This window comes from Microcebus murinus, chromosome 13, assembly GCF_040939455.1.
Source record: "Microcebus murinus isolate Inina chromosome 13, M.murinus_Inina_mat1.0, whole genome shotgun sequence".
NCBI classification, from domain to species: domain Eukaryota; kingdom Metazoa; phylum Chordata; class Mammalia; order Primates; family Cheirogaleidae; genus Microcebus; species Microcebus murinus.
This window is the reverse complement of record NC_134116.1, coordinates 55,894,437-56,182,794: the sequence shown is the minus strand read 5'-3', so window position 1 is coordinate 56,182,794 and position 288,358 is coordinate 55,894,437. Positions and strand designations below refer to the sequence as shown.

The window sequence follows — 288,358 nt, the reverse complement described above, 5'->3', positions numbered from 1 at the left end:
CTCCTCTATAACTTAAGAACAATTGAACCCAAAGACAATTTTCTTCAGGTTATTTTATACACAATTTTGTTGCTCAGGGTCCCTCTGGCTATAGTTTCCTTCTTGATGGAGCACTGGGGGGCCATTGAGGGTCGCATAGTAGAGGCCAGGCTATTTGTATTTCAAGGCCCTTTGTAAATCCACCAAGATTTGGTGTGTCTGCTCCTAGTCTTGAGAAGTAAGGCTTATTTTGTCCCCAAAGCAAACAGACACAAAATGCTTTTCTCAGATGTGTAATGACAGTTGGCTCCTCTACAGGGGACATTAGGTTTTTCTAGTAGCAGTGAAATATTGCCAAGTTAAGTACTTACTGTATCAGGTGAAATTGCCAGTCCTATTTTCCTGGACCGCAAGCAGCAGTGAAGGTTCTGAAGTCCTACAGTTTAGGGTCAAGTTGGCATTAGTCTGAAAATCCTGCTTGTCCCAAGAGACTCTTACAGCAAGGTTTGGCTGGCCTTCTAATCAAGGAAGCCCTTGGAGGATGTTTGTGTGTGTCGAGGGAGGAAATGGGGATTTTGTTGATTCTGGTCCCATTTGAGAGAGAAATCCTGATTTGCTTTTGAAAGCTATGTTTTTACAATCACTATCAGTGGCAATGTGAAACTAATAAAAGTTTGGGACAGAAGAGATGTGCAGTGACGAAATGGATGAATAAGGGAATAAAAGGATAAAGAAATGAAAAATTCAGAAGTCTTCCAACTTCACCTTATAGATAAAACCATCTCTGACCACATGGATATTTCTGAGGTTGATTATACAATCCAAATGTGTTTTGAAACCAAAAATTACATCAAGTAAGTGCTAAAGAATGACTTTAAAGCAACATTGCTATGAGAGCTTAAATAAATAAAAAATATGGTGACTCCTTGGGGTAAAATTTATTCTTTACCAGTTACTGGCCCTACTTAGAAAACTGGCTGTCTCTGTATTTTAGAAAAATGGGAATTAAACAATACAAAATCTTTAAACTCTCCTACCTATTAATGAGCAGACTCTTCATCAGGACGAACTGCAGTTCCCAAAAGAGAGTGTGGAACAGAAAACGCTTACTGAATTTATTGTATGTAGATTAGAAAACAGTCACTCAAGGGATATGTGTAATAACAGCCAAGTTCGAATTTGCTCTTGTTCTCTCTTGTTTTGCACCTGCTCCTCCCTGCACAGGGACCCAGGGCCACAGGAGGAATAATTCTGGGACCGGAAGCAAAGTGAAAATTTGATGCTTGAAAAGGATCACATTCTTAATGAGCCTTATCAAACTTATTTACAAGAAACACGAGCTGTGGTTCTTGGGGACTTGGTCAAGGACTCTGAGTTAGCTGAAGGATGCATTTGTTAAGAGATGGAACTCATGGAAACCAGAGCAGGTCTTATTTGCAGAAAGTGTGGTTTGGGATGGAGGTCCAACCATATAAATGGACTCTTTGGAATTGCCAGGAGGTGGCTGGCTCTGGCAGGTCTGCCTTCTTTGGCCTGGAAGTTATTTTCATTCTCACTGCAAATATTTCTCTAATCTTTAGTTATCTCTATCATTATTAACTATTCCACCAAATTAAAATATGTGCTCTCATTGGCCAAGCTCTGTGTCAAGCCTCATTGTGTTTAGGTTTGTGGAGCACCTTATAACCAATGTCAGTTAGACAGGAATGTCCCACTAGACAATCTTCTGAAAAATATAGTCCTTATAGCCCCTAATCTGCTTAATTCAGTTGAAAACCCCTAGGTTTTTCTCAATGTGATTTAAAATTTCCCTGAATTCTCTAGGTAATTAATTCAATAATTTCTTTGTTTTTCTTTTAACATTAAAAGAGAATCAGGAAACTACTAGGGAGAAATGACTATCCATATATCTTTTGTCAACATCAATAAATTTTAAACATATCTTTGTTTACTTTCTCAATCTATATATAAATATGTATATTTTTTGATGAATGACTTGAAAATAAATCACAGACATGATGATATTTCACTCATAAATATTTAGCACTGATCGCCAAAGAATAAAGAAAAATGTTTAGCTTTAACCACCATCTCATTATCACATCCAATAGTTTAATAAGAATCACATGCCATTATTTAATTATAATCAATTTTGAAATTTCCCTAGTTGTCCTAAAAATGCCATTTATAGCTTTATTTTTTAAATTCCAGGATCCAATCAAGTTTCAGATTCTGCATTTAGTCTTTTTTGATTTAGAAAATTTCCCGTCATCTTTTTTTGTTTGTTTTCTATGTCAAAGAAATCCAGGCCAGTGAACTTGTAGAATGTTGTTTATTTTGGATTTGTCTGATTATTTACTCTTGATTAGAATCAAGGCAGATCTATGTTTGGCAGGAATATTGCAAAGATGACTGTGGTATAAAACTTATTGTCCAATAAAATTTCACTATACTTCTCCCCATCCCTTCACTGACATTTCTTAGAGGAGTTTATTTCCCACCCAAGTCTTTGAGCTTGATGATATGACTTGCTGAGGCCAATGGGACGTTAGAAGATATGTCATGAGCAATTGGGCTTATCTTCCTGTGCTTCTGCCATTAACGTGAGAAGAATGTTTCTTGGATCACAGAAAACTGAATGATGTATAGAACCAAACTGAACTGAAATCACAGCTTGCAGCAAAGCCTTGCCCAGGTCAGCAGAAGCCCAGCCAATCTGCAGATGTGTAAGCAAAAAGTAAATGTTTATTTGTTTTATGCCGCTGAGACTTTATGGTTAAATGTTGCACAAAAACAGCAATACTGATACATGAGACAGAAATCCTATCTATTTCATTTGTTTTGTGGTGAAAACACCTAACATGATATCTATACTCTTAATTTTTTAAGTGTACAGTACAAATTGTTAACTATATGCACATTGTTGTATAGCTGATCTCTAGAAATTTTTCATCTTGCATAACTGAAATTTTATTAATATAGTCATTGAATGACAACTCCCCATTCCCTCTTCCCCTTAGTCCTTGGCAACCACCATTTTACTTTCTGCTTCTATGAACTTGACTACTTTATGTAAGTATAATCAAGCAGTATTTGTCCTTCTGTAACTGGCTTATTTCACTTAACATAATGCTCTCAAGTTCATCCATGTTTTAGCGTATGACAGGATTTCCTTCTTTTTTAAGGCTGAGTAATATTCCATTGTATGTATATACCATATTTTCTTTATTTATTCATTTGTTGATGGACATTTAGACTGTTTCCGTATCTTGGCTGTCATGAACATGTGGGTACGTATATCTCTTTAAGATCCTGTTTTCAATACTTTTGGCTTAAATAACGAGACGTGGGATTGTTGGATCACATGGTAGTTCTATTTTTAATTTTTTGAGGAATCTCCATACTGTTTTCCATAGCAATTGCACCATTTTTCATTCCCACTAACACTGCACAAGAGTTTTAATTTCTCCACATTCTCACCAATACTGGTTATTTTCTGTGGTTGTTTTGGATAAGGGCCATTCTAACAGGTTGGAGGTCATATTTCATTGTGGTTTTGATTTGCTTTTCCCTGATGATTAGTGATGTTGAGCATCTTTTTGTATCATTGTTGGCTATTTGTATGTCTTCTTTGGGGAAATGTCTATTCAAATATTTTGCTCATATTTCAAATCAGGTAACTTGTTTTCTTTTTTTTTTTTTTTTTTGCAATTGACTTTAGGGCAGTACTTGAAGTCAGACTATGGGGAAAAGGCAAAATGAACAAACTAGTCCAAATTCAATACTATTTATTTCAAGGTACTATACACAATTGTACAAATAATCTCAAAGATGGTGTGCTGTTTTCTCTTCCTCAAACTAAGTATAAATTAACACCTTCCATATATAGCAGAACTGGAAGCTTCTGAGCTCACATCAAAGTTCCCCTAGAAGTGTCAAAATGCAATATAATTTATCAGAATTAGCTTTCGATTGGTGGTTGTTAAAATAAAGATCCCAGTTCCTGGTCCAACCAGTGGTTTGTCTCTTCACATTAAAGATCTGGCTTCCTTTCCTACCTCTGGCCTTATAATTAAAATTATTTCAACATATATGAAAAGCATATAGATGACTATAAAATAATACAGTAGAGTGATAAAATAATACTTTTAAAAACAATATCGAGAAGTCTATCTGTAGATGGTAAATAAGCCAATAATTTAGACTCAATGGGAATCTATTTTATCTATTAATCAAAACAATGAATAACATGTATTGGGCACTATTATGATCTGGCATTATGTTACATGCTTTATATATCATTTACTCCTCTCATTAATCCTGTGTGGTGGGTAACTTTCCTTCACTCCATTTTATATATGAGGAAACTAAGGCTTAGAGAGTGTCTTAGTCCTTCCTGCTGCTATAAAAATACCTTGGACTGGGTAATTATTAAACAAGAGAAATTTATTTAAAACATTTCTGCAGGCTGGGAAGTCCCAAATCAAGGGACCAGGAGATTTGGTATCTGATGAGGGACTGTTCTCTGTTTCAAAGATTGCACATTCTCACTGAGCTCTCACATGGCAGGAGGGGAGAACTTTCCCTTCAACGTCTTTTGTAAGAGCACTAGTCCTATTCGTGAGGGTTCAGCCCTCATGACCTCATCACTTCCTAAAGGTTCCACCTCTTAATACTGTTGCTTTGGGAATTAAATTCCAACGTATGAATTTTGAGGGGGCACCAACATTCAGACCATGGCAGAGAGTTTAAGTGATTTGGCAAGACATTAATGTGATAAACAATAGGGCCAAGAGTCTATAGTTCATACTCTTTCTGTTAGTTCTTGAGATAAAATCTTTCATTTTTAGAGAAGAAAGACTTGAGGAGTCCCCAGATATTGGTATTTGGAGAGTTATTTTAATAAAGAGGTCAAGCAATGAGAATCTTCTTGGAGATATTAAGTATAAAATGAAGAAAATGTCAAGAAGGCAGCAGTAAAGAAAGGGGTCATAAAAGGAAGCGAGCAAAGGGCAAGATAAACAGAAGACAGCAGCACATTGGCAGGACAGGACAGAGTGTGAAAAATTCAAGAAATACTTATGAAACAGGAGAAGTGAGAGGCAGAGTTATCTAAGGAGGCTGGTGATGGAAAACAGGGATAAGCCACATAAAGCCTAAACTGATGGTTACAAGGGAATATATTGATAGAAGTAAAATCTTAAATTGCAAGCTTAATGTCAATCTAGTTTACAGTTTTAGGTAATGTAAACTAAGGGTGATAAATTCAGAACAGATGGCAAGAAGCAAGTTTTACTGAAAGCCAATCACAAATGCTTGTGAATGGGCATCCTGCAGTGACGAGGCTCAAATTCACTTCCAGGTGACATCATGGTCCTCATCAGTGATTTACATATGACAGTCATGGGTGGAAGCACCCACTACAAAAGCTTCTTCCAGTTTCCACCGAGGAGTCTGTTAACGAGTTTGGCGTGATTTGCTGATTACATTTTAGGAGAAGCACAATAACCTCCTGATAGGAACACGGTGGCAATGACTTTTAAAAAACAGATGTACTGCGATAATCTAAAGGCAGATTCCTTTCCTCAATTTTCTCTCCAAATGTTTGCTTTGGAAAACTGTTTGGAAATGTTTGGGCAAGTACTGTGTTGTGCATGCAGTGTTCAGTTTGACTGATCTGCTTGTCTGAAATAAGAATTGGAGGAAAATCAGATTCCAAAAAGCTTTCTCCTCCCACCACCACTGACACCAATATTTTAAGGCAACGGTTTGCTTTGCAAGACTTAAAGATTCTTTTGCTGATACTTGGATAGATGGAAGGCAGAATTCTTTGTTACTTACAGCTCCAAAGGAGAGAAGGCTGCCACTTAGGGTCACACTGGGGATTGTACCTGGGGACAGGGTAACAGCAAGTTGGAAATGTAGGAGGTGGCTTATGGGTGGCAGGTAGAGTGGTGATGGCTAGGTTTCAGGAACTTCCTGGGGATTGATTAATTTACATAATTCCATAGGATCTAGGGCATAAATGACATCCCTAAGTCGTTTGGTACCAGGCCCTGAGAAGGTGGGGGTATGTGCCTAGTGGTCCTAGAGAGTGGAAGACTGATAAGGAAAGTGGTTGGGTTTGGGGCTTAGCAAATTGCCTGCAAGAAGAATTGAGAATTTTTAGCCATGACTTTAACACTTAGTCAAGACAGCACTTGTGAAATATTATATTACATTGTTCTGACTGCCAAAGTGTTAGCGCCTGAACGACCTGCAAGAATGGTCATTTTTCTTATGTTCTTTCTGTCTTTGAATTCTAGATATGCATAGGGGCATTAAGACTCTTTGTGATAAGGGAGGCATTTATATTCTCTTCTCTTTTGGGTTTCAAAACTTTTTTAACTGCTCCATTTTTTTTTTTACCAGTAATACCTCATTCTTTCAGTCTACCAGTGTAGAAATCATGTGTGCATTGATCACCCAGCCCACTTTCTCTAGCTGCTTGCCTTCTCTTCTTTTCTTTGTGTATGCTTTTCCATTCTACAGCTGCCACCTCAGCTCAGGCCTACATTGTCTCATAATTATTTTAATAGCCTCTTTAAACCACTTTGTCTGTCTCTAGTCCAGGGGTCAGAGAACTACAGCCTGCAGGCCAAATCCAGGCCATTGTCTGCTTTTGTAAATAAATTGTTATTAGAACACAACTGCACTCATTTGTTTATGTGTTGACTATGGCTGCTTTCATGTTGTTATACAAGGGCAGAAGACAGTAAACTCAATAGAGCCTATGGCATGCAAAACGCAAAATATTTACTATTTGCCTTTATAGAAAAATGTTGTCAGCCCCTGTCTAGTATATTAAATATCCATTCAAAATCCTGATTGTGTTGATCTAGTAGGTAAGGGAGGAGAGGAAGAAACTGGCAACTGTTGAGCACTCCATGCAAACTCTAGGCTGAACATGTTGCATAAGTAAAATCCAGGTCTGAAAACTCAGGGGAGTAAGTAGTAATAACTTCTTTAATTTTTTTCTGAAACTTAATGTAACTTCTATTATGAAATTCCATCCGCTTGGATGTCAGACACTTAATCTCAGTGAATTGCCTTGCTCTCTTTCTTCCCTGGGATTTTATCTGTTCTCTGGGTGAGGGAAAGTGCCAAGATGTTGAATGGGCTGGTCACTGTCATCAACCTCATTCCTGCCAGGTAATTGTCACTCACTCATGAAATCTTGCTACATTGTTTCTTGTTCCCATTCTGGAGGCCCCTTTGGTTATGCCTCTCTTTGCATCTTCTCTGCCACTCTGGGATTTATAGAAAATGTGATGCATTTCTCGCCTGGGTTTAGAGGACCTCTGGGAGGCTGTGGGAGGCTTCATCTTCTCTCATGTCATTGTAGGTTCATCTAATGATTCTACCTCTTCTTGGCCATGTTGAGCCACAGATATGTAGTGAGACTCTTTAAGGCTCTTTCTGCTCCAGACATGTCAGAATCATTTCTTTCCAGGGGTCTTACTGCCTCCTCGGAAATGAAATACAGACCTCCTTTGGTCTCAAATCCCATAAACCTATCCAGTGATTATCTCCATTCTTCCCAGAGCTCAGAGGGGGTGGGTCCTTGTGGAAGGCTCTACTTCCTCCCACTGCAGCATCTGATGGATTTGTGTTCCTTCTCCATTGCCCAGACTGGAACTTTTATTCTAATTATAAATTGAAGCCTTGGGTGGGTAAAAGGAAAGTTCGCTTCTACTCATCACACATTTTTCCAAATTGATGATAGATACTCATGATTTCTTTCCATTCTTTGCTGAAGTTAGGCTTCTGAAACTCAAAACCCAAGGATTGACTCCTGTTTACTCTTCTGCTGTCATGCTCTTCTTGAGGAACAGACATCTTGTTGATCCGAGTTTACAACAATACAGGGAAAACACATGGGTTAGTAATCTCATAGCAGTATCCTTTCCCCAACCTCCCCTCTTTCCTCCACACACATTATCTCATCTGGTCTTTATAATAGCACTGACAGGTAAAGATTTCTGCTTCTATTGCGAAGATGAGGAAATGGATCCAGATGAGTCAAGTGGTAGAGAAAGAATATGAATTCATGTCTAATGGCCCCTGAATGAGTGTTCTTCCCCTTATATTGCACTATAGCATGAATTTGACACTGAAGTTTGGTTCTCATGCCTTAAGAGGGAAATTTCTAGTGATTAACACCTCATGCCTCTGTTCTATTCTTACTTGTTTAAAATGAACTCTGTAGGTTACTCATCTTCCTATTCCCTTTGGTTGTAATGATTTTTACAGCTTATTGGACTCTCTTTGTGTTATAAAATCACAAGTTAAAATGCAAAGTAAACAACTCTACACTTTTATTTGTTCATTTAATCATACAACAAATATTCATCAGCTCTTTGAGCCCAAAGCAGTGTGTTAAACGCTATGACTCTGGGACATGGATCCTAACCATAGGGGGTATATAATATAGGAAGGATAAAAGACATCCAAATAGCCTTCAATTACACAAAATTTAATTGTTAATTGAGGTGAATCAATGTGCAAGAAATTTGTTGTGGCTCTACAGAATATTTAATTTGCCTGCAGGAATCAGAGAAGGCTTCATAGAAGAAGCAATATCTGAATTGTGTCTTATTTGAGTGGGAGTAGAGGATATGGAAAAGCCTTCCAGGCTGAAGGTACTGTGTAAGCAAAGACACAAAGTAAAAGAATGTGTTTTATTCCTAGGTTGGCAAATAGATTGGCATGTCAAAATTACAAGCTAAATGGAGGGGTATAGTAGTATACATGTCTTTAAATATGAATCAGGATCTGAACATGAAGAACATTTAGTGTCTTGCTAAAGAGCATAAACATTATGTTTAGGTAAAAGAAAACTATTGATAACTAGTAAAGATGAGAGTAACTTTGTCCATCCTAAAATCAACACATTTGGTGATTTCGGCTTGTGATTTGTAGAGAGAGAGGAAGAAAGTAAAAATTCTTGGTTAAAATTCAGAATTATAATCATTGCCATAGTCAAATCGGTTGTCCACATTATCCATGTTCTTAATTAACGTGGGAAAAAGTTGATTTGTGGGCGTGAGACCATGGAGTGAGATTCTGCCTTTGGCCTTGTTTGGATGTCCTCTGTAGCTGCTGTGTTCATTAGTCCAGATGTGTTAGTTCTTCAGTTCCTTTTATAAGTTATTTTGTCATTGGATAATAATAGATGTGTCAGAGTTAATACATCTCAACTGCCTGAGAAACTCTTACCTGCTATAGATTATGGTGACAATAATTTTTGAGATGATATATACCTTTCTTGTGAAGCCTAAGCTTGTTATCAAGGGTTGGCCTTTGACTACATCTTTTTTTTTCCCTCAGGTAAAGGATGGAACACATCCTGTTAGCTTTTAATTTGCTCTCCCTGCCATATTAAGTACACAGCTCAGGAATGATTGTCTGAAGCATAGTTAGCAAACGGTCAATCTATTTGCATTGTAGAAGTAATGGAGGAAAAATGAAAAGAAGATTAATTGCAACAATGATCAATTTCCACCTCTTACCTCATCATCTGAACTAGAAAAACTATGTTTTCTTACTTGGGACTGCGTAAGACATTTGGATTTATTTATTGATTTATTTGATTGAATTATCAGAAAATATTGACTATATGGCTTGGCATGATTGGATTAGAAGGTGAGGCGAGGAGGGAGTATAAGGTTCAATCCAAAGGTCACATAATTTAATCTTAAAATTAAACTTGGACTCTGTACTACAGCTATCAGTTAATCAACAATTTTTTTTTCACATCTAATCTGTGTAAGCTTTGTACTAGGTGTGAAGGAGGACACAAAAATATTTGAAACAAGGCATATGTGATCAATTAGAAAATGTTTGATAAATGTTGGCTAATCACTTAAGTAGAAACTAAGACTAGATGTCATATGGAATTTAAGAAGTCAGAAGAGGGGGAACTTTCTGTGGACTTGATTGAGCAGGGAATTCCCCAAGAAAGAGATGATGGGTCTTGGGCAGTGCTGACATGATGTCTACCACTTCATTCCCATGTCTGATCAGCCATAAACAATTTCATTTAAACTACCATTTGAACAGTGGTCTTAGATGGTTAAAAATGTAAGAAATATTTTTAATTTATATTGAGTTATACTCTGATTAGTTATTCAATGAAGACAATTTCCCATAAGTTTTTTTAGAGATGAGAATATTAGTTATGGCTGAGCATAGTCCATTAATTATTTCATGTACCTGAAGATCTCCAGGGAATGCCATGGCTTCACAACATGGCCCCAGAGTGTTAACTTCTGCATTTGATTTTCTGCATTTGCTGAAGATGAGTAAAATTGGATGACTCCCTCTTGACCATGCATCTGAAGCAGCTACGGTGTGTTATTTCCCTAGAGAACAAGAATTCTATAACATCCTGCTTTTAGTCAAATTATGCCTCTTTCTCCCCAAAGATTTTCACATTCAAGTGGATTAGATAAACTGTAGGAGTTCATAGTGACAGACCTCTGGGAATAGAGAAATATCCCTATATTGCTATAAAGATTATTTTTAATTATAAAACATTTAAAACATGCAGAAAAGCATAGAAAATAATGTAATCAAGATGATGAACCCTGTACCTAAATTTAATAGATATTAATATTTTGCCATAATATTTCTTTTGCTTCAGATCTCTTTCTTCTTTTAAAGAAATAGAATCATTATCACTTGCACCACTTTTTCCCTGTCTCCAAAAGTAGTTGCTGTTCTGAAGTTCATTGCTCTGTCTCATTTCCATGAATACTTAAATTTTTACTTGCTATGTAGTTGTCAAGAAACAAAACATATTGTTATTTATGTGTTTTATGCTTATACGTAAATGACATCAGAGTGTAGTACACCTTGCATTTTGTAATCAGTGTTATGTTTTTGAGACTTAAACCATATTGATGTATGCAAATCTAGGATTCTCACTTCAACTGTTGTATAGTATTTTATTGTCTGAATCAATCATGGTTTATTGAAGCTCTTTCTATTTGTTTGCTATCACTGAGGCTTCTTTTGCACGTATGTATGCTTCTTTGGGGGAACACATTAAATGCAGAATTGCTGCATCATGATTTAGCGTAGGCTTTCCTGCTGAAAGTCAGCAAATCTGTGATGGCACAGAGCAGTTCATTTCTTGCTCACAAAACAACACAGAGCAGGTGCTCATGTCAGTGGGTGTGTTACAGTTAATCATATGTGTCAACTTGACTGGATCACATGATTTCCAGATACCTGGTTAAGAATTGGTTAAACATTATTTCTGGGTGCATCTGTGAGGGTTTTTGGGAATGGTTCAGGGTTTGGTTTGGTGAACTGAGTGAAAGAGATGGTCCTCCCCAGTGTAATTGACCCTCATCCAACCCATTGAGGCTTGAATAGAACAAAATATGGAAGAAGGGAGAATTTGGTGGCTCTCTGCCTAACTGTTGGAGCTGGGACACCAGTCTTCTCCTGAACTCAGTGCACCTGTTTCTCAGGCCTTCCAATTAGGGCTGGAATCTATATCATTGGCTCTCCAGATCTCAGGCCTTCAAAGGACACCACTGGCTTTCTTGGGTCTACAGCTTGCAGGTGGCAGATCAGGGTCCTTCTCAACCTTCTTCTCATAATCACATAGGCCAATACTTTACAATACATTTCTCTCTCTCTCTCTCTGTCTCTTTCTCATATATTGGTTGTTTCTCTAGAAATCCATGAGTAATACAGGGCAGTTCTTCTCAGTGAGGTGACTCGGGGACTTAGTCTTCTTCCAACTGTGCCTCTATCTTCCCTGGGCTCTTCATGGTCTGCATGCAGCTGCAGAGAGTGGAAAGAGAGTGTGGAGGAGACATATTCACCCTCCTAAAAGCTCCAGGTTGAAGTTGGCAAAAACTGCTCATACTCTTCCTGGAGGGATAACTGAGTCATTATTTATACACACTCTGGGCAGAGATCCTTACTATGGGAAGGGATCTATAGTAGTAGGGGATGTCTTTGGCCCCTTACTTTCAGATCAGCTTCCATACACTGGCCTGGATTATTTTGGATAATCAAATTGCCCTAGATTTCCTCCTTTTGGCCCAAGGTGGAATTTGTGTAATCACAAATACTTTGTGCTATATCTGGATTAATGATAACTCAGACCAAATGGAAAGTCATACCAAAACATAAGAAAAAAATAAAAACAACTTTGTTTCTTAAGGTAGACCATATTGGTTTATGGGATGTGTTCAGCTGGTTGGGTCTAGGACCTGGAGGTGGGAAGTCATGGCCAACGTCAATACTACAGATTGGCCTCATCCTGCTGCCTAAGTCCTGTTGAGAGTAGCTTTAATTAAATGTTGTATGAGGCAAATTGAAGGATTTGGTCCCAGTCTCAGTTGGTAAGATTTATCAGAGTGACTGACTGATTGGTATATTCATAGAAAAATTTTTCAGAAGTGAAGACAATGTACAAAAGAGGGTAGGTATTGTTGGAAGTCAGTTCTCTATGAGTATCTGATGATTCTGTACAACCTGCAAGCAGAGGTGCTGACAACCTTTGTTCTGGACTATCTTGATTCTAGTTTCCTGAAGATCATGAATATCTTTCTGGAGCAAAGAGCAGTCATGCTTAGTGTCTGTTATAAAAGAATTAGATTCCCTAAACTGAGGATTCCTATACTATAACTCAACCCAATGTGTGCAGATCATACATTGTCCTCTCCAATATCCTTTCAGAAACTGGGGCTTGGGAAACTGGCACAAGTAGATGCTGCTATTCTGGCTATTATTATTGCTAGGAGTAATAAAGCCCTTTGCTCATGTCCTATGTATGAGTCTTCTGTCTTCTATCAGATTCATGATAGTGTGATATGCTAGATTGTTAGCTTTCAAGTAGGGCAAAATGTCAGGTCTTTCAAAATTTTTGCTGATGAGAAAATAAAACATAACTTGGGTGATCTTGATCCTAACCACTGTAAATCTGTTATTTTTTTGTATTTTATAATTAAAGGGATCAGGGATAGAACAGATTGCTGTTAAGGCCTTTGAGAGACTGAAGAGCTACAGTTCTATGATTTTATGGGGCAGTTCTTAGGCACTTGCCTCCCACAACCCCCCTCAAATGGTTATTCAAGGGCTTCTGCTGGCGAACACTTTTGGTACTCCACTTTAGCACTTCTACTGCTCTACTCTCCTATATCTGGACAACTTATGCCCAAGTGAAAGTAAATGGTAAATTTCTCAGAGAAAATCTGAGAAAGCATCATTTTCAAAAGAACAGTTCTGTGGTGTGATCCATAGTTGAAGAAGACATACTGGATATTTTAAGTATAGTCTCTGATTTAGCTGATGATGTAAGGATGATCCATGTTTGGTGTGGCCTCTGTTTCAGCTGACAGCAAATCGAGGCAGTTCTACCCACCTGGGCTTGTCCTAGGAGCATCAGGGCTGTATGAATCTGCATTTCATTGCTTACCAAAGAAACAGACCCATCCAAAGCTAAGCACAGGACACCGGCTCAGAACACCTAACTTTAGGATGCCTTATTGGTTTCGAATATCTAATCAATTGTCTTTTTTGTTGCGGTGAAGGTTTGACATGGACAAACATGGTTGCTAGTGATATTTTTTCATGCAGGACTCTGTAAGACCTGACTGGAGGGTAGGGGGCAGCGAGAGTCCTGAGTGGGAAAATGGTCAGGAGAGATCTGGTTTTTTTTCTGCAGGGTCCTGAGGCATGATTACGACTGAGGCATTTGCTCTTTAAACCTCAGATGATTCTTTAACTCCAATACTATTTCTCATATTCCTGACAGGAGGTGATGGGTCAGATGTTGGTGAGGGCTTGATTGGCAGGGCAGAGGGCCAAGCCGGGAGGGAAGGCAGAGGGAGAGGAAAACCCTGAAAGGCACCACAGGGGGAAGCAATTGCCCAGGCAGAGGCAGCCCCCAGTGCTGCAGGAGTGTGCTTTCCCAGCTCCCGTCCCTAATCTTTATATTCCAGCCACACACCTCAGGGCCTGGGAATCAACACATTTGCTCATTTACTGCTCATTTTCTGGAACACTGAGCTGCACTGGCTTGATGGGGTGTACAGATACCTTTTCTATCTCTAAGGCCAGTGGCAGGAAGAGACTCCTGTCCTCCCCGGCCACCCAGATAGAAGGTTTCACAAGGGTGAGTCCTGCAGTCTTTTAGGCCAGAGCATTGCACGCATACGTCCCGGCACTGTAAGATGCTGCACGGTCCTCACAAACGCTATGACGCTCTTAACTATTCTTGAAGTGCTGCTGCTACTTTTTCACACAGCATTTTCTTCTCCTGTGAGGGGTAATTTCCTCTGCAGTTTTCAAGCCTGCAATTCTCTAACTTAAAAAAAAAAAAGTTCAGCTATCAAGGGAAGTTTCTTTTTTTCTCATTAAGACCCTGAACCACAAGAGTGCCTGATTAAATTAACCACAAGTTCCAGAGCACAAGCAGTGCTCTGTTTAATCTTCAATTTTCTTATTCATACAGGAGAGATAGGAACACTCCTCTCCCTTCCTGTTCCTCTGGGCTCCCTAGGCACAGGGACACTTCCTTGTCACCGGCTCTGAAAAGACATGTGTCTCATAACTGGTAGTCAGAATAGATCAGTGCTGTATATCTTTGAGGACATTTGTCACCTATAAAATAAGATATGAGAGGGAGGAGGAATCTATCCTAGGTAGAAGAAAATATTTCATATTCTTGCAATCACATTTTCTCAGACATAGAGTGCATCCAAATATTCAGTACACGAAAAGAGAGCATCCTAACTGCTTTTTTGCTTCCCTTCTCACCCGCCTGTGTTTTTCCTTACCTATTTTATCTTTTCATTTTCGTTCTGCACTTCACCTTGTCCTCCCCTCTCGTCCCGTTCTCTCTGAATTTATTAATCAAGTGATCCATCTTTACTGTGTAGGCAGCGTGTCACCACAAATCCTGCAGCTCTTCAGACTGACTATAAAGTAAACCTCTTCGAGAAGCCTCAGAACGGTGACTGGTTGCATAAAGTAGATTATGCCTGTCTGCAGTCCCCTGGAAATTGTTGTATTCCACTTATTACCTGTCTTTGAAATGAAAATATCAAGATAGTTTATCTTTGAAATGTTCCTCTCCAGACTATGAGGTTGAAAACGTAATAGTATCATGAAATCAGTTTAAAACAACAATCTATTTATTCGAGATACTCTCTTCTCAATACTAATACCTCAGAAATGCCCTCGATAAAGCTATACATTTTAGTATCGTTTTTATTACACTACTTTATTGAGGCCCAAACTAAACGTCATGTTTGGGGCGGCCAGGGAGGGAGGGAGAGAAGGAGAGAGAGAATGAGAATTTCCTTTTCAATGGTGTTATAATCTAAAAGTTTCTGCCTAAAGATGGAAGCATTTCAGAAATGAGGTTTGCTTTTTTGTTTCTGTCTTTGTCTTTCTCAAATATATACCACCTTTGTGAAAGGGGTCATCCATTACTTTGACAATTCCACTGTACACCCTCTAACACTGAGACTTAAAGATAGATAGATTTAAAGCTCCTCACATTTCTTTCCTCTCAGATGAGTGGTCAGAAATGCAAGCGAAAGTTAAATCTATTTCTTACAGCTGTCCCTGTATTTACCCCAGAGGTTCTCATCTGGAACCGAGTCCTCTCCATTCCCTCCCAAGGGATATTTAGCAGTGTTTGGAGACATTTATTGTTGCCATGACTGTGCGTGTGTGTGTGTGTGTTTGTGTGTGGTGTTATCAGCATTTAGTGGGTAGAAAATGGAGATGCTTCTAAATATCCCCCAATGCCCACGACAGCCCCCACCTCAAAGCATTATTTGGTCCGGATGTCAACAGTGCTGAGGAAGCTGAGAAACCCTGACTTACACTAACCAGACTTAGAGGCACATGGTGAAGGCAGGGATGGTAGGAGAAAAGACAGGAAGGAAATAAAAATAAACAGAGAAATTCCTGCAGGCCTGCTGTACACATTCATGTATGTCATTTCTTTCATGTAATCCTTACAAAACTATCAATGAATAAGTATAATTGTTTCTGCTTTTATTTATTTTTTTCTTCTGCCAAAGAAGAAATCTGAGACCCAGGCATGTTAAGTGATATGCTTTAAGTCACTTGACTCGGTACATGTGATTCTAAAGCACAGGCTGTTCCTATTTCTCTCACTGGGAACAGGAAGACAATTACCCATTAAAGTCTCGGAGTGGACACAATGGAAGCTGGATTGCTATGTTTTGTCAGTAGATTCATGCATGTAGATGCTCACATTTATATCAAATAACCAAATGACCATGTGATTCTAGGATGATTTTAATTTTAAACTCTTGGTAGATTGTTATTTGTATCCTGATGTATCTTTTGAAAAAATATGATCATTCCTTCTTTTTCTATTTTTTTTGAAATCATACTTAAGAAACTTCACCAATCACATAGACCTTGGGCTGTGGTGTGTGATCTATTACATAAAGTATGTAGGCAGAGGACAGTGTACACTGGTGATGAATTAAGAACATGTAGACTGCAAATGCTCTAGACTGAAGGCTTTAGCCAGAAAAGAATGAATAAGTTCCTGGACTGAACATTATTGGATATAGAATGTCTTATCAGAATAATTGAATCATCTTTTTCTCTGGTTATCTTGAAAAACAAAATAGATTTTCATCCACTGGAACAATTTAGAAATTTTTTTCCTTGAAGATTCCTGTAATGAATTTGTTTTCCTGTTTACGGTCACAATTTTTGATCAACTAGAAAAGAGTGGGGTAAAAAAAAGTCTTATCAAAATTCAGCCTCTTTGGGCGTTCTTAAGCATAAATGACAGTGACAATGGAAAAGATCATTTTTTCCCATTGACTGCTGGATCTCTGGAATCAGAATCCTCAGGATTGAAGCCTGATCATTCTTATTTTTCATTTCACTTTCTCTAGGAGATTTTATTTTAGTAAGCACAGTGCTCTGACTTTAGTTCTACTCAGTTAATACTTGTTATTGATGGTGGTTACTTTGGTGGCTGCCCAGTTCACCTGCTGTTGGGTCAACCTGGAACCCAACCCAACTGTACATTTATTAAGACTTCTAAATCAGTTGTTTTCCCAAATGTTATAAGTAGATATTCTAGACATGGCTGTGAATACCCTTAAAGGCAGAAAGCTATTATTATAGAAAAATAGTACTGTTTTTTCAAAATAGAGTTTTAAAACTCTGGACCTCTCTGATTTCAGGCTCCTAACCTGGAAAATGAAGATAATAGTAACATCCTTACCCCTTTTACATGTTGAAGGATGGAATGAGATAATATATACAAGTACTTAGTAAACTTAAAAAAAATAAGATATTATTATATTTTTTACTACTTGACACTTTTATACTTACTATTTTATACTTACTGGGTCTTTGAACTTGACCTTTAGTTTTAGAGCATCTCTAAATCTATATGTTGTTAAAAATGAAATTCCATACCTGATGCAGGAATTCCTTTACAACAGAGATTGCAAATTTTAGGTACACAGGCTTAATCAGGCCTATGAATGTGTTTTGTTTAGCGCACTCAGTGTTTAAACATTTTTTTAAAAAAATAAGTTGCCAATACTTAAACTTCAAGCAATTTCAAGTAAAATGTTTCTTGTTTGACATCTGTGTTTGTTTTATAGCTTTCAGAATTCCGACTTAAGTTGAGAAACCAGAACACTTAACTTGCATACCCCTGTGCAGCAATCAGTTTCAGCTTAATAACCTTGTTTGATCCTGTAGACATGTGAAGTTATCACTCATACTCTACGACTGAAGTTCTCAAAGTGTGGTCCAAGACCAAGAGTTAGCATTATCTGGTAATTTACTAGAAATGTGAATTCCAGGGCCTCACTCCAGACTCATAGAATCATAAATTCTAGAGATATGGCCTAGAAAACTGTTTAATCAAGCCTTCTTGGTGATTTGGATACACACTAGAGTATGAAAACCACTGCACAATAATATGGCAGTTAGATGGTCCATGGACTCCTTTCTGAAGTTGTCTAGTGTCAGGAAACTCAATCTTGCTTCTAATTGTTATAGAGTTCTTCCTTTTATTGAGCCATGTTTCATTTTTCTGCCCCTTTTCACCATTGCTTGGTTTTCTTTCTTTGCTCTTTTTAGACTTGAGATAACCAAGAAAAATGATATTCCTGTGGTTCTTAGCATTTTCTTTTTCTTTTTTTTCTTTTTCTTTTTTTTTTTTGGTTCTTAGCATTTTCAACCAATAGCAGCGATTTGTGAAGATGAGCCCTTGACTCCAAGCTGATTGACCTCTTGCCACACTTTGAGGCCATCCTTATCTTACTTCTGTCTGTTGGGCACATCCTTAAAAAAACCTCTCAATTTCTCCTCTTTCAAAACTAAGCAATTGTAAGCAGCCCTGGAAGGAATGCAAATTTGTACATTTATTTTGACATTTCTTCCAACATTGATTAGATAATTTCTGATCTGTTTATTATTTTGTACTGCAGTGTGAAAATTTCTAGAGATTACTCTTCATTGGTGTTCTCTCCTTGAGGGAATATTCATAGTATAAGAACTGTTATAATATGAAACTGATATTCTTGTAAGATTTGTAAATTAAATTTTCTTTCCAACTTTTGTTTAATGTATTCAGTGTCACCTTGTAAGGCAACTGAGATAATTTTGTGTATCCTATCAATTTGTTTCTTGTTTGACATCTGTGCTTGTTTATATAGCTTTCAGAAGTGGAAAATTCTGTCGCCAATTAATGTTGATGGTTTTGAGTTAGAGAGAAGAGAGTTTGCTTATAAATGAAAGTTTTTGTGTTTAAGTTGTGCTGTATCATAGCTGAATGTTTTCCAAACAAATATTCACTGACTTTATTGAATACTTCAATTGGGTAATAGAATCACAGACTTTCAGTGAAATAGGGCTCCAATACAATTTTTATTTATAGGAAATTCTTCTGCTGTTGAACAGTGGGACAACAGAAAATACATTAAAAGAACATTTCCAAGTAATTCTCCAAGTATATGCTTCCTAGTGAAGATGAAATCTTGGGCTAAGGAAATTGCTTACCTTTAACACGGACATTTTTAAAGATATCGTCTATCAAAATAGGAGTCCTGACTTCTGATCTTCCAGGTTGGTTGAAGAATCACCTAAGCAACATATTAAAATATTACTTCAGCAGCTTTGTGGTTGTGACTGGGAAGATCTATTTTTATACCCCTCCCCAGGTGATTTCTAATATGTATTAATAGCTGGGTTTGAGACACACTATGCTAAATCACATATTGTGTCCTCTAAGAAGAGAAATTTTTCCTGCCCATAGGGCCAAGAAATGGTATGCTTCTCCAAAGTATCTGCTATGTTTTGATCTTGTGGACATTATAAATCTCATAACTAATTGTTTCCCCTTTTTGATTTTACTGTCAGTAAGCTCAGAGGCAATTTTGACCCCCATTAGCTTTGGAGTAGGATTGGATTCTATATTTTTATATCCTTTGTTTTTGCTCTGGCTTTATCTTAGCACTTTCCATCCATATTTTTTCACTCTCATGTCTCTGTTTTTATTTAATTTTTATTTAATGGTATTTTAAATAATTTTCAAGGTCATAACAAATCTCTATTGGTTTAGGAAATAGTGTAAGTAAAATAAGTAAAATATTTGTAGCAAAATAATTGTAGCAAAAAGACTACCATAGAGGTCATTCATGTTGCTATTTTAAGGAGTATTACTTAGTAATCCTGAATTAACTGCTGTTGAACTTTGCACTCTTGTTTTCCATACACAGTGATTTTGAGACGCTAACTAAGTTAGGAAAAGGAACCACGGTCATGGAGAATGTGGGGTTGTATTCTATAGCCCCCTTTATGGGTTTTACAATGCACATTACGGTTCAAAGTCTCTGAAAAAACCTGTAATAAAGACATTTAAAAGACCCAACATTTCCCAAACTTTTCAAAAACCAAATGCTCCCTCTCTCCCCCTAGAACACATGTCAATATTTACAGAACAATATTTTATGCGTGGGATGCTACATTACTGCTGTGTTTGCAAGTGTCAAATGAATAAGGAGGAAATGAGCAAAGCTCTTGTGTTGGATGAACAGAAATTGTCCAGTAGAATTGATGGAAATTAACTGAGTTAAGTAAGTAAACTTTAGGGAAAGGGTGTGCCAGTCAATTGGCACTTGTGAAGAAATGTACACAATAAGGAGAAGAAAAAGACTATAGAATATTTGTATTCTTGTAGTAGCAGAAGGAAAAGTGCCAAAAGCAGACATGTGAAGTACAGCCAAGTCAGGCTGAGATCTGAGTTGATCTCTATATGGTTCCATCTTCTGGGTGGCATTATCTAAAGATGTTATGTAAATGAAGTGAATAGTTATTTCTCCCTCTCCGCAGTGGTAGGGAGAGATCGGTGGTAGATCTGGGGAGAAATCTGCATGGGTTTATGTGTCAGATGGAAGTTAAATCATGAGGGGAAGAATTTGTGTATGTATGGAAGAGTTAAACTCTTCCTGAGGGTATGAGATCTCCTTAGGTTTTACAGACATATTGTACTTCCTGACAACCTTGAATAAATGAATAAATTAAATGTTTCATCTGTTCATACTGCCTCACTTTTTCTATCTGTATCCTCGGGAGGAACAGGGAGAAATTGTTTTATTTTAGGAAAATTCTCCTCTGGTGAAGAAAATGTTTCATGTGACATTTTATTAATTGGTCACTTAGTGTTTCCAACTCACAGTCTGCTTTAAATAATGTTAAACATTACTCTTACCGTTGAATGAACAAAAATTTAACAGGGGTGGGGAGAAACCAATCTAATACATTTTAGTTTGGAAATACCTAAATTGTCCATGAAAAATAAACATGGAGTCCAGCACCTCAATCATTCAGAGTAGACTTACCAAGGGACAGGCTTGAAATCAGAACACCCAACACAGTCTTTCCATGGGAGTGACTCCATAGTTATTGTAAGAAGGTGTCATGCTCCTATTGTATGAAGGTGCCATACTTCATATTAACACTGTGCCATATCGATGACAGCAAAACCAGTCAATGCAAATTCTGTGGCCCAAAGAAGTGAGTGGGCTGAAACAGTTTTGGTAATTGCTTGCAAGGCAATTTATACTCAGCATCTCATGGGGTCAAATCCATGATTTTGATTTTATTAAGTTCACCACTTGAACTCATTCTTCCTTCCGGGGTGGCAACATTTATTAACTAGAAATTTTTTGTTGATCTTTCTTTTTCAGTTGAGAAAATCTACCTCCTTCGATATCTATTAATGAGCTTATTTCTGTTTAAATTAAATTAAACTTCTGATAAAAATTCTGCCCAAATTGTATTCTATATATTAAGCAAGCCCGTTCATTTAAAAAAAAGTTTTCTAAGGAAATCTTGGTAACCCTACTAACCTACTTTAAGCCATTAGTAATAACATTTAATATTTGCATATCTAAATAATTTTTATATGCAACTGGAATTACATATAGTTCCAACTCTCAAATTTATGTATCTGAGGAAAAACAAAATTGAAAAGTTAAGTTTATTGACCAACAAAAGATTTGTCTAAGATAAGAATAGGGTTGTAGTGTCAGATTAACAGTTTTGGAGGTATGATAATATTTTTTTCCTGTTTGTTATACATTTAGAAAAGAAATAGGAGCTGTAAGATAGGGAGTGTGAGATAAGGTTATGTCATGGAGAGAGCAATGGTTTGGAAATCTGAAGAACCAATTTCTAATGGTAATAGTAAAAAACAGTAATTAATTGAGTGCCTCAAAAGCTTCGGGGTAATATAGTAATATGGCATACTTACAATGTCTTAGATCATTTAATCTCCATAATGACCCTTTCAAATGATATTATCAGAAAACTGGGGCCCAGAGGGGTTAAGTAACTTTCTTAAGGCCACACAGTAAATGATGGAACTATAATTCAGATACAGAATGCTGCACCGACTCAAATTCTCTACTCTTATTGTTCTTACTTTCTTTCTTTGCAGATGCCAGATAAGAAATGGAACAAAATAACTCTGTAGCAGTGTGATAATTGTACAGCTATACATCACTTAACAACAGAGATATGTTCTGAGAAATGTATTATTGGGTGATTTCATCATTGTGCAAACTTCATAGCGTAATTACACAAACCTGTGTGGTATAGTCTATTCCACACAGAGGCTCTGTGGTATAGCCTATTGCTCCTGGGCTACACACCTGTATAGCATGTGGCTGTACTGAATACTGTAGGCACTTGTTATACAATGGTAAGCATTTTTGTATCTAGACATAGAAAAGGTAGAGTAAATATGATATAAAATAAATGATACACCTGTATAGGGCACTTAACATGAATATAGCTTGTAGGACTGGAAGTCTCTCTGGGTGAGTCGTAAGAGGTAGTTGAATGTGAAGGCCTCGGACATTACATGGCTATAGAATTTATAAACACTGTACACTTAGGCTACATTTAATTTATAAAAAAGTATTTTTTCTTCAAAAATAAATTAATCTTAGCTTACTATAATTTTTATTTTATAAACTTTTAAAAAAATTTTTGATTCTTTTGCATTAACACTTAACATAAACAAATTGTATAGCTGTACAAAAATATTTTATGTCCTTATTCTATAAACTTTTTTCTATTTTAAAAATTATTATTATTATTTTACTTTTAAAACTTTTTGTTAAAACTAACACACACACACACACACACACACATATGTTATCCTTGGTCTATATAGGGTCAAGATGATCAATATTCCTGTCTTCCATCTCTACATCTTGCCCCACTGGAAGGTCTTCAGAGGCAATGACATGCATGGAGCTGTCATCTCCTATGTTAACAATGCTTTCTTAAAAGCCTCCTAAGGACTTGTCTGAGTCTATTTTACATTTAACTTAAAAAAAAATGAGTAGGAGGAGTACACTCAAATAAGACTAAAAGTATAGTATAGTAAATACATAAACCAGTAACATAGTCATTTGTTATCATTATCAAGTGTTATGTACATAATTGTATGTGCTATTATTTTATATGACTAGCAGCACAGTGGGTATGTTTATGTCTGAATTACCACACACTTGTGAGTAATGCGTTGTGACATGAGACCCATAGTGGCCACAATGTCACCAGGTGATAGGAGCTTTCCAGCTCCATTATAATCCTATGGAACCACCACTGTCTATGTGGTCCATTGTTGACTGGAACTTTGTTATGTGATGCATGACTGTATCCATCAGTGTAAGCTCAGTTGTAAGGCAATTAACGGATATTCCCAAATATCAATACTTAAAATAACCAAGATGTATTTCTATTTTTTTACCCTGCATGTCCAAAATGGCTCAACTGAAACTTTCACTCCACATCTTCATAGTCCTTCTCAGGGACTCAGTTTTAGGAACTACATGTCACTTCCAACTCTGGGAACTCAATAGGAAGAACAAGTATCACGGCCCTTAGTGCTCAGTCATTGGCCCAGGTTATGGGCTGCATATCACTTCCACCCCCAGCTCAATCCAGAGAACCAGTTTTGTGGTCTCACTCAACCACAGGGAACACAAGAAGCAGAGTCCCATCAGGAGTTTGGAAGGAGAGGAATGGATCAGGACAAGCAGCTGAATGACAACCATGGAGGCACTGGCGATGGTTTACTTTAATCAATATGATGTCACTTTCCTCTTCACTCTTTGCAGTTTCCCTCCTGTCAGCTATTTAGCACTTTTAGCTTGAGCTGTGTGTAACTTTGTTTTCCAAGATGGATTGTCCCCGTCCCTGCCCTGCCGCTAGCTAGCTGAATGTTGATAGATGAATTCTCTGACCTCTCCAGGCCTAATTTTATCAACCATAAAATAAATAGTTGGATTAGGAGAACTTTAAGAGACCTGCCAAATGAAAATTTTATGACTTCATGAAAAAGGCAAAATAAATCCTTCTCCTTTGATTATCTTGCACTGACCAGGCAGGTAACACAGGCTATATATGGCCGGGGAGACATAATCCAGCAATGGAGAGATAAGCAACTGAGGAGCACGGGTGCTGGGCTGGAAGAGATAGTGAGGATAAACCACTGAGCAGACCTCAGGCTCCAGTGCAAGAATTCAAGGGCAGGAACGGAAGAGCCAGGAAATCACAAAATCTAGGGTTCTCTGACTTTAATTTTTTATTTATTGGTGGTTTAGTGATTAGTTAAGGTAAATATATACATATATTCCCCCTACCCACCCACCCAAGACATTAAGAGCTAACTTCAAACAAAGTTCAAGCAGCCAGCAAAATACACTGCAGACTTATGTCTTATGGTTTTCACGGTGTGATCATGATCCTTACAAATGTCTTTCACCTAGTGGCAAGGTCGCCAAACTACAGCATGAGATTTTTGAAAGCTGGATAATTTCTCATCAGTTGAATTAGAAAAACTATAGAAAGAAGTGACAGTGATTGTCTCAGTAAGCCATGTTTCCAAGAATTCAGACCATTAGTCTCGTTCTATCCTGCATTTTTAACTATGTACATCCTTCTCAAATTACAACTGCCTAAAATAAATGCATTGGTTCATACACTCGGGCATATGGATTTAGAGCAGTGAGGAAAGGCCAGAGCCAATGCCTGGGCGTGCTGTGCCGCAGTCGGGGCAGAGCTCTTTGCATAAGGTTGATTATCGGTAATAGAGGCAGAGTGGAACGCACACTCTGGGCCCTGCAAAGTGGCTACAAATAGAAGTAGAGGGACCACTTACCCATGTTTATCTGCTTAGATGTCAACTCTAATCTCCCTCTTCTATTCCCTCACGTAGTAATTTTACTAATCAGTCGCCATGTATGGGGAAACTGCCTGAAAGTAGAGCTCACATAAGGAAATGAAATAGCTTGAGAACTTAGGTCCAGATCTAAGGCCTGAAGCTGTTTTGTACTTCCAGATTTTCTAGTACAGAGCCAATAATGTTGCTTTTATGTGTAGTGTAGCTACACAACAATGACTACTTGTACATGGGATATAGATATCTGGGCTAAGGTTGGGTAGCCATTCTAGTAGGAAACAGCTTGAGCAAAGGCATCTAGGAGCAAAATATCAGAATTTATTCAAAATAAAGTTCGCATTAAATGGCAAAATGAAAGGTAGGTCTAGATAGGGGATGCTTTGAATATAATTTATTCTATAAAACGCAAAGGACTGTGGAAAGTTTTTGAGTAGGGCATTAAAATGTACAAATTATGCTTTCTGAAGAGTTTCCTAGTACAGAAAGGAGAAATTATTTAGAAGGGAGAGGTTTAGGAGTTTATTATAAAAACAGAAAAACATGATAATCAATAATCAAACTCTTTGGTAGTGAATGGGATGTCATATTATATGTGGCATACAATAGACAGGAGAGAAAAGTCCAGATTGATTCTGAGATTTTAAGTTTTTTCACTGTCTAATGAAATAGTAGGCATTCAATAAATGGTTCCCAAAGGCTGGTTAACTAGATAAATGCAAGAATTGTTCTGCTGGAAGATTATTGGATATAGATAAAGGGAATGCATTTTGCTGATTGGCCAAGGGTATACTAAATCACTTAATTTTGAAACTGTGGCAGAAAACATATTTTTAATCAATCCCTAGGATTCAAAATCAAATGACTATTTATCTGTTGTACCTAAAGCCTAAATGGTGATTATGGAAGGCAATTCTCTTTCTTATTAACCTGGTAAGTTTATTTAGAAAGAAACTTTGACTCTTCCTGTGCAGGGAAGTAATCGTGTACTTCGTTAGCCCAGGGCAGGCATCGGAAACCCACAGTGAACAGGCCAAGGCAGCAGGATATGGTTCTCAGGGATGGATAGTTATTATTCTAACCATCGAACAAAATCCAGTAGGCTGTTTATCTTTCTTTCCCCCTCCAGTTTCTATCTTCTCACATGACATCGTCTCCATTCTCTTGGTACATGCACACTGCCTTCCTGGTGATTCATTATCCAAGTCATAACCTTGTTTCTCCTGCCCCCAAACCCATAGTCTTGTAGGTCCCATTGCATCATTAATCAATAAATTTGCCTTCCTCAAGATCTACCTATTTTTTCAAAATTGCTTCTCTTTCTGCTCTTTTCCTGTCCTTTGTCTTCTTTATTTGCAATTGGAAGCAATATTTTTAGTTTTCTTTAGAGGGACTCATTGTATCCTGGGGTCAGGAGGCAAACACTCTTCTATGTCAACTTGGCTAGGCTACAGCACCTAATTATTTAATCAAACTCCAATCTAGGTGTTACTATGAAGATATTTTATAGGTGTTTACAATCGGTTGACTTTAAGTAGGGGAGGTTACTGTAGATAATGTGGGCAGGCCTCATTCAATCCGTTGAAAGTCCTTAAGAGAAAAGACAGATTTCCTGGAAGAGGAATATAATCTGCCTTCAGAAAGCAACATCGACTCATGCTATTGACTTTCCAGCCTGCTGGTTTGCCCAACGGATTTTGGACTTGCCAGCCCCCACAATCACATAAGCCAATTTCTGTCTACCTATCTATTGATCAATCTATTGATCCATCTTATTCTGGTTCTGTGTTTCTGAAGAACCCTCACTGATACAAATTCTTTCAAGTTATTTGCATGGTGGTGTGATTGACTCACAGCTAAGCTTAAATGGGAGTGTCAGCACCATTTGTGAGATGGCACCAACTATTTTGAAGAAAAACCTACATTTGCCTTTATGGTATAGCTCACATGATGGTGCTTCCTATTCTCACCTGTTCAAATTGGCTCTCATTTCAAGTGAAACTTCCACAATTAGAATTAGTCGCATCTATTGATAGAGTAATCATTGATCTGATCCAGGGCTGAGTGTGCCAAATACTATTTGCTATCTCTGAAATGTAAAGGGAATCTTTCCAGGTCAAAACCAAAACATTTGAACCTTAGAATTTGCAATAGGAAAGAGATTTCAGCCATCATTCAGCCTAGCTTTCTTATTTCAAAGATAATGAAATGGAGGCCCAGGGTAAATTAAGTGTGCCATGCAAAGCCACATTCATTAAAATCATATCTTTTTACATTTGTATTTTTACTTAAAAATATTTTAATATTTTTCTTTATTGCTAAATATTTTCCTAAAGCACATCGTTTTGGCCTGCACAATATTCCACCATATAGATGTGCCAGAATAATTTAATCAAATATGTATTTAGTACATTTAAGTCATGTTCATGTTTTTACTTCTATAAATAATGATAAATATCCTTATAAAAATAAGTCTTTGCATACACATTTATAGTTCCTGAAGATCAGTTTTAAGAAAAGGGGTTTCTGGATCAAAAAGTATGCACATTATAAAAGCTTTAATCCCAGTTGCCAAATTGCCTTTCAAAGGGGTCTTAGCAGTTCCTAATACTCCAAACAGGTGCATGGGAGCACCTGTTTTCCTCACCATCACCTATACTGGATATTTTCATTAACAAGGAATCTTGTTTTAATTTGCATTATTAATTAGCAAAGTTGAATTTTATTTTTCTAATTTTATAGTAAATCATATTTTTATGCATTTTAAATGTCTTTTCCCACTTTTTAATTGGAGTTTATATTTTATTGATTTGCAGAATTTTCTAAAAAGATAAAATCGAATCCACAAAACAATCCCTCAATAAATGGTGAGTGTTTTTATTATTATTGGTATTGTCATTATTTTGTTGAGGTTGTTGATTTTATTGTGTTTGCTGCTAGATGTTTATTCAGGAAGAAATCTACAAAGAGGTCACTACCTGGGGTCCAACAGTCTATACTAGCTTGATCAGAAGGTAAAATATATCTCTATGTCTTTGGGAAAAATCCACCAAAGCATACTCCAATTATGCTGTTGACTTTCAAATCTTTCATCTGTATCTTTTAGCCAGGCTCTGTTCTCCAAGGAATAAAGTAAAATGTGGTTTATGCTTCAGGCAAATATATAATGGCATGCAAACCACTCCACCTGTTTAGTTTCCTCTCTAACTAGGCACTGGGATTCTTTATTTTCTTGGAAATTATGGGAATCAACCTCAGAGAATACATAAATTGTGAAGTGCATCCTTTTTTATATAGCATTTTACATTATTCCTATTTTTCCCCTCTATAAAGTGTGAAATTACATATCTTAAAATGGAAACTGTGTAGCAGTTTTTTATCTTTTTAAATATTTAGCAGTACACAGTGTTTACTTTCTATGTTTCATTCTTGAATATTGTGTTTTATAGAAGACTATCAGGGAGTTTTCTTTTTCATTTTTATAGTAGGCCTCAAACTCTTGTGGGCCTGTGTTCATTCATTTGCTTGCTGCTGTGTTTGAAGTTCTTCCCTAGGGCAGAAGTAGTATTTATGTTTGGTCACTACATTATGCAGCCTTTAGTGAGGAGGGATAGGACATGATTCAGGGATATTTAGAGGAGTCCCTTGAGAGTGACAAATATGTTTTCAATTCTTTTGCATAGTTTATTACAAACATCTTACCTCCATACATGAGTTAATATGTGTAACTTGCTTAGCACAGTTCCTTACACATAGTGGATGTGTATCCAAGAAGTTAGTTGCCTTCGGTATCAATCAAAGCTCTGTAGAGAAACAGGAACGAGGGGATTTTATACATGTACATGCACATGCAAGAGATTTATTTTAAGAAGTTAGGAATTGGCTTAAGTGACTATGGGGGTTGTGTTTCAAAACTGTAGGGCAGGCCAGCAGCCTAGAGACTCAGATAAGAGTTAAGGCTGCAAACTTGAGTCTGAAATCTGTAGGGCAGGCCTCAGACTGGAAACTCGGGTAGGATTCCTGTGTCAGTCTTGAGGCAGAATTCCTGTTACTCCAGGAAACTTCAGTTTTTGCTCTCAAGGCCTTTGACTGATTAGATGAGGCAACTCCACCTTATAAAAGGTAATCTCCTTTACCTAAAGTCAACTGTTAGTCAGTGTCAATCACATCTACAAAGTACCTTCACGGCAGCATCTAGACAAACGTTGGAGCAAACAACTGACACCATAGCTCAGCCAAGCTGACACACAAAGTTGGCCATCACTCCTTCTTTCCCAGAGATCCTTTACCACCACAATTTTGTGATCTCAGTTTCATGAGCTCACTGAAACCATTTATTAATAAGAAACATAGACAGCAAGAAGCTTTAGGAACAGGATACAGTAGAGTTTTGAATAAGAGAAAGAAAAGGACGTTTTGTGCTGATTTGGGAAGTGAAGACAGCAGTAGGAGAGGTGAGAGCACCCCAAAGATGATGCCACTGCCTTCCTCGTTTGGCCTAGTTCTGCCAAATCTCCATGACTTTGCGGTGATAAGGAGTGTGGTGATTTGGAGGGGAAACAGAGAAAGGATGGACTTCTTCAGTGCAAAATGTTAAGAACTTCCCTTGTACAAAATGGTGTGGGGTGTCATGGGCAGAGTAAGGTGCAGCCTGTTGTAATTCTCTGGGGGTGTCCTAGATGAGTCCCAAGAAATGCCCTTCTTCTATACAGCAGTATAGACCTAGACCAGGGTCGTCTTTGAGTCCAGATTGAGAACAGGCATTGAAAGAACAATCTCCAGGAGTGGAAAGAGAATGTCTTGAATGAAAAAAGAGTTCATTATGTGTTGGTGGTGAAGTTGCTTAACCTTTCAGCTGTGCTAAGTATTTAGACATGTAGGAGGATAATAATATCAACCCCCAACCTATTTAATAGGGCAAATGAGTTAAAACTGTGATAAGATTTTAAATTCATGTCAATCAGCAAATTTAAAGCACAGCACTATAATTAGAAATTCACAATTACCCGTAGAATATCCTTGTGGGCAAAATTAATACTTATTGAAGATTGTTCGCAGTTACTTTAATCTTAGATATAGCCTGGTTCAAATGAGTTGATTTCTTTATTGTGAGCATGATGTGATACCTACATATAAGGTAGGCTTCCTTTAGAGATGGAATTTTCTATTTCTATTTCAGAAACTTAGTGCATCTTTCTTTTGTCACGGTCAACAACGTAAATCAGAAAACTTAAATCAGTGACTTAGGGAGCTCTCCAAGGTACAGTTTGTTAATGGAGAGCACAAACAACTGCTCTTCTAGGGAACTGACTTTGCTACTGGCCTTAGGAGATCATGTCACTTTACTGCATACTTTTGTAAGGCCTGTTCATGTATTATGAATATATATTTTACGTGGTATTATGGATATATATATTTAACTGTCTTAAGTCAGATAAGCAGAAACACACGTAATAGCTGATTTTCAAGGATGCACTTAGGATTTGCATTTGGAGAGGCAATATATTTGCTAATACACTTGATTCACTGCTTTTTGAAATATTTCTTTTTAATGCTTAATCATTTTGAGCAACACAGAATAAATACTCAATAATCCCCCTCTTGTTAATGGAGGCTTTCCCCTTTTCAGGCCTAGAATCCTGAGCTACCCCTAAGATTTCTTGTATTGGTGTTTACAAATAATGGTAAAAATGACTTAAATGTTTCTTGGCTTATTTACATAGGGCAATGATACAGTATGGTAATAATGAGGGCAATGAATTTTGAAGGCTGAAAAGTCAGCTATATAAGTCAGCTATGGAAGACTGAGCGCCATATCTTTGCATTGTTAGGATGGTATTTGTTTAATGTGATTTTTCAGAAAAAGTTATCCGAAAAGCTTTCCCTATAAGGAGACATATGACCTCCAGGAGGCAGTTAAAAGAAATGTAATGGCACCATTTGATATAGTGTAGGTTATGTCTTTGGCAAGGATCCAATTTTTTTCCAGTCTTTATTCACTAGGGAGTAAAATTATTGCCTCATAAAACAAGAGAAATGTCCAGTTATTTCTTAAGTAGGACCCTATTAACTTTACCACTGTCACCAGTTCCTTCCACAACATTAAAATCTTTCCAGCCTTGTGGCAGGGAGGATGTTACATACCCAGGTTTAGTGATCCAAGGACAATTATTTTGAAAAACATATATTCCCTTGAAAGACCCAGTTTTGAAAGAACTAATTCTTACAATGATATTCCAATGAATCACTAGATTCATAACAGCATTTTTCTTTGAAAACTTTTTGCCTATGTCAAAACTATCAGCAAGGACATAAAAAAGTGAGTCCTAATGTTAAAGAAAATTTATGATTGAGAATGAGAGTTTGATTATTCAAATGCATTGCAATGCTTCACTATAGAATCTTTGAATTAATGTTTAATTTATTTGGAAAATCTAGATCAACATCCCCAATTTCCATCTGAATATTGCCATTGTATAGAATATTCCTTTAAGTCTTACTGAGATTTATAGTCCCTTTTCTGCTTGAGAGGCAAATAAAAATGCTGTACTTGCCCATGATGTCCAGGTGAAAATGAATTGAATTCTCATTTGAGAAGATATGATGGTTCCAACAGAAGAGGAGACAGAAGGTCATTTAGACATTGTTCAATTCTTTCTTGGTTGTATATTGTCAAGAACTGTTCAGGAACTAAGATCAAGCTTAATCAAGGATGATGTTAGTGTCCCATATACACGAGGTCACCCGTCTGGCTCTTAGATTAAGTCTCTAATAACCAAATCCTTAAATCCATTTCTAATTGTTTCTTAGCTGAGAGTTTTACATTTAGCCAAGTTGGGTCTTGGATTTGTACCGCCATATCTGAGGCATTCTTGGCTGAGATGTATGGTTAGAATTTATTTGGTTAGACTGAAAATCACAGTGCCTTCACTGAGTTTCTCCCAGAGTAGACCCTGAGACCAGGACTTTGTGATTCTGGGAAGCACAGGTGAGGTGATGAAGAAGGTGAGGCAGGGAAAGGGGAAAAGCTAATGAAGTATACTTTTAAAGAGTGAATTACCTCTTTGGGCAACTGGGAGTTCAAGTCCACTGAAGACCCTGTAAGAAAACTGGAGGAATAATCTGAAACTTGTCCCCTGGAAGGGCAGGGACTATTCCTCATTAGTTGACAGTTGCCCCCAAGGATGCTAACTGCCCTACAGGACTGAGTTATACCTGAGGTCTGCTGAGGAAATTTTCTTAGAACTAGAAAAATGCTTTAGGCAGAGAAGCAGAGAGAAACAGATTCCTGTCTACCAAGAGTGTAGGTGAACTCAGAGATGAGTGCAGAGATTATGAGGTAGGGCATCAAAAGTATCTTCTACACACAGTAATCTCAAAAAATAATGGTGCTTTAGAAGAGGAGAGAGCTCCTTTTTCACATAAAAGAAGTCAGGAGGTAGACAGCCCAGAACTGATGTTGGCATTGTCACCATCCTCAGATGCCCCAATTCTTCCCAGCTCACAATCTTGCTATCTTTAGGTTGGGTTCATCTTCGAAATCCAGAATAGCTGCCAAATTTCTGCTAATTATATGCCTAACCCAGGTGGTAGAACTTAGGAAGGACAAAGAAACCCTTGGCCACATCCTGCTATACAACATTTTGAGAAATACAAACTTCATTGCAGGTGGCCATGTGTCTAACTAAAAAAAAAAAATGATTGTATTACTATGAATGAAAGGAAGAATTGGATATTGGCACCTAAAACCATCTTTGCTTCGTGGTGTGTTCATTAACAGAGTTAGCATGACTACATAAATGGAAGAAAGAGTAGAAAGGGTAAAAGTAAGTATAGCAAAATTATATTGACTGCTTAAGGGTCCTGAAATTATTGTCATGTTCCTCTGCTGAGACTGACCATCTTCACAAAATTTGAGATATTGACCTTGTTTGCAAAAGTGATGACGGATGATTTGCTTTAAATGAAAGAATTAGTTTAACTGCATGTTGCTTAATTATTTTAATAGTAAATGCAGAGTTATAATAATGCCAATGGCAATAATGATTATATTAGTCTGCTAGGGCTGTCATGTCAAAATAACACAGACTGGGTGGATTACACAACAGAAACTTATTTCTTACAGTTCTGGAGGCTGGAAGTCCAAGATCAAATATCAACAGGTTTGATTTCTCCTGAGGCCTCTCTCCTTGGCTTACAGCCAGTCACCTTCTTGCTGTGTCCTCACATCACCTTTTCTCTGTGTGAGCACTTTCCTGGTATGTCTTTCTTTTCCTATAATGACACCAGTTCCATTGGATGAGTGCTCTGCACTTGTGACCTCATTTAACCTTAATAACCTTTTTTTAAGGTCCTACTTCCAAATACAGTCACATTGGGGGGTCAGGGTGTCAACATATACATTTGGCGTGGGGACACAATTCAGTTCTTAACAATAATAATAATTATTTCATGTTTACTATATATTGGGCCAGATACTAAGCATTTTATGTAGATTAATTAATCTATATAATAACACTGAATAAAATATTATATTCCTCATTTTACAGAGAAGGAAACAAATTGAGGGAAACCGACACATGCCTAAATTTGCATGTAGCAAGCGGGGGAAAGCAGACTTAAACCGCTGTGAGATGGCGTTTGTGATAAGATGCAGAAGACACCCAGGAGAGATGGAGAAGTGCTGTGGGCAGTCCCAGAGGGAGAAGCAACAGCTGGTTGTAGGCGATGCTGGGGAAGGATGCTTTGAAGGGGTTCTTCAAAAGTAAAATCTTCATCTCATCCTGAACAAGCAGAGATGTAAATCCAAGAATGACAAGTACAGGCTAAAATATCACTTTATTACTGGTAGAGGCTGGAGGATGTGGCTTTAGGTTGGCTAGTCAAATGAATTAGCTAATGGAATTGGGCAGACTCCTCCACCTAGTGGCCCTGTGCACCAGCCCAGGCGGGCCTCCTTGCTCTGCAGGGTGGAGTCTCCGGAGGAGCTGTGGAAAAGCTCCAAGTCTGAAGCTCCACAGAGGAAGAATATTTGTTAGAACCAAGCTGAACAAACCTGTTCTTTTCCCTAGATGAAACAATCAGGCCTCTCCATCTCCTCAGGTGGTAAGAAGAGTAAAAGGGGCAGATAGCTTACAAAAAGCTATCTTTCTCTCTCCTAGAAATCAGCAGTGAGAAAAAGGTATTTCCAGATAATGGGATATAAGGGAAGTTTCTTTCAGCTCTCCTGGGCAGCTGGGGAGTCTTTTCACAAGTCAACAGTGTCATCTGCTTTGAGGCTGAGGCAATGGGAAAGAAGACATTTCTTTCGTTATTTTTGAAAACTTTTGTTGTGGAATTAATTTTGTATTGATTGGGAGCACTACAAATCATTCAAATAATGTTAAGGGGCAACCAGGCTTGGGATTGTGTGTTGATTAAGTGGCTACAGTTTGGAAATAAATGGATGCTTTGTAATATGCGTGCATTCAAGACATTAATAAAAAAGCCAAATATGCAAATATTCCCACAAAAATACAGAAATCTCTGAAAAGAAAAAAAAAAGACTGCTTTCAGGAAGAAAAACAGTAGATCCAAACAAAGGAATCAGAGGCAATAGAGAATAGGATTTTAATCATTCTACTTGGTATGTTTATCCTGCGATGGACATTTGTTAACAGTTGATCAGTAAGCTATTTTTCCTATCTCTTAGAGTAGAAACATAAAAACAAAGAAAAGTAAACATTTTCTAACTCTTCAGAAGAATAAAGCCCACTGACAGCAAGTTCAGCCACTATCAAAAATAATAATCTCATGCATCTTTATTTTAAGGCTTCCCCTTTCCACATGATGTATTTAGAGCCTACAAAGGCAAACCAGAAGGGAGACTTGAGTCACTTATGCAGAAAAATGAAGTAAAAATTTTTCTTTCCCCTAAAAATTAGTAATGTAAGGTACAATTATATTGTTAGCATGGCTTTGGACCATGGATTGATTGAGGAGTCACTTCATGGTTCTAGAGCTGGCTCTGGTTTCTCCTGAAGAATCTAATGCCTACATTTTTATGCTTGTGCATGCATAAAAGTAGAGTTTTAAATTTGTCATGTGTCAAACTGAGTTTTTCCCCAATTAATTCCTCTCCCCTACTGCATCTTGCAAATAAAATGTGGGGATGTGGTTTAGTCATTTTGTTATTTAAAAAAAATTATTGAGGTCATATATGTAATTTACCATCTTTGCCGTTTTTAAGTGTACAGCTCAGTAGTAATATATTCTCTTTTTTGCCTTGCATCTCCCTTCCCCTCTTCCCTCCCCATCATCTGGTAACCACCAATCTACTCTTTATCTTAATGAGATCCACTTTGTTTGCTCCCATATGTGAGTGAGAATATGTGATACTTGTCTTTCTGTGCTTGGCTTATTCCACTTAACATAATGGCCTCCAATTCCATCAATGTTGCTGGAAACAGCAATATTTCATTCTCTTTTCTGGCTAATACTCTATCACCACATTTTGTTTATCCATTCATCTGTTGATAAGCACTTAGGTTGGTTCCATATTTTGGCTATTGTAAATAGTGCTTCAATAAACATTGGAGTGCAGATATCTCTTTGATATATTGATTTCCTTTCTTTTATACCCAGTAGTGGAATTGTTGGATCACATGGTAGCTCTACTTTTAGTTTTGTGAGGAACCTTCATACTGTTCTCCATATTGGCTATACTAATTTACATTCCTACCAATAGTGTGTGAAGGTTCTCCTTTCTCTACATCCTTGCCAGCATTCATCACTGCCTCCCTTTTTGATACAAGTCACTTTTACTGGAGTGAGATGATATCATGATGTTTGTGTGTGTGTGTATGTGGTTTTTGTTTTTGGATTGTAGTTTTGATTTGCATTTCTCTGATGATTAGTGATGTCAAGAATTTTTTCATATACTTATTGACCATTTGTATGTCTTCTTTTGAGAGATGTCTATTCAGTTCTTTTGCTCATTTTTAAATCAGATTATTTGTTCTTTTGCTATTGAATTGTTTGAGCTTCTAATATATTCTGGTTATTAATCACTTGTCAGATGAATAGTTTGAAAATATTTTCTCCCATTTTTTGTGTTGTCTCTTCACTTTGTTGATTATTTCCTTTGCTGTGTGGAAGCTTTTTAGCTTGATGTAATTTCAATTGTCTATTTTTGCTTTGGTTGCCTGTGTTTTTGAGGTCTTACATAAAAAATCTTTGCCTAGCCCAATGTCATAAGAATTTCTCTAGTAATTTCTTTTGGTAGTTTCATAGATATGTCTTAGATTTAAGTGTTCAGTCCATTTTGATTTTATTTCTTTTGGTATGGTGAGAGATAGGGGTCTAGTTTCATTCGTTTGCATATAGTTATCCAGTTTTCCTAGCATTGAAAAGACTGTCCTTTCCCAATTGTTTGGTCTTGGTGCCTTTGTCAAAGATGAGTTGGTTGTGAATGTGTGGATTTATATAAAAGTTCTCTAGTCTGTTCCATTGGTCTATGTGTCTGTTATTATCCTAGTGCTATGCTGTTTGGGTTACTATAGCTTTGTAGTATATTTTGAAGTCAGATAGTGTGATTTCTCCAGCTTTGTTCTTTTTGCTCAGGATTGCTTTGACTATTCAGGGTCTTTCGTGATTCCATATAAATTTTAGGATTTTATTTTTTATTTCTGTGAAGAATGTCATTGGTATTTTGATGGTGATTGCATTGAATATGTGAATTGCTTTGGATAGTATTGTCATTTCAACAATATTAATCCTTCTAATCCATGAGCATGGAATATATTTACATTTTTATGTGTGTCCTCTTCTATTTCTTTCATCAGAGTTTTATAGTTTTCCTTGTATAGATCTTTTACTTCTTTAGTTAGATTGATTTCGAGGTATTTTATATTTTTTGTAGCTATTGTACATACATTACTTTTTGATTCCTTTTTCAGATTGTTCATTATTGGTATATATAAATGCTACTGATTTTTGTATGTTAATTTTGTATCCTGAAACTTTATTGAATTTGCTTACCAGTTCTAAAAGTTTTTTAGCAGATCTTAGGGTTTTCTAGGTATAAGATTATGTGGGTTGCAAACAAGGCTAATTTGACTTCTTCCTTTCAAATTTCTGTGTCCTTTATTTATTTATCTTGCCTAATTGCTCTAGCCAAGGCTTCCAGTATTACATTGAATAATAGCATTGAAGGTGGGCATCCTTGTCTTATTTCAGTTTTTAGTGGAAAGGTCTTTAATTTTTCCCTGTTCAGCATGATGTTAGCTGTGGGTTTGTCATATATGACCTTTATTATTTTTAAGTATATTCCTTCTATACACATTTTATCATAAAGGGATGTTGAATTTTATCAAATGCTTTTTGGCCTTTATTAAAATATTCATATGATTTTTGTTCTTAATTCTGTTAATGTGATGTGTCATATTTATTGATTTATGTATGTTGAAACATCCTTGCATCCCTTGGAATGAAGCTCACTTGATCATGGTGAATGATCTTTTTAATGTGCTGTTGAATTTTGTTTACTAGCATTTCGTGGAAGATTTTTGCATCTATGTTCATCAGTGATATTGACCTATAGTTTTCTTTTTCTCTGTGTCCTTGTATGATTTTGATATCAGGGTAATACTGGTCTTGTAGAACAAGTTTGGAAGAGTTTGAGTGGGATTGTTATTAGTTCTTCTTTAAATGTTTGGTAGAATTCAGCAGTGACCTGGGTTTTTCTTTGCTGGGAAACTTTATCTTACTAATTCAATCTCATTATTCATATTTAGTTTGTTGAGATTTTCTGTTTCTTCATGTTTCAAATCTTGGTGGAATGTACATGTCCAGGGATTTATACATTTCTTCTAGGTTTTCTAATTTATTGGTGTATAGTTGTTTATAATAATTTCTAATGATTCTTTGGATTTCTGAGGTCACAGTTGTTATTTATTCTTTTTAATTTCTGCTTTATTTATTTGGGTATTTTCTCTTTTTTCTTCATCTAGCTAAATGTTTGTTGATTTTATCTTTTCAGAAAACCAAATTTTCATTTTGTAGATTTTCTATATTTTTTTAAGGCTCAATTTCACTTATTTATGCCTGATATTTATTATTTCTTTCCTTTTACTAATTTTGGGTTTGATTTGTTCTTACTTTTTTGGTTCCTTGAAGTGCATTGTCACATTGTTTATTTGAAGCCTTTCTAGTTTTTTCATATAGGTGTTTAACACTATAAACTCCCCTTTTAGTACTATTTTTGTCATAGCTCATAGATTTTGGTATGTTGTATTTCCATTTTCATTGGTTTCAAGAAATTTTTATATTTCCTTATTAATTTCTTCAATGACTCATTGGTCATTTAGTTACATGCTGTTTAATTTCCATGTATTGGTATATTTTCTGACATTCCTTTTGTTATTGATTTCTAGGTTTATTCCATTGTGGTCAGAAAAGATGCTTGATATGATTTATATTTTTTTCTATTTGTAGAGAGTTGTTTCATGGCCTAATGTATGGTCTATTCTGGAAAATGTTCCATGTGTTAATGAAAAGAATGTGTATTCTGTAACAGGTGGGTGAAATGCTCTGTGAATGTCAGTTAAGTCTATTAGGTGTAGTGTGTAGTTTAATTCTACTGTTTCTTTGTTGATTTTCTGTCTGAAAGATTTTTCCATTATTCAGAGTGCAGTGCTAAGTTCCCTTGCTATTATTATGCTGCAGTCTCTCTCCCTTTAGATCTATTCATGTTGGATTTCTATACTTGGGAGAGCTGGTGTTGGATGCATAGATATTTATAACTGTTATATCCTTTTGCTGAATTGACCCCTTTATCATTATATAGTAACTCTCTTTGTCTTTTTATACACTCTTTGATTTGTAGTGTGTTTTATCTCATATAGGTATAGATATTCCTGCTCTTTTCTGGTTTCCAGCTGCACAGAAACCACCCCTTTATTTTCATTCTATGTGTGTCTTTATAGAGGAAGCATATTTCTTGAAGGCAGCATATAGTTGGGTCTTATTCCTTTATCCATTCAGCCACTCTATGCCATTTACTTGGAGAATTGAGGCCATTTGCATTCAGAGTTATTATTGATAAGTAAGGAATTACTTCTGTTGCTTTGTTGCTTCTTTCCTGGTTGTTCTGAGATTTCTCTTCCTTTTTTCCTTTGTTATTTTCTCCCTTTGTGGTTAAGTGAATATCTCTAGTAGTATGCTTTAATCTGTTAATTTTTATTTTTAGTGAATCTATTATAGGTTTAATGCTGTAACTACCATGAGGCTTACAAAAACATCTTATAGTTGTAACCATTTATTTAAATAGATGACAACTTATCTTAGATCACCAATAGAAGAATAGAAACAAAAAATGGCAAAGATAACATACAGTTTAACTCTATTCACTCCACATTTTGACTTTTAGTTGTCTCAATTTACACATTTTTTACATTACCTATCTCTTAACAGGTTTCTGTAGCTATTATTGTTTTGATAGCTTTAGCTTTTGGGCTTCACACTAGAATTATCAATGGATTGCACACCACAAACACAGTAATAGAGTATTCTGGGTTTGTCCATGTACTTAATTTTACTGGTGGCTTTTATACCTTGAAAATTTTTCTTTAGCACATTATTGTTTACTTTCAAATCACAGAAATCCTTTCAGCATTTCTTGCAAAGTAGATCTGATAGTGGTGAATTCCCTCAGCTTTTGTTCATCTGGGAAATACTTTATTTCTCCTTCATATTTGAATGATTTTGCTGGACATAATATTCTTAAATTGCAGTTTTTTTCTTTGAATTGCACTTTGAAAATGTTGTCCTAATTCCCTTTTAGCCTGCATGGTTTTAATTGAAAAATCTTTTGCCAGATAAATTGGAGCCTCTTTATATGTTGTTTGCTTCTTATCTCTTGATGGTTTGAGGACCCTCCCTTTATCCTTGACATTTGAGAGTTTGATTATTATATGCCTTGGCATAGTCTTATTTTGCTTGACTCTGATAAATATTCCAAGGCCTTCTTGTACCTGGATATTTATACATTTCTCAAGTTTTGGAAAGTTTTCTGTTATTATTTCTTTGAATAAGCTTTCTATTGCTGCTCTTATTTGGCTCCCTTTTGAACACCAATAATTATTAGATTTGATCTTTTGAGGTAAGTTTCTATATGGAGGTGGTCTTTGTTTCTTTTCATTCTTTTTTCTTTTTTTTTCTTCTGATCACACATTTTCAAATAGCCAGTCTTTGAGCTCACTGATTCCTTCCTCTGCTTGGTTCATTTTGCTTTTGAGAGCTTCTAAAAAGGTCTTTAGTTCAGCAAATATGTTTCTCAGTTCTAAAATTTCTGTCTGATATTATTTTATTATTTCTATATTTTTGTTAAAATTCTCTGATAAATTTCTGAATTGATTTTCTGTGTTATCTTGAAGATCACTGAATTTCCTTAAAGCTTCTGTTTGAATTCTTGGTCAGAGAGCTCACAAATCTCCATCTTGTTAGGGTCAGTCACAAAAGTTTTGCTTTGTTCTTTTGGGGAGGTCATAGTTCCCTATTTGGTATTGTTTCTTGTGGGTATATGTCTATCTATGTCTTTGCATTGAAGGATTCCTTATTCTAGTTTTCTCTGGATTGTTTTGTTTTGTTTTAAAATATATTTGCTTAGCAAACTTCATTGCTGCCTCCTTCTTTCCTCTAAGTGGTACCTGAAGCCAAGGTTCACATGGGCTCTAGCAAATGGTCATTGCACTGCCTGACTCAAATCGGAGAGATCCCAAAGGGATTATCCTGGCAGTTTGAGAAGGCTGGCTAGGGGTTTTGCCCAACATACTTAAGGAAAGTACCTCCTACTGTGTGGTACTGCAGAACAGCCACACTGATTTAGCATCTCCTTTGGCCAATTTATACAGCAGAGTTTCTGGGTCTGGGGAAAGCATCTCATCTCCTAAGTTGTCTCTGCCTGTCCTTTGGGATATTTTTCCCTTCAGACAGTCATGACGGGTTAAGGCAGCCATAGGTCTCCTACCAGGGAATCTAAGAAGGTAGGAAGGCTGGTTGATCATCTCAATTTCACTTTTTCCAGCTTGAGCTAAGGCGAGATTTTTCACATACTTGGTGCCAAGGAGATTGGAGGGGCAGGGGTGTTGCAAATGTGGAAGTCTAATTTTCCTACCATGTACTCTGAGTTTTTCCACTTCTTTGTGATCCCAGGAACTGTCTCATCCTTATACTTGAGTTTTGATTTGGTGCTGGTGATCTGAATGCTTTCTACTTGTTTTTGGTTTTCTGGGTGAGGAATGAAGCCAGCTTGCCTCTATGCTCCCATTTTGGAACTAAAGTGTCAGTCATTTTGTTATTTAACCGTTCTAGATAGTCTACATAATTTTGATACAAATAAATTTTGGGGGCTTTTAAATTTTTTAATTGAAATATCCAATTGGGTTGCTAATGTAGCTTACAAATTAAGTAGATAACAAGCTTCCTTTTTTTCTCTGTGTTTCACAGTTGTGATGTTAGGGATATTAGATGGTTCAAGCCTTATTTTCTGTTTTACTTTTATGTAATCAATTTAAGAAAAATTATATATACACATATATATGTGACATACACATAGGATACATGTATGTGCGTATATGTATATTTTTAATTAAAGAGTCATATAGATTGCACTGGTATGTAGAGTTGAAAGTATATATCAAACTCAACTTAAAATATTTCCAAAATAGCAATCAAAATCAAGATACTAAGGTACTCTCACATTTTAAAAAGTGTCTATTCTTTGTTTCTTTTGAGACTCTTTAATAAATGCTTATAAGATGTTTTCTTTAAAATATATCTCTCTTAGAAAAACTTTTTTGAAATTATGTTTTTAAAGTTATTTTGTTACTTATTCATTTATACTAGTTTGAACAATTCTATACATATTTTTTTAAATAAAAATGATCTTTTACTTCAACTTGTGAAAAATGAAAACAGTGAATTCTTCAGTAGCAATATTACCAAAATCATCTTTATATAACTGTTTTTCTGCTTGCTGTCAGTATTACCAGGTCTGGTATCCACAGGGCTTGGTAAATTTTGAACTTTATAATTTAAATCCAATCTTTTTTACTCAAGACCAATTTCTCTGCTCTTTGGATTACTGATTTTGGAAGTTTGGAGAGAAAAATGTCCTTAAAAGTAGGGTTCTTTCAACTGGAAATGGTGGTTTTATATATGCTATCTCCTAGCCTTCTCTAACGATTTTTAACAGAAGGATTTGAAAGCAAGTGAAAAGATTGAAGTGGCTTTTACTTAGTCAGAAGTGGAGAGTCTTCCAAACACAAATCACTTCCTTTTTTTCGTCTGAATGTGAATTTGGTGCTGACGCAAGGGGTCATGAAGGCAACTCTTGGCTCTGTTAAAAGTTTTCTGAAAAATACATGGCACCTGAGTAAAAGTTCTTCCTCTTATCTTTTGATTTACTCTGATTTAAAAGATTCCCACTTTGTAGACCAAAGAAACAGTTTTCTATGAGTGACTAGAGATGGTTGAAATATCTCAGCTAAAGCTTTGAGAAAACATGTGCAATGCTTGAAAGGAGTGGTTGAAAGCAACATCCTGTTGAACTTTGGGAAGTAGACATGCTCAGAATTGTATGAGTATATGTGAATGAATGTACTGCTTTTAAAATGCATGCCAAATATCCTAATGTTAATATGTATACATATATTCTTGCTATTTTAAAAATTAATTTTGAATGAGCTAGTAGTTAGCCAAATTTCTTTGATGAAGGATGTTGATTTAAAGCATTGTCATGTTGATAACACAGTCTGAAAATCAGGATGACTTCAGCTTAGAAAGAGACTAAAAAATAGCAAAGAATCCTTATCTTTCCATTTTGAGAGTGCTTGTGTATAAGTTGATCCGAGTAGCTAGAATTGATGTTTCTACCATTTCCGATGGTGTTTCCAATCTCATGCATTATTTTATTTCTTTCTGGGCATTCTTTTGTTCTCCATACTGACAATGGAACTTATGCTCCCAAATTGTTTATTATGTTCTTCTGTTGGGATTTGTATGATAACTAATTATTTGTTTCTGAACACAAAGGGACAGCTGCATCTGAAGAGTGGGGGCCTACTAAATCCCTAGGACAAATTTTTTACATGTTTGCCAGAAAAAAAAGTCTGAGCAAGTCTGTAGCTATTATTCTTGTGAGATACTTGTGGCTGCACGGGTGGGTCGAGCTCCCTGAAAGAAAGCAGAATATGCCAGAGGTTTGGCATGGAATATAAAGCATGATGTTTAAATGCAAATTTCCTGCTTAAAATGGCTTCTGGCTAGTAGTTTCTCCAAAATTCTCATTAAAATGGCTATTCAAACATTTAAAAAGGTTCAATCGACAATAACATTAAGAATTAAGACTCACATTCACCAAAACCTTGGGGAAAATTACACTAATGGCCAAGCTGGTGCAACTCTATTGAAAAAAATATTCAATGACAGAATGGCTGAATGGTTAAGAATACAGTCAGACTCGCTTCAAAATGTGGTTCTGTCACTGTCTTGCTCTATGACTTGGGCAGTTTATTTAACCTTTTGGTGCCTCAGTTTCCTCACCTGAAAAAGGGAGATTCATAATAGACTCCTCTTCCCAAGGTTTCTATGAGGGTTAATTTAATTATTGCACGTGTGGATACATGTTGAACAAGGCCTGGAAGGGTGCAAAGCTGCAGAGAATGTCAGCTATTATTATCCAGTGGCCCAACTATATTATGTCTGCTTGACACCAGGTCAAAATACCCTTTGTCTTCACTCACTCTCTGAACCCTGATTACTGAAAAGGGTTGAATCAACAAGAAAACTGAGAAACAATTTATGTGCTTCATTGTCTTTCAGAAGCAGTTATTGTGTTACCTTCTCCCAAGTGTGTGTAACTCAGCAAAGCTCTTATTTGTCATGAGACAAAATGCAACTTTCTTTAGAACATTGATTTCTGTTTTTTGTTTTTTTTTATACTAGTGACTTATGCCCATTGATAATGTTATGGATGTGTTAATTCCTATTATATCTTCATTACCCATCCATGTTTAATCATAATTCCATAACTAAGCTGGGGTGAGTCCTCATTTACCCTATGGGGAAATGAAGTTCAGAGATACAAAGTGAATCAGCAACAGAATTGAGAAAAGAACTTTTGACTAAGTATTCAGACATCTCAAATCAGTATGTTGACCTAAAGGAATATGTATTTTTTTACCTTTCCCCTCTTCCTGTTACTTTTGGTGCCTTTCAATACAATCAAGTTAAATATCTTTTAGGTGAGTTAGTAATATATTCATTAAATTAATCAATCTATTTATCATCTATGATCTCCTGGTACTATTTTTTCATTTCTGTTAGGAATGCAATAAGGGAAAGTGTGCTCTACTTCTGGAAGAGACATAAGTTACAAAGAAAAAGACAACCCATCAATAAATTCAAATTCTGCTTCTTTGTTTTGACTGTTTTGAGCTTGATTTTGTATCTGCACTTACTCATATCTCCTTGGCATTAATATGCATATATGTGCTTATCTATCAATGTTTTATTAGCATAAAAAGCACACTGTTGATAAAGTGCAGCTTACTAAAAAAATTACTAAGGGGGGAACAGTTATGCATTCTCAGATTTTTAAGATAGATAAATGTATTATTGCCACCACCTATTTCTTATTGGGCCACCTGGTCTTATTTACTCTTTGAGTGAACTTCCAATGGATTACAGTTTTCCTTTGCTTCCTGGACCATTCTCCCAGTAGAATAAAGTTTGCTCTTGACAATAGATGTTAGTCTTCCCATGAACATGAGCCAAAGCTGTTATCTCAAGAAGACCTATGTGACGATGAGTTTATAACACATTAGATCAAATTAGGCATCACCACAGACTAAATATTAGATCAGTTAGCAATGCCTGGCCATCAGTTGCTAACGCAGCATTACCCCTGCTCCTCTTCTGTGCTGTGCTCTGTATTGCAGGGGATGAGAGGCTGCAAGCTACGTTTTTTCAGAATCCCTTGCTGATAGGATTCTAGGTTAGATTTTGCCATTAAGAAGCACTAGTACAAGATTTCAAAAAGTGGGAGAAGGCAGAAAACATCCTCTTTTCCTCGAGAGGGCTGGCAGGTAGGAGTCAGCAAATGCCTCGACATGTCCCTATGAGTTGCTTAGCTTATCGCTGCAGGCAGCTGTTCTCCTTGCCAGTCGTTACTCAAAGTTCTGCCATTTCCTGACGCTGAAGGTTAGCAACGAGCCCGAGAACTACACGCACATCTCCCAGATCCTCACTCTTTCACCCCTTTCATCACTCACTTCCCAGTGTTAAATCTCTTCTTGCTTGAAAAGCGTAACTTACTTTTGTCTCTGCTGACCAAACTCTCACTGCTACGCTGACATTAACCAAGATTAATTCACTATGACCTTTGCCCATGACACCTCAACTTTCTGGCTTCTCATTCTTAACACGAGAAGATGGGGTTGCGTGATCTTTTTAATAGAACTTTGATTCTAGCCAGAATGTTTCCTTGGAAGTAAGAGAGGAGGGATAGTTCTGTACCAGTGCATGTTAACTGTCTAGATATGCTTAGATGGAGCGTTGTTTAACCTGCTTAGCCTTAGTATTGAAAAATACTGATGCAACATTTAAAGATTTGATTTTACATAAAAATCTGGAGTTTTGGGCTGTCCTTAAAAGTGAGAAGACCTGACAACACTGGTCCTGTGTTCATTCCTCCACATCAGCAGTTGGCTGGAGCTGAGACACAGCCCCACCTACTTGTCCTAGTGCTCCCAGGGCTGTGTCATTTGTCATGTGCCATCACACAGGTGATTTTTTCCCCCTTATAGTAGACAGTTATTGTTTTGAACCCATGTTTCTATCTAAAGAGGTAAAATTAAAGATGGAGAGAGAGAGGGCAATATGTTTTTTAACATGAGAAAGAATACTGGTTTTGTGCAGAATAGTTCTACATATTTATTTGGCAATGGCTCTTCCACTCCACTCGTTAATTTCATTTGGCTGTCTCGTACAAGGATTTAAGTTTATGAGACCTCGTCTAGCCTCTAGTACTGGTTTTTCAGCTTATTTGGCTCACAGAGTCATTGAAGAATATTATGAAAACTATTGGATACTTCCCCAGAAAAAAAAGTGCAAGCAAACAAACATATAATAGTCCAATCACAGGTTTCTTTGAAGTCTTGCATGTAACTAAGTTTAGTAAGAGTCTTTGCTCTAGAGCAGTACTTGTTACTAAAAGAAGATTCAGATTCAGTAAGTCTGGCAGGTGCCAGAGATTTTGCATTTCTAACAAGGTATCAGGAGATGTCAGTATTGTTGGTCTAGGAGCCAAACTTTGAATAGCAAGGTTACAGTGGTCCTTAAATTTTGTTCAGACATTAGAATCCCTGGAGACATCTTTTAAAAAAGGTTAGTGTCTAAGCAATGGTATTTTTAAGTAGCTCCCATCTGAGGGGTTTGGGAACATCTGCTCTACATCAAACGTCATTTACTGAAATAAGCAGCGACAGGAGGAGAAGGGGCCCAGGCATCAGGTGGATATTGAAATACAGAGCAGTGGTGCAGACTAAGAAGGCAGAGCCTTGGCAGTGACTAACAGTTTTGTTTTTCCAAGACTGACCAATTATTTTTTTCTACAGCAGAATGAATAGCAGTAGATTAATGCCCCAAGGAAATTTCCTAATTACCTGCTCTCATTGAAATCACACAGGTTGCTCAGCAGAGGTTACCATCTTGAACTCACCTATAGAGGTCAGTTCCACAAGCAGCCTGTAAATTGGAGAAAGAAAGGAGAGTTTGGTAGAAATGAATTTTGTAGTCATTGTTTGTCATTTCCAAGGCAATATTTTCTCCTTATGATGTGGCCATGTCCCAAGCTATTAAAAAGCCACAGCAGTTGCTGCAGTAGACTTTATGTCAAATGAAAAATTAGTTTAAAAGGGTGTCCATTGCCAGTGTTGGGGTGGATGTCTTTTTTCACAGGTAGTCCATAACAATTTAGGAGAAAACATGACTGTGTAACACAAAAGACATGTGTCCATGACACTGCTTGATCTGGGCTTCAAAGACAGAATTGAAAGCTGAACTTCAATTGGTGTCAGATCAGTGGAAAGAAGTTCTCACAAATGATATCACAGCCTGGGTCATTAATGTTTCTTTCCCTTCACCTTACATGGCAACCTCATGTGCATGCCTCTAATTAGTGCAGCTTGAACAGAGGAGACTTCTGATGCCAAATGTGTGGAAAATTTCCAAAGAAACATTTCCATTTTAAAGAGATCTTAAAACATAATCTGAATCAGCTCCCCCTTTAAAAATTCTATTCCTGCAGGGAAAAAGGTAATTATACGCATTTAGATATGGATGGCTTTTGTAACAAAAAAAATCCTTAGTTGACACTGCCTAATCACAAGGAATTATTTCATAATCATGAAATAATAATAGTCCTAAAACTCTAAGGTTCAAAGAAACCTTTCAGTAAAATTTAGCTCCTAAAGCTTAGATGTACTTACTAAATGATGTCTTAAAATATATTTTGCAATAATTTTTTGTTAATTTCACAATTAAACTTCTCTATCATGCACCATCAAGTTTTTAGTCAGCTATCATCCTTTTGTTCTTTGACTTCTGAACATCTGGTAGAGTTATGTAAAAATGGACATGACATTTAAAACTCATCTCAAAATACTTTTGGAATATTGCTCTTCTCTGTCTGACTCACATTTCAGAGAGGAGGAAGTAGGAGATGGAATCCCTTCAAGCAATAACAAATGGGGCTACTGGGTGACAAGTGGTGATGCCTTGAGGAGCCAGCAGCTGCCAATGATCCCCTTTATCTGTGAGGTCATCATCTCTAAGTCACACCGTTTTCTTCATATCACAGACTTGCAGCTGTCATTCAGCTGGGAATGACAAAGAAAATATTTTTCTGGTCTCATCTACTTCTTGTGATTTCCTTTTTATCCTGCCCCAGAGAACAGATGTTCTGCATCCACTAAGGTCGGTTTTACATTGTTTTGGCTTTCAAGGAGTGTTTTTAACATTCCTGCTGATGATTTAGCATAAATTGTTCTTGCAATTAGCGTGGTTAATGAACTCCCCACCTATCTTTTAGTAGGTAATTACAAAGCTGGTATATATTAGCAGGTACTGTATAAAGATGAGAGGAGGGCTGGTGATTATGGATTCCATCCTCATGTCTCTAAGACCAAATCCCAAACGGTTTAATCATCATCAATGTCAACCTTTGCCATATCTTCATTCTACATGCCATATATTATAATGTTGCATTTACATTTCATCTTGACTATGATATTTGCTCCTTCAGAATAGAGGTGCCCTGATTAGACAAGGCTACTGGCAGTTGAAAGAAGTGTTTTAAAAATATGCATGCACCATTAACCAATTTGCTACTAGCAGTTCTCCCCATTTTTACTGTGTGCATTTACCAAAGTCTTTTTGTTTTGTTTTGTTAGATACAGTTATGACTAGAAAAGATTGAACTATGCCAAAAATGACAATTACTAACATCTCCATGGTCCATTTTTTTAGGCAGGGGCAAGGAGACAAGGAGTAAGATAGCTTCATGCAGAACATGACATTATTGAGTATTTCAAATAATGTATACATATACTACACATGTGTGTATTTATTTATATTTCACAAATTTCTATTTTAAGCATTCCACATGCAACCTATAATTATTGCCACCCTCTTCCTGCACTCCTCTCTGGTAATTTCAGGTCAAATACTGCTTAAATAATATTGGGCAGTCATAGATGTCAAGGATTGTTTTCTGAACCGATCAACCATGGATTTTCAAATAGTCATTAGTCATCTACTATGTGTAAGTCATTGTACAAGTAGATTTCAAAATTAAAAAGGGGAGTTGCAAGATATAAATGTAGCATAACTGGCTAGTCTAAAATTAGAAGAAACATTTTTGCATACAATTTTTAAAAAGTAGATACCTTTTATAGGCACAGGCACTTGATCTCTATAGTGTATTTGGTAGGAAATACAAAGAAATTTAGTATCCAGCCCCTGTCTTCTAGTTCACCATAATTCTAATTAGAAAAATTGGATGATAGTAAATGAAAAATTTAAGAGTCAAATTTAAGGATATATTTAAGATATAACACTAACCTAAGAATTGTTTTAAGACAATAGGTGATTGCTTGTCCAATATGCTACATACATTAAGGGCAATATAGTATTTCTGGGAAAGAATCAGTTACTGTATGCTGGAATGGTCTTGCACAATTTTAGTAGAAAAATAATAACTTGTTCTTATAGCCAAACCTTAGATTTACTCCATATTATATGATGCCAAAGAACACAAAATTAATGTATGTATACGCCATATTAACATTCTGAATATATGACACTGATTTTTTTTAATTTTTGGGAAAAGGTACATTAGATATTTAGGACCTATCAAATTTAATTATTCTAAGTTGCTGAGGTATTGGAAAAACGACTGATATTAAAGTTGGAAAATTAAGTGTGCCATGTAAGCTTCTTGATTGCAAGTGAGAAAAACTGACCCAGGCTAACTTAGCAGAAAAGGAATTTCTAGGAGGGCTATTGGGTAGCTCACTGAATGAACAGGAATTCTCAAGAACAGGGCCTGGGGAACAGGCAGAACCTGGGTTATCAAGAAGGTGAGTGGTTAGATCTCTGTGCATGGAGCTATTCCTGCTAAACACTCATCTCTACTGTGCTGGGCACTGCTTGCTCCACCACTCCTCTGAGGACTAGGTAATGCTCCCATGCCTTTCATTCCTCCCTCAAGTTTTAGGGACCAGAAGAAGAGATTTTGATTGGCTAATTCTGTATCACAGGGCTGTACCCTAATTTTCAGAGACTTGGGAGAGGAAGATCAACCTTCTTCTGCTTCCTTGACATCTATGACTATAGACATTTACTTAAAGAATGATGGCCATGCTTTGACCAGAGAGAGGTAGTGCAGGAGGAAGATGTCAATAATGTGAGACAATGATTGATTGGAATTCTAATAAGTTCTGCAAAGGGCATTGCTATTTATGTACATATAAAATGTCTTCTCACTCCCCTCTGCTACATAAAGTTGGAGAATTGGGGCCTTCTACCAAGGGACACACAATAGGTCATTTCCCCCCATGTAGGGATGGCTTTTGAATGCTGGTGAGCAAAACATGGGCTCAAACATCTCTCTTGTTTCTCAGCTGTGTGACTTTCAGGAAACCACTTACATTTTCTGAGCCTCATTCTCTTCCTCTTTAAAATTGATAGTTCATGATGTTGTGAACATCAAATGAGGTGATAAATTTGAAATGATTTGGAAACTGGAGTGCTACAAAAAGTAGAAATAATGATTAATCAAGTGAAATATTTCTGTAATCTCTAAGAATACTATAAACTTAAATTTATAAGATCTGAAAATGGTAGCTTAAACTGACTTCAGAATTTTATTACATGTTCTCAAATGTCTCTGAATATGAGATATTAGAGCAAATCTCACTACTTGATGGGTTCTATTACTTGATTTTGTATGCTGACTAAAAGAATATTTTTTTCTACATCTCTGAGTTAGTCAATGGAAAGTAGTTGGAGAAGTGTCACTATATTCTTCACAAGAGTAAAGCCACAAGAGTAAATATTTGGAAGAAGATTCAGAATGGAAATAAAAGGAGGCATGTTGGGACAAGCTGACCAACTTCAAATACTGCTCCTGGAAAATGGGAGTCTTCACAGGAGCTTCCTCAGAGCACTTCTCTTGGTGTGATTCTCATGGGACTATATTAAATTATCTCCATGAATGTCCTTCACTATGTATTTTGTTCCCTACTTTATGTTTTTTCACTTGGCATGGGGTATTGGAAGAAACTAGGAATGCATTATATCACTATTTATATTTATTCTCTCTATGGACACGGTTATTTTTATTTGCAGCAGGTTTATATTATCCACCAGAGGGGTCTTTTTATGAAGGGGATGCCTTGTATGAGGTTCTGCCAGAGCAGATGCGCCTTAAGTGACAGCTTCAGAATGGCCTTTTCTGTGTCAAGCAACTCGGCACAAAGCTGGTTGTCAAGTGACACAGTTGTACTCATCAGCTTACTGAGGATGAGATGAGTGGTCTTCAGTCCACTATTGGCTGCGTAATTTTTTTTTACAGTGTCTTTTTACAGTGGCCAGATGATTGAACTCTTTGTAGGGGCCCCACACGTGATGACACGCAGCCCACTGTTGTCTGTCCAAGGCTGACAATGCTTATCCGGCAAATTTTGTTTCTGAGAACAAGATGAAGAGACAGCAAGCTCCCCCTTTGTAAAGACCTGAAAAGCTCTGGGAACTGCAGGCCCCCAATTTTGATTTTCATTCTGACTACACAGTGAAAACAATTCACAGAATTTAGTGTCTAATTTGAGATATTTTAATTTTAGTTTCATCCATTAATTTGTCAAGACCATGTTGAGAGAGAAACTTGAAAGCAAGTTCTCTCTGTCAGGAAAATTCTTTCAGGGCCTTGAAGAAAAAAATCTGTCTTTGTCACATACTTACTTTTCCTTAAGCACCTGAACAGAAAGCCCCATGGCACAGGCATGACTCATATTCAATGCAATCTCAACCCCTTTAAACAATATTTTAAATTTAATCAATTATTTAAATTTAATATTTAATCAATAATTTCTGTACTCTATAATAATTATTTGTGCAACATTAGGAAACTCAGCCCTGTGGTTCTCAGTTTGCACATCTATAAAATTATAATGTTGGACTATTTGATCTTTATGTTTCCTGTCTAATTTTTCACATTTCTCTGTTTTTTTTTTAATTTGCTTTGTTAAAGACAATATTAAATAATGAAAACAATGCTATCATTATCATGTATTCAGTCTAGTTTGTCTACCACTAACATTTTATTCTCAGACTTTATTATTGGAGACTCCTAAACTCTAACTCATGCATATAGTGAAATACAAACACTCTTGTTTGGAAGTAAACTGGAATAACATGCATCTACACTGGGGGCAAAAAACCCCAAACTTCCCTTTTGTCTTTTAGATTTTGAATGCCTTGTCTAGTCTCTCCCTATCCTCCTCCAAACCTTGCAGCATGCACATTCTTCGTGTCAGTAACATCAGAGACAAATGCACGAGTGTGTGTAGTAGATGCTCAGTATTTACTGAGTGAATTACGTAATGAATGAATAGTCAAACAATATATTTCCATGTTAACAGATGGTCTTTGATAGAATCAAATAAGAGCCAACAGAGCAGGGAGGTTCTTGTGATAATAAAGCATTATCAGCTGTATTATATATACCCTTTTTATTCACAGATAAAATATATGTCAATGTGACAGCATAATTCTTCTCTGCCATTACCATTGGTCTTGACTATCACCATCAAAGGGCACGGAATGTATTTTAAAACTGGAAAGACAGGAATTGTGTGCGCTTGATATCTGCATTTTTATAACTCCCGGCCCTTCTCCCACCACTGCCAAAAACTAATACAAGTGTCTGTGCATAAGCTTTTTAAAACAGCAGCTTGTGATGTGATGCAAGATCTGAGGTATGGGAGATGCTCTGTATTAGCGGATCAGCTTGTGTTTTTGTACAGAAACAGGTCATATATTGGTAGGACGTCCTTCTTGCTGTGGCATCCAAGCAGAGTTGAAGGGCAGATGACAAAATCAAAACAGAACTCTCTGTTGTTTCTCCCCTGTCCCTTGTCATTTTGGGAAATTTCTTTTATCACTTTGATCATGCTATAATACTTTGTCGAGTTGTTTGGGCAAATCCCCACCGTCAGACAGGCCCACTGACTTCCACCTAATAGGGTCATATTTATGTGACTGGAAGGGCTGCCGACTGGCTTCATTTCCCCGGGAAGTAACTCTTGGCTAGTTCTGGCAGGGACATTATAAGCTCACAGGCTTTATCAAATCTGTGAAACCAAGTGTGATTTACAGCTAGAGTTGGGGCAAGGAAACAGCAGTTGGATTCTAAAATCAGAAGCTTCCTCCCTGAAGAGGGAGAGGGAATTTGAGTCAGAAGCCAACAAATAAGACCTATTTCAGCTTATCTTGAAAATTTCCAGACTTATTCATAAATTTGACAGGAGTGCTATCAGAAAGAAACACTTTGAAATGATAAAAAGTAAACACTCGATGTGAGACCCAGAGATGCGGGTATCTTTCCGATGCCTGGGCTTGGCGCGGACAACCACAGTGACAATAGACTATGATGCCACCTCCTTTCTTTCATGTTCTTTTAAATTGCCTCTGGAAATGTGGATGGGGTGGGAATTAGTCAGTCCAAAATGTACTTTGAATTTTTAAAATTAAAACAGAAAACAAGGGAGGATGGAATGGGAAGTCATAAAGGTTATGTTTGTTTTTTTCCATAGGAAAATGTCAGGAGGACAAAACTGACATAAGTTCCATTTTGATTATTTTTCTTAGTAGCAAATGATTGGGAGGGAAATAGGAGGGATATCTTTTCCCTTTGGTGATTGATAATAAAATGCTGTCATGTACTTTAATTGCAAAATTAAGTAGGAATGGTGGAAGACAAGCAGAATTTTTCATGATTATTATTCTATTTGATAATTTGACAATATTATGAAGGAATTGTTTAAATGGCCTAGGGATAAAATTTTAAAATCTCCAGAGTAGATAATAGGTTTTTACTAATTTTTAAGCAACACAGAATTTTATTATTTTTCATTCTATTAGGCCCATTGTTTAAAAAATTATGTCTACCCCAAATTACATTGAGTAATAATTCATTTGTCATTTCATACACATATATATTTGGCCCTCCTTATCCATGGGTGATTGATTCCAGGACCCCAGTGGATCCCAAACTCCAAGGGTGTCCAAGTGCCTTATATAAAATGGGGTAGTATAGTTGGCCTTCTGTATCCGGGGGTTTAAATATGCAGGTGGTTGCATCTACTGATGCAGAAACCTGTGGATACAGAGAGCCGACTGTATACACTTGTTGATTGGAGTTCTGACCAGCTTGCAACACGATAGCCACATTGCATTAAAATAATTCCAGCATAAAGCAAAGAAATTTGTGTCTGCTAGCCTGTGTGACATTATCAAGAGCAAATGTGGGTTGGGCGCAGTGGCTCTCGCCTGGAATCCTAGCACTCTGGGAAGCCTAGGTGGGAAGACTGCTAGAGGTTAGGAGTTGGAGACCAGCCTGAGGAAGAGCGAGATCCCCGTCTCTACTAAAAAATAGAAAGAAATTAGCCAGACAACTAAAAATATATAGAAAAAATTAGCCGGGCATGGTGGTGCATGCCTGCAATCCTAGCTACTTGGGAGGCTGAGGCAGAAGGATTGCATCAGGAGTTTGAGGTTGTTGTGAGCTAGGCTGATGTCACAGCACTCCAGGCCAGGGCAACAGAGTGAGACTCTGTCCCCCCATCAAAAAAAAGTAAATTGTGTGTGCGTGTGTCTGTGTGTGTTTATGTTGGGGTGTGATGGGGCCAGAAGAAGCGACAGACTTTGTTGCCACATTAGGCCTGGTGGCCAGCACATCTCCAACGTTGAATTGCATCCCACAACACCCTTTGAGGGTACAATGGCAAAGTTTTTTACTTTCTGACATTTTTGTTTGCTTTTTGCAGACAGAATCTCACTCTGTTGCCTGGGTTTGAGTGTGGTGGCATCATCATAGCTCTCTGTAACCTCAAATTCCTGGGCTCAAATGATCCTCCTGCCTCAGCCTCCTGAGTAGCTAGGACTGCAGGCGTGTGCCACCGCGCTAGGCTAATTTGTTGTTGTGTTGTTGTTGTTGTTCGAGATGGGGTCTCACTATGTTCCCCACTGATCCTGGCCTCCAGTGATCCTCCCTCTTTGGCTTCCCAAAGTGTTGGGATTACAGGCATGAGCTACCGTGCCTGGCCTTCTTTCTGACAGTTTAATTTTCACTTCTTCCAAGGAATCTTACCATATTTTTAAGTAGGTGCAACACATAGTACTTAATTTATGCATTTAAGTAAGCAGATCTGACAAAACAATAAAAGCTGCATAAGGTTTATGTGGGCAAATTGCCACTTCTTGAACTTTGAAATTTGCGTGCACAGTAAGTTGGAAGTTTGCTAATTAACTCTATGCACATGCCCAGAAATAGACTCACAAATATTTTTTTTCTTGTCATTGAGAATGTCTTTACAGTACACCAAACAAAATGCACCTTCAGATGATATACCCAGGTCAAAAAATACTGTGTATCATAATATTTTTAGCTTCCTAGTCTCACCCTTTTTCATCACTGTATTTGGCACAATTGTCCTGAGGACATTTTCTTATTGGTGGTTGTCAGCTGTGTGGGATACCACAGTAGAAGACTTGTTTTAACCCATACAACCCTCTTTTGGAAAAAAAAAAAAAATAACAACTGGCAACCAGTATATGGCTTGTAGATGAAGGATTAGATGTTTGCTCTATCAGATATATATGGAATCATAAAACCTTGGAATAGGAATTATAATATTAATATTTAGGCATGCACTACTGAGAAAAAATCACCACAAATACAGGGACTCAATCAAGGCAGAAGATTATTTTTCTCACATAGCCCAGAGATGAGCAGTTCAGGATTATAGAAAAAGCTCTGCTCAAGACAGTCATTTAGGACCCTTAAATCCTGTGGCTCCATCCTCCTCTAGGGTGTTGTCCATGTCTGTTTAGTTGAAGCCAGGTCACTGCCAAGCCCAGTTGCCTCCATTGGAAAGGGAGAAAGGAGGGAGGCAAGGACAGGGAGCTTCATTTTTAAGATGATGATGCAGAAGTTGGCCACAACACTTTGGCTCACATCCCGCTGGTCCGAGCTCTGTAACATGGACAAAGAGGTGCCTGTTAGGTGAAGCCCAACAGAAATCCCAAGATAGGCTTCTACCTCTCTGCATGGCTGGAAAATCCATAAAAATGAGTAGCTGATGTTAGATATCATGAAGAAACTCCTTGAGCTTTTATATGCCTTCATTTCTATTGATTTAATAAAGGACTGATAAAAATATCTAAAAAGTCAAGCCATTTAAGAAACTTAAAATAGCTTTCTCTTGATCTATGAATGGAGTGAATTAATGTGACATTCATATAGCTTAGATATAGCTCATAGGTTCTTTTCAGTGTCCATTTGGTTCAGAAAAATTAGAAGAGGCCCACTCTAAAATGTGTCCTTATGACTAATTAATCTAAATTATCTCAATGACTGTAAAAGAGGATGCATTGATTAGTTCAATGAATGCTATTTATTGTATACCTCCTATGAGCCTGTCATTTTCATAAGCACAAGGGAAGATACAAAAGTGAGTAATCACACAGGCCTCAAAGGCTAATGTCAGCAAAGTTTCTGGGGCCAGATGCTCTGAGACATTATAAAATTTGAGTACTTAAAGGACTTTCCATTCTGATCCCCTTTGTATTACCACTGGATATGGCATTCCTAAATCTTCAATTTTACCTGAAAGAGAGAGGGAAAGAGAAAGAGTAGCAGATAGTTGGAGACCTTCCAACTCCCTAACTAGTTCAATGTTTTGTGATCACCCCTCAGGCATCAGGTACTTTGTAAGGATCTGCAAAACAATGGTGGAGAAGGTCGTTTCTACCTTCATCAAGTTCATGTTCTACATCAACGACTCCCAATAACTGAGCTCCAGACAAGAACAACCCAGATGTGCTTGCTAAGTTTCCCACCTAGCAGCTGTAGCAGGCACTACAGCTATAAACATACTGGCCCTCCAAATTTTTTGGCTTTAAAATGGGGGCCTCATACTCAACCATTGCTCAAGAAACATGCTGATTCAGAAGCAGAGGCTCTGAACCACAGGAAGCCTTCGGGGCTAACCTGTAATTGTGATTCAGTGTGTGTAGAGTGGATCTCATAGTTGCTTTTCTCAGAAACTTCCCATGTGATTTTCTTGAGCAGTCAATTTGGACAATTAAATTTTTTCATAGAATCTGATTCTGTTCCAACATTTTTTTTTAAACCATGTATCTTGCTTTGCATGATTGGTAGCAGGTCTACTAGGTTTCACTGATGAGAACTTGAGGAATTCTCTTGTGGTTTATGACTGTGATGGCCTGTTACTGGCCCTACCCATAATGGTCCTCAGCCTGACACCATTTTCAGGTTTAACTCTTAAGAGAATGCCAACATTGAGAGCATTTTTTCTCAGATTAAATATCTAGAGTCCATAGTTCTGTGTCATCAATCTATCTCTTATTTTGAATTCTTCTTAAAAACACTTTTAACTTCCTACTATATTCAAAGCACAGCATGTTATAAGTGCATTTATATTCTTTTTAAAAAATGACACAAATTAACCTCCTCACCTTGGTTCAACATATATCTAAAATAAAAAGCATTGTGTATCCATCAATCATTTGAATCCCTTATTCCAGCTAGAAGACTGATCACTTTAAGGACATTCACTTATTTCTCTGTGCACGGAGAGTATGAACTTTTCATTGCATTTTAATTCATGTTTTTCCCCCTTTTATTGTCATATTACCTGTCAAATATGAACTTTGTGTCCCAAGTTTCTTTTTCCTTATATAGCAATGGGAACATTTCATTAGCTGTTTTTCTTTCTTCTCACATTCTTTCCTCCTCAAATTTGTGTAAAAGTGGCAATTTGACTGCTTTTGTTTATTTTATAGCCTATATAGTGTTAAACTGAGAAAAAATAGGAGTCTTCTTCTGAAGTCTCTTTTAGAGACCATTGGAAATATATAGAATCTATTTGCTTGGCTTTAAACTGCCCAAATTCGAACATCATTCTGAAATTAAAGCTGTCCCTGAGGACTGATGACATTTGATCTGAGTAACAGCAATGATACTTGGTTGAGGTTGTTCTTTCTATATGGTTTCAAAGCTGGAAGCTCAGGAAATCCATTAAAGCCAGAGTTAGAGTTGAAATAAAGGTGATGACATAGCCATTTGAGGTGAGAAAGGTGAGCTTCTTCAGAGGGTTTCAAGCAAGTGCATAATGAAGACAATTTTGGAGCCATGCCTCTGCAGTACTCCCAGCTGCCTAACTCTGATCTCCCATCGCAGCCTAAGGATGAAATGCAACGTGACCTGATTAAACCCTTACAATGCTCCCACCATCCCTTGGATAGACACTTCGTACATGCTGCCCTCATTTTGGGGGTCTAATTGAACCCTGCTAATATAAGACCTAAGTTGTATGATGCCGTTCAGAGAGGATGTTTTGCAACAATAGGAACTGCTTTTTCTCTCCAGAGCACAACACAGAATGAGTGAAAAGCATTCTTTACTATTGCCACATAATGGAGAGGGATTACATCTACCTGTAGTATCACTGCAACAGTTACCTGTTCGCTCTATTCTAATAGAGCAGCCTAGGCACTCATCAAGCAGTGCCTTTTATTCCCTTGGCTCCCAGCCTCCTTGACAGCTTTAACTGAACAAGATTTCCAACCATCCTCAACAATCTAGGAGCTCCATCAGGCCCTGCATTAAGACTGTTCTAGGATAAGCAAAGGGAAATCTTATATTTTGTTTCTCAATCCAGACAACCAGTATCACCTGTCTTTGGGGGTTACTGTTGGCAGTCTTGTCACTCAGACACAGCAATGGGCGTGAAGGCTCCTTTGATTATATTTCAATTCCTTAACAGGAACTGTGCTGTTACCTCATTTGCCTGCTAAAAACCCATAGAGGTTCTTGCCTTGTTAAATATAATTCTGTTGCAATTACTGTCAAATATTAGATTAAAAGTAGTTAGCTCATTAACAGCTCCCCCCAACAATCGATTAAAAAGTTTTATTTTTTAATATTAATAAAGATGGCTGGCATTTATGTAGAAACTCCTTTTTCATCTTTGGAATCTAATTACAGTCACTTGGAATGCTCACGTTTTACTTGGTCCCTGAGTTCCTGGGGCATCTGGAAGGGACAGGCAGTGGGAACAGATGGATGTGGCACCAAACCGCCTCTGAGGCAGAGCCTGGGTCTGGAAGAACCAGTTGCAGCTGTGGGGCACACCATCAAAGGCAAGGGCTTTGTCTCCAGCCTCAGAGGGGTCCATGAGTCTCAGCAGAGCTCAGATCTGGGGAATACAGGAACAGATGACACTTGAAAGCAACAAGGCAGGTGGGCAGTGGCACTGAGCAATGCATAAGCAGAAAAGTAGGGCTGGGGCCACCAAGCTGGACTTCAGGTGGAAGATGGCCAGACTGCAGCAGGACCCAGTCTTGGAAGGAGCAGTAAATGAGGCAGGAGACTTCAAAAGTAATAATAAAATAGCAATTAAAAACAGTGCCCTAATCCATGCTTACCATAACATCTGGAATGATCCTTTAAAAAATACAATGCAGATCATGCTACTGTGCTGTCTGAATCTACAACCATTTCAGTGGCTTCCTAAACCAGTATTTATTACTCTCAAAAATGCAAAGATCACCCAGGGGTCTTGTTAAAATGCAGATTCAGACTTGGCAGTCTGGGTTGGGATCTGAGCTTTCACATTTTCAACAACCTCCCAGGTAATGCCTGGATGTCACTTTGAGTAGCAGAACTTGGAATACCATCAAAACTGTCTTCACCTCATCCCCTTCTTACCCCTGTATGCCCACATGCCTGCCACTCTCATCTGTTTCTTACCTGATGGACTTTGTGATTTCTGTTCGCTGTGCATGGAGTGCCACTCACTCAGCTTTCTGGCTCCTTCTTCCCGGTCTCGGCTTAAATGTCATCTCCCCAGAGTGGCTTCCCCTGACCATTCTATTCAAAACAGCCCCTCATTCCCAATTATTCTCTATTAAAGTAGCTTTTACTTCCAACTTCTATCATTGCTAGCTCTTAATCTATAACCATTTATTTATTCCATTAATTTATTTTTATAAGTCCCCATTTAGATACAAACTTCCAGGAAGATAGGAACAATTATTGATATATTTTCCACTCTATCATTTATTAAATTCTGCCCCTGTACTCTACATTGTACTAAGTGCTTTACATTTATCTCGTTTATTCCTAGCATCAATTCTGTATTTTTAATTACTATGTTACAGACAAGATAATAGACACCCTTTAAAAGTACCAAACACAGACTGCAAGCATTTGAGCAAAACAGAGATCCAGACAAATGGTTATTGCCTTTGCTGCCTCTCTTTGCTTCAGTTTCACCTCCTGAGTGGAGATATTCAAACTGGAAATGACCACTACCATCTCCACATGGTCCCCTGGGGACACTATCCAAGTGAGGATGATAATTTCATTGCATAGCTGCGCTAGCCTGACACTAAAGGTAATTGCTAAATAGTTAAGGCAGAACAAAAAAGAAATTGAGTATGGAAAGTAACTGGAGTCATCAACCCTGCCCAAATTACTACCAGCTGTTGTGTATTGTGCTCGAACCACGGCCACATTCTTTAAGAATAAGACCAGTCAAAATGACTAAGGAGAGATTTCTCATCCCGGGCAAAGGTGTTGCATACCATGGATGGACATTCACTCCTCTGAAGCACCTCTACTATCATTAACCAGGGGCAGGAATGCTCTGGTCAGGTTTGTTTTCTCTTTTCTGTAAATACAAATTCTATTAAGAGTGCATTTGGACAGTACTTGACATCTGGGGTCCATATACAGCTTTTCCGTGCAAGACAGGGCATCTGTAGCTCTTGGTTTTTTATCCTGGAGGTCTATCCAGGGTTGAGAATTAAGTACTAAGTTTCCATGGCCCTGGATGATCCTGAAGAGGAGCATATGAGATCGCTTACATCATTCTCTATATAAGTAAACATTTCATTTCTTATTGTGGAGGGAAAAGAGTCGAAGTAGGAGAGTCCTGTTTCTGACTCTGAAGTCTTTTCAAATGCAGGCTTAGCTGCTGACCCTCCTGAAAGGTAGAAGTGCACAGGGGCCTGTCGTGGGCTTGTTATTTTTGATGGATTGCAGTCTAGCCGCAGGGCAGGAAGCTCAAACCCCCAGGGTCACGTTGTTGTAACTTGCAAAGATGTGGAGGCTTGAAACATTTTATTGTAGCCAGACTCGATGAGCATTTCAGGTGCTACCTTCAGGATCCCTTCCTCTTTCTTCTTCAAGTTTGCCCTAGATAGAAAGAGTCACACCAAATTGTATCCCTCTCCTGCACCCCTCCACTCATACATTCAAGCTGAATTTGAAAATTGGTCTCTAATTGTTGGATATCAGCTTGACTGGCTTTGCATTAACAGCTAAAGCTGTATTCATTAATCTGAACAGGGAAGAGCAGGCAGACTGTCACAACACGGCTCAGTTCAGTAGTCATGCAGAGCAGGTGAGAGAACAGGAGGCACTTTCAAAGTGCAGCAGCCGATCTCCATCAGCCTCGACAACCGGAGATGACACGCGGAAGGCGGCCAGCCACAGTGCCGCCATGAGATGGATGGCACACCTCAAAGTCCACCGTCCCAGGGGCCTCCCGGCAATGATCAATGGTTATCCACGGCGATTAAACTTCAGAGCTTTTAAATGTCATTCTGGAATGGAATGCCATCTCATAAATGTGTTGGTTAACATTTATCAAACATGAGGATGGAGTGGGGTTGGCGGGCTGTGGAGTCATTCTTTGGAGGAATAAGAACAAAAGTTAGAGCTTTGGAAGCGGGAAAGCCATGTGAATAAAATTTGATACTATTCGAATGGGTTCTCTTGAACATTGAAATAAACTGGGGCAGAATCTTTTTTTTGCACACTCTAAAACATTTTGTTTAAGTGTGGATATTTGGTGGGGTATGGTGAGAAGAATGCACTCTACAACAAAGGATTAGGAGAAGTAATTTCAAGCTGTTGCTTTTACTTATGATGATGTACTTTCAAGAAATCACAACCTACCTATATATGTGGGAGAGGTGGGTGGGAATGATTCTTAACTTCCAGTGTGTGTTAGAATCTCTGGGGAGCTTTAAAACATACCAACCATAGGTGCTCACCTGTAGAGATTCTGATCCAATCAGTCCAGGTTGGGTGGGACATATGTACATCTGTGAAATCTCCCCAGGTGACAGATATGTATAGTCAACATGAAAACATCACTGGCTTAGATAATTTTTGAGGTTCTTTGGCCCTACATTTCCATGATTTTTCTTTTTTATGTAGATATTCCCAAAGTAGAGAACACTTACTAGTAAGAAAATTTCCATCAGAACAACATAGGCTGTTGAAGGACAAAGAGAGGGTGGTCAACATTTTTCTGGCCACCAGTTTATATTTATGCATTCATTCAATCATAGACTGACTAAGGCTTGGTGATTTTTAACAAATTCAAAGTTATAAGTACCAAGACTGGGTTTACGTGGACAGGGCATGGTGAAGCCCATCAATCTGGAAGTGTGCTTTGTAGATACCAGCCTCTATGAAAGGTGGTTGGAGCACAGTTCTTTGAATATCATAAAATTATTGTTATGGTTATCAGTCCTCTTTCCTCCATTTCAGCCTTCTCTTCTATTTGTTTATTTGTTCTGATTACAGTCAGGTGGTGGCATAATATTGAAACTGCCCTTTATAAAACTAATGAAGTTTCACAAGGTGGGAACTATGGTAGGGGACTGAACTCTATAGTATGGGCATATATATATATATATATATATATATATATATATATATATATATATAATTTCCAGCCATTGTCCCCTAGTTGCTTTCAGGAGTCATGTAGCTGTAGCTGATGGTCATAACATTCTTAGCTTTCTTCATTGCTCCCATAGATAACATCACCCTTGTGAAACCTAACGCCAGTTTTCTTCCGGGCCCTGCATTCTGGTGGATTGGATGATCCACCCAGACCAGTAGCCATGAAAAGGAACTGACTCAACTGGTCTTGGAACTCCCAACCAGACACTGTCTCATCACAAGAAGACAATTCTACACCCCTATGGTTCTGGGCTGAACCTAGCCAATCGGCAGACCTAACTGCCTAGACCTTTGCCCACCATACTATCTTTACCTTTCTCCCAAATTCTCAGGGAGATGGATTTGAGAACTCCCTCCTATCTCCTTACGTAACGTCTGTGAAATTAAACTCTTTATCTGCTGTAACCACTGCTGTCTCAATGTATTGGCTTCCCCTTGCGCAGTGGGCAATGAACCTGGTTGGGATTTAATGATATTTTTGAGATATTAACATGATTTTAAATGTCTTCTTCTTATGTTTGCTTTCCCACCTCATTCCTGCATTCAAGCAGACAGTTGGTTTTGTAATTTTCATCTCAGGGAAAGGATGAAGGGAAAAAAACATACACAAGTTTAGGTCTTCAAACCGTGTTTGTTTAAGGAGATTGTTCTGATAGAGCCCATGCCCCTGAGATTAGCAAATTCTCCAAGGAATGAAATGGAATAAAGGGAGTGAAGAGGAATAAAAGGGAAGTGAAAACAGAGACCTCAGGGGGCCCCAGAGACAGGATCCTGGGTTTTGGTCACAGCAGGAGTGATAGGGAGGCAGTGCAACCTAAGAAGGGTGGGTGAGACCTCAGGGAATAGGTGACCAAACCCACTTTCTATATGGAGACTTCCACAATGGAAAAGCCTAGCGAGAGGATGGTTGGGGGCCCATCTAAGAATACATGCCATCATGTCTCATATATTGAAGCAACAGCAAGAACCCCTAGACCAAAAGGGGCCAATGGGAGAGGTTATCTCAGTAATGATTGTATAGGTTGGTGGCAGAATGCCAGGCCAGAGGATGGACAGGTCAGAGGATGCTGGTAAAACTGAGTGACATAGGACTGGAGAGGCCACACCTGTGTTGTGACGCTATGTAAACTTTAAGGAGGGAATGAACAGGAGTTGTGTGGTAGAATAGGGACCTCAAAGATAAATTGCTGCCCTTTAAATATCTTCGAGGATACAAGCCCTCATACTATCTCTTTTTGACAGAAGTAAAAGATCAGAATTAATCACGAGGTGCAGTTCGGCAAGTGCAGAATTCTATGGAATATTAAAATGGATTTCCATTTAGAACAAGTGCTCATTCTGCTCAGAGAGTTCTGTTGCTTTAAATGGAAGCAGGTAGAGAATCAGGCGGGTAAGAGATAATTCCATTTGCAAGAGACAACGTCTACTCTATTTGCATGCGAAAGTGTGGAAGACTTTTTCACTTTTTCATCACTCCATTAATCTAATTTCAAAAGAGAAGGCCCAGACTGAAAACAGAGGTTATTCACATTTCAAACAAACTCCTTAGGCGTAATGAGCGAGCAAAGCATTCAGCTGTTAGACTTTGTTGCTTCTGTACCAGCTGGAGACAAGTACAATGAAGGTCATGCTATTTAATCTTACATATGCATAGATGTGTGCTGTTGGGGTTGGGGAAGGAATTATTTTGAAAAAAATGGCAAATAATAGATCTTTTATGTACTGGGTATCAGCGTACGGTTTGGGATAACACGTTCAATGGAATCTATTTCCGTCTTGTTTTAGCCTACAGAATGATAGGCTGAATGGAAATTTCCACAGTAAACGATGAGAAGCAGCTAGAGTCACATATACCAAACACCATTCCACAACATGACAGAGGCGTTTGGAATGACTGGAAATACTTCCACCCCAGGAATTTCCAGGACAGCTGGTAAGTCAACAACATTATCACAAACATTATGGCCAACAATGTGAGTTTTTGCAACAATATATTCATTTTCCAAATGTTCCAGCTGAGAAAGCCACACAGAACATTCCCACCATCTAGCAGATGGCTAATGGGGAAGCCAATATTTTCTGTGGAAACCAAAGTTTCTTCTTCTAACATTAGACATTTTCAGCAGAGGGAACAAATAAGCATTCGTTTTAGTAGTTCATTCTCCCACTCCCAGAAAGAGAATGTATTATAAACTATTAATTTTAAAAGGTGCATAAGAAAAAGGTTTTTTTTTTACCTTGAGATTATAGAACTAAGAGGTTGTTAGACCCAGAAATGTTTGGTGGTGGTAAGAATGGCTACTGCTTTCTCATCCGGCATCAGATGGAGGGGTTGGAGAAACTTTAGGCCTTTTTATTATTATGATTATTTTCATTATTATCGTTGATTTGTGGGGTGAAAATTTTAAAGCATAGGAGTGAGGAAATGACTTTTCTCCTACCTATATTCAGATTTACAACTAGCTCATAGGACATGGAGATATGAATGGAACTTGATTTTCATGAAAAATGAAACAAACTGAACAAGGTTCAGTGGCCACATTTATTTTAGGGAAGAATGAGAGGAGATCGCAAGCAAAAGATAAAACATGTTATTTGGGTAGCATCGAGTTAGTACATCTAACTCCATAGACTACACTTTCCTGTGTCAGGAAAGTGGATCAATTTGCTTTAAAATATTTTACCTTCAGTGGTCATTATGAAGCATTCAAGTTAAGTGTTTAGGAAAATATGCTTGTAACAAATACTCTAACGAGTGGCAACTTGTTATAAATACATGCTTTTGTTTGTTTTTGCTTTAATTTGTCTTTTAAAAAGTTTGGAGGACCAAGTTGAAACTCCCAGTTTTCCGGTAATAACTGAAAATGAGTGTTTTTATGAACCTGCAATCTGACTAAAACCCTTTTAAAAAATTTAATTTTGATACTGCCATGCAAAAATGTTGGTAGACACAATTACCCTTATTTTCATAACAAGCTAGTTCTTTCAATTAATATTAATTAAAATTACTCTATACCTACTATGTACAAGACAATATGCTAGACTCTGCTGGAGATACAAGAAATTTACATTGAAGTTAATGGTGCAACGACATGCTTAATTTCAGTATGTGATTAATCATGGCTGCTTTCTTCCTTTAAAAAAAAAATTGGATATCGTAGCTGAAACACCCATTTGGTGGTTGCTGGGAGTCGAGCTTTCCAAAGCCTGTGCAAACTGGGTCCAATTTCTTTCTCAGGCATAACTAATAGGCTCTCTCTACCAGATGAAGATGTGCTTTTCCTAGAGTAGTGAGTAGAGTTTGGTTGAAAATCAAGAGAACCAAAAACTTGTAAACAGTTCCTTAGTGTGATAAGTGAATAATTTTCCCTTGTCCTCCAAAGATTACCATGTCTTACTCCCAAGAGCCTATGAATATTTTGTCTTACCTGGTAAGAGGAGATGGAAAGATTATTCTGAGATGGAAAGATTATATATCTTTAGATGGAAAGATTATTCTGGGTTATAACTCTGGGTAAGATCAATGTAATCACAGGTTTTCTTATAAGAAGCAAACATGAGGAACTGAATCAGAAAAGATGTGACTATGGAAGCAGAGATTTGAGCGATAAGCTTTGAGGATGGAGGCATAGGCCATGAACCAAGGGATGGGGGCAGCCTCTAGATGGTGGAAAAGCAAGGAAACCAACTAATCCTCCTCTCAAGGCTCCAAAAGGGAATGCAGCCCTGACAACACCTTAACAAACACACTTTTACCCACTGTGACCCATGTCAGGTTTCTAACCTACAGGACTGTAAGACAATAAATTTGTGTTGCTATAAGCCATAGTTTGTGGAAATTTATTTATTTATTTTTTTACAGTAGTTCTATTTTTTATTTTATTATTATTATTTTTTTTATTTTTTGTAACTACAGCAATAGGAAACTAATATAATCGGAAAGGTATAAATAATTACTGTAAGTTCTGGAAGGAAGCCTAAGTAAACAAGACTGTGGAATGGCAAGACTCAATCCTCCCCAACCTTGGCAGGGCTGTGCCCACAGAGACCAGCATCGGTTTTACTCAGAAGGAGCCAGAAACAAGAGAACCAATGTGTAAAGATGCTTCTCCTTCTGCTCTCTGCAGCTTCCTAATTTTTGCTCAGATCTGTATCCTTTTTTAAAATAAATTGGGAAACTCTAGGAGATAAGCACATACGGTTTCCTTTTGAAAACACGTAGACAGACCTGCAACGATCAAAAATAATCCCAGAAAAGGCTCAGTTGAGTATTAATAGGTTACTGACTTTTGATTTTAATACAACCTTTTTCTACATCAAACACACCGTCCCGGAGGACTAGGGATGGCAATGACTTGGCAGATAATTTCGGAAGTTCTATGAATTTCTTTGACATCTATGATATTTGTTTCTTTATAAAACCTCAGTGAGTTTCTAGCCCATATTAAATATCTTAGATATCAAAGAGAAAAAACTGGGAACAACAAATACAAAACCAAAATCATTTACATGTAAAAGGGGAACATCATCAGATGGAAGAAGACCACTTGGCCTTCAATATTTTCCATGACTTGTGTACTTTCCTGTATAATAAGAAGGGATAAAATCTGCAGCCCTGCATCTGGGTCCTGTTGTACCAGGACTGAAGCTGTTCTCACCTTCAATTCACTTTTATTCTGTAGGACAAGATGTCAACACATGGGATTTCTCCCAACTCTAAACCTCCTGAATACCTGAGCCTGAAGTCACTGCTGAATTACTCTAAAGGAATCCACCATCTTTTTCTGAATTCCTCCCCTAAATGGGAGCTCCCTCTTAATTACAGCCCTTACCAAATTGTATTGTAATGGTTTATCTGCCTCCCCTCAGAATAGACTGTCAACTCCTTGGAGTGAGGCATGACTCAACTTAACTTTGTAATTTCTGGCATCTAGGGCAGTGCTTTCCCTCACTGAGCACTTCATACATGTTCATTTCAATTGTGAAAAGGGGAAGATCATTATCTCTTTCTGGAATTATTCAACATTTTCATCAGTCTTGCAGCTACTAAGTCTTGAATCCCAAAGCCATACTTGACTCCTTCCTTACCTGTTCCTTCCACTCAAATGTTCATTAAGTCTAGTTCATGCATTCTTTACAGTCATACTCCCTTCACATTGCTAAGATTTTCACTGAAAATCTTAGGCTCCTCATGCCTGAGTGATTATAGTCAGAGCATCCCAACTTCCCATAAACCCTGTGATGAATTAAATTTTCCCCTTGGCTATGTTGATTGTTTCCAAATTTAACTCCCCAGCATGGACTGGTCACAGAATGATTGGGCCATAATTACCCACGAAGTTTATTACAACACAGGCACATCCCTGGAGGGTGTGACTAAATAGGATTCTTTGTTTTTAACCACTTATAAGATGTTATAGGTTGAATTGTGTCTCCCCAAATTCATATGATGACGTCCTAACCTCCAATAGCTTATAATGTGAACTTATTTAGAAATAGGGTCATTCAGAGAGGTGGAAAACCTATGGTCTTGGGGCCACATGTGGCCTTCTGGATCCTTGAGTGTGGCCTTTTGGCTGAATCCAAATTTTATACAACAAATCCTTTTAATAAAGGGATTTGTTCGGTGAAGTTTGGATTCTGCTGAGTGGCCACACTTGGGGATCTGGAGGATCACATGTGGCCTTGAGGCTGCAGGTTCCCACCTGCTGGAATATGGCTGGTGTATTTATAGAAAGGGGAAAATCTGGACACAGACATGCACACAGGGCAAATGCTCTGTGAAGGCAGAGATCATGGTGATGCTTCTACAAGCCAGGGAATGCCCCAAATTGCCAGTGATCACGAGCAACTATGGGAGAGGCATGGAATGAATTCCTCCTCATAACCGGCAGAAGGAACCAGCCCTGTCAACAACTTGGTCTTTGACTTCCATCCTCCAGAATTGTGTGACAATGCATTTGTGCTGTGTTAAGACACCCAGTTTGTGGTACTTTGGTCCAGCAGTCCTAGAAAACTATTCAATTTAGTGTTCTAGGTGATTCTGATATGTTGACATGTTTTTTAACTGGACACTTATTACTCCCCTACATTAAAACCTTCAATACCTCAAAGGGTAATTATGACAATTAAGCAAATTCATATTTATAAAATCCCCAAAACAGGTTTGGAACTTAATAAGTGCTATATACACATGAAATTTGAAACAATCCTTATTGCTGAAAGCAGCAATATTGGTATGTGTGTACATTGTGATATGATTTTAGATGGCATACATATGAAAACAAATTCTTAATAATAATATAACTGGTATATTAATCCCACAAGGTCTCAGATTTAGTTTGGGGTTCAGAGCAGTAGTTTAGCAATAACCCATTTTAGGAAGGTATTGCATCTTAGAAACCTAGCATCCTCACGAATCTTCAAACCTTGAGTTTCTGGAGTTTCTGTGATCTTTCGTGGGGACATGGGGTAGCCCCCATGAAGTAGGTAGGTACTAGGATGGAGTCTTGTCAACTGACTCTCCTTAGGTGTATCAGTGCATTCAGCAGTAATATGGCACTTCTTTGGGTTTGTGGACAGACAACCTAGTGAACACGGGATTCAAATATGCAATTTGGATAAAAAATTCCATAAAATTTATATGAATACATACCAAGAATGAGCGTTTACCATCTGCCAGGCACTCTACTAAATCGTTTGCCTGGGTTATTTTATTTAATTCTCATGACAATCCATGAAGTGGGTAGTATGTTATCCCCATTTTTTCCAAGGAGAGAACTGAGGCTCACGGGGACAAAGAAATAAGCACACAATTTTTAAATGGCAAAGCCGATGTTCAGGCACAGCAGTCTGACACCAGTGCCCACCCTCCCAACCTCCACGTTTTACTGCCTTTCAAAAAATGATGTTTTCTTCCAAAAGATAGTATGCACACAAAAAATCATTTTAAATACATATGAGTATATATACTCATATACACTCTACATTCTATAGTAATATACACTCTAAAGAATACTTGTAAAGCAGATACTTGTACAAGCACCAGCCAGATCAGTAAATAGGAGGTTGACAGTGCTCTAGAAGCTTCCCACGCAGCCTGCTGTGATCGTGTTTCCCTCTGACGTCAGAAGGCGGCAACACTTATCCTCACCCACAGACAACACTTCATGATAATTGTGGTGACCATTTTCTGGCTTGTCTGTAATTTTATTATCTATGCTTATAATCCTCGAGAATACTCTCACTTTCTGAACCTAGTATTCAAAGCCGTCTCCTTCAGGGGCTCTGATCTCATTTCCCATTATTTTCTGACTTGAACCCTCTCCTATAACTTGTGGTTGATTTATATGACCTCCAACATGCTGTATGCATTGCTTCTGCCTTCATATCGGTTTCCAGAAAATCCTGTCATCAAGCCTTCTGTCCCCAGATTCACCCTTTCTTTACAGCCCATCTACCTAGGGGTGCTTTTCTGGTGGATTTGTCCCATGGGATTGCCTTCTTTCCTCAACTGCTCTAGCTCTTGTATTATTCCACTTATTTTATGCTTTCCTCACAGCACTGTTAAATGCTACTGTTTAATACATAAAAGTCTGAAGGTATTTTCTACTAGTATTCACATTTTATTAATAATATTTATTATTAATTTATGCATTCAACACACATCTGTTAAACACACAGTGTGGCAGATGGAGGTTCTGCAGATATAGGAGAAAATAAGATACACAAAACCCCAGCTCTCATGAAGCTTCCATTCTGGAGTGGAGAGACAATACACAAGTAAACAGGATAATTTCAGATTATAGTAAACACTGTGAAGGAAAGGAAACGGGGTGAAGGTGGTGAGCTGAGATCTTTTCTTCAATTTAAGGTAATAAACCTTTGGTCAGAGAGAACAGTTAGTGCAAAGCCTCTGTGGCAACAAAACAAAACAAAACAAACAAAACACAAGCTTGGCAAGGAGTGGATGAGGAAAGAGAGTGAGAGAGCAAGAGGATGGAGAAATGGTGCTGCACAATCACGGGGAGTTGTACAGACCCTGCTAATGAGCTTAGATTTTTTTTCCAGATGCAATGGAATACCACAGTGAAGTTTAAATAATGGAAGGGATATACTTTCACTTACTTTTGTGCTCTTACCACATATTGTCTTTTAACTTTTTATGCGCACATCTTTCCTGCTAACTAGAGTGCTCAATCTCTGTACTTCCTCCAGGTATTTACTTGATGCTGCTAATATTGTTGTGAAACCTGCCCTTTCAAGGCTGTGCTTATACTAACACTTTATTTCAGTTTTTAGCAATGCCAAACTTTCTGAGAGTACTGAGTATACTCAAAAACCCATGAGTTCGGTAAAGTTTCAATTGGACAACTGAAGTGCCTTTACGTGGCTATTACACTGTCAAACAACATGACCTGCCTCGCAAGCAACTCGAGAAGTGACAAAACACTTGTTAGTTGTTCGAAATCTAACGTGTGCCTTCTTTACTGGTAAGGGTAACTTGATGAGACTTGAATTCCGGCTGACCTTTCGTGCACTTCTCAAAGCCAGACATGCAGAGGTAGGAATATGAACCGAGATTTCTGATATAAACTGACAGACAAAGCCGTCGCCTTTCCAGTTAAATTTCTTAGGGACTTTGCGCATTTCATCTCCATACCGTATGTGCTCTGAGAATTTTAAACAAGCAAAGCAACTGTCAAGAAGTTAAAATGAGCCCTAACCAAGTGTATCAACTTATACAAAACTGAAACCTGAATGTGTAAAATCGGGGGAGATCTGTTAATAACAAACGTGTATTTTCTGTGACAGCTGAGAGCATGCATCTGGTATGCGTGATGGATATTTAGATTGTTCTTTATTAGCTAAATAAGAGACAATGTGCTTCCGAAACTGAAGGAAAGGTCTATAATTCTGTGAAACGAGGCAGGCCAGGAGCAAGACATATGGCTGTTGCCCTCAGGCAGAGTTTGCCAGTTCCTAAAGTGGAGGTGAGCCCTGGTGCTAGCAAGTGGGGATTAGTTATTAGACTGTGGCCCCAAGGCGCCATTGCCTCAGAGGAAAGCACTGAGGCTGTGATCACACTCCATTACTCCCCGTTGTTACTAATGAGCCACATTTCCAAAAGGGAGTGCTCCCTTTAAGTATGCAATTTTATACTCACCAAAATGACCTGAAATTGTACCTACAGATGTATTGTACTTAAATGGGTCCAACCGGCCCAAGTAGCCAGTCACTCTACCCTTACGCTAGAGATGTTAATGACTCATTGCTCCAAGAATAGTCTGAACAATGTGGGTCAGAAGATACTTTAAAATAATTTTACTTAAAAATGTTCCCGCAGAGATGGCGTGTTAGGAGGAAATGGTAGAGTTCCAGTTGCCTGGCACCTACTCTTCCATTTTAAAATCAACAGACATTTTCCAGGCCCTCTGCTGGTTGCTAGGGAAATGCTGGTGAACAAGACAGAAAGGGGGCACTGTCTTCATGGGGCAGACATTTTAATGTGACAGATGGGAAACACACACACGTAACAGTAAGGATGTGCAGAAATAAATGGATTAGACAGTTATACTTAAAGCCCTTCGAGGGAGCCAATAAGAGGTGGAGATTATAAAACAAGCAAATAATCAAACAACATAATATTTGACCTAATTTAGGTAATTAGAAAAGATCTCAAGAAAGAAGTGACTTTTTTGTTGGGACCTAAGATAAAAAGATTTAGTTATGAAAGTAGTGGCGTGGAGAAGGTGAAAGCCTTCCAAACAAAGGGTGCAGCAAACCTGATAGTGGGCAAGACCTGCATTTATGCTAAGAACTGAAGATGTACTTGAGTATTCAGAATGCATGGGGCAGAGGAAAGAACCACACGTGATGGACAGAAAGTCAGATCAGGAAGGGACTTTTTAGCCACGGAAAGACGTTCGTTGTTTAAAATCTAAAGTGTGCCTTCCTGCTATTAGTGGTAAATTGATGAGATTTGAATTCCAGCTGACCTTTCATGCACTTGTCAAAGAAAGACATGCAGAGGTAGGAATAGGACCAGCATGAATCAGAAAATACTTTAAAATAATTTTGAATGCAATGCTAAGCCATTGAAAGTTTTTAAGTACTGCGAGAGAAGATCTGACTAGCGTTGTAGAGAGCATGAGTATTTTTTCTACATTTCTAAATACACCTGGCATATTGATATAACTTGGAGTCTTGACAAAGCCTATACTGTTCAAAGTTCACAGATTCCAACGTTTTCGTCTTCTTATACCATCCATTCTAACATTTGTCTACTATTTGCTATGTAGTCACTGTGGACACATAGAGGAGATATAATCTTATTGTCGAGTGTGAAAGACCACATGAAAATGGAAAATCTTCATCCATGTGACCCATGTTCCCCCAACCTGAAGTTTAGAGACTCTAGGAGTTCAAAGATAAGCAAGTCCTTGAACCAGGGCATCACAAGAATTTCCTTAAGGAGATTGCTCTATCCTCAAGCCCCAACCCAGGCTTCTAGATCAGTCATCCTATTTTAATACATAAATGTTATAAGATGTGCAGCTACAAAAGCCTCATATAAATGATGCAGAAGTTTTTTATGTATTTTACTTGTGTGTGTGTGTGTGTGTGTGTGTGTGTGCGGTTAAAGGCAGGTAGGTTCAGAGTAACACAATTTAGATAATTGCATTAAAGGCCAGCCCTAGCATTACAGCTTGATCAAGTTATGAAAGTCTTCATAACAAAGTAATGGTGAACTTCACTAACGATGTTTATGTTTAGAAATAGTATCACAGAAATGCTGTCATTATGGGTAGTAGGAAGATACAGGGGAACCCAAACTCTCCACATTAAAAATGTTGAATCCTGTAGCATTAAGATTTAAATGATTAGCAGATTTCAAAAGGAATCCAGAAGAATACAAGTCTTACTCAAGGGGATTTTTGGTGTTATTTCTGATGACTTAAAAATCTCCTTCTGTTACATCCACTAGAAACCCACTTTCAAAAAAGCTCATAGATGGGCTTCTTGCTATCACAGAGTAGAACATAGGTGCCGAGAGCATAAAGACTTATTTTCACCTTTATTCTTATCTTGGTAAAACAGTCGCTGACTGTGTCACCCTTTGTCAGGCCGAGGTTTAGCGCTGCTGTCGTCGACATTAAAGCGAGAGGGGCACGGAAGACACTTTAACTGCCACCGGCATAAGCCGTTATCTTCACCCTGTGAAAAATTGCCCGATTTCTTCTCTTGATAAAACTAGACACAGGTTTAAAAACATTACTTAGGAGCATAAACCTCAAATATCTAAGCCCTTATTTCTCTTCCTTTATCATTCACCAGAGCCTTTGAGAGTAGGGAGTGGGGGGGGGTAGGAAAGGTAACTACTTGTAATGAAATGTACTTAAAGAGGGCGAAATGTTAGATTTCGTTTTTGAGACACAGTGGATAGACGCATTATCCCTGTAGGGCTTATTCAATCAAGAGGCTGAGATGCTGAGGCAAGCAGAGATTAAGGGACGGGAAAAGGGTTTCATCAAGGCAGCGGAGCACACTGTGCAGCGAGGCCTTCTGTGGGCTTCCCTTTGCTCTGGCTCTCTTAGAGTGTGCACTTCCATACAGGTCGCACGGCATCCTCTCTGCAGAGGTGACAATTCCCTGAGCGCCCTCAAAGGTTGATCTGAACATCTCAGCAAAGCATTCCTGTTCCCTGCCCTCAGCCCCCACCCCACCCTCCTGGCGTTGCTCCCCCCTCTCTTCCATCACATACCCCCAATGTCGCAGCCCTCACAAAGTCACAAACCGCCCGTCGTTCTGCAGGCTCTCTTGTATTTATATCTTTCTGTGCCTCTGTCCCGAATGTGATCATTTAATGATCCAATTCAAATTTCACCTTTTCCTCATTTCATCTTTTTCACAACCCTATTCAGATCATTACTGCCTATATTCTGTTCCCAGAGCATTTTGCTTCCATTCCCTAGTTTTAACATTCTCACATCCCTCTCTGCGTTCTAGTTGTGCTTCTATCGCCCCTCCCTTTCACACTGTAAGTTCCTTGAGAACAATGAATCCTTTTCATCACTATGTCTCTCTTTCAGAAACCAGCACACCCAAAGGACATTTACTGAGCTCATTTTAATGGGAGCCAAGGAAACAAAGAAAAGAAGAAGGTGTACACAGTTTTTGGTTCTCATGGAGTTTATATTCTGGTGATAGAAGAAAAACAATAAACAGGAAGCAGACAAATAAAATAATTATAAATTATGATATATTCCATAAAGCAAACAAACAGGGTGATGGGATAAGAGAATCCCTGGGATGGGGGATATGTCATTAGACAGGGTGTAGGAGCTGGTATCTTTGTAGTTGTAGCCTGGGGGATGAGAAAGGGAAATGGAGTGGCCAAATGAAGCATGCTGGAGAGTAGGATCAGTAAAATCCTGCGACAGGAAAAAGCTTGGCTTATGCAAGGATGTCACTGTACAAGTTAGAGTGATTTTGTGGTAATGGGAAGAGAGGAATGAGGTAGAGATGGGCAGCTAGACAGGTGCCAGATCACTCAAGGCAAGGAGTTTGGACTCAATTTTAAATGCAGTGGGAAGCCATTGGATTGCTTTAAGCAGCAATGTAATATTGTATGATTGATATTTTTCAAAGATAATGTAGATATTTGTTGAATTAAACTATCTTTTCATACAAAGAGGGCTTATTTACTCTTCTTGAATTGCATATTAATGGTCTTTGTTTCTTCACGTGAAGCATTTGCACAGCCTTCAAGGACTCAATGAATACAACTAGGAAACCATTAAAAATAAAAGAATACTTAATTAAAATTTTTCATGTTCATTGTCTTGGCCAGTTAGTTTTAATTCTTTCATTTCTACTAATTTATGGGAAAAGTTTGGCTAAATAATCTTCTAGTATAAATAGAACACTGGGGCGTGGGGTGGTATCTGGTTGTGTGCATACGATACCCATTTAATTGAATGCACAGAACACATTTATTACAATTAGCACAATAACTTGTCCTTGCAATTAAAATATCCTCCATTTACTTTATTTATCTCTTCCTTCAGGGTTACTCCTCATAAATGCAAGAAATTCTTTCATTGTTCTAAGCAGAAGTCTGCACATACCTAGGAATAATTAATTTAACTTTTTACAGATCTCTTTGTAGTGTGGGGAAGCTTTGCTGGCCTTTCTTCCAGTTAGAATGAATCAATGAAATGGTACCTGGGTTTCCCTAGAACAGTTTAAAAATGGGGACAAGAGATGTGACGGGAATAATACCTTTTAGACCCAAATGGAGGAGACTCTAAAGAACAGACCTTATGCTTGAAGATATTCTACTCCATTGCTCTTAGAAAAGTTTTCTGGTAATAATTCAACTTGAAATAATGCAGCACATTTATATTGGTAGCCACCTATTTGTAGCTGAAAAGGCTGGAAATAGTTCACACAATGAAACCCAGCTATAAGGCAAACTGACATAAACCAAATGTTCCTGATAGATCCACCTACTCTTCACAGACAGAATGGAATCTGCAGCAGTGGGAGTCTGGCTCGTCTCTAATTTTATTCTATCTTATTGGTACTCATCCTGATTAGATTGGAGATGGAGTAAATGTTTTAATTAACTTAAACATATAACCACTCCAGGACAGATTTCTAGGTTCAAGGTCCTCTGGGAGAAAATGAGCTGTTTAACAAATGTGATCTATGGTGAAATTTATCACAAAATTTGTCTGCTGAAATTTCTAGAATTTTGGAGAATAATTTTTGGGATGACAATCACTGTAGGGGGTGAAATGATTAGATGCATATTAATAGCCTTTAAGCATTTTATGAAGTGATCCAGAAAAACTGACTTCTACTCAATCCCCACTATCCATGCTTTATTGGCAACATTTCATCTGTGGGTTGCTGTTGAGACATTTTTACTGTTTACCAGATGGGGTAAGATTTTACATAACTTAAAACATCTGCTCTCATTGCAGTCCAATATGATCATCTATTTATATTTTTGAATTATATTATTCATTTCCTTTTAAATGATCATGAAAATGTTTTCAGAAGGACACGTTTACATGGTATTTGCCAAAGACATTTAACTTTTCCCTCTCTTTTTTTTCTTGTTTATCTGCTATTAGGATAAGCCATATTGTGAGTCATGAATGTAGCGAAATATTTAGATATGTCTCCTACTTATGAAATATTTGATTTCCTAAATTAACTGCTGTTAATGTCACCTCTGCTTTCCTATACACACCTGCATGTAATCATTTCAATGTAAATATAAAATACAGAAAGCCATTTTAGATTGTGCCAAGTTTGAAACACAAAAAAAGTCTTCATAAAATACTGTGGGAATCATGCTTATTCTTAAAGAGCAAAAGAAGGAAAAGGTGCTCAAAACAGAAGAGGAAACCGAATTTTTTATTTGGACTTTGAACTAGCTAATAATAAAAGTTGCTATTGTGTAATCTACAAAGTACTTTTATATGTAGTCATCAGATTGTTTGCAGATGTAACTATTGTTTTCCCATCTTATAGAAGAAGAAACTAAACCTTAAAGACATTTAACAACTTACTCAAGGCCATGATGGTGGAAAACTATTGGGGCTCAGATCACAATCTATATTTCCAAGAACCTCTACCTATCCTACCATGGCCAGGTCTGAATGATTAAATCCTTGGGGAACCCAGCTGGTAGCACACACGTCCATGATTCTGAGAGGCAAGGATGAAAACTCCCCTTTTGATTAGTATTGGAACACAGTGTACAGAGCCTGTCACTCTTATGGACTTAGTTAATGCCCTTATGGTTCACAATGCCTTTGCAACTATAATGGGTTGAATTGTGTCCCTAGTCCTAACCCAGTACCTATGGATATGACCTGATTTAGAAACAATCTTTGCAAATGGAATTAAGTTAAGGATCTCAGAATGAGATCATCCTGGGCTTAGGATGGTCCTGAATCCAATGTGCAGTATCCTTACAAGAGGCAAAAAAGGAGAAAACACAGAGACACAGAGCCAAATAATGATGAAGACAAAGATTGGTGTTAAACAGCTACAAGCCAAGGAACACCAAGAATTGCTGACAGCCACCAGAAGTTAGGAGAAAAGCATGGAATAGATTCTCCAGCAGACTCTCCAGAAGGAACCGACAGTGCCAACTCCTTGATTTTGATTTTGTACTCTAGGCTTCAGAACTGTGAGAAAACAAATTTCTGTTTTTTCTAAGCCACAAAGTTTGCGGTAATTTTTTTTTTTTTTTTTGAGACAGAGTCTCACTCTGTTGCCCGGGCTAGAGTGCAGTGGCGTCAGCCTAGCTCACAGCAACCTCAAACTCCTGGGCTCAAGCAATCCTCCTGCCTCAGCCTTCCGAGTACCTGGGACTACAGGCATGCGCCACCATGCCTGGCTGATTTTTTCTATATATTTAGTTGTCCAGCTAATTTCTTTCTATTTGTTTTTAATAGAGATGGGGGTCTCACTCTTGATCAGGCTGGTCTAGAACTCCTGAGCTCAAACAATCTGCCCACCTTGGCCTCCCAGAGTGCAAATTTTATGGCAGCCCTAAGAAACTAATGTACTTGGATTCTCCTCTAGCAGCCATGAAAAGAATAATATACAAAAGTCATAATTTCAGGCACATTTGTTTGATATAGAAAATAGCAAAAAATGGCAAGATGACTAGGAGATACTAATATAAAAAAATTAAGAATCAGAAGCATTAGGGGAAGCTAGTAAGCCTTTTCCAATGCTCCTTAGGGTGAGGCTCCCAGCACTATTTGCTTCTTTTATATGACCTGCAGTTTGAAAAATAAATATAAATGCAATTCAGGAAATTAGGATTCTAGACCATTCACTAATTAATTATGTGTCCCTGGAAAAGTCACTTAATTTCTCAGAGCCTCATTTATAAAATCGGTGCAGTGGGGCCTTCAACCAGTCTTAAAATGTGATAATTCACTTTCTCACCTGGAGGCCTGCTGGCTTGACATTGCCAGTAGGCCAGGAGTGGAAGACAGCTTGGCAGAACCAGGGCTTTAGGACCAAAACATCCAGGTGCAAATCTTAGTCCTATCACTGATAAGATGTGTAATCATAGGCAGGTTGCTAAACCTCAACCTTATTTCTATACAGTAATGATCATGCGAGTGTTACTGAGTGTGATTAATGAAATAATAAAACATGTAAAACATATTTTGTTTTACATAATATGTTCAAAACTATGGTTTTTATTACTCCATTGAACTTTAATTTTTTTTTTTTAATTTTTCAGGGCAAGTTTATCATCATCTTAACTCAATCATGGAGTCTTCCCTAAAGACTGACTAGCAGATTTCTTGATGTCTTTGTAAAAAATTTCCATTTTAAAAATGTCTTTTATCCTTTATGAGCTTTCTGGTTCAGTCTTGCACATACCAACAGTGGACAAGGGAGTGTGTGTTATATTCTCTTCAGTTTGTGTTAAGAAACAAGGGGTGGAGTATATGTGTTTTCTTTCAAGCTATACATGCATCACACCTTGTACACGCTCAACTTTAAGGTCTCTGAATTAATATTCTAACTATGACTCCCTGAAAATGGTGCCCTGCCATTGTCTGACAAATACAAATGATAAGCATTTCTAACAGATTTTGGAGAAAAGCTTTTTAAATGAGGCAGTTTTTAGTATATGCCTAACAGGCACCTAAAATCACACATTTGCATAAATTCAGGCCTGCTAAGACTAATACTGTATAAGACTAATACTGTATAAATAAGCCTGGACCAATTAATGATGACAATGCATGCACACACTGGCAGTTCTGTCCCCATTGCTGTTTTCTGGTTAAAAGAAATAAATTCCATCAACAAAGAATTTTGAAATAACCAATCTTTAGCCTGCATTTCTCAGCCTGTGAAGGGTAATCAAATATATCACCTGAGCCGCACTTATGAAAACCCTTATGTATCTCCTCTCTGTTTCCATCTCACCCTTGAAGTGGCTCTGGAGGATTCTTCTCTGCAGCTCCAAGACTTGCGTCAATTTCTCATCCCGGTGTCTTTTCCCCTACCTGTGTACACCTCCACCCACTCCATTCCTTCACAGTGCCCGTGGACCTGTCCTCGCTCTAGCTGCTCAAACTTCCCTCTGTGTGAAAGCAGGGAGGAGGGAGAGGATTGGCTTGAGCAATGTTAGAATTCTCTTTTCTGGGCCATGAGAGAGGCTGTGAACTTTCTTATGAAAAGTAGTTTTTTAGTCCTATCACAATGTTAATAACTTTATACTTACCAACTTATAACTTAAAAGTACTTTCAGATATTTTCATCATGTTGCCTCTTAAAAATATTCTGTAAGGTTCTTATGACACACTATTGTTATTACATATCAGCAGGAGACCGAGTTTCCAGGGAAGTCCCTGACTTGGCTGAGGCAAGTATAGGGGCAAAACTTGAATCTGGGTCATTTAATCTGGTCACATCCTAGCTCTGTGCTTTTTTCTGTCTGTATGTCTGTCTCTTCTGTCTATCTCTGTCTCTATCTCCCTGTCTATGCATATATCTATCATCTATCTATCTCTGTCCATCCATATGTCCAATCTCATTGCCTCACTGTACCCTTTTGAATGACTATATGTAACTCCAGGTCCGACAGTAAGATACGGGGCAATAGCCAGGGATGGCTGGCTTCCTCCCAAATACTTAGTGATATGTGATGTGAGCCAGCCCTTACCGTATACCAGCACTGAAGCTGCCAGACTGTCTGAAGGGTCATAACAACCAGAGGGAAACTACCAGAGGGGAGGACCAACTGGGGAGAAATATAAGCAATGAGACAATTTTATGGGTGAATATGCTATAAAACTTTACTATCATTTATTCCTAATTCCACCTTTTGTGAGTAATGCATCTGGCCCAAATGTAATTCAATAAAAATAAAATGAAATATTAATTAATTTCTCAATCCATAAGTGGAAATCAAAAGTCAGTGGAGAGGGAGCTTTCCAAGTTAAAAAAAAAATTCAAAACATGAATAAATTACCTGAGATTTTTTGTTATTATTTGACCATTCCATTCAAAGACTTTGCTTGGGTAGAAACAGCAGAGGTTTAAGACGCATAAAACCTTTTTCAAAGTTCTGCAGGGTCAGAATCTTATTCTATGCTCATTGTAGTCCTCATCTCAGTTATCCCACTGAAAGTTATTTTCAAAATAACTTGCTTGTTTAACATGCTTTGTTAAACATGATTTAAATGGGATAGAACCAAAAGATCTCTTTTCCTAAATAAAAGATCATCAAACTTTTCCTGTAAGGGGTCAGATAGTAAATACTTTAGGTTTGAAGACTATGTGGTCTCTGTCTCAACTACTTAACTTTGCCTTTGCAGCTGGAAGGCAGCAATGTTTATAAACAAGTAGGTATTTCAAACAGCTTTATTTACAAAAACAGGCAGTCAGATGGACTTGGCCTTCAGGCTGTGGTTTATAGACGCCCTTTCTAGATCAAACGAAGTCAGGAGGTGGGGTATGATGTCGGAAAGTCTGTATTCCTTGCTGAATTTAAATGCAAGATAAAAATATAGATTTTTATGCATAGCTATGTTTCTGGGCGTAGCTATATGAATCCTATTCATTAATATATGTAAACACTATTAACTCACTTTTCTTTCCATGTGATTAAAGAAATCTATTTATTTTTCTATAGCAAAGGAAAGAGGTTCCAGTTCTCTTATAAGCTCAGCCTGTTCTGTAGGGGAATGGAAACAATTGCAATTGGAAAAGCAAGTATTCGCTCTTACCAAAGTTTTAAAATAGAAAGTGGAGAAACAAAAACTTCATTAGCAGCCAAAACTGAGCCTTGGATGCTCATTGGTTTTGAAAGCACCAAATGAGTGGGAAAAAATGAATGCATCAATCTTTCAGAATCAATGCATCTCTCTGCAAATAAAGCTAACTTTCCATTTCAACCCCATTCTCCTTTCATTCACCATAGAGACACCAGAAATCAGTCCTCCCTGAGTTAGACTACATTACAGCATCAAGCAAAGATTCTTGGTATATATTAATAGATTCTTAGCAAAATGACAACTACCCTGCGAACTTTAGAAAATGTAAAATAAGATCCATAGAGAAGCCTCTTAAATAGATGGGCGGTAAGCAGCTGGGAGCTGTCTTTTTCAGCACCTGACCTCCTGAGATGCTTAATAAAATAGCCTACAAAGTATTACTCTCTCATCAGTGCCAAGAGGCATTTGTGGAGAGATAAATAAAGCTATTTTCCAAAATGAGGAATATTCTTGCGTGCCTATATTGAAATGACAGTTTCTTTATGGGATAGGAGATGGGCAGGAAAACGCCGGCCAGGTAGTTGTCCCTGTGCCCACCACCAGTAGAAGATCTATAATGAGATTCCAAATTAGATTGCTGAACCTCAAAGACAAGGTGCTTCACATCTGTGAGATGTTCAGCTTGACTCTATAATGAGTTCACCGAGCAGAATGAACCACACTTGAAATCAAATACTTTGCATGCAGGATGAAATAAGTGGGGATCAATCATAGTCAGGGAAGTAGCAATTGCTCTGAATATAATGACATAGTAAAGGGGGAAAAAGGGGAGAGTGTGAAATGGACTGCATGCAAAAGAAGCAGTTCGTGGGTAACACAAATGGGCAATGCTTGTGCCGAGGCAGAGCTGTGTGCATTAGACTGTAGAGGTGGTATCTGCAGAGAGTGGGATGGTGAGAGGAATAAAAGGTTCACATTCTCTACCCAAACACATCAGCATGCTCAGGGAGCAGCCATCGGCACCGCCATCTTAGAAAGCATTTTCAGAGTGTGATCTTCTCAGAGGCTTTTAGCTGGTAACGGCTTTGGCGAAGCAAACGAATCAGTCTTGGTAACAGGTTGTTTTGCTTTGCATGTGCATTAGATTCAAGATGAAGCCAACATAGCCCACCTCTGGCATGACTGAGTCTCAACAGATGACTGGGACAAGACGTAGAGGCACCTTCTTCACTGCTAGTGGCTTGCAAAGGGCTGCAAAGGTTTCCAAGAACCAGCACCTCTCACTGCACAGCCAGCTCACTTGCAGAATCCCTGAGAGAAGCATCTGCACAAAGCTCTGTAGGCTGGAATGGCCTTCACCCCAATAATCCAGGGTCTTTTATCCTAGCCGCTCTGCCGTGATTAGTATACCTGCCAAGGCCAGGGTTCCCCCAAGGTAGGGGTCGGCTGCTGGAAATAATCATGGGTGCCCCAGGTGTGACCCACCTCTCCTTTCTTAGAACCAATATCGTTACCTGTTTCACTGTCTAGCGGGGAAATGTCACTGGAGGCCTCATTAACAGCAGACAGTACAGAGAGTCATAGTATAACTTCTGGCCTTTCTGCAGGATTTGAAGCTTATATTACAGAAGGAAGAAAAAGAACAGGTGTCACGACTTGTCTTTTTCTTTTTTCATCCTGCAACTGTCACTCATAGGGTTCCAAACAGAATGAAAAGAGCCAAAAGGAAGCCCAGTGAGTTGCCTGGCCCAGGAGGTCATGCTGGTTTGTTGCAGTCTTTGTTTTTAACAGAAAGGACAGCAACCCAGTGTCCCTCTCCTTTACTTTCTCTTTTAAGATTCTCTTTTGATTTGACGCAGCCTTTCGGTTGTGAAGTCCTATCCAGATCCCAACAGGCTTCTGTCTCGGTCAGGACTGGACACGGCCCTGCTTCTGGCCTCAGGCTGCCTTCTGGAATCCTCTGGAATGCTATCTGGAAAGTCACAGGGGGGCAAGTGAGTGTGTTTTATGCTCTCTGTTCCTAGCTGTGTCTGCTAATGAAAGCTTTCTGCTTTGAGGGGAGAGAGGTTGTCCCATCTGGTGCTCTCTTGCCCCCTGGTAAGATTATAGTAAGTGAGGGGAGATACATTTTGGACAGCAGTCTCCGGCTGCTGCTCTAGTTCCTTCTCTAGCCTCATCCTGCAATGCAAAGCCATGTTCCCAGCCTGGCGATGCACTACAAATAGGAGTGACATGATGGAAGGGTTTCTGAGTTGAACAAAGTCAGGACGTGTGGTGTAAAACAATGTTAAACAACGTGAATGTGTGGGGTGCATCTATAGGAAAAGGTGTTTCCAAAACTACTTGATTAAAAAATTTATCCTGGGGCACCTCTCAAGACTGTTATACTAGGGAGAATGTTAAAAGGCTAATAGTGAGAATGATTATTGCTGTTTTTTATATGTACATATAGAGGTACTATCCTTACCTCCCTCCTGACACACACACACACACACACACACACACACACAATAGCCCTTGCCCTCGTGGACACACACAATAGCCCCTGCCTTCATGGACACACACAATAGCCCCTGCTCTCATGGAGACAAGGAGACTATGGTCTCTCATTAAGACAAGCACAAATTGATCCAGAGTGTTCAAGGGCAAACCATTAAAAGCGGTGCTATTGTTCTCTTATTTGTCTCCCTCTCGCTTTCTTTTAAATTTACTCCTCTCCAATTCATTGAATTTTTTTTTCCCCTTATTCTCAGAATCTCTTAGGAAAAATTCTGTGCACTTTCCTAAGTTGAATCTCATTTTGCTATTCTCGCCCATATTCTTATTCCTCGGGGAAAGACATGGCTAGAATTCTTGTGCGTATGACTGATAAAGCCTTTAGAAAAAGAGATAATGAGGCAGAGACCAGCGGAGATCAAAGAATCTCCAGCATAGATATAACACAACAACTATGTCATCTCAAAAGAAGTCCGGTCATTAATATGCCGGGGATGGGAGTCCTTGTCTGAGTGGTCAGGCAGGGGGGCAGCGTTTACCGAGTCCCTGCAGAGACGCAGACAGCTATCCCAGTCACAGAAGGGAATTATGTGGGACCAAGGCACTCTAATAAAAATAAGAGGGACAGAACAAAAAGTACTGAAGATACACAGAAAAAAAAAACAAAAAACTTACAGTCAGGGACATGTGTCATGCTGTACATCGTTTGCTGAGCGCTAAGAGTGCTGCTGTTGGGAAAGAATGACCAGAACTGGCAGAGGGTTGTCTGGCAACGCGCTGTGGGGGAGCAGCCCTTGAATACCAGGGCACATTTGCAACTGGTAAAGAAGGAGACTAAACAAAGATGTTCAGTGGGCTGGAGCAGGGAGGGGGCAAAGTTACAGGAAGACCTTACTGCTCGTAGATTTTCTCATTCCAGCTCCTCTTGGGTCAGAGCCCTTTCCTATCTGTGTTCCATCTTAGCATGGTATGGGCTTTTTAGCAACATAAGCCACCTTTCCTGTTGTTGAGTGCCAGAAAGCTTGAAGCTTTAGCAAACAAAAGTTGCCTTCATTTAACCACGGGAGCATCCCCATGTCTTCCCTCTTAGGCAGTGATATCTGAATGAATGATTCAACTTCCATTTCCTAACATATGCACCAATGAGGTCTGGTCAGTATTATCCCTTGTTTTCTCCAGCTCTTTCAACCTTGCCAGGCAGTTCAAATGCCATGACAGCTGACAAATAAAAGCCACAGGCAACGAAGTCTTTCAAAGCAACTGTCTTGTATGTTTTCCCTATTTATGTGATGTCCTGGGTTTGCTGTCATATTCCTGGCTCTGTGTTCCTGCTTTAATCCATGCTTATGGCCTTTTTGTCTTTGGCCAACCCTGGGTCTCCCTTAGGGCACTAGCTAACAGTTCCTCAGTCCTGCCTCTGTTTCCTTTCTTGGTTTCCATGTTTCCAGTGCATGTGGCGGGTGGGCGTGGCATCCTCATGGGCTAGATTGCTGTCCCTCTCTCTGCCTTCATCTTCCACCCTCTTCACCTCTGTCCCTGCACCCTTTCTTTCCTCACTGATCCGCCTGCCCTGTCTACACTCATCACTAGGGGAGGATTCTGGTACAGACTTCCCTGTGATTAAAGAATCATGCTTAAACAATTTCCCAGATGTGATGAAGTCATTTTTACAAAGTTAGAATACTGATAGAATAGGAGGGGCAAATCTAAGGGCATTCATTACTTTTCAATTACTCCAGTACTCTTCAACTGAGAGTGATTCTGCCTCACTCCCTAGGGTACACTTGGCCACACCTGCAGACATTTTTTATTGTCACGACTGTGTTTGGGGCAGTAGGGAGTTTGCTACCTGCTACCTGCACTAGTCAGTAGAGGCCAGGGATGTCTCTAAATAGCCTTCAATGCACAGGACTTATCAAGCCTAAAATGTTAATTGTGACTTGGATGAGAAACCCTGACTGACCTTAACTGTGACAAAGCCTTATTATTTACATTTAGTAATTTAGTTCACCTAGAAAAAAAAGATACATTTTCCATGGCTAGGCAAATGGGTGCAATTTTCTTTGGAGTAATTTTTTATCCTTGGTTCTTATTCTTATTTAATTTCTAAGTAATAGTCTATACCAGAGATCAGCACACTTTTCTCTGTGTCAAATAGTAAATGTTTTAGACTTTGTGGAACCGAGAGGCAAAACTGAGCTTACTTACATCACAAGAGAGAAATCTGCTGCTTCTTATTGTTTTTGCTTGGAATGGATAGTCCCTGGTGGTGGGTGAACTTCACTCCCAGTTGTGGTTTGCTGGAGATATTCTCTGGAAGAAGAACAAGTGGCTAGAGGTGCTGGGGGTTTGTGGTGAGGTGACTCCTGCACTGAGAGTCTACTGAATGGTAACTCAATGCTTACAGCGAAGGTCCTAGCGGCATTCAGGCGACAATGAGTGCTGGCCCTGGGCAGCGACAAGGCTCAGCTGTCAGCTGCAGAGGCAGGTGCTAAGCGTGGAGTGTGGGACATGGGGTGGGTGCCCTGTTTGCTCTGCAATTGCTAACTGGCTCATGTGGTGCCCACGGACTCTAGAGAAACCAGGGTTTGGCCCCCAGGCCACGGTTTGTCAACCCCTGATACAGACCATTCTGGATCTTGCATTTTCCCCATCTTCCTTTTCCCCTGAGACAACAGATTATTTGATTTCAATCTAAAGGGAATTTGTGAATGTTTTTGAAGTTTGAAGCAATAGCAGAATTTAACTTAAACATGGAAAAAAGCCACATCTAAGGATCATTTTCTCTAAATAGAATCAGCCCTGTTCAGGTCTACCATGTAAACAAAGCTTCAGGTTTCTAACCCCATGGGGGACACCTTGAGTTCATTAAAAGATATCTGCATCCAGGTGGCCTATTACTTAGAAAAAAAAAAAAAAAAAACAACCTTGAGGCTATTAGGCTTATAGTCATCTCTATCCTCTAAACCTGTAAATTTACAGGTCAAGATATTGGTGTGATTTTACTGGCAGAATTGTTATGAGAGTTAGCCTAAGTAAGTTAAACACTTCGTATTTTATATAAAAGAAAGGGAAGTAATTATTAGAAAACAGCCAAAACCCATCCTTACCTCCTTTTCTCCATTCTTGGAGAAAGAGGCACATCCTTTTTTGTATGCTCCTTTGTTTAAGCTTATCTCTCTGCCTGTGTCCTTGGTCCAATATATCTTTAATCTTCTTAGAAATAACCTCTTTAACAATCTCTTCCTTGGTATCTGCCAAAATTTACCAGAAGCAACATTCTAAAGGGTGAAAAATTTAGAAGCATTCTCATTTTATTTGGGAACAACACACTAATGCTGGCTATCACTTCTATATAACACTCTAGTAGAGGTCCTAGAGAATGTAATAAGACAAGAAAAAAATCTATTTACTGGTTGTATTAGTCAACGCTTCCCAGAGAAATAGAACCAATAGAATAAACAGATATAGATACAGAAGAGAGGATCTAACAAGGGATTTGGCTCACCTGATTATAGAGGCTGTGAAGTTCCACAACAGGCTATCTGCAAGCTGGAGACTCTAGGATGCTCAGTCCCAGTCAAATGTCCTCGGAGCCAGGGAAGCTGATGGTGTAATTCTAAGTAGGAGGCTGAAGACTAGAGAATCCAGGTGGGAGGAAGGTGCTGATGTAAGTCCTGGAGCCCAAATGCCAAAAAGCCTGGAGTTCTGATGTCCAAGCATAGGGAAAGAAAAGTGTCCCATTTCTGGGAGAGAGAGAGAGAGGAAATCGCCTTTCCTCTGCCCTCTTTGTTCCATCCAGCTCCCAGCTGATTAGAGAGTGTCTGCCCACATGAAGGGCAGATCTGCCCTGGTCAGTCCAATGACTCATATATCAATCTCCTCTGCAAAGACCCTCATATATTAATGCAAACCTAGGAGTAATGCTTTACCAATTCTCTGGATATCCCTTAATTCAGTTAAGTTGACACCTAAAGTTAACCATCACCCTGGAGTATCTTCTGCTCATCCTGAGTTGGTTTATTCTCCAGACATATATCCTGTTTATTCCACATGCTCCATCTACATGAAAGCATTATCTCCTGTGGTATATAAATTGAAAGTCCAAATCTACACTGGAAATTCTGACTTTCCTTCTGAATTGCATACTCTTATTATCTAATCCTTTATTAGACAGCATTAGCTTATGCCCCATAGGCATCTTAAAGCTTACATATATTCAACATATTTAATACTGAACTCTTTATGTTTCCCTATAAATATGTTCTTTCTTTACTGACAAGGCTTATTCACACCAACATGTCAATAGTGCCAACACTAAGAAACTTACACTCTTTCTATGTTTTCAATCATGGGAACAGTGCTCACATTTACTCATCCCATGATGCTAAATCTTAGGAGTCATTTTAAGCTTCTCATTCTACATACAACTGTACACCAAGATTCTATTTTCTTACTGTTTCATCATTTCTGTCCCCATTTTTCCTTCTCTATTATCATTACCTTAGTTTATACTTTCATAATCTCTCTTCATAACTATTGTAATAATACACCAATTGACCTCCCTGCTAAAAGTATTATACCTCCTGCATAATATTGCAGTTAGAGGAACTTGTTGAAAATAAAAATCTAATTATGTTATTTCTTGACTTAAACTTCTGTCTGGAGTTCTCAAAACCTTTGCAGGTAAAAGCAGAAACTGTTTAGTATAATATAGCAGGTCTTCCATTTGCTAGTCCTATATGACTGACAGCTAATATTTATTTATCCTGGGGATTTACCACCACATTTACTTAGCACTGTGTGCCAGGCACATGCATATACACATACTTAATTTAATCCCCAAACAGCCTTAAAATGAAGGTACTGTTTTTACTCCCATTTACAGTTGAGGAAACTGAGGCATAAACCCTTAAATGAATTTGTGGAAGATCACACAGCTAGAAGCTGTATGTTTGGAATTTGAATCTACATGACTTAATTCCAGAGTAAAGAATACCCTTTGATCCCCCACCCACGACTACTGGAAGAAAGTAAGTACTCATGAATATATTTTTCCCCTCCTTTTTCTTTCTTGGCTGTATTTGAACAAAATTGGTTCAGTGTTTATTTTAGTGTTTCTTAATATTGCCATGCATGGACAATTTATTATTTTTAATAATGTAATAAATGTCCTGAAATGCCACCCAAACATAAGTTAAGACCTTGACAATAATTTAAACTTCAAAATATGGTCCTTCCATTTATTTCTTTTCCCCTACTTCTATTATTCATAACTATTATTCTGAATTTTCTTTTCTTTTTGTATAGTCTTATTGCTATCTTATGTATTCCTAAAATGTATATATTTTTATTTTAGATGCTTTTCACTTCAAAAAGTTATCATTATGCATATCATCTTTTGGGACATGTTGCTAAGATTGATCTATACCATTATACTCTGATTACTATATAATGAACCATTTTGTGAATGTACTTCGTTTTATTGATCTATTTTTTAGTTGATGGGCATTGGGTTGTATCCAGAGCTTTGTTATTTGTGGACAGTGTTGTTATGTATATTTTTATAGATGTTTTCTATCATACATGTTCACAGGTTTTCTTTGGACAGAGCTCATGTTCTTCATTCCTATGCTATACCACTTTCCCCCATGGCTACATTTAGAGTCATTCAATCATTCAACAAATATTTGTTGAGTACCTACCATTTGCCCAGCCTTGTTCTAGGTGCAAAGAGAAAGACACAAAAATCCCACTTTCGTGGGGCTAATGGGGAAGACAGAAAAGACTCAAATAAGTAAATAAAGTAAAGTATAGGTTACTATGCTTTACTTTATTTACTTATGAGTAAAGCATAGGTTACTTTCTTTCGTTTGTCACTTTGCAGCGAATGCTATAGCAGTTCTAAACTCTTTGCACATGAGTTTTAATCCTCTAAATCTTTGCTCATTGTTTACTTTGCATAAAATATCCTTTGAGCTCTTACTTTTCTAGCTAACTTTTGTTTCCTTTTGTCTTTGAAGATTCATGCCACATATTACCTCCCTCATAGAACTTTAGGGGTTCTACCTCAATGACTGGGATAAGGGCCACTTTTTGCACTCACATTAGTCATTATCATATCTCTCTTCCACTTTCCCGTGTCCTCCAGAGTTTCAAATGAAATTTTACTTATCTTTAAATAGCTCTAGTGACCAGTGTGATTACTAGCATATAAAAGATGTCCAATAGATGATTATTGGGGGAAAAAAAAACCCTGAAGTGATTCTCCAAGTTCTGGGACTATATCTTGTATAGGAGTTTATTCTTGGGATTGTTTTTTGTCTAAAAAAGAGTTTTAGTTCTGTATAACGATTGTGGAGTGGTAGTTATGATTAGAGAGTCTCTTCATTTATGAAAAGCAAATGCCATCTGGTCATGTCCTTACTCAAAGGAATGAGACCACCTTCTCATTAATTCATTCAAGAGACATATTGTTCAAAGGTGGTCATTAATGCCTGTGCCTTTTGCACAGGAGATCAAATGGATTTAGAAAAGAAACTTCAATAAAGTGGTTTAAAAAGCAATGTCATTTAATGGAAAGAGCAATGCCCTAGAAGTCACCCAGAAGACCTTGGTGATGTTATATGTAGAGGGGAATGGGCTTATGTAATAGTGCAGACAAAAAATTCACAGTGTTGGAGAAGGTGATCTGAAGGACAGGAGAATAGATGTTCTACAGCTGCTCTTTTCATCAACAGATATTTTTCATATTTAGGAGAAAGACCTCCCTAGATATTTAAACCTTAACCTGGTCCAGAGTTTAGAAAAGCTAATACTTTTAATCTTTTGATCCCTATTCATAACTGAAGATATCAGCTCTCTTTCACATACCTGTTTTTCCTTTACCTTAACAATCCTTTTGATAGTGAAAGGAGAGAGTCTGCAGGCCTCCCTCGTTTACTTCCTAGTCTGGACTGCAATGAAGGATTATATCAAAGAAGACGACATTGATTTGCAAGCAAAGTAATGGGAATTAGGGGACAATCTTTTGAGAGATGGAGATGATGTTTTCTCAGGGCCAAGAAGATGAGGAACAGAGAAGAAAACGGGGAAGATATCTGCAGAAAGAGGGTCCTAGAATGCAAAAGATGGGCAATGAGAAATTGCTATGGTGTATGTATATGACCAGAAATTTGGCTTGAAATACACATATAACAGCCTTGCGTGTTCTTAAAAGATAAAATAGGTTTGGTCTCCCATGTGGAGTAAGGCAAAAAAGAAAGGAACAGGGGGTGCCTCAAAAGCCAAAATGAGAATGAGAATCAGAGAGTGGGAGCAAGAGACTAGAGAGCTTTAGATCAGTAAGACTATAAGCACTCCAAGGACTCCCTGGACTTTCTGCTACTGCTGAGTTGCATAGTACTGGAGCTGTTTTATTTGCACATTAAAGGAAAAGGTGACCCAGGATGACTGGAGTGCTTGAAGACATTGAGGTGGTAGATATTTGGATTAAGCTTAGAATTGTAATAGGTATTCATGACTGAATAGGCTTAAAGAATTGCATGTTGTTAAGAATGCTGAATACACCCAGGATGCTTCAGTGTGGTCCTGAAAAGTGTGAGCATAGAGGTTTAATGATGTCAGCATCCTACAGATTTCCTTTTCTTAAAAAAAGTAGACTTTTTGCTTTTATTTTAGAAACACATTTTAAGGTACTAGAGCTCAGTATTAGAGGTGACTAGAAAAGATAACTTTATTCAAATGATAAATGCAATGGAATATGTAGTCTTTTCTTAAGATCACCTAACATTTTGATTTTTGAAATCCCATATCCAGACAAAAAAAGATAGCCACTGCATTTTCCCATTTATATTCATTAGGATAAGTTTGGCGGCATGTGACTGAAACCCACAAATACTGAAACCCCTCAAATAATAATGGTAATTAATTAGTAGTTGATTTTTCTTTCACAGAAATGGAAAGCGGCCAGAGGCTGGTACCCCCCCCGCCCCCCCCCCCCCCCCCCCGTCTGTCAGAGATTCAGTTTCTATCTTCTGGCTTCATTATCAGCAATACTTGTCTTCTCATCTGCGAACCATGATGGCTCCTTAAGGTCTAGCCGCCATGTTCTCATTTCAGAGTGTGTGAAGAACAAATGATTTGAAAAGGGTATGTCTCTTTAAGAATATCCTGGAGTTTTGACTTTGGACTTCTGTTTACATTCCACGTAGAATATAGGCTGAGAAACGTTGCTTTATTCTGGGTTGCCTTGAACCCAATTTAAAATTAGGGATTGGGAGCAAATGTATAGTTTCTGCTGCCATGTCCTATATAGTCTTAATCCTGGAGCTATATTACCCAGTGGAGATACCATTGACAAGGAACAATCAAATGGTGAGCATAATTGACAGGTCATTAGGAACCAAATAGCATTCAGTGAATGATTTTAAAATAGTAGCTAAACAGATGTTAGTTATCACTATGTTATAGATAGGACAGGAGGGGGAGAAGATTGTGAGAGGGTGAAGGAGACGGAGAGGGAAAGAGAAATAGAGAATGGGTTCTTTGTGACTTATCTATTAAGGGAATATTTAAAGAGCAAGGCATACTTCTTTCTCTAAAATATTGATTTTTCATTTTAAGTTGGAGCCAAATATCAATATAGGTAAAATTGGTAGTTCCCAGAACTGATGAGAATTCACAGAGCTTAACAAAATGAATGCATGGCTTGATCTTATTGCAACATATTTACAGGGAAAAGAGTATTGATCAACTCGCTTTAGGACACCACCTGTAAATTACTATTGTTTGAAATAGCCTTATTGCCAAGAAGTTTATGTATGCTATATTTTGTTCATTGTAAGGGAATTCAGACTTTGTATTATTTTGGTCATTATAAGAGAATTCTCAAAACTTAGCCAGTTTTGAGAAATGGCCTGATATTAGGAGTGTCAGGAGGATATGTTTTAATATGTAATATATGAATCCTGGGTTCTTATCTTACCTCAGTTGCTGAAAAATGGTTTAATTTATAAAAGAGTACAATATCTCTGCCTCAGTTACACCCTTAGGAACATTAAAAGTATTAGGCCTTGTTCATTTTTTTTATGCACAGAGGAAGAGGATGTTTTAAAAAGTCACTTTATTGTTACATGTTTGATTATCAAAAGGTAAAATCTACCCTTCCTGAAAGTAGAATGATTCCTACAGTATTTTCACCTTTGTTCTTCCTTTGACTCTCTTTAGAGCTAGCTTTTATTATTTTGAATCACAATTCATAAAAAACAGCCTGTAGCTACAACAGAGTCTAAAAGCATTCATGCTTTAATTGCTTCACATATAACATTTAGTAATTACTAAGTTGACACATTTCATTTATCTAAATTTACCCAGCTATAATGAAAGCTGCCCACATAAGTTTCTATTGTGAATGGCAAATACACAGTTACACCATAACTCCACTTATTTTGGAATAGCCCCAAAGAAACTTACATCTAGTTTTTATATACCTTGAAACTGCAAACCATAAGGAGGCTCCTATATCTATTTTGAGGTACTGAGGATTAGAAAAAATAGAGTTTACCTTGTTAAATTAAATTCTAGGGGAAAGAATTAGCAGAAAATCTATAATAATGGTTATAAGTGGGTTGTGTCTAAGGTTATTTTGTTTTTTATTTAGTTAGTTTTGCAGGATAGTAAAAAGTTAGATTCAGACAATAAATTCCAGGTATCTAAATGCTTAAAAGAAGAGTTCAGGAAAATACAAAATAAGAGTCCAAAATTCCAGAGCTCTTTCCCAGATATGGAGAATGTAATTTAAAAGAATCTGTTAACATTTGACTTAGGTTTGAAATATATTAGTACTAATCTTTTATAGCACATTCATAAAAACTATATAATTAGTAGGATAAGTGCCAAATGAGTGCTAAAGATACAAATAGACTAAAGAGTTTTATAGATAGAAAGGAGGAGGAAGCCACCATAAAGGGGCCTTCTGTTGAATCACAGCAGATAGATGAATCAGATATAGATTAACAGAGAAGGTGGAGAATAGCATTCCTGGAAGGTGCAATGAAGGAGCAAGGGCTTACTAATAGGAATGAATACGATATATTTTGATTTCTGTGAAAAACAGAGTGTTCATCCTAGGGGAGAATACAAATGGGAGTGATTAATTTGGTCGGCATGTTGTAGATCTTGAACTTGGTCCACTAGCCCACGGATATAATCCCAAGTATTTGATCTAGAAAAGATATAATAAAAGTGGTATTGGGGATGATTAAGCTGCAAGTACTGCATGAGACAGCGATATCATCAGTGGATGGTAAAGATCACAGTGAGTTTCAAACTTGCCGAAGTTAAAATCAACTGGGCCAATTGTTAAACCCATGGGACCTAAAACAGTGCCTGGAGCATAGCAGGTACTCAATATATACATGTTGAATTGAATTGTTTTTTTTACCACTCGTGAGTCTACTCAAATGCAGGTGTTATTTGCTCAGGGTTTATAAGTGATCATCATCATAGATGTTGTGTTTTAATAAGAGAGGCTAGAAGACTACTAAATCTGGTAAAATTCAAATAAAAAGAGTTATAACATAGAATTGATTCATTCATATATCCATTCAGTTGATAATTCATCCATACATTTATTCATTAATTCAGTTAATAAATATTGAGCATGCACCATATGCTTAGAACTCTTTTGTGTGCTAGGATATAAAGGTAAATGAGATATACAAAGTCTCTGGTCTCATGAAACTTATATTTTCATGTGAGGGACAAATAATAAACATGTGTGTAAAATATTACAGCATAATAGAGAATATATTTGCTCTTTTTCTTCCAGATCCTAGCACAGAACATCAAAAACTCTTAGAATTTCCGGAGTGATAGGGGTGTCTTTGTTATGCTAATGAGAGGACTAATGGTGGGCCTCTAGATAGCTTTGGAATGGAAGACTGGTGACCAGAAATGCCCAGCATGTGATTAGAGAGTTGGAACTTTGGACCAGCCCAACCTCTAGGAATAAGGGGGAAGGAGGAGGAGTAGAGATCCAGTTTAATCACGTGGCCAATCATATAATCAATCTTGCCTACAAAAAGAAGCTCCAGTAAAAACTCTGCCCACTGAGGTGGAGGTTGGTGAGCACACTGATGTGTGGAGAGGGTGATGTGCCCTGATTCCATGGGGAGAGGGCATGGAAGCTCTTTTCAAATCTCTCCTATATGCTTTATAATAAAACTGTAATATTAAGCATAACACTTTCCTGAGATGTTCTAGTGAATTATTAAAGCTGAGGGGATTATGAGAACTCCTGAATTTATGGCTAGTAAGTTAGAAGGGAAGGTGGGCTAGGGATCCCTAAAGGGTGGCTGTCATCTGAAATAAGGATACTCTTACGGAGGACTGAGCCCTTAACACGTGGGGTCTACACTAACTCCAGGTAATTGGTGCCAGAATTGAACTGAAGTGCAGTACACCCATTTTGGGGTACAAACAGAAAAACAACAAGAAATGCATGTGTGTGCGTGTATTAGATGCTCTTAAGTGTTAGGGGTGTTGCATTTTAAGATAGATACCAAATAGTAAGGATGATGTTTAATAATCTTGGTAAAATCTGACCTGATTTCTTAGAATATGTCATAAGAAGGACCATCTAGTATACCATTTTTTAATTATTGGCCCTTTAGAGGTTGCTTTAAGGAGAGAATAAAACATGAGTTAGAGCTTGAGGAACTGGTAATATTTAGATAGACAGAAAAGGAAAGGTAGGAATAAAAAAGTATTCTGAAGTCCTTACAAGTGCTAGAGTGAGACTTTTGGATGTCTAATGTTTATATTCTTCAAATATTTTCCATAATGGGCCACCCAAATAAGATGGGCTTCCTGATGTCCAGGAAGTGATAAAGAGAATAAAAGTTTTGGTAATGTTATTATTACTAATTACAGCAATGCTAATATTCATTCCTTGCTTGTTACAGTTTGCAAAGGTGTTTTATATATTATCTCATTATTCTTAAAATCACACTCTGAAGTAGATTATTATTTTCTGCAGTTTTATGAATTAAAAAACTGATGTCCAGACAGGTTGAAAGATTTGTCTGTGATTTTGATGGCTGGAAACAGACTGAGTTTCAAACTCATGTCTTTTAACAAGAGATACATGTTCTCTATTCTATACCAAAGCTTTCCTTTAAAATTCAGGGCTGTCAATGTTTTGCTTATTTTATTTTATTTGTGTGATGGTTCATTTTAGGTGTTCACTTTACTGGACTAAGATGGCTGGTAAAGCATTATTTCTGGGTATATCTTTGAGGGTGTTTTTGGCATTTGAATCAGTGGACTGAGTAAGAAAGATTCTCTACTCTTACCTAATGTGGGTGGGCCCCACTCAATTCACTGAGGGCCCAGATAGAATAAAAAGGCACAGGAAGGGTAAATTCATTCACTCCCTCTCGGAGCTGGGATACTCATTCTCCTGACCTTGAACATCAGAACTTCAGGTCCTCTGGCCTTTGAACTCTGGAATTGCACCAGCAGCCACCCAGGTGCTCAGACCTTTGGCCTCAGACTGACAGTTCCACCATTGGCTCCCCTGGTTCCCAGACCTTTGGGCTTGGACTGAGACACATTGCTGGCTTCCCTGCTTCTCCAGCTTGTAGACAGCCTGTCATGGGACTTCTCAGCCTATAATCTTGTGAGCCAATTCCTCTATTGAATCCCCCTTTTTATCTATCTATCGATCTCTATCTATCTATCATCTGTCTATCTGTCTGTCTCTTATTGGCTCTGTTTCTCTGGAGAACCCAGACTAATAGAGTTTGGTTTGCTTTTCTCATTTTTATTTAGCTGAATTAGCAAAACTCCAAATTGTTATTGAATAGCATAATTAATGGGTCCTAAAGGACGAATGAGACAGAATCTCTAATTCTACTTCAAGAGGAGTATCCTGTTTCTCATTGACCATTCAAGTCCATACCATAAGGGTCCAAAATAAGAGGATACCTGTGGACCAAGGAATGAAACAAGATTTCTTTCAACATTGGAAAGCATTTTGTCAGTTTTGGACCCAAAAACAACGTCTGTAACTGTGAACTGGAGTTGAGAACTGGGGCCCTTTTAAAAGAATGATTCCGCTAGAAAATATTTTTGTTTTCTTTACCTTGGGAAGCATCCTTCGGTTTAAGTAAATATAAGTGCACTAAACCTGTGAATTTTTATCAGGTGTTTTGAAACTGAGTGGGATTTTGCCAAGTTTCAGGGGCTTGGTAGATTCTCATTGGTTAATGTTATGAATAATTCCTCTTTGTAACAAGATAGAAGACACTTGTAGTGTACTCAGTCATTTCTATTAAACAATTTTCCTTTGAATAAAATCAATTTTAAAAATATCTTGATAGTGAATTTTTCTTATCTTTCAAGCCTCTGTAGCTGAGGTGAGGAACTTGAAAATGATTTTCTTACAGTAGAAATTTACTCAATGTTAAACATACACAAGAAAGCAAATTTACTAGTTTTCTTTAGAAATAAACACAGAAGCAAATGAAATGTGTCAATGTGCTCCCAATTAGCACATTCATTAAGGACCATTTTGAACATAGCAATGAACTTTTTGCTTCTGATTGAAGATAGAATTCACAAGGATAAATCTGCCAAAGTTGCCAAATTATAGGGTTCAGTGAATACAACTAATAAAATCATTCACCACCTACATGAAAATGAGAAATATAAATCTAAAAAACCCGAAAAACATCTTTCGTGTAAGTGTATGTTTTTCTTTGAGGAAATGCCAGGTAAAAATTAATCTCAAACACTAACATGTCTTCATCTGGTTGATTTGTTTGGTCAGGAGTTTGGGTTTGAGGTTTCTTTTTGTTCAGACAAGGGCGACTCACGTTAAACCTAGAATGAAATGAGAGACTCTTTTATTTTGAGTTTATCAAGTGCTGCTCAACACTGCAGAAATCACACGCAGAGCTTTAGGCATGTTAACCAGGGATGTGAGCTGGTTAGAAGAAACAGCTTTAATGGAAAACACAGTAGAAGTGGAATACCAGAAACTGATACCTGTTAAGTTCAACTCTCTTACTGGTGATAGGGACAATAGTGTGATAATAGAAGTAGGTGATGAAGATGATGATGATGATAGTTATTAGTAACGGTTTCTATTTATTGAATTCTTGATTGGACAATATTTTGAACAGTGTTTATATATATATATATATCCCTTTTTGTACCTTTACCACCATGAAAGAAATCATTACTATTCTCTTTCTTCAGAGGAGGAAACAGTATATACCAATATAGTTTTTGTGGAATTCAGTACTTTTACGGTCATTAAGTCCTTCCCTCCACTTCCCACAAGCTTTCCTTTGCCTGGAAGGCCATCTCTCTTTTCTATCAATCAGTGTGTCTTTTTATATTGGCTAATCAAGAAGTGTTGACTGCCATGACTGTCTAGTATTGAACTTAAATAGTTCCTCAACATAACTTTGGTTCAACATTTTTTTAGTTACGTTTTCCATCCTCCCACTCAAAGTTCTTCAAAAATTAGAGAACACCTTCCATTTCTTTTGAATCCTCCCAAGACTCTCTTGTACAATGCTCTCATTGGAGTAGAAACTCAATAACTTTTGTTTTTCAGTGAGATGAGCATCTTCCATGTTTTTAAATTATTTCTGAAAATATGAGATTCCTCTGCCTCCCTTGGTAACAAATCCCAAGATCTATCAGCATTAACTGTCACAAAATTTGCCCTTGATTCTTATTGGAGTCACTCATGCCATTCCCTGTCTTCTCTGAATCTTTTAAACATTCCCTATGTAATAACCCTTTGCATACTTTTTATGTGTTTTATATCAATATCCTCCTTCAGCTGCTCTTCAAGACAAACTAAATGGGTCTTCAAATGATCCTTACAGATTTCTTTATGTTTAATATCAATATCTCCCTTTGAGTTATCTTCAAAAAATTAACTTCAGAGAAAACATATGAACCTAAACAAAATCTAAATTATTATTCTAGTTCTCTTGTATTTTTATTCATAGAAATGCCATGAAATACTTACATTGTCCAAAATGGTTGTAATGATTAGTTTTGAAGTTAGTGACTTATTGCAAGGCTCCCTGAGCTTGGATTTTCTAAAAGCTATATTCGTAGATATTTCTTTTTTTTTTTCCGTAGAAATTTAGGTTTTAGTTTTCCTATAACAATTTTTTTTGTTTCTTTAAATTTAAACAATGGTTAGGTGCCACAAAGTAGGTGGCAATGACTCAACTGTGTATGTGTTGTTGTCAGGCCTGGGATCTCTTCCATCCTTGTCAAGGGAGTGCTAGTCTTCTCTCCTTTCATATAACACTCTCACAACTTTTGATTAAAAGGGGAGAAGGGAAATAAATTAGAAAGGTGCCTGACTACTTCTACCTAGAAATGTTGAACTTTTTATTCCAATTTAGGTGTGTTTTTGCCTAGGAATATAGAATCTATGCTTACAAAGCTAGGTTTTCTTATGGCAATAGATTGAGGTATTGGGGCTTATAATGGATATGTTTCAGTATTTTCCCTGAACAGACCCAGCCCCTAATCCCTGTTTTAAAGTGTTCCTTTTAGTGTCACATTGCAAAATTAATCTTTCCATTTGCTTCACTCCACACCGTTTAATACTGCTTGACTCTACATAAAGCACCGTGACATGAGCTTTAAATAAAAGCTGGATATGGCCAAGTTGTGTGCACATTGTGTTTGGGATTAAGAAACTAAATTCGACAGGTAATGGAGTCGGATTTAACTGCTCCATGATGCTAAACTGTGAGGTGTCATGTCAATCATCTGTCCAGAGATATTCGCTATGAAAGGAAAGTGAGATGTATTTCAGATGCCTAATCACACAAGTGAAAGGTTAGCTCCTCAAGGAAGGAGAGTGGGCAGACTGCTACTCTTCATCTCTCTCTAGGGGAGTCTGGGAGTTAAGGCCATCATACAAATAGGCTTATTTGCTTGAGGATTAGCTGGGTTTCCTAGGAGACACGATAAAGAAACTTCTGCAACAAATGGCCAGTTCCTCATATTAAATAAAGGGAAAACAAAACTTGAAAGCAGTGAGGGAATGAATGTGGAACCTTTACAGAGTGTTTCCTACCTATTTAACAGAGAAAGCATGTCAGGTATATAAGAGAAATAGATTATGAAATATTTCTTGCTAAGAGAGTAAACAATAACATTAAGTACTTGTTCTTATCCTTGATGGCCAGGAAGTTTTCAACTCAATTTTATATTCAATCACAATAACTGTATTATTTTAATTCTTTGATAAATTTTATTCTGTCTTTGTGCTATAATTTAATATTTTTCCCATCTATTTTAACTGTGTTTTTTCCAATGTACTTCTTTCTTTGAAGGAGGTAAGATACAATTAATAAATGACAACTAAAATGTCCTCTGAAAATACAGATTATCTGTCTATCCATCTATCTATTCTGAAGGATGACACAAAGAGTGCTTGGAACTAAATTGCTGAAGTCTGTCATTACACATTTAGTCCAGAGACTCAACTTGATGTGTAGTGCTTTTACTGCGCAGTTCCCATTAACACTGATTGTCCAATTTAGTGCTTCATTAATGAGCCATAGACCACTTGTAAATTTCCGACTTACAGAATCAGCCACATTTAAAGTTTTATTCTCTTGGAAATGTCTTCACCTGACAAGCTGATAATAAATACTTTGTATTCTGTCATCCACTTAACCCTTCTGCCATGTCAATTTGGGTTATTGTCAGTTGGCATTGTCTTTTTTAAAAGTGCATCTAACATTTACAGCAATAATAATTATAAGAGCAAACATTTGTATGATGCTTACTGTGTGCTAAGTTCACTGTCATTTATTGATGACTTATGATTTCCCAGGTGTGCTGTTATGACAATGCTTCACATATTAACTCATTTAATGCACATGACACTGTGATGTTGCTACTCTTACTATTTCCATTTTATTGATAGAACAACTGAGAGGTTAAGTAACTTGCTTAGGGTTACAAATCTGGGAATTTGAACTGGGAAAGCCTAGCTCTAGAGCACGTCTTCTAAAGCCCAATCTTATAAACTAAGTATTAATGTATATTCATCCCTAGGAAGTGGGAAAGGACTTTATAAAAGAAAAAAGAATGGATGAATTTGCCTACAATATACAAAGCAGCTCCACAACAATCAACCTTACATAAAAGGTTTTGCTTTTTGTTTTCTCGATAGAACTTTTGGTGACTATACACACAATTATTTCATTAGCTCCAAGGCAGCATTGTGTGTACTGTCTTATATTCAGAAATTGACAATTTGTAGATAAGCACTGATTTAGAATAAAACAATTGAAACTTTTTGTCATTGAAAATCATAATATTGTCAGTTGGGTCAACACACTTTCACGGCAATAAGTGATGAATATGCAAATTCCACTAGCAGTTGTAATCAATCAAGTAAGTAGAATGAATAAAAATATATAAAAATGTTTGTAAGTCATTTGAGAACTTGACTTTGATTAGCAAAAAACCCACATAATTATTTTCTGCATGAAGCCAGAAGAAAAAGTAATTATATCTGGAATGTGCTTTTGCCCAATTCTGCCAGTCAAAATCATGCTCATTCTTCAAAGTCCATGTCTTCAGAGTAGCTTTCCTGATTCCTCAAGTCGTCTACGGTATTTTGTGCTTCTTTGACATTTCCTCTAAAACAGCGACTTATATATTAGCTTTTCATGTATTTCTCTTATATACTATTTTGTAAATTCTCTGAGGGCAAAGACAGTATCTTCTCTACCTTTGTACATATTTATAAGCAATCAATGAATGTGCACTGATTGATTGGCAGCCTCAGGTGGTCTCCAGTGGTTTTCTACCTTTGAATTGGATCATTAATACACTAGGAAACCAATCTGTAAATGAAATTTATTCTAACATTTGTAATGAATGGATAGAACCTAAAATTATTAGAGAAAATTAAAATAAAAAAGTAATTACACATGGACAGCCTAATAAGGACTGCTGCCTCATCTTGCAAGGTAAGTTGAGTGAGTAAGTTCTTAGCAGAGAATCAGAAATTATCTGTTGCAAAATATAGACTAGAAATAGTTTCCTGATGAGCTAAAGATTTTCTTATCTATGTAACCAGAAAGAAAGTAACCTAAAATATACCTAGTTCCACATCATCTACAAACTAGGAGTGATAATGTATCATGAGAAATGAAGGAAAGTGACTTAATGACAATTGCAAGCAAAAGTCAGTTGTCTTAATGACATATACTATATATAATGAGAATTGGAAGGTGAGACCACCATATCATAAATGACCCTTAAATTATTCAAAAGTGAGGAAGACATTATGTAATAGAAAAAATATTTAAATAACTAGAAGAGCAAATTGTTTGAAACCTCAAATATAATGGAAATTATATATCCTGAATTACTACCCAACTTGTTTTGATCTTGGTTTAACAAAAAACCTTCAAATTATCAAGTTGACTTTCCACATTCTTTGATATTGTTTGTGGGTATCCAGATTTTAGACTTAATTGTTTCACTTTGGATTTATAAACCTATTGATCAGTAATCCTTAGGTTAATTGTCTGATTTATCAGCAATTCTCTTTAAATAATGGATAATGTGAATCAATTGATGAAATCTGTTCATTCCCAAGTGATAATCCCATCCCTGGCCAACACTCTTGCCACAGTGCATGCACAGAGCTGTGTATAATTTTCTTGGATCTAGTTTAGGGCACAAGACATATGCACAAACACTCTCAGGAGTTTCCTCTGTGTTTTTATTCATATTCAGCAAGACCACGGTAGTCATTCTCCTTTGGGCAAGGCAGTTGCCAAATACCACCATTATGTCTGGGCAGATTGTTTGGGTCCTCTAAAGACAGTCTCAGAATATCATTTGGCTTTTACTCAATTACAAATAATTTGCTGCATCCTTCATTTCTGCTTTTCCAAAAGTCTCTCACATCAGATCTTTTTATAAGAAAACAGAACTTTTCTCCCAAGGACAGAGCACATCTTGAATGCACAATGATATATCTTCTCCCGAGTTTATCTTTTAAATATAACATGGAGCATGTGTGTACCCTAGGCTCATATTTTTGTCTGTCTTTATAATCCCTTTTAATTACTATTTTTATAATATTTCTTTATTTTAATATTAAAAGAGTATCTCATTAAAATTCTTGGTTGCATTTGATAACAGCTAAGTAGCCAGTGCTTGATAAATGACTTTTGCAAAGATAGAAACAATGTGAACAGCCTCAGAAGCTATCATGAAAGACAGAGAGAGTCATGAAGAATCATTGGGATGTGCCTGAAAAAGATTCACCATTTTCCACAATGAGAGAGAGGTGAGTTCTAGAAGAAGTGGAAATCTCTAAAGGCCACCCTTGAACTTTTATATTGCAGTAGATGTGGTAAAAGGCACAATATTGAAGCTATTAAAATTTAGATTGGTTATGTGATTTGCACAGAAAACACAGTGATTTTTTGAGTTGAAAATCCTTTGGGAATAAGTCTGATGCCAGAGAGAATGTGTAACTTAGAAACAGAAATGTACATTTCCTCCCTAGGGTGGAAGGAAGGGAATAGAGAATGTTTTTTAAAGTGCCTTTTGCATTTACATCCATAGGAGGTGGGAGGAAAAAAAAAAAACAACACTCCAATTTTCTAGTCTGGTTCATTAATCATATTAGCAATGTTTAGGGAAAACACAAGACAGAATGAAACACAGTTCCAACTGGCACAGTGCAGCATTTAGGATTTCTAGAATATAGCATAAGACTCAAAAAATACACTGTAAATAATTTCCAAAAAGGAAGAAGCCTTAATAATTCCAAGAATTCAGTATTTTAAGGCTCTGAGTTCATTTTTAAAAACAAACTTGCAAAAATATATGGGAATATAATAAGATTTGAAAATTTTATAAATATTTTATATATAATAAAATATACTCAAATTATTAAAAATGTTAGAGATAGCTACATAAAAGAAAATATGTATTGTATTTATGCTGAATGATAATTTATTCATCTGGTCCATGGCTTTGCTGATCAGCTTTATGTGGCTTACTACTAAATTTATCAATATATCTCTAATCATTTTTCCTCAAAATTCAGGTTTATGTTTCAACTATTCCTACTTAGTTTTGCTGCTATTAGTATTTCTCTCATCTCAACCACAACTCATTATCTTTCTGACATCCCAAGTTGACGTCCCTCCCTAATTTTCTTCACTGAAACTGGCTAAGCCGTTGTCTGCATCTCCCAGAGTTGGAACCTTGAACTTAGTTTTGACTCCCAAGTTGTGTTCAGATCCATCTCACAAAAATTCACTAAATCATTTTTAGTTCTACCTGTGAACGTCTCTTCCCTCCATTTCTCTTTCTACCTCCACTACTACATGTTTTTGAGCTACTACTGAAGCTTCCAAACTGATTTTCCTGAATCTAGTCTTTCCTGCCCTTGTCTATTCTTTCACTACCCTCAATTAAATCTTACTGAAACATTAATGTCGTGAAAAATTTCCTCTGCCCAAAAGCATTTAGAAGTTTTACTTTGCTGTTGGGGTCAAGCTGAATTGTTTTCTTTATGGTCTTCAAAAACCTTGATAATTTGGTCCTGTCTTCAAGGAAGTAAAGTCTAATTCAAGAATACAAAAAACATGCATACAAGATGATTATATGAAGAATTATTAATATAAGAGCCAGATGAAGGATTCAGATGATAACTATCCATACGTTATGAATTGAGGGAGAATTAGAACACATACCTCTTGCTCTACTAATGTTTTTCCTATCCGAAGTAGACTATTTATTACTTATTTATATATTTAACTACTTATTGTTTTATATTATTGTTTGTTTTATATGTGTATGATTTGAACCCTAATGCTACATAAGCTCTTTGACATCATGATATATACTAAATACAGATGCTCATTGACATATGATGGTGTTACCTCTCTATAAACCCTTCATAAGTTGAAAATATTGTAAGTAGAAATGCATTTAGTGACCTAACCTACCGAACATTATGGCTTAGCCTAGCCTACCTTAAATGTGTTCAGAACACTTTCAGTACAGTGTTCAATAAAATACATGAGATATTCTTGAATTTTTTTTTCTCTAAAATAGGCTTTGTGTTAGATAATTTGGCTCAGCATTAAGAGAGAGTATCATACCACATAATGCCTGGGAAAAGCTCAAATTAAAAATTTGAAATATGGTTTTTACTGAATGCGTACCTCTTTTGCAATACATTATAAATTCCCAAAATTGTGATTTGGGGACCATTTGTACTCAATAAGTGAAATCTGGATTGAATTAAAGAACAAAGACATTTATCCATTAATTATAATATCAATAATTATAATAATATATAATTATAGCACAATATTCATTGAGGAAATTGCCATGAGTCTTTAGCAGAGACTGGTAAAATAGTCTAGCCTATCATACTTTAATGATGAGGTACACATAGCATTGTAAGCAATCCCAAGAGCATACTTATTAAACTTTTTAAGAGTATACTTATACTTCTTCTCATATGGTATATTGAAGTGGTTTAATAATGGATAAAGGAATGTTGAGATAATATTTTGGTAAGATGATGCATCTTAGTGATTAAGAGCATAGGCTTTGGAGTCAAAACTGTTTAGATACCATGCTTGTTTTTCCTTGGGGAAGTCTAAATTTTCATTTGCTCATATGCAAAATTGGATAATAATTTTATATGTTATTTCACGTATTTATATGTGCAATGTGTACAAAATATAATTTATTATTATATTTTCTTAGGTAATTTCTGAGAATACTTACAAATGGAAAACATAAAGTAGTTGTTAAGAGAAAAGTAATTGGAAATAGGTGAATACATATGCTGGTGTGATTCTATCTATGACTATTACAATGAAAAATAATATGTACAAACAAAACTAAGAAATTCGATTTAAAAAAAGTCATTAAGCTTTAATGATGTTTTAAGTTATTAAAGCATATTATAGGAAGATTATTGTTTTAGCGGGTAGATCCTGCTTTTTCATGTATTTCATTCATTGAGGTACATTAATTTACACATATTCAGATACAATTATTGATTATCAATTATGTGTAAAACATTCTGAACAGTGCCTGCCTTCAGAGAACTTGTCATTAAGTAAGTAATTGTTAGATAACAATTCTGATTAATGTATGAGGAGAAATGCTAGATTCTATGAGCATGCATATGAGAAAAACCTTGGTTACCTGAGGGAATCAGAGAAGGCTTCTCAGAGGAAGTAAAATAAAGGATGAAAATCATTTATTAAGAGATAGCCAGGAAGAGAACTACATATGCAAAGTGCCCTGGATGCAAGAAGACTTGGACCTCTGAGAGACTGAGCTGTGCAGTGTGGCTGAAGGGGCAGAAGTAGGGAGTTTAGTGTGTGACAAGTGGGAAACTGAGTCAGGGTCTAATCTATGGAGGCCTTACCATCCAACTCAGGGATATTGGACCTTGTTCTACAAGCAACCGGAAGACAGTGAAAGGTTTGAAACAGAAGAAAGACTAGACTCTTGTCCCATTTCAATGTTTGCTAAATGCAGGCGCCCTCAAACTACGGCCCACGGGCCACATGCAGGTGTTTTTGCCCATTTGTTTTTTACTTCAAAATAAGATATGTGCAGTGTGCATAGGAATTTGTTCATAGTTTTTTTTAAATTATAGTCCGTCCCTCCAACAGTCTGAGGGACAGTGAACTGGCCCCCTGTTTAAAAAGTTTGAGGACCCTGGCTAAATGAATAAGTGAATTGCCGTGTTACTATTAATTTCACTTTTCTTGTCTTTAAGAGGTAATACCAATGAATCATGAAGTTATTCCAGGTAGAAAATGGGATAATTAGTGAAAGCTTTTATAATATAAACAAAACAAGTTGAAAGAGAGTGAGTGAGCAACAGCACACAAGAGACAAAGATATAGAATAAGAATGAGAATAAGGATGCATAAAGCACTGTTTATAAAATGTGGCCCATGGCCTTGAAATATTTACAATTTTTACCTATAACAATGGCACCATTCTACAAGGCTTGCGATGTTAGGGGTGGAAAGAAGAGTTTAAAAAAGTTGTGAATGACAGACAAGAATACAGGGATTAAAAAATCCCATTTATGGAAATAAGGAGAACATTTTTGTGTTACTACTGTAAAAAATTTTAGGTATTTGAGTTATCTCATTTCAGTTGCAAAAAGGGAACAAAATATGCTAGAATGATAAATAATTTCATTATTTTCTTTTTGGAGGGGTATGGATACTTCTTAATATATAAATTGGAATCTCTATACAGAGTGATTATGGCAGGCCCATTGAAAGGTCTACTTAGAAAAATTTTTTTCTAGAACTTTAAATTTATATCCACATTTTACAATCAGAAACTCATAAGACTATACAGGGAAAGCAATGAAAATCTATTTACTTTGGGTCACTGACCTACAATAAAGACAGCACCTAATTGTTTTGGTCAAATGGGTCTTTCTGCCCAGTTATAAAAGATCTCTTGAGCAAAACCTGTTTTATTGAGATTTTCAGGATGAACTGCCAGGTCTGAAGAAAGCACTAAGCCAAAGTTCAGAGTAATTAAGGTTACAATCCCTGTGCACTATAGAAACAAGAAAGACCCCAAGAGAACAATGTCGAAGATCATGCTGATACATTGACTTGTCCTGAAAAGACTGTAAAGGATTTAACTGGAATAATCCTAGATGTATTTATAGAGCACCCATTAGGTGACTGGCACTGTTCCAAACAAACCTTCTGGGTGGTGGAAGACTGGTTGTTTTCTGCAGAGAGAAAAATTGATTTCCTACCTAGGATCAACTTTATGGGGAGCATGCTATTTGTTTTATTTATGGCTTGAACTCAGCTCCCTGCTGTAATAATTCAAATTCTGTAGGTACAAACCTCCTTCTTATTTAGATATTGACTGGAAAGGGCCTCAGCTTAGAGTTGGCCTTGCAGTTAGTTGCAGGGGGTTTGGATTTATGCTAATGAATGGGGCTGAGGCTTTCAAGGATTTGCTTTCATTACTAAACCCTCAGGACACTACTTTCCAAGACTCTTGGTTGGACTTCACTATAGCAGAAGTCTATTTGCTCCATGCTGAAGGCTATTTAGTAGGCTCAAAACAAAATTAAATAAAGAAAAACTTAATGGAAAAGTTTGGTTTCTTTTTTTTTTTTTAATTTCAGCATATTATGGAGGTACAAATATTTAGGTTACATATATTGCCTTTGCCCCACCCGAGTCAGGGCTTCAGTCGTGTCCATCTTCCAGATGGTGTCCACAGCACCCATTAGGTGTGAGTATACCAATCTCCTCCTCCTCTTTCCCACCTACCCAACACCCGATGATGTTACTACTATATGTGTACATAAGTATTAATCAATTAATATCAATTTGATGGTGAGTACACGTGGTGCTTGTTTTTCCATTCTTGTGATACTTCGCTTAGTAGAATGGGCTCCAGTTCAATCCAGGATACTACAAGAGGTGCTAGATCACCATTGTTTTTTGTGGCTGAGTAGATCTCCATGGTATACATATACCACATTTTATTAATCCACGCATGTATTGATGAGCACTTGGGTAGAAGTTTGGTTTCTTAATATAAAATTCTGTATCTGAGTAAAGAAGGAATGTTGAGGAAACTCAGGAAGCATATTCATGGAGAGATGAAACCATGATCTTACCTTGGGACTCAGAAATTCCAAATTAACCTCAACTAAATTGGAAATTTTATAAATTTTTAAATTATGGGCAATTGACTTATATAGTCCAAGTAGCTAGATTTGAGAATGCACAATATCAAAGAGTTTTGGTATTTTTCTAAAGGAAAAAACCTAAGTGGAGCCTTTAACTTAACATTCCTGAAGCTTATATGTTCTCTTTACTGACAGCAGGAAGTCCCCAGTTCTCAATAGGGACAGACATGTTGCTGAACTACAATAAGGTTATGGACACATCTACTTGGACATAAATCATAAAATTTGAGAGAGACTACATAACCAGATATGATGTAATTGACATGCCATATGAACCATAAAGTCCTTCAAATATGTAAATAATAAGTATCACTGTGGTGAAAAATGAGTATTTCTTTTTTAAGATATAAATTGATTCTGGAATTTTTGAATGAGTTTATAATTATATAAATAAGATTAAAGCTTTATTGTCTGGTCATTAATTGCTATAAACATATTATTATTTTTTCCTACTTAGAGAACATAGTCACCTTAATTTTTAAGTCCTTTCTCTATGTGCTTTATATAACAGTAAACAATACTTTTAAATTTATTTGCATGTTTGGAAAATATTTACAAATTTCCCAACCTCTTAAATTTTTGAGTATTAATATATTTAACTTACTCTCATTTTTCTCATGGATTCTTTTGAAGAAGGCCATGATATGATATTGCTTCTATTTCTATCCTTCATAAATTTATACCCAGCTAGAATATGGGACCACACCAAAACTATCTTCTTCTTTTTTGCAACCCCATACATTACTCTTAAATATTAAATTAGCAATCTTATCCATTTTCTGGATAGGTTATCTAATTTTATCATTGCCTTTGGAGTGACCAAAAATATTCAATAATCTGTTGAAGATTTACTGCTAATAGAAAGGCTGAAGAATGAGTCATCACAAACCATTTATTTTAAGACCTAATTTCAAATTTCTGTGTTAAAAGTAGTGAGTGAAAAGAATGTCAATAGGCAGCACCTCTCCCTGGAAATTTAGCACATTAGATAGGAAATGACACTAATACCCAACTCCTAAGAGGGCAGAGGCATAAAATTCTTTTAAAGTCACAAGTAAATTCTGAGAATCTATTCTAAATTTTCATAATGTATGCCTGATGTGGTATAACAGTGGTCAGCAAACATTTTCTTATAGGAATAGACAGTCAATACTTCAGGCTTTTAAAGTCATGTGGTTGGTCTCTGTCACATCTCACCTCTGCCCTGGTAGCAGGAAAACAGCCATAGACAATACGTAAATGTATGTGCGTGATTGATTGTGTTTTAATAAAACTTTATTCATAAAAACAGGCATTGGCCTGGATTTGGCCTGTAGGCAGTAGTTTGCTGACCTTTGTGATATAATATATTTTAGTTAGAACTGAAAAAAATGAAACATTGTTTTTGAATAGTTTCTGCTGGCTCAGGTTTATGAAGCCTACAAATTAACCATTAAGAAATGGTTTGAATATTGCCTTTGCCAAAATTTCAGTTTCTTTATTCGTAAATAACATGGCTTTTTACCTATTTCAAATATGATCATATGTCTACAGGGCACAGAACAATGCAGTCACATAAAAGACATTCAACAAAAGCATTGAATGAAAAAAGCACTTGCTAAAGTTGCTGTGCAAAATTCTGCTCTAATGTACTACTTCTCTACAGAATGTGTTTATTAAAATATATTTTTATTATAACACTTATTATATTGTCTTATAAGTTATAATTTGACTTCCTTCTTTAGAACATGGGTTCCTCAAGGGCAAGTTCTATGTATGTTTACTTTTGTATTACTAGATTCTAGCATACTGTCTTCCTCACTTACTATCTTTTAAATGAATGATCATGTTGCATATAGTCCACCTTGGCAGGCCTAAGAATTTTCCAGGCACCATAAGGTCAGGGGCAATTTTTTTCCCATTTTTCCTCTCAGCTTTATTAAGTTATTTGACAAATAAAAAGTGTATACATTTATGGTGTATGATGTGATGTTTTGATTCATGTATACATTGTGAAATGATTAAATAAAGCTAATTAACATACCCATCACCACACAAACTTATTATCATTATTATTATTTGGTGGTGAGAACATTTGAGATCTAATCTCTTAGTAATTTTCAAGTACATAATACATTATTATTAACTATAGTCAACATGCTGTACAATAGATCTCACCGTCCTATTCCCTAGTCCCTCACTTCCTCATTAAGGGACCTTTGTTTTATAAATCACTCACACACAAATCCTTATCTCTGAGACTGCTCTGGGAAACTAGAAGATATGAGTGAACATTCAGCTAAAGAAATGTTTGCTCTTGGTCTTCTTTCTCCTCTCCCCGCCCCTCCTTTCCAATCTCTGCTCTTCTCTCCCCTCCTCACACTGACTCTGCATCCTTCATTGATATTTTCTGGGCCACACACCATTCGTGACCTATGCCATTTTGGGTGGAAATGGTCTTTCAGCACCTTAGCAGCAGGAAGGATTTCACTATAGCTGTTTCTTTGGCAGGAACAGTGCAGCTTCTGTGTTGAGTTCAACCTGAGAAGTGCTTCCCCACTGGGTAGAAGCCATGGATTGTATAGCACTGCCTGTTTCATGCTATTAAATATCTGCTTGGGCTCAGTAGTATTTGGTTTTAAAACTTTTTCCCTAAGTATATATTTTTATTGAAGTATAACACACATACAGAAAAGCGTACAAATCATAAACGTACAGCTCAATAAATGTTGAAAAGTAAACAGAACTGTGTGGCTACCACCAGGTCAAGAAATAGAACATTACCAGCCCCCTGGAAATCAGATCCTGCTCCTCCCTGGGTATTACATGCCCTCAAAGGTGACTGTTATTCTCACTGCCATCTGGAGTGTATAGTGAAGAATTAATCTCACTTAAAGAGAGGTCTGGACTTTACCCTCGATTGCTAGGTGATCTCTAGGCCTCTGGAAGTGTCCTGTCTGATAGCAGGGTCTTTGCTTGCCTGGAGACTTTGGCCACCAGAAAGTCTAACAATGTGATTTATGATGGGACTTTGGGACAGATCAATTCTGATCTCTGGAAAAACTGGAGATTAAAGGTATTGGCCCAAACCTACAGGATAGCCTAAAGGTCCACCATGCAGGCAGTATGTGATCAAGCCCCAACAAAACTCTGGACACTAAAGGCTCCAGTGAGCTTCTCTGGTTGGCTATTCTCCACGTGCAAGGTGACAAGTTCATTCCAGAAGAGCAAAGCATCCCTGTGGATGAGGAACCTTATCATTTGGAAACCTTCCTCTCTATGAACCTCTTCTGTGGCTGGTTCTAATTTGTATCGTTTCACTTAATAAAGGTATAATCATAAGGAGAGCTATTTCCTGAATTCTGCAAGTCCTTCTAACAAATTATAGAATCAGACTGTAGTTGTAGAGACCCATGGACTTGCAGTCAGCTGGTCTGAAGTGTGGGTGATCCTGGGGACCCCCAAATTGTGGCTGGTGTCTGAAGAGAGTGAAGTCTTGTGGTGACTGTGTGCTTTACCTTTCCAGTTTGCCTGACTCATTGCAACTTTAGATAAGCTTGAAATTATTTTTTCAACTTTATATGAATGGAATCATACAACATATCCACTTTCATTTCCTGGCTTTTAAAAACAAACATGTCTATGTTATGTGTACCACTAGTTTTTTCTCTATTTTTTATATTGATTCCATTATATGAAGGCACTACACTTTATTTTACTGTTAATAAATACTCAGTTTGTTTCTAGTTTGTAGTTTGTTTTTTTTTTTTCAAAAAGTGATTCTTTTCTGAACATCCTTGTATATGTCTTTTGGCAGACATCACTTGGGTATATACCAAAGAGGGAAAATGCTGGATCAGAGTAGGTTGGTGAGTCCAGCTTTAGGCAATTCCATGCAACATTTTCCAAAAAGTCTGTATGAATTTCCACTCACTTCCACCAGAATTCTGGTTGTTCCAGATTCATATCACCCTTGTCAATACTTGATATTGTCTGTCTCTTAAATTATAGCAGTTCTAAGGTGCATGAATACACTCAACACTGTACCAACAAAAACAATCATATGGCCATTTGTTCAAGTATAAGAATTCATAGAAAATGTCCACAGAGATGGCCATGAAATGACAGGTTGCCTGAGAAAGGTAGAGGAGAAACACAGATAACTCCAACAAATAGGCATTTGCTTGGAAATTCTCTGTGGAACTGGTTTTGCAACACAGTCAAAGATGCTAAGCATGATTTCATCAGTGCTCTGTAACTGGCCAGATGTGAGGATGCTAATTGGAGATATCAGAGATGACACTTTTTTTTTTTTTTTTTTTTTGGTGAGAAGATGTAACATTGTCCATTCAATTTCTTTAATAGCTATAGGATTATATAGATTTTCTATATCCTTTTATCTGCATTTAAAAAAAATTTTAACCATTTAGTCTTGCCTCTTGCCATTCCCGATATTTTTAAAAAAATCAAATCTGGACTGCATAAATAGAAATTTTAGAAGCTCTAGATGCCATTTTTCTTCAGAGAGTATATTTAATTTCTAACAAAAATAAAGGGTTATTAGAGTAAGGGTAGGTTATCTTATTCCAATCAGAGATTGTGTAATTTGAGGCAAGATTTTGGCCTTTGTGGGCACTTGTCTAACCCCTGTTCACCCTTTTCCCAGGCCTAGCCTTCACTGTTCTTAAATGAAAAACTAGGATGGATGCCAAGTCTTCTTTTCCACCGTGGGCTCTGATCTCCATTTTTTAATTTCCTCATCACCATGAGACTCCTGAAAAACTCTACCTTAACTTTTCAGCCTACTAGCTGCTCCTGTCTGCTTGGGTTACTAGCCTCTCACAATCATAGATTAAGAATTTGCAAATGGCCTGAGGGAAAAAAAATCAATGTCCTCACTCCCTCAGGTTATCTCTTCTCTAAAGTCTTGGTTCCTTCATTCCTAGTTGTTTTAGGGGCTCCAAACTTCAATTTTTTCCTTCTGATCCCAAGGAAAGACCAAAACTCTGAGCCATGCATTCTGCTTCGAAGCACCATTCACCACTGAGACATCAGGTTGCGCCTTTCGGAGAGAAAGTGGCTGAGAATTTGGGCTTAGCTCAGTGCACTGATCTTCTCTTTGGGATCCCAGCACCTTTTGTCATGTTTAATGATGTGCTCACACTCTGTTTTTGCCTTGTATTTCACTCAGCTTTTATAGTTAATCTCAGCAGAAGAGTTGACCGGACACAATCGAGTCTGTCATGGTTACAAGAGGGATTCCAGTTCTTTCAAGTTCTTTCAGGTTTTCCTGTTTAACCATGTCATTTATTTGGAAGCGTAAACTAGTATTTCCATTCCAAAGTAAGTTATTCTGTGTAACACAGTGCTTATTTCTTAAGTCTCTGTTCTCCAACCCACGCCATTCCCATTTAAGAATCTAGGATATCGTATTTTTCTAAAATAGACTAGAAATGTTTCCATTTTGTTAAACGTGACACTTCTCTGCTTTAGCATGGCCTAGTAGTGTGTGTGTGTACGTGTGCGTGTGCACGCACATGTGGCGCATGCGTGTCCTTTTCTCTTTGTAGGATGGAAGCTTTTTTTTTAAGGGTAGGATGTAAAACATGCAATTGACCTAAGAGCAAGTGTAATTTTTCACTGAAACTTAGTCTTGAGCCTTTACTGGATACCTTAAATACACTTACGTTTGTCTTTGTAGTTTGCATACACATGTTGAACCAGCATTCATTCTTTTCAACCCCGGTTTGTCTCTATTTGAAATATTGTTTGTAATTAAGCCTTTGCATTAATATTCTGCTCTACAAACATAAGTTTTGGTTTATCTGTTGCTCTCAGCATTATTATTTTGCTCTCGACTAACTAATGCAAATATAAAGTAAATAATTCAAAAGACATAAATAAAGTGAAGAGTAACTTTCTCTCACTATTGTTCCACAGACTTTTGTTTCTCACCAAAGACACAATCACCCATATTTGCATCTGGTGTATCCTTCCTGAGAATACAAATATTAAAATACTTAATAAAAATTTTAGTATGCAAACACATTGTTCATCACCTTGCTTTGTCTTTTTTCTTTTTTTACACTTAATATGTCTTGGAGAAAGTTCCATATTGGTATATAGATGTATGTGTTGCCTTGTTGATTTTAATTGCTGCATAACATTCCATTATTTATATATACTGGATTTATTTCACCAGCTTTTTTTGAATGTTTAGATTGTTTCTAATATTTTATTATAAAATACTACAATAAATATTCTTGAATATGCATTTTTGTGAACATATAAAAGGATATATATATATAATAAATTTCTGTAGGCTACATTGCTGGGTTAAATGTTGGGTGTATTTATTCAAACTTATTTCTATAGAGTCTTTAGTTTCTCAGAGTTAAATTACTTGATAAATTTGCAGAAGTTCTAAACATCGTAAAGCTTACATTGCGTTTTATTTCAAAAAGCTTACAATCAGTAAGTCTGTTTTTTTTGAGGCTTCTTTTAGCAAAATCACATGTAACGATGCATTTTTTGCTCAAACTTAAAATACTATAATAAAAATGGTTCCCCCAAAAAAGTAACCGTATTGCATTAATTTTGTTATTCTCTTTTTAACATTATCTTCAATTTTGATAAATTTTAAGTTGAAATTAATTGCGAAGGCTAGTTGTATCCAACAATGCAACCCTGATATCTTTTAATATATGCTCTAACTACCCAATATTTTTCAGATGTAGTTCCACATAACCAAGATTATTCAATTTTCATCCAAATAAAGTTTTATTAGATAAGAATTGGAGAAAATAATTAGTTCGTGATTGGAAACGTGGCTGAAAAGAAAATGGTTCAGCAGATCTGTCTACCTCACCAAAAATTGGGGACAATTTATTTCCAAGCTCTGTGGTAGACAGAAATCCAATCAAGAAATGCACCCTTGTTTAGAACCCTCTGATAGACTTTTAGCTTTCAATTGTACAAGAGCCCACAGACAAATAACTGACTGCTTTTTTTTATGGTGTTTAAATGCTATGGTTCTCTTGCTACTGGAGAGTTACCCAAGGGAAAAAAGAACAAGGATGGAGTTGGCTGTGTGCTAACCAGTATTTTACTGCTGGGATTTTTCTATTACAGGGAATTTCTATTTCTTCATCTGAATAATAATGAGAATCACCATGTGTCTGTGTACTCTGTCACACAATGGCTTTTGTTATTATTTTTATTCATATATTTCTGCATTTTCATTCATTCAGCAAACAATACAATATTTATTGTGTGGTGATCCTTTGCCAGACTCTGTCAGTTGATGTGCACACAGCAAAATGATGAAGAGAGAAGGCGGTTCCTGGCCTCAGAAAGCTACCATCTGAGTGAAGTCAGGGACTTAAACAAAGAAATAAGATACAATATGATGGGCACTATGGCTGAAGAATTCAAGAGTGCTATAGGGATGTGTAAAGGACTCCAGGGATTAAGTAGGGGCTTCTCAGAGGAAGAGTGGGGAGATCTAGGTAGTTAGAAAGAGTTGCCTGAAGATCAAATTCTGCAGAATTCTAGCCCTGTCCCTGCCCTTACTGAATGAAAAGTCCTGCAAACTTTGTGATTTCCAAGGATGTTATGCTTTGTTTCTCTTTACAGTATCAGTGAGCCTATCACACCAATTTTCCATCTGTTGTGGGCGAATGGAAAAATGGCCACAATGCTTCATTCTTTCCAGTATCCATGTTCTTTGCAATGTGTGTTTGCAGCTCTTTCCATTGAGAGTTGGGATCTTTTTCCTCTACTTTCTGAGTTAGTGCTAACCTTGCGTCTTGCTTTAGCCACACGTTGTGGTAGAAGAAAAGATGGGCCAGTTCCAAGCCTATGCTTCCATTCTCTTGTAATCCTGCCTATACTCTGAGATCAAACCTGGGCAAGCTTCCTGGAGAAAGAAAGACCATATGGAGCTGACTCAGGTCAGCCCAGTTGTCCCAGCCGAAGACCCCAGGCATATGAGTGAGACCAGCTGAGGATCAATTGGTCCAGAACAGCATGGCCCTAGACTCATAAGAAATAATAAATGGCTATTGTGTTAAGACACTAAGTTTTAAAAATTTTTAAATTTTTTATGCAGCCACAGCTAATATCAGAGAATAGTTATGAGGATAAATAAAATAATACACATAAAATATCCTATCTCATATCTATCACATATTAATAAGTGAAAAATATTATTTTTTTATGTCTCCTTAAATATTCTCTTTTTTTGGTAAGTGTGAAATGAAGTTTATTGAGGAAGGGCAAGATAGGTTTACAGAGCAAGAGCAAGATACACTTATTACAAGATACACTTATTCACCAATGGTGAATGGTGCCTCTTATCATAACAAAAATGTCTCCTTAAAATATTCTTTAAAATCTATATTCCCCTCTACACACACACACACACACACACACACACACACACACACACACACACACATTTTATCTCTTTCTTCTTTATTTTTCATAAGAAACTTGGTAGTTTGTCTAGTAGAGTTTCCCATAGCCTGAATTTTGGTGATTGCATACCTGTGGCATTGATAGCATGTTTCTTTGCACTCTATTTCCTGTTACGTGATGATAAAAATGATCATGTTTGAAGATCACGTTAAATTCTGAAAATTGCTTTTCTTCTCTTGGCTCGAATGTGCACAGAAATACCCGGGAAACATATTCCACTGGATAAGTCAGTGTTCTCCAGGTGAAAGCTTGACCACAGTTTTCCTAAGAGATTTTTATTAGTAAGGCAATAATAATTGACAGTGAAAATACTATAATTATAATACTTAGCTCGAGCTCCATGATGAGGATACTAGAGTGAAATAAATCACGTGGCTGAGAGCAGAAATGATCACTCTCATTTTGTATAATGTTCTCATGGGGCTGGACTTTGCTACCATGACCAACCTTTATGCCTATCCCCAAAGGGACAATTGACATTGTCAAGGTAACTGGTTGTGACCAGAAGCTTCTTGGAAGCTTGAAAAATCCTCATAACACTACAGCTTTCCCCTTACTTATTAGACAGGCCTTGCCTAGATCTACACTGCCATGAGTACACCTGAATTCAATCAAGCAAACTTATTATAATATATTACACTTTTATATGGTTGAAAATCCTGAAATATTGGAAGACAGAAGGAAGGACCAGTTGCCACCAGGTCTGGAGTACTAGCAGGAGTCAGGGCTGTCTCCTAGAAGAAGCATCATCATTTTGCTTTTTTCAGCTTCTTTAAGCTCTTTCAAATAATTTATGAATGGCATCTGCTGCTATCCTCAGGTCTATGCTTGGCTTTCTTAATAGTCCAGATGACTTTGGCTTTGAATATAGTTACCTTTTACTTTACCCAAATAGCTACCCTCTTATCTGTACCAGGGAAAAATAATGAATCTTTTTCATTCCAAGTTTTGTGCTGGAACAAACTTTAGAGCTCTTCTAGAAACTGGACCAATCTTTAGAGTTCTTATAGAAAACTAAATTTATTTAGTAGATATAATATTTTACCATAAATCATTAACTTGTCAAATATTTATTAAGCATTTACTATATGAAAGATGTTATACAATGTCTTAGTTTGGGTTCTCCAGGGAGCAGATTCTGAGATAAAGATTCAAATGCAAGTGATTTATTCCATTTGGGTGGGTAGAGCTTAACCCTATGGGAAAATCTGGGAAAAGAAGTAAAACCCAAACCTCAGAAGTAATTTATTCAAAGGGTGAAGAAGCTGGAACATTTATGTGCAATTCCTGAGTCATTGCCTAATGGCTGCTGTGGAAGGCAGGAGGTGTTAATTTTGCATGGGTAAAGTGACTTTTCAAGATTTTGGAAAAAATGTCCTGAGGCACAAAATGCAGTTACTGGCAATTGGAAATCTGTCGGGGAACACTGGCAGCTATGAGGCATATGGGTGGAGCACCAGCAGCATCTGCTACAACCCAGCACTTTACATATATTATCTCACTCGATCCTTACAATTCTATGAGGAAGGGTTTTTTTATCTCTATTTGCACAAAGAGAAAAACTGAGGTTCAGTTTAGTTGTGTGATTTGCCTGAGGTTATATATACTAATAAGGGGCAGAGTCACAAGTCAGACCCAGGACAGTGATCACAATCTATTGACCCGGAGAGAGTAGTGACTTCCCAAATGTCACATCGCTGCTATTTATCAGAGTCAGGGCTATGACCCAGGTTCCCTGATGTGCAGCCTAGTGATCTTTCCACGGACCTACCGGGCACTCACAGTCCCTGCACACCTCCCACCTCCACCTCTGTGCTGTGGGAGTTTGATCTCCTGAGTTTAGTTTTTCTTATATGTCCTTCCTTAGTTCTACCGCTTTGTTCAGCTGCTCTGGACATCACCAAAGGAAAATCTGGAAGTTTCCCCTTTCAACTTGCCTGTTACCATGCCCCGTATTACTTCTGAGGTTATCCCTTCTGACTGAAGACACGTTATTATCTTTATTGATAACTCTATTGCCTTGAAATTGCTTTGGTAATGCTCCCATAACAGGGTCCTTTTACATGTCATTTCCTCTTCTTGAATGCGCTTCTTTTCCATTACACTTAGCCGATTCCTACACCTTCTTCTTACCTTGAGTGTCATTTCCCCAGGAATGCCTCCCTAGACCTTCCTGACTATATAAAATTGAAACACCAAGTATCTCCTCCATAGCACTTGTGGTTACAATTTAATTTTTGTTTCTGTAAGAGTTTCATTAAAACCTGCAAACTCTACAACTGAGAGGGACCATATCTGTTTTTGTTTACCACTGAATCCTCCTCATGTAAAACACAGGAAGTGCTCAGTAAATATTGACAAACAAATGGATGAATGAATGAATGCATTTCAGTCCCAAAGCTCTCATGTCACAAAACACTCATGTTTTGCACTTCATCTACTAGGAAATAACCTTGGATCCTGCCTCAATCCAGACTTAACTCTTGGTCAGTCTATGCCTAACATTTAAAAACACACCCTTGTCCAGGGGCCACACCCTAACATCCTGGCCAGTCTACATCTATTACATCCCCAAGGTACCCTGGATGCATGAAGCTAAACTCCAAACCCAGGTGAATCTGTAAATGTTTAAAAGGTAGATACCCTGCCTATTTAAGTTGCTTTGTTCATAATAATATAACCATACACATGGGGAAAGAGCATTATCATGCCATATACATCCATTAGCAATAAAACTGCTAACTTCCACTTTCCGAAATGCTCATCCTGAGGCTTGAAGTTAAAAAGTTACTCTCTAGTAAGTCCCCACACTCCTGCACCCACTAGCTGAAATTTTGTCTCATGAGATGTCAGTTGGGCTCTTCCCAAGCCTATTTATGCCACTTGCATTTGCTACAGCACTTTCATGTTCTAATTTATCACTATAGAAGCCATTGAAATACAAGCTCAAAAAGAAAGACTATTGTTTCCACAAACTAAGTTAAATGTTTTGAAAGGACTTAATAAAGTCCATGTGGCTAAATGTTTAAAAAATGTTGCTGAATTAATTATGAACAAGACGATTGTAAAAGATAGAGATAGAATCCTAAATATCTAATTAGCTTTGACCATCATAAGTCTCCTTAAGAAACAGATAGTGGAATGATGGAATGACACATTTTGCGGTAGCTTATGTAAAAATCATGAGGCAAAATTCCATTGAGGAGAAGCACATTTCATTTTCTTCGTATGTAAAATGGGAATAATAAAACCCAACAGAGAGTTTTGAAGATTAGATGTAGTAATGATTTTCAAGTGTCTTGCCCAGTGCCTGGCTCTCAGCAAGCAATTAGTCTATTTTGCCTCCTATAGTGTGTAGAAGCCCTTTGTAAATTCTGGTATATAAATGTCAGTTATTGTTCCAATGGGCTGGGGAGGAAGCAGCCAGGAAGGGAGCCAGATCTGGGAAGTCCGGAAATGAAACTACCCAAGGGAAAAAGTCGAGTTAGACTCAGCCCTGCAGAAGATTGCTTTTTCCTTTAATTGAGGGGCTGAGCTCAGAATTGAGAAGCTGATGGAAGATGGGCTTGATCAGATTTATCAGAAGGAGCACGTGCTTTGGTCCCTGCTGGGTAGCTTCTCAGCAAAAGCAATAGCCACGATGATTTTTATTTGGAAGACAAAGTACAGCACACAGTCCCTGAAAAAAAAAAAAAGCAGGGAAGAAGGCTAGTGATGCATCAAATGAAACAACTCTCTACAACCACAAGAAAAAGTTTTTAAAAATGAAGAGTTTCAAAGTAAATTTAACAAATTCCTATGGGTCAAGGGCTCATTCCGTAGCACAGATCGCTGACTGAGAGGTTTCACTTTTTGCAAACTACTTATTTCCAGAGTCTCGATGGGGAACAAATCCTATCCTCTCTTCCTGCTAAGAGCATTTAAGCACTCAGTGGAAGCAGAACATTCTGGCATGAACTTCACAAGATGTAACCTCTAGAGTATGGTGAGCAGGCTGCACTGGGGACTGAGCATTTTTGCATGGTGCCTATTATGCAACATCAACCATTTAAAAACTGCCAACAGTGTCATCTCTGAGGAGAGTTGGGATTGTGGGCAGAACAATGACATTTTGATAGCTGTGCCTGGCTCATTGGTGCAGTGAATAGGTTAAAACCTGCAAATACATAACTATGAACAAGTCAGCTGACTCTGCAAACCGGGGGGGGGTGTGATATTGTTGAAAAATTCCTTTTGTATCTGATCAACTTAGAAATTTCTTGAGGAATTTCTTAATAAAATCAGAATGGTAGTAGAAAATAATGAGAAAAACTGGATGAATGATTTGACAGAAAGCACTTCTAACTGAATTCTTGTTCTTTAACATGCTTTACATTTTCCCCTCTCTTTCATCTTGTCACTTTTGCCTCAGCAATGAATTCCTCTGCTACACTGTGAGGACTTTCTGAGGGCAGGGATGTATTTTACTGACCCAGGTATAGCCCTTACTCACCAAAGGCACCCAGCACACATTGGTTCCTCAAAGAAAAAAAAAAAAAAAGAAAAATTAACAGGGAAAAACATCAAAGTAATCTGAAAGAGTGAAAGTTCAACCAACATAGGAGTTATGTACAAAATCAATGTGTGTAAATCAGTTGTTTAGTAATAACACCTTTCTGGACATCAATCCTTTGTCAATAATATACTTTAAGAATATTTTCTCTAAGTATAGACTTAAACTCTCTTATAACAATAGCTCTCTTATAACAAATACTGGTATAGGTTCATTTGGTCCTATGTTTGGCACCCAAAGCATCTCTCATCCTTGCATTACTGAAGGACGGATAGAGAGCTCTAAATTCTGTCACCTGCTATCAAGAGCCATGCAATTCAGGAGGCAGGAGGGGAGAAAGAGAGCAGGAGAGAAGAAGGGGGAGAGGGAGAGAGATATTTATTTCCCCCATTTTCCCAGCATCTGTTCTTAATTTAAGGCAAGATTTTTGAGTAGATAAAATGTTTTGATACCTTCTCCTTTTATTTTTTCACCTAGTTTACCTAACTTCCTATTTCTTTCATTCTATGTTGTTCACTTCTCTCTTTTCACATTCCAAAATTATTATCTCTCACGCCTTTCCCTCCCAACCCTCCACATACAGCAGTGAGACCTTCTATCAACCCAGATATATTTGCATATTTAGATTCTTAACTCATGTGAGTCTCTCTGATTGGTGGAATTTCAAACCACGCGATCTAGTGGAAATCATGTGTATGTGTGTGTGTATTATTTTGGGCAGAGGAATTCAGGGTATATTCAAGGCAGCCCTTCCTAGAATATTGTAGAAAAATTTATTTTTTAAGGTGTTTATTTTTTAATATTCAATTTTGTATTGGTAAACTAAACAAACACTTAAGTGCTCAAATAATGGATGTTCAAAATATTTACTCCCTTTCTTTAAATTCTGAAATTACAGATTTAATAAAACCTCCATGGCTTCTTTCACAGTAGTTTCCAAAAGCAAGTGTGTTAGGGAATCGACTCTCTGAGGATGGGGGACCTGGCATTGGCAGCCATTTTTATTTATGTATGAATATTTCTAAGTCCAATGGACAGAACATGGGACTATCATTTTTGGAAGAAAATTGTCTACTCTGAATCCAAACTCAAGTAATGATATTTGAAAAACACTACAACAGGGTACGGGGACAAGTAGTTATGGAAAGATGAACTGGGGACCCATGATAGAGTGTCCATGAATGAGGAGGTTGGGCTTCACCATGGAAGAACATAGGTGGTGCAGGAGGGTCAACATGGCCAAAGCAAAGAGAACAACTGTGATACTTTATAGCTAAGATTGAAATGCATTTAAGGATTGTAATTTGAAAACTAAATTTGACTCATTTAACAGAAACCAATAGTGTGTTTGTGAGAGAAAGAATAAGCAGTAAAAATATCAAATAGATTAAATCTTGACCCTTGAGTATGTCTGTTAAATATTCCGTGTGACAAAATGGCATGTTTAATGGCATGCTGAGGTATAGTGGTTGTCTCAAGAAAAAGCACTTGTGCAGTTTGTTGGAGTTGTGAGCTGAACTAGTCATGCTGTTCATGAAACAATATTTTACTTGAAACTTAAACTACTGGCAAACAAGTTATGGTTATTCAGACTTGTATTTGTCTGATATCTCATAAAAAATGAGTGAAGGATACCCGTTTCTTCAAGAAAAAGAATGACCGCCTTTGCTACCAATGGCAAAGAAGAGCTATTAAGCAGTTTAGTCCATTTCACATTGCTATAAAGGAATAGTTGAGGCTGGGTAATTTATAAAAAAATAAAGTTTATTTGCCTCACAATGCTAATGGCTGGAAAGTTCTAGATTGGTCATCTGCATCTGGTGAGGGCCTCAGGCTGCTCCCATTCATGGCAGAAAGTGAAGGGGAGCTGGCATGTGCAGAGATCACATGGTAGGAAAGGAAGCATGAGAGAAAGAATGGGGAGGTTCCAGGCTCTTTTTAACAACCAGCTCTCTTGGAAGCTAGAGTGAGAACTTATGTACCCACAAGGTATGGCATCAATCTATTTATAAGGGATTCTCTCACATGATCAAAATACCTCCCATTATGCCCCATCTCCAACATTAGGGATCAAATTTCCACATGAGGTTTGGAAGGGGCAAATATTCAAACCATCATGCAAATAAAAATGAGAATTTTGGAAAAGGTGTATATACAGTGGTGTGAGTTTTCTCAATACTTAAACTTTCTGATGAGATGGTAGTGATATTAATGGCAGTGCTTTTTTGATGTTGTATAATGAATTATTTTAAGATTTTTAAGATTATTAACACTTGATATTACAAAGTTATGCATTGGTAAAAGGTCTATTAAAATTTCAAGAAAGAACAATGGATTTTAACTTAACCATATAAGAAATACACCAATATGGTTTCCTATTCCACATTGCAACTAAATGTTTAAGAAACTACCATTTGTTCATTTTTGTTTCTGTTGAGAAAAGAAAGTGAAGATCAGGGCAGATTAAAAAAGGGTTTCAACTCTATTATACATATATCTCCTTAAATTCTATTTTATCAGATATTAATAATGATATATTCTTTTAACTATTCTCTTTATTTTCAACTTTTTATTTATTTGGCTAACATTGTAAACCTGATTTTAATCTACTTACAGTTTAAAATTTCTGATGTATTTTTAGCTATTTTATATTGGTTTTCTTTCCCTTAGCTGTATTTTGTTTCTTTCTTCTTTTTTATTGACAACATTTTTCTTGATATTTTCATTTTCTTTCCTTGTTGGCTTGGAACCTATAAATACTTTTATTGTCTTAGTGATTACTGTCACATTTCTAAATTTAATATAATTTTCATACAATGGCTAAAGGTACTTAACATCCTTTTGTGGCTACAAAAATAAGACAAATTTAGCATTTCTAAAGTTTTCTCATCACAGAATTCTATTTCTGATATTTTAAACCAACAGAATAACAATAATTGCTTTTTAAATAAACAGTTGTTACTTAACAGATTTACCAACATTTTCACACTAATTTATTTACTTTTCATTGATTGCCTTCTATATTTGTTTTTCTTCTTCACTATGTATTCTGAGAAATCTATTCCCTTTCCTAACTTATTCTCTTAGTCCTACTTACCCCCTCTAGGTAACCATTTTGTTGTAATTGTTTTTTCTGTTTTAACCTATCCTATATTTCTTTTTACAAAAATAAATGCGTGTATACATATTTTCCAGTCTTTCTAACAAAAAACACAGAATAATCTTTATACTCTTTTGTGGTTTTCTCATGTAACAACATATCCTATAAATTCCTCCATACCAGTTCATAGAAATCTTTCTCAATAGGTCAATAGGTATTTTAATAGATATATAGTATTCCATTTTGTGGATAAAACTTAAGTTTATGAATTGATTTCCTATCAGTGGACATTGAGATTGTCCCTAATATATTGGTATGATAACAGTTCCACTACAAATAAGCCTAGGCAGATATTATTTTGGTCTTTTATTTTGGTTTACCTTTAGGACAAATTCCTAGGAATAGGATTGCTGGGTCAAAAAATATTTTGTGGTTTGCTTTAATTGTTGTACAACAGGGTTTTCCCCATATTTGTGAGTTTATTATAATTTTGTGCTGCATTTTTGGCACATTTTTTCAATGCCTATATTTTTTCATTTTATGAATTTCTAATTGACAAATTTTTCATATTTACTAATCTTTTATTCATATCTGTTTCTTTTGCTTCCTAACCTCTTTTTCTTTTAAGGATGTTATGTTTGTCATTAACTCTTTCAGGTTCTTAAAATATATATTTTACAAGTATTTATAAATTTTCTTCACTTCCCAAGACACGGATTCTCCCATTTTGTGAGTAATCTGGCTGCTTTGCATAAAGTTAGTTTATTCTTGTTCTTTGAAATATCTTTTTTAGCTACTGCTGAGTAGAAGTTTTATTGTTATTTGCTTTCTTTCCTTGTTTATGCCCATCCTATCTGGTGGTTCTGTGGCGATGTCACTTAAATCCTTTGGGTTCTCAGTATCGAGCTACGTTTTGTGTTACAAATTGGGGGCTTCATCATGTGGGGATATTGCAGAACTCAACTTTCAGCCAAAATGTAGTAAATTACTCAACCTCACTAAGATTCTCTTTTCTTTCTCTAAAGAATGTGAGTGTTAATAGTATATACTTCATAGGATTATTATGAAGATCCAGTTTGTTAATATATATAAAGAACTTCCTACAATGTCCACACATAACAAAAACCATGTAAGTATTTGTTATTATTATTGTCCTTATCATTACCATCATTATTCAATCGCTGGTATACTGCAAGCATATATCAGATCTTCACAAGTGGGTGCTGTAGTGATTATTATTCCTAGTACTTCTAGTGTCTTCCTGACTTCTAGGCCACATCTTTGGGCCTCTTAAACTCCTATTACCACACACTCTCTCTGTATCTCTTCCATAAGAGAATCTCTGCCTTTAAGAATGGGACAATATTCTTGACTTTACTCAATCAAAACTTCCTGCCCTCTGAGCCAGCACAAGTCAGGATCCCTGGATCAGCTGATTAAAGAAGTAGATGAGGATAGTATCTGGAGGAGGATTCTTTGTTGGCTTCATATACCTTGAAGTATCGACTCGGTGCCTATTTCATAACTAGAATTCAATATACATTTTCATCAAGGGAAGTAGGAATCAAAAAAGATCAACAGTTAAGAATCAAATATGTGACCTTACTACCAATGCTAGGCTGGGCAAACACTCTGATGAGGCACTATGTACCAAAGAACAGTGAGGGTAGCAGTTAAGATTCTGAGCTTAACTTAGCAGGTGTCAGTCTTCTGAGATTCAAATTAAATTCTTCTACCTCATTATGCCTCTTTTTTTTCCAGGAGTAAAATGGAAATGATAATAATATGGTTATTTTGAGTTAAAATATTCAAAGCATTTGGGAAAGTAGCCAGTGTGAATACTCAATAGATACTATTAATATTACCTTATCCTGGATCTTGGGCCAAAGGAGGGCCTTGAGAAAAATATAGGGTTGAAAAAATTATTCCAGGAATAATGGTTTCATTGATAAGAGACATAATCTGCCATTTATTGCAGTTGTGAATGAAACTGTGGAGTCTTCAGATGAGTGTATAAGATGATGATCTGGCTGAACATAGTCCTGCTTTCTGATCAAAGTGCAGGAAGCAGGACCTAGCCCAATCACAGGGAAGTTTGAGGGGGGCATTAACTAGTGCTGCTCACATCTGGTTGGTCTCTGGAATTTTTGTCTTTATCTGCACTTTCCTCTTCTGGGGTTGGCTCTCAAGGTTTAAAGTTGGAAACTTCTTGTGTGTTGAGACAGTGTTTCTTCTTCCCAAGCCATAAAAATAGTCATGGCTAGATTATGCCAGATGGTGTGAGGAAAAGAGAAACCATTGGAATCAGTGGCAAATAGAGAGATGGAAAAAGATAACAGCTAGAGGAGTCCCTGCCCAGCTCCTTTGAGGATGAGTCACACAACTCTTTCCCTCAGTTCCAATGTCACTGGGGGCAAACAGTGTTTTGCCTACTCTTTAAATTTATGGCATGGGGATAGGTGTCAAATATTTATAAATGCCATTTGTTCTGTACCACTCAAACCCTTTTACAGACTGTAGCTGATAGACTGTATATTTTAATATATAATTTACATATCTCCAATTGTAAGTTGAATTATCTTAGAGTTTTATATTTTTGGCACTTTTAAAGTTTTCAGCATCCGAATTTAGTTTGGCTTGTTCAACAGTCAGTTTGCTTTCCAACTGAAAGGCATTAGGGAGGTGATTATGTATGAATCAGTACGACAACAATGCATGTGAAAGAGTATTATGAAGAATGCTTGAAAGAGTTAGGTTTAAATAATTCCCTAGCTTGTGGCTGATTTTAAGGTTTCCAACTCCAAGATGCTAAAAACATCAAGTAATTTATATGATACAGGTCCAACATCATCATTCAAATGTAAGTACACGTTTGCAGCTAGGACCAAATGTAAATGCTTTTGGATTGAACACTCAGAGTTGACCAACCTTTTCAAACTTCTGTGTGATTGATAATGCTATTGAGGTTTAGCATCCCTCCTCTAAATACTCAGAATCCCCTATTGTGTTTTTGAAGTTCGGTAACAAAAATGATACCCAAACAGATTTGAAAATACCTCTAATAGCCACCAAAGGTTCATGCTGCAAAATCGGAGTTAATGTTTCTTATTCAAGAGGGAGAACCAAAACAATTTGTTTTGGCAGATTTTGCTTTTAGTTCGTCAACTGGAGAACATGATGTCTTTGCCAAAGCAATATGCAAATATGTGTTTGATTAAATAAGATGAAAACTTTATTGCTGAGATATGGCTTTCCTCTCCATTTTTTAACTTCATTCATTTCATGCTCACTGAACCAAGCCTAACTAAGACTCCATGACTTTCAATAGGACAGTAATCCTCTGCTTCTAAAAGAAACTTCTAGTGCCTTGAGCTCCCTTTGAATTCCAGATAGTATGGATGAGTGAACCTTCTCTCGTTTTCTGATATGTATGTGGGGATTGTGCGGCTGGGGTTTGGGCATGGATATGTGCAGAGGGAGATTCTTTATGACAAACAAAAAAATAAATCCGTCCTGTCAAAACTGCATGTGCTGCTGCTTTGTCACCGTGATACACTGTGGTTTTACTTTAGAGTATCCTGGATTTTAAATTGAAAGTCAAATATAATTTACAGCAAGAAGCATGAAGTGAGTGACTAGAAAGCTGCCGGCAAGGCCCATCATGACAAATTAGTGTCGCTAGGATAATGAGCCTCCGTAATGTGCGGGACACCAGCCTGCTGTTGAGTGGTGGAAGTAGGTTGGGTGGCTCTGGGTTAATGCAAGGGCCACACATTCTAGATTGGTTCAAATGGTATCATGGCTAAAACCAGGCAGGCGCCCTTCAGTTCTTTTGCCGTTCAGGAATAGCAGCACTACTTTAACTCCTCTGCTTCTGTGTAAACTTTGGGCAAAGATAATATAAAATCAACTAGAACAGCTGAAGTGAAATAAAGTCTGCCTTGAAAAACAGCACTTGAAGGATATGAACTAATATTTACCAAGTGCTTAACTTGTACCTGGAACTGTGATAGGTACTTCACATGTATTTTCTTATTTAATGCTCACGATAGCTTTTATTATCCACATTTTGCAAATGAGAAAACTGAAATGTTGAGAAACTAAGTGACTCACAGAAAGTCAAACATGGAGAGTAATGTGAGGAAAAGTAACTTCCACTTTTTAGCCTCTGCTATATGGCTCCATGTTGGCTTCTCAGAGTAATTTTTACCCCAACCTTTGGATGTCAGTATTAGGATCATATTTCACAGAGAAAGCAACTGAGTCTTGGGGACAAGATAAACTAGCTCAAGTCACTGCCAGAATTAGGCTTCGAACCCAACTGTGCCTGAAAGCAAAGCCATGGTCCTTCTTCTCACATCTCGTGTTCAGGAAGGTGATTTGATAAGCTGAAGGATGAACTGATTCTTAGAGAGAGATCTATACCTTCAAGACTGTCCTGGGAATCTCTATTTCCTCTCATAAAATGACTCACCACTAGGTCTTTTCTCATTCTTCCTTTAGGACTGCCTCACCTATTGCATCAGGCTTTGATAGTATGCTTAACTTGACCCTAATACAGCAATGAGACTTGTTAAAAGAGCCTACTCTATTAAATTTCCCCTCAGGTCACCTAGGAAGGAAGGCTGAAGCACTATTATGCTAATTTTTGCTCACTCACTGACCAACTCCAATTCCTTTTGGCAATCCACAAATTTAGATAGCTTAAATGAGCACTGTTCATCTACTTGAGGTTCCAGGAGGATTTGCAGTCACATGACCAATGCTGAAGCAATGAGGTGTGTAGTTGCTCTGGTTCCGTGTAAATCATTTGAAAGGCTTGGATGCGTGTCAGTAAGGATGAGTGCATTCTGTTTGCTGTGTGCCTCGCAGGAGGCCATCTGGGAGCATGGCACATAAACACAAATCCTCTCTCATTTTGGTAGCATCTTAGTGAGATTTGTTCTGGTGCTGAGAGCTACAAGTTTATGCCTTACTTGTGGCTGCTAATAATTCAGCAGCTAAAAATTCAGATTTTTTCTAGGAGTCTTTTAGAAATATATCTAATGACAAGTGCAGAGCTCCTGTAATAAAAGTAATGAAAGAGGTGAACTTCGTGATTAGCTGTCCTGTCACTTTGTTTTTTACCAAACTGGGCTTCAGCAATTAAGGAATCAGAACATTCTCTATCAGCCCTTGCCTGAGAAGCTGAGAACTCCATGCATTAGATTCCATACAGTAGATTCAGAGAGCCTGGGGTTCAACCTGGACTTTTTACTTCATGTATTGGTTAATTTGAATAACACAATAACTCTCCTGAAATGCTATTTCCTCATCTGTAAAGAGATATCCATGTCCCTTTCTCAAAGGTTATGAATTAACACAACACATCAAATGTGAAAATACCTATCAAAAAACTTAACATACATTAAAGGCTTGATGAAAGCTTCTCTTGTTGACTGTGTGACCTTAGGCAAGTTACTTCACCTTTCTGAGTTTCAGATTCCTCTTCTGTAAAACTGTGACAATAAGACCCACTTTATAGCCTAGTGGTGAGAATTAAATGACATAACATAGGTAAAGCACCTGGCATTGTAGGCACTCCCTCATGACGGATTTTATTGTTAAGAATATTTTCCAGGTTAAAGTGGAAAGGGCTCAGGTATTACTAGGGTAACCACACGTACATAGTTGCCCTGGACAGACCTGTTTATACCTGGTTTTGGAAAAATCATTAATAATACATTCTTTACTCTCAAAAGGTTCTAAATAGATTCTGTGGTCACTCCAGATACAACTAATTTGTGAAGAGCAGGATGGCTTGTTGAGAAGCAGAGAGAATAATAGCAATTCCTTACTTATAAGGTGGATAGTGAGGGATTCCTGGTCTCCTAAGGACAAAAGTGGGTGCCTTGCCTTGGCCCTGCCTTGAGCAATTGCCCCACCTGGGAAGACAGACAAGGGTGGGCCCCAGGCCCCCATCTTGGTGTCACCCCACCTTAATCCTTTCCTAAGAGACAGCCATACCTGGTGGAGGAGGGAATGCTCTACCCATCTACCAATCAGAACTTAGCACTCCAACTACAAAAGAATGCAGAGGACTGTGTAGCCCACAGGCCAAGCTGCATAGGTACAATAGTCTGGAAGGTGACTTAGGACAAGTTAAGGCTAATTATCATGTCATAAGCTTAATTCTACATTGTGGTTCACTTCCCCAAATGGGCTTTCAGAGAGGCTCATGAGAGATGCACATGTGCAGTAAAACTCAGGTCATATAACTTCCATGTGCCCATCAAAGTGGTTCCATGATGACATCTGAACCATAGGGAGTTTCCTATCCAGACACTATAAAACAAGATATAACCAAGGTCTCTTTTGCTAGGACAAGGAGTCAGGTAATCATCTGTGGCATATGTATATCCCTCTGTAAACCTATGTCTTGTTCTTGCTCTGTAATCCTATCTTACTCTCCCTCAACAAAGTTTACTTCATGCCTGCTTTGCTTTGGTGTGTCTGGTCATTCTTTGTCTAAAACACAACAAAAACCAAGAACACAGAATGAGATTGCCAAACCTGACATACCCATAAGTAACGTTTACCTAGTTCTTCCAAAAGGGCAAAAGGGTAGTTTGTTATTACTAGTTAGCTATTATCAGGTTACTTCTTATCATTAAGCAGATAACCACTTGCATGGTGTGAATCAGAAACTAAATACACAGAATATGCATGGGCAGAGGTTTAGATGTGGTAATTTGTTCATTTTTTGCTCATCTCCCACTCATTAGCATTCATTTTTCAAGAACAAAGGGCTTTCCTGCTGCCCTCTGGCTGGGCCAAATTATCTCCTACTGTTAACTCTAAGGGGTGGCCCAGTAAGTGTCCTTAATGTCTGGACACTTTCCTGCACATACTGGTGTTCCTAAAAAGACCGAGCTTCTCCCCACCCAGCCCCTCACTCCCAGCAAGCATACCGACTCTTATTTTTGCTACTGGAATCTTCCTACTAGGTCATACAATCTTTGGATAGGGATGGCAATGGGGGCTAATTTATTCCTTGTAATCTCAGAGATCTATACCATTCCTCTGGTACAGGATTGTATGAATGTTTGTCTTGAGATGGGAGCAAGGGTTGGGAGGTGTCTCCCTCATCTTGAGAGAAGCAAATGAGAAACAAAAGGATGGTCTTTTCCGTCCTTGGGAACCACCAAACTTTGAAGAAGACCTAAAGGGACCTTGGAGACAGAGGAGCATCAAGACAAGCAGTTGTTTTGGTTTTATTCTCTGCAAACCCTGACCCTCTCCCTTTCCTTTTCTATCCACTTTCAACTTCCTCCTCAGGGAAGAGAAGGAAATCAATTATCCTGGGGCCAACTTTTATTTCCAATGATTATTGTCTTCCACCTGGTATGTAGCCTTTGTTCCAGGCCTTTGGAATGTAGGTCATCTTTCTCAGCAGCCACTGTGTGGAGCTGGTAAAGGAAGAAAAAGGTACCCCATTATTTTATGTGACTGCTCTGAGTAAATAATCTCAGATCACTGTGACAAAGGCAACCGGCCCTTTCTTTAATTTCCTCCAGCACAGTAGAGACCAGGCTATAAATTTAAAAAGGTATATTATAAAATATTTTCAAAAATATAAGACAAAGTATAAGCACATTATAAATTGGGTGTTGTCAAATGGCTTTCTGAAATGATCCAGATAAAGAATATGTTAGACTTTGTAGGGCACATACACCTCTGTTGCATGATTTCTTTCTCCTCCCCTCTGCTCCCCTCTTCATTCTTTAAAAAGCTTTAAAAATGTAAGAAAAAAACCATTCTTAGCTCATGGGCATCCTACTGCCCAGATTTGAAAAATAGGCTATAGCTAGCTCCTCCCTAGTATAAAAGATAACAAAGTGCCCAGTTTAAGAGAAGGAATGATACTAATAACCACTCTATGCCGGTCATTATCACATTCCTTTTCTTTCTACTGAGGGTTCATCATTTCTACTAGGTTAAATTCTGCGTTTATCCTTTGCTTTTCTTTACAGTTTCACCCCATACATGTGTCCTTTAACAATATATTGCTCACTTTTTCCATTCATGAATATTCCACAATTTATTTCTCACTTTTCATGGTGATGAATATTTGGATACTTTCCAGCTTTTACTTTTACAGAAAATGCTATTTTTTCTTTCTTTTTTATTGATATATAATAGTTGTGCATATTTATAGAGTATATGTGTTTTTTGATATGTCTATGTGATATATAATGATCAAATCAGGGTAATTGGAGTATCCATCACTTCAAACATTTATCATTTCTTTGTCTTGGGAACATTCTGAATCTTTTCTTCTAGGTATAGAAAATAGTATTTTGTATATTTTTGTAAATATTCTCATGCTATAATGAAGTGAGCTGAACAGAGCCATCCCTGGGTCAGATTGGCTGAGACCCAAAGTCAGCAGAATGGGAGCCCATTGCTTGTTCCCACAATTAGCAGGACGTGGCTTGTTGACCTGCTGAAGGAACTGTTTCTCCAGGCAAATGGCCAAGGACCTGTGGTCTCGCATGCGAGCCAAGGTTGTCTAGTATCCTGCACACAGTGCTAGGTGCTACAAGATGGCCAAGGACTTGTGGTCTCACACTTGAGCCAAGATTGTTTCTTATCTGAAAGCAGTGACAGACATCAAAGAAGGTCTTGTCTTGTAGAAGGCCACGCTTTTTTGCTTTGACTGGAAAAGCAGGTGTTGTTGGCTGTGGGAAGTCACCTACCAAAAAGTAGCTGGGAAAGTAGCTGGCATGAGAAAATAGCTGCAGGACGCTTGCCCAATTAAACTGTATATAAATAAAACGACAGGCACATTACTGTGCTGCAGTCTGAAACCGTCTCTTGTCTCTGTGTCCTTTATTCTTCTGGGACTACAGCCAATTCTGTCTGTCTGCATCTTATGTGTGTGTTCTGTGTGTCATCCCCTGTCCTGTAATTGGGCTATAACTTCTACTGAGTCTATTTTTAATTGATGAAAACAGAAAAGAAGCATTACGTGGAAAACATATATGATTGATATTAGATGGGACCTTTCTCAGAGATCTCAGCTTCAAATCTCAGTTACCACATTTCTTTTATGGGAGAGTGTTTACTGATATAGTACTACTTCTGGGCCTACCTTCTGGAATATTTCCATGTTTGTCTTCATAATCCTAAAACCAGCAGAGATTCATGCCTACCTGCCCGAGGTCTAGAGAAAGGTAACTACCCCCCCAGCTTCAGGCTAACTTGCTTCTTAGTCTTCATTACCTATCCTAGGATATGTAGTACGTACTCACTTCTTCAGTTAATGGAGAGTGGAAATATCTACTTCCTTCCATGAAGTGTGGATGAGTCCATTGGCTCCAAAAGAGCAACTAAATAATCATCCAGAGAATAATAGTCCAATTTTAGAAGTTCCAGGTATATTTGGCTTTATATAATATGAGACGTGCAGAACATATGATGTTATAACTTGGTCTAGGTTGAGCTGTGAACAAGCTCAGTCTAATTTTCTTTCTTTTTACAATTTCTGGAATATGAAATGAAAATATACATAGATATGATTATCCACATTTTTCTGTATATTCTCATTTCCATTCTGCATTGTTTTTAATTGCTTTCATTGTTGCAGCTATGCATATTCCCCCCCTTTTTTTTATTTCGGCATATTATGGGGTATTAGGCAGGACATGTGCCTTCTGGTGACCCTTCTTTTTCAATGTTTCATTTAAACTGTGGTAACATATATTTTTTAAAAGACAATAGTCTGCTATTTTGATTTCAAAGCATACTATCATTTGTATTTCACTGAATTTATAAATTTGTCATAATCCTATAATTTACTCTTTCTGCCCTTTCTATTTTTCCTCCACACAGGGAATCTGTCTTCTATCTCTTGACAATTAAGTTGTCTGTGTCAGGAGTTGTTTTCTCTACTAAAATTATAGGTCTCTCAGTCTTAGACTGAGGATTGTCCTCCTAAGGAGGTCTCATGGGAAATGATCAATGCTGCTGCCCAACATGGATAGACTTTGACCACTCTGTTTTCCTGAGCCAGGGGGGTCGTCCTCATGCAATTGGTTTTATCCAATGGCTATTTCTTTTCTTTTTCCCAGATGACTAGATGGGAACCATTTTTGGCATAAGTGACCTTGGCATCTAGATCTTTGCAGCCATACAATAAGGACGTAATGGGTTAATCTTATGTTGTAAAAATGCCGGCATTAAACTCTGCCTAAGATAGGTTTGACAGTTTTTCTAGAAGCCAAGAACAATATTTAATTTTTGTTAAATTCAAATTAATGCCATTCCTCTTCTTCATCTCATGTCACCTTGTTTCTTTGACCTTTGCCACCTAAAACATTAGAGAAGAATATGAAGATTTGAGACCCAAACCCTGGAAAAGCACAAATACATACTTAGGGAAACCCTTTCTCTAAATACTAGAAAGCAGAGTTCCTATGTACCTAGGTTCATGCTCATGCTTACCCATGATGCATGTTCTATCACTAAAATAACTCTTGTCATGTTAGAGCAAAATTCAATTCTATATCAAAATAATACTAATTAAGAAACACATGTGAATGAAGTAAATACTGATATTTTATATTTACTTTCAAAATGTAAGTATTTTTGTGTGTGTGTTAACATTTAAACACCTCTTTGGGATTTGTTCTCACCTAATATTGGCAGTAATTCAAGTATCCAGTCTTCCTCAGCAACCACAGAATAGGCCAAAACCTGATATTATAGCAACTACATATGAAATCCCTTCCAGTGTAAAAGCTTATTAACATTTAAAAAGAACTAGATCCATTTATACTTTGACTATCGAGTCAAGGCCTGCTGAGCAGAACTCACTGTCTGTCATTCCCAACCTTTTCCCCTCTTTTGCATTTACTGAAGTCCTTAAATATCATCAGCACACTAAAAGTTCTCACATAAATGCACCAAATGAAATCCCATCTTTAACTCTAGCCCTCCCAACCCATTTCCCCTGTGTTCAAATAACATTGAGGGACTAATTTTCAGTGAATTGTCAAAAGGCAAGGTGACAGTCCATTTAGCAGTCAGAGAGTCGCTAATTAGTACCCAACTAAAATGCATCAAAATTTGAGCACTCCCAATTGAACACTTTGAAAGATAAGTATTCTACTAATTCAACTCTACTGTAGGTTGAGCCCTGATTGAGTTTTTTTCACAGCAAGATGAGCCATGTTTCTGTGCTTTCCAGCATTGATTTTTAGCCCAGAGCTAAAAAGCTTATCTAAACATGTCATATTTTTTTTTTTTGTCTTTGATTGCCTGCTACCTGGGGTACAATTTATGAAACTGCAGGCAGTGGGTCATCACACTCTGACACAAATGAAAAAGGACTGCCTAGTAACTTTTTGAGGCCCCCATATTTAAAAAATCAAAGCATGTTGGGAAGGTAGAGGAAGGCATAAACATAAGAGAAACATAATTGTCCTAAGATGTAGATTGAGAAAGTGGCGATGCTTTATCATTAAATGACCTGGAACTTGGCTTGGTCTTCCCAGAGATGGTTATGCTTTTTTTCATACATTGGTGCGTTCAGGCCGGGGACTACTGCTGCCATTGGAACTAGGCACAACACTATTTCTGCAGAATCATACAGAACTTGACCAGACCTCGAAGTCATTTTATTCTCAAGAAAGTTGAATTAGCATACTTTTTTGCAACATTCAATCTAAGCACACAAAAAACAAAACAAAACAAAACAAAAAACCCAAACAACAAAAAACTGAGGTAACATTTTAAAGCACTTACTATTAAACACTTTTCAAATGAGTTATAAATAAAAACAACCCTGAGACAGAGGTGGTGAGTTGCCTGGGTCCCCAGAATGGCCTCATATATTTTGCCCCCAAGTCCCATATTCTTTCCACTGTTGCACACTGAACTCTCCAATTCTTCATGAGAAGAAACCCAAAAGTACTAATGATATCTTGGAAGAAAATAGCAGTGTCCTATTTTTTTTTAGAAGAAAAATAGGTCAAAATGAATCTTCTGAAATCACTGAATTGTAACTGTGTAAAGGGTTTTTAAAAAGGTATGGAAAGGGACAAACTGAACTAGCTTTAATGAGGCTAAAGTGACCATGTAAATCTCATTTGCCAGAAATATCGCATGTGATCTGGTGCATTGCTCTCTTACAGCTGGGGTTCTTTCATGCCGTAGCTGCTGTGGCAACATGGTGGGTGAGGCTGAGAAGGTAGGGCTTCTTGGAGAGTTAACGAAATCAATGGATATTTTAGAAGAATTGGATTGAGTTTCTTAGGCACCTCAGGGTTGCTAGAATATGTATCTGGGGAAGGAAGATGTAGAACATGTAAGGGGCAAAGTCTTTGGAGACTGAAAAAAGAAACAAACTTTGCACCTTGGTCAGTTGCCTACTTCCTAATTTTGCCTCTGGGTAGCTTTGAAAGGGAGAAGAAAGAGAAAATAGGATCTCAGAAGCAGCTGGATTTAAATAATATGAGCACACAACTTCCCTTTCCCTGACTCTACTCTTTACCCTCAATAAAGAATTCTCTGTATCTGAGAATCAAGAGACCTGGATTCTACAGCTCTCTTTAGACATTGAATAATTTCTTTTACTTCTCTGTGGTTCTCCTTTTCATTTATTTAATAAATGGCTTCAACTATATTATCTATATTCAGTTATAATCTGCTGTGATTTTGTGATTCTTATTTTCTAACAGAAAGTTCTACTCTACGGAGAACAATGCAGGCTCCTAGCAGAGTATGTAGCACATTGTTGGCACTCAGTGAAAAATGAAATGAATGAATGGCAGATTTTCTGTCTAATTTAATCACCTTTTGTGTGTTTCCCACTTGTAAGTCTGGCACAGTGCATTGAATAAAATAGATTCAAGATAATTGTTGATTAAATGATTCTTGATCCCAAACTAGTTGTATGTTGTTTTCATAAATGTCTATATGTATTGATAACACAATGAGCTTACTTTTATACATGATCTTGACCACGTAGGCCCTTTAATTCTACCACTAGGTATATATCTAACAGAAATTAATCTGCCTCAAAAGACACATATGAGAATATTCATAGCAGATTATTCATAGTAGTTCTAATCTAAAGCCCATAAACATCATAAAGTCTTATAATATGATAGCAATAAAATAAACAAACTACAATCATAGACAAAAACATGAACATCATAAATGTAACTTTATGTTGAATGAAAGAAGCCAAATACAGGAGAATCCATGTTGCATGATTCTATTTATAGTTCAAAAACAAGCACAAGTATAGCATTTAGCAATGCGTGCTTACTTGGAAAATCTATAAGGCAAAATAAGAAAAGGATTGCCATAAGGGGTGCTAAACTTTAGGTAGGTGGTTCTAAGACACAGGTCTGCAGAGGCCTTCTGAGGTCCTGGAAACATTCTCTTTTATGACCTGTGCAGAGTTATAGAAGAATTTGCTGTTTCTATACTTTTCTGTAATGCATATAGGATTTTGCACATACATTAAAAGAAAATTTATTTTTCTTTTCTTTTTGTATGGAGTGTATGTAAAATTCCAGGCCCCTAGTAGGTGCTGCATACCTGGTAGCTACTTAATAAGCATTCCACTTCCCTCTTCTTCCCCTGATTAGCTCTGCACACCTAATCTTTAAAAGCAATGAATAATCTTGGTGTGAATGCACAGCCCAGACATCCATTCCCAGAAGAAAAGTTGTCTGGAGCATTAGCAGATTGCAGAGTCAGAAGGTATTCATTCCTGCTCATCTGATTGCCTCTTATACCAGCACCAGAGTTGTCACACCGGTGACTGTGGGTTTCAGAGCCAGTGAGCACTCTGACGATTCATAATTACTGAAACACATGTGCTAAGTCACTTTTTGCTAATCCACGATGAGAATTCTCAGTGTTCAATCGCCCTCAAAATTTCTCATCTCTTCCCTGGGGTGAGGTGCTTTGGTTTAGCAGCTGCACATGGGGATTGCATTTAAATCATTTAAAGTCTGGAGTTCAATATCTCCTAAAAGCAGCCTCTTTTCTTTTGGCATTCCTCTTTGGGCACACCTAGATATTTTTTTTTTTTTTTTTACTTCAAAGTGAGGGATAAACTCCGAAGGGGAGGAAACCTTTGGCAATGCATTAACCCTTTGAGTACACAGGTGTACTTCCTGATGCCGTCTGCTTGCCTTTTCCCAGACTGTTAATCACTCCTTGGCAGTAGCTCTTTTAAGTCATTAGCCATCCACTTCATATTTTAGCAGCAAAAGCAGCAACACAGTAAATTAGGCGTGTGGATAGCTAAAGATCAGGAAAAGTAGTGAAGGGAGAGTACATAAAAAAGTCAAGACCAATTTTACTTTTAGGTAACATAGCCTCTATGATATAACAAACAATCCCTCTCCCCAAATGCCCCCAACTGAATTGCTTGCAGAGGTGGCTAAGGTTTTCATGAAACGATTAGAGTTATGTCTTAGGATGTAAATGTCCTCAGAATCCAATTACATCGACAAGCTTAAATGCTGTGATTTAGACAAGGGATGTGAGAGCCTTTCCTGAAAGCAAGTTTTTGCAGAGAGGTAAGAGAGAACAGTCAATGGTATTTGTGGCTGAAGCAGAGAGGAAATATTTTGGATGCCCCAGACAAACTTCACCATTTAATGCTTGTGCCAAGGCCTAACTCTATTCTTATTAATTCTAGAACTTCTCATTACTCCAGCCATGTTGGAAGTACAAAAGGTCAATTTGAAATAGCTCAAAATTAAAATAGGAATTTGGGACAATGGAAGGGGACTTGGAACAACAGAAACAATCAAATTGAATCAGGTTTAGCATTTTATGCTTAAAGAGAGAATCTTATTTTCAGAAAATACTATATAGAGGAAAAAGAACGAGCTCCGTCTGTATTTTTCAGTGATGGAAGTGAAGGACTTTTCAATGCAATATATTTTGATAAGTATCTATTAAGCACCTACTGTGGGCCAGGCACACACTGCTATTTTATAGGGACGTCTAGAATGGGTCAAGGAATCTGAATCACTGCATTGCACCATTAATCACCATGAATTGAGTACCCAGGGGCTGTGAGATTGTGCAGAACTAGACACCACAGGCCTGTGGGGAGTTTGGATGGAGATTGTCAGAAAGCATCGAGGAGGCTGGACTCTCCCCAAACTGAATCTGCAGGCTAAGCTCCTGGGTTTGGACAGAGAGTCCATTCATCTCTGGCGACGCGGTTGGGTGTAATTTGCCAGTCACTGAGGCCCCTTATTTATTTATTTATTTCCCTCACAGAGCCATCTGCAGCTGGTGAAAAATGACCCACTACAGCTAGTCAACATTTCCCACTTCTTTTCCTCTGGCTTCATAGAGCTGTGACAGACGGTGCCCCAGCAGGGTCCATGAGCTCGGCTGCCAAGGGAGAGCACCATCATGATGGCCCTGACCTCAGAGCTGGGGCTCGGACTCTGTTCTAACCACTCCTCACTCCACCTGAGGAGCTACACACAGTGAGAACTTGGCAGCAAAAGTTGTTGGCTAAAGGACTGGAGACTCTTTTTCTGCTAATGCTATAAATCCTAAGGGGGCTTGAGGGATTGTCCTTCTAAGTTAACCTTTGTATTTTAGGTGGAGGGAATTTAAGGTGCAGAAATGTTAGGTTGTATTACTAGCCTGTGAGGAGTTAAGACCAGAGCCCAAGTCCCTAGTCAGTGCTATTTCCATTCTGGGTGCATTCCTCACTTTATTAGGTCATGGGTTTTACTGACTACCTACAGAACATGCTGAGGAAAAAGATTATCTACTTTTTGGTAACTTTCTGCTTAGTACTTCAATACTCATGTTAGCTACTATCATTGACCTTTGATCTACTGTGCTAAGACTCTTCTTAGGCTTTTTTAAACATATATATGCTGATTTACACTGTTTGTTTCTAACCAGACCACGTTATCCACAATGAGTACCAGAGACCACAGGGAATGGTGGAAAAGGCTTGGGATTTATTGTCTAACATACCTAAAATGGAGTTCCAGTTTTCCATTTGTCATTTAAAGTTTCAAAGAGTAAAAGTTTTTAATTTTTATGAACTATAATTTATTACTGTTTTAATAATTTATTTTTTGTGTGTCCTGTGTAAGAAATCTTTGCCTAACCCAAAGTCACCTGGGTTTTCTCTTAAGACTTATTTTAAAAATTTAACAGTTTTTCATTCTTAGGTTGAGGTCAGTTATCTTTTTGGAGTTATTTTTTTGTGTATGTTGTGAGGTAAGGGTTGAGGCTTATTATTTCTTTCTTCTTACAGTTATCCAGTTGCTTCCAGGCCATTTGTTGAAAAAAAATGATCTTTTTTTTCATTGAATTACCTTGATACCTTTGTTGACAATCAATTGACCATAATGGGTGAGTTTAGTTTTGGATTCTCAAATTAAGCCAATGCCACACTGCTATGATTACTATAGTTTTGTTTTAAGCCATGAAAGCAGGTAATGTAAGTACTCTAACCTTATTCTTGAGTTCATGATTGTTTTTGGACATTCTGGGCTATTTTCCCTTTTCATACAAAATTTAAAATAACTTATGAATTTCTTCAACAAATCCCCTTTAGTGTATTATAGGGATAACATTGAATCTATACGTGCAATTCGTAGAACATTGCCATATTAGTCTTCTGAACCATTAGCATGGTATATCTCTCATTTATTTAGGTCTTCTTTAATTTTCATTTGCAACACATTGTAGGTTTCAATGATCAGTTCTTACACATCTTTTGTCAAATTTTATTCCTAAATATTTTAAATGCTATTGCAATACAGTTAAATTTTCTTTCTTTTGTACTTTGATTTCTTTTTTTTAAATTTTTTTAAATTTCAGCATATTATGGGGGTACAAATGTTTAGCTTATGGATATTGCCTTTGCCCCACTCAAGTCAGAGCTTCAAGCGTGTCCATTCCCCAGACAGTGCACACCGCACCCATTAGGTATGAATATACCCATCCCCTTCCCCCACTCACCTAGTCGACACTCAATGAATATTACTACTGTATGTGTACTTAAGTGTAGATTAGTTAATACCAATTTGATGGTGAGCACATGTGGTGGTTTTTTTCCATTCTTGTGATACTTCACTTAGTAGAATGGGTTCCAGCTTTATCCAGGATAATACAAGAGGTGCTAGATCACCATCTTATTTTTCATCTTGTATTATACACCTTTAGCCTGAAGAACATCCTTCAGGATTTATTTTAGTGCAGTTACGTTGACAACACATTCTCTCCATTTGTTCTGTCCAAAAACGTATTTATTCTATTGTCATTCTTAACAAATATTTTCACTGGTTAGAAATTTCTTGGTTGACAAAATTTAGTTGTTTGTTTGTTTCAGCTCTTTAAACATGTGTTTATCTCTTTTGGCCTCCATGGTTTTGATGAGAAGTCCCCAAAGCAATTTCTATTGCTGTATACTTAAGTTCATTTACTCTTTTCCTATAGTATTCATTTGGCTGTTAAGTCCATCCAGTAATTTTTAAATTTAATTTCTTGTATTTTTGACAAAAATAAATTTTCTATTTGGTTATTCTTTATATGTTCTATTTCTTTGGTGGGACTTTATATGTTCTCAAAAATTTATTGCAAGCTTAATTTATTTTGTTTTATTAGAACAGTTATAGTTAATTACATTAGTTGATTATAGTACATAAATGGAATGCAATAGTATTGTTAATAGTAAACTTATAATTTGGTAGTTCCCACATCTTGTTCATTTATAGATTAACAAGGTTAATTTTCTTTTCTCTTGAGAATATTTTCCATATCTTTGGCTCTTCAAATATCAGATAGTTTTGGATTATATCTAGAAATTATGAATGTAAAACTGTGGATATTTTAGATTCTGTTATATTTTCCAACTAGTGTTGTTTATTCTTCCTCCTCTCCTCCTCTTCCTCCTCCTCTTCCTTTTCCTCTTCCTCTTCTTCTTCTGAGCAGGAATTTAAAAAATCTGGATGCAAAGTGTAAACTCTGCATCCTGGTTTCAGTTCAGAATTTCCCCTGTAATTGAAATTATGCTTTGAACTTATTCTCTGCATATTCAATCAGAGATGTGAGTAGACAAAAATGAGAAATCACCTTCTTCCTTCTTCTTTCTGAGATTTTACCACTGTTTTCAACAACCATGTTTCACCTTGCTTCAGTTGTCTGGTTACCCAGGCAAGAAAGACTATATATTTTGCTATTAGCATCCCACTGTACCAACTATACTTCCCTAGGCTAAAAGCCATAATGATGGGAACTTGTTTATAAATCACCCCCTTTCCATCCTTTAGGTATGTACTTGCACCAGAATCTGTCTGCTTTTGTTCAACCTTCAGTGCCTTTATGTAATTGCTTTTTGTAAGGTTTCATAGTTGTTTTCTGCAAGAGAATCACCTGATAGATTCTTAGACTATCATTAATGCGAACTAATTATTCATAGCTTTTTGGCAAACTCATTCATAGTTCATATTAGAGATTTTCAATAATACCAAATATTAATATGATAATTTAGAGATCATTCATTCATTTAATATCATTATGCCTCTACTATGCTCCAACTATGGTGCTAGGAGTTGTGTATACAACTGTGGACAATTTGACCCTGGTCTTTTCTCTGATGAAAATTAGTATCTAGTGGAAAAGACAGATATTAACATCAATTAAAATAAAGTGTGGTGAGTAATGTCATCAGAGGAAGTGCTATAAAAGTAAATATTGGGATGCCCTAACCTAACTCTAGAGAAGATCAAGAAGGCTTTCCTCAAAGCTGAAACCTGAAGAAATCCTAGCAGATGGCAATAAATAAATAAAATTCAATTTACATATTTAGGAAAAAAAAGGGGAATTGTTAGGAGAGTTAGTTCAAGTAAATGATGAAGTAGAAGGCGAGAGTAGAAAAAGAAAAATAATTAGGAAGTAAGAAAAGAATTCAGGAGGAGATGTTGTCCTGGAAGAGGGTGGTGATGGTGGGAATGGAAAGAATTGGGAGGCATGTGAAAGATTTAGGAGATAGAATTAAATAGCATTTTATGCTTAGTTTGTAAACAAAGTCAGATAGAGGAGCATTAAGGCTACCTCCTAGATTTCTGGTTTGGGTCCCTGAATGGGTGGTGGTACCTTTTATTGAGATGGGGCACATTGGAGAAGGAATGAATTAAGAAATAAAATCAGATTACTAATTCAGTTTCAGGCTTTTAAATTTTAGGGACTTGTGTTATCTCCAAATTGAAATATTCAACATGCAATTGGGTATGCATAAAAGAGCTCTCAGCTGAAAACATTGTCCCTGGTGTTAAGTGGTAGGAGGAACACTCTTTCCTTGTTATTTGTGAATTTATAAACAGGAGGGAATGTCTACTCTACAGAAGAAAATAGTAAGTGAACACTTTCAAATTCTCTTTCCTTCTCACCGACTCCTCTCTTGGGGAGAATGATTGACTTATCTTACTGATAAATCTGAAGAAGCTGTGCATGCTGAGCTCAGTGCTTTCTGGGTCTGCTCATATCAGAGCTCACAGGTCTTCAGGACACAGGTGTGGCCCTCCATTTGGGCTAAATCCCAGTGGCTACTCTGTCCATGTGTGGAGGAATAATCGTGTCCAATTTTGGAGATATTTAAGGAGCCCACTAACTTTAGATCTGAAGTCATGATATTCAAACAGTTTCATCAATCAATTGGGCACTTTGATAGGGATTAGATCTTTTCCTCTGTCTTATTTCTTAATTGGTTCTAAACTCAATAGATAGATACAGTGGCAGATACAGTGGTTTTTATTGCCCTTCCTAATCCAAAACATTTAATGATATTTTATTATTTTTAAGTAAATTAACTAATACCTGAAGGGAGTTTGATTTTTTCCCATGTTCACTCTGATAACGAATGACTTAATTTGGATTTAAATCCAGTTGATTTTTGGTTTCTTTTTTTTTGAGACAGAGTCTCACTTTGTTGACCACACTAGAGTGAGTGCTATGGCGTCAGCCTAGCTCACAGCAACCTCAAATCCCTGGCCTCAAATGATCCTTCTGCCTCAGCATCCCAAGTAGCTGGGACTACGAGCATGCACCTCCATGCCCAGCTAATTTTTTCTGTATATATTAGTTGGCCAATTAATTTCTTTATATTTATAGTAGAGACAGTGTCTCGCTCTTACTCAGGCTGGTTTTGAATTCCTGACCTTGAGCAATCTGCCCACCTCGGTCTCCCAGAGTGCTAGGATTACAGGCGTGAGCCACCATGCCTGGCCGATTTTTGGTTTGTTTGTTTGTTTTTGAGACAGAAGCTTGGTCCATTGCCCCAGCTAGAGTGCAGTGGTGTCATCACAGCTCACTGCAACCTCAGACTCCTGAGCTCAAGCCATCCTCCTGCCTCAGCCTCCCAAATGGCTTGGACTACAGGTGAGTGACACCATGCCTGGCTAATTTTTCTTTCTTTCTTTCTTTCTTTCTTTCTTTCTTTCTTTCTTTCTTTCTTTCTTTCTTTCTTTCTTTCTTTCTTTCTTTTTTTCTTTCTTAGATGGGTGGGTGTCTCTCTCTTGCTCAGGCTGGTCTTGAACTCCTGACCTCAAGTGATCCTCCCGCCTTAGCCTCCCAGAGTGCTAGGATTATAGGCATGATACACTGCATCAAGCCTAATTGTTTTTTTTTAAGTACTTCACATCACAGTGACTTTAAAGAGTGGGAACCATGAAACTTTGCTCTTTGCAAAAGTTTTTGGGTAAACTGACTCACTATGCAGTCAGTTTGGGTGTTCTGTCTCTGAATGAGCTGACTAAAGAGATTGAAGAAAATTTTAGCTATTTGTGGAATAACAGAAAACCTTAAGAGCTGGACTGTGCAGTATCCATGGCTGTCTCTGTGTAATACAAGGTCCCTCTGTCAGTCCTTCTGACCTCCACCCTAGGCCACTTCCCGTATGTGAGTGTCACAGGGGGATCATCTGAATGTGATGAAGGCAGGCATGGACATGGTCGGTCTGCTTTCCCAGAACCACAGGATCCTGACAGATGAAAAGAATTTCCCCCTGGATTAGGTGTAAGAGTCACCTATTGGAGTATGTTATGGGTATTATACAACTTACCAGAAGTTGCAATTAAATATGATTTAAATAAATCTTTATTTAAAGGAGAGTATCTTAAAGTGGAATAGAATATATGCTCTATAAGCACATAGTTGAGTCACTACCTATGTGGTGATGGTCAAGACATTTCCCTTCCCTGTGCTTCAGTTCCCTCTTCCATAAAATGGGGACAAGTCTTTCCTTACTGTCACTTAGAAATTTTTGATATAGTTTACATATTCGTAAGCATATGTCAAAATTGCTCTTTTGTTATGGATATTCCATTTTTGTACTTGCCTGCTTGTATAGTCATCCCTGCTTAATTTCTCAGTAACTATCTCTTTAGATGTAAATCCATCATGGTATACTCAGGAATGAATTACAAACTCAGAAGACAAGGTGTTTGGTTACACTAAATAACAGTGATTGTGGAAACTGTTGGGAATGGCTTGTGGAAGTGGCTTGTGGAAGCCATTGGGAATTGACATTGTAGGAAGGTAGCATGTTGTCGGGGTTCAGAGCAGGGTGTCTGAAGCCAGCTTAGTTGCTGCCTTTATATGACTTTGCTGTTCTGTGCCCTTGCACAAGTTACTTATTCTCTCTGTATTGCAGATTCCTTATCTGTAACATGAGAACAATACTATTACTTCCCTTACTAGGTCTTTGTGAGGATTAAATGAAATTATATGTGTAAAACAGTTATGTTAACGCTCAGCACATTGTAAAATTAAGTAATTGTTAGAGGTCATGGTGATGATGCTGATGATATTCCTATTACCTTGTTATATAATTTTTTCTTTCATATCTGTTTTAAATATTCAGGTTGTTTTCTTTTGAATAAGTTAGAGAAGGAAATAAATAAACAGGCAACTTTTTAATAAAATCCTTGGCTCTGTTGGCAGGTGGGATTTGAGAATGAACAAAGGAACTGAAGTGTGCCGGTAGGATAGACAGGTCTGTCTTGACTTGTGGGAAAGCATAGCCACAAACAACAAATTCAGAAATAGAATTGGTACCAGAACTGAAATATTTGATCCAGCTTTAGTATTAGTCAAGAAACGCTACTGGGAAGACAGATAAAGAGTTTTTGTTTGCTGTAGCTCTCACTACCCCAAAAAGGAGAGCTGGAAAATAAGGTAAAAAGGCTTAAAGGATTTCCTCCATTCCTGAGGAGTTCCATTTCTTGCTCAGCCTTAAAGTCGTGGGTCTTGTGCAATGACTGGCTTTGACACCCAAGAGGAAACCGAAGTCAGCTATGCCTGTGGATACGGGAAGTCCAGAGCCAAAGGTGACTGCTGCACAGCTAGGGACCCTCACAGAGTAGGTCCCTGCGTGAGCCTTACATAGCCACAAATCCTCTTTGTGACTTGGAGGCTAGTCAGAAACCTACATAGGAACTAATGAACCAAGACAAACTTCATAGTGGCAGGCTAAGTCAGAGGCCAGAGCACAAAATCTAGCAGCAGAATTCTGGGAGAGAAGAAAAATTTTATGGTAATCACCGGTGAATAGAAATTGAAGCCGAGAATGTTAAACATTACCTAACCTAATTCAGCTACAATCCACAGTTCAAATTGTGAAGGTTTCATTGACTACGGTCTTAGTCTGAAGATAGAGTGTTATGTCAGTGTAAATTGGCTTCAAATTTGTTTTCTTTTAGATTTGAAAGCATATATGAAAAATCTATACATGGTTATTCATATTATTTAGTGGATGTCTTTTTTTATCCCTCTTTCTTTTCCTTTTTGTTGGAGGAAGGCTAAATTAAATAGATGGAGGAGAATATTTTTAAAAAATCTACAAGTTAGGTTTTCATGGAGAAAGATTTTGACTAATTAATAGGACCATCTCAGGTAGGCTCACTTGCATTTGGGGAAACTTACTCAAGATATCTTTAGGATAAGACGAAAATAGAATTGGTAGGAAAAGCAGCACTCTGTTGGAGAGAATAATAGACTTTCTTAAACCTACTGCCTTATCTTTGTTACTTTGGAGTTGCATTGGAACATCAAGGGTGAAGAGTTGTAAGAAATTTCTTTGCCAGTGTTGTAGGCAGGATAGGTGGAACTGCTTACTTTGCAGTCTGACATATGGGCCACTTGGTACGTCTGCTGGTTCAGGTTGTCCTGCCATCTGGGTTCAAGTGGTCCTACTGTGGTACCAGTGGACAGAGTCTACAGCTAGCCCTTGACTCCACTCACACTTCTATGGATCGGTTTGCCAGGCTATTCTATCTGAAGTACTGGGCAGAGAAGCTCAAGTTCTCATTCAAAGAGTGGCATAACTGAGATTAGAGTGAGTCAGAGCACAAATCACTTTAGAACAGGGGCCCCTCTTTCCAGAGCAGACTCAAACATAGAGATTTAGTAGCTATAAAATGTAGCATCATACACTACAGAAGAAAAGATTTTTAAATGTTTAATATTGATGAAACTGATCAAATATTTTAGGAAAAAATTAATTTATTTAAGTTCTACGTTACACCAAAAGTTAATTTCAAGTGAATTAAATATTCATTATCTTAATTAATTGATTAAATGTTTACTATGTATCCTGTGCTTTAAATATGCAGTCATCTGTCAGTATCCATGAGGGATTGGTTCCAGGACCTCCCTGTGAATACCAAAATCCACAGATGCTCAAGTCCCTTATATAAAATGACATGGTATTTACATGTAACCTACGCACATCCTCCTGTATACACTGAATCATCTTTAGATTACATATAATACGTAATGCAATGAAAGTGCTATGTAAATAGTTATTATACTTTAGTGTTTGGGGAATAGTGACAGGACAGTAGTCTGTACATGTTCAGTACAGATGCAACCATCCCTTTTGTTTTCAAATATTTTTTACCATCCCTTGGTTGAATTCATGGATGCAGAATCCACATATTGCAACACCTTTAAGGGTAGGTAGCATCCCCACTTAAGAATGGGGAAACTATGTCGCAGAAATAGAAGCTGGCCTGCACAGGGTCGCTCAGTGAATAAAGACCAGGGCCAGGATTCTAGTCATTCCACCTCAGTGAAAAGCAAACACTACACACCATAATGAATTTACCTAAAGAAGCATAGAATAAAAAGAAATCAAACGATCAAATATTTATTCACTCTTATGATGGGAAAGGATTATTGTAAGCATAAAGTCACTGAAGAAACAGCAGAAAAAAAACATAAAATTAAAAATAGCATAGCAAACTCTAAGATATTCTGTAATTCCAAATGTAAAGCAAATTTGGCAAACTGGAAAAAATATTTGGACTGTGTATGACAGACAAAAGATCATAAACCTTAACATATTCGAAACTTAAAATCGACAGTAAAAGATCTTATTTGAGAAATGGACAAAAGAAGAGAAAAGACAAATTTTCCTCTCTGGAAAACCATTTAGCAGTGAGCATCAAAAGCATGAAGGAGTTCAAATTGACTGCACTTCTGGAGAATGTTTTCTTATGGTAATATAATTATGTAAAAGTTAATTAGTATGTCACAACTAAATTTTAATGCAGAATCCATTTCTTTATATTTATTGGGTTAAAGTCCAAATTATTTTAATCATTCTAACTCCCAGTTTCCTCATCTTTAAATGCAAATGATGCTAACTAATACTGATTGACAAAGTTTCTGTGAGAATTATGTAATGCTCATTAAAGAGCCTTGTGCATGACAATTACAAAGTTAATAATATTATTTTGTCTTCACAATTGTTGCTGTTATTTTCATCATAGTTTTATTTATAAGAGTAAAATTAGTTGAAATAAAGATTTTTGTGTGTGGATAAGCAAAGACTTTTTTTTAGATTACAAAATATTAAGGGGGTACAAATGTTTTAGGTTACATGGATCTCTTTTGTAATGCTTAAGACCTGGCTATAGGTGGGCCCATCACCCAGATAGTGTTCATTGTACCCATTATGTAGGTTTTTTCCCCTTTCCTCCTCCCCGTTCCCTTCTGCTCAATTTCCAATTAGTTTTACTTCTATCTGTGCACATATGTACTAATTGGTTAGTTCTAATTTAATAGTAAGTATATGTGGTATTTGTTTTTCCATTCTTGAGATACTTCACTTAGGGGAATGGTCTCCACTTCCATTCAGATTATTGCAAAAGATAATTCATCCTTTTTATGGCTGAGTAGTACTCCATGCTATACATATACTACATTATATTAATTCACTCATGAATTGATGGGTATTTGGGTTGATTCCACATCTTTGCAATTGTGAATTGTGCTTCAATAAACATTTGAGTGCAGGTGTCTTTCTGATGAAAAGTCTTCTTTTTTGCTTTTGGTAGACACCCAATGGTGATATTGCAGGGTTAAATGGTAGGTCTACTTATAGTTCTTTGAGGAATATTCATACTGTTTTCCATAGAGGTTGTATTAATTTCCAGTACCACCAACATTGTATAACCATTCCTTTCTGTCTGCATCCATGCCAGCATCTATTGTTTTTGGATTTTTTAAAAAGTAAAAGCCATTCAGACTAGGGTAAGATGATATCTCATTGTGTTTTTAATTTGAATTTCCTTGATGATTAGTGATGTTGAACATTTTTTCATGTTTATTGGCCATTAGTCTATCTTCTTTTGAGAAGCTTCTGTTTGTGTCTTTTGCCCACTTTTTAATGCTTGAGTTCTTTATAAATTCTGGATATTAGCCCTTTATCAGATGAATAGTTTGCAAATATTTTCTTTCATTCTGTAGGTTGTCTATTTGCTCTGTTGATTGTTTCCTTAGCTGTGCAGAAGTATTTTAGTTTAATCAAATCCCATTTATTTATTTATTTTGTTGCCATGATTGCCATTGAAGTTTTAGTCATAAACTCTTTGCCTAGTCCAATATCTAGAAGAGTTTTTCCCATATTTTCCTCTAGAATTCTTATGGTTTCATGCCTTAGATTCAAGTCTTTTATCCATCTTGAATTAATTTTTGTGAGTGGTGAGAGGTAGGGTTCCTGTGTCATTCTTCTGCATGTGGCTAATCAATTTCCCCAGCACCATTAATTGAATAGAAATTATTTCCCCAGTGTATGTTGTCTGCTTTGTTGAACATTAGTTGATTGGAGGTAGATGGTTTTATATCTGGGTTCTCTGTTCTGTTTCATTGGTCTGTGTCTCTATTTTTGTACCAATCATGCTGCTTTGGTTACTATAGCCTTGTAGTATTGTTTGAAGGGCTACAAAACTCTGAGGAAAGAAATTACAGAGGATACAAATGGAAAAACATTATCATGCTCATGGATAGGTATAATCAACATTGTTAAAATGTCTGTACTACCCAATGCGATTTACAAATTCAATGCAGTCCCCATCAAATTACCAATGTCATACTTCACAAATCTAGAAAAAAAATAAAAAAATAATTGTATGCTTTGTTTGGAACCAGAAAAGAGCCCAAATAGCAAAGCAATCTTAAACAAAAAGAACAAATCTGGAGGCATCACATTACCAGACTTCAAACTATATTACAAGGAAATAAATATTTTTGAAGAGAATTTAATAGCATAAATAAATCCTCACTATGTATTCTATAGTGGGAAAAAGGACAACTATGTATTTAATTATAATTTATTCTGTACTTTTGAAGGGAAATATTCCAAAATGATAACACTGGTAATTACTGGATGTTTATTTTTGTTTCTTCTTTAGTCTTTTGTTAATGTTCCAGTTTTTTGTAAATTGAAATATTTTTGTCATTCTAAAAAGAATTTAAGTTTTTTTTAATATTGACAGATAAAATTGCATGTATTTACTAATACATACATGGACCATATGATATTTTGAAGTATATGTACCTTGTGGAATGACTTAATCTGGCTAATTAACATATGCTTTAACTCATACAGTTACCATTTTTGTGATGAAAGCACTTTACATTCACTCTTAGCACTCTTCAAGAATGCATAGCCACCATGTTGTACAATGAATCTCTTGAGTTTATTCTACCTGTCTATTCTTTGTATCCTTTGACAAACATCTCTCCAACCACCACTGCCTCCCAACTCTCAGGCCCCTGATACTACTATTTTATTCTCTATTTCTATGAGATCAACTGTTTTAGATTCCACATATTAGTGAGATCGCATGCTATTTGTCTTTCTGTGCGTGGATTATTTCATTTAACATATCTTCCCTGTACTTTTGGAGATCCTATCCAAAAAAATCATTGCCCAGACCATTGCCATAGAACATTTCCCTTATGTTTTCTTTAAGTAGTTTTATAGTTTCAGATATTACATTTAAGTCTTTAATCCATTTTGACTTAGTTTTTGTATATGATGTGAGGAAGGGTCTAATGTCATTCTTCTGCATGTGAATATCCATTTGTCCCAACCCATTTTTAGACTAGACTGTCCTTTCTCCATTGTGTGTTTTTGGCACATTTGTCAAAAATCACTTGACTATAAATGTGTAGGTTTATTTCGAGGCTCTCTATTCTGTTTCATTGTTCTAATATGTCTTTTCAATGACAGTTTCATGATGTTTTGATTACTATAGCTTCATGGCATATTTCAAAATCAGGGAGTGGTATCTAATTTGTTGGCATATAATTATTCATAGCAGTCTTTTGTGATCTTTCATATTTCTGTGGTACCAGTTCTAATGTGTGCTCTTTTATTCTGATTTCATTTGAGTTCTCTCCTTTTCTCTTTCTTGGTTTTAAATGTTTCTTGTTGCCTTATATTGATGTGTATACATTTAAAGAAGTAGGGTCTTATTATAGTATTTGCAGATTGCCTTTGTCTGGGAAAGCCCTTCATAGTCAGCCTGTCCAGAGATTCAAGACAGCCTGTTTGGGGTGGTCCATAGATGGGCCTGGTGCTGGAATCCTTAAGCAGGTAGTCTTGGTGTCTGGGTCAGCAGGTGGATGGGCCTAGAGCCTGGTTGCACTGGATTGGACTTGTTAAATGACTCCATTGGGTGAGCCTAGAACCTGTGTCCATGGAGGCCAGCCTGAAGCTTGGGTTCATAGGATCTGATCTGTAGTGATGACGTGGGCCTTGAGCTTGGCTTCTTAGGAGCTAAACAGGTACTGGGATGGGTCTGGCATCTGTGCTCACTGGAATTAGCCTGGAGCTTGAGTTCAAGGGGGCTGGCCTGGTGCTGGGATAGGCCTGTGTCTGTAGCCCATAAACGTGGGCACTTGTCCTGGTTCTGCAGGGATATACCTGGAGATTTAGTCCATGGGAATTGGCCTGGCACTGGGATCTACTGTGATGGGCCTCGACTGAAGCCTGTGTCCATTGGTGCCAGTCTGGTGCCTGAGGATATCATAGCTGACTTAGCACAGGGGTGTGAAAAAAATTAAGGTTGTTCTTTGAATTGGTCTGAAACCTGGGGCAGGCTGGAAGCCTGGAAATGCAGGGGCTGTCATGGTGCTAAGTGGGGCTGGAGCCTGTATATGTGGGGAAATTATACCAGCAAAACACTGCCAATTTGAACAAAAATGGAAAGAGAATGTGGGATGGAGTAAAAGATGCCTTCTAGATGTGGATGTATAGGACCAGACCATAGAGCTATTCACATGTGAACATGCATTATTCTTCAAAGAAAAAGAAAAAGGGCTTAAAAGGCGATTCAGAGATTATTAGAGCTGTCACCATAAGCTTCCCAGGATGCACAGGTGCAGGGGGCAAGGCTGTCTCCACTTAGATTTCAAATGGGAACCACTGCCCAGCAGAGAAATGAGGATGATTCTGCCATTCTAGTTGGTCTGGAGGGCAGAAAGTTGAACTGAAGAAGATTCTTCTTAAGATTTTTATTAAGTCTTTTGGATTTAATAAAATTTGCCTTGCTGAGTTCTGTACTTGCATGGACCTATCACCCCTTCCTTCTATCTTATTTCTCCCTTTTAGAATGGGACAGGCTTATACAATGCCTGTCTTGCCATTGTATTTTGGAGAAACATAGCTTGTCCGGTTTCACAGATTTGCAGCTGGAGAGAAATTTTGCCTCAGGATAAGTTTTACCTCAAGTCTTACACATACTTTATTTAGATGAGACTTTGACCTTAGACTTTAGAGTTGACGCTGGAATGAGTTAAGACTTCTGGGGCTATTGAGATGGAATAAGTGTACTTTGAATGGAAGGGCATATTAATACACTTTAGGGAGCCAGAGTAGAAGGTTATGGTCTGAATGTTTATGTTCCCCCTGAGCTCATCTGATGAAGCCCAGAGATGAAGTCTTTAAGAAGTCATGAGTATGGGCCATCATGATGAGATTAGAGCCCTATAAGAAGAAACACCAGAATACACTCTCTCATCATCATCATCATCATCATGGAAGACCAGAGTTTATGTGAGGACACAGTGAGAAAGTGATTATGTACAACACTAGGAGACAGTCCTCACCAGAGACAAAATTAACTGCACCTTGATTATGAACTTCTGGTCTTCATAACTGTGAGTAAATAAATTTCTATTTAAGCCACCTAATTTATGGTATTTTGTTATGTCAGCCCAGGCTGACTAAAATGGTCAGTTAAGACAGGTATCTTACTCTTAAATGTTTAGAATGTATTAGTATGTTGTGACTTATTTACATAAAGCATCTAGAGAATAAAACAAGAACAAAATGGATTTAGATTGAGAGAGAGAGAGGGAAAACATTAGTGCCGTATGGGTTGAAAATAGGTATATTCTGTTTACTGAGTTAGAATCTAAGTGCTTCAAGAAAAGTGGAAGATTCATGTTAGATTTATTTTCAATTACAAATAATATAGAAAAATGTAGTTTGAAATATATTAATTTACTTTTCTTATTTATACTTCCTTGTGTGGGGCTGTCCCCTGATTCAGCCAGATATATCCATCGCCTCAGGAAGGATCGAGGCAATAATGTTAGGGCTGGAACACAAAGAGAATTAGTTTACTATTCAAGTTTTGACTAAAAATGAAATGTTTTGAGTCTGTGGCGAGAAAATATGCCTGGATTCACTAAAAGAAAAAGATTTTTCTGAATTCCAAAAATTTGCTCTTCCCAAGTCCAGAGCCAACCCCAGGAAACTTGTATCACAGAGTTTTCCTTAAGCTGTAGTATAGACAGGGTGGCAGGTATGACCTACGCAAAGATAATAGAAATGAGAAGGGGGTAGGGAGAGGATAACAGAAAAGAGAAGAAGAATAGGAAAGGAAGAGGTGCACTGAGGAAGGGTGAGGTGCATCCTGGGTCTCTTGTATGTAACTAGAATCCCTACCCATAGGTCTCAGCCATAAAGTAATGGAAATATAGCCAGAGTCCTGGACCATATTCTCCTTAGCATCCATCATGGCCTAGGAACAGTAGAAGAGCAAGAACAGAGGAAAAGGAACATCTAGATAGATTCATCTGTAATAGGATCCAAACTACCGAGATCTGAATAGGGTTTGCAAGAGACCTGGGAGTTTCACATGTCTGGCTCTGAGAGTAGAGGAGGTTTGGGAGGTGTCAAGAGGACCAGTGAACAACAGAGAGCCTAAGTGTCAGGATGAGGAGCCTACAAAGCCCAGAACCTCACAACCAGAACCTCACAGTAAGTGCTACCTGGGCTGGTAGGAGGGCAGGGCAGGCAGGGTTCATACCCATACTGGGTCTATGTATTAATAGGCATCAGTGCAGGCTTCCCAGGATAAAAGTAGACCAAACCCATGATAGGAAAGACTAGTCAAGATTCAAGTCAAAGACCCATCACTATGAGGAGTCACCATTTCCACTGTACCAACATGATGAACAAAGAGGGGAGGAAGGGGAAAACCTGGCAAGAAAAAATAAATCAGCTGATATGGGGATTTTGAAATTCAAGTTGGCAGATGACTTACCCATTAGATCAGTGTTTGTCAGTCCTGGTCTCTCATTGGAATTACCTGGGAAGCTTTTAAAACTCTAAAGGCCAAGACCCATTAACTTAGAATCTCTGGAGGTGGGATCCTGGCATTCCTATTTTTTAGAGCTCTTCATAGGATTAAAAAGTGCAGCTATATTCTAGAACCACTGCAATGAGAAAAAAGAAACTCAAAGGAGACTTTTAAATTGGATGTCATCTTTAATTGGCCAGTTTAGTTTACTTTATTTCTTTCCCATTACTGAGATTCTTAGATATTTCAGAGCAGGATGAGATTACTTATAGGAAAGAAAATAAAGTTTTCAAAGAAAATCTATATCTGAATGGAAGTATTTTCAGCCCTCTTCTGTGTAATAAAAATAAGAGCTAATACACACTGAGTGTTTACTATTTGCCAGATATTAGTCTAAGTGTTTTGTACATATTTTCATTTAATACTCATGACAATTTAGGAGGTAAGCACTATTAATATTTCTCCTTTATATCAAAAAACAAGCACAATGATTTTAAGGAACTTTCTAGTTTCATCTGGAGCAAGTATTCACACAGAAGCAGGAAGAAAGCTGCCTCCAAAGCCTGTTCTTCATCCCTCCAGCTGCTGCTCTTTCTTTCTTAAGGCTTCTACCAAATGGAAATAGGCTATACCCTCATTGCACAAAATGGGCTTAAATTTTTCACAACTGTTGTGTGGCCTTTTAAAATGACAATATGTGTTTCTAATAATCGTCATTTGCTTATATCAACATCTACTAAAGTTTTGTCAAGATTCTGGAAAGAACTTTTACATATTCTGTCCTGGACATCAGTTTTATATTTGCTAATATCTTCCTTCCTTTCAGAAAATCCCTCACGAATCTTAGCCTGTTGTCTTTACCTTTAACAGAACACTCTGCTATTAGAAGTACCAGCTATTTCTTGAAGCCTTTCCTGATCCTTTGAAGTGTGTATCTCTTGGCTGCATTGACTATCATAGCACTCTGCTTTTTCTTCCTTTATCACACCCATATAACAGCTCACATTATGGAACCACAATCACATGCTGCATAATGATGTTTCAGTCAATGACAGATTGTTTATACAACGGTGGTCCCATAAGATCATAATGCCATATTTACACTGTTTTTTTGCTGTGTTTAGTTGTGTTTCAGTAGGCGAATACTTACTATTGTGTTACAATCGCCTACATTATTCGGCATAGTAGCATGCTGTACAGGTTTGTAGCCTAGGAGCAATAGGCTATACTACACACACACACACACACACACACACAAACACACACACACATATACACATACAAATGCCATATACAGGTGTGTGTAGGTGGCTATAACATCTAAGTGTGTGTAAGTGTACTCTTTTATGTTCACACAATGAAATCGCCTAATAACATATTTCTCAGAACATATTCCTGTCATTGAGCAACTCATGAGTGTATATAGTATTAGTTATTTTAATATCTCTCCCTATTCTTTCTACTAAGTTCTTCCAGTATGTGTTCCCTTGGACAAAAATTGTCTTATTTATCTCTATATCTCTTGAGTTATCAATACATTGTCTTGTTCATGCTCAAAACCATACATTTTAGTAGAATTTGATACAAATGATCATGATTCAAATCTAACATATATAAAAAATGATTCTCCCCTCAAATTAGTAAATACTACAAATATAAAATAAAGAGTTTCAAGTGGAATGTATTGAATGGCGACTTCTAAGTAAATAGGAAAAGCATAAGGTGAATAAGCAAAGTGCTTCTGTTTTCATTTCTAGAATAACTTGAGGTATCTGCAGTTATTTAAAAATTGTGGATCTCTCCAAATAACATGCTTAAGATTATTTTTTAAGCTGCCATATGGAAAAAGACAATTTTATTTTAAGTTTCTTGTCCTTCCATATTCTCATGACATGTTCTTTTGGATTTCATAGGCAACACTGTAGAATTTTACAAGTGGAAAAAAATACATCTGAAAAGATTTAGTGGCAAAGAGAAGGTATTTGCAAATTTTCAAAGATTAAAGGGCTATATATTTGACTTAACTGTTACTTTAATTGCCACTGGCATAGAATTGTTTGTCTATGAAATTTTGGTGTCAGCTTTTCTTAGGGCACAAATACTATTCCTTGTGATTTCTAAATACTCTTTTTCTTAAGCGGTAGGATTCATTATTTCCTTTTGATTTTAAGATTTCTGGATGTTTGTTACCTTAAAAAAGTAACTAGAAGAAATATATTTTTTCTTTGCTTTCCTTTACCTGTAGACTTTGAAATTAATGCTACAAAGATAATAGGCTTTATAGCAATTTCTCTGGCTAATGTAATTTTTCAATGGATCAACTTATATTGAAACAATTGGCACTGAATTGGCTGGGAAAGAATACATTTCAAATGTAATATTTATGTGAAATGACAAGTATCTGGTACAAAGATAGACCAAGGGTTACAATTAGAAGATCAAAATTTTCTTTATGCTTTATGGTAAATGCCAAGAATAAATTATTTTAAATTCTGTAAATCTCTAATTCACTTTAAACATTTTTATTCTTCCTCTAAGTTAATCTTGTACTATTGATGTGCCTTTCAGAGATAACTATGCTAAAAAAAGTTTGAGTAATATTTGCCACCTCTCTGAAGAGGGCAAGGGCTCAATGGTATATTTTGAATTCTAGTTCAATTATTTTATGATAAGAGATTTTCTTTATTCACAAATGAGTGCTGCTGGTTGAAGGTAGAGTTCAGCTGTTTATATACTAACATGTAGCAATTATGATGAAATGAATTCATTCTAGAACTCTGTCATAACTATGGCAACCAGAATTAAATGAATTCTATTGGAAATATAAAAAAAAAGCCACCCCACCAAGATAAATATTATCTCTTATTGATTTATGAAGGTTCCAGATGATGAACAGTGGTTAATATATTTCTGTCATGAAACACATTTGTTAGGGCATCTTTTTATTGATAGAGCCATTGTCCATATAAATAATGTCAGCCAGATATCATTAATTTTTACATCTTTTTTAAATCACTTTTGCCTTCAATATGAAAAGATGATCAGCCTTTCTTTTATGTTATGTATTTTATTTGGGGATAACAAGGAAGGTGCTTGACTTAAGGACTTATTTCTGATTATGGTTGGTTAAAATATGGCTTGACCAAAGATTACTAGTATAAATGGGTCACACATTTGTTTTGAGGGAAAACTAGTTGATTTTAGTATTTTATTTCACTTACAATTAGACAAAAACATGCAACTCGCTTGGCTTCAGGTGGCTGGTGTTTACATTGGGATTTGTTGGAATAGGAAAATTAAACTTTTGGTAATTCGTTCTTAAAGCAGACTAATTTAAAATTCGATTCAAGTAATAATGTGAGGCTGAAATGGAGAGCATTATGTAGCACGATTAGCGTTTTTAATATCCCAGAGGGTTTGGTATGTAGGTGTCAGTGCAGCTCTGCATGTAAAATGCTAGCATGTACTGTACACGCTTCCATCCTTTCCCTAAAATCAACTCAACACTTTGCATCTTGACTAAAATGAAAAGGCTACTGTGGCTTTTTTCCTCCAAAATATTGACAGTTGTCATCAAAATGGAGTATCTGTCTGTAAACTAGGATGAGGAAGATAACACATCCACTAGGCATTGGTCTTGGAACCTTTAGATGTTTTGGTTTCATCATATACATTTTCTCATGATTGTTTCTGGTTACCTTAGGTCTCAGTGGAAATGCTGTTGTGGTGAGTTAGGAAATGTGATTTTCTAAGATGACAGTGCTTAGTCATAGAAACAAAGCATAAAAGTATGGGAGAGATTGAGGACTTTAAGATCCTTAATTAATTTCCTACTCCCATGTTTCTTTAACTTCTAAAAATGTTGAATTGTTAGGTTAAATTTTGTGTGTTGTATATTGTAACAGTTGGTATTTATTTAGGCTGTATACTGTTGGCTTTATTTTTGTCTAGTTTTGTCCTGTTAAGTCCACATATGGAAATTCCTGAAATAAACTACCGTCAACCCAAGCTCTTGCCTAAGACCTAAGAAACATAGGCTTGCCCTACTCTGGTCCAGATATGGCATTTCTCTAAAGTCCCCATGTTTTATCAGGGCCTGGGTCTGCTGTGTCGAAGTGGTCTCCTAAATACCATTGCAGTCTGATCCTACCTGCCTGCAGTTCTAAGGATCATGGAGCTCCAAGGATTGATCGACATTTTTATTACATTTCAGAGTATTCCTATGTCAGGTTGACATTCTGCTTTGAATCACAACATATGAGAATTGGAGGGGATTTTGGAGATCATCTAGTCTAAGCTGCTCATTTTGCAGATAAGAAATTGAGACTCAGAAGGGTGAAGTGAATTGCCCAGGGTCACACAGCTCATTAACAGCACAGCTGGAATAAGACCTTGGTCTCCAAACTCCTACTCCAGGGCTCTCTTTTCATTATACCTCACAACATCATGTTTTCTCTTATGTCCAGAGGAAAGCACTTCCAGCTCCTCCTTAGCATATGAAGCCACAGTCAGAAGGCAGGATTACCCATTCCCAATCTAATGCTCCATCCATTACTGCCCGTTATACATCTTCTCTGTTCTAAAGGAAAAAAAAATAGCCTGAACATTCTGCTTTTATATTCATTATCTACTCTGTGCCTGTTAGTTGCTTCGTTTTTTTGGTAATGCTTTTACTGATTAACTTGGTCTCTGCAATATAAAATGGTGAATGCATTATACCGGGTAAATGTGATGTTATTAATGTGTTTTATTCTAGTTATGGGTCATTATTTCCGATAGATGTAATCGTCCCAGCACTGAGACCTAGCAGGTGGTCTCACTAGAAGTTATAACAGTTTTCTTAATGGTCTGGTAAGAATGTCATTTGCAGGGCAGAAAGGGCAGAGAGAAATTGGTCCCAGAGCTAGCTTGCTTCTGCACTCATTCCCAAGCTTGAGCAAGCAAAAGTAAATACATATTTTGTTACTGATCAGCTGGGTATTTTTCCCTGCCTATTCGTTTTCAGTAAAAGTGATGAGGACCCATGTATATTTATTTCCTATTTACAGCCTGCCCCCCAATAATACTGCTAATGACTCTGCAATGCTTTGCTTTCCTAATTCTTAGAGGAAACAGTCCTTATTACCTCCTGAGAGGAACTAACATCCATTCAAGCAATGAGATAGGATGAAATCAGTTGGCCGGGCATAACACAGAGACTGCTGGGAAGCAGAAATCAGGAGACAAATTTTCCATTAGAGGTAGCTCACTCTTGTGAGAATGCATGATGCCAGTATGATGAGAAAAACAGAAATCATGTATCTAAAAGTTTGTACCTTAGTATATGTAAGAGGCATGCACACCAGAAATGACTACATGGTTAACATGATGTATATTTTGAGTGCCCTTTCAAATTTTTCCTTGCATAGAGCGTAACCACACTAGAATGATTTAATGCATAATTAAAAACATTAATAACATGATGAAATAAACTATCTAATTTGAGAAAAGTGTCTTCAATATTAGAGTATTGCTTGCACATATCCCAATTCCTGATCTATGTAAGACACACATGCGTATGTGTGTGTGTGTGTGTTTGTGTGTGTATGAGAAAGAGAGAAAGACACTGTTCATGGGTATATGCCCTCAGACTTCATTAATTTAATTAGTACTGCTGCTATAAAGTACTAGATTAGTAATTTACATACTTCACTAATTCTTCATTGCTATTGTCATATTTCATCAATTCTAAGATGAATGTGTTTTTCCCCTCAGATTTTTAACTTTCTGAAATTATGAGAATCTTCTTGCTAATGATGCCTGAGACAGTTTTGCCATGGTTGTCATTACCTATGCATATCTGAATTTATTGACAGAGGTGGAAAAGTATAACCCCTTGACGTGTCAGTCAACATACTATTTAAGGATTGTTTCAGAAAGGAAGATGAGGTTGTTAGTCTGAAACTCTCCAAGAAAGCACTGATATGATATCTTGAAGAATGAGTATAAGAAGCTTGGAAGAAAATCCTAGAAACAATTAAAAGAGTGGAGTGTTCTTTTAAAATAATGCTGCATACCATGCTCTTTCCTGAGCAAAAAAAAGTAACTCAGAAGAGTCAACTTCTGCATACAAAGTAACACCCTAAACAATTTATTTAATTTCCCCCTTTCCTTTTTAATGTATGGACAAGAATGCTGTATGTGGGAGAAAAAAGCTATATCTATATCTTTTAAAATGTACTTTTGATAGATTTAGCATAAAAATCCTAAAGGATGGAAAATGTAATTGGCAATGTTTTTCTTTCTTTGTAGTAAATAGTGATACATCTTATAACCAATGGTATTTTAAATTCAATAAAATATGGCATTTACTTATCATATCACAGAAGTAAACATATCTGAAGCCAAGAGAGATTTAGAGAACTAGTCCAATTTCTCCATTTAATATTTGAGAAAATAAGGCTCAAAGAAATTAAGTGAGTAGCCTGTGATTACACAGCTCTCTGATGTATGGTGGCGACAGCCAGGGTTTTTTAGAGGTCACCACCCACAATTGTTGTGAACTAGGCTTATTTAGTTTTAATAACATGCTGTCTTTGCCCACACAGTGAGGTTACTTCTTTATTCTTAATATATGAGTACTGTGTGATCAAATAAAGTGAAGAAAGTAGTTCTCATATTTGGAGACCTCCCACGAGGCATAAAAACATAGACATTCTACCAACATATTGAAAGTTCTTTGGGGGAATAGCGGCGGTTTCCTAATATTTCAGGAGCTATTATTTCAGGGGAAAAAGTGGTTACCACTCCTTTAATATCTGGAGAATTCCAGATAAACAACAGGACCAATAATCAGTGGTCCTTAGAATAAAATAATAGAGTTTAACTTCTTTTTCACACTGCTATCTAGTATTTCTTAGTATTATTGTGAACATTACCGCAATAATGTGGGTTTTAACCTTTGCAGTGTATCAGAATTTTGTGTCAGGAAATTTCAGAATTTTCAGGAAAATCAAATCTTCAATACTTATCTTTAATTGTATCAAACCAGTGTGCTATACAGTTTTGAAATTAAAATGTATAGAAGGCTTGTAATGAAAAACATCAATTTCTCTTCTGTTACCTTGAACTTCAGTTTTATTACCTTGAGACAAACACTGAATTCTTCTAGCCATTTTTCTTGGCATTTGTAAATAATGTATACAAAGCAATAGAGTAAGACATGGCTTCTTTCTTGTACAAACCTGTGTTTCTTAAATAGTTTTACTGAGGTTTAAGTGACCTAAAATAAATTGTAAAGATTTTAAGTGTTCAATTCCGTAAATTTTGGCAGATGTGCTGACTTGTAAAACCATCATTACCATCAAGATAGTGCTTATATTATTCCCATGAAGAGTTTCTTTGTGTCCCTTTGTCATTTCACCTTTCACTATATCTTCAACTCCCTCACCCACCTAGGTAAACACTGATTTACTTTCTGTCCCTATGGATTAGTTGGCATTTTCTTGAATTTTATGTAAATGGAACCATATAGTAACTAATCTTTTTTTCCTAGTTTCTTTCAACTGGCATGATTACTTTGAGACTCACTCATGTTTGTGCATGTTTCAGTAGTTTGTGTTTATTGCTGAGTAGTATTCCATTGTAGAGACAGTTCGTTAATCTATTTACGTCTTCATGAACATTTGAGTTGTTTCTAGTTTTTGACTATTGCCTATAAAGCTTTTAACATTTGTTGTCAAGTCCTTTTATGAAAATATGCTTTTGTTTCTCTTGGGTAAATATTTAAGAGTGGAATGATTTGGTATGTTTAACTTTTTTTAAAAATGCCAAACTGATGTTCAAAGTGGTTGTACAATTTTACATTCTCACCTCTGAATGTATCAGAGTTCCAGTAATTTCATACCTTCACCAACACTGAAAAAATGATTTTTTTAAATGTTAGATATTATAATAGGTGTGAGGATATATTTACTTGTGGTTTTAAATTTCCTTTTATATAATAACTAATGATATTAACCAGAGTCAACACTATGATGAGGTGAGTGGGATACTAACTTTGGACACAAAATTTAAGGGGATGCCAAAAAAAAAAAAAAAAAACCCTAGTAATCAAGACAAATAATAATGATATTTTGAAACATAAAATGACTGCAAAATACCCATAACAAATAATATATCAAATTTTAAATAAAGACTATTAATATTACTGGTTTGTTCTTTTACTTCAGGTGCTAGTATAGCTTAGTACTTCACCAGTGTTAGAAACATTGTCATGTATTTATTTGCCCTCTGTATATTCTCCTCATGAAGTATCTGTTCAAACCTTTTGCTCCTTTTTTTAATTAAATTTTTTTCTTATTATTGAGTTTTGAGAATATTAGCCCTTCATTAGATATGCCACTTGCAAATATTTTCTCTCAGTCTGGGATTTATCTTTTCTTTCTCTTAACAGTGCCTTTCAAAGAGAGGTATTTTTTAATTTAATGAAATAAAATTATCTCTTTTATTATTTATAAAAAATTTTATGGATTCTGCTTTTGCCATTGCAAAGAAAGCTTTGTTTAACCAGAATTCTCAAAGATATTCTATTATACTTTTCTATACTACATTTTATAGATTTATGTTTTACAATTAGATATATGATCCATTTGAAGAGTAAATATTTGTGTGGCTCAAAAGTTCTTTCTCTCCTCCTCCTCATCCTTGTCTCCATCCTTGTCCTCATCTTTCGTTTCCTCCTTCTCTCTCTCTCTCTCTTTTATTTTATTTTATTTTTTTGGTATATGGCTATCCAATTGTTCAAGCACCATTTGTTGAAAAGACTATCCTTTCTTAATTGAATTATTTTTGAAAATTTGTCCTGTTTCACAAATTTTGTTATCCTCTTTCAAAGATGTTTTGGTTATTTCAGGTCCTTCTTATTCCATATGTATTTTTGAATCAATAATTACTACAGAAAAGGCTGCTCAGTTTTGATTGAGCTTGTGTTGAATCTGAAGATCAACTGGGGGAAAATGATTTCTTAACTGTATTGAATTTTCTGATTCACGAACATGGTTTATTTCTCCACTTATGTAAGTGTGCTTTAAATTTTATAAGAAATGTCTTATAGTTTTCAGTGTACAAACTTTTACAGCTTTTGCCAAAGTTATCCCTATAACTTTAGTACTCTTTGATGACATTGAAAATGGTATTTCTTGTAATCTCTGATGTATTTATTTTTTAATTTGTCCTTTAATAATATGTTCAAGGTTATTCTCTGTATGTGAGGTTTTATTCCTGTCATATTGTAGTTTTCTAGTTGTTTTATAAGTTCTCCATTTCTTTCTTTTTCTCTTACTGGCTGTCATTGTAGTTGGTGGCATTCTATAGTGGTGTCATTTTATTATATATATTTTTTTCTCTTCCTCCTTTGTGTGATTGCTTTACCAGTGAGTTTTATATTTTCATGTGTTTTCATGATAGTAAGCATTATCTTTTCATTTCCATGTTTAGGATTGCCTTGAGCATTTTTTGTTTGATCTGAAGGTGATGAATTCCCTCAGCACGTGTGTGTCTAGGAAAGATAATTTATCCTTTATTCAAAGTTAATATTGCTGGAAATAGAATTCTTGAGTGGCTTTTTTTTTTTCCTTTCAGCACTCTGAATATATTATCCCATTCTCTTTTAGTCTGTAAGGTTTCTGCTGAGAAGTCAACTGTTAGGCTGATGGGATTTCCTTTACAGGTGACTAGACACTATTCTCATACTGATTTTAGAATTCTGTCTTTTGCTTTGACTTTAAACACTGTGATTATAAAGTACTGTGGGGAAGTCCTTTTGCATTATATTCCTTGCAGAATTGCTGAGCCTCCAGTATTTAGATATCTAAGTCTCTTGTGAGAGTTGGGAAGTTTTCATCTATTATTTCATTAAATAGCTTTTCTAAATGTTTTTATCTCTCTTTGCTCTCAGAGACACTGATAATTCATAAATTTTATTGCTTTACCTTGTCCCAGATTTCTCAAAGACTTTGTTTGTTCTTTTTAATTCTTTTTTTCTTTATTTTTGTCTGACTGAATTATTTCAAAAGACCTGTTTTTAGTTCTGAAATGCTTTCTTCTGCTTGGTCTAGTTTATTGTTGAAACTTTTTTGTTTGTTTGTTTGTTTGTATTTCCTTCAAGGAATTCTTCATTTACAGAATGTCTGTTATTTTTTTAAAATATCTATCTCCTTGGTAAATTTTTAATTCATATCCTGAATTGTTTTTCTGAGGTCTTTGTGTTGTTTTTCATATTTCTCTTGCTTCTTTAAAAATTGATATTTTGGATTTTTATCTAGGATTTCAAGAATTTCTTTTTGGACTGAATCTGTTGCTGGAGAATTATGGTGTTCCTTCTGGGTTGACATATTACCTTGCTTTCTCACATTTCCTGTGTCTTTACACTGATTTCTGTGTATCTTGTATAACAGTCATTTCTTATTTTTGAATTTACTTAGTTTTTGTTTTGTTTGTTTTTTTTTTGGTGGGGGGACTTTTCCCTAAAGATGTGTCTGTGATATTGGTTAGGTAGAGCCTTTGGCTTTACTTCTGGGTACCTGCAGTAGTGAAGTCTTTGTATGATTTCTTTGACTACAAATAATGTTAGTGGCATCTGTGGTTTCCTTGGTATGTCAGGGTGCAGTTATTAGTGGGAGCTCTGGTGAAGTTGTGCTGGGGACTGGAATTCCATATGGGCCAATTGTTAGGTTTGAGTGGTATATCTGTGGTTCCCTAAGCATGTCTATCATTGTGGCCTGGTTCAGTGTATGTTGGCATCTGTGTTGGTGGTTCCAGGCAGGCTGATTCTTGGGCCTCTGGGTAGTTTTGTCAGATGCTAGTTGTGGTAGTGGGGTAGTTGGTGGGTGAATGGGCTCTTGAGACCCTGCGAAGCTGCCATGATGTAGGCACCACTGGTAACAGTGGTGAGATGCTCTTCTCTCCAAAGTGCTGTGAGTTTGTGTTGGCAGTGGTTGCAAGGGGCTATGCAGGCCAGCCTCCATACCAGAAGGTTGTGCTTTCAGGTAAGAGCCAGATGAAGTGGTGGTAGTAGGGTGTTTATGTCCAACCTCCGTCCCCTGGGAGGAGTACTCAGGTTTCCCAAGTGGTGGATTAGGTTGTGGAGTCCCCAGGATCCTGGGCTCCCCACTCTGTCTCAGAGGTGGGATATATCCCAGAAAAATCAGACCAGGAGGACTTGTGCCCCAGCACTCAGTGGTGAGTGGAGGCACCACCCATGACAGGCAGGGTCAAGGTGATCCCCAATACCCTGGTGAAAAGCTTGGGTGTGAGGTGGCTGCTGCTGTGCTGAAGTCCTGCCCTGGGAAAGTTGGGGCCAGCCCCAGAAGTCACAGGCATGGCTGGAGGGTAGGGGATACATGTCCCTTTCATGCTCCAGTCCTGGTAGGGTTTGCTCCCCAGTCTTGGCTATCACAGCTAAACTAGCAGACTTTTCAGACTTGGTAGTTTGTCCCTTGCCCACACTGAGCCCTGGGTGGTAAGAGCTCATGCCCAGCGGAAGACCAAGCCTTAGGGGAAAATTTCATCCCACTCAAGTCTGATCTCTATCCCAGGGGTGCCTACTTCCCAGCACTGCTTGCTTCTTAGTTTTGATTGTGGGAGACCACTCCAGCTCACATCTCAGTTCTGTAAGCAACAGCCCCAGTTTTCCCAATACCTAGGATTGGTACACTGGTTCCCAGGACAGTGCACAGTTTATTAAAAGCTAGGATTAAAAAAGGCATCTTCATGTAGCTGTTTAGATTTCAGAAAGGGTGAGGGTCACAGGGTGACTTGTCTCCCTAGATCAATTCCTTCTTACAGTCTCTTGACCACTCCCTAAATTAGATTCAGGGCTTGGAAGCGTCAAGATGCTCTCTTGTGGCCTGAACTGTGTGTTTCCCCAGTGGGAAAGTGGACTGCAAAACTCTTACTCACCCTGTCCCATATTAGAGAGTCATTTTTGGTTCCCAGACAGTCTTGGCCAAACAGGTTGCCTGTTTTCCTTCTCCTTCCTAGTTTTTGGTGTTTACCATCACTTTTCTGTTGAATTCCCATGTTCCCTCTTGAATAATGTATTCAATCTGTGATTGTCTATGCACTATCTGGATTCTTCTAAGAGGATGAGATGTGCTTGAAACGCTTCCAGTTAGCCATCTTCAGAGTGCCTGGTATTGTTAGGTACTGGCCGTGAAAAAATGAAAAGCTTACTTTCCCTAAGTCAGAGGAATTTATGCCAGTTCTCAAGAGATGAGGACACAGCACACTATGCAGGACCACATGGGGAAGCACAAGGATTGGCCAGAAAACATAGAAGTCTGTCAATAGTATTTTTTTATAACTTCAATTTCTGATTTTTTGTTGCTAGAATATACAGATGCAATTTACTCTTGTATATTGATTTTGTCCTTTAGTCTTGCTAAACTTACTACTTCTAGTACTTTTTTGATAAAGTCCACATAATCTTTTCCATAAGTGGTCATAGTTTCTTCAAATAAAAAGCACTTTACATCTTCCTTTCTGTTATGGATTTTTTTTAAAATTTCTTTCTACTAGACTCATTGGTACTGATTAGAACCCCAATACAATGTTGAATAGATGTGGTGGGAGTGAGCATCCTTGTCTTATTAATGTTCTTAGAGGAAAATTATTTATGCTTTCACCACTAAATATATTGTGAGCTGTAGGTTTATGGATATTCTTCCTATTCCTGTCCATTTCTAATTGGCTAAGAGTTTCTCATCAGAAATGAATATCAGATTTTGTTGAATTCTTTTTTTTTTTCATTTACTGAGATGATCATACTCTTTTTCATTTTTAGTTTGTTAATATAGTCAATTACATAGACTGATCTTAGGATATTTAACAGATCTTACATCTTTGACATAAAATCCACTTGGTTGTAATGTATTAAATGACAAATCCCTCGTGAGTAGATTAATGTCTTCCCATGGGATAAGCAAGTTCTTTCTCTCATAGAAATGGATTAGTTCCTCCAAGAGCAGTTTGTAAAAAATCTGCTTCCTTGATTTTTCTCCCTTGCTTTCTCTCTTGCTATGTAATCTCTTTGCACATGTCCACTTCCATGTTGACCTTCTCTGCCATGTTTTGACCTAGCATGTAGCCCTCAACTGAAGCTGATCAGATCCCAGCGCCATGCTTCTTAAACTTCCCAACCTGTAAAACTATGAGCTAAATTAACCTCCTTTCTTTACAAACTCTCCAACCTTGGGTATTATGATATAGCAATACAAAATAAATTAAGACAATGTCTTTGTCCAATTTTGGTACCAGAATCTTCTGGCTTCATAGAATTAATTGAGGAGTGTTCTCTCTTCCTTTACTTTTCTGGAAGAGTTTATGTAAAATTGGTGTTATTTTATCCTTAAAAGTTTGTGTCTTTCAAGTTTCTTATACATTTAATATAGATTGTTAAAATTAGTGGCACATATTTGTCTATCATATTTTATTAGCTTTTTAAAAAATCTTTAGACTATATAGTGTTACTATCTATCTCATTTTTTATGTTGGTAATTTATGTCTTCTATCTTTCATTTCTTATTAGTATGTTTAAGTGTTTATGGATTTTATAAATTTCCTCAACCAGATTTTGCTTTTTTAAAATTGTTTTTCTGTGTTTTGTTTCATTGGTTTATGATGTTGTCTTTATTATTTCCTTCTGCTTTCTTAATACTTTTAAATTTCATTTTTACCCATTGATTATTTAGAAATGTATTACTTAGTTTATATATATTTAGAGATTGGCTATATACTACTTTGTTATTGATTTCTAATTTAATTTAATTGTCATTAAAGAACATGGGTAGTTTGCAGTTTTCAAGTTGTTTAGACTTCTTTTATGGCCCAAAAGGTGCTGCAGCTTGGTAAATATTTCATATGTACTAAAGGAATGTGTTTATTCTATGTAGTTGCTGAGTAGAGTAATTAGGTCAAGTATATTAGATCAAGTTATTAGGCTGAGACAGTGTTTTTAAGTTCTTTATACTTTTTAAATTTTCTAACTGATTTTGTCTATTTGTTCTCTCAGTTATTGAGAGAATGGTGTTGAAATCTCTCATCATAATTGAGGAATGAGGAATCAAGGCCGTTTCCATTCTATGACTCTTTTATTTCCACATAAGACATCACATTTATTGTTATTAACTATTGGCCAGAAATAATTACATGGCCCAACCTAAATACAGGGGAGCTGGGAAATATGGAGGAGGGAAGAGCACATGGAGTATTTGATGGGCATAACACTTTTTTCCACAATAAATTTTACTCAAATTTAAGGATGAAAATCCTCCCATATCTATTATGATTTAGTCTGTAGACCTGACTCTTTAAATGTCTTCCATGTCAAAAATATTTAGACTTTTCTCATGCCACACTACTCACATCTTGGACCTAACAAGTGGCTTGTCTATCACTTTTTAAATGTAACTAAAATCTTAATTTTTTTCATGAAACCTTTGGGATACAACAGGGTCATCCTGTCTTATGAAATTATATAATATAGCAATTACACATTTTGTGCCACTGTGTACCAGACAGTTTATTAATTGCAATATATGAATAATTTCATTTATTCTTTACAGAAACTCTATTTTTATCCCAATTTCTAAGATGACAGCACTGAAGCAAAGAGATGTGAATAAATTATTTATGGACAAATAGGTAAAAAATTGGCAGAAATGTTCTTTGGACCTGATGCTAATTTTACCTGATGCCAATGTTCATCCTCCAAGTGTTCTATGTTACTACTAAGATGAATCTGTTCTTTCTCCCTAGTTTGGGCATGTGGATTCATGGGGGGAAAAAGATGGAAACAGGTTAAAAAGATGAGTGACAGTTGCATTTCATTTATGTTGATAAATGCATATAGTAATAAATAACACAGATAACCCTAATAAATAATTACAAAGAAATAATTATAAAATCGTACTTAACATTATAAGCATGTTAAGATAGCTGTTTTCAATTTTTCAGAAAATTATCATGGGCAAAAAGGATTACATTGATAATGTATGGCTTACTGTGAGACCATTTATAATGTTTGTATAGCACCATGACTGAATTGTATTTTCATATATATATCACATATATACTTATATTACATAAATTATAATATATAATGTATGCATATGTATATATAGATGTGTGTATGTATATGTGTGTGTGTGTGTGTGTGTGTGTATTTTCCATGCTCAGATAATTTTTGGGTTTCTCAATCCCCAAACTTCTATCTGGGAAAAAGAATATCTCCCTGAAGAATCAGCACCTTGAATGATGGAGAGCTGATTCTTCCAACCTCCAGTGGAAGATATTTTGCCAAGAGGAACTGGAACTCTATCTTTCCATTCACAATTACAGAACACCTCACCTGTGAAGTATGGTTATTATGTTTCTGTCATGAAGGTGAAAGACCCATAACTCAAAAAGCCTCAGGCATGAGGGAGTTACTAAGATCTTTCATACAAGCAGTGGAAACATAATTATCACTCTTCAAAGGTGAGATTGCATTTATTTTTATTTCTTTGCAAAAGTAGTGAGTAAAGAGTGAAATAATATGAGGTACAAATTAACCTTGCCAACATAAATGAAAAATCAGCAGAGATGAATTTGTACTATTTTAAATTGAACTGAAATCTCTTTTCAATGTTTGATAAGAGTTTTGCTTAACTTTTGTTTTCATTTTTAAACAAGGAACCCTCAAGCTTCTGTGTACTTGAAAAGTTTAAATATAGTGAGATAGCTTTTATAGCATCGTAGGCCATGTCAGAACAAGGAAATGTTAAAAGTTACAGAAAAAATGATCTGCCTTCTTGTATATTTTAGTTTCATTTCTAAGCTTTCTATCTCATCAGTTCAATGTATTTATATTCTTTTTTTCCTTCTGATTTGACATTTTGCTCTCTTCTTCCCTTCATAGACTATTCAGATATCCCCCCTCCCTGTTTCTAGTCTATGCAATTAACACTTGAGCAAAGCCATGTATGGTATTCTGCAGTTTTTATATCCATTAATGGAATGAAAATCTGAGTCTGCTGTAAGAGTTTCTATTTGATATTAAGGTTTGACGATCACCTTTCAGCAATTCTATTTTCTAAAGGTAACTCCAAGCAAATATTAAGCCTACAAGATATATATTCACTGTGTAGATTACAAGATTAAAAGTGGTTTTAGGAACATTTTCTTTAAAAAAGGACCAAAATATTTCATTAATGGGATATCCATAATCTTTTTAAAAAGTCCTTTACTATGACAGATGTGTGAAATAATACAAGATTTATGTTGCATTTATCTGTAATAATAACTATTTCCAATTTCTATCTCCATCTCTTCTCTATTTCAATCTTTATCTTTTGAATATGTGCTGGTACATAATGCCTTTGGATGTGAATTCAAAAAAAATCAATGACTGCAATCATGTTAATGAATCAAGAATAAGAAATTTGACTCTCTACAACCTATGTAGGACTGACATTTTCAAAGGGCTGAAGTTCAGGTCCAAACTAATGGAACTGTAAAGAAAGATGCACACATTTGTAGCCACAGGGTATGTTCTATGTTGTTGAATAATGTTGATATAATCCAGTTAGAGTCATGGTCATAGTTTCTGTGATATCTGGCTGTTTTTCCATCATTAGTAACTAGGATGAAAGACACTTGCTAAAATGAATGTACTTTCATGGTGTCATTAATTTTCAAGGAAAAAAAATATTGAGATTCCAAGAATTGAAAACTCCTAAAGACCCCAAACTTTAGGTGAAAAGCAAAGGTAGGCAATAATGGTGCAGCTTGTAAGACTGGATTGGTGATTCATAGGAGTCATGCACATTGGTATTTTGGTTTTTGAAGATTGTCTAGCCATCAATGACATCTTTAAGGAGATGTGTCTGACTAGTAGCATGTTTCTCATGAACATATACCAAAACACATATCCTTTGTTCACAGACTTGTCTGTGTGAATTTACTGACCAGTGCATTATGCAATTTTCTTTTCAGTATGTTGTGCTTTGCGCTTACTGGATCCCTCCATAACCTCTCAATAGGCACTGCAGTTACTGTTATGTTCCCTTCCTCCTGCATACCCAAGAGACATACCTAATGTAGTCTAACTGCTTCTAATCCCTCTTTCCCATGCTTGACATTTGATCTACATTTTATCCTCTTGCAGCCAGGGCTTTGCCCTTGACTCTTCCTTTGACCACAGTATCTTCTGTATGCTTTTGGCAACAGTTCCATATACAGCCCAGACTGGAAGAAGTGGGAGCAGTTGACCCTCTTGTTTACACAAATGCATTATCATGCAAAATAGGAAACATGTCCTCAACTGACCAGGTGTGTATACAGCACTGACATACTGAGCAAAGTACAAATTCTGTGTGGGTTTTTTGTTTTTTTTAATTTGGGAAAACAGAGAGTAATCTGACATATCTCAGAACTCCTCTAAAGGGAATAAAGGCAATAAGAACTGAAGCTCTGACTGATCCCTGAGAATTGAACAAAATAATGAGAGCTAACTCACAAAAGGATCTCAACTAGAAGGCAGGCTAAACTGGGGAATACCCCAGGAGGCCTCACAAATTTATGGTGCCTATCTTATCAGCTCAGATTGGACTCAGAATTAAGGAGCTTCTGATAAATCACTTTGAAATATTCATTCATAAATAGGAATAAAACTTGGACAGAGAAATACAAGATGCTGGCAGCAAGCCTTCTCAGTAAGATTAGAAATGGAATTTTCCAGGGTAGAAATTCTCCTGTTAGTTCCTGAAGGAATATCATGCATCAAAAAATCTACTTTTTCAAAGTATGCACCCAAACTTTTTTTTAAATGTTATTGGGGACATAGAATTTTCCTTCAGTTATTTTGTTAGCCTGACAGCTTTGAACATTATAGGAGACCCATGATGCTACCAGAGCTCATTTTTACAGTGACACAGTGGGCCAAGCTTCTCTGTGGCTGTATTTGGTTTTGACCTACACACTTCAGCGGTCTTTGGAATACCTCAACTCTAACTTTGTAAATTAAAACCTTGCAAGTTTTATGACTAAAAAAAATTTTTTTTATAAGGAAATAACTTTGAATTCAAAAGTGAAGAGACTAAGAGAAAGTAGAAAATAACATTCTAATTTGCTACAAATCAAAGCAGAGTCATGAGTTCATTGCTCTTTAACATAGTGGGTTCAATATGATTTTTACTTCTTGGAACCATTTTATCTCTTCTTTATTTATTCTAACTGAAATGGAGGTACTCGAGGTACAAATCCTGGGCTCGGCAAACTGGAGACTGGCAGACCCCTCTGCTCTGCACTTTTCTCCACCTCTGTGAGCACACGGGCCTAGTTCCCAGCCTAGAGCTGCTCAGCACCGGTTCCATGAGGTTTTCCTCCTGACTTCATGTACAACACCAGATGTGAGCTGCTTGAATTAAAGTGGGCTGGAAGTGCAGAAAGGCAGAAATAATCATTTAGCCAGATCACATCCTTTTCTTAAATCTTTGAATTTATTCTGTCTGTTTTATGTTTCTGGCATTGGTACACTTCTTTCCATTCAAATAATTAGAGTGTGCCTAACTGCTGAGGAGCTGTAGGTTTGGCTTTACTTTCCTTCTGCTAGTCTTGGAGAAAAGAAAATCCTCCCTTTTGGCTTCTTCAATATTCTATTTTTTTTCTGAATTTTTGGCTAATTCAAAAATAGAATAAGCACAATGAACTTCTCCTCTTGCTACTGACTGTGCATACACTTTGCTACACACATCTCTGAGATGTATGCAAATGATCAAGGTGATTCCTTTCAACCTGAGAATCATCTGCTACAGCAATCTTAAGTTTCGAAGATCTGCTTATTTTGGAACAGAATAGCGGTGCACGGAAGTGCACTAGACCCTGTGCTCTTGGAAGGAATGGTAGTCTGAGGAGGGGAGGGATGGCTGCTTCTCCTCTCCTCCCTGCAAACCCATGTGAGCTTGTGTGAAGGCTCCGCCTGCCGTGAGGCTCAGGTGAGGTGGGGCATGAGGATATAGACAGATTTAGCTATGCTTTCTCAAGAAACTTGCATTTCATCTTCTTTGTGACCTGACTGGGAGGCATTTCCACCCGTTCCTTTCAACCCCGAATCTGCAGGAGGATATCCATTTGATATTTTCATTTGCTTACAATTTTCTTACTCTGGAACGGATGCACAATGGATCAATGGGAAGATGAAGTAAAGTCAAAATTCCAATGATTCTGTTTTATGAGGAACATTTTCCAATGACTGGGGGAGGAAGTAAAGTAACGATCTTTAGTAAGGCTTCCCTACTTGGGAAGCCTAAGATTTTGTTACAGCTGTAACTATTTCAGGCCAATAAGAAATCATAATTTAGCCTATTTATTGGTTGATTCACAAAGATTTATGACACTAACCACTATAATTATAAAATTATTTTGAATTTAGAAAGAAGTTTGCAAATTACAAAGAAATCTCATAAACATTTTCTAATTTTATATTTCTAATTCATACATATAAATATATAAACATGAACATATGTGCATAGCAATGGCTCCCAGTAGCCTGTAGCACATCTATGAACTAGAGTCTGTTAGGATTCTTAGAAATTAAAGAGATTTTCAAGGAAGTTGGCTAGGTTGACTAATGGAATCTCTCTCAGGTGCCAAATGGTTCTCTAGATAACTCACATATAACTTGCATGAGCTTGTGTGAAGGCTCTGCCTGCCGTGAGGCTTGGTATTTTAGTGTAACCAGGGGTAAGAATTTGGGAAAGGAATTTTACTCAGAGGGAGTTCAGAGTGATGAGCAACAAAATATTACAGCCCATGGAGAGTTGAAACTGGGTTGTTGATATCTATAATATCAGAGAACTGGGCTGTGATATTATAGATAAGAGGGATATAATTTTGCATGTGCTCAGTTTTCTCCTTCGCAAGACCAATAAGACAGAAAGAAAATAACATTTGGACTAAAGCAGAATCTTAATAAAAGCCACAGTGACAATAAATTGGAAACAGAGTTTAATTATTGTTTTTCTCTGCATGATTCGCTCCTTGCCTTCTTTGTAAACTTCCTACCACTTAGTTTTGATTCTTCTTTTATCCTTCATCTGCTGATGTTATTTACATACAGAATTGTGATGTGTTTACCATGTTATTAAAATAGAACTGGATTTTAATTAAATATCAATTCAGGATCATAGCTTCGAGCGACTTGCCAACACTGATGGTGATCAATAGAAGATGTTGAACAAAGAAGATAAATACATTTTCCAAGTACTCAAGAATTTTTTCATTTCCCTCTCTTTTTTCTCCAGTGTCCCTGCTTTCCTGCTCCCCTTAGACTCGTTCACTCATTCCCCTTCTCTGTTCTTCCACCTGCTTAATTTTTCATACAGTGCATATATTTAATTTCCTGTGTGCTTTTTCTATAGCGTGCATTCAAATAGTGGAGACCGGAGATGTTGACTGCCAGATCATCAAGTTTGCTAATTTACAAATCTACTTCCAGTTGCCAGTTCCTTTGAATTAGGCATATTTGAAATGATTTCTATTATATGCTTGTTTCAGAATTATAAAATGTTATTTGCTTGATTGTGTACTTATTTTACAACAATTAATTCACCCTGTGCTTTTATCTGAAAAAACTATTGCCTGCAAGAAGTAAACACTTCTAAGTATTCTAGAATATTATACTTAATTATCCCTTTATATTTGTAACTGTACACCATTCCCTTCCAAGTTTAATATTTTGGTTGATTTAACCCTTTCAGAAATTAAAACTCTTTGTGAAAAATATTGCTTAGAAAAATTCAGGACTGTGATTTGAAAGGGCTGTGCTGAATTGACATATGCTTCATGCAATGAGATGTTTTCCTGAACACTATAAAAACAAGGCCATGATAAATTTATTCATTATGCACTGATTTACTTATTTTACTTATGCATTTATATGTTTTTTGCAAGATTTTCTGAATATAAAAGGAATTAAAAAGCAATTCAATATCACATAATTGGCAGGTATACTCCATTATTCCATCAAGTCATGAATCTGAGTTCACTGATAGCCTAAATTCTACAAAATTTATTGAAACACTGAGCCAAATTATGAACAATGATTAAGAAATTTTTATATTCTTATTCCTTTCTTAATTTATACACATGAAAACACCCACAGGTGTATATGTGTATATATAATAATTAAATTGGTAATATAGTTTTGGATTTTTAATTTTCTTCCTTTTATAAAAAATATGTGCTTTTGAAAGTTTCCTGTATTTATCCACTTTTCCCTTCATTTGACTGAACTTTCTTCTTTGTTCTCTTCTTTCTCATTTGATTACTTAGGAAATTCATATATATGCTTGCTTTTATAACAACAATTTCCAGAGACAATTGCTGACCGATTCTGTATATTTGTCCTGCTCAAGTTCATTCTCTTGGCTCTTTGACACATGCACTATTTATTTGAAAGAACTCACCACTGTTTATATCCCTTACCCTTCATGTGTACATAAGGCTAATCATTTTACTTCAATAATCAATGAACACTTGATTTGTCATAATCATGATTTCTACTCTTCACTAATCTATGTCTACTACCGTCACTTTGCTCCACCACTGTCCTGACATATAGTAACTGACTCTTTTCTCTCTTCCATCTCCTTCCTTTTTTCTTGGGATGAGTGTTGGGAAACATGTTATTATATCCTTTTCATAGAGGCAGGGAGCTGCTCTCTGCTGTAGGGAATAGCACTGTGTGGACTGTGGCTGATGTGCATGGATAGAAATTATTCATGAACTTTCTGAGGAAGTATAACTGTCTTGCATCTCTACTGCCCACTGTGGCTCCGGTATATTTGAATAGTTTGTGGAATGAAAGTATGAATGAAATACACATGTATAATTCTCAAGGATTTGGTAGAGATATAAAACAGGTGCTTTAATAAAAGCCCAATGACTATATTTAGCAGGGAAAACATGACAGGATAAAAAGTGGGAATTGAGGAGTCGTATATGAATGAAAGGAAAAAAATCTTATTGAGTAAAAAAAAACCTGAATGAGTTGAAGACTAGGAAAGAAAGACATACTGATTGAATGAGGACATTTATAAAATGAATTAAAAAAAAAAAACTCATAGAAGATAACTTTGGAAGTCCTGTGGATAATTTTATCCTGCAACTATAATCTTTGAAATCACAACTTAATTACATGTCATATTTACAAATCAGTAAATAGTACGAGCCAGACAGAGGAAGGGTTGATGGCAGAAGAAATGATGAAGGGGATGGGAGAGAGATTTAAAACAATATTTAGAAAATAGGTGGTCAAACAAAATAAATGGTCTAATTCCTACTTAGAGGAATATTAGGGCAGAAGTTACTTCAACAAATCTGTCTCTGTTCTTCACTTGTCTTTGTTGCCCTGAGAATCTGACCTTCTGAATTTCTAAACTTTTTCTGTCTAGCCATGTTGGCTGGTCATCAACTGGGTTCCCATCATCTGCCTCCTCCACACAGTTCTAAGGATGCCAAGGAGGAGGCAAGTAACTCAGATTTTCCTAGAGGAAAATTTCACAACCCTTGCAAATGTATTGAACATTGATTAAACTTTAATCAAATAACAAATTATATCCTTTATTTCATTTTTAAATAGAATGAGCATTGTCAATGAGAGTGGTAAAATGCTGCTGAAATACTTAGAGGATATGCTCCTAGTTCCCTCATTCACATGGAGAATTTTTTGCCCTTCAGTGTTCATTTCCTCGTGGGAGTTTGCTGTTAGGTTGATGGTCCACGATGGCCATTTTGCAGTAGAATATTTTACAAACAAAATACAACTTGTTTAAACACTACTGGATTTTTTAACAAAATGGCAATAAAATGAGTCGCCAAGTGTCAGGTTAACATTGCCACTTAGAGAAGAGCAGGAGTAGTTTCAAATATGTTCCATCCTCCTAATACCTTACATTTCTAAATATCAGACAGCCACAAACATACACATAGACATTCACACACACACACACACACACACACACACACGCACGCACACACACACGCATACAAATAATCAGGTAGCTTTCTTCTAAACACAAAAGAATAAACTTTCTAGGTAAGTGATGACTTGCATTGGTTGACATTTATATTCAATGCTTTTATTCGATAATGAAGTGATTCATCTGGTAGGTAACTGAGACATTTAGCTTGCCTGCTTAGAAAATTAATTTTGCCCTCTTTTTATAACAGACATGATGACTGTTTCCTACATTAGACACTTTTCCTCTACCTGTTCTCTGCAGTCTTTAGATTTAAGTAAAGTTAATTACTGGACAGACCATCAGTCATTATTTATGGATACTAAGAAACAGGTAAATCATGGAATCATGAAACTCTAAAAGTCATTCAGTAACTGCTCATGGTCAAACTCTTCTCAACTATCACTTATTAAAATCCTCATAGGGGGCAGATCTTTTTTCTATTTATTCAACTTATTTTCAGGAGAAAGAGAGAGAGAGAGAAACAAGAGAGAATATGAACAGTTAATTGTAGAAAAATAAAAATAAGATTTTCAACTTTTTCACACTTGAAATATTCTATTCTCAAGCAGAGTAATTGTCTTACTTTAGTCAAAGCAAAATGAAGTAAGAGCCTGATGCATTAATATTCCAGATCTATATTGCAGATAAATTGGCATGTCAAATCTTTCCAAGATTAGGGTTATCCTTTTTACCAGTATGAGATAATACAATGAAAATACATGGTTTTGTATTTCAGAGAAAATCTTGTTATAAACTACTCAGGGTCACTGAAAGTGAGGATATTTGTCTCTAAATAAACATGTTTATGTCTTGCACACAAGGTAAAAATCACACATCTATGCGTTAGTTTGCCCTATTCATGGGGTAATTCTGCCTCAAAACACTGTTCTTACAAGTTTGACTTGCTACTTGGAATGCTTATTATTAGAGTCTCTTCTTTGTGTTAAAACTCTAGAAAGCTCCCCTTTAAATGCAAATATATGACCCAGGAGAATGGATTCATTAATTCCTTGTAGTTTCATGAGGAACAGTATACCAAAGGATGAAAATGCCATCTGGGTGCCAGAGAAGAGAATTTTGTCAGCAGTATGGTAAGTAACATAACAATTTCATTCACTTCTTAACATAGCTCTATGCGTTTTTATCATTCCCATTTTATAGGTGAAGAAAATGTGAGATTAAATAATTTGCTTAAGTTCATACAAACGAATATTTTTGTTTCATATCTCCGGGCAATGAGTGCTATTTTTATACACATGGAGCTAAAAAGAAAGCTTTGGTTGTTTTAAAATCTTATTACCATACTGATATCCTATGGAGAAAACTCACCCCGTGGTGAGAATGGTGCATTTGGTTCAGTAGCCTAATGTTTGGAGCTGCGCTCTTGCGGTGGCTGCCAAGGAACCTGCTCCTCGTGACACTTTCTCGTTTTAGAATGTGAGGGGGTGGAGGTAGAGAGTGAAAGGTGACTGAGAGGTAAGAGTCACTTGAGTTCACTGCATAGTGTTCATGGGAGGCTAATGGAGAACCCACGTTCACTGGCGGTGCTATGTTGTAAGAAGGATAGGGCCAGACAGTGGGGACACGAATTCACAAGGTGATGTCCTTCTTCCTTTGCTTCTGAAGAAGGAGTGTTTACAGAAACAAGGGAGGTTTACAGAGAAAGTCTATGTACTAACAATTTTCACGTCCATGGCTGTGGCAAATTTTTGATAATTTGTGTTAAGAAGAAATTTGAGTTTCTCGAAAAGAGAAGGCTGAGAGGATGACTTAATTACTATCTTCAAGGATATGAAGGATTGTTACAGCATTTGGAAGATGACAACCAGCTGTTCTCTGTCTCCAAAGAGGAAAACAAGAGAAAATGAATTTGCAAAGTGGCAAAGACTTAGACGGAAGATAAGAAAGAACGTGATTATTATATAATTTTCTTAACCATGGGTACTATTAAATGCCGAAAGAGGTAAACTTCTTTGGAGGACTGTGGACTTTTTCAAAATGGTGTTTGGGGTGAATGTCACCTGGTCTGCTCTCCTCCATCTGGCCCAGAGATATACAGTATTGAGAATAAAATAGGAGTGCATTTGAGATGGCTTTGACATCACCTGACCTTTGTGATTTCTTTCAGAGCTTCTTTAATACTTAGAACCTATTTTTAAAAAATAATTCCAGGTAAAAGGCTTTTCAAAACCTGACTATGACATTGATAACAGAATTTAATATTTTCCTTTTCTTCACTAAAACTCAATTTTGAACATTCATAGTCACAAAAGAATGCCACAGGGGTCTTAAGTATTGGGGAAACTCTAGGCATATTTCTCTAGCTAGCTGGCCATTGATGATACAAAGTTCATATGAGGATAAAGGATGTTCTTTTAATAACAGTTCTCCTTTTTTTTTTTTTTTGCTAAGGTTCCTAATGATTTTTAGCATAAGATTCTCTTTGTAAGTTGAAACTCACAGCTGTAACTCTTTTTCCTGGAGAGGAAAATATTCTAGAAGGTGTTTGATTATTTTGTAAGGGGGGGGTGCTGTGTGTTTTTGAGCTCTAACTGATAAATTGACGAAAGTGATGCAGAATCACCTTGAGAGATTCCACAAAGGTGAAGAGTAACTTTGGCATTCCAGGCAAAGCAAATAACGTGGATTTTTTTTTTTTTAAAGGAGGTAAGAATTTGAAACTGTGTTGAAATAAAACACATAATCGGCTGGGCGCGGTGGCTCACGCCTGTAATCCTAGCTCTTGGGAGGCAGAGGCGGGCGGATTGCTCAAGGTCAGGAGTTCAAAACCAGCCTGAGCAAGAGCGAGACCCCGTCTCTACTATAAATAGAAAGAAATTAATGGGCCAACTGATATATATATATATAAAAAATTAGCCGGGCATGGTGGCGCATGCCTGTAGTCCCAGCTACTCGGGAGGCTGAGGCAGAAGGATCGCTCGAGCCCAGGAGTTTGAGGTTGCTGTGAGCTAGGCTGACGCCACGGCACTCACTCTAGCCTGGATAACAAAGCGAGACTCTGTCTCAAAAAAAAAACCAAAAAAAACACATAATCTTTCAGTATCTTAAGCTCACATTTTCTTGATGCACAATTTTTATATTTTCATTTTTTTGTTTTAATAAATATATTATATATAAGTACATTTGTTCGATAAATACAACTTAATGAATAAATAAGTATATGTTTTAAACATCATAACATAATCAGAGGTAAACTTTCTTGATTGTCTTTGGCCAAAAAACATATTTCTAGTAGTGCCTTAGGTTTTTGTATCCCCAAACTATGGTAGAGATTTAATTCACGCAGAATGGGCCTTACAGGGGTCCTCAAATTTTTAAAACAGGGGCCAGTGCACCGTCCCTCAGACCGTTGGAGGGCCTTGGAGAGTGTGGCGCACATTCCACACATGCGCACTGTGGGACCGGGACAAGTCGGCTGCTAAGCAGGACAGGCAGCGCTGGCAAAAATACCCAGCAGGCTGGATAAATGTCCTTGGCAGGCCACATGTGGCCTGCAGGCCGTAGTTTGAGGACCTCAGAAGCTTTACTTACACTGTGCTTTAAAAAAGAGGTATTGTGGTTCATCACTATAATCCTATATTCCAATATATATGAAGGGAGGGGCAGTATAGTTTATAAATATAATGGTGTTAGCTTTTTATTCCTTAAGAAAACCTATGTTTCACTTGATACTATAAAATAGCCCTCCATGCACTTTTTGATACCAATATCAGTTGTTTACCTGTCAGCTTATAGCAAACAGATAACTTATTAATGACCAGTTTGTAATTGAATGCTGTTAGCTAGTCATGAAAACCCAAGATATCAGAAGAAACAATTTCTCAGGCTCATGACACCTTGCTTCAGAGGTTTTAAAAGTAGCTCCAAATGATGTGTGTGTATATAAGTGTGTACATATACATATATATATGCATGTATATATATTTTCTTTTAAATTTTCTCCTGGAGTAAAAGGGCAGTCAGTCACTGATATTTTGTTTACTATACATATTTCATTAAAATAAGTGCTTTCCTTGTAGAATTTTCATTTTAAGGTAACTAAGGGAAACATCAATCCTATGATATGTACTGAAAACAAGGAAGACTCCTACAATGTTTTAAAATTTAACTATAAATACCTACAGTAGAGTGTTCTAATAACTGTCTTAGAACTGGAACTCTATAAGCTTAGGGTATTCGACACTGCCAACACTTCCTACCACCCTTTCCTAGAAAATTTGATTTTTATTTTCTAAGATATCATTTAAAACTATTGTTTCCTCCTCGATTTCTAACAAACTGTTCTCTCTCCCATCACAACATATTTAAAGAGAAAATCAAGGCCATGGAAGAAGAGAAACCCCATCTTTCCATTCAAGTCCAACAGCAGAACAGAGGAGACAGGTTGAGGGACGCCCGCCCTGAAAGGCACTGGGAAACTTACCAGTGACGGAGCCTCATCCCAGTTTCCAGAGTCGGCAGGACTCTGCTGCTCCTGAATCCGTTGGCCCCTACACGTCGCACTTCTTATTTGGGCGACTGAAACGTGTCAATAGCTCATTTAAGAAATTGTGCCCTGGCTTGCAAACACCTGAACTCAACCCATTTCAAGACTGTACAAAGTCCACATTTGGTGTGTACACGGGCACAGTTACTATTACATTTAATAACTATTCCTAAATACATACATATGTACAATCAAAGACAAATATGTATACATCTACACACATGAACATACTTCATAGAGATTTATTAATAGAATTTCTAAGGGCATCGGGTTATGTTTTAATAACTTGATAAGAAAATTTCTCCTTCTGATCCAGTCAATAAAGCAATGAGTTTCCCTGAGCCTTCTCGAGGACTGATTGCTAGGCAGAATAATTCTTCCAAACTTTTTTGCCCTTTAGCTTTATAAAATGCCTGACATTTAACAACATTAGCTGATGGCAGAAAATGAGTCCTGCTCCGTGTGCTATATCCTGGAACATGATGCAAGACATAAAAAGAAATCTGGACAGAAATGCTGCCATTAGTTTGGAAGTCACTCTTTAATCTGAGTTATTTTGGGAAAGAAAATGACTCATAGAAGCTAAGTGTTCATACAGATTGTGATATTGTAGGAGGTTGGCATGGCTCTTCATTAATCTTATTTCAATTAGAACTTTTCACAGCCTGCAATTAGAATGTTGCTGCTGTGATGAATCCATACTGTACATGTATCAGAGACTGTTTTCTAATGAAGAAAAACAGGCCACTTGGCATTTTAAAGACAAATTTTCATATTGGGTAATTCAATAAATGCCTGTACTTTGCCTACGCTCTCTACACCATTAGAATTGTCCCTCAAAGCTAGTGAAAAAGTTTTCCATTAATCCTAATCATGTCAAACATAACCCTTGCACATCTTTTAAAATCTGTCTAACTATGATGGAACATCTCCATAATAATCTGCTGTCTGTATGGTGTTTAGACTGGGGATGTGCAAACTTTTCTTAAAAAGCTGGATATTAAATATTTAGGCTCGCAGGCCATATGGTCCCTGTTGCAACTACTCACCTCTGCCATTATAGGTCAAAAGCAGCCATACACAATAAGTAAACAACTGGGTGTATCTATTTTTCAATAACTCTCTGTTTAAAAGAAATAGGTAGTTGGCTTGTGAGACATAGTTTTCTGACCCCTTATTTACCCATTTTCTGGACCATGTGGATGTGGAAAGCATGTTATCACTTTCAGATATTCTACCTAAATTATGTTCTTTGGTCCAATTTATCTTATAGATCACCTTTATTATTGCTGTTTTCTGGATGACTGTGGCAGATTATGCATGGATTTGTGTCTTAATACATATATTCTTTTATCCCTGCTTCACACTGAGCCAAATGGGGCACGTTGTTATTCTCCTTTTTCTTTTTCATAATTTTCATCACTAGAGAAGAATTTGCTGTGATATTAAAAATGTCAAGATATAACAACATGAACATTGCTTCCTTTTCTAACAATGCTCCGCTAGTCTCAGGGCCAGTCTCTCATGTTTGATGACACACTCATCCAGATATCAGCAAGTATTTACCGTGCCAAGCACCTTGATAGGCATGATAAGAGAAAACACATGTCTTAATAATGGAACAGAAACATAGAAATAGACTCTCAAGGATAGCATGGGCCAGAGATCATGCACTCCAGTTTCTTATTTCATACTTAAAATCTTTTTGAGAAGGTTAGGCTTGCAGTTGTTAAACAGTTAGTGAAAAAATACAAAGGTGTTTGGAAACAAGCATTACATATTGAAGTGCAGGTGCTAAATACTACAACAATTCCAAAACCGTTATTGGGATACCAAATCAACAAGTGCAGGATACCTGCTCTTTCATGAATAGAGTTCATAAAATCCCATCAGATTTCAAAGGGGCCATTCTCAAAATGCCGACTATTCTAAATTTCTCCCATCATTGACAAGATCCTTCTAAGCTGATTCATACATTTCACATTTTTATTAAATGAAAGGCACTATGATGAGTGCTGTGAGGGTATTAGTAGAGATGACAAAGATCCCAAATTCAAGAAGGTTATAGAGTGGAAGGAAAGCAAATGTATACAATTAATTTAATGCAGGGCAGAATTTAAGTGTAATAAGAGAAGAATAAAATGTCTTTGAGACTCAGAGAATAAAGGCAAAGTCAGTTTATGCTTTTGGAATTTCATTAGGGTTAGATTTATAGCTTGCTGCATCTACCATCATTCATTCATTCATTCACTCACTTCATCATTTAACAATTCATTCAAGGACTTCTCCTTGATCTTTAATCATCAGTGATACACCAGGCATGACATTGTAAGAGAGGACCAGAACAGAAGCTCCTAGGGGCAGATGCATGTTTGAGGCAAAAAGGACAAAAGAGGGAAAGCTTAATAAACTTTGCAGAAGTCAAAAAAGGTTTTCCAGAGGAGGCATTTAACCTGAATCATGCTGAGGCTTGCCAATTGTGAAAAGAGACAATATAAGAGATAGAGGGTGTGGAAAAGACAGGAAAAGCAGTGTCAAGTTAACATTTTCCTTATTCAAATGTAATAACAGGAATATTGTACACCATGATGTAATGGAATAACATTGAACTGGGATTTATAAAGCTTTATAAACATACAGAGTTAATGTTAGCTCTAGCATAAACTTGGCCAGTGGCAATAAGGATTGTTAGAGAGAACATTAATTTCAGAATGAGGTGGATTCAGAGACGTATCCTGATTTTACCACTTACCATGCCACTTCAGGGAAGTTATCAAATCTCTCAGTGTCAACTTCTTCATTTGTAAAGGGTGCGTGCTGATAACTAAGTGTGGTTTAGGATATTTCTAGGTGCAAATAGCTACACAATAGCTTCAGGAGAGCACCATGATGGCTTCAAGATGGCACAATGGGTGTAGCAGTTCTAAGCATGGCATCCAGGCAAGACAATGTCAAAAGGAAGAAGAGAAATGATAATTTAATGAGACTTGCTGTACAGTAAAGATGATTTCTCAGAAACATCTCACTACATTTTCCTTTCATCTCATTGGTCAGATTATTTGACCATTCCTGAATCAATTATTGTCAAGGAGAATTAGATAGACCTTGGGCCATTCACTGGAGCTGAAGGTAAGGTCAGGATTCCCGGAGGCACCTGCCTTTGTGGGAAAGGACTAGGAACTTATACAAAACCAGAATTCTGGTAGGAAAGAATAAGGTACAGAACCAATACTGTTATTCTTATTATTGGGATTAGAAGGGATTATGTTGAAAAAGGTATTAAATAGCACTTGGTACAGATAAGGTTACTTAATAAATGATAGCTAAAACTGCTGTTAATCTTATTTCAATTCTTGTAGATTCAATTTTCTTAACTCAAAATGTTCTCTAAATTCTCTTCCGGTAATTATATCCTATGTCAGTTTCACTTATTCATATTCTTATACATGATCTTTTTCTTAAACACATTTTATTGAAGTATAATTTATATACAGGAAAATGTTTAGATTGTAAGCATAATGTTTCATGAGTTTAGACAAATAAACACACTTTTGAATCTACCACCTGAATAGAAAATATGTGTCACCCCAAAGGGTTTCCTCATTCCACTTTTCAGTGACTGCTCCAGAGGAAACCGTTATTCTAATGTCTATCACTGTAGATTAATCTTGCCAGTTCTGGAGCTTCAAATGAATGAAATTATTAAGTGTGCAGCCTTTTGTGTCTGGATTTTTTCACTCCATATAATGGTTTGAGATTCTTCCATGCTGTTGCTTACATTGGTAATGATTTCTTTTTATTTCTGAGTAGTACACCATTGCATGACTGTGTAACCATTTCTTTATCCACTCAAGAGTTAATGGATATTGGTCTGTTTCTTGCTTTCGTCAAGTGTGGCTAAATGTGTAGATTTGTTTTCAGCCATTTTGTGAAAATATACTTTTATTTTTGTTTGATATGTACCTAAAAGTATGGTTACTGGCTCATAAGTGAAGCTTTAAAAGAAACTGCCAAATCATTTTCCGAAGTGATTATTCCACCAGCGATGAGTAAGATTGACTTATTATATACCATCATCAACACTTGGTATTGTCTATATTTCTGTTTTTACAGTGTGTGAAACAAAATCTCATTTGTGGTTTTCATTTGCACTTCTCTGGTGCCTTACGCTACTGATCACCTTTCATACACTAATTGGACACTCATTTATTTTCTTTTGTGAAGTGTCTTTTCAAATACTTTGCTCATTTATGAGTATTACTTTAAGTTATCATTGATTTGATTGTGTCCATTACATATGCACACAAATATAATTTGCATTAATGATTACATGTAATCATATAGATGCACTTTTAAAAGATGCTGTTTTTTTCCATGCTCACCTCTCCCTATAACAACATCCCTACACAAACCTATGTCTATGTTAATAATCCAAAACCTCTCTATCCATCTATCTATCCAGCTACCTATCTCCCTACCTATTACATACCTTTCGAATTTATCTATCCTTGAAGGAATTTCTTTCATTCTAAAAGGGCTTGATAGAGGATCCTTGAATTATAATCTTTTCTTCTGAATTTATACCTGCTCTTCTACTTTTTTAGGTTCCAATATTGTAAGGAAACAAAAATTATGCAATTCTGATATTTTCTTATAAATTTTCCCATTTTTTGCTTTTATCTTTTCATTTTTTGTGATGACTTTTTTTTGTCTCCAGTGGTTTGGAAGGCTTGAACTCTCCTTTTCTATTTATTGTTACCTATAAGTAAAAATCTTTTCTGAATCTATGTTTATGTAACTGTAAATGGTAAAATTGCATTTATCTACCTAGTATAAGATGAGAAATTTTCAGACAGTCTTCCCTCTCTTTTTATCCTAATTTCAATGACCTGTTACTTATTTTTGGTAGGTGAATTGGTTTAGTTTTTCCTACTTTTATGATTATTGGATTTTTTAAAAAACCTTTATAATTCAAAAGTTTTACCAAGATAGATCTAAGAATTTCTATCTCGAATTCTGCTAGGTAAGATCTGTTTTATATTTGTAAACTTAATTCTCACTTTTACTGATTTTTTTTCTTGTGTTATTCACATGTTCATTGCTTTTTGTCTTTCTTTTGAAATTACTTTTAAATGTATACTGGATCTGTCCTTGAAGCCTTTTACCTTTTACCTCACATCATTTTCATTGTTGTCATTTTTCCCTCAGCTTTTTCAAGATAAGTTTTGAACTTGATTTTTGTTTCCTGGTTCTCGTTTGTGTGTTTTGGACAACAGATGCTATGGAGATCTTTTTATTAAACAGGAAACTTTAGATTACTTCGTTCCTTATTTAAACTTCAGTGGGATCTTTCCCACGCCTTTGACTGTGTGTGTAGTACCCTGCATTCAAAGGGCACCCAATAACATTTCTTGATTGACAACTCACTGTGTACTAGCCTAATAATCTTGCTAAATAATTTTCTCTGGTCTTTTAAATGCTCTTTTATCCTAAATTATTCTCAAGATATAACACATCAACTATAATAAAAAGAAATTTAGCTGAAAGGGAAAATTCTCAAAAGCCTATAGCACCAGTTACCATACTATTCACATTTCCTTCTTGGTGGTCAGCACATCGATTTCAGTTATGAATCATTCTATATAAATATTAAAATACTTATGTGCATTTTTATTCTAAGTGCTTTACTGTCATCAGGTTTTATGATCAAAACATATTACGTGAGGTGGGACATGTTCTTTCTCTTTTTTAATAGAGGAACAGGATATTCTTGAGAGGTTGGAAGACTAACCTAAAGTCGTACATCAATTAAACAAGGTGTTTCATTTTGAACTCAGCTTTCCTGAAAGTCACTGCTTGGGGTTCAGGCTGCATTTTAATGTGCCTCTTAAATATGTATGACATAATTCTTAGCTTGCCTTGCTGTGTTGCTTGTCCAGAGTCTCCATTCATCTCAGTCTCGTGCATGCCTGACGTCCTATCATTCCTTCTCTAAGTTCCAGTTTAAAATTACAAGTAAAATGCATTATGCATATTGGGGCAGAATACATGATCAGATTTTAACAACTATATGGACGAATAGTATCAAACTCTTTTCTTTTAATGTTGAGTATCTGTGGTAGCATTTTGTAATATTTAGTCTTTGGGATATTGGATCAATGATTTGTGTTTGCTTTGAAGAATTGCTCCCATATATTGTACTTTGAAAACTTTCTCATTATTTACTTGTGACATAAGTCATAAAGAGAATAATTGACATAAATTTTTAGAATTTTAATGGGCCATGATTTGTATGCTTTATACACATTATAAAGCTATTTTCTATTGGGAACCAATAGTTTTAGTGCTAATTGCCACGAACAAATTTACTCCAAAACATATTTATAATCTTATAGAAAATATACACTACACTCACCTTGGCTGTGATGTGTACATATCCCAAATTACTATAACCACTGAAATTGTTAGATATTATTAGCTAATAGTATAAGAAATGATATATTGAGAAAAAACATAAACACTGAAAGCCCATAAGACATCTACTTGATACATCATTTAAAACAACATCAACAACACAAAAAACACAGTCTATTGGATCATAAAATCTGGCTTTATATTACACTGGTTGTTTGGATGGATTTCAACATCAAGAAAAACTAATAATAATAAAAAACTAATAAACAGCTCTAAAATCTTATATTCTATAATCAGGGGAATGGATAACTAAAGTATAATAGATATTTACTTTGGACTATTATAAAATGGTTAGAAACAATGAGCTGAATGTACATGTAATATTATGCTTAAAATGTAGATATTAAGAAGTAAAGACTACATAAGAAGTAGTCTGAAGAAGAAGTAAAACTACATAAATATCACTTACGTAAATTAAAAACACATCCATGCACATTTATACACACGCAATGTGCAAAGGAAATTTATATATCCAAGGCCATATATTGGTCACATTTGAATGGATTCCTTTGTAGAATAGGGAAAATTAAGTGGGAGTCAAGGATGAAGAGAAAACTAAAAAAAAAATCTAAAAAATTTAGTTAGAACTTTCTATGGAACAAGAATGGCAGTATGGAAATAACTGAGGATTAGGAGGATTATGATTAACTCAACTCTCCTTGTCAATAGACTAAAATTATATCACAATGTTGCCCTTCAGGAAAGACTACTTCACTGAGAGTCAGAAAAAGACGCTCATATTTACTCTGCCATATTTGCAATGCTACTGGCTACCAGTACAAATTTGACCAAGACATACTAACTTTTGGACCTGAATTTCCTCTAAGCATAGGTGTTTGACAGTACACTCCTCTGTAAGGTCACTTCTGGCTTTAAACTTTGATATAAACATGTTAATTTATTTATACATATAGCAAGAGTCATATACATATATACAATTACTAAAAGTGATAGTTAATTTTTATTAAAAAAAATGGTTGGATAGGAGCCCTTTTCACTTGGTCAATGTTAGGAAAAGAGCTTTCCTATCCTGTATACTACAAAACTTCTGCTGATGTACATTTTGAGTGACTGTACTTTTTTTATTTAGTTTTTTTTATTTTAGGAAATTATGGGGGTACAAACATTTTGGTTAATGGTGATCTTGTGAAAGCAATAGAATGCATGCTATTGAGGTAAGTTATGTCTATGTCCAAGCATAAGGCAATTCCCATCCCAAGCATTGGGGCGAAGTCAGGGGCTGGATTAGAACTGCAGGAGCTGTTCACCATTGCAATTATCCTGTCAGGAGAGAGCTGCCTTCTAGATGCACTCTAGGAGCCTGGCTGCTCCTTGCTTTGTCACTCATCCAAGATGTCAGACCCTGGCTTCCTCTTACCTTTCTGGCTCTTTGACTTATTGCCATTGCCTTTATATAGCTCTGGCATCTATGCGATGCTTTTTGAACATATTTGGTGGCAGTTGATTGCTGCTGCTATTGCTTAAAAGCTTCTACAAAGGAAAGGGTGGGGTCCCAATCTAGGGCCATATAGTCCTACGCTGCCCCATCATATTTGATGCCACCACACTACCCAGTTCATTTGGCCTCCATTGGATTATGAGATTTAGAGTAGCTACTTGGTAACACTGATGAAGCTGTCCAGTTTAGCCCAAATCTTGGGTTGGACTAAATTATACCAACAATTTACATCTGGTACATTCTTGTAGCACCAATGTATTCACCTTTCTGGTGAAAAGAAAATATGTTAGATATATGGCCAATACTACTTCTAAGTAAGTCTTTTCTATTCAACAATTCTCATACTCACATTTTCTTTTAATTTTAGAGAGCTTTCAGTATTTATGACAACTTAAAAAAAATCTTAAGAAATGTTTTTTTTCCTTCTTGAGTATTTTTTTCTTTTTTCTTCCTTTTTTTTTTTTTTTTTTTTTTTGGTGTGTGAAAATATGTCCTCTCCCATCATTAGAAAGTAGGGGAGGAGACTTCTCATTTTAGCAACATGGAAGACTTATTTAACACAGTAACAAAATGGAATATTTTTAAAAAGTTAAATATGTAAACACTGAGCTTAAAAAAAAAGAAATGGAAAGCCAAAATGCCCACCTTAGAGATTAAAGCCAGAGCAGTACACATCTATGCTGATATCACAGCAAACTGGAATCTAGCACTGCCACTCCTAGTCATCGGGCTGAAGGTCAAGAGCTAAGGTTTTGATATGTACATAAGGGACAGGAGACAGGACCCTGGGAGTGTATAAAGTGGGGAGCTAGAAATCGGACTCATATAAAAAGGACCCTGGAAGTGCTGCCTGCTCAGTGAAATTCTGTGTTCTCTGCTTAAAACTCTGGAGGCGGGATGAATCTCCTAAAAGTAATCAAAGCTACAAGTTGTACCATGTTCGGATTATGTGACCAAATTTATATTTTTGGATGGTGTGAAAATCCTTAGGCCAAGAAATCAATTCTAAAAATTAGTCCCATCCTGGTAAAACCCATGGGTTTTTCTGTAGAAGCAAACACATCATCACTCCATAGGGAATCTGATACAGCCCAGGCTACACAGAACTCCCAGAGTTAAAACAATCCCTGGTAAAAATTACAAACCATAGGAGGAAATGATCCCCTGTGGAGACCCAGAAGGTACCTACCAAGAACTTGGGGGAAAATAAGAAAGATATTATAAAATACATATGCTTAAAATTATTAAAGGGATAAAAGAGGGAATATAAAACAAAATAAAAAAAACAGAATATAATGAGATTTAAAAAGAAGCAAGGACTAAAGAGGGAAGGAAGGCTGTGAGTCCTCATATATTAAAATGTTTTATGCTCTTCTTCATGTTTTTTCATGTACAACTATGTAACTAGGTTTGTATTATAACTTTTCATTTTATATGTCTCACTTGAGGTCAAGTTCTAACAAATGCCAGTAAACCCAAGTCCTCATATAGGAAAATCATTCCAATTCCATCTAACAATTACGAATACTCAAATTAACCAAGTTTATAAAAATTTTATTGGTTGTTACTTATAGTTATGAAAAGTTTCATATAAAAGTAAATTCTTTTTAAAGATCCAAGTTTTCTGCATTTATTTCTCTTGAGTAAATAAATTTCACAAAAACAAATATTTAATCAGAGGCTTCCTATTTACATTTTTGAATACTACAATGTGATAAAGTGTTTACTTCATTGCAAAGGCAAAGTTTACGTATTTTAAGGTAAAATGTGTCATAGACAAGGGGATTTCTTTAAGGCCCCTCAGTTACAAGTACTGCCTGTAACTGCATGGTGTGAGCACCATTAAGGTTTTTTTAGTGAGCATTTTTATATTTTATTTCAAGTTGAACTCTTTCATTCTAAATTCAGTGCTATGATTACTACTTGTCTCAGTTGAATTTCAATGCTAGCCTTTTCTATTGTTTCCTAAATGCTCAGTTCCTTACTCCTGTGCTGTAGATTTCTCATACCTTATAGAATTCTAATCAACAATTCTCCAGGAACTTTGCATTCTTTCAAAGCCTTTTTCCCCCACATCAAAAATGCTTGCATTGTTTCTCTTCTAAGCAGCATACTCTCTTAAGCATTTCAAATCAAATAATAAGTTGATAACTAGATTCAAGATGTTCTCAGGCTTCAATCTGATTTATCACACTTGGCTAAATTTTTGGGAGAAGTTCCAGGAAAAATAAATAAATAAAAACCAACAACAACAAAAAACCTTTCTCTTTTCATGAAGACTAGCTAGAGAAACTCTTAGAAACAGAAAATAATGTGGCATGATGACAGAACTTTTACTATTTTCTATAATTAAATTACCATTATCCCAATCAATATCAGTGTAATTAAAGTCCTTCATGGTCGATATTCGAGCCTTTCTATGGTTGTTCACTATTAGTCTTAAGAAAAGTTACTCCTTTCAGTTTCCCTACAGGTAGTTTCTACACAGAAAGTGGGTGGATCTCATCTTTTGAGAGAGTGGGAGGTAAGGGAAGGAGAGAGAGAAAGACAGACAGAAAAAGATTAGACATCACAATTAACAGATTGGTTTTGACCACTAATTACATTCCCTGGATATTGGCTCAATTTACTACATATTTTATTTCTGAATAAACGTAGAAAAGGAGACTGGGTTAGTCTATATTTAAAGCATTTCATACATCATGTTAAAACACGTGCAAGGATTTATAAATGGTCAAGGATGTGTTCAGGGCTGGGGAAGTGAAACTAACATAAAGAAACTAAACCTAGTTTCTATCTTCAAGACACTTATACTCTTGATGAATCAAGATAAAATATCAATAAGAAAAGCAAAACATTATACTGGCTGGTAGTTTTATCTGTAGGATGTCAAACAACAGAGTCGATATGTGTTAACTTTTTCCTTGTTGTTTAAAGGATTTGCTTTATTTAAACCTCTGTATTGGCTTTGCTTGTCACATAGCCTTCCATATTTTATACACAAACTTGTGGGTCCAAACTTGTGGCCTGAAGATAGATCTTGTGAGATTTCTAGAATGATATTTAAAGCTTTAATTTTGTTGTCAATAGTTAAAAATTGGGAAACATGTTAAAAACCCAGATTTCTGGATTACTTCACAGATTCCAATGATCCACCAATAGTGAGCCAATGATTCCACATGGAAATAGCTGTAGAGGAGTAAGTGCTACCCTTTTAAGCTGGGTTTATAGTCTCCATTTACCTATGATTCCCACCTGGTCTGCTTTGTCTACACATGAGAACCATCTGGATAATTAAAAAAGTATGGAAACCCAGACCTTTCTAACGCTGGGTCCTACCCACATAGGTTTGGACTTAGGCATTCAGTAGGATATGGTCATTGGGGTATGTGTGTATGTGTGTGTATGTGCATGCCTATGTGTACACACATGAACATACACGTACACACACACACGAGGGCTGTCTGGAAAGTATCCAGCCACTGTTAATATAATGAGAATGGTTTGCCCAACATTGATGTAAGGCAGGAGCCAAGGAGAGTGGGACAGGGATGTGCATGGGTGAACAATGACTTCCCCATACTAATCAGTGGGGTGCTAGACTCCATTGAGTGAGCCTGTGTACTGTGTGCCTATCTTATTCAAAATGACTGAATGGATAGAGCAACAAATCTGCATAAAATTTTGTGTTAAGCACGGACACTCCTCTGCAGAAACTATGTTGATGATTCAGGTGGTTTTGGTGGTTTTGCAATGAGTGCACCACAAATAAAAGTGTGGCACAAATGCTTCAAAGATGATCAAGAATCTGTGGAAATTGATCCATGTTCTGGAAGGCCTGCTACAAGCAGAACACCTGAGAATGTTGAACATGTGTGGGTAGGTTAAAAGATGCTAGGAGAAGGGAGAACTGTGTGAGGTCCCAGGTGCCTACTTTGAAGGAGAATGAAGCATCATTGTCCTATGTACAATGCTCTTGTATCTTGTATCTTCTTCAAGAAATGTTTCTATTTTTTATATTACATGGTTAGATACTTTCTGGACTGACCTCCTGTGTGTGTATGTGTGTGTGTGTGTGTGTGTGTGTGTACAATAACCAAAATAGCAACTGGTTCTACCATATAACCATGATAGAAAACCACTGCTATGGCATTTGAGGTTTTATCTACTATTTTACACTTTCAGTGGTCAAAAACATTAAAGTGTTTCTTTCTCTTCTGTTTTTTTCTGGATTTTAATTTTCTAGCACTGATCTGCAATACTAACCATCCGTTCATTGAGACTGGAAAAAGCATGACACTTTACGTGAACCAGGATCTGTTCACAGCTTGGTTGACCAGAGTCTCATTCAGTTTTAGTTTTATGCCCAGAGATTACTGGGCTCTCGGAGAATAATTATAGTTAATCAAACTCATGGAAAATTGTTGTATTTATTAATTTACAGCAACAAGTTTAAAATAGAAACAGAACTTCCAAATAGAAAGAAGTGTTTGTGTATGTGGGTTGGTAAACTCTCTTCCTGGGATAAAAGTCTGTATAAGTTAAGTTATGATCAAAAGACTGTGTGCCTGTATCAGAACAAAGAAAGTTAAGGTCAACTGTCATTCCCATTGAGATGACTGACCAGAACATCGATGTCTACGACTCGGGACTTCTGGGACATATGCTTCACTACAACCACAATTATGCCCTGCGTGCTTGATTGGATTCGGATTTTCCCAAGCCTCCTTGAGTTTGCATTTGTGGATATTTGTTGGTATGAATGTCCTCAACAGATAGCACCTTTCATCCATTAGGGGTACAGAGTTAACTAGTTTAATTTCAGATATAAAATCTGCCTTTAAATTCTATGGGCATCTCACTGTAAATCTCTATATACTAAAATATTATGAATTAGCTTTTCATGAATGATTATCTTTTATGTTCTACAGAAATGGAAGTTCCTTGAGGGTAAAAATATAAAATATTATACTTTGTAATTCTCTTTAGTAGTCACATACCCTACCCCAATCCTGCTGTCAGGACAGAACACTGAACATAGGGAAAGGAACCATTGCTACAGACTGGCACAGTATCTTATGTATATATATATATATATATATATATATTACCTTTGGCATATTTATATATAATATCTTATGATACTATTATCCCTATTTTATAAATGAGGTAATTAAAGCTAAGAGAGATTAAATAAATTGTTCAAGTTTGCAGCTAGTACATCAGCAGAGCCTGGATTTAAATCCGTCTCTTTGACTTCAAATTCCATGTGTGTGTGTGTGTGTGTGTGTGTGTGAGAGAGAGAGAGAGAGAGAGAGAGAGAGAGAGAGAGAGAGAGAGAGAGAGAGAGAGAGTGAGAGAGAGAGAAAGAGAGAGAGGGAGAGAGAGAGAGGATATGTGTATGGAGAGTTGTGAGAGAGAGATAAATTGCATTAGGTTGCCTGCTAATAAATATACCATGTTGCCTCATATAATATATGATCAATAAATGTGTTGGTTGTTTGATTTATGATTGAAAAAAACATATTTGTCACTTAATTATTTTCTTACAGCTTCTACATGTTTTCATTTATTGTTTATAGAGATTTGGAAAATGGGGTGGATTTTAATCGTTTCAATCATTTAGTGCTTGGCAGTCTGAGCACATAGTAACTGCTTAATCTGCTTAATAAATATCTCATTTGGGAAGAAGTGCAGGGAATTGTAGGGGAATTTCTACTCTATAGCTAGACTTATGAGGTATAAATAGCTAAAGGTGGATTCAATCCTTCTCTCTTCTCTTTACTCAAAATGCAACCAATATAAAATTGCATTTAATATAAAGTTATTGCTACCTGGAAAGGAGCTAGAGAAAGCATTTGCTATATAAAATAATTTATTGTAAATAGATTAGAAAAATGGGAAACACTTTGTTGTTTAAAAAAGAAAAAGCAACTCTTCAGTGAAATGAAATTTTTTTCTTATAAAGTCAGTGGGTGGCTGCAGACACCTGTATCACTCTGAACAATTTCAAATCAGGCAACTCAGAAAACAGAAGTTGGGAAGATTTGGGCTTGAAACATACCTGTTTCAAGTGAGATGATGTCCTATAGCCTTGCAGCACAGCTAATAAAGGGTGCTGTGAGCAGAAAGAAGCAAACAGTAGGTTCTTCTGTTGTACAGCAAACTGCTTCTTAACAACTGGAGAGAAATCTCAGAAAAGTTCCTCTGCTACTATCGTTCCTGACACCCTACAGACAGCCTTTCTGCTTTCACTCTGGCACTGTTTGAAATACCTAGTGTAGACACAAATGAACGGCCCCAGATGAAACTGGGTGATAGCTGAAAATTGAACCAAGTTCTCTTAATACACCATTTTATACTACATTTCTTCAACCAATGTGCCTGTCTCTTCCTAAATCCCTGATTGTTGAATTTCAGCAATTACTCGAAACTGTCTTTGAATAATAAAGGCATAACGTCATTATCCAATGAAAATATCAGTGCAATACATCCATACGAGTTTTATCAGTTTTCATTTGTAATTTTGCTTATACAGAAGTTGATTTTCCATAGTTTGTGCATATTACAAAGTTTTGCTTCTGCATGTGACAAAGTGACATATTTTATTACCTACATACAATGTCCTCTTCTAACGGTTTCTTTTCCCTTTGTTTCCTAAGCAGTTAATTCATTGCTAAAGATTATTCTCAAAATATTGTGGTCCAGTTCTTTAGTTTAATATTCTGCCCATCTTCCTATTAAACCTATTAAAGATCACCATTTAAAAATATTCTATACTCTATAAAGAATTAATGAAGAAAACTAATTATAATCCTTACTATTTTTATTATGATTTATCTAATTACAATAATTACCCATAGAAAACATAATTCCAACATTTCTTGTACTGCATACCTGTAAGAGCTATGAAGTTGATCTTATTTGGTACCAGGAAGGATCCATAAGTTGTTATTTTTAATCCAATAAATTGGACACGCTTCATCCAGTTGTTAATATTGAAGAATTTATATCTTTTAATTTGCAGAAAGAGTTAACATTTATTGAGTACTATTATGTGGAAACTAGCACAATATGCATTTCATATACATTAGTTTATTTAACAGATTCAGTCCTGTAGGTCAGGTATTAAGTACCCAGTTAGTAGGAAAGGACATGAAACTTGGAACATGTTAGGTAACTTGCCAAGTAATGAGCCTGATTCCAATGCCAATGCACTTTCCACTACTCTGTCCTTATTTTTGTAAATATTTTATATGCAATTTTTAACAATTATTTATAAAATGACCACAGTATATATTCTCTAGGTACAGATACTTTTCTGCTTTTGTCTTTATGTCCTATGGATTTATAGCATTTCCATATATAGTGTGATCCTATCTCTCGTCATTCAGCACCCACAATTACCATGAAATTATCATTTCAAATATCTCCCTTAAATATATTTGCATCATCTTATTTATAGTTGTTCTTTCCCCTCAGTTAGCATCTCTTTATGCATTTATATTTTAATGTGCCCTTCCTCAGTAAGCATTCAAAAAAATCTTGGGCTAACATTTTTATTTTTATTTTTTTCTTTTTTTTGTAGAGACGGGGTCTCGCTCTTGCTCAGGCTGGTTTCGAACTCCTGACCTCGAGCAATCCGCCCGCCTCGGCCTCCCAGAGAGCTAGGATTACAGGCGTGAGCCACCGCGCCCGGCCGAGCTAACATTTTTAAAGCATTTTAATCCCATAGTTCAATTTTTACCATGCCCCAAATTACTCTTCTGGTGATACTCTTTTTTTTTTTTTAAGTTACATGGGTGAAAATAAATATTCCCAAAATATTATAAATAAAGCTGCTTTGCTCTCTTGTAGGTGGTCTAAATTCTGTTTAGATCACACTATTCTCAGATAAGAAAGTCTACTGATGACTTAGCATGAACCTGAGTGGGCATATTCAGTTTCATACACTACTGGCCTTATGGTTGGATCTCAAGGGGAAGGAATGATAATAGCACTACTACTGCCACCACCAACCTGCACCAGCAAGACAGCTACCATTTATTAGGCACTCTCAATGAGCCAGTTATTATACATGCACTTTATAAACATTGTGTATGTCAAATAACTTGACGTCTAAAGCAATCAGTGTCTGATAGTGCATTTTACACAAATGTTTGCTTTTATCATTTTCTTCATCACCATCATCATTATCATCATCATCATTTCCCTTAAAGCTTTCAAGGATCAATAGATGTTGATAGATATTAGATATTAATAGATATTATTTTTCTCATTTTACAGCTAAGGAAATGGGTTTATAGAAGGCTAAATTACTTACCTGTTTAATAAATGGTAGAGACTGAATTTTGACACATTTGTGTTTAATTTCCATGGCCATTTTTTTCCTTGTCAGCTACACTGCATCCCATGGGTGGGAATGGCCACAAGGAAAAAAGTCTCCCTGCCTCTGACCTTTACTAGGTATGAACTACTCCCTACCTTCCCTGGGGGAGGATGTCATTTCGGAAAACTAATCTGGAAACCATGGCTGATGTTTTCACTGCACAGAATGCTGTTCAGAGAAGTCCCTGTGGCTTTGAGGAGGAAGTGTCTGGGTTCCTAGGGGGCCCTCTGAATGTCTAAGATGTTTTGATTGCCCTTCTTATTCCAGGGAAGATAACCACTCACTCCCGTCTTCCCCAGGGCATTCTGATTTTCCACACAGAACTGGACTCTGGTTCTAAAAATGCTCATCTTGTCCTCTCCTTTGTCCCTTGTCATCACTTCTTCTGAATCTGACACCAGCTGTATGCCGTCTATTAACCTGTCATATTCATTGATCTCCCTAAGAAATCAAACTGTCCCTCTAATTCCCCTGTCTGATCTTTGCTTGCCAGAGCTTACTGACAAAATTGTCTCCTAGCAAAAGGATAGTCTATTTGCTTTAGCCCTAATAGCCTCAACTGCTGTATACAGTCGATACATGATTTTCTGTACATTTTAAACTTTATGGCCTCATTGAAAATGAAAACTGTTTGCAGATAACTCTGATTTGACCTCTGAAGGCTGTATGAAAATACAACTAAAGTAAACATGTGGATTAAGGACGTTTATAAACAAGAGTGTAAAATCTTTCCATTGGCACCTTTATTTTTCAACAGAAAATAGGAAGGGTACACCTTGTAACTCATAATTTATATCTGAATTTCAACTGATTACTAATTTTCTCCCCTCTTATTTGTTGGGGAATGATGATGGAGGGTCAGAAAATATTCTGTGTAGCTTAATATGTTTACTATAGAGCTCAGGTCATTCCCTTTTTTATTAAAGAACATTAGGAAATTCTCTATTTCTCAATGAAGCTGTGATGTCACTGCAATGTATGACTTCTTTGCCAACAATAGGCCTTGATTTTAGAATAAGTACCTCCTCATTAATTTGTCATTTATCTGTTCATCTGTTCATTTATTCATCTATAAAATCTTTCATTATTCTAGACTAACACTGTGCTAGGAGCTTGTATTAGTCAATATTCAATAAGGATAACACAAGTTATTCTAGGCATTTCAAACAGAGAGAATTCACCGCAGGAAAGTAGTTAAAAACATACAGGAAGAGTCAAAATAGCAAAGGAGTAAAGCCGGTCGGTTATTGACAATCAGGAGTTGCTGCAGCTCTTGGGCTGAAGCCTAGGGGCCAACGTGCAGGGACCTGCCAAGGCCTCTGCTGGAGCTGGCAGCTCCTGATTGTCACTGAGCAGGGGGCAGAGCAGCCTCCTCTCCAGTGTGCTGCTGGGGACGGAAACCCCTGGTAATCTCTCTACAAAGCCTTCGCTTGCCATTTCCTGTGACTGGAGGTCGCCCTTCCTCCTTCTGCCCCGCCCCTCACTTGGCTAACCTTTCTATTTGTAACAAAATCAGTTGGCTTTTCAACATCTAGCACAAGACTGCTGTACTGGGAAGTCTCATTCCCTTGTATTGTATGTATTGTTGCATGCTCAGGGTATAGAACAGACTTTTGTGCACCTGTTAGTCTAATCTATTCAGGTAAGAGCCTCTCAAGATTGTGTCTTTTTTTAATTTATATCTCTCAGCTAGCATAGAGCCTATTCTCAACTAATATTTGTCAAATATTTGAATTGAATTAAAATGTGGAATGGCTCAGAACTGGGGTCGATTTCAAAGAGTCTGATATGCTAGATCAGGAATTGAAACTGGATCCTACCGGTGACGAAGAGCGTTGGTACTTTGGAAGACTTGAAGGAACATAATGTAATTGAGTGAGTCTGAGCAGGATGAAGTTAGGAAAAGGTAGTGTGGAGTGTGACTCCATGTCCTCGGTAGACAATAGGAGCTGAGGGTATTGATTTTAGCCTGACTTTTCAGGAACCACTGTTCTTTTCTCATTTGGGACATGTGGAATGTTATTTTATCTTACTTTATTGTGGAGGTGAGGCTTTTTTTTTTTTTTTTTAGATTATAAATTATTCCTTTTAAAGCTTTCGAAGGTGTCTGGCTGACAGGCTGGCTGAGGTTTTATAATCAACCATTTCTAATCATGAAATGTTCTAATTATAAAAAGTAATGTAGTCAGACATTCTAAATTATGTTCCCATTCACTCTGCCAAGCACCTTTCCAAAAAACCTTTTTGCTCTGGCATTCTACTTTTTTTTTTTTTTGTAATTCTCTTTTTATGACACAGAAAACTGAGGGGAATTTAACTTCAGAAATGACATAGCTTAGAACAAATTGAAAGGTGTGAGTGCAGGCAGCCCAAGATGCAGCACAGTGCAATACTCTGCCTCCCAAATCTGAACTCGAGTTTGTCCAGGAGCCCCTGCTGAACACTAGACCAAGATGCCCGTCTGGCTGAAAGTAAGATGACAATGAAATCCCAGGAAACCTTTCTGATTTGAGAAATTGGCTTTCTCTTCCTTCCACAAAGCCTCATTCTCAAGATGGAGGCAAATAGAATCTAGGCCAGTAGATTTCAAACCAGGATCCACAGACTTTTGGTGAGGCTTGAAGGTCCAGCAAGGTGAGGAAGAGGAAGGCAGAAGAGGCAAAGCTCCCTGTTCCCCAGCTCTCCACTCATCTTCCAGCCCAGCAGTTTCCCACTTCTTCGAATACATTTCATTCCCCATAAGACTTCATTTACAAAATAAATTTGATGGTTTTAAATATTGTGCAAACACACTGATTTTAGTCTCCACAAGTATTAGGAGGATATACAATTGCTGAAAAGGCTGTGTAATGAAAAATTCCATGGATCGAGACTCAGAGAACTGTCCCTTTGATATTTGACTGTGCGCTTTCAATTATTTGTGAGACCTTCAACAATTTACATAACCTCTCTGAACCTTAGTTTTCTCATCATGAATGTTGTGAAATTTAAATGTAATAAAGCATAAAATGCAAATTCTTCTTTGAGAAGAATATTGCAAGCAAATTACAATATTCTATTCAAACAAGAGTTATTATTGTTTTCCAGAGAACAGATCAGTAAATTAATGAAATTTTAGAGGAATAACACCAACATGTCATTATTGATTAACTTTTTGGATGCTTACTCTGGTCGTTTAATTTATTTGGCAAGTTGACTGGGCCATAGAATGCCCAGATAGTTGGTCAAACATTACACTGGGTGATTTTGTAAGAGTGTTTTAGATGAAATTAACATTAAAATAAGTAAACTTAAATGAAGCAGATGTACTCCATAACCTGGGTGAACCTCATTCAGTCAATTGATGTCCTGATAGAACAAAAGACTGGCCCTTCCCTGAGTAAGATAATTCTCTGGCCTGTTGTTGGCTTTTAAGCTGGGACATCAGTTCTTCCTGTTTCTATTTCAGCTCAGCCTTCTGACTTAAGCTGGGACTTCAGTTGTGCAGATTATGAACTTGCCAGTCTCCATAATCACATGAACCATTTCCTTTTAATAAATGTAATTCTAGATTCTGAGCAATTTCTAGATTCTATATTATATATATTATAAGAAATGAGTGTGTGCATGTATGGCATGTATGTGTATGTATATATATAGATAGGCAGTTGGTTCTGTTTCTCTGGAGAACACTGACTAATATACCTACTGAGGTGATTTTTGAAATATGTTCACAAATTATTTGACCTGCTTCCTTCCAAAAGGTGGAGCCTATTCCCTCTCCCTTGAATGTGGGCTGAACTTAGTGACTTGCTTCTGCAGAATAGGAGACAATGGACATGGCAGTGTGTGGGTAAGGTCATAAAAAGGCCTTGTGGCTTTCTTTTTGTTTTCTCCCTTAGACCACTTTCTCTAGGGGAAGTGAAATGCTGTATCTTGAGCACACACAGCAGTCCTAGAAAGAAATTCATGTGACAAGAAACGGAAGCCTCTAGCCCACAGCCATGTTAGTCATCTTAGAAGTGGGCTCTTTCACTCCCTGTCCAGCTTTTGGAAGACTGGAGCCCTAGAAGATATCTTGACTGCAACTTCATGAAATATCTTGAGCCAGAACCACCAAACTAAGCTACTCCCAGATTCCTGACCCATAGAAATTATGTTAGATAATACTAATAAATATTTATTATTGTAAGCTACTATGTGCTAACGTCATTTGTTTTGCAGCAATAGTTAACTAATACACCTACTGTTTGAGAACATTGCCTGGGCCCTCTCTTTCTGGACTCAGGATTGTGAATGGTTACTAGGCAAGGTGCAGAATCAGGGAAAAAAAAATTTAATTACATTTTCTATATGCACAAAGATATGGAAGAGTGGCCAAGATCCAGAAAACCTGGATAAAAATTCAAAGTGCCCTTGTTGATCTGGGCAGGAAGTCAAGGCACCTAACTGAGGGTCAGTGAGGGCAAGGACAGAGTAGTGAACCTTAGGAGGGAAAAGCAAACCCTTCATCAGCACGATGGGGAGTAATGTGCTGTGTAAAAATGAAGGTCAGACTCACTGTACACTTAAAACAGGTGTTCAATACATATGCATTGATTTATGTTGGTTGATTTATTTTGAATGCCAGATTGTGAGCCATCAGTGTTATAAGGTAGCTTAAATAAATGTGAGCTGTGCTTGAAAAATAGCAATACAACAGCAAGAAGCAAAAGCACCATTCAGATTCTCACTGTGCAGCTTTACTGGTTCCACCTGCCACAAAAGTCTGATTACTCAGAGGGTGGAGCTTCCCAGTCGGAAGAGAAGTAAATCTTCAGGGTAGGAAATAAAGGCAAGTCTTCACTGGAAAGGACTTTCAGAGTGGAGCCTGCTCAATTGCTTTCATTGAAGACCTGGATTGATTTCTCTATGGACAGAATAGTGGTGTGATTTGCAAAAATGCTGAGAAAGACCTTCTGTGGGTTCATGGTGAGAGAGAACAGGATGCGGAGGGTGACTGCAGGTTGGCAACGGAAGAGAAATTTGATATAGTAGTTGGCCAGAGTACTTACAAAGATGTGGCTTAATTTTGTTTTCATTACTCTCTTGATGAAAACCTCACCATCTTTAGGCTTAACAAACAAATACAACTATGAATCAGGTTCTGGGTCATGTTAGATTACTTTTACTTCTGTTTTGGAGGTTACGGCCTATGGAAAGTATTGAAGGGCACATTATCATTAAGGTGCCCTTATGTTCTGATTTCCTTGAGAGAATCCATTTATATCTCTTGTCTCAGTGCCACTGAGTGACTTGCTTCTGCAGAATAGGAGACACTTTTAGTCAAAAGGATTGTCATTTTGACAATTAGTTATATGGCTAGTTAGTGGTAGAGTCTTGGTGGAGAAGTGATATAGTGGAATTGTTGGAAATATGGACTCTAGCACAAAACTCCCTGGGGAAAAATCCAAGCTAGCCATTTGACCTTGAACGGTTTCTTTAATATCTCTACACTGTGATTACTGTTAAGTAGGGATAATAATAACATCTATTAGTGTGGTTGGGGTGAGGATGAAATGAGTAATTATGCATAAACCCATTCAAACAGTACCTTGTATATGAAAGCTGTATGAAAACTTTAGCTTTAGTTAATATTTAATTCTCACAAAACTCTTGTATGTAATAAAGGTATTATGAGGCTTCTTCACAAATGAGTACACTGAACTATCAAGAGGTTTGGAAACTTTTCATAGGCAAACCAGCTAGAAGGTAGTTGGTATAGGATTTGCTTTTTTTGTTGTTTGAGACAGAGTATTGATCTGTCACCACAGGTAAAGTGCATTGGTGTCATCATAGCTCACTGCAACCTTAAATTCTCAGGCTCAAGTGATCCTCTTTCCTCAACTTTTCAAGTAGCTGGAACTACAGACATGTGCCATGATGCCTGGCTAATTTTTCTATTTTTAGTATAAATGGGGTCTCCCTCTCTCTCAGGCTGGTCTCAAACTCCTGAACTCAAGTAATACTCCCACCTTGGCCTCCTAGAGTGATAGGATTACAGGTGTGAGCCACTATGCCCAGCCAGGATTTTGACCTCAAAGCTGGCACTTGCTCCAATATTCTACAAAGTTGATTAGCCTCAAACCCTCTTTATGCCCTTTCTTCATCTTCTAAAATAAGTCAGTATGACACAGGCATTCTTACTCTCATCCAATTCTATACCAAATTCTGGCTCAAATTCTCTAGCCAGAGTAGAGATTTTTTTGAATAGAGGTGTGGAGGGAAAATCATCATAGCATCATATGGTATCTGGAATTCACCCTGTATCAGGTTCACAGAGGATGAGGTCAGGCCAGCTGCACACTCATTAAGCTACCAGTTTTCCTTAAATCATTCCTTGTTGGCAGAACTCCCAGATAAGCTGAGAGTATAGGATCATTCTCACGGTGGAACTTAGAAGCAATGTCTGTGTGGGGAGAAGTGGAAGCAGGCTTAAGATAGCCTAACTGAGTCTTTACAACATGAGAAGAGAAAAGGAAGAGTGTTTTATGTTCACCCAAGAGTGCATGGACAAGAATTAGAGCCAGCAGACCCTGGCTGTACAGACTAGTAGGATAAAGCATTTACCTTGTGGTCTAGTGGTCAAAGACCAAAGAGAATGGACATGCTTAGTGAATGCCAACTTGGATGAATCATCCACCAGGGCCCAGGCAATGTCCTTCCCTGTTAGTCCTTATCACTACAGAAGCTTGTTCCTCAACTCTTAGATGAAACTCTGCCCAGTGGATAGAGGTTTGGCATCAGTGGGATATAGTACTTCCCCATAATTTTAATAAAGGTTTAGCTTGGTTTTTAAAAAAGTACAATTCCAATGCATGCACACTTAAGTATACAGGCTTCAGGTCTACAGATGTATAACTGCTACACCATCTTGGGAGACAGCCTTACTGCAGTTCTTCCAAATCTACTCCTTCCTGGCTTTGTTTTCTCTTTGTGAATCTTGATTCTTTAAAAAGTTGAACTCTTTAAAAAGGTATTAAACTTTTGCTTAAACTCTGCAGTCCCTTCTGTCAAGTGAGAATAATAATATATATGAATATTATTGTGAGGATTAGAAATAATTTCTATTGGATCTGAGACGCCATGTGCCCAAATACTACCACTACTGCTATAATCACAACTAATGACAGTAATAAGAAAATAATAACAGACAGATTAGTTCCAATAGCATGGTTACTTGGAATTGTCAGGCTGGTATACTTTACTACATCAATATGTATATTTATCTTGTCTGTACTAGGTTATTGAGGTTATCAGGTTAATATAATATATGCACCTTGGACATATAATGTTTTCTCTATAAGACTAGTTCCCTTTTATGCAAAGAGAGCTCACCTTGTTCTTCCCTGAAAGGGTGTGTGTGTTTCTCTTGTGTAGATAAGCATGCAGAGAACATTCTACTTTTTAAAAGAGCACATTTCCATACTTATCAAGGAAATGAAAGCTTTTCAAGAAAATTCCTGTGAAAAGTCTAAGATTATTAAAAGAATAACTGTTGAGGAAAAAAGAAACAAAACGTTTAACCTTTTTCCTGTAAAAGTCGAAGACTGTACTTCTTACAAAAGACTCGGCAACCTCCAATTTCATTCACGAGCTAAAGAAACCAGCAATCCCCAAGGCTCCGAGATTTAATTTCCATTGCATAGAATGCCCCTCACATCAGAATTAATCAGGTTTCCTTTTCACTGTCTCATTTCCCTTCAGGAATCCTGTGGTGTAAACCTCAAAGGTAAACACACATATTCATCTACTCAACCTGTTTTGAAGAGCTAAACGTTCAGGGACATAAATCATTGGCAGTGACGGGTGCGCACTGATTTGGGCACAATTCATCTCCTCTGTCTAAATGCTGAGTCCCCTTCAGCCTTCTGTGTGCTCACAAGAGCTTTGCTCCAAGATATCAGGGCAAATGATAGGACATTTATGGCTTTTGCTGCCTGTCAGCAAATGCAACGCATCTTAATTTTCTTTCTTTTTTAAGAGAAAAAAAAGCAGATATATACAACAGCTTTTAGGCTCTTAATTTGCTTTTAGTCGCTTAGGTAACATTATATATGTATTAGGTTTTGCTACTTCTACAAACCTTCATTATTTGACATCCTAGAGTTATAGGAAAATCACTTCTGATGTTATAAAGTAATTTCCTGCTAACAGGTTGAACATCTGTGGGCTTACCTTCTTTGGTTATCTCTTTGTCGCTAGAAGTTTCAGGTATCCTCAAAAGCAAAGGAAATGTCAGCCCTGTGTTTGTGCCCTGTTTACAGAATTGGGTCCTCGTTTCTTTGTGGAAAGATCGGTCTGGTGTTGTGTATCCACATTGGCTCAGATTCAGTCTCTACCTGTGTTTTTGTTTCCTGTACTTACAGTTGTACACTTCAGATATAAAGAATGGGGTTTCCCAGAGTGGCTTTTGTGGCAACAAAGGACCTAACAGTCTGCTTACCCTTGTCTATTTCTTGCTATTTCAACCCTTAGCAAATTCTGGCCATAGTTCCAGGTCAAACAGTGGACAAAGGATAGTGTAGTTCTCATTTTCAAATCCCTCTTTTAGGAGAGATTGTCAGGAAGCAGAGAGGATGAAATGTGACTTTAGAACCTTTCCTCCCCCAAGATAATTAGCATTCTCTTCAAATTCATTGGTCTCTAGGGGATTTGTTCTACCTTTGGGTTGGCTCTAAACTGAATGCAGGTATTACAGGCAGAAAAGCTCAAGGGAGTTTGAGATGTGCCTTCAGAGCATAATAAATATCTTTCAGCGTGTTTACTTAGTCCTAAAGGAGTCAGGAAGTTTTTGAAGTCATAAGTTACTTTACTTCAAATTTGTTTGTACAAGGAATTCATTCCTTAGAGATATTTTTTGAGTTCATTTTGGATGTACAGATAACAATTTAGGAATAATAATAGAGTTTATCCTTCATTCTTGAGCATTGACAAACCCAGGGAGAAAAATATCACAGTTCATTGCTAGAGATTAGCTTAAGGAGGAACTTAAATCGGCTATGGAAGTTAATTCTGACTTTGGTAATTCCAGATAATAGGACTCTAAACATGCGCTGATGTTACTGGCTTCTCTGAATGTTGCTGCCCCTGGCTGTTAAGTCTGCATAAGTCTTAAAGACAGAAGTCTGCCACAGCAAGCAGAGATTTCTGTGGGACAAGCTGCCATATCTAATGACCAACCAACTCTTCTCATGTAGGTGTATCTACCTAAAATGAAACCACTGAAGAAAATGTCTTGGTATTAAGATCCCTTAAACAACGTTGGTGTGTTTTCCATGTCCTTCTACACTAATTGTAATATGCTCACCAAAATTTCTCTTAAAATATGTCCTTAATTTACCTATATCCTTGCTAGTCTCCAATTGAATAGTCAGCTCCCTGAGGATTTCGTTCACTTGTGGATACCCAGGGCACAACACTCCAATGTCTGGATGGGATAAGCATTGAAAAAAATACTTATTGATTAATGAATTGGACTTCGTTTGTTAAAGCAAAATCTGATTCAAACACAGCTGGCATTTTTCTAAGTTGTTAAAATTATCAACAATAATAGCATTTAGTTATTTATTATGTATCTGATGCTATGCTAAATGCTTTGCATATCGTTTCTTTGAATCCTCACAACTCTATGGATGTTTGTACTGAAACTGGTCGAACTAATGAGGCTTTGGCATCAGAGAGCCCTCGGTTTAAACTTGCAGTCTGCCCCTTGTTAGCTCTTTGAGATTAGTAAATCTTTGTAAGGGACCAATCTTCATTTGCAAATATGAGTTAATAATTACTTTCTCAAAGAATGCTGTGAATAACATTTATCTTTGCCTAGCACATAGCTTGCTTGCATCCTTTAGTTGTTACTCCTATGTTTGAGATAATTTTATTCTTTGACTCAGTGAATACAAGAAATAATTTATCAATTTGAAACAAAGAAGGAAAGGAAATCTTTTTTCATTATTTTATATCTTTTATTCTCATGTTTTTAAAAATATCTGCCCATTCATTCTAATATTGTTATAATTTAGCAGCTTTTAATCATTTTGGGTCTTTTGCATTCAACCTCAGTTTCTAATAAGTACTAACTTCCCTTGAACAGAAATCCTTCTGGTTATTGTTGTTGGTTGCTTTTTGCCAGTTTTTTGATATCTCCTTGATTCTCAGTACACTGTGAAAGAGGTTGTTTAGAAAAAATACTGTTGGAAGAGATCCTGACATTTTGTATACCTAACCCTGACTGTCTTACTCAGAATAAGAAAAATAAAATGAACAGTAGTAGTGGAAGTGAAAGCCAATATGGGTGTATGACTAGTTAGAAGAGATGCCAACCATCAACAACTGGTACCTGTACTACAACTAAGACAGTCATGTACAGCTGGTATATCTGTATGTCTGCATACCAATAGGATGTCAGGCTGGTGGCCAGTTGCCTCTCTGCTTTCCCTCTTCTCTATTTATAAATGGGCAGAATTCATTAACAATTGTGGCAAACCCTACTCAGATACTTGTCCTATTGGGGCTTTTTGCTTACTTTTATAAACCACTTCAAGTCTGTTCTGCTAGGGCAAAAGGCTTTACTAGTCATGTTGCATCAGGAAGCACAAGCTTCATATTCCCACTGGTTCCCCATGCTGCCCAGGTGCCACAGGGCAACACAGGTAGATGTAGATAAATACCATGCATGCAATGTGTTTGTGTCTCAAGTGAGGAACGCCACAATTAGGAAACCTTGAATTTTGATAATGAACCACAATCAAATCTGCTTAACCTTTGCCCCAGAGGAAGACATTACCTTTATTGAACTAGACAGTAACAAATCTATCTTCTGCTCTGGAGAAAGGCAGTTCTCAATTTCTCATGGCCGTATTCTATATGATTATTCTTGAAAAAGATAGTCCAGTACAAATCATGCCAGTGCATTGGCTTGCAAGATGTGTAGAAATGTGAGAGACCCTTGGAAAATCCTCTACCAACATATGAAAGCCCAAGGAATCATCTCACTGTGAACGAATACTGAAAAGATTTGAACTTTCAAATCAGACCACTTAGCATCTCCTCTCCCTTTCACTCTCTTTTAATTAATGTCCTGGAAAGTTTTTTTTTTTTTTTTCCTGGAATGAGTCAGTGTCAGTGACCCTTCTGGTGGAAACTGAACCTCTGAGATGCCAATTAACATTGCATTGCTGAGACTAGTCAATTCTCTATTTGTTTCTCCAGCCAAGTTTGTACATTTGAACTTTAAAGGTTTTGTTTTCATGGTCTGTAGCACAGGGGGAAAATGACAAAACCAGCTAAATCCTCTATAAGCAACAGAGAAAGGAAAGCAGAAGCTTGTTGCTGAACCAATTTGATCTCCTTTTTCTTGTTTTCCAAGCCCTGCTTATTTACAGCTATTGTAGAAATCTGAAAAGAAAGACAAGCAAGAATATAAGTAGGTACAAAAGCTGGAATGACACCAATGGGTTAAAGAGAGAAATGAATTGTATCAATACAAAATGTATTTTGAAAGAACTTCAGAGAATCAAGTAGAGAAAAGGTCAGGATATGATATTTCTGAGACCAGAAGTAAGCCATTGATGTGTCTTTATTACATTTCTATTTGTGAAACATTTCTCACTACTTCTTAATTGTTTTTCATTTAGAAACTTTGTTTTATTATTTCAGCAAACTTTAAGTCATATTGCCATTTCAAATGAGAAATATATTCATCTTAAAAGTAAGCTTTGGCACAAGAGCTTGTTATATTTGAGCCATGTCAAATGTTAAACTAAAATAGGACAAAAAAATTGGGGGTGACTAGTTTAACTAACCAGTCTTTTCCTTGGATTTGATAATCCCTCTGAAAGCATATAACCTTCTATCTATATACCTAGGAACTTTTGCATCTAAATGAATTGAAATGTTATAAAAGCAATAGTTATAATGTCAATGTATTCGGAGTCATTTTGAAAAACATATACAAGGTGATATTTTAACTTTCAATACATATCAAGAAATAGAGAAATAGTTAGGACCTTATATGATGCTCTGAAATGAAAATATTGTCTAAGTGTAATGTATCAGCAATTCAGATATAAGTCCCAGGTAATTTCTTGCCTAGGTATGGATAAAAGATTAATTATTTAATCTTTATAAATAATTTTATTTTTCTTTCTTTCTTTAATTTAATTAATTACTAACTGACTTAATGATTCAAATTGAGCTCTTACAACATCATGTTTTCATAGATACATGGAAAACAGTCACTGATAGTCTCATTTGTGCTTATAACTAATGCTAACCAGAGTTAACTGTGTTTGATTTCTTATTTTGTTATTTCTTCAACTCTTTCTGCTTTTAACTTCAAATGGCTTTAAAGCAAGAGAAAAAAGATCAAGGATTTCTTTATTCTTTACTTTCTCATTTTCCAGTTATATGGCATACAGATAGTACATTCGCCATAAAAATACTTTTACATTATTTAATTTAGGATGTATGGTTTCTTTATTTAAAGTGCTGTTAAGTGATGACCAAAGTACTATATGTTGAATACACCACTTTGCAATTTTATATTAAAGCATGTTCATGGTACCTCTAAATGGTTTTCAAATTATATTTTCAAGGACCAGAGCAGAGTGGCTTTAAACATGAGAGAAGTTTCAAAATATGTGTATAAAACTTGCTGGCCTAATAAAGAAACTATTTAAGGTGTAAGCAATAATTATTCATTGAAAAGTGATATATTTCAAAACTATAGCTTCAAAAGACAAAGAGCTCAGGTTTAGGTAGACAGGCAAGTAACAAAGTAATTCCCTTTTGCTTAAGAGAAAACACAGTCATAGGGGTTATAATGGCATCTAAAGGGCAAGTAGGATTTTGATAGATTTCTGCTCTTACCATAGGAAAGGAAAAGAGAGATAGATGAGACATTCCTGGAAACACCAACAAGCTGGCAAAGATTCAGGTAAGGCCATTAAAATTCTTCTTAGAATTAAAAATTTTCACAGATGCAATTCTCTAGTTGAAGAGTAAAGATTCCATGGCTCTTTATATTTCATAAAACAGACTAGGAATCTCAAAATAATTTCTGAGCAGCCTAGGAAGACTCCAGGTTAGAAAAGCATTTCAGGATTTCGCCAACCATTAATGTACCTTTGAATCACCTGGGAATTTTTTTAGATGTAGATTTTAATTCATTTGATTTAGGGTGGGGCCCAAGATGCTGCATATCTGACAAGCATTGAGATGATGCCAATGGTATTACTTTGAAGATCAACTTTGAGTAGAAAAAAATTAGGCAATGGCTGAAAGCAAGTAAAGTTAGATGATAGTTATTCAGGTGGTTCATTACCAGTTTATCCTGGTGATATCCTGGTGTGTTATTATAGTTTTAAGTCTTTATATATACCTTCTACGATGTGAACAATTTCTTGTTATCATATACATTTACACACATATACACCCACACATACATATACATATACATATACACATACACATACACATAAACATACATACATAGTCTCAGTACAAGTCCATTAAAAGATATGGTGTTTTGTCTACATGTGTGACATGTGCTCAGTCTGTGCTTATCTTTCATTTTCTTAATAATGTTCATAAAAAGATTTTTAGAATGACAATGTTGTCCAACTTACTAATTTTCTATTTATGGCTGATGCTTTGGGTATGATAGCTAAATGATCTTTGCCTAGCCCAAGGTCACAAAGATTTTTTCCCTAAAAATTTTATAATTTTATGTTTTACCTTTAGATTTGTGATCCATTTTAAGTTAATTTTTTTGGAAGTGGTAAATCATTTTTTTTTTCATGTGGCTATCTAGTGTATCTAGAACACTTTGTTGAAAAGAATATTTTTTCTACATTGAATTGTCTTTGTATTTCTATTGAAAACCAACTAAGTTTAGATGTGTGAGTCTATTTCTGGGCTATTTTAATCTATTAATCTATATATAGTATTTATCATATGGACTTGGTTCCAATCATACGGACTTAGTTACTATAGCTTTATAGTAAATCCTAAAATCAGGCATTGTAAATCTTTAAACTTTGCTTTTTAAAAATTGTTTAGATTATTCTAGAACTTTTGTATTTATAAAATTCATATGTAAATATATAATTAACTTGTTGATTTCTATAAAAAATCCTGCTAGTTTAATTATGATGGTATTAAACTATAGATCAATTTGGAGCTAGTGAAATCTCAGCTTTGTTTAAATTTACATTTTCCTGAGGCTTGATGTTGGACATCTTTTAATGTGCTTGTTGTACACATATATTTCTTTCTGAAATGTTTGCTCAAATTTTTTCCATTTTAAAAATTTATTTTTTTCTTTTATTATAACATTGTGAATATTTTTGTTTGTTCTGGATAGAAGTCTTTTGAAGTCTTTTGAAAGGTATACATTTTGAATATATTTCCTAACATGTGAAATGCCCACAAATTTCTTTAATAGTATCTTTTATAGAGCTAAATTTTTAATTTTGATAAAATCTCAACTATAAAGTGCTTTTAAATAGTTCATATTCTTTGTTTTATGTCTACAAAATCTCAGAGTTGTGAAATTCCTCCTATGTATTCTTCAGATAGATGGCTTATTTTACCATTTATATCTAAAAGAACTACTATTTTGGATTGATTTTTATGTATGAAATTATGTAAGAGGCAGGGATTCCTTTTTTCATGTAGAATATGAATATTCAGTTGTTCTATCTTCATTTGTTTAAACAATCATAGTTTCCTAAATAAATTATCTTGGCACAAATGTCATACATATACACACACACACAAATATATATACAAATATATACATTGCAAATATACAAACATATATGTACACACACAAATACATATATATTTATATTTATTTCAGGACTATAAATTTAAATTTAAGGTTGGATTAACATTTAAAAGTATAATTGAAACAATTTACCATGTTAACAGTAAGATAAATGAAAACATTATCACCTCAATAGCTCCAGTGTCATTCATCAAAATTCAATATCATTTGTGATATAACTCTCAAATAATTAGGAACAGATAAATCTGATATAAGATGTCTATAAAAATGTACAAGTAACATAATACTTAATGATGAATGACTGAATGATTTTTGTTAATATTAGGAAAAAAACCCAAAGATGTTCACTCTTACTACTTCCATTCATCATTATACTATAAGCTCTAGCCTGTGTAGTAAGGTAAGAATGAAAAATAAAACACACTCAGAATGGAAAAGTAAAACTCTCTTTCTTTCCATTTGATATGATCATATATGTACATAATCAAATGGAATCTACAAAAATTCTATTACAACTAAGTTTAGTAAGTTCCCAAGATACAAAATGTATGTACCAAAATCAACAGTATTTCTATATACAAGCAAAAATTTCTATATACATAATTTTAAATGAAAAAGTATGTATATAGCATATAAAAGTATGTAGTATAGCAGAAGAAAAAGAAATAGAGACATATTTGTAAATAAGAAACATGTATACATACAAAACTATAAAATACCGTTAAAAATATTAAAGAACTAAATAAATGGAGAGATCTATTGTATTCATTGGTCAGAAAACTGAATACTTTTTTTTAGGGTTTTATTTATTTTTATTTTAGCGTATTATCGGGGTACAAGTGTTAAGGTTACTTATATTGCCCGTGCCCCCCCCACTCGAGTCAGAGCTTCAAGTGCGACCATCCCCCAAATGTTGCACATCTCACTCATTATGTTTGTATATACCGATCCCCTCCTCCCCCCTCCCACCGGCTCAACACTCAATAAATGTTATTCCTATATGTCCACTTAGGTGTTGATCCGTTAATACCAATTTGCTGGTGAGTACATGTGGTGCTGGTTTTTCTATTCTTGAGATACTTCACTTAGTAGAATGGGTTCCAGCTCTATCCAGGAATATACAAGAGGTGCTATATCACCATTGTTTCTTAAAGCTGAATAGTACCCCATACCACATTTTATTAATCCACTCATGAATTGATGGGCACTTGGGTTGTTTCCACAGCTTTGCAATTGTGAATTGTGTGGCTATAAACATTCTAGTGCAGGTGTCTTTTTCATAAAGTGACTTTGGATCTTTTGGGTAGATGCCCAGTAGTGGAATTGCTGGATCAAATGGTAGATCTACTTGTATCACTTTGAGGTATCTCCATATTGCTTTCCATAGAGGTTGGAGTAGTTTGCAATCCCACAGGCAGTGTAGGAGTGTTCTTCTCTCTCTGCATACACGCCAGCATTTATTGTTTGGGGACTTTTTGATAAAGGCCACTCTCACTGGAGTTAAGTGATATCTCATTGTGGTTTTGATTTGTATTTCTCTGATGATTAGAGATATTGTACATTTTTTCATATGTTTGTTGGCCATTATTTTGTCTTCTTTTGAGAAGTTTCTGTTCATGTTCTTTGCCCATTTTTTGATAGGGTTGTTTGATTTTTTTCTTGCTGATGTTCCTGAGTTCTAAATAGATTTTAGTTATCAGCCCTTTATCAGATGTGCACCTTGCAAAAATTTGCTCCCATTCTGTGATTTGTCTGTTTGCTCTCTTGACAGTTTCTTTGGCTGTGCAGAAGCTTTTTAATTTGATCAGATCGCATTTGTTTATTTTTGTTGCTCCTGTGATTGCCTTTGGGGTCTTCTTCATAAATTCTTTGCCTAGGCCAATGTCTAGAAGGGTGTTTCCAACATTTTCCTCTAGAATTCTAATAGTTTCACACTTAAGGTTCAAGTCTGTTACCCAGTGTGAGTTCATTTTTGTGAGAGGTGAATGGCGTGGGTCTTGTTTAAGTCTTCTACATGTGACTATCCAGTTTTCCCAGCACCATTTGTTGAATAAGGATTCTTTTCCCCAGTTTATGTTTTTGTCTGCTTTGTCAAAGATTAATTGGCTATATGAGGATGGTTTTATATCTGGTTTCTCTGTTCTGTTCCACTGGTCAATGTCCTTGTTCTTGTGCCAGTAAAAAGCTATTTTAATGACTATAGCCTTGTAATATTGTTTGAAGTCTAGTAAGTTGATACCTCCTATTTTGTATTTATTGCCTAGGATTGATTTTGCTATACAGGGTCTTCTCTGGTTCCATACAAAGCATAAAATTATTTTTCTATATCTGTGAAAAATAATGATGGTATTTTGATAGGGATTGCATTGACTCTGTATGTCACTTTGGGTAGTATAGACATTTTAACAATGTTGATTCTGCCAACCCATGAGCATAGTATATTCTTCCATCTGTTTACATCACCTGCTATTTCCTTCTTCAGTGTTTCATAGTTCTCCCTGTGGAGGTCTTTTACCTCCTTAGTTAAATATATTCCAAGATACTTTATTTTCTTTGTTGCTATTTTGAAGGGAATTGAGTATTTGATTTGGTTCTCACTTTTACTGTTGTTGGCATATATGATTGCTTCTGATTTCTGTGTATTGATTTTGTATCCTGAGACTTAACCAAATTCATTTATCAATTCAAGGAGTCTCTTGGTTGAATCCTTGGGGTTTTCTAGGTATAATATCATGTCATAAGCAGAGAGTGAGAGTTTGATCACTTCTGCTCCCATTTGGATGCCCTTAATTCCACTCTCTTGTCTGATTGCTGTAGCGAGGACTTCCAGCACTATGTTGAACAGAAGTGGAGATAGTGGGCAACCTTGTCATATTCCAGTTCTAAGTGGGAATGCTTTCAATTTTTCCCCATTCAGTATGATATTGGCTGTGGGTTTGTCATATATGGCTTGTATCATTTTTAGGTAGGTCCCTTCTATGCCTATTTTGTTGAGTCTTCTTATCATAAAGGGTGTTGAATTTTGTGAAATGCTTTCTCTGCATCTATTGAGAGGATCATATGAGCTTTGTTTTTGCTTCTGTTTATATGGTGAATTACATTTATAGATTTGCATATGTTGAACCATCCCTGCATCCCTGAGATGAAGCCCACTTGGTTGTGATGAATTATTTTCTTGACAAGTACCTGGATTCTATTGGCTAGGATTGTGTTGAGAATTTTTGCATCTATATTCATAAGGGATATTGGTCTGTAGTTTTCATTTTTTGTTGCATCCTTTCCTGGTTTTGGTATCAGGGTTATGTTCACTTCATAAAATGTGTTGGGGAGAATTCCATCCTTCTTGATGTTGTGGAATAATTTCTGCAGGATAGGTACCAGTTCTTCTTTGTAGGTGTGGTAAAACTCAGGTGTGAAACTATCTGGTCCAGGACTTTTCTTTTGAGGAAGGTTTTTTATTGCTGTTTCAATTTCAGTACTTGATATTGGTCTGTTCAGGAATTCTATTTCTTCCTGGTTGAGCCTAGGGAGGCTGTGTGTTTCTAAGAAATTTTTCCATTCCTCCACATTTTCCAGTTTGTGTGCATAGAAGTTTTTGTAGTATTCATAAATTATATCTTGTATCTCTGTGGCATCAGTTGTAATTTCTCCTTTATTGTTCCTGATGGAGCTTATTAGAGATTTTTCTTTTTTGGTTTTCGTTAGTCTAGCCAATGGTGTGTCAATTTTGTTTATTTTTTCAAAGAGCCAACTTTTTGCTTTATTAATCATCCGTATAGTTTCCCTGTTGTCTATTTCGGTTAGTTCTGATTTGACTTAATGACTTCATTTCCTCTGCTGGGTTTAGGGTTGGTCTGTTTTTCTTTTTCCAGCTCCTTGAGATGACTCATTTAGGTTATCTATTTGTGATCTTTTTGACTTTAGAATATAGGTATTTATGGAATTAAACTTTCCTGTCAGGACTGCTTTAGCTATGTCCCACAGGTTTTGGTAACTTGTGTCACCTTTGTCATTTAGTTCAATGAATCTTTTGATTTCCATCTTGATTTCCTCATTTATGAAGTGATCTTTCAGCAGGAAGTTGTTTACTATCCATGACTTTGTGTAGAAATGAGAACTCCTGTTAGGATTGATTTCTACATTTATTCCATTGTGGTCTGAAAAGATACATGGCATAATTTCTATTTTTTTAAATTGTTTGAGACGTGCTTTGTGTCCTAGGATATGGTCAATCTTAGAGAATGACCCATGAGCTGATGAGAAGAACGTATATTCAGTGGTTTGGGGGTAGAATGCCCTGTAAATGTCAGCCAGGCCCATTTGTTCTAGGGTTCTGTTTAAGTCCATTATTTCTCTGTTGATTTTCTGTTTGGAGGATCTGTCCTATGCTGTCAGTGGGGTATTAAAGTCTCCACCTATTATGGTGTTGTTGTTTATCCATTTGTTTAGATCAAGTCGAGTTTAATTTATGAATCTGGGTGCACCAAGGTTGGCTGCATATTTATTTAGAATTGTTATGTCTTCTTGTTGAACTGTAGACTTTACCATTATATAGTGACCTTCTTTGTTTTTATTACTTTTGTTGATTTAAAAACTAAGTTATCTGTAATCAGCACCGCCAAGCCAGATTTCTTTTGGCTTCTGTTTTCTTGAAATATCGTTCTCTACCCATTTACCTTTAGTCTATATGCGTCTTTGCAGGTTAAATGTGTTTCCTAAAGGCAGCAGATACTTGGCTTTTGTTATTTTATCCATTTGGCCAGCCTATGTCTCTCGAGTGGGGAGTTCAAGCCATTCACATTTATTGAGATAACTGATAGGTGGGGCAGATTTCTGTTCATTATGTTGGGTTGAACATTATGTTGCTTTGTTTTCTCTCTTGAGCCATTGTGGTATCTGCGTTTTGATCTTTAGCTTTGAGTAGATTTTCATTCATGAGTGTTTATTGTGCTTATCTGTGTGTAACACTGTTCTGAGTACTTCTTGAAGGGCTGGTCTTGTCTTGGTGAATTCCCTCAGTCTTTGTTTATATGAGAATGTCTTGATTTCTCCTTCATATACAAAATTTAGTTTTGCAGGGAATAAGATTCTAGGCTGGGCACTGTTCTGTTTCAGAAGAGTGAGAATGGGACCCCAGTTTCTCCTTGCTTGTAAAGTCTCAGTAGAGAAGTCTGGTGTTATTTGGATTGGCTTTCCTTTGTATGTTACTTGCTTCTTTCATCTTACAGCTCTTAGAAGGGCCTCTTTAGTTGATATTTTTATCAGTCTGATGACTGCATGTCATGACATCTTCCTGTTTGCATTGAATCTCCCAGGGGTCCTCTGAGCTTCTTGAACTTGTATATCGAGATTTTGAGCAAGGCCTGGGAAATTTTCCTCTATTATATCTTCAAACAGCTTGTCCAACCCTTGAGTGTTGTCTTCTTCCCCTTCTGGTAAGCCTATGACCCTCACATTAGGTTTCTTCGCATAATCCCACATCTCTTGTAGGCTTTGCTTTTTTCTCTTGTTTCTCTGCTCTATCTCTGTGACTGCTTTATTTAATTGGAAGGTGTTATCTTCAATCTCTGAGATTATTACTTTTGTTTGACCTACACTGTTCTTGAGGCTTTCCACTGTATTTTGCAGTTCCCTGAAGTGATTCTTCATTTCCAGGAGTTTGGTTAAACTTTTCTTCATTGTATCTATTTCTTTAGTGAATTTTTGTTACAGGTCCTAGAGTCTTTTTGTGTTTTCTTTGTGTTGGTTATCCAGTTGTTCTTGCAGGACGTTCAATTTTCTTATGATCCACATTCGAAATTCCTCTTCTGTCATTTTGGTTGCCTGATTTGGGTTGGTGTCCGTTTCTAAGAGGCTGGTGCTCCTCCCTTGGAGTGTGGTTTCTGTTTGGTTCTTCATATTTCTGGAGTTCCTTCACTGATTTTTTTCTCATCTCAATCAGCTGTTGCTTCTTTCCTTTAGGTTTTTGTTTGGGTATTGACACACTCTGTTTAGTCTCTGAGCCAGTGGTGTTTGTGGGTGAGATTCGACCACATCCTGTATGATGAGTCAGTAGGTGCCATGAAAAGGGTGTGCAGAATGTCCTCCCTGTTAGTAGGTGGTGCTTGCTTGGAACAGGCTACGCTGTTGTTTTTGTGTCCTGTGACCAGTTCTTCTTCCTCTAGAGAGGCACTCTAGTGCTTCAGGTGATCGGTGGGGCCCTGAGACTTCCAGGTGTGTCCTTTTCTCCTCGAGTGAGGGCTGGTCTGGGAGTGAGTCTAGGCGGAGCTGGGTTGAGTAAGCCTGCCCTCAGGCACCACCAATGTCATTAGCAGGGGTCAAAGTTATGTTCTCCGCTTCCAGGAAAAGCTGTCAGGGAGGGGCTGGAATGGCCCTGCTCAGTCAGAAAGTCTTTGTATGGGGTGGGGCTGTCTAAGGTCCACAGTCTGGAGCGGGCCTGGCTTCTTTCCACCCTCCCCAACTCCTCGGCTACTCCTGGGCCTCTGCCAGCAGGCCAGACCTCATGCCACCAGGCCTCTCCTGGCTGTGATGCTGGCCGGGAGGTTCCCTGTGCAAGAATGCCACCCAGACTGGGTGCATGGCCTCCATTGGGGAGGAGGGTTGCCCTCTAGGATGCTGATTTGCCCCTGAAGGCACACACACCTCAGTAGGCTGTTCACATATATCCCTTCTCGCATTGCCGTGGGCAATGCGAGACCTGGGTGCATGGGATCTGGTCTTCAGGTCTGACCTCTGGGCCCCAGAGTTCAATCCCTATCCCCACCAGGGAGAGAAGTGCCAGTCCCAATTCACCCATGGGGAGCCCAACACGGGTCTATGTCTATCAGCCTCAGGGTCTGCTCTGTTTTCCTGGGATCACCATTCCAGCAGCACCTGAGAGGGCTGGCGTGTAGGGAGTTCACCGTCTGAGTTCCCCTCAGTCAGCTGTAGGGCCCCAAAAGTCTAGGTCCCATGCCCTGAAGGTGCCTCTGGCTTGTGGCTATATTGTCTCTCTTGGTAGCTGTGAATAGGGATGGGGGAGGGGAGAATGAGGCAATATGGCGCCTGCTGTGCTGCTCAAGTCTGTGCACAGGAAGACGCCCTGCAGAAGTTGGGAGCCTGGTGTCCTGTCCACTACAGGCTTACCGCTCGCTGGCGGTGGCCGTCTCTGGGCTTCTGTCCCCAGGTCTCTCCACCCACTGGGTAGCCCACCAGCAGTCCGAGATGCAAGGGAGGGGAAAGTTAAGAGCTCCACCTACCCTTGCCACTGGTCTCCGGAAGTCTCTGCTTCCAGTTCTCCTATGCAACCTCCTCCCATGGAATCTCCTGTGGTCTCAGGTACCCCTCCTTCCGACCCTCGTCCAATGTATGCTCGTCTTCTTGCTTGTTTCTTCTAATTTCTCCTAGAATCTGTCTTTTCTGCAGAGACACTCTGTCTGGCAGTGTTTCTCGTCTGCCATCTTGATTAATCTTGAATACTAAGATATTAATTGTTCCCAAATTTATCTATAAATGCAATGAAATTCGACCAATATCTTAACAGGCATTTTGGATGTAAATTTACTAACTGATTCTAAAATTCATATTTAAATACACAAGACCTAGAATAACTAAAACAGCACTGGAAAAAATATTGGAGGAGTAGCACTACAAGATTTCATGACTTACTATATATATAAGCTACAATAATCAATAAAGTCTCGTGGTGTTGTCAAGAAAGACAAATAGATCAAGGGAATAAAAAGGGAAAGTCTTGAGATATAGCCACATATATATAGTCATTAATTTTGACAAAAGTTCAAAGGCCATTCATTGGAGAAAAATATTCTTTTCAGCAAATGAAGCCAGAAGAATTAGACATCCATATGCAAAACACTAACCTCAATATATATGTCATACAATATACCAAAAAAAAAAAAAGCTTCAAAATTGGTTATAGACCTAAATATAAATCTCAAAACTATACTACTTATAGGAAAAACATAGAAAACAATTTTGTTATCTCGGGTTAAGATTTCTTAGTCACTCCCCAAACATATTAATAATACTCTAAACTGATAAATTTGACTGTATCAAAACTAAAAGTTTTGGGCTGTGTACAGTGATGCTGGCTATAATCTTGGTATTTTGGGAGGCCATAGTGAAAAGGTCACTTGAGACCAGGAGTTTGAGAACAGCCTTGGCCCCGTTTCTACAAAAAATAGAAAAATTAGCTCAGTGTGGTGTGCTTCTGTAGTCCCAATTACCAGGGAGGCTGAGGCACGAAAATAGCTTGAGCAGAGGAGTTTGAGGTTGCAGCGAGTTATGTTGACACCACTGCACTCTAGCCTGGGTGACAGAGCAAGACCCAGTCTCAAAATGTAAACCACCCCCCAACAAAAACTCAAAAAAACTAAAACTAAAAATTTTGTTTTTCAACAGGACAATGTTAAGAGAATGAAAAGACTTTCACACACTGTGAAAAAGTATTTGGAAACAATCTATTTGAAAAAAACTTATAAGCAAAATATATAAATAACTCTCAAAACTTAATAATAACAAAAGAGACAATTCAGTTAAAATGGGCAAAGATTTGAATGGCCATTTCATCAAGAAAGAGATATGAATGGCAAATAATGAATATTAAAGAATTTTCAATGTCACTAGTTATTAGGGAAATGCAAATTAAAACCATAATGAAATATTACTATCTCTATTAAAATGGGTAAAATTAAAAAACAAAAAAACTCTGGTGATATAAAGTGTTGGCAAAGCTGTGAAACAACTGGAACTCTTATACATTTCTGCTAAGAAAGTAAAAGGTACAGTCACTTTGGAGTTTTGTTTTAAAAAGTTGAACATACATTATACTATTCGATCCACCCATTATACTTCTATGTATTTCCCCCAAAGAAATAACAGCATATGTCCATATAAAGATATGTACATAAACATTTCTAGCAGTTTTATTTGTAATAGCTAAAACTAAAAGCAACCCAAACATCCATCAATAAGTGGATTGATCATTAAATTGTGGTATATCAATTTAACGGAATACTCCTCAGGCATAAAAAAGGAATGAACTATTGATACATAATACAACCAAGATGAGCTTGGTATTATTACACGACATGAAAGAAGTGAAACCGAAAAGAATGCATTCTGTATCAATTCATGTATATAAAACTCATGTATATAAAATTATTTTCAGTGCCAACTAATTAATACTGGCAGAAGGAAGATCAGTTGCTTGTGGACCAATGAGGAGTCAATAAAGAAGAGCCAGAGGAAGAGATTACAAGGGGCATTAGAAATGTCTGGGGATGATGGATATGTTAATTATCTTAATTGCAATAATGGTTGTATGAGTATATACATATTAAAACTTATCAAAATGTTTACCTTGAATAAGTGCATTTATGTCAATTGTATGTCAATAAAGCTGTTAAAATAAAAATTAAGTGCCTGAGATTATATCAAATAACAGTACTTTTCTCTGTATGTCTTATTTTGAACATTATCATTGTAGCTATAAATTATATTTTAAAATACTAGCTATGAAGAGTGAAATCTGTAAGGTAATATATCACTTGTATTTTTTTACAAAAGTGGGGGGATGGAGAGAATAACCCCCTACCCTTAAGAAATTTACACAAGGACATTCAATTTACATTTAAGATTTTAAAACTCATAGAAGTCAACAACTCTTTAATCATAGATAAATAATATAATGTGGAACAAATTCCCTTCCTGGACAATGTAGGCTTTAATGATAATCAGCTGAGTTTGGGTTTTTCTGAGGAGGGTTTCAAGAGTGAATTTCCCTCTTGCAGCAGACTTCTTCTTTTATCTCTGGACTCTCAAGTCTCAAGTAAGTATAGCACAAAAAGAAAACAACTTACTGTAGCACTTGAGTGGGAATTCAGTAAACACTTTGAGTAGACATCCAAGGGTCTTTTCCTGCACCTCAGTACATACCTGCTGTTTCTTATGCCTGCTTCCTCATGTCTTTATATTAGGTGTAAGGGAATTCAAGATTGCTACTGTTACCCTTAAAATGGATTTCATTTTTCCTAAATGAGTCATAGTTTAAGTATGCAAAAGCACAGCACTTCATTCCTTCATGTGCTCCTTTAAAAACTAATTATCATAATTTTAGAGTTGTTTTGAATCTAAGAAAAATAATAACTAATATTTATTGAATACTTTTTATGTGCCAACCACTTCTCATGTATTGTTTCTCCATTGAGCTTCATATTATTTTTTGCCCCAGTTGTTAGAGATTGTTACATCAATATAGATTTTTTTTTGTCTTTAGCACAGTGTTTTCATTTTATTTTCTTCCTAACTGCAAGGACAAATGCATTCTTCATGCACAGAGAGACAGAATAGTTACTGTAGTATGGAAATTTATTGTGATATAATAATGAATTCTTGTACCCCAGTGGGATAAATGTGAACTCATAATCACCCCATACCAGAATCAGAATGCTAAATGTGTAAAGTTTGTTTATTCTTACATGTCAACATGTGCCAGATTATTCTACACGAAGTATGTAGATTCATTTGCATAAGAAACATCAGATTCAGAATTAACAGAGTTTCAAAATGCATTAGGGTTAACACAGCGAAGAATTTGGTACTCAGTAGAGATGAACAGTATTGAGATGCCTGTTAACTGCCTCTTTACTTAGGAATCACTAGGCACATGCTATTTGGATGCTTTTTAGCATAGTAAATCTATTTCTATGGTTCAAGAATAATGCAACAAGAAAGACAACATGCTCCACTCTGAGCTTAAGAAAACATATGAGCAAGATGCCTGGTTTTGATGATCCATTCAACCTGGAATTTAGCCCAGACATGATTCACTAAATCTTAGATTGAAAAGAAACAAAACAAACCTCATCCTCCACAGACTTGCATTAGGTTTTGCTTTAGAAACAGATGGCAAAGTAGAAAAGCTGGCTGGAAATTGATTGAATTTGAAAAATCAGATGTGGAAAAATCAAGTAATTCCACTAGTTGAATGGCTTGTTTGGGACGCAGGACGATTCTTCACAACATACCCTCAAGAATGTTCTGTCCTGTCATTAAGAGCAACAGGTGATGATTATTATTTCTTTATCGTTTTCCTTAGAGAATCTTTATTTTTTATTCTAATAATTTCTACTCTCAAAAGTATTTCCAGAAACAAAGAACAACGAATATATTTTACTATCTCTTAACTTCATGCCTTGAATTCTACTTGCAAATTCTTTTCACTCCTTAATGGGCATGCCTTACAACATTTGTAGATAGTTAACATGCCCATCAGCCTTAATCACCACATAGCCAGACTGCAGTGATTAACACACACACACACACATACACACACATATGTATATATTTATACACACACACATACAAGGTATCACTTCTGAGAGGGATGTATAAATGAAACTTACTTATGTAACCTTTTTTCCCTTACTGAATTCTTTTTGGCTTTCATCCTTAGGTTTTACATTGTGTGACTATCTACCTCTTCTTAGACCCTATTTTCTGGGCCTCTTCCAATTCAATTTGAGGACAATTTGTAGATTTTAAGATAACAGAGACTCAGATGGAAGCCAAAAAATATAATTGCAAAAATGCCAAAACCAATTCAAAAAGTAAAATAAAGGAATAAAGAATGTATCTTGATGCCAACTCAAAATCAGGGAGTATTTAGGCTCATGAGTGGCCAGAATGACATATTAGAAACAATTCATTTTTTCCCTCTGAAATATGAAATAACATACATTGCAAGACCAATCTATACAATCCTCGTGTTGCCTTTGCATCCATCAAGAGTGGAAAAGCAGCACAGTGGACCCTTGAAAGGACATATTTCCATAGAGAGTCAATAGGTAGGACTATCATTTCTCCTTGGTCACCAATGGCCCTGGAAAACTCTCCTGAAGAAGTGATAATTGAGAGCTAAAGGAAAGGCCTCCAAAATGGAAATGAAACACACTGGAGCATGCATAAAGCATTCCACTGGGGGAGCACCAGGAGAGTACTAGAACTTATGTATGTTTATTTTATCTACAAATTGGAAAAAAAATCACATCTGATAATTACTTAATAATATGTGGACACACATTTGCAAGTGAAATTGATCTGTAGGTGAGACCTAACCCATGTAAAGAACTCGAGATCTCCTGAATGAAAACTTCCAAATAGAGGCTGACAGTGGTATGTTCAGTTTTCTATTTGCTCTTAGCATATTGAGTTAGATCATGATATACTATTTGCCCAGATTATATCATGTAAGATTATCCCATAAAATGATATCATCAACTAAACTGGTCCTCACAAAAATGAATGTGTTGCTTGGAAAGAGCAATTATGTGGAAATTATAGATGGAAGAACACACTAATAATGCAAGGAGAGTGAACAAGAAAATGGCAGAGTTGCTTCTCCCATCCCTAATCTGAACTCTTCCTAGTACACCTTATGTGGTAAAGCAGTTATGATCCACTCATAGCATGCGTGGAATGCCTTAAGAAATTAGCTAATGGACCCTGAGAACCCAGAACAAGAGGACTAAAATCTATAACGTTCTCAACTATGTTTAACGTTTTATTATACCCAATCCAATACTCTCTCAGTCTTCACTAAACATAAGGACGTGTGATTAAAAACCTCTCTTGAGATTTCCTGTTGATTAACAGTGTTCAAAATGCCACTTGGATTTTATCACAGTATAAAAATGGCTGAAACTAGACATGGAAACAATAAGATACAAACTAAAATACAATCTGCTCTCTGTATCTTTGGGGTCAGTATCCGCAAATTCAACCAACCGTGGATCAAAACTATTTGAAAAAAATAATACAAAGAAAAACAATACAGTATAACAGCTGTTTACCTAGCATTTACATTGTATTAGATATTACAAGTACATCTAGGGATGATTTAAAGTATACAAGAAGGTGCGTATAGGTTATATGCAAATACTATGCCATTTTATATAAGAAACATGCACATACATGGATTCTGGTATCCATAGAGGTCATAGCAATGATCTCCCACAGATACCAAGAAACAACTGAACATAAATTTGCCAGTAAATACAGACACAGGGAAAATATTGTTTACTATTAGAAGAAACAAGTTATTACAACAAATGCATAGTGTGGGAGCTTTGCCATGTAGTTGGATGAAGGAACAGATATTTCCAACATGCCTGAACTTACGATATCTTTAAGATTCAGTTTTAGTAATAAAATATAAAACTTTTTTATGAACCCCTTGACTAAAAAGTTGTACTGGACTTATGCCTTCTTTAATTAAAAATGTTTTATAGGCAAGCTGTATAGGGATAAACTCAGAGTGGCAGCTTGGCTGAAATTTATAAGAATGACTATGGGGCAAGGATACAGAGTTAGCATCCTGCTTAAAATAAATTCATTGTATGAATCATAGAAAAGCAGAGAAGTTGAGGCCAGAAGTACACAAAATGCTAAGGTATGTCTCTGAATATATAAATACAACAATAATGATAGCTGGCATTAAAAGGCACTTCTTTGTGCCAGCCTCTGTTCTTAATGGCTTACACATATTCACTCATTTAGTCATCAGAACTCTGTAGTGGGTGATTCAATTATCATGCTCACTTTTCACATGTGGAGATTGAGGGACAGGAAAGTTAGAAAATCTCCCCCAAATCACGCAGTTAGAATGTGGTCAAACCAGGTCAATATGGTCAGTCTGGCTTTGGAGCCAATTGCTAAACTCTACTGCGTCTCAAATCTCTGTACCTTTGTGAGGTGTCTTTTTTCAGCTATAACAGCCATTAATATCAAAAATCAAAGTAAACAGAATTTAGAAGGAGACTTTTAAATCACTGCATATTTAATCACATTTTCTCCCTAAAATATTTAACATTTTTTAGCAAAGAAAGGAGCTTCTTAATCATTAATAAGTATAACCAACAAATAGAGTATTTTTAATTTTGTCTTTAGGATGTCCTTTAAATTTTATATTTTTATATATTTTTCATCACATGCATAGCATATTTGTACCTATCTACAATATGTACATGTGTTCGTGTGTATATGTGTGTAAACACTTTTATTAGGCTGTGAGTACAAAAGATATCCTGTGGGGGTACAATCAAAAACCTTTGGGGATTGGGGAGCTGAAGAAAAAATTGGCATTAAATAAGAAAAGCAATTGAAAAACCAGGATTGACAGCGGAAAGAGTGTTGACAAGGTTCAGTGTTGTGGGAGTAACCAGAAGAAATCAGTGGAAATGAGAGAAGGAGACCACAGCTGAAGCACAGAGAGGAAGAAAGGAGTAATGAGCATGGTATGAGATGAGGTGGGAAAGGGTGTTAGGGAGAACAGATGGAAGAGGGGTCTGGCCTAAGTCTATGGCCGAAAGAGGTCAATGGGAGATGATAAACCTTGGACTAGGTAGGTGGCATGGAAATGGAACAAAGCCATATGGAGATAAATATATATTGATATCATCTATCTATCTATCATCTATCTAAGAGAAAATGGTAGTCATGGTGATGAAGGGCGAAGCCAAGGAAAGAAAGAGGGTGGATTCAGCATTTTGACAAACTAAGTTTGCAACTGTCTAATAAATGTAAAAAGAAAATTAAAAATAGATATGTAAATGTTTAATTATTATAACTTTAAAATCTGCTTATCATAATTTCTGATACTTAATCAAGAGTGGAGACACTTCAGCATTTTGTTTCTCATTGTATGAAGTCCTTAATCATCCATAAACAAACATTTGAAGAGACTTAATGATGTTTTTCTTTGAAATAGGATGAGAAATCCTTTTGTATCCTGAGTCATTCTGCCCTCTAACTTATGGATTTGCAAGAGATGCTAAGTGTTCTTTTTTAACCACATAAAAGACTGTCCCATTTAGAGACGCATCTCAGAACACATATAAGCACTCATGATTTTCAAATTTCCCATCTGAGAGTTATTCTTTTCAAAATATTTTTTTCTTAGACTTCGGAGATTTGGATCTTAATCACTATCCTCACACTGATGCTCAAAAGGAAAAAGGAAAGTCTCCCCTCTCCTTTCAGGAGGAGAAAAGGCACTGTGGTGTTGAGTCAGAAGCACAATGTCACCACAGAACGTTATGTTCCACTGATTGTCATAAAATGTTGATGGGCAGCTCTAAAGCTTCAGAACGCTGGGATTGGAGGTGGGGCTGCAGAAATATTCCTGAGGATTAAGAGGTTTTGCTCCTTATCAATTTTTCGTTGTGAACATTCTGGAAGTTTGCCAAAGCTTTGCTTATAAAACACCCATATTACTTCAAATCTCTGTAGAAACATTGAGATTGAGTCAATAGAAAGTCGTTAGTAAAAAAAAAAGTTAAATAAGTATGTAAATGAATAAGCCAAAAAACCATAGTGAGAGGGAGTTTTATAAGCTTTGCAGAAGTGGGAGAAAGTAAAATTGTACTTTGCAGTAGCAGATATTTAATTAACTTAAAGTTTAAAATGAGAGCGAGTCTGTGAATTTTGTGAAGACTGTACTTTAACTGAAAAACTTTTCTTAAACTTCTTCCTATATTCAACATGAACTTAAAAAAAAACAACTTTTAAAGATTAGTCTGGAAGTGTGGAGTATATTGAGATATTCTAGGGAAGCAGAGGGGGCAGGATCCATTAGTTCAAATCTATTAGATTCTTTTGACTGGAAGTGTTAATACAAAACACGTTGGAATCAATAATTGCTTCTCCAGGTCTGGCAGACTGGGTGTTAAGAGCCCTTAAACCACCTCTGTCCCTCTACTGGGACAATATGTGAGTAGGGCACAAGAGTGTAAGGAGTGAAAGGATGTGAGGGTCATTATTGTACCCTATGAATCTTTGCCACATAATAGCAGATAGCTAATTAGGACATGATTTTTTTCTCAGCTAGGTATTAGAAATTTTGAAGTGCTACTGTCCTTTTCACTTTTTCTTTTTTAAATTTTGTGTCTATGGATTTTCATGCTAAACTTATATTAAGAACCTGACCAGGTGAAAATGGACAGAGTTATTATCTTGAAATAAAACTTTGGTTCATTCCACAATTGTGTCTTACTACATTTTACATTTCAAGTTGTTTTTTTCCTCTCACTTACACCTCTTATTAGTGATTTGTGAATGGAGACCTCTCTTAGTGTAATATACTTTTTCCATATCTGAATTAAGGTGATTAGATACATTTTGCCAAGGTTAAGAAAAATGGCATCCATTTGGGCAAGAAAAGGTAGAAGTAACTTCAGGCATTAAAAATTCATTACAGTGATTCTTTGTTTTTGGCATCCAAATATCATTCAAACAAGAATGGAGGATTTACTGTGCTCGAATCACTGCAGAATTTTAGAGCTGGACAGCATACATTAGAGATGACAAGCAGGTGAAAATTTGTTACTCACATCCATTATCTTCTTCTGGGGAAATGTCAGTCATTGTTAGTAAGGTCTCAACTTTCCGTCCTACTGAGCTTCTGATTCCTTAACATACAAACTATCAATAATTGAGAACTGGCATATTAATTAAAACTCATTTCCATTTCCTTATTTCCAATGGGAAGATTATAGTCTAACACCTGTGTGAGGAAGAAAAAGGGTTATGAATATATAGAACTATTGGAGGTACCATAACACAGCTGGTCCAGATGTGTTGTGTGGTGTTGGGGCTATGGAGAAAATTGACTAATAGATATGCCAACCCAGTAATTACAGTTATCTGACTGCTCTTCTCTTTTCTTTTTTTTTATTACTTCATATTATGGGGGTACAGATATTGTTAGGGTTATATATCTTGCCCCTGCCCCTCACCCCCTGCCGCTATGCCAGAGCTTCTCTTTTCATTTCACTTTAACCTTGAAGAGGAAAGGCTGATGAGGAAACTTGCTTTGGTGCCATCTGGGAAGTAATTTTGAGGCAAGAGATTCCAGTTAGGGATCACCAGTGGTATTGTTTGGATTACATCAGTTCTTTATATTTTCTAGAGGTTTTAATTTTCTGGTTGATTTAAATCATTGATGTCATTTTTTCTTCTAAAACGTCCCATGTAATATTAAAATATCACTTATATAGATAAATGATTCTGAGTGGTTAAAAAAGTAGAAATAAAATCATTGCCAAATTATGTTCACAGTTATTAAAATTATTTGTTAAAAAATACAATACAAGAATAGAAATCATTTGGAAGCCCTAGCTTGTAAAATTACTACTAAGGACAATAAAATGGTAAACTTCTACATGCTAGAAGTAGAGCCTTCCTAAAATCATGGATAAAATACTCATGATTTGTGAAAATTCCTATAGATTCAGAAACAAATTAGCCAAAGACTCATGAATAATTATAATAAGAACCACTGAGAATTCTCTGGGAACCCCCTTATGTGAGTCACTCATAGGCTTCTATCATCATGATTATGGGGAAAAAAAACACAAGAAAATTTACCCCTTTCTTATTGTTTTTGTTTCATTCAGGCTTCAAGTTCCCCCTTGACTGTGTCCCTCTCTTCCATGATATCTTTCAAGGGTTACCTGTATGCAAATATTTTGTACAAATATTTCCACTGAGGATACAAAACATAAATTTTCCTAGATACTGAAACTTCTTAGGGATGGGCCAGAATGAATAAATGTTTAGATGATATATTATTTAATCTATTGCTGCATAACAAATTATCCCAAAACATACTGGCTTAAAACAACAAACATTTATTATGTCAAAGTCTCTGCAGGGCAAGAATCTTGGTGCATCTTAATGGAGTGTCTGTGGTTTAGGGTTTCTCACAAGGTGTTGACTGGGCCGCAGTCTTTTCAAGGCTCAACTGGGGGAATCTCTGCTTCCAAGTTCCCTCAAGTAACTATTAATAGGTTTCAGATCCTCACTGACTATTGGCCAGTTCCTTGCCATGCGGGTCTCTTCATAAGCCAGTTTATGACATGGTAGCCTAGCTTCCCTCAGGGCAAGCCAGCAAGGGAGTGAGAGAGAGCAAACAAGACAGAAATATGTTCAAAACATAATTTCAGAAGTGTCATACTATCACTTTTGCTATATTTTATCCACTGGAAGGAAGTCACTAGGTCCAGTCTATACTAAGAAGAAAAGGTTACAGAAGGACATTAATGGATCAATGAGAGCCATTTTAGAAGTTGTCTACCACAAAGTATATGAAATGTATTATATTTATTACAGTAATTTATTTATTTAGATTATTTATTTATTCATTAATGTTAGAGATACGGTCTAGTTCTGTCACCCAGGCTGAGTGCAGTGATGCCATCACAGCTCACTGCAGCCTTGAAATCCTGAGCTCAAGAAATCATCCCACCTCAACTTCCCTAGTAACTAGGCCTACAGACACATGCCACCACACTGGGCTAATTTTTAAAAAATATTCTGTTAGATGGTAGACAAGATGTATGACCAGAAACACCAGCTGCTAGATCATCTCAGAAAGAAGGAAAAGTTTTAGATGAAAACAAACAAACAAACTTAAATCCAATGTAATTCTGAGGGAAAAGCACCAAAACCTAACAGAGACTCCATGGGAAGAAGTGGAGCAGAACAAGAAGGAGCAAGATACCAGCAGAGATCAACCTCTGAGAGGCTTGGAGTCTAGCAAAAAGGGTAGGTGGAGCCATTTGTTTTTCCCTGTCTTACATCTCTGGCAGTTAGCAGGCTCCTGAGCTGCTGGAGAACATTTCTATCCTCACAAGTCCAAAAGCTGCTGCTGCCAGTAAACTGGGAGGCTTCTCCATGACAAAGCACCAGGCTGCCAGCCTCCTTGGGATCAGTTCCCATCACCACAGACCTGAGCCAAGATGGCAGGTGCCATATTGCTTCTCTACCCACCATGTACCTTTGTCCTTGCCAGGGGGCTTCAGCCCCTCAGTATTAATCTCACTCATTTTCACACAAATGTTTCTCAACTATGGCTCAGACTGCATGAGCCACAGAAGCCAGTGGGTCCTTGGGTATCTGCATGACCCCAGAGCTTGGACATTCTGGGTAGGTTGCCTTCCAGAGAGAGAATCAGAGATGACCAGAGTGCTAGCTTTCCTCCATTCAGACTCTTTTCCTCCATTTTCCCTTCCATGCCTGTGGGTGCCAAGATAGACAATTGAGCAAGGACTCTCAGGAGTAGCTGCTGCCCCTCTGTTGGTTCATTCACCACACTGAGGCTTTCACAGAGTGTGGGGCTCATTCCTTTCCTCTTAAGGACCTGCAGTGGACAAAGGGGTGCTTGGACTGGGAGATCTCTGCTCACCAACTCTGCCTGGTGCTGCTTGCCTGGCTGCACCACCAGAGCAGGGCACACTCCAAAGCCCAGGGACATCAAACCTGCTTGATCACCCATAGGCAACTTGGGACATCATGCTTCCCACTGGCACAGTCAGGGACTAATCTTTGGGGACCCAGGGCCAGGCATGCAGACCAGATCCTGTACCCCTAGGACTCAATTGTGTTGCTCAGGGGCATGGAGGAGAAATTTGTGAACTAATCTCAGTAGGTGAGGGAGCCCACATGCCCGGAACTGAGAGGAGAGGGTAATGTGAGTCCCAGGCATGGTGCATTTCTGGAGCACCCCTCCCCCCACAGAAAGGCCATACTCTCAGCCAAGGGTGGGATCCTAGACAGGGAAAATCCCAACACAAAGTGCCATTATGGGGGAGCTCATCTAGTTTGAGGCACTGCTTACTGGCAGATGCTGGAGGGAGACTGTGGAGTAGGAGAGTCTGGGAGAAGAACAAAACACACTCCTAAAACCAAATTGTGAATCTTAGACATCCCCTCCTCTACAAGTAGACTTTGTGGTTGGATGGGGCCACTTCAGTTCCTATCTGACAACTTTCCCCAGAAGCCTGGGAGCAGACCTTTGATCCCTGCCAAAACAGCTACATTACTAGCTTTTGTGGAGCCTGAAGTCAGGTTCATTGAAACCAGTCCTGCCCAGACTCACTCCCCCAACCACCTCTGCTGTGGTGGAGAATAAGGACTTACCTGGGAGTTCCAGGGCTTCATCCACTACCTGGGACATTTGAGTACTTCTACTGAGAGGCTAGAGCTGGTCACAGGTACCCAAAACAAGACTGAAGCTTGTTCCTTCTAGGAAGTGTCACCTACTAGCAGGGAGATCAATTTTCACAGCCTTTACAACATTTACTGACTCAATCATAAAGTATGAGGTTGATTCTTACCCACAAGCACCACCTACTGTCTCAGAGATTAAATTGGGTGTGCCAATACCATTCACACTGTTAAGATGACCACAGGGCTGGACTGTGGTCAGCAAGAATTTCAAAGACCTCCATCTTCTCTCATCAGAGTGACATGGAATCTGCCCACACAGATAGCTTACAAATCCTGCAGCTTACAAACAACTAACAACCAAGAAAACCACCACACTAAGGATATATATAACCATGGCATCCATCCAGAACCTAGACTATCATCAAAGCATCTACAATCAAAGCCAAAGGTTCCTACTCACCATATGCTGCATACACACTCTTACGAGTGAGGTAGAGAAGAAAAAGCCTCATCTAAACAAAAGAAAATTCAACTTAAGAGGCAAGAGCTGATCCACATAAGAAGGAATCAGCGAAAGAACTCCAGAAGTATGAATAATCAGACTGAAAAGACACTCCCAAAGGGGAACACCAGCTCCCTAGCAATGGATAGTAACCAAAATGAAAATATTGAAATGTCAGATAAAGAATTTCAAATATGGGTTATGGGGAAACTCTATAAAATCTAAAAGAAAATGAAAAACCAACTCAAAAAAAAACAAAAAACACCCAGGAATACAATTCAAGAAATGAATGAAAAAATCACCTCAGAGATCCACATACTAAAAATAAAAACAACAAATAGAACTTCTGGAAATGAAATATTTATTTACGAAAATACAAAACACAGTGGAAAGTTTTAAAAATAGACTAAACCAGGCAGAAAAAAGAATCTCAGATCTTGAAGACAACCATCCACATACAGCTAACTGATCCTTGACAAAGCAGACAACATGCACACTGGGGAAAGAAGCCCTATTCAAAAATGGTATGGGGAAAATAGTATAGCCACATGCACAAGAATGAAATAGGATACATATCTCTCACCACTTACAAAAACATATTCAAGATAGATAAAAGATTTAAATGTAAGGGATGAAACCATAAGAATTTTAGAAGAAAATTTAGGATGTACTCTTATAGATATTGACTTATGCAAAGAATTTATAAGAAATGTCCCCCATAGCAATCACAGCAGTAAAATTATATAATTGGGATTTATTAAATTAAAAAGCATCTGCACAGCTAAGGAAACAATCAACAGAGCAAATAGACAACCTACAGAACTGGAGAAAATATTTGCAAGTTATACATCTGAAAGGCTAATAACCAGAGTACGCAAAGAACTCAAGCAAATCAGCAATAAAAATCACAAATGACTCTATTAAAAAGTGGGCAAAAACATGGATAGAAGTTGTTCAAAAGAAGATGGACAAATGGCCTATATATATATTCATATATGCATTTTTATATATGTATATATACATATATGTATATATGTGTATGTATATATATTTTTTCATATATATCTATATGAAAAAATGCTCAGCATCACTGATCACCAGGGCAATGCAAATTGCAAATTAAAATCCACAATGGGATATCACCTTATCCCAGTTAGAATGGCTCTTATTAAAAAGTCCACTTAGCGAGTGTTGTTGAGCAGGTTGGAGTGGGGAGGAGAAGATGGGTATATACACACATAATGAGTGAGATGTGCACCGTCTGGAGGATGGTCACGCTTGAAGCTCTGACTCAAGGAGGGAGGGAGGCATGGGCAATATATGTAATCTTAACATTTGTACCCCCATAATATGCTGAAATGAAAAAAAATCCAAAACCAATAGATGCAGGTGTGGATGCAGAGAGTAAGGAATGCTTAAACGCTGTTGGTGGGACTGCAAATTAGTACGGCCTCTATGGAAAACAGTATGGACATTCCTCAGAGAAATAAAAGTAGACTTACCATTTGATCCAGGATTCCCTCTACCGGGTATTTACCCAAAGGAAAAGAAGTCATTTTTATCAAAAAGACCCCTGTACTCGAATATTTATCACAGCATCATTCACAATTGCAAAGATGTAGAATCAACCCAAGTGCCTATCAATTTATGAGTGGATTAACAAAATGTGGTATATGTAAAAGGTGAAAGATTTATTTGATCTGAAGAGAAACTATATAAATATAAAAAATATGGTACATGTATTCCATGGAATACTACTCAGCCATTAAAAAGGATGAATTAATGCCTTTGGCAATGATTTGGCTAGAACTGGAGACCATTATGCTAAGTGAAATATCTAAAGAATGGAAAAACAAACACCACTTTTACTTGCTATTAAATTGAAACTGAGCAGTAAACAAACATGTACACAGAGAGAAGTAAAACTCAGTGGAATTCAGGCCAGGGGTAGGCGGGGGAGAAGGCCACAGGCAAAAACCTACTTGTCAGGTATAGGGAACACTATCTGGGTGCTGGGCACTCATATGGCTCGGACTCCAGCATTATAAAAGCGATCATGTAGCCAAAAACATATGTACCCTCATAATATCTGACTGAAATTATAAAAAGGAAAAAAAGAGAAAATTCTAAATAAATTTACTAAGAGATGAAACAAAAATTTTTTTGTGTATGTAATTAGGGTCTCTCTGTGTTTCCCAGACTGGTCTGGAACTCCTGGCCTCAAGCAGTCCTCCTGCTTCAGCCTCCCAAAGTGCTGGGATTACATACACAAGCTGCCACATCTGGCCTAGGTTTTTTATTCTATTAGATTATTTTCAACATTCTCAGAAAATTAATTGACCTCTAATTATTTTGTTTATTGCTAATTGGAGCCTTTGGGAAATACATAATCTAATTCAACAATTAATTTTGGATATATGGGAGACATTTTTACTAAGTGCAATTAAGACAAAAATTACCATAATTTATCTTAGAATAATATTAATAAGGTTGTATTTGTAGAAAAAAATAAAGTTTATTAATTTTGGAATTTTTATCCAAAGAAAAATATATAAATTTTAGGATTTGGGTGTTTTACAATAGATTCACTTAAATAATGTGAAATTTTGTCTCTCAGCTAACTTTGTCTCATAACCTCTTCTTATCTGTTTTCCCTTGTCTCTTTCTGTTTATTCAATCCCTAGAAAAGAGATTTTGCTCAAAAATAAATATTTCTTGTACTACTGCATAAGAAACTGAGTAACCCTAGTAATTCTGAAAAAATAGACAATGATGAATACATATTGGGTGGTCAATAATTCTCTACTTTGAGTATAGATCATTCTTCAAAAGAGAAATCAGTATAATGCAATAGGACAAGAATATTTACACTACATTAGAAACAAGACCTGCTTCATTAGCCATTATTTACTGTGGCATCTAAAACACACCTGTAATTTTGTTCAAACATCTTTACTAGATTTCTGGTAACTAGAAATCTTGAGTCCTCAAGGTTTTGTAGGAGAGGAAAAAATCATTTTCCTCTACACTCCTATGTTGTCCAGTTAAGACAAATTAAAATGGGAAAAGACAAATTAACAAGATAGAAACAAAGTTATTAACAAGTGCAACATGCATAAACAGATAAATTCAGTGATGAGTAATTTGAGCGGGTGATTAGAACTTGGGCTTACCATAGCATCATAAGAAAAGAACAATACATTTGTAGAGAAAGGACAAGACAAAGGAAAATAATTTTAGGCTTTTGGGGGCAGCAAACTGTGGGAAGTTAAATATTTTAGGAGGAAACTAATAGAAGCTAAGGTTATCTTAGCAAGGTTTTCTTTTGCAAGTCCATCTCAGTGTCATCTTGTCACCAGTGACAATGTTGTTAGCCCCTTCCTGGTATGTGAAGGGGATGGGAATACACCTTCCCAGGGAGAATTTATGTTCTGCTTTTAGGCAGATTGAGGAAGGGCAGAGAGCTTATCCTTTGTGTGCTTTTTCACAGCTGCCATCAGCTCAAAATAATTCTAATGCCATGGTGGCATATTTTGATATAGTATACTCTGAAAGTCCTCAACTTCAAGAATTTTTAATGTTACATATAGTAGTTTGTCTTATATTCAGACATGCTCCATTTGATAACTTCAAGCAACTTCTTCCTAAGATGTATTTGATGAGTAGTTCTCTTTTGTCTCAGTAAAGACAAATGGTCAGGCATATTTTTGCTGTGAAATTTGCATTTAGAATGAATACCTGTTTTGTCTACATATAGTGGGAAGTTATTAATATATTTCCAGTTATCAGTGAACTTATGTTTTCTATATCATTTCCTCACTAGTTCTCAAATTAGTAGAAGCTATATTTGGAAAAAAAAATCCTCCAAACTACTGAAATTTTCTTTTTTTCAATCCTAGCTTTCACTTAGCCAGCATTCTCCTCATTGATAATAATTTTTCTACACTTCTCAACTTTCTAATTATTTATTTGAAGCATTTCTTTTAGAGGAAAGTAAAAGCTTGAGTCTATTTAAATCTAGATGTATTTCTCGTCTCTAATTGGAATTTAATTTTGTAAAAACAAAATATAATTATCATTCCTACCCACCCAATGTTCTGCCTCTTGGAAACTTAGTTTACATAATCAGCATAAATCTGGAAATTAATCTGAAAATCAGACTGTTAAATTTAGTATTTGATTTAGATATGAAGCAATATTAATCCAAAGATCATTCAAAAGACTAAACGGAAGTCAAGCCAACTCTTAGATTTAATTTAGGACCAAGCTCACCAGATGCAGCAGGATTTCTAGCAAAATGGAGCTAGAGAAAGAGAAATCTGTTTTACTAATTAAAAAACAAAAGTCCAAGTTCTTTAATACTTTGACAAAAGCAGGATTGAAGAAATAACCACTGAGAATACAGTATGTTTTCTTACAAGTAAACTTAGTCATGAAGACTTGATTCAGCAGTTTCTAGCCTCTGAAGTTGCCATTATATATATCAGCATATCTGTAATAAGGTCTTGTTTACTTAAAATGGAACCAAATAACGTAAGGCATGGAAACAAGTGTCACCATACTCATGTAGTGTAAGTTACCGTTTGTCAGGATTCAGGTGTTAGAGTCATTGGGGAATCTCTTCTAGGGCCCCTTGGGGGAACGTTGGGGTGATTCCCAGCCGGATAATAAGGAGTGGGAGGCTGCAGGCAGGTAGACTTGTTCCCAGACTCCTGGTGAGGCGGTACCATGGTCAGCAGCCCCAGTGCCCCCTTCTCTGAATCCCAAGACCAGAAGGGAGCCACAAGGCTAAACTGTCTCAGAAATGCTTTTGTGTGCTTTTATGCAACCTCATAAATTTCCAAATGTGTTGTGCTCAAACCAAACAGAATATATTTCTAATTTACAATTGCTGCTCTGTGAGATGGTGGCCAGTTTTCTGTGCAATAAAATGGTACATCAAGATTTGTAGGCAGTTCTCATTGTGAACACAGTGCATTGGGACAAGCATAAATGATACCATTAAAGATTCATTCCACAACCCTCACTAGAGTTTTATACAGCTACATGGTATTACTTTTAATACAGATTTAGAATATATTTTTTCTTTCCTTTCATTTTATGGCTTAAATATTTGTGGTTTGTTTGGTTTAGTACCTGTTTCTATGTTAATCTTTCAAGATGGAATACCTCCCATTAAGGTTTCTTCTCAGCTATTTCTCCAGACCCTCATTAAGAGAAATGCTTGTGAGGATTTTCTTAAAAGTACGTGCAACTCATCTCCTCTGTGCACGACCTTTGCAGAGACAGAGACCAAACACCAGGCTAAGCTGAGCTTCCCTCTCTCAAACAGTTCCTAGAGTAGGGATAATCTTTTTTTTTTATATTATATATATTAGTTGGCCAATTAATTTCTTTCTATTTTTATAGTAGAGACGGGGTCTCGCTCAGGCTGGTTTTGAACTCCTGACCTTGAGCAATCCGCCCGCCTCGGCCTCCCAGAGTGCTAGGATTACAGGCGTGAGCCACCGCGCCCGGCCCGAGTAGGGATAATCTTGACACAATGTTTCTTGACATCTCATCAAAATTTTTTGCCGCTTATATTTCCTGGGTGGATGCACGTAAGTTTAGGGGCTATTATATCTCTATTCCTAACCAAGACTGCTCTGATTACTAAACTGTAAAGTCTAAAAATTACTGTACATTTTCTCTTGGCAGTCTCACAGATAAGCTCAAAATCAAAAATTTCAAAATGAAAGTTATCTTCTCTGAAAAACATTTTTTTCCTCTGTATTCGTCTCAATAAGAAGGCATTTCTATAACTTCAATTATCCAATACAAAATCTTGGAGTCATCCTCTGCTCCTCTTTCCTCATCCAACACATCTAACTGGTGACCAAGTCTTATAAACTCAAACTCATTCATATCTTTTTATTTTACCTCTTATTCTCATTTCAGAGATATTTATGAAATAGAGCTGATTAGATTGGATAAAGAAATGAAAAATGAGAATGAAAAAGGAGGATTCTTTCAATTATATCTATGTGTATATATAATACATAGATATAATTATATATTTGTATATATAATACACATAATTATATATTCATATATTTGGACTTATAATACATATGTAATTATATATTTACAAATATATACATATATAATTGATGCTATAGAGTTGTGGCAGAATTTCTTTTCCAGGAAAACTCAGTTTTTGCTCTTAATGTCTTACAACTGATTGCATGAGGTAGATGTTAACCGCATCTGCCAAATACTTCACAGCAACACCTAGATCAATGTTTGATTAAACAACTGGGTATTATAGCCTAGTCAAGTTGACACATAAAACTAATCTTTACAAGTAAGAACAGTTTTACAGTTTCTAAAACAGATTTGAGCTACCTGGAGTTGATATATATTAGCATGGCATCATTTCCAGTGGATTCTTATTCTTTGTTCTGAGTGGTAAAGGGAGAGGGATAGGACTGGTACAGTCCCTACAAATGGTGTATGATTTTTTGCTTTTTTTGTCATTACAATCTCAAAGAAAAGCAACCTGATTAATGAATTCACATAAAATTACTCGTGCATATATGAGTTACTCTCCTTCTCAAGAGTGTTTTAGAAGTGAGAGACCAGCAGCAAACAAGGAGGAATCCTGCATATGAGAAAGAAACACTTTAATAATGGGTTGTTCTGCTTAAATCACAGCATGTGGCTGTCTGCTCTGCCTACACATGTGGCTGAGCTGGTAGGGCACACTTATCCTCCCTCTGGACTCTGGCAGAGTTCATAGGATTAGCCCAGTGGCTTCATGGGAGGGAAGGCAGCCCAAAGAATTATAATTGATAATGACATGGTCATTAAAACCCAGAGGTAAATGGATAGTAGGTCATCAGCATGCTACAAGTAAAGAAAGAACAAGTTGAAAACAAAAGTCCAATAAAATAAATGTACAGCTTGAAGGTTGTGGTGATGATTGCATTCAGACCATGATTTCTCTTTTTTTTTGTCAATTTGTTTGACTTTTCTTTTTTTTTCCCCCCTGGCAGTTGAATTGTCTGCTTTTTCCTTGAAGCTGTTAAGGCTTGAGAAAGAAAACAACGTAGGCATTTTAATTAACTTAGATGCAGTGTTTGCTTGAAAAGTAGTCACTGTGAAATAACGTGGTCTCGTCTGCACTGGCAGCAGCAGTTTCAAAGGGTCCACCAGAAGAATAAGGGAGGCTGAAGTTTAAACTAAAAGTAACACGACAGTTACAAGCTCTGCATTCATGCTGTGTTCAAAAGCTCCCTCTATTTCAATTTCCCTTCCTTTTAGAATAAGTAGGGAGGAAGAGAATAAATAATATCTTGCAGAAAGTTTCCTCCTGCGGGACTCCATCTTTCTGCAGCGAGCTCCTGCACATTCCCTACTCAAAGGACATAAATGCAGACCTCCAGGGGAATTTTAAAGAAAAAGATCACCAGAAAGGTGACACTTCTAGAAATAGTATCATGGTGTTCGCTCATTAGCCTTGGCTGGTGCAGAGCTGTTCTTCTTGAAGGATTCCTCTTAAAATGCTGCACTTCTAAACTTGGCATCATAAAAGGAAGTGGAAACTCCTTCCTCACAAACAATTCATATTCTCTTGCTATCTGACAGGCATTAGGAGTAAAGAATCCAGAAAGCACAGAACCAAATTTACCTCACTCACTCAGTATTTTCAGTTGTTCTTTCCTACTCACTTGCTATGATGTATGTGATGGGGCCTCTTAGATAGTCCTCAATGACTATAAACACCTGAGGTAATTCCCTTACCTGTCTGTAGGCTGGATCATCTGTCTCTTTTCCAGTGAAAAGAATGTGACAAAAGTGATGGGATGTCGCTCCCAAGATTAGGTTACAAAAGGGCTGTGGTTTCCATCTTGAATAGCCTTTTTTCACTGGTTCACGTTGAGAGAAACCAGTTGCTGTGTTCAGAGTTGTGCTATGGAGAGGTTGGTGCAGCAAAGACCTGAGGCTGGTCAATAACCTCATAAATGAAGCCAAAGCTGTATCCTATTCCCCATCAGGTTGTGAGATGACTGCAGCCCAGCGAACACGTGGATTGCAGGCTTGTGAGACACCCTGATCAGAGGACCCAGCTAAGCAGTGTGCAGACTCCTAACCAACAGAAACTTTAAGCTAATCAATACTTGTTGTTTTAAGATGTTAAATTTTGAGGTAAGTTTTTTATTCAGCAATAATATAACTAATGTATATTATATGATATGACTCATATATTATTTTTCTAATATATCCACTATGTTTGCTCTTACCTGGCATACAGAGTAAGAGAGAATGAGCAGATATCCAGGTAATTTAATCAGTTTAAACAGACCAGATGCCTTATCTAAAATGGCTCAGTTTCACTGTTTTCATTAAGTGAACTTAGTGATAGCCAAATTTCTTGCTTCACTTCCTTCTAGACTAAGTAAAAAGACTACAAAATCCAGAATCCAAGACCCAGGACACTTTTTTTGTTGTTGGTATTGGCTTATTTATTTAGAAAGTTGTCAATAACACTGGCAAAGGTTATTTAAAATGATGCTAAAAAAGATGTTAATGTTAGTAATTTTTTTTTGCAATAAAACGTATTTGAATGTTCAAATACAACAGTGAAAAAGTTTCAAAGGTAAAGACTTCTAGTAGTGAACTTTCAGGAGAGTCATTTGTGTAAGAAAGTGCTAATTGGCATAAACCTGAGATAGGACACATAATCATGCCAGTAAATAGAAAGAAGGAGAATTGGACTATTAAAAATTATTATTATCATGGTGACATAAGTGACGGGATCTGGTAATGAAGTAAGTAATATTTACATAGCACAATTAATAATAACAGTTGACATTTTTGAACATTTATTACATCCTAATCATTGTCACAGTTAATCTGTATAATAAATGTTTGAGGCAGGTACGATTATCATCTTCATTTTACAGATGAGGAAATGGAGGTTAGGCAAGGTGAAATGATTTGTGTAAAATCATGCACTGAATGGCAAATCCAGGACTCATATCTATTTTTCTTGTTGTCTTAGGGTACACTAAAGGTAGAGTGGAAATAGACTGGGTTCAATAATAACTAGAATCTTCTGTAATTGTTTACAGATAGGTAGGTCTGTGACCCTCTCTTTATTTCCACATTTCTTCACTCCTAACCTCACTTATTCCAGGTGAGATGAGTCCAGTAAATGAGATTCCTGTTGGCCAATGATATCTTTATATCGACAAAGAGCTCATCTAATTTCGTTCTGAATAGAAGTTAAAAGAAACTGATAATTATGTGTTCTGAGACCAGGAAGGACATGGCATGTGTAATTACATCTATCTTCGAAGACAAAATTTAAAAACAAAAATTATTCTTTTATAAAAATTTATATGTCCTTTTAAAAAACTAGCAAACTTATCCAACCAGGTCTGTTAATTCAGAGAATACTAACTCCCTTCTTTCTCTGAATTTTCTCATTCTAATGACAACAATATTTTCCCCAATGCTTAAAACTTCATTAGTAGAGGCACCAGGTATTCTGTTGGAAAATACCTGGATTTAAAGCAAAATATACGAATTGATTTCTGGTTCCTTAGGCATATATACCTAACATACATACCTTACATACCCTTAGGCAAGTTACTTGGATTCTCTTCTATAAAAAGAGATTATGCTTAGGGTACATGATATTGTGAGATTTAAATAAAATGAGGAAAAATAGAAGTCCTTTGAAAACTCTCCTATAACTATAAATATGAAATTATATCTTTATGAATATAATTAAGACCCCTCCAAAATGCCTGAAATTGCTGTCCAAAAAGTTTTGGCATCAGAACATATGAGCAAAGATTTTGTTACCCTGGCTCATCCTTCTCTTTGAACCCAAAACTAAATAGATAAACAAAACATTTTTAACACCTTAGAAAATTTTGTAACCATGTAAAGCACATCTTTTAAACATAGAAAAATACCTAAAAGCGGTTTATCTACATAGACTGTAAAAATGTTACTGGGCAAAATAATAGAAAATTCAGTGGGATAATCTTTTGTGGTTCTTTAATCCTGTGGTTCTCAACTTGGGGTGATTTTTACTTCCCAGGAACATTTGGCAATGTCTGGAGACATCTTTGATTTCCACCACTCGAGAGAGAGATGCCGTTGGCATCCATTGGTAGGGACCAAGGATAATGCTAAACATTCTGGAGTGCACAGGACAGCGAGCCCACAATAAAGAATTAACAAGTGCAAATGTAAATATGATGCTGCTATTGAGAAATGCTGTGTTAGATTACACTTGGTAACACTCGCTCTTTCAGATTAGGCCACTGTGGGATCCTAACCACTGAGAGGCTATAACGACTACTGTGGGTACCTCATCCTTTGCTCCTTTCTCCCTTCTCCATCTACCTTACCTCCATCATCCCAAATGACCATTTCATCCTTTTATGTCTTACATTGAAATTTATGTGGAACCACTGTAGAAACTCATAAGACACCATGGACCCCAAAGACATCAATATGCTACTGACACCAGCTATAAATCTTCATCTCATCTGCTGCTGACAACGCTATCTCAAAGATTTCAAAGAGCCTGAAAGAAGTAGTCTCCAAAGTGCAAAACAGCTGTCTTACAGTCAACCTAGGTGATGTAGAGGTAGTGCTGCCCTGCAGGGAAGGCGTTTTAGGAACTTATCTATTGTGGATGTCACCCCTGGTTGATGTTTATGCTTTCCAATTTCCTCCCAAATCCCGTCCACTTCTTTTTACTCTCAAGACTTACCGCTATTATACATGATCTTGTTCTATTATAAAAGTCAGTTTAAAGTGATAACAATGTTGTACACTTTGGTTGGTAATTTTGGGGCTGGTTATTTCTCCAAAGTTACACTAACCAGGATCATGGAGAGATTTTTAACTGATGGCAATTTGTGCATGTTTCAAACCTAGAAGTAGAAGCCCAGTGATCTGTAACTTCTGGAATTCCAGTTTCTATCCATACTGCCTAAACCTTGAATGAACCTGATTCGAGGGATGCCAGGGTTAGGTACAGTGACACAGAGCAGCAGATGATGAATTGAGAAAGAAAAGAAACTTTTATCTGCGAAATGCAAGCCCCCTTTAATTATCAGGCCAGGAGAGATGACGAAATGCAACAGCAGTCATGAATAACTCCATTCTTGAGCTAAATAATTACCTATTGAGGCCACTTGCTATATGGGCTCTAGACTATGCCAAGTGGCCATAAAATGCCATATTCTGAACACCATAACTCATATCGTGTGGTTCAACAATGTGTAGCCAATCACCTACCAAAGCTATTAATATTTCTGTAAACCAATGGGAATTCCTGTCAAACAACTTTGTATCAGTCCACTCCTTATCTCCTTTTGCCTCTAAAGACCTGCTTGCAGCAAAGGCAGAATGGAGCACTCCCCACGGCAACTTGGAAGTGGATCCCAGGCTGCAGTCCTCAACTGTGGCCCAGATAAACTCTCTACATTAATTTTGTCTCAGTTCCCTTCTTTAGGTCAACAGAAAGAATGCATAGCAAGTTCAAACTGTTTCCCTCATGAAAGTTGTATTACTACATGAGGAGCAATGTAGAGAAAAAAATTGTAACCATATTTTCTGTAGTTGGATGCTAAGGGAAAATCATAAGTAATAATATTTGAGATAGGATACTTGAGTATTTGGGAATGAATAATCGTTTATTTAATGTTAGGAAGTTAAATAGGCTATTATATGTCTGATTATAAACAGCAGTCCTCATTTGCCATATGGAAAGTTCACATGTATGCCTCAATTTCCAAATCCCTCCCACATTTTACAAAATGTTCCAAAGGGGGCAATTAGTTATTATTTTCCTGATTGTGTTCTTTTGATGAAGTTGTCATTCAAAGTATTCATTTAACCACTTGACCAGTTATATGGTAGTTCTCTGAATGTCAAAGAGATCTGAGGAAGAGGAATTCGTCTTTTTTTCAAAAGAGTACTTTAAGCAATTTAAATGAGAAAGAGACATTTTGGCAACTGTATCTACTCCTGAAATTTACATTTAAAGGGTATACTGTGTAATCAGAATTTTAACAAGGAGTCAACATCATTTTTCTAGTGAAAAAATGACTTTTTAAAATTTGTTTGCTGAAGCTGAACAGCTTTCAAAGAAGATGAAAAGGTAGCCAATAAGTTCAGTGTCTCACTGAGAGACTCAGCAAATACCAAATATCACTATCCTAACAAATCTTAATGAAAAGCTAAATCTACCTGTGAACAGAGGGAATTGATTGGGAATAAATTTACTTCATAAAGAGTAAAATCAAGTGGTCATACAGTACTGTTTTGTCAAGTTTGGAAAAGCTTTTTCATTAAAAGGAAGAGAACTGTGTTGTACTTTATCTTCACTGTTGCACGGGGGTCCCGAACAGATTCTGTTACCAGCAGCATGACCCGATGTCGGCATCTAGAGAAGAGGCAGGAGTAATTGAGACTTTGAGCCAAACACATCTCACCTTTCCCTCATAAGCTGGTGGTCTAAGTGAAAATGGTCCCAGGAGTCTTCCCTCACTACCTTGCCCCCAAAGAACTAATTATAGTGTCTGGCTTAAGGAAGTCTTTTTGGGAAGGGAAAGTGCATTGTTTTAGACCTGTGTGGTCTCAGAAGCATATTAGTGAATAAAATGGCAAGTGGAGAGTTTTAGGCTGCTTCATTTTAAAACAATGTGTACACTGACTTAAAAAAACATTTTTTAAACAAATAATTTAACATCTTTTCTAAGCTAAAGAATAAATTGTTGATCCAAAAGTTGATGTCACGTCACCTGAAGTTCAGAGGCTTGTGTATACTTAAAGGTTCAAAATAACTAAGAAACCAACTTCTCTGTATTTAAGTTTTGTAAATATCATTATTACCTTTAATATAGGATAAATGCTTTTTTTTTATGGGCCCATGCTTTATTTTAATAAGTATCTGGGTATTAGGATTTTTTTTTTACATTTGTCACATATAAAACTTCTTATTGTATAAGCTGAAAGCCACCAGAGGAAAATTAAATGGACAAAACTGAAAACCAGGTTGAAGTTGTTAGTAATTTAACATGCATGGGACATGAAGGATGGGCTAGGAAATTGTAAAAACAACCTCCACCCAGTTTATGAGCAAGTTGAGAAATGAGAAGTAAATAAGGATAAAATAACACATTTACTGAGGCCAGGTTTGAGAGCAGTCCACTGAGTCTGTTAGTAAGGTGGGTTTTCTAACACCACCCCCCAGAATTCTGTACATTAAGGGTTAAACATGGAGACAGGGTTGCTCCCCAAAAGATGAAACCCTAAACTGGGTTTGCCCAAATAGATATTCTTTCCAAATTCACCAATCAAAAAAATCAAGCTACCTCCCTGGGAGTAGGATCAGTCAAGGTGCCAAGAGAGGTCTGGAATGTACTTAGAGAAATGTTCCCAAACCAAAGTGAATTCCCTTTACAATTCATTTTTTGAGATATTGTTTATATGCCAATATATTTGAAATTGGGATCTTCATTTAAATTCCAATGAGGTTTTTCCTTACATAAAGGAAGTAAGACTATATAGAGGGAGTTAAAATATAAAATCAATACATATCCGATCAGTGTAGAAAAATTCAAAATTGTTATAAGGACACAATTATAACCTGAGTTGAATGTTTCAATACAAGTAAAGAAAGAATATGTACATGAGTAAGAGGCTCAGCTAAGGAAAAAGAGAGAAAGAGAGAAGCCGAGAGATCGTGATCTCCTTTGCTGGGCTCATTAAAGTACTTGTCGTGGGAGAGGACACTTTTGTCAGCAGATTCAGAAACTTGGGTCCCACAGAGGACGCCTTTTCTCTGGTCCTTGTAATCATTTGATTTCCCCGACTTTCATTGCTCTGATCCTTTCTTGTTGAACCAACTTTAACTGCCAACTTTGGCTGCTGTCTATGTAGGTCTGCTAGGGGAGATAATGTCTTGTTCACGTAGTTTTAAGTTTGTTCAGTACCTGCGAAAATAATTTCTTCATGGCATCTGGTTTGCTCTTCCCTACATACAGCGTCAATCAGGGAGTGTAATGACCATATTCACGCCAGTATTCTGACCTATGGGACAGTCATATTTTCTTTGGAAGTCAGTAAACTATCACTCTAGTTTTATAGATCAGTTCTTGCGAGCTTGGTTGGAGTAGATCTACATCCACTATTAGTATGCTGACCAAATACTTTATGTGCATGCAAAGCTGCGGGAGAAAGTGGTAGCAAAGTAGGTCACATGATTGGAGCAAACATTAAACTATGGAAAAATGAGGTGTAAAAGATCAAATTATACAATGATTGCGGGAATATAGCTGCATAATTACATGGGCACAATTCCATAAAATTTACTAAAACTTCTAGAACATTCACCAAATGTTGTTGCTACAACAAATTAGAGGAACATAAGGAAGCATGATCTGGTCATGCAAATTAGAGGAGCATAAGGACATCAATTAAAAATTCAAAGACCTAGAGATCATTCCCAGGTGTCTCAGAATTATTGAGAAGGCTAAACAGACATGATATCTCTATATTAATGGAAGTTTAATGCACAACAGTACTTTTTATTGAGTTTCACTTAATAAAACAGTCTGAATTTATTACAGAATAATTTTTTAGTTGGAAATATTTGTTAACAGAAAAATAGACATAACAACAAGAAGATACTATCATTGAAAGATGATATAGGATTGTAGAATACAAGCTATGATAAGAAAGAAAAAGTGAAGCAAGATTAAAAACATAAATAGAAATATGTAGTTTTGACAGCATTTTATTGTATACATGTAAAGTGCATACCAATGATATTAATGAGTAATATTATCTGATATTTATTGAATTCTTATTTATAACAGGCACCATAATAATTGTTTCATGCCATATGTCTTATCTTATCTTCAGAATCTTATGAGTTAAGTGTTATCATTAACTCCATTTTAAAGACAAGGGAATGAAGGCTTAGAAGGAGTGTCATTTGACTAAATAATACTACTAATAAATGGAGCTATTATTTGGACCCAGGTCTCTAACTCAAGAGCTCAGAACTTAGCATTACATTTTCTTACAAAAATAGTAATAAAGTATATAGAGAGATATACCAGTGTTTGTGCTTTATGGGGCAATGAATCAAATTCATTTTTTATGCAAGGAAGTTAACTTAGAAAACAGACTGATAACTGGATTTTGAGCAATACTTTGAAAGACGAAGCTATGCAATTTAGTAGATAAAAGAAAATAGCATTTTCTTTGTTTTGTAAAGTACAGGCAATTTATCAGAGCCTTTTCAAGGAAAAGCAAAATTTAGGGAATAAATTGTACCTGATAATTTTGAATTTTGTTTCTGTCCTTTAAAACTATACATAGAAGGTCACTATGACTATATAGAGAAAGAAACACACAAATAAAAATTTATGGTGCATTCTTACAATTTTATAGTGCTTCATAGTTTTTAATGCATTTTAATATATACATTCTAAGTAGATTCTGCTGAAGTGCATAACTTGGATGTATCATTCCCATTCAATTATCATAACACTGATGCTTAGAGAGATTAAATGACTTGTGTAAGATCATACAGCCCCTCAGAGACAGACCTAGGGCTATTGCTCATAGATCAATTCTCATGTAAAAGTGCTGAATTACTGAGTCATTACTTTACATGAGTCCACGATTTACTGCAGGAAAAAGGGTTGGACATAGATGTAAAATGAATCAGGAAAAATAACCATATTTAAGAACATAAAGTAGAAAACATAGATAATTTAGAGGACTTGGACAAAAATCTATTGCATCCTTATGACCCATACTTGGATAATGAATTCTTCTCATGGTCACTACTCACTTTGTTTCCATATATTTTTTGAAGATCGGTGCTTTCTCAAGATTAGTTTTACTCATATGCTTATGGGGGCTATCTATAGGGTGTGTTAGGGACACAAAAGCACTCTACTTTTCTAGGAACAGCTTTACATTACAGTGTTCTAAGATTGTATAATTGTTAAGAACTTTGGTTAGATCCCAACTTTACCACAAAGTGTTCTGGGCAAGTTCCATCAGCTCTCTAAGCCTTACTTTCCTCATAAGTAATGCAAGTATAACATACTAATGCAAATTTGTTGCGAGCATTGCATAGCATAATGTGCTTAGCTCAATAATTATTAATAGTACATTAATAAAAAGTGTTCAATAAAAGGTGTACTACTATTTCTTTTGCAAGAACATGAACATGCCACAGGAGAGCTTCACTGAGTCCTAGGACCTCTAGGATATATGTAGAATCTTACCTATTGAAATATTTCTATATAGGTATCCCAAAGGCACACCAAGCAACATTCCCAAGACTAATCTCCTTTTCTTTCCCTCTGAATTTGCTATTTGTCCTCCATTCCCTAATTAAATAAATGGCACCACTGTTCACCTTATTGTCCAAATCAGGTAAAGGGGTACAGCAAATAATCCTTCATTTCCTTCTCTGATAGTGTCTGATTATCTATAGATGTACCCTCAAAATGTTGATGGGATCCAAACTCTCTTCTCTATTTTCTCACATGGGTTGAGATTTCTTGCTTAAACTGTAGCAATGTTCTCCACCTGATCACATTGCATCCAGTCTTATTTTCCTCCCAGTGGTCCACACCCTACTTTCAAAGTGATTTTTCTACTATAGAATTGGGCAACTTCATTCTCTTCATTCTAAGTAGCCTCCTACAGCCAGCTGGATGAAATGTACTTTTCATAGCCTAGCATACAAAAGTTTTCCTTTTACCTGGCCTGCTTTTGCCTTTCCAACTTTCTCTCTCTTCATGGTCTCTCTCTTACACTTTATCATGCTAGTTTATGATTCTACGACTTAATTCATACCACCCTCTTTGCTCATCCCCATCTCTCTGGCTAACTCATTCCAATCCCCCAGGACTAGCTCAGGCATCTCATTCGCATGGAAGCCTTTATCCAGCGGGTTTCAGTACACCCTCCTCTCACAGGTCTCCCCAGCCTCTTGTGTAGAACTGATCACAACAGGTTGTCTACATTTGGCCTGCACCAGTAGACTGTGAGAGACCTGACAAGCAAGGACTTATTCCTATTGGGATTCACAAATTAATACCTGGCAACTAGTAAATGCTCAATAAATATGTGTTTGATAAATGTATTCATTGTCAGGACTCTTTCATTCAGTAGTTGCTGCTTCTGGGCTGGTTAGATTAATGCAATTGTTTTAAGAGAAATAAGTGTCCACTAACATTTTAAAAGAGATTTATTGAGGTATATTTAACAATTAATAATTAACATATAGAAAAGTATACAATTTGAAAAGTTTTGACATAAATATATATACACCCATAAAACAATCACTACAATCAAGATGATGAATGTATTCATCATGCTAAAAAATTTCCTTTTAACCCTTGGTAATCTATTCATCCTACCTCTAAACCCATCCCATCTCCTGGCAACCACTGGTCTGATTACTGTCACTATAGATTGATTTGCATTTTCTAGAGTTTTATATAAATAGATTCATACACTATATATGCTTTTTTTGTCCTTTTTTCCCCTAGTGAGCATGATGATTTTGTGATTCATTCATGTTTGCTGTGTGTATAATTATTCCTTCTTTTGTATTGCTAAGTTGTATTCCGTGGGATGGAATACACATACATACCACAATTTGTTTATCCTTTCACCTATTGATGGACCTTTAGATTATTTCCAGTTTTTTAGCTATTGAAAAGAAAGTAGTTTTGAACATTTGTATATGAGTCTTTATTTGAACATATACTTTTATTTCTCTTGTTAAATACTTGGGAATGGAATGACTGGATCATACAATGGTGTGTCTAACATTTTAAAAAAGTATCAAGTGGCTTTCCAATGTGGTTGTACCATTTACTATTTAACATAACCACCAACAATATATGAGAGTTCCAATTCTTCTACACTAACATATGCTAACATTTGGCATAGTTATTTTTTTTAAATCTTAGACATTCTAATAGATATGTAGTAGCAGCTTATTAAGGTTATAATTTGCATTCCCTAATGACTAATGAGGTAGCACATGTTTTTAATGTGTTTATATGCCATTAATATGTTTTTTTGGCAAAACATTTGTTTAATTCTATTGCCCATTAAAATATGTGTTGCTTGTTTTCTTATTATCAAACCTTGAAAATTATTTATATATTCTATATTCGAGTCTTTTATCAGATGTGTGATTTGCAAATATTTTCTCCCAGATTGTAGGGCCTATTCATTCTCCCAATATAGTCTATTAAAGAATAGAAGTCCTTAATTTTGATGAAGTACAATTTATCAATTTTTTCTTTTATGAATTATGCTTTTGGTTTTCTACCTAAGAAATCTTTGACTAACCCACTTCGCAAAGGTGAGTTACATAAAGGTATCCTATGCATGTCTTATTCTGAAGGTTTTTTGCTTTAGGTTATACATTTGAGTCTATGGTCTAAGTTCATTTTGGGATATGGACAAAATATGAATTGAAGTTTGTATTTTAAATATGTATATTCAATTTTACCAACACTATTTGTTAAATATATTATCTTTTCTTCACTCTGTGGCCTTTCCATCTTTGTTGAAAATTAACAGAAATTTTTTAATGCTCAGCTAATTTTGCATTCCTGGAATAAACTACACTTGGTTATGATGTTGTATCCTTTTATGTTTCAAAAATTGATTTGTTGAAATTTTGTTTAAGTAATTTTGTATTTATGTTCATGAGGGATATTATCATGTAGTTGTCTTTGTGGGAGGTTTTTTAACTGTATATTTAATATCCTCAGTAGATATAAAGCTATTTAGATTATCTGTTGCTTTTTGATTGAGCTTTGTTTCTATCTTTTATATAATTTTGTCATGTTTGTCTACAATGTCAAATTTATTATTATAAAATTGTTCATGTATGTTCTGATTTTCCTTTTAGTAACCATAAAATCAGTAGTCATATCACCTCTATTTTTCCTGATATTGGTAATTTGTGTGCTTTCTTTCTTTGTAGAGATCAATGTAGCAGATTCTTCTCAATTGCACTGATCTTTTGAGAAAACCAACTTTTGGTTTCATTGATTTTTTGCTGTAATTTTTCTCCTTTTTATTTCACTGATTTCTGCTCTAATTTTTCATCTTTTTTCTGCTTAGCTTACATTTCACTTGTATCCCTTTTTCTAGATTTTTAAAATAGAAAATGAGGTTTTTAACTCAAGATCTGTTTTAACTCAAGATCTGGCTAATGTGGTCATGTTGTTACTGCTTTGGCATGGTGGCAAAACATTTCTGAGAACTTTTCCCAATTCCCCATGAATTATGAGATTTTCTGCTGTGCTTATGGGAACAGGCACTATTTTCATCCCTGTGTAATCACTAATAATTATTTCCTCTAATCCTTTTGTGTGGTTATTTCTCAGCTCTGTGTAGTGTCTTTACATGCATGGCCTGATCAGTACTCAGCTGAATACTTCAAGGGAAAAAAATCTGAAGCTTTTAGGAGTCCTGTGTAGCTTCCTCCCCTCTAGTATTCAACTTGTGAACTCTAGATGCCTTAGCTATAGCTTCCCAGCTACATTTCCTCAACTCCGGTGCTTGTCGTGTTCTGTTAATACTTGGGTTGCCCCTCTTCGTACCTAGAATCTCTCTTCAGTTAGCAATATGGAGCAATTGCAGTACTCACCTAATTTGTTTTTCTTCTCTCAGCAATCACTGTCCTTTCTCAACTGATGACCAGTATCTTGAGAACTGTTGTTTTCTATGGTATCTGGTTTTTAGGTGTTTTTATTTGTTTTAGGCAGGCTAATAAATCTCTTCCTTCTTACTTCATCTTTGCTAGAAGCAGAAGTCCTCCAAATAACTTAACATCTCTTTTTATGATAAAGAACAGATAACATGAGATCTATTTCGTTAACAAATTTTTAAATGTACAGTACAGTATTGCAAATGAAGTGCAATGTAGTACAGCCAATCTCTAGAACTCATCTATCTTGCATAACTGAAATGTTTTATCCATTGAATAGCAATTTTCCATTTCCCCCTGCCTGACAACCACACAGTGCCTAGCAACCAACATACTATTTTCTGCTTTTATAAGTTTAATTATTTTTAATACCTCATAAGTGAAATTATTCAGTATTGGCCTGTTATGATTTTTAACAATGTTCATCTTTAAAAAATTCAGTGCTAGTAGAACTCCCACATATTTATTATAACATTATGCAAAATCCACTAACACATGAAGAAGAAAACTGAAAAATAACTTGTAATCTAATATTCTAGAAATAATTGCTTAAAGTTTTATTTTAGAGTCATCTGTTTTAAATATGCATGAAAAGTACTTTTTATAAATAAAAATTAGATACTTCTATTCATATCATATTAGAACTCACTTTATTATTTGATATGTAGGGTATTTTCATATACTGCAAAAATTTTCCTTCGTGTGATTTTTAATGGTTCTGCAGTAGTCCATCTTATGGATATGCCAATAAATTATGTTTCATAATTGTGAAAAATTATGTCATAATTTATTGAACCAATCACTTATTGTCCAGCATTTATGTTGTATCCAATTGATTACTTTTACAAATAGTGCTATATCTTTCTAGTATATAAATCATTTTTGCTACAAAATATGATTTCCTCAAGTAAAATTCCTAGAGGTAAAATCACTCATTCAAGGTATATATACATTTTAAAATCTTCGAATATTTATGGAAAAATGTCATGTAACTGTTATATAAGCAGAACACTAAACTGCCTTTTCCCCTACATCCGTAGCTATCTGGATACTAGTATCCTAGATACTATTTTTTAAGCTACTTTTACAAATGGTATCTTGTTTGTTTTGCTTTAATTAATACTCTTGATTTTCATGTCAGTGAAATTCTTCCTCTTTTCTCAACTACGACACTCCTTCAATTCTTCCTAGAATATCTTCAAAGTAGAGTTCAGAAAAATTCAGTAAGACATTTTGACCTGTCACTGTTAATTTGCTTCACTACTTAACCAATTTTAGGACCAAAGTATTGTGGCTTGGCAATTGTCTCTCTTCTCTCTCTCTCCCCCCACCCCCCATTTTGACTGAGCTTCTTTTTTTCCTCAACTCTCTATTTTTTCTTAATATGAATACTGGGTTGTATACCTTAATCTTCTATTTCTTTTTGTACAGTGCTATATATGCTTAATGGTAAAACAAGGCATTTCTGCCTCATCAATCACTCACTAACCTACCTATTCAGGACTTCAGATAATTAATTCAGAAATTCAAATGCAATTCAGAATACAAAATAAAATAAGTACTGTGTCAAAGGGAAGAAGTTTGTCCAGTTGCAGCTATTGTTTTTGGGCTCAAACATCCTGAAATGGGCTCCAAGACATTAGGTCCATCTGAAGCATCAGACGAATATGATAGCACACATAGAATTAAAGAGAATATATATGATATATATGCAATTATATATATGTATATATATGATCATCCTCAAAAGAAGACATTAAGAGTAATCAAAACAAAAATACATATATAGCCTTAGAATGTGGACAGCATCTTGTTCAAACTCTTCTTATCTATGTGAACCAAGAGGTATTACAGAAATGAAGCCTTCTTTCAGATCCATGGCTGCTTACGTTGGATCAACCTTCATCCTTCCCTCTTTGTCCACGCTACTTATTGAATGCTGTTGTTGGCATTCTATGATAAACAAGACAGACTTCTTCATGTCTCTTCAGAAGTTTATTCTTCCCTTCTATCAATTCTTATTCTTTAATCAAAATTGGTTTCTGGGTGACTTCTTCTGTTCCTTTCTCTTTGGCATCATTCAATACCCATTATTCCAAGAGATCTGCCCTGATATCAAGACCCTAATTTTTCTGGAAATTATGGGCTCAGATGAAGAACAGAATGGCAAGCACATAAAGTTTATTCCTTAGCAGTTCTTGGATACAAAATAGATGCCATAAACTATTATATTATATTGTTTTAAGAATAACCAGATAGCTTAGATCAAACCACTGGCAAAGGAAAAGAATTATTTCAGGCTTAATTATTCAATAGTTAATGTTTTGTCTGACTCCAATTTTATTCACAAACTATTCCTATACAGATTTTTTTTAACTTCACTTAGAATACTTCATAAAACTGAAATTGAAATGAATAAGACACAGTCTTCTGAAATATTACTGTTAGTGTCTTATTTTGAGGATGATCATGTGTATGTATATATATAGCCTCTTGAGAACATTTTATTCATTAGAATGTTTCCTCCTGCAAAATTAGAGTCTAGGATTAAAGAGACTTAGTTCATTTTTGATGCTCCACTGCTGAAGCTTTCAAACACTTCTGCCCTTTCCCCTTTTCTGTACATTTGGGCAAGTTGATAAGAAAGCCTGGTGTTCCCCCTTTGGAGCCTGGTAAGAGGTTCAAATCATGTATGTAGGACTCTCACTGAGACCACCTCCTAACCACAATAAAAGTCAAACCAGTCTCCTTTCCTGGTTCTCTCAAGATATTTTTGACCCTTCTTTAGAAGCTTGTCCTGCTCTTCCCACCAAGCCTTATTATATTTCATACCTTCCTGGTACACATGTGGCATAATGTCTCAATATCAGAAGCATATTTTGGGTGTAGGAAACTATATTCCTACTCAACAAGGTGTCCACCTTAACTGGAGTTTTAATAGCAATGCATTTCTTCCTCTGTATTCATGTCATATTTCACAGTAGCTTCAGTAAACACTTTTAAGCTATCAATTAGTTTAGGAAAAAAAGAGGATTGAAATTTATTAAAGAAACAACAGCTAAAACATAGTACAGTATTTATTTTAAGTTTTATGTGAATTTACAGTTAAATTTTTATTTAAAATTTTGTGGCTAACTAAGTGGTGATTAGATAGTTTTGACATGGGAGACTATTAATATATTCCAAATTGCAATTTCTTAATTTTGTAGTAGATATGATGACTAAGATTTGTTATGCACTTATATGCTAGATACTATACTAAGTACATAGCTCATTTAATACTCACAGCAACTCTGTGAGATGAATTATTATTTCTTCTGATTTCATAGCTAAATATGAGACTTAGTGTGGTCAAGTAACTTGCCCAGGACTGCAGAGCTTGCATGTAATGAAGCTTGGATTTAAAACCCAGGCAATCTAATTCCCGTCTGTATTTCAGATTACTATGCCCTGCAACAGATGTACAGCCTCTACCATAGGCTAAGAAGTTCTTTGTGTTTTTATTCAATGAAAAATTAAAGGGGGTTTACAGTTAGTCTTTAGATTTAGATTCACAACAATAATGTTGTTTTACAGTGGAAAAACTTTAACAATAATGGGGTTTGTTTTCATTTTTAATAGTTCTGAAAGGAAAGCTATAAAACCTAAATATCTCCAAGAAAATCTAGTGTTTGCATCTAGTTTTACTGGAAGTGTAATGGCCTTTCTTTTTCTATTGTCAAACTATAATGATTAAAAATCCACTATCACCTATTGTTATAATAAAATGTAAATCAATTCTAAAAAAGCGTTCCACTTATACTCTATTGTTTTACTATTTTGGAAATAGTAATCCCTGATTTCAACTTCCATATTGATCCCAAGTGCCATATTGAGTATAAAAACAGTGGCCTGTATTATGCAAACAAGGCTCCCTAAGAAATTAATCACATTACCACAATTTATGTTATGAAAACTAGTTTTATATGAGAAGTACCTATAAAGAATACTTTATTTTAGAGCAGTTGCCATTAAAGCACTTATTTCCAACTATTATAAGAATATATTTATTTACTATTAATAATGGAGATATTTTATAATCATTGAGTAAGAAAATAATTATAATTATATAGGAAAGCAATAATTATATATGCATATATATATGTTGGGTGGGGTAATTATAAAGTATTCACATTTCTCACCAAACTCAATTTTGTGGGACTCTTTTCTATACGAAAGTTTAGAAGATTTTTGTAAAGGCAAAATGTTAGATTTTTTTTTCCCATCAACAGCAAGAATGTATGGTCAATGAAACTGCAATGTAGTACAAAAGATAGGAGAACTAGTTTTGTAAGTTTGAAAATGAATTATATAAGGGTTAAGAAAGAGGCCTATAAAATTATGGATAGGTCAGCCTGAGCCAGTCTACTTACTATTTCTGTAGTAGAAAAACTAGAGAATGCCAAATGAAATAAAGGCTGCATCACTGAAACGAATGAAAGGAAAATACATTTTTTACACAGGAGATTCTGTAATTAACCTATGGGACTCTATGTGATTACAAATTATAGCAGTAAATTACTGAGCGTGAGTCAAAATAAGACACTTGGAAAACAGTATCTGAGTAGTTCTTGAATTAAAAGAAAGAAGATATTCAATAAGCCGACCAGCTGAGGTCAGGAATGAGATTTCTCGTCCTTTATTTTATATTATAATATTATACGATTAAGGCCCCAACCTTTTCAGAGGCTCAGGGTATTATGGAGATGAAACACTATACAGAAAGGGGTTTATCAATTTTTTAAAATATATACATAAAAGACACCATTAGCTTTAAGAAAATTACCAACAGGAAAGAGTTTTCAATCCTGCAGGACAATGCAGAAAACACAATCTCAGTCTTAGAATTATTATTATTTTCTTCCTTTCTAATAAGCAGAAAAGGTGAGAATCTGAAAAATGTAAAAGGGATCCAAGAGAAGTAAGTACAGCATCAGTGGTGAATATATTTCTTCTCTAATGTCTTTCTGTATTTGTTGGCTATCATCTTGCCAGATGACAGAGGAGCTGTATGTAATTAAAAGGCTACATTTTAAATAAGTGTTTCACTGCTAAGAAAAGGTTCTTTGTTTTTTTGTCAAGCAATGAAGAAGAGAGGTTAGTTAATGGGTACAAACATACAGGTAGATAAAAGGAATAAGTTCTAGTGTTCGATAGCATGGTATACAGATATCAAAATATCATGTGTACCCTATAAATATGTATAATTGTGTCCTAATTTTAATAAATAAATAAATAAAACAATGTGTGGTTACATTAAAAATGAGAAATTATATTTATGAGTCCCTGTATTTATCTTATAATTCCAGGGTTGAAATTTAATGCATTCAAAAAATAAAAGTTTCTTTGTTTGTTTATGGAGAACCCCCTATGTATCAGATTTTGCACTACATTCTGAGGGTACAACAGTGATCAAGATGGACATTGCCCTTAACTTTAGGAAGTACACAAAAAAGGGAACTAAAACACAGTGCCAAAATATGACCAAGTGAGTAAGTATGACAGGGCCCTCTTCCTTAGACTTATGGCTTCTTGGAAGTTAATAAACTGAGAACTTTAACCAGATGACAGGGATGGGTCCGCTTATTGAACAAAACTCTAGAGGCAAGACAGAACTTGTTAGGATTTGGAAACTGCAAACGCTTAGTGCTTACACAGTGGGCCGTGAAGCAGAGTGGCAGAGCTAAAGGGAAAAGGGGTGTCCCAATCCTTCAGAGCTTTGTAAGCTTTTAGAGAGGTTATTCTAATGGTAAGTTTTGAGCAGGAGAAATTTATTAATTTATCATCATAGCAGGAAGTTTTAAGACAATGCTGTTAGAAATAACTGTAGTCATGCATCACAGGGATATATTCTGAGAAATGCATTATTAGGTGAGTTCGTCATTGTGCAAACATCATAGAGTGTACTTTGTACTTACACAAACCTAAATGGTACAGCTTCCTGCAAACCTAGGCTCTGTGCTATAGCCTATTGTGCATGGGCTACAAACCTGTAGTGCATGTTACTATACTGAATATTGTGGGCATTTGTAACATAATGGTATTTGGTTATCTAAATACATCCAAACATAGAAAATGTACAGTAGAAATATGATATAAAAGATAAAAAAATGATACACCTGTATAAGGCATTTACCATGAATGGAGTTTGTAGGACGCAGAGTTGCTCTGGGTGAATCACTGAGTGAATGGTGAGTGAATGTGAAGGCCCAGGACATTACTGTACATGCCTATAGACTTTATAAATAGTGTAAACTGAGGCTGTACTAAGTTTTGGGAGAAATATCTATTTAATAATAAATTAACCTTAGCTTATTGTAAATTTTTTCCTTTATAAACTTCTAATTTTTTTAACTTTTTGAATCTTTTCTAATAACAGTTTAAAACACAAACACATTGTACAGCTGTACAAAAATATTTACTTTCTATATAGTCTTATTCTATAAGCTTTTATTTATTTTTAAAATTTAAAATTTTTTTTTTTTTACTTTTTAAAATATTTTGTTAAAAACTTAGACACACACACACACGTGATTCTAGGCCTACACACGGTCGGGATCATCCATACCACTGTCTTCTCTCTTTACATCTTGTCCCACTGGAAGGTCTTCAGGGAATAACAAGCATGAAACTGTCATCTCCTAAAATAACAACACCTTATTCTGAAATATCACCTGAAGGAACTGCCTGAGGCTGTTTTACAGTTAACTTTTTTTTATAAGTAAAAGTAGTATACTATAAAATCATGGTATAAGGTATAATATAGTAAACATATAAACCAGCAGTATAGTTGTTTATTATTATTATAAAGTATTATGTATTGGCAATTAGTAGATTTGTTTATACCAACATCACCACAAACACATGAGTAATGCATTTCACTATGATGTTATGATGGCTACAATGTCACTGGGCAATAGGAATTTTTTTGAGCTCCATTATAATTTATGTAACCATCATTGTATATGTGATCAGTTATTGATTGAAACATCAGTTGATACATGACTTTATTTTAAACAGAGGAAAAACTAGACAAGATATATAAAATCTGAATACAATAGTTGTCCAAGAACATATGCCATACAGACTATGTTCATTGATTGTTAAATGGAAACAAAGGAAAAAAATCTTATATGTTTGTAAATTTAATAGCATACTACTAAACTGTTCATGTATAAAATAAGAAATTATAACAAAACCCAGAAAATATTGAGAACAAAATGCAAGTGAAAATGCTGCATATTAAAACTTATAAGGTTTGGTTAAAAATTGTTTTAAGTGACAAATATTCTAATTACTCTTATTTATTACATATTGTATACATGCATCAAAATATAATGTGTACCGCATAAATAAGTATAGCTATTAAGTATCAATAAAAAGAAATAAGAACTGTACTTAAGAAGATAATTTTCAGTCTTAAATGTTAGGAAATGAAAGTTGAAAATGTATGAGTAGTTATAAAAAAACAAATAAATCCATAGAAAGTAGGTAAAGGGATATGACGATACAACATGTTAAAGTTAATAAAATAGAGAATACAGCTGCAATAAAAAGGGTCTTTGAAAAGCTTGTTCTAGTGGCACATTATCTCATAAGATGGTCAAGGAAAAACATATGGGAATTCAAAGAAGCAATATTATGAAGGAAAAAGAAGACCTAACTACAAATAACACCTCCCAAATACTATAAATACATTTATGCAACTAAATTATGCAACTTTATGCTAATAACCTTACCATTTGGAAAAACTAAATGTCTTAAAACTGTATTACAAAACAAAACTGAATCAAGTGAAAATTAAAAACCTGAATAGATTTTTATTTACCAAAGACATTGAATCTATAGTGAAAAACCTTACCACAGTAAAAACACTATGCCCAAACAAGTTAGTATGTTCCCAAAACATTAAAAACATGAATGATTTCAATCTTGTGAAAATTTCTTCTGTAGCAGATAAAGAGAGATTTCTCTCCAATACATTTTTTAGACTAGTACAAACTTAATGCCAAAACCAAACAAGAATCACATAAAAAGAAAAACTACAATCTAATTTATTCAAAACTGCTAGTCAAAATATTAGTTAACCAAATGCAGCAATGTATATTAAAACAAATCTTGGTCAAGATGGATTAATGACAAGATTCCAAAGACATTTGAATATTAGAAAAATGTATTGATATAATTAACATGTTAACATATTAAAGGAAGTACCCATATGATTATCTCCATGAATAGAAGGCAAATTATTCAAAATGATCAAGATAATTTATGATAAATACATAAAGCAAATGTGGTATAGAGAAGAAATTTCTCATCACCCTTCAAAAAACAGTATAGCATAATATAAATAAACACTGTATCCTATATACACTGCATGTACAATATGTACTGCATATTATATAATATATCATATATAGTATAAAGCATGGACATGGAGCTGGACTGCCTTTGCTCAAATAATGTCTCTGTGATTAACTGGCTATGTGACCTTAGGCAAATCACTGACTATCTCTCTGTTTTCACTGTATCATTTATATAAAGAAGATAATAGTAGCAACTACTTTATGGGTCATTTTGATGAGATATATGCATATTTTTATTTATAATTAAAATTGTTATATACACACATATATAGGGGAACTGGAACAAAATAAATGATACAAATATGTTTGTGTTAACTATTATTTTAAAATCTTAAATGTCTTTCTATTAAAATCAGGCATAAAGCAAGAATGTCTGTTGTTACCATTATCAATTCAGCATTTTACTAGTGTCCTAAGCCACATAACAATATTAAAATATAAATAATGGCTATAAAGATTGGGAAAAAAAAGTTCTCATTATTTGTAGATGATACGATAGCTTACGTAGAAAATCCAAGGGAATCTACAAAATATCTGAACCAATTAAAAAAAGAAACTGAGCAAGTTTACTGAATACAAAATTAACATTTCAAAAGCAATAATTTTGCTAGCTACAACAACTAGAAAATATAGTTAAAATAGGTCAAATGATAGCAATAAAATATTCATTGTAGAGGAAAAACATCTAGCAAAATCTTACAGAGAAAATTATAAAACATTTAATGGCATAAAATTAAACTTTAATAAATTGTGTGATATACCATGTTCATAGATGGTTTACCTACTTACATTCATTATATCCAATTTAATCTATAAATCCAATGGAATTTCACTAAACACAACACAGTTTACTATAAAGTTTGACTTCAGTGAACACAGAATATATATGAGTCTCTAGATGATATTGAAAAATATGAATAAAATGGGATGACAATTCATGATTGTAAAGACAGTAATTAAAACACTTTTATATTGTTCTAGGCATATGTAAAAGTATTTTAATACATATGTAATATACACCAACAGAACAGAATAAAAGCCCTAAAGGGAGACCAGTGTATAAATGAGAACTTACTGTGTGACACAAAGTGACAACAACAAATATGGAAAAAAAAACTCTAGACAATCCTCAAGCCATTGGATGGGCAGGCAGTGGAAACAATACATTGCACTTCCACTTTTTTATTATATCCTTAATATAACAGATACAAGGTAAGTTATATGGCAAAATGTAAAAAATGTAAAAATGTAAAATGTAAAAAATGTACAATGTAAAAAATGTCAGAGATAGGAAGAAAATGTGCTGCATATAAAGTGCTAAAAGATTGATGCAAAGAATACATAAATAATTACTGCAAATCAATACAAAAGTGACAAATGACTTAGTAGAAAAATAAAAAATGAATATGAAAAGATAAGTCACAGGAAAGGAAGAATAAAGGTCAATAAGCATACTAAAATGCTTAGTCACAGCTCAAAGATAATGCAAATTAAAATATATATCATTTCATACCCAACAAATCGACAAAAGTTAAAAATATCTGATAATGCTTCATTTGGCAATGATATGGAGAAATAGAAACTCATATCCAGACAACTTGAATGTTAAAGAAATTTGGTTCTATCAAGTGGTTATAATAAGTTGAATATGCATGTGCCCTAAAATTCACCCATTTCACTTCTGGCTCCTCCATATAGTCTTCCAAATATGTACAAGAATGATATTGGAATTGTTTGTAATTGTTTTCTAACAGCAAAAAAGTGAAAACAACCTGTCTGTCTCTCAAGTTGAATGTACAAAATACGGTTCAATCATACAATGGAGTAATGTATAGCTGGTAAAAGAGTAAACTAGATCTCTAATTATCATGGTGGAAACAAGTCACAGAACAATATACGGAATGTACTACTACTTAAGTAGAAATTTAAAACACACAATATTTATGTTGTTTATGGATAATTGTACTTACAGTCAAATTATAAAAATATGCATTGAAATCTTGCACACTAGAGGTCAGTGACTATGTATGAAAAGAATTTGAGAGGCAAAGGATAAGAAAGTGGGTCTTAAATTATAAAGTTTTATTTATTTTTTAAGTTGAGATCTGAAGGAAATGTCACAAAATATTAACATATGTGTGATTGAGTAGTGAGGATTTATTTGGATGTTTGGAATATTTCATACTGGTTTTTGAAATAATACATTTATGTAATGCCTAGGCCAGAAATAAGAGTCATGATTTTGACAGTTTCTAGAGTGTCGAAAAGAAGTCATGTTGTTTTTTCTTTCTGGCTTCTAAAGCTCCCCTCTGTGCATAAGGTTCTGGTTATTCTAATGTGTTGTAAGTGATTAGATTATTTATAATCATTTGTGATTATGTTTTATTTTTTTTTTATTTTATACAATACTCAGAACAACTTCCTGCCCAAATTAATATTCTATAAATATTCTGAACAATAATTTTGGCGATTCTGGTTGCAATACTCATAAATTAATAACTTAGAATTATAAATTCATGTTTATTGGCAATGTAGAGGTTGACTGTAGATAATACCTTTTCAAATAAAATGTTATAAGGTTTGAGTCAGAAACTTTTCAAATTCTTAATGAATGCTAGTTGAATAAAGTGGCTATATGAATATGGACATTCAAGGGCTGTGGCGGTAGCTCAGAATGCAGATCATTAATGCTGCAAAGGATGCTGAATTCTTGTGATGAGGGCTATTTAGGAAATCTCTGGGTGTGTTTTTTACGCCCACCTTTGATATATACATATGGTTAAAAGGAAAGGCAGGTTATTACTTTCCTGTATCTTATGCAAACTCTGCAGATTTTGACTATTTTCCTTCTGTATCATTCAAAACAATCAATATCGATTTCAATGTTATAACAGCAAAATAGAACTAAGAAAATCACAGCTCAATTATTTCTTTCACCTGCCTCTCCAGTAACATTTTCTGTAATGACAGTCAACTCAAAGTTCTATTTTCAAAGTTAACATTTCTTCTGTTTTCAAGTGCTCATGAACTGTATGCAGGAATTTATTTTTCACAGTGGAGTTTGCCATGATGTAAAATACTGAGAAGCTTTTCAAAATAACTAGATTTCAACAAAGCAACAAATGTAAGCAATTCATTAGGGAAGCTGATTGTAGCAGTGACTGCAAGACACTTCGGGAATAGCAGCCTATTTGTTAATTTGCCCAAATAGCATATCTTTGGATCAAAGATTTATTAAAGAAATGACTGAGATGTAGATTTTCTTGGAAACGTAATTTTCTGTATATTAGGAGATCATTTTGTAAGATAGCACAAGTGACAAGAATTTGGTGACTGCAAATATAAAGACTACATTGCCAATGAAAATCAGTCAACAGAGAGCATAATATTTATAAAAACTTGATGATAACAGAGATACGACTACAGCAACTGCCCTGTGATAATTAAGTGAAGAGATTATCAGGCACTACATAATGAATGCCTTGTTTCCAACCAGTTTTTATAAACAAACAATGATGGATCCATCATCCAAAATTAACAAAAACATCAGAGTGTAATGATGATTTAATTAAAATAGGCAGAGTAGATAAATGCAGCAAAAATGAATGCTGAACATAAAATAATATGCTAGCAAAGTGTTTTGAAATAAAAATCCTCAAGCAAAATTCATCTATGAATCCAATACTACATTTCAAGCTAATAAATTGGAACCATGGTGGTGTTTTAGGTGTTACAGTTACAGATTCCACATTTAAGTTTGAATTAAAACAATTACATTAATATTTCTAAGGCTAATTTATACTTGGATGAAAGTGGCACAAGCAGGCAGCAGACTACATTTTTGGAGAGGTTTTCCTATATTCTATATGAATTATTTATATAAATGTATTCATTGACTTGGTCTTTTAATATAATCAGACTGTGTTCAAATTCTGGAGATATATTCTGGGAAAACAATATCATTATTAGAGCATTAGGTGTTTCCATACTCAGAAAATAGAGCTGAATATTGATGTGTAACTTTAAAATTCTAAATATTTAGAATTTTAGTCTTCAACTATATTCACACCATTTTTCAGATACTTGATTTATCTTTCATTTGAAATTTGTACCTTTGGCTCTAGAACATTAGAATATGATGAAAATTTTCATCTTTAATAGAATATTAAAAATTATATGAAACTACTTTAAAGATCTTTATTTTGGTAGAAAAATATTTTTAAAGTTTTGAAGCAGACTTATTGTACAGACTGTTTGATATAGGGTCCCGACACTCAATTATAAAATATTTATGAAATGTATCTCTGAAGCTTTTAACATAATAACTTAAAATTAAAATAAAACAATTTTTTATCTTAGTAAACATGTATTCTCATTGAATTTTATATTATTGATAAAGTAATGTAAAGCTGTGAATAATCTGGAATATGAGATTCTAAACAAAAATGGCAAGAGTCAAATTTGATTCAGAGAGTTAAGATTTGGTATGTACATAGGGTGATTTTGAACAGGGAACATATCACACATATTTAGAAGGCTCATTGTTATCTTTAAGCAATCTAAAAAATTCACGTATGTATGTTTTTTTCCTGATTTAGATTGTTTTTTTTTTCCATGTTGCCTTTGTTAAAACTTGAGATACATTAAAAAAAAAACACATATAAATTGAGGAAACTGGGAAGAATCTTTGCTTTAACATGCTCACCAGCATCCCTGCTCTCAGACTTGGTGAACTGTCCATCCAGAGAGGAAAGAGTCCTCTCTCTGAAGCTGATGCTTGTTCTTTGCAGAGATATTCAGGGAGTGAATGAGAAGAATGAAATCTGGTCTGAGAACTAGAGATAAATGAAAATCCAAATGGAATATATTTTATTAAGTTGCTATATATTAAGAAAGATAGAGCTTCTGTGCCTTGATGAAATTATATTTCAAAAAGGATGGAGAAATTCCATAGATAAGAAGAAGACCCAAAGAAATACGGTTTGCCTAGAGTACTGGATCTTAGAAAGTCAGTTTCTACTTCCAATTCAGTGATGTTTTTTCATTTCACTTACTCTGCTCTGAGTCACACACTGCTCTTTTGCAAACTGAGTATCCTCCCTTCTGCATGGACTGTCAAATTACATCTCTCCTTCCTCACTACTAGAACATTCAACATTATGCTTTGCCCTAATTCTGTAATCTTGGCTTAAGCCATCATTTTTTTAATGCATTCATTTTCTACGTATTCTTTCCTCTGCTACTTGAATTGTGTTTTGTTTCTATATCTTATGTATTGATTTGGAAAGTAGGCATTTTTACATTTTAACAATTTTTCCCAACCTAATAAACAATATAACAGCCCTTCAGTGATAGTTCATGGATTGTTAAATTCAAAAATAAAATGACACCTTCTGACTTTTTTTATGCACTCTTTCTATTCCTTTCCAGCTTTTCAATCTTTCTTAATAGAATCTCAGTTTGTACATATGTTTTTGCTATAAATATTTCTTTTTACTTCAGGGTACTGCATTTTATTGACAGCTGTATGTTTTATAAGATGGTAATAACTGTCCTTTTTTTCTATCTAATTTCTTCTCTTACTTGTCATGTCTTGTTCAGTTAAATTCCTCTTTTTTCCCAAGAATGATGTATATACTTAATTGATTTAGCATATATGATGTTTTTCATTTACTTTCACCAAAGACTTATAAACTATGTAAGCATCCTGTGTTGCTATACTTTCTATAAAACATTTGCAGACATCTCCACTACCTCCTGGCCTTTAGTGCTGCAGTAGAAGAATCTGAGATCAACCATATTTTTCATTTTTTATAATCTGTTTTTGTTTGATCCCATGTATCTGTGAAGTTATCTTAAATTTTTATTTACAATTCAAAATTTTAATTAAATTATATAAGTCACATTCTTTTAATTTTGGCTAGAACATAACTCATTTTCCCCTCTCCTATATTTTAATTTTAAAATATAAATCTTATTTAAAAAGTGGAAAGAATAAGACAACAAGCTTCTATATGCCTTTCACGTATTATACATAGTGTTAACATGTTCCACATTTGCTTTCTGTCTCTCTCCCTCTTCTCTGTCTATATGTGTATGTGTGTATATGTATAGACACATAGGCACATGATAGATTGATTAATCTATAGATGGATGTGTGTGTGTCCATGTGCACACAGTTGCTTGTACATGTTAGGCTCAATCAGTTGTAAGTAAGTTGCAGACATCATGGCATTTTGTCTTCATTTTGAGTATATTATCTGAGAATCTTCTGATATAGTTATATTAAAACATCTAATAAAGTAAATATTTAATATCTATTAATATCTCATATCTTCCTTCTCTGACTTTTATATATCTATCAATATATTTCTAATCATTGGAAACTCTTTTGCATTTTTCCTCTTGATTCTAAGAACACTTCACCAATATATCCTGTGCATTATGTTTCAACTTTAATACTGTTTCTGCTCTAAGTGCCTCCAATGAACAATTTAATTCCTCATTGAAGAATTGTCTTTAAATATTATCCAGTTTTCCCATCTCAAATGTATTTAGTCTCATCTAATTCTGTTCTTATGATTTTATGCTTCTTTTTTCCTTATGGCCATATTTAATTGCATTGTGTTGAGAGTTCTAAACAATATTATAGACTTCCTATGCCTATATTTAATAATGATTTTGAAATGCTTTATTTTCTCTTCTAAGTACCCACGATGTTTTCTTTTCCTTATGCTGTAAGACAAATTCTATTTTTCCAGTTATCATTACTTTAAGAAGGATGTATATATTTATACCCAATACTGAGATTTTGGAGTGTCCTTCATCTTACTCAATATCTGTTTGCATAATAGCTGACTTTTCTGATCTACATCTGGAAAATAGACTGGAATTCATAACTCTTCTTCCAATTTTTGGAATCGAGAAGTGATTTTTATAGTGTGTTTTTGCTGGACTGACTTGGCAAATAAGTAATGGATTGCCTAGTTTTCTGGCACTGAGAATTGGTATAATTTATGAAAAACTAAAACTCTCTAATATTGCTGGCAAGGGTCTTCCTTCAGAATTTTGCTTAAGAATACTATACCTCCCAGAATTCAGTGTGCTCAAATCATCCTATCTATCTCTACTTGGTCTTCCAACTTTCTGCTCTGTTGAGTTCTGAGAGCTCATTTTTTTTTAAAGATATATAAAGAGGTATGGAGGCAAATTATTATTCTAGCCACTTTGTATAACACAATATAATTTGATATACAATACAGGATAGGATGTTATGTGAAGGGACACACAGGAAATAATACAATACCCAAGAAGCTGAAAAACAGACGGGTAGTTTTCTGATTAGTATCCACCCTTGATCTATGAGTCTTATACTGCAGAGAGGCAGTATGAGAAGCTGAAGTATTTTTCTAACTTTCTTTCATAAGGTAAACATGAGTAAAAGTCTTATTGCTTTTCTTAAGCAAATTCCAATGAGTCTGGTAAATTGACCATTTTAGTTTATTTCAGAATTTTAAGTTGTGTCATTTTCTCCATTTTTATAGATATCTTAGAAGAGGCAGAGTGATATGAATTATGAGCTAAGAGCCAAAGATATTTTAAACTGAAAATTCAGAGCTGACATTTGAATTTAGTCAATTTGACTACCAAACTCAAGCAATTTGCATTTCACCACATTCTCTCTCTTTCAAAAAGATTATTTCCTCAGAACCTCATATTTGGGGAAGTGTTTTATAAACATCTTTTATTATCTTAATAATGTTGTGGGGTAGGCATTATTATTGTTTTCATTTTTTAAAAATGTTTTTAATTTTACAGAGTAGAAAACCAGGACTTAGAAAGTATATGTTTTTTCCTTCTAAATTCAAAATGGAAACAGATCTATCTAAATCTAAGGCCCAGTCTATAGCAATCTCATCCTGAAGGTGCCTGATCTTGTCTAAATCTATGGCCCACACTACTTCCTTTGTAGTTTTCCAAAGAGAAGAACATTTTCTTTGGTGTAATATAATTTTTCATAGTGCACATAGGTGACAAATGTGAAATCATTATCAAAGGAGATAATATTGAGAAAATTAGTTCTACCTGCTCTCTACAGTACACTTACTTTGAAAGAAGTAATGATCTGAAGATATTGGTAATTGATACATTGAACTTTCTTAAAGAAATCAAAATGCCTGGACACTAGAAATATTATAAACTACTTTATATTGTTATATGTAAATTAAATGTACTACAAATATTTATAATTATTTCTAGACATCCAGATTCAATTATTTCAAATACTTTTTTCTAAGAAAACTATCATTATAAAATTGAATCAGTTCATGAATCCTCTCCCTAGAATACTGTTTAGTAAGTCTGCTTTGGACTGTTCAAACCTAAAATGAGTCACGGAAATGCAAGCCAAATGGATGGTCTTTTCTATAAAAAGTACTAAGTTAACTGAATATCCATGTAGGAAAAAATGTATCTTGCCCCCTACCTCACATCACTCATACATATACACATGTACACACATATACACACACACACATACAATTTTAAATGAACTGAAGATCTAAATATAAAAGGTTAAACAGTAAATATTTTAGTAAAAAGTTTACTAAATTTGAAAAAAAATTACTAAATTTGAGATAGTGAAGACTTCTTAAATAACAATAAAGTAACTACAAAAGAAATAAATTAATAAACTACAATATTTAAAATCAGAACTTTCTATTCATCAGATGACATTGTTAATAGAGAGGGAAGACAATGCATGCATGAGATGAGAAAGATATCTGTGATACATCCACCTGACAAAGGACTCCTATCTAGAATATATGAAAGGGTTCTATAAATTATTAATAATAAGAGAAACACAGATGAGTGATGCAAAAATTGGCAGAACAACGGAAGATACTTTCTATAAAAGAAGATTGTCAAGTAAGCCTTCATTAGTCAGGGAAACGTAAGTTTAAATTCACAATACGATACAAAAGTACATCCTTATTATTATACAAAGGCACAAATGAAAAGGTCAAAAAAGTACCAGTGTTGGCCAGGATGAAGAAATGAATATTGTTTGGAGGAACATTGTTTGGCAGTAGGTACTAAAGCTGAACTTAAACATTTCCTGGCCCAACATTCTAACTCCTAAGTATGGATGCTATTGAAATGCATACATATGCTCACCAGAAAATATATATTAAAATGAACACAATACTACTATGAATAGTAGCCTAAAACTGGAAATTACCAAAAATCCACTAGCAGTAGCAAGGATGAATAAGTTTTATATATTCACACAGTGAAATACTATAGAGGAATGAGAATGAATGGGTATATCTGTATGCAACAATGTGGACGCATCTCACAAACATGTCAAATAAAAGAATCCAGAAATATAGGAACCCATTTATGTAAAGCACACACACACAAAACCAAAGCTACTCTATGGTGTTAAAATTTAGGAAAGTAGTTATGATTTGGGGGTGGAGATGTTGGGGGCTGGAATGGGTTCAAGATGAATTGCTGGATAGCGGTTCTTGATCTGGGCACTAGTTACACAGTTTGGCACAGTTTGAGAAAATCTACTGAAGAGGACATTGATGTTAACTTTTGTGTATCTATACTACACATCAATAAAAACCTCTAACAACTCAACCATGAATCAGAAAGTTGACTGCAAGTTAAAGCTTTGATTTTTCACAGGAAAGCAAATAATACAAAATTATTTGAAGTAGACCTGATGCATTTGTTATACTCTGTGATATATACTATTGCCTTTGGTAGCTGGTATGACACTGCTATGTGGGAGATTATCAGGGAATCTCAGAGCTGAAAGACACTGTGAAATCCTCTATTTCAGATTTATGGCTTTAAGGCAACTAGTTATTGCTTGTTGTTAATATCTATTCAGCAGGAAGTTAGAACTCAGAGGTGTCAACAGCTTACATAGATGATGGGGGTAATATGTCAATCTCTAGGAATTCTACTTCACATAGGGATAATGTAACTGCCTGATTCTGTTTGAATCAGTGTGGAAACCCTAGTTTAATCTAGTTTCAATGTAGTTCAGTGTCACTGAGTAGTTACTCTCTGAATATACTGGGGGGATCTCCAAGGATTTTTGATATACTGATGAGAATACAACATTGACACATAAAATCATCATCATGTCAATATAGCACGATAAGCATTGAAGGGTCTTTATTCTTGAGGAGCTTTCCAAGAACTGGTATTTTGAAACTTAGCTGAAGGTCATTAACAAAATAAATCATAATGTAAGAATAAGTAGGGGCATATATTCTCTGTTCAGTTAAATTTCTTGTCATCTCTCTTTAATGGCTGGAACCCCTCATGGAAATAACAAAACCACATCAATAGCAGCCAGGAGCTAGAGATGTGAGTTTTAGTCTAGTTTAACCATTAGCTGGGGTGTGATCACAAGCAGTCATTAAAACTTCATAGGGCATAATTTTCCTCACTTGTTAAATGAAGAGATTGAATTTACTGATCATTAATTTCCCTTCCAACTTCAAGATTGATTATACACTAATAGTTTTCATCATAACACTAGCTTTTACATACCTTAAGTGTATTTCATGCTTGCTTTTTCTAAAATATCTATATCTTTTTTTCATTATCATTTCTTTTACTTTATCTGAACCAAAAAATTATCTTTGCTGAAAACTGAAATTCAGCTAAATTCAAGCTTATTCACTTAATGTTAAATATGGGACATATAAATAGAAAATTACTAATTTTGCAACTAATTTGAGCACCTCTAATGATCAGCAATTATCAGAAATAAAAGGGTGTGAGTAATACTTTATAAGTCTGGTTAATTAACAGACTCTTTGCTTGTACTTTACAAAACTGAATACCAAGTAGACATTTATAGATAATATCAAAATTACCACAGTAAGCATATTTATACAAATGTCAATTCAAGCTCTGGCTAATGTCAAGAATGAGTGAATTATCTTGACATACACCAGAGTTTGAATAGTAGTAACAGTAAGTTCATCAAGAATTTATCATATATATTCTACTTTAAAATTATATGTGCCTAACATTTATGTTCAATTCTCTAAGTTGCTTTTTCCTTACATCAACTCTGTAGAAATTTTTCTCAGAACATTTGAAGTTTTGCTAAGAACATTACATAATTGTATTGCTAGCGTACTTATTTTTCTCTGTCTCAGGTTCATAAACCTGATTTAATGAAATAGCTGTGTTAGATAATTTTAGAAAATAAGCATACAATATAAGGTAAACAGTAGAAAAATGTGAGTAATAAAAAGAAGTAGAAATGGAACAACTTATACCATTTGAATGTCTTTGGTTTTTGAAGAATTCAGGTAATAAGTGAAGAAACTAGCAGAAAGTCTTTCATTTGTAGATAACCAAATGGAATTGAAGAGTTAGAACACACAAGAAAGAAAAATTGCTCAGGCATGACTTAGATTCCTTTCCAAATTTAACAAAATTAATAAAAGAACACCATTCCAATAGAAAATCAATATAAGTACAATACATGAATATCTTTAAGATTATGAGAAATTGTTAAGCCAAATAAAAATATAAATGTCTGACATCAGGAAAAATAATTTTTTTAGAGTGAGAAAGATCATTATATGGCAAGTCTATACAGGAGCATTTATTGACTTCTTTCGTAATAGTGGCACAAAAGAATAAGATAGTGGAACACTGAAAAGGTAAGTTGAAGCAACTCTACTCCTCTGCCTTGCCAAAGAGCTTTCAATCATGCCCTATATTTTGATAGGCAAGAGCTGAGAAAATGGACAATTTCCACTTCACTAAAAACCTGAAGCCATTTTTATTAGTATGAAAATACATGGATGTGGACAACAGAGCTGGAAACTGGTTATTCTAGGCAAGGATTTGCAATGCAATAGAGAAAATTTGGTCCAAATGAACAAATAATTCAATCACTGCAGAAGTTGTTCTTAAAAGCAAAATTATCTAGAGAAGATGCTGTACAAAGGAAGACTGTGGAGTTCTTTAGTATTTATAGAGTGGTCATGTTAAATGACTGATTTGATTTCTCCAAACCATTATCTTTAATAATTTTTACATAATTCTTAAAAATACCCATGAGTTCAAACGTTATGCTTCTTAATTTAATAGTTGTTATTTTCTAGCTCACAAGTAGATTGCAAATATCAGAAACAACAAATGAATGGAGGTAATATGGATAACAAGAATTTATTTGAGAATGCAAATGATTTAAATGTGGTAAATATATGTAATGTACTTCATATGAAGCTACCAAAAATACGTCCTTTTAGTCACTTGTGCTCTACTTAAATATACATACATTTCAGATAAGACTCAAGAAAACTTTATGATTCCTTGTATTTGATTCATCAGCAACACATTGCTTTTTAAGAGTTCTTTGATGTTTGAGAAATCTTGTGTGTCTTTTGGATAAGCCTTCTTAAGCCTTTTTCCCTCAAGTAAGAATGTTATACTTCACGAACTATAAAGAAATATTCAAGTACTACAAATTTGCTTTGCAACAGAAGCCCAAGGATATTCCAAAGTGTTGCCAACACACATCTCCCTTATCCACAAACCAAATAGAAGACAGGAATCAAATACTTGACAGCTGACCAGTGTATTGGAAAATAATCAACAAAAGAGAAGAAAACTAGAAATCATGTTGCAGGGGCTAGAGGCAAAATAAAAATAAAAATGCTGCTTCAAAATAAAAGTATTGGCAGGACAGAAGATGAAAATGCATTCTAAATTAGATTTGTCTAGTGCAAGAGAAGGTAAAAGACAAAGAAGAAAAAGTCATCTTTTTTCTTTCCTGGATTTAAATGTATTCTAGAGAAAAGCAAAAGAAAAAAAATAATACTCCAAATTTGGCTTTGGGTATTTTTTAGGAAGAACTCGATAAAATGAAGATAATATTTTTATCTTTCCGTTACATTTAGATGTACTACATTGCCCGCAAACAAGAACAGTTGTTAGACATACCCATTGCACTGTGCATAATATTTACCTTTGACCTAAGGGATAATACTGAAAGTCTGCATTTCTGGATAATTCCTTATCATATTTTTATAAGACAGTATGTAAGCTAGAAAATTTAACTTCAGGAAAACAAAACAAATCAAACATGTTCATGAAGATGATGGGCAAGCATAGCCCAATGTAGCAGAAGTTATATGAGTTTTATATAGGAATTCATGGATGTAAATTCCAATTATATTTAATTATTCCTAAATTCAATTTCCTTATTTGTAAGATGAGTTATTAGATTATACTAAAGTTTAAATGAGAAAATGCATGTGCAAATGGCTTAGTACCATATTGTTTCTCAATAGAAGATGTTGCTACAAAAAATTCTTTAGGCATCTTGATGATGAATTACGCACAAACTAGAGGAGGTAGAAAGCATGATCTTATTCCAAAAAGTCTACATTCTGAGGTTCTGGGAAGACATATCTTTATGAGGGCTATGCGCAATGTATTTGGTCACCAATACATTAGGTGATAATCTCATTTTTGCTTGTGGTTATGAAAGAATCACTTGTATCAGACCAATTGTCCAGCTAAGAACTTTGAAACCTGGATAAAAATTTTTCAAAACTCAGCTCCAAGAGCAGGCACAGAATACCTTGAAGTCAGGACTTCAAGGAGGCCAATCTCTTTATAGGGATAAAGAGAAAAATCTTGAGAGGAGCTGGGCTCTCTCTGTCACTTAACCTATTCATAAGCAGCACAATCTGAAATGCCAGGCAGAATGTCACAGCTTAGAGCTTTTCACAATCTCCTGGAGGTACAGAGATAAAATGAGAGTACCAAATAGAATGACTAAGACTAAGACAGGGATTGGAGGGATTAAAATACTGGAAAAAAGAAAGCTAAAGAAAAGTTAGCTTCTAGTAATCTTTCATCAAAGAATTTTTAGTTTCATAAATTGCACTGGATTCTAGGAAATAAGAACAAGAGACCACTGGCTTTTGGTAGTCTCACAGTGCTGGAGAGACAAAAACAAAAAAAATGTCATTCAGAGTCTTCTCATGAAGAGGAACCATGGTAAATATCCCAACCTCCTACAAATATGACCAAACCAAAAGTAGACTAAACCTGTACAACTTAAAATCAGCTTCAAATTAGTCCAGTCCATGATTGGATCAGGTGATATTTCTGGTCTCTAATCATTTCGTAAAACTAAATTTCCTCTGCAAAATAATAACGTCACACTGAGCGTCTACAATGGTTCATACAAATTAGCAGACGTGCCAAAAGACAGTTCCAAATCAAGAAAAAAAAAAAAAAAAGAAAAAAAATCAGACCTGAGAAACAGACCCATCAATAATCAATTCACTGGAGTTATCAGGTTAGGGCATTGAAATAACTGTGATTAGTATTTTTCCAAAAATTTATGGCAAGATGATGAGTTTCCATAGAGAACTGATATTTGTGAAAACAAATCAAATGGAAATTCTAGATCTGAAAAATAAATTTACTGAAATTAAGAAATCAGTAGACAGATTAACAAATGGATTAGTCATAGCAGAAGGGAAGACTGGTGAAATAAAAAAGTAGGCCAGTCTAAAAAATATCTCAATAGAAAAAAAGTGCTTGAAAAAAATAATCTGCCTTATTTTTACACAGCTTTATTGAAGTATAATTTATATATCATTAAATTTTACCATTTTAAACAGAGTGTATTTTTTGTGAAGACTAATGATTTGAAGCATTATTTCATGTGTTCATTGTTACTTCAGTGAAATTTTATTCAAATCTTTTGCCCTCTCTTTTATTAGTTTTTAGTCTTATTAATGAGCTATAAGAATTTTTTATATATTCCAGATACCATTCATTTATTGCATATATGTTCTAGAAATATTTTAACCTGTGTTTTTATTTTATTTTCTTAATAGTGTCTTTCAAAATACAAAAGATTTTAATTTTGATGATGTTCAATGCATTTGTTTTAATGGATTGTACTTTTGAAGCCATATCTAAGAAATCTTACTCTAACTCATGGTCAGATTTTTTTTTTCCTTTTTTTTTTGTTGTTGTTGTTCTTTTTCAATGTTTATAGTTTTAATTCTTACATTTATATCTGTCTTATTTTTATGATCCTTTTTTTCTGTTTGTTTCTAAATGACAACATAAAAATGATTTTAAGCTATTGCTTAAACTGTTTCACACATAAGATATTGGGTTTGGATAGGTTTTATATTCACTAACTAATATCCAAATTAAAGTTATTTGGCAATTTACTAGTACCTTTTAATAACTTCTCTTAAATTTTAGAGCTATCATGATGTGTCAATTTCTATTTTTTTTGTCATTGATTGATTTTTTTTTATCTCAAATTCTGTGGGTACGAATATTGTTAGGGTTACATATCTTGCCCCTGCCCCCACTCCCCACCCTGCTATGCCAGAGCTTCAAGCATGTCCAGTCTCCACGTGGTGTGCCCTGCACCCACCATGTAAGTGCGTACCCTTCTCCTTCTCCCCCCTTCCACCTGTTCACCTCACAATAATAGATTTTTTTTTTTTTAGACATTTTGGTTACAGTGTTTATATATCTGGTGAGTGTCAGTAATGGTTGATTTTGGTTGTCAACTTGACTGGATTAAGGGATACTTATCTGGTAAAACACTATGATCATTGATTGCTTCAGCAGATGCTGAGTCTCCTCTTTCTCTTTTCTACTAACAGAAACTCATGCAATTTGCTTTTAATAAGAATATTTGGGCTGCCCCACATGTGTCTATGAGGGCGTTTCCAGAGGAGGTTGGTGTGTAAGTCAGCACACTGAGTGCGGGGAAAAATCTGCCCTCAATGTGGGCAGGCACCATCCAATCACCTGGGGGCCTCTGACGGAACAAAAAGACAGAGGAAGGGCAAATTCTCACCCTCTCTTCTAGAGCCAGGGGTCCTTCTTTCTTTTCCCTGGGACATTAGAACTCCAGAGTTCCCAGCCTTTGGATTCCAGGACTCTCACATCAGCTCCATAGGCTCTTGATCCTTCAACCTCGTATACCATGGAGTATTATGCAGCCATAAAAAATAATGGTGAACCTTTTGTAACAACCTGGATGGAACTGGAGACCATCCTTTTAAGTGAAGTATCACAAGAATGGAAAAACAGACACTACATGTACTCACTATAAAATTGAAACTAAATGATCATACTCATGTGTACTTATGGTAGTAAAATTCAAAGGAAATCAAGGAGGTTGGGGGGATGGGTAAATTCACACCTAATGGGTCAATGCACACTATATGGGTGATGGACACACTTAAAACTCTGACTCAAACTGTACAAAAGTAGTTCATGTTACCAAAACGTTTGTACCTCTGTAATATCCTGAAATAAAACAAAAACAAAAATAAAATAAATGTATCAGAAATTTTATTCAACTTGTTAATTAATGAGAGAATCAGTAAGATATTTTAAAAAGTTCAAAGAGCATTTGAGAAGTGAGAATTAATAAGTGAAGTTATGAATATTTCTGGCTTAGATTCAAAACAGGTTACTGTCTTACAATGCAATAAGCCATAACGTTTGGAGTTATCTCTTCCATGGTGCAGAAAATATTTTCTTCTCTTCTGGGCAAAAATATAACTGCACTTATTCTGAAGCCTTTAATCAATATTTAACAGTTATTCAGTCTCAGTATATTTCCCCAGATAATATTTAAGTGGCCTTCACTCCAGAATGTTATTAGAAAGATATGCTTCCCACTTTTTGTTACTTCATTTCCAAGTTTTGGCTAATTTTTCACAAAAGAGTAAATTATTATGTGTTTTCTAAATGTATTACTTCAATGTAGGGACATTTCTGCTAAGAGATGTACTGTGTAGGTGCTGATCCTCATGTAATTCGAAAATTCAGTTATACAAAGTAACCAGTTTAGTGCCATTGTCAGATAACTGAAGTTTCATTGTAATGTTTTAGTGATTTGATTTCTCACCACTGCTTTAAATATGCTATGTAACTTGATCTTTGAGAAAGGATTATCGTTGGATACTTAATGGAAAAAAAATTAATGATTATAATGCACAGGATGTACAATAAAAACTTTGAACTCCAATTTACATCAACTTGGAAATGGAAATCAGGGATTTATATTTTAAAAATAATCAGAAGATGATTCTTAACTCTAATGAACAATTTTAACAATTATTAATCATTCTGAATGAAGTAGATTACATGCGGCAAACTGCTTTTAGTATGTATATAAATAATAGACTGTTAGGCTAAGAATAGGCTGGGGAAGTTATCCATTGCAACCTCCTTCATTTTATAGGTGAGGAAACTGAAACCCAGTCACACAGATTTTAGTAATTATGAATCACTATATGAATAATGAAGTAATATACAGTTTTATGAGAATGTCAGAGTGGCAGTCTGTCTTCGGTTCCTTGTGTGCTCTTGGCTGAAGAATGACAAAACACACCAAAGTGTCAAGTCCAGACTATTATCCTGGTCCCTTGGCTCCTTTGTTGGAAAAATCACCAGCAGGGTCAATGCAACAGAGTAAACTCAGGCAAGAAGCAGTTTCACAGGAGCAGCTCTTTATTGTAGAATAAAACTGGTCTGTGTCCATGAGTGGAGAGAGACAGACTGACTGACCCACTGACCCACTGACCCACTGGCTCACTGGCTCACTTGGTCACCCACTCTCTCTCTCCAACTTCTCAGATTATTTTCTTTTATTAGCCCAGTCTAGAAAAAGGCTCTCCAGAAGTGTGGGATATTATCAAATGATCAACAGGTGTCTTCAAAATTCTATCTGCATATATGAGCTCCCTCTAAGACAACCCACGTGGTAGGGGGGGTAAACCACAACACAGATTCAAGCTAATGGCATAATAATTACACTTAGTTTACTCTAGGTCACTTTCTAAATCCTATTGTACCTGCGTTGTGGAACTCCCAGATTGATAGAGCATTCCCTCCTTCCCCAGGTGTAGCAGTTGCTCAGGATAGGATTCAGGACGGGGCAACTCAAAAATGGAGTGCCCATCCTTATCCTTCTTCCCAGGTAGAACAGTTGCTTGAAACAGCACCAAAGCAGGGCACCCTTGCCCTGAGAAGAGCCAGAGATCCTATCTACCTAACAAGAACATACCACCTATACATACGAAGTAAAAGAGCTCTTCTAGGAGATAACTACACAACCTGATGAATTGTTAGGGATACATGAAATAAGCACTATGTATTTTTTTAGAGGCAATGAAACCATTTTCCTGAACTGAAATGAATCATAAAACATAGCCAGCTTCCCTACACATAGCTTTCCACCTACCAGAGCAGCTGGATTTTTTAAAAAGTAGAAATATTTTGAGGGAGTAGAAAATGGGTTACTGAGTAAAGTGTATGAAACTTTGTGATTCACTCTAATATAAAATTTTATTGCTACCAAAACTTCTGTTTTCCAAGGGAAATGACTAATTATGATGAATCTATCTTTTTTATGATTGTGGAAAAAAAGTTTACCAGAAGATATTTTTCTCTGTGGTTTTTCATGGGTGCCAGGACATTTTCTGTTAGTATATATGTTGTGATGGTTTAGAAAACTGGTAAGTAGACCAGTATCTTGATCTAGAGAAAGTGACCAGAGATGAGGAAAGTGGGGAAGAAAATGTGTCTACTTTCTACCCTCCAACTTCAAAAATGTAAGAATAACTCATGAAAAATTCTCTCTGTCTAGATTTATGTGGCAAAGTTAACACTATTTTAGAAGCTCTAATGATTGGAAATACAGGTCTCAGATAAAGGAAAACCATTTTTAAATGGCTGGTCAGTTTAAATAGTATAATATTGAACTGCTTCAAAATCACTGCTTTGTGATCCATCTGAGAACAATATTTTTCCAACTGAGTTCCATAGATTAGCTTTGTTGTAATCATCACAGCATTTGTTATAAAGCAGATCTGAGGATAAACTAGCATCAGGGTTCACTTTTGCAGGCATAGCTTTCCTAATTAGAAAACAGCTCTCTGGCCGACTATTGGGAGCCCTCAAAATTTGCCTAGAGGCCAGAAAGCAAAAATTTAAGAATGGATGGGAACTAAGGAAGCCTGAGCATCAGAACCAAGCCTGTGGCCATGACTATGGTTGGATTCCACCTTTGACATTGTGGCTACTAAACTTCTGTCATTCCCATCACTAAGTTCTTGATATCATTGCTTCTGCTGTCTCTGGGAGTAACTTTTTAGTCATAATTTGTGTTTTTCTAGATTCATTCTTGAGTCATTCCAAATTCTGTCTAGAGTAGAAACATTGGCTAGGTAACTGTGTCCATTGGCTTAATTATCTGTGTCTCAATTTCTCCTAAGTTTGAATAATGAAATATTCAACCAAAAATGGGAAAAATAGTTGGAAATTGGTAGGAAAAAAGCAAAAACAAACAAAAAACAAAGCTCTCCATCACACTGATCCCACCCCAAACCTACTGAATCCAAATCTTGGAAGAAATGATGAGAATCTGTATTTCTAAACCAATACAGCTCATTCTGCTGTAATGTGACATATGGGCTCCTTTAGATCACTGCACTGTACAAAAATCACACAATGAAAACCACAGGGCTAATGAGAAAAGTGGGGTTAGGAACACAACAAATAAAAATTTCATTAGTTTTGCATTTAGAAAAACATAGGAAGCTAATGAACACAGTAATACAATTTGACGTATGGCAAATGGCTAAGAAATACATAAATACTGTAACAGAAATGGCCTTTTGCTATGAAAAAGTCCTGGAGTTTGGCTGTGGAAGTGAGCATCAGGAGGGCTGCAGCTCATGTTATTGGTAAGTAATACAAGGAGGGTTGTCTGAAATTGATTGAAAAGTTATAATACCAGAGGTGCATGGGTTTGGCTCATTAACACATGTGGTGAGTTGAGGTAGCTAGTAGAAGTTTCAAGTGTGCACTTGTGTGCATTTTATGTATTCCTATGTGGCTCAGTTCAGCTGAGTACAGTTTTCTGAATCTGCCTGTGTTTCTCCAGATAAAATAGGATGTAAGCAAAAGCGAAATTTGCATTATGCTCAAATGGTTACCTAATACCCCAATGACATTGGAACAAATTCACACTTCAAAACAGTCATTATAGAAACAGGGTACCCCTGTATGAGTCTTACATAGATCAAAGTGTTAAGACATTAGAATCTTGGACCTTCCCTGATTATTCCAGGTGACTTTTCTGTCTTCCTCTAAGTTAAAGGACTCACAGTTTTACTTTGTCTCTCATTTAGTGAGTGTAGTTAGGAGAGGAGGAATATTTTCCCCTTTTCTCTTTTTGTAACTCCTTGCTTCTCAAGAATTGACTTACAAGTCTTCCCTGTAGACTTTTGAATCACTGCAGTTATCGTCTCCTACTTGCTTTCATCCAAACGATCCACTTCTCCAGCCTCAATGACTTCAGTACCTGACTTGTTTATTTTCTCTCTACCCCACCACCTGACGTCATCTTCAGTGATTTTTATCTTCTTTGGTGGTGTCTCAATTGACATCTTAATCTCTTAGACCCTAACTTCCTTGCAAGCTACTGATCTTCATCTACGTATTATAGCAGCCACTCCCAGCCTCATCATTCCACGTCTGTTTCATCATATATCTCTGCATCATATTAGTTAGCTTAAACATGGTCTGTGTCATTGTTCTGTTTTTATATATTTCTCATCTGAAATTTAAGCATATATAAACATACTCTATAGTGTTTAACAATGGCATTTCATATTCGGTCCATCTCATTTGGCTATATACAAGCTTCTAATGTGACCATCTGAGCCTACGCTTCGCCATCTTATTGCCTTTCTTCACCAAAGGTAAATAAGAACAGAACGCTGGGATTCAGCACATACTAGAAATGCTGCAGCCTTTTAAATTTTCTTCAAATAAAAAACTATATGAATGTACTTTTAATACAAAGACTTTTCTTCTGTATTTCAGCCCTGTCTGCTGTGTTTTTAACTTTTCATTCTGTTGGGGAGATTAAAGACAGAGGATCATTATGAGTCTTCTAAGAAGCCAAGGGACTGAAGCTAGATTAAAAGCTATTTATTCTGCACTTTGTATTTTCTTTGGTCCTTATTTTCAGATTGAATATAAGTTATCTACAGCACAGATTGCTTTCAGAAAGACAAATTTGACTAAAAATCATACTATGCATTCATTCAATAAACATTTTTTTTTTAAATGCCTCTTATGATTCAGGGGCTCTGCTAGTCCAAGGCATTTAAAAGTGAATGAGAAAAAGTTTTTGTTTTTAAGGAGAGGTAGTAGATTCCATGGCGCCCTGACCCATATACTAGCTTCCAAAATTGAAACACCTATTTCTACAGTTGCTCATAGAGACAGCTCGTAACTGAGTCTCTCTCTGGGACTTGTTCATAACTGAAGAAAGTCACCTACCGAAGGTCGTGCCCACTTCCCAGAGGAAGCACACCTCTGGTAACTGGTTAATGTGGGGTTTATTTCTCTTGTTCCAGTTTGGGATAACTCTGAAAGGCCATCGCAGCTCCAGAGGTCCCCTTAAGATTTGTTGAGACTTTTAATTGCATCAATTCACATTCAACTCTTCTCTCTGTTTAATTCTACTTCCTTCATTCTTCCACATTTGTTGAACCTAAGAATACAAAAACACTTTGCAGTCATCTCCCTGTATGCACATCACTATCTCAGAGTCTTATTTTGGGGAAACATGCCTGTAATGAGAATTCACAATCTGTTTGAAAGAAGCACCAGTAGTATTAGTAATTGCAATACTGTTTTTAAAATTGCTGTCATAGAGGTAAGATCATATCAGCAGAAGAGAGACACTTAGCCTAGACTAAGGTAGAAGTGGAATTAGGAAAACTGACTTCTGAACTTAGATTTTAATAACAGTAGGAGTTAGAGCTGTAGGCAGGAAAGATGAAAGAAAAGGGCCTTTTGGACAGAGAAAACAGTATGAGCAAAGGAAAAAAAAACCTATGAGTGGGCATGACACATCCAGGAAACTTCTAAATCACCATGACTTTTAACCTATGGACAAGAGCAAAAGTGGAGAGAACTGATGATAGAGTGATAGGCAAGATCCAGCTCATGAGGGTCTTGTATCTCAAGTTAAGGAACTTACATTTTATACTGAGAATAATTGAAGTATTGAGATTTTTGGTAAAACAAATAGAAAGGCTATATTGACAGTAATGTGGGTATAGGTTGGTTAAGATGAAGGTAGAGAAATGAAGGCCTCTTAAGAAAGAAGATATGGGACCCAGAGCAGAGAAAGGTAGATGATATCAAGGCATAAGATAGTTGCAATAAGAGGATTTGGGTGCTAATTAGATTTAGGAGATACAAATGAGGAGACATATTATTCTAGTGTGAACTGGCAAGGAACACAAAAGGAAGAGTTTGAGAGAGAAATGTGCTAACTTCGGTTTTGAGTGCATTGAGTTAGAAGTATGTACAGGGCATACCAGAGGATATGTTCAAGAGAAAACAAGGAAGAAAAAGAGAGAGAGGAGCATACAGGTTGTAACTGAAAATATGACTTGGGCTCCTGGGAGGAATGGACAGAGTGAGGAGTGATGAAAGGAGAAACTGGAACTTTGGGGAAATCTGTTTTTAAATGCAGCCTGAAGGTTTGAAAGAGGCCACTGAGCCAACTTCTGTAGTTGGTACTGTAGTTATGGTTACTATCTACTTCATAAAATGGTGAATTTATTTTTAAGTTTTCAAGTGTTGTATATATTTTTGTCCATTTAATTACTTTTCACAATAGTTTTTTTTTGAAACTATTACATTTATGTTATAAATGAGGAAACTGACTTAAAGGTAGATTATGCTATTCTTATTATATAGTAAACCAATGGTTAGGTCAGGACATGTATTTGAAAGATGACAAGAAAGTAAAGATTTAGAGAGAGTTCAAATTAGTTTACAAGTTACTTACACTCATTTGCAGTAGAATATGATTTAAGCTATCATATTCTCATAAGCTCAGTTTGAAAATATTCTAAAAATTTTCCAATGCATAATATTTTAAACATCTGAAACTTTCCTTTCTTTACTTATGTTTCTTCCCTATCACTTATTCTTCCCTTTTATTCTGATTTAAAGTTAAAAACTGGATGCAATGAAAATGTAAACATTGGTACTATACATGACTTTTTAGTTATTTAAGTCAAACATTTTAATAAATGTATTCATAAGGCAGGATATATAATCTCACATGCAATTACATATTGCCTCATTTATGACACATGACATCATTCATTCTCAGCATTATTTTCATTTTATATCTGCTATCATTCTTAATATGGTTGCATGTGGCACACTTCATATTCAAAAAAAGCTGAAATTCTCGAATTTTTTTCTTTTACTCTATCTTTATTTAAGAAAGACTATTTTTCAGTGGCTTTTGTAACTCACAGGTATTTAATTAAATGTAGATTGTATGGTACATTGGTGACCATCAAACAGTATGTCTTTCAGTAGGCAATAATTAAAAAGGGCAAAATATTCTAAATGAATTTTTAAATACCTTCTTCTAATCATTAAACACAGCTATATTTTGTAAATGTAAAACACTGGAGTTCTCACAAGTATGCTCATCACAGTCATTTTTATTGATGATCTATCTGAGCTTCATTTCCTAGCTGAGAAACCTTGTCGGTCAATTTATTCCAACATAACACCGTTTGGTCGGGTGGTTATTAATCCTGTAATTGTTCACGGCATGCCAGAAATAATTCAGTTAATTATTACAATATGTCTTACTTTGCTATGCTTCTCTATGTCAAAATACCCTTTGCATATATTAGAGGAAAAATCAGATGCTTATTTTAATTCTAGACATAAAATTGATTAATAACTAAAAATACATGAGGAAGACATTTCTTGTTTGTCCAGTATAGAATATCTACTGGTCTACATGCAGGTAGATGAATCATAACCTCCTAAATTTAATTGATTCATCACTTCTACTCTTGGAAAGAATCTGAAAGAATCATCTTAACTGAATACTAGTTTCAATTAAGTGCCAGAGAATAAAAATTCACCCTAGATCATATTATAAAAAGAATTTCATTTTTTCTAATCCAATATATGGAAATAGAGCTAATGTCTACAGTTCCATTACAGTCATGAAATTAAATGTTGTGCAGTTAGGTAAAAAGCTGTGATGATGTATATAATAACTTTCATGCACAGAATTAAATTTGGTTAAAGGTATTTGTGGTTGGATATGCCTGAATGGATTCCAGAATGTAAAACCCTATCAATAAAACATATAATGTATGGATTATTGCATTCTAACACTCACAATAGGTTATTTTGGTTCACTATGGGAATGGAAAATGCAATATTCATTATGCAGCATTGCAATTGCATTAAATCAAATTCAGCAGAAGCCTTCCATAAGAGAAGGGAATATAATCACTGCTTTACAGTTAGCTTCTTTAGCTGGTCTCTAAGTTACAATAAGAAAATGACCATGTGCTTGTTAACCAAATTAAGACTCCTCTCTGAGGTCAAAGGAACCACAGTATTAATAGGCTGTAGTCAAAAGACCCTGAAGAAATTTAATGGCAGAGAGGAATTCATTCCTATTGATAGTGGTGGGGAAGTGTTGAAACAAACAAATAAATAAAATATTTATTCTATTTCATATGCTACAAATCACCTGTGATTTGCAAGGTGGAAAACTATGAGTTTTGCTGGAGGTCACTTAATTTGGAGTGAGTTCGACTCTAGATTTGCTTTATATTACTGCTATGAATTTAGACAAGCCCCTAAATTTTAACTTATCTATAAAAATGGCATCCTTATTTTGCAGATTGGACATAATAATGAAATAAAGTGATATATGAGAATATCTTTGTTTAATAATTTTAAGCATTGTACACATGTAAAGGATGATAAGATTATAAATTCGCACCTATAATATTTAGAATTACCAGTGTTAATATTTATTTGCAATGAAATTATCTGTTCATTAGTTCTATTACTTATTGATTTTTTGAGCTATTTCCTAGATTAGTATATTTTATTATATTTTTGGTATATGTGATTGTGGATAATAATGTATTGGTCTTTCTTGCCCATTCCTAAAACAGTTTCAAAAACCCTTGGAGTTTCCTGAATGATAGGAGCATCTTTGTTATGCCAAATAAGTCACACAAGATAGGCCTCTAGATAAGTTCAAAATAGACACTGATCACCAGAAAGACCGAGTTTATAATTAGAAGACTAGAACTTTGGGTCTGCCTAACTTCCAGGATTGAGAGGTGATCTGGAGATTGGATTCAATAATGTGGCCACAGATTTAATCAATTATGCTTGCTTAGTAACATCTCAATGAAAACTCTGGACATAGATTCTCAGTAAAGTATACTTGGTAAACGCCCTTCTGAGGGCATGAAAGTTCTGTGTTTGGGATTCTCAGTC

The 288,358-nt window shown here is 36.2% G+C and overlaps 1 long non-coding RNA gene and 1 other non-coding gene across 2 annotated transcripts; one reads left to right on the top strand and one right to left on the bottom strand.

The window, feature by feature from the left end:
• The first annotated feature begins 83,082 nt into the window (after nucleotides 1–83,082).
• On the top strand, nucleotides 83,083–223,615 carry LOC142874970 (uncharacterized). The gene is made up of 3 exons (XR_012922553.1): nucleotides 83,083–83,199; nucleotides 203,171–203,259; nucleotides 223,406–223,615. It is a non-coding gene; the product is annotated as an uncharacterized LOC142874970 (long non-coding RNA).
• Nucleotides 98,921–99,044, bottom strand: LOC142875341 (U6atac minor spliceosomal RNA). The gene has a single exon (XR_012922726.1). It is a non-coding gene; the product is annotated as a U6atac minor spliceosomal RNA (small nuclear RNA).
• Nucleotides 223,616–288,358: the final 64,743 nt, after the last annotated feature.